The 242,094-nt window shown below is 38.8% G+C and overlaps 4 protein-coding genes across 10 annotated transcripts; 3 read left to right on the top strand and 1 right to left on the bottom strand.

Moving 5' to 3' along the window:
- The first annotated feature begins 41,783 nt into the window (after positions 1 to 41,783).
- Positions 41,784 to 172,720, top strand: kcnip4a (potassium voltage-gated channel interacting protein 4a). Of its 5 annotated transcripts, none has more exons than XM_072687781.1 (8): positions 41,784 to 42,219; positions 152,454 to 152,578; positions 164,906 to 164,975; positions 166,889 to 166,959; positions 167,512 to 167,619; positions 167,700 to 167,804; positions 168,451 to 168,513; positions 169,410 to 172,720. In XM_072687781.1, exons 1-8 carry the CDS (start codon positions 42,135 to 42,137, stop codon positions 169,455 to 169,457), a joined length of 675 nt encoding a protein of 224 aa, XP_072543882.1. In that variant the 5' UTR covers positions 41,784 to 42,134; the 3' UTR covers positions 169,458 to 172,720. The 5 variants fall into 5 exon arrangements, with proteins under 5 accessions (XP_072543882.1, XP_072543884.1, XP_072543880.1 ...); XM_072687783.1 differs by lacking the exon at positions 41,784 to 42,219 and adding an exon at positions 84,428 to 84,599; XM_072687779.1 differs by lacking the exon at positions 41,784 to 42,219 and adding an exon at positions 98,492 to 98,685.
- A 370-nt stretch (positions 172,721 to 173,090) lies between these two features.
- sec24d (SEC24 homolog D, COPII coat complex component) lies at positions 173,091 to 195,159 on the bottom strand. 2 transcript variants are annotated; one of them, XM_072687776.1, is made up of 23 exons: positions 195,050 to 195,159; positions 192,919 to 193,129; positions 191,641 to 191,743; positions 191,394 to 191,542; positions 191,000 to 191,278; positions 190,058 to 190,197; positions 189,647 to 189,758; positions 189,390 to 189,517; positions 186,936 to 187,074; positions 185,879 to 185,994; positions 184,542 to 184,666; positions 180,392 to 180,583; positions 180,173 to 180,266; positions 179,734 to 179,850; positions 179,433 to 179,603; positions 178,814 to 178,910; positions 178,459 to 178,604; positions 177,816 to 177,954; positions 176,550 to 176,668; positions 176,038 to 176,217; positions 175,177 to 175,368; positions 174,649 to 174,738; positions 173,091 to 174,378 (listed from the first exon to the last, which is right to left on the bottom strand). In XM_072687776.1, exons 2-23 carry the CDS (start codon positions 193,067 to 193,069, stop codon positions 174,238 to 174,240), a joined length of 3,120 nt encoding a protein of 1,039 aa, XP_072543877.1. In that variant the 5' UTR covers positions 193,070 to 193,129; positions 195,050 to 195,159; the 3' UTR covers positions 173,091 to 174,237. The 2 variants fall into 2 exon arrangements, with proteins under 2 accessions (XP_072543877.1, XP_072543878.1); XM_072687777.1 differs by lacking the exons at positions 192,919 to 193,129; positions 195,050 to 195,159 and having other exon boundaries at positions 191,394 to 191,522; positions 191,641 to 191,739.
- A 1,088-nt stretch (positions 195,160 to 196,247) lies between these two features.
- synpo2a (synaptopodin 2a) lies at positions 196,248 to 226,248 on the top strand. 2 transcript variants are annotated; one of them, XM_072687790.1, is made up of 5 exons: positions 196,248 to 196,348; positions 209,285 to 209,436; positions 211,577 to 212,310; positions 214,184 to 217,110; positions 223,321 to 226,248. In XM_072687790.1, the coding sequence occupies exons 1-5, from the start codon at positions 196,256 to 196,258 to the stop codon at positions 223,894 to 223,896; spliced, it is 4,482 nt and encodes a 1,493-aa protein (XP_072543891.1). In that variant the 5' UTR covers positions 196,248 to 196,255; the 3' UTR covers positions 223,897 to 226,248. The 2 variants fall into 2 exon arrangements, with proteins under 2 accessions (XP_072543891.1, XP_072543890.1); XM_072687789.1 differs by lacking the exon at positions 223,321 to 226,248 and having other exon boundaries at positions 214,184 to 218,062.
- A 4,997-nt stretch (positions 226,249 to 231,245) lies between these two features.
- myoz2a (myozenin 2a) lies at positions 231,246 to 241,707 on the top strand. Its single transcript, XM_072686841.1, has 5 exons — positions 231,246 to 231,327; positions 234,023 to 234,189; positions 234,382 to 234,496; positions 240,091 to 240,265; positions 241,452 to 241,707. The coding sequence occupies exons 1-5, from the start codon at positions 231,246 to 231,248 to the stop codon at positions 241,705 to 241,707; spliced, it is 795 nt and encodes a 264-aa protein (XP_072542942.1).
- The last annotated feature ends 387 nt before the right edge of the window (positions 241,708 to 242,094 follow it).

Here is a 242,094-nt window from a genome sequence, read left to right as displayed (position 1 = left end):
TCAGATTGTGTGTTTATTGTTTTCATCTGGCTGAAAAAGTTATGTATTTCTCACAAATGTGTTTTTATCTAATGCAAATTATGCCATTTTTACCAACGATGCCATTTTTGAACTGCAGTGCTGTATGGAAAGTAGGAGTAGGAACTGGTAATCTTCTAGTTAGCATTAGCTTGACCACTAACAGCTGCAGGTAACAGGACAATGCTATGGAATATAAGAGGTTTGTGGGGCTTTTTTAGAGCTAATCTAAAGCAACACAGTCTTCTTTTTTGTAGGTTGCTTATTTAGTAAAAATTGCCCAGTCTTTTAACTGTAAACTCACTGTGATTATGCTCATTTTTGTCTTCATCTGTAACTGTGTATTTGTATCCATATGTTTTAACCTTTAGCATGTTATTTATAACTTTACAGACAAGTACTTCATGGTAAAAACAGATTAGCTAATGGTGTCACTCTGCTGAATACGCGAAGACGAGACCTTCCTCACAACATTGTCCTCTAGAACACTGACTTCTGAGACATAATGCTTCTGAGTCAGCAACCTCAGAAGCATTATGGGTGTTATTATATTATATATAGTGAATTATATAGGGAGTGAAAAGAACCGTTGGCTGTGCCTGAAATGGAAGGCAGCTGCGTTGAAGCCTTGCGGCCTGTGCTGCCTCATAAGTCAGTACATTAGAAGGCACTTTGAAAGCAGCATGGCATTATGATGTTGCCAGGATACCGACAACTACTGTCAGCTGGTAACTAATTCAAATCTTTAGACATAAAAAGCTAAAAATTGTCTATTACACTGACACTGGGGATTCTCAATAGAAGGTACGCCAAGTTCAGACTGGTGTACTGGTGTTGGAACTGACTTGCAACCTGGCAAGTACGACTCGTGAATTCAAACTCCTGAGGACGGGGGGTGGGGGGTCTTTCGGTAATATTGCACTTGGAACAGCAGCGTGGGGTGTAATGGATTCTAGGATATTTGGCTGTGCCAAGTCCACACAAGTCATGTCCTGATGCATCCTCGATAACCTGGCCAGCATTCGGACTGTACTTGGCTAGATGTGAGCTTTTGATTGGAGCAGCACTTTGGCTGCAAACTGATGATGTTTCACAAGAACTCAGGAACACAAGTACAGACAGTAACGCACATTGAGAATCGGCCATTGTCAATTATGGGATATGTGAGGCAGCAAAGGATACATCTATGCTGTCTTCACAAAGAAGTGGGGGCAGTGGTGGCTCAGCGGTTAGAGCGCCGGGATATCGATAACAGGGTTGTGGGTTCGATTCCCGGGCTAGGCAAGCTGCCACTGTTGGGCCCTTGAGCAAGGCCCTTTACCCTCTCTGCTCCCCGGGCGCTGGAGTTGGCTGCTCTGGGTGTGTGTGTACTCACTGCCCCTAACACATGTGTGTGTGAGTGTGTGTTCACTACCAGATGGGTTAAATGCGGAGGACACATTTCGCTGTACAGTGTACACTGTACAGTGACAAATACGTGCACCTTTACCTTTACAAATCGGCAAGATTAGGGTACCTTAGCAGGCAGGGTTTTATACAAACATTCGATTTGGACACGACTCCATATTATCTTGCCTTCGAATACTGCCTGAGTGGGCAGCATTTTTGCATTTCAGACACAGCCATTGAGATTTCAGCACTACAAAATGGCTAACACATTGTATAGTGCTCTATTACTGTAGATAAACGACAGTTAAAAGTTTTAGATAGTCCTAAACATTCATTTGTAATATTGTTTTTAAAAAAAATATGATCTGCTTTCAAAGTGAAAGTAAAGTGGTGGAAGAAGAGATTTTATTTAATATATTTATATAAATACAAATAAAAAGTACCAAAATGACACTACACACAGTAATGCCCGTAACCAATGTTTTATTGTTATATTTCATGTTATTCCTGTAACTACGGTATAACCTCTGGGCTTATTTAGGAGGTGTGTAAATGGTCCAGGCTCCTCTGCTCTGCAGTGACTGGCTGGAAGCGCGCGCCAGCCGTGCGTCAGCAGCATCTCGCGAAGTTGGAGAAGGAGCGCGCGCGCAACAGAGCCTCCACCCAAACAGTCAGAGCGCGATGAGGAGCGACAGGAGCGGAGTTGGTGTCGGTATGGAGTCGAAGAAACTGGACAAGCTGGACAGCATTTCTGCCCGTGTGGACGCGTCGAGTTCGTCGAGTGGTAGGACCAAAGGTGCACCCGCTGCTTTGGCGCTTGTCCAGTCATTAAATTCACCTCAGTGCTGCGGGTGAAGTTGTCATGTTTGTACTTTTGCCGTTTTCTTCAGTCATTTTAGCCAAAAAAAAAACCCCAAAAAGAACAAAAAACAAAAACAAAACAAAAACCATCAAACCTAAACGTCCTTTTGTGTTTTATTATATCTGTTTGTTTGGACTCCACCGTGTCTCTCCGTGTTTCGGCGGTGTTTAGTTAGTTAGCTACTTTCATTTACCTCAGACCTCAGTCCTCGTTAAAAACGACTTAACGTTTAAACGAACTGTCATTAACTGTCATGTTAAAGTTTTTATTCAGGCTTTATCCTCTTCAAGCTTTAAATGAGCTTTTCTTCACCTTTTCTGTTAGTCTGGTGTTCCTGCAGTTCAGCTCCTAACCCGCAGGTGAACAGCAGTGGTTACTACCCCGTTACACCTCTGTGACAGGAAAAGTATTCCCCCCCAAAAAGCCTAAGGTCAGTCTTCCCAGCAGGCTACCAACGTCGATAGACGTCGTTACCTGATTGAAATTCATGTATGTACGAATGTCAGGACAACGTCTGTTGTCACCGTCAGTGTTGTGATTTTGAGCAGCCAAAACCCCACGTCTTCCAAACATCACCTGCCATACCAACATTTAGTTGTGAAGTATGGTGACCCAATCCCCGACGTCAGCTAAACGTCGTGATGTTAACGTCCACACAACGGTTTTTTAAGTCAGAAGAAGAAGAAAGCTAAATTTAATGTCTGTCTGATGTTGGAGCTGGGTGTAAAGCCAGTGTTGTTTTTTTCCCCTGAGATATGATTTAGATTTTTTCAGCTAAAATTAAACATCTGTAAAACGTCCATCTGATTTCTATTAGTAACTAAAATTCAACATCTTTCAGATGTCAAATTGGCATCCGGTGCCTGCTCGTTTTTTCACCCCTGTGGCAAGACAGAGAAAATGATGCTTCTTGTTTCTTTCACCAAACTCCAAGTGCTTTCCTTCAGTAGTCTTAGCACTCACTTTATGTAGTGAAGGATTTTTTAAAAGAAGGCATCATCCAGTTCTGTAATTGTGATAATTAGGGTGTCGTTATTGCTCTTTTTGAGAAGTTTTGAAAAGGGCTTACTGTCTGAGAGTGAAATAGTTTTTAATGTCCATTAATAACCAATAAAAAAGGGTAGATGAGGCTTAAACTAGCCTGGTTGTTGTTGTTTGAGGCAAGTGAATCCTGAATGTCAGCTCTGCCCTTACTTGGGTGATGCTGACGGAGCCCCACCACATGGCTGGGTGGTCTTTAGCAGGTCTGCTTAATGGGGGATATTAAACATTGAAAATACAGTAAAGTTAAATTGGATACTGCTCAGGACGTCTGCTGTTTTATATCCCATCTTTGTATTCTCTCTGGCAGTTCTCCAAATGGAGCATCATGCCTCTAGGCTTGCCTGAAGCACCATGGTGCTTTGCGCAGTGCTCGAAAAGCAGTGAAACCCTCATTACCCTTACACAGGTCACTTTCTGATTTGCAGTAATGATAGCACACTAATTAAGGTCGTAATTGCATCTGAATAAAACTGTTTTTGTCCCTCAGCTGCAGACTAATTTGATTGGTATTCATTTTTTTGGTGTGCATTACTGAACACTTTACCTCTGTAGTCTAGAGTCCATGGTATTCTGTATAAAAGGATGTGGTAAGCAAAGCTGAATTGCGGGGAAAAGAACTTGAGAATTGCTTCCTTGGGATTTCCTCACACATGCCCCTATCTGCAGCTGGTAACAAATAGCCCATGCGATGTGGTCATCCGGCTCACTTAAAAACGAGCAGTGCAATCAAGATTAATGTGAGCAATTTTGTTTCTTCAGTGAGGAAGTGCTGCATAAGTCTAGTGTTAGGGCTTGAACCTGCTAATGCGCTAATTTGTTTTGTTCCCCCAGTTGAATTGAATACTTGCATCTGTAAATCTTACCACTAGGTTGGTTGTTTATTATTGATAGTGCATCGCAACACCGGGGAGGGTGAAAACAGGTTGCATTTGTCTAGGAAGCATGACATTCTTGAAGACTACTAGTGATGTCCCGCACAGTTTTTTTGCAACCATATCCGAGAACTTTAATGCTCAGTGTCAGCCAATACAGAGCCACACAGTTTGGGTTAGATGTGCTGCTAATTAATGCTAAAGTTTTTCTTTTTAGTAAGCAGTTAATGTAACGTGACATTCTGCACTGACTTATTTTGGTATTTGGTAGCAGACTTTTTTTAAATGACTATTTTACAGTGTGTTTGATATGTAGCTCCCAGTTACATTAGAATGCTGAACTTCATGTTTGTTGTGTGTATAGTGGTCAACACTCTGATTTGGTTTTCTATAACATTTGCGTGTATTAGCCTTCTCCTCTCGGTTTTGAATGTGATGTTCAGTGCTGATTTAAAACCAAGTAAAGGATTGCATTCATTGCAAGTGTTTCCATGATACCTTCAGTTGTAACCAGTCATAATTCAGAAGCAAAACATGGCAGTAGTGTGTTTCCCCACATGGATATAATAGAGGAATCGGATAGAAAAGAATTTATCATTACACAGATACAATGAAACTGGGCTGCTTGTTGGCATAGTTTTACAGAACGCACATCACTGCTGCAGGCTGTGAATAATGCCTGTTAATGGTGCATAGAGGACACCAGAGCTTTGCTAGGCTTGTACAAACAACAGATCGCAACTGGATTGGGCTTAAAATAGTCTATACCTGATCCATTAAAATATGTATGGATTCGATTCACCGGATCGAATCGGCGCATCCCTTCTTACAACCATACCCTTATGACTGGAATGCCATTTTATATAATCTAAAGTTTAATGTACAACTTAAACCATTTGGAGGCTCTGAATCCCAGACTGGGCTCATGCTTTATCTTCCCTTGACAAAGCCTATGTTTGCAAAAAAGTCCGATTTAGCTCTAAGGTTCTGAAAACAGCTGGTTAATTAATAAGCAAGCTTATTATAAGAGAACTCTGCATTGCGGTGGTCACACTGATTAAACACATTGCTGCAAATAAGAGTGGGTGTGTGTTAAGATAATGTACAGTGGCAGCTTTCTTTTGCAAGTTACTTGAATCTCAAAGCAAGGATTTGGAGGCCATGAAGATTCCTTCCATTCAGTTGAAAATGTAATCCATGTTTCTTTGCTGACTGCTAACCTTTTTTGTACAGACACATTTACATATAGAACAGAGCAAGGCTGCTGAGCTGAGCAGTATTCAGTATTTAAATCCCTGCAAGACAGATGAGTGAAACAGTATTTTACATTTTGTTAGCTGACCACAGTGTCAATGATTTGGAGAAAATGCTACACTCTCAGTTTTCCAGCGGAGAGACTTTGAAGTGGAAAGTTCTGCTCTATGCTAGTGGGCTCTTTATGAATTCTGGCATTTCAATTTCTGCCTTTCATTGTTGATTTGCGATCAAATCTGTTGTGTATGGAATTCTTTACTAATGATCTTTAAATGAATGCAGCCCCAGAGTAATCAATGAGAGACATCATTAATATTCACACTCGGGTTTGCAAATACAGAATGCTTGCTGTGTTTGGCAAACATTTGGTTGCTTCTGACCATAATGATTTATGCTCCTGTTCTGCATTCACTGATGTATGATCAGGATGTTTGAAAGGTCTGGAGTAATGTATATTAAAGGGGACAAATTATAAAAAATCACCTTTTTGGAGCTTGTGCACACATTTAGGATTCTGTTAGGGCTGTCCAATATATTGTTACTGTCCAATGAAAAACATGTATCTCCAAAATGGTGGCTTTACAGGAGAAGGCAAAAATGTTCTTAGGTTTGAATGGATGTTAATGTAAAATAAGAGTTTATTCCAGGACATGTGGAGGATTTCTATTGGGCTGAACCAAACTGGATTTAACTGCAACGCAGTACTGCTACATAATATGTTGCGTATTTGCACTATGGTTATTTGTACAGCTGTACAGATGTTTGTTTTCTGTAAATGTTTATATGATCTGTAACTTTCTGTACATAATAGTACATAAAGTTACAGATCATATATCTATACTACATATAGATATGTAGTATTTATGTAGTATTTATGTAGTATTTATACCTGTACAAGTATGGACTTTAACATCTCTCTTAGCCCCCTAGCTTTTTTTACTTGTTATTCTGTTTTCTATTTATTGTTTAGTGTACTTTTCTCTTTTGAGCTTACATACTTGTGTTGCTCTCACCAAATAAAATTCCTTGAGTGTGTTACATATATAAAGATATTCTGATTCTGATTCAGAATTGTTTACACATTGTACAGAGCAGCTACAGGGTTCAGTCCATGGAGAAAACTAAAAACAGGCAAAAATGGAGATAGACTGGACAGCAGCAATATGGTTTTAGCTTTGCAATGTGTGCATTCTCAGTAGTCATGTAAGACAAAGTAAATTAAACACATCATGCTACAACTTTTTAGTGCAAAAGGAAAATCTACACTGTTCTAATTTTCTATTATGTATATACCAATAAAATGTATTTTACTCTAATCTTGGTTACGCAGAATGCATTAATAATATCATGATGGACCACTGACCTCACAGATTTTGCCTGGTGTCAGTGTCAGTGTTGTTTTTCGTTACTTGATGCAGGATCCACAACAATGTAAATGTGTTTAGTTTGTTAGTTGAATATGTGTAAGATAAACATCTTATTAAGATGTGCATAACATGTTAATCATTTAACTGTAGTCTGCAGTGGTGATATAATAATAAACAAATACCCAGATAACAATTTTAGTAGTCTAATACTTGAGTGGCTAAACAAGAACTTCCTGCACCTGTGTCCATCCTTACTTTACATGTTCTTCATTTCTTTATTCTTACTGGAGCTTTGGGGCAACTTCCCACCCCTGATTGCGCTGTAGTTGCTACCTGTCATAGGTTCTAACTAGAGTGTACATTCTCCTTAACTTGAGATAAAGCATGAAGTGTTCAGTTGCTGATGTTGGTTTGTTGTTTTGTTTCCATAAAATAAAAACTTTACACCTACCACTAAGAGTCTTAAATAGTTTTATTAATTAGTATTTAAAGCTATACATTATTTTATGGATAATATGTAGATAGGTTATAGCTGTTTACTCAATTCTAGCAGTTGACTTGCATGACTTGCATGGATTTTGTTAGAATGACAAAAATTTTGCAAATCCAGTATTTAAAATGTAATTGAACATATCAACTTGCATATTCATGAGTGTGTTTACCTGCAAAACTTAATTAGACAATGCTGGATCTAGATGCCTTCAACACATAATTATGGCTTTGCTAGGATGTTGACTAAAGTAAAGTACTAAAGAAAGAGTAGTTGTGCTTTTGTTTTATGCTGATATAACTTATTTACTTATAAGTGTTTATTACATCCTGTGACATGAATGCAAAAACAGACTTGGGTGGAATATTAGATACTGTGAACGTATCTCAATAAATGCTGAGCAGAGCTCCTTCTGTACTGTTCGAGAAGAATCGTAATGTATAATATAAAGTGAAGGAGCCTATGAGCCAGCTGACCAGGGGCAGATACTGACAGCCAGGCATCTGTGTGTATGTTTAGTGCAGGAGTTCAAAATAGCAATGAATATCTTGCCCTGAATCTGTCACAGGATGGACGTGTTTGTCTGTTTTGGAAGTTGGCTCTGATGCATCTGGATTTTGGATCAGTGCTCTGAAGTCCACAGGGAGAAGCATAGATAAAGCATAAATCAATTTAAACTTCATTTGCATCTGAATCACACATTCTCATAATGGTAACTAGGCCAAAGCATAGATGCCAAGTGATGCCTATCTGTGCAGCGCTAAAGTCATCTTAAAATGGAATATGGAAGAAAAACTTGAGAGAAATAAATGCATCGCGCAGAACGCTGGTGATGTGCCAGAAATGTAAAATAATACTTGCAGACATTCATTTTCACACTTCTTCATATATCACAATATTTTAACAATTTAACAAACAATTGAACAAACTACATTATGAGAGGAGGAACATGTCCGAAGCCCCCCTATAAAATCTGACGTCCTATAAATACCATCTGTGCCCTGTCTACAGATGTCTACAACATGTCTTCGCAACCCTCCACCACACCGTCTTTTCCCTTTTAACCCTGTCATCTATCATTCCTGGCTCCATTTATCAGAACGGGGACTAGCCTCTTTCCACAAAGCCACCTGAACTCCATGCCAAAAGTTCTCTTACAGTCTTCTCCCAAATCAATAAGCTAATGGCATGGTCCAAATTAGCAAATTAAGTTTATGTCTTATTACCTTTCTTTGCAGTTTAATTAGTTGCAGACGATTGTTCTAGAAGAATAGATTATTGAGTATCGTTATACACTAAATTCACACATGTAAACAGTATGTTTACATTTTTAGCACTCAGTGAAATCCTAGTGGAATCCAGTTTATGGTGGTGGGTGAGTAATGTGTAAAGTCATGTAAACAGTTTTTATTCATTAGGAACTCATGGCAGTATGTTGTTGTTTAAGCGAGCCTGTCTGAATTGTTCACACAGCGTTACAGAACCTATGTTCATTAATCAGCAACTAAATCTAAAATGTTTTCCTTAAAGTATTTTTTGTAATTAATATTCAGTCTTTTATTTCTTTGTTGCTTTACCACTGAGAAGCAACAGAACCGATGGTGGGTGCATGCAAGTAAGGGGTCACATCAGTAAAATCTGAACATGAAAGGTGCTATAATGCTCACATGAGATACGTCTTAATGACATGATTAAGGTGATGTAAAAATTACAATGACGTTCTCAATACACTATGATAAATGATAATTCTGCAGATAATAATTGTATGTCTGATTTTACCAAATTGCCTAAGCCTGCTGTGTGAGTGGGTGGTATGGCAAAACGATCATGACACAGAGACAAAAAGCAGTGGCTACCGCAAAAAAACTCCAAGTACTTTTTATGCTCTTTGCAATGAAACATGACGTATCCATGATGAAAAAGAAAAGCACATTGTTTATCATGATAACATTTACTATAATAAAGAGAAATTACCATCATATTGACCAACTCTACCATGGCTTGACCAACCCAGACTGTTAATCAGATGAACTTGGTAATAAAGGTTTTTATGTACATTGAAGCAGAAAACAAAAAACAATCATAGTTGAAATGAGACCCACGCTTAAAGCCTCAGAATCCATTTCTTCTCAGGTCCCAGAAAACAGAAGATTAATTGCCGCAAGCACTTCCCATTTGTCTCTTGGGCTTTTTCCACCAGGTTTTGTTTGCTGCAGGGCCAATTTTTTTCCCCTTTGGGAGCTGGGGTGGCAAGCATCTGCCAGGATGGCCGCCTGCCGTCGGAGATGAGCCAGGCGTGAGTGGTGGAGGGACATGGCCCAAGTCAGAAATAAACTTCCAGGATAGAGCCAACAGAAGGTGTTTGTTTATGGTTGCTCTGGGCCAAAAGGAGAATGGACAAGCTTTCATGTTTAGAATCCCCCGCCAGGCTTGTTTATGCCACATTTTCACTCCCTCGTTGATTACTCAGGTACGTCGCCAACTAGTACGACTTAACTGCCAGAGCAGTTCCTCAGTCCACTACTTCACCAGCTCCTTAAATAGCATTTTAACAAAATCTCAGTGAAGTCATTCAGTGTTGTTTGTATTGTGTATGGAACACATGTGTGACCTTTATGGCACGTTAAATTATTTCATTTCTGCTTGCTCATTGTCTTCTGTAACTGTCGTCTGTATTACCAGGAGATTCGACTGTCTTACGCCTCAGTTTTTTTACTGTTATCATCTTTATCGTGGAACTTATTTTGTTTTTGTTCTTTGGTTTAGAACTGCAATGTGTAGATGTTTAATGACTAAAGGTCATTAAACATGCTTCTAAAGTATTTTAGAATGTATGATAGATAAGAAAGATTTAACCCTAAATCCTTACTTACATTTTAGAAACTGTCTCAAGGGCAATTTGCTGCTAGCAAAATGGATGGACAGTATTTACAATTGTATACGCGTAGTAGTATTGCCCTTTATGTGCTCTACAGCTCTTTATTAGGTCAGGATAAAGTAAAATACTCTGTATTTTTGGTTTAAAATATTCCAGGCACCACAACACATTATTGACCTCAAAAATGAGTGTACTGACTACAAATAGATCAAAGCCATGACAGTTCTCGAGACAGATGCACAAAAAGGTGTAACAGATCAAACAGCCACTGAAGCAACTCTCTTGTCATTTGAATAGATCAGAGCTATGAAGTTATTCAGTGATTCTGTTGATCTTGCCAAGGGAACAAAGAATTTCAAGAATCTGTTTTATATGGCAATCTAAATGATCATGTGCTATTATTCCAATAACATAATGATTAAAATAGAGCTAATGTGATTCTGAAATAAGTCTCATTGTTCATGATGAGAAAGAAAGATTCTTAAGATTCTGTGAGTTGATTTTGGTGATGTTTTCCTTGGTGAATAAGTATCCTGATTGTCTAGTATTGATAGCCAGCAGTTGAATTTAAAAGAGCTTAAAGTACACTCCATAGAAGCATACAGTTTGGCCAGCATGTTAGTTTAAAATATTCATCATGGCAACAAAACTGTTGAAAAGATTGGAATCAATATTGTCAACACAACAAATCCCAATGTAACAGCAGATAAATAAATAAAGCAATTTTAATATGTTAGAGCTGTATACCTTCACAGGTTTTAAATGATTCATAGGAAACCAAGAATCTGGAGGTTTTAGCTGGGTTCAGATGTATGAAAGAAGATGCAGAGGAGTGTGGGATGATTAAGAACATTGAAAAACATCAAATATTACATTTAAATAAGATTATAAAACTAAACATAAAATGTAACAACATTAGAATATGCGTGTTTGTACCACTTGGTTGTGGCTGTTAATTTCTAAGAAATCATTTTGCTTTAAATTGCCAGTATGCCAACTTTTCCACTGTGATTCTTTATCCATAAAGCTTTAAATCTTGTATAAAAGTCTATTTGTCTGTTATTTTTTAGGCATTCGTGTTAATTAATTAAATAATCAATTACTTCATCCATTCATTCATGTAAAGGGCTATACACTGAAGAACAGTGTAACCATTGTGGGTAACCAGGTTCTGTAATAGTGTGCAAGGCTGACATCCAGTGGCTGAACTGAAAAGACACATGTTGGCTGTAGGCTCAATGGTCTGTGCCCCATTTAAAAAAGTACCTCATGGTACAAATCAGAACCATTGATTTGTGTTTCTTCTCAAGATTTCCAGAAACAACTAATTGAATGAATGTAGTGTAGCAGGACTGTTCATAACCAAATAAATTCAACTTTACTGAACAGTAAGATATTCTGAAAAGTAGAGACTGTTTTACAGATATTGCACTGCCACTTAAGCTACACAGCAAGTGGAAGCTGTCTAACATGCTGGCTAAAGTAAGGTTTAAAAGGTGAAGGAAACTTAAGAACCAGTGCATTGTCTTTCGCTCAGCTTAGCACTGTAACACAGCCTTACTTAGGGGAAATCTATATCACCAGGGCTCGGTCTGTGTCAGGATGTTGTAGCAAGTGCTGCGTGTTATCTCCTGTTACCCGGCACATTAGCTGAATAATTAATGTGGACATTCCTTCACATCGACTGATAGTCAGGGAGAGAAAGAGTAGGAAGAGGTGTATGTCTGTACATCTGAGTGTGTGTGTGTGTGTGTGTATAACTGTATTTGTCACATAGAGAGGGTAAAGCTTACAGTCTTGTGTGTTTTTTGTGAGTGTAATTGTACACTACTTATGCACGATTAGATTGGTGTTACAATACTGACTTCATGGTTTGATAGTGCATGCTGTATACTAGAGCTGGGCAATAGGACGATATTTTATAGTATCGAGATAAATTTTGTTATCGAAGCTTTTCTAAGCATATCGAGGATATTGTAAGTGCTTAAAGAACACTGATCAGCTGCAAGTTTCATTACTGACAGTGTAATTGGACTGGTTTAATTAGATGAAGAGCAGATGTTGAGTATAAATCACTCTATTTGGTACAGGAGAGTATCTGAATAGTAGTCTATAAGAATCTGTCTCTTCTGATGTTGTCTGTAGTTTGTATGTATTGTGATAAATATTGTGTATATAGTATTTTTACCATATTACCCAGCCCTACTGTATACTGTAACTGTGTTGTTGCTTAATCTACTAATGAGACTAGAGCTGGGAGGAATAAGGAGAGTGGTGCATGAAATGAACAAGCTGTACTGAATTTTTGTTTGATGGTGGTTGTTCACATTCTTTTAAATTCAAGAAGAATTATATTTGCAGCTCTCTACGATACTATGAGTTTTCACCAGTTTTTAAACAGTGACGTGGTGCTAATATTCTGATGTTGTAATGAGACCATGGAATGCTAAAGTTCATGCCAGGACAACGGGACACTGCTAAACATTACCACAGCATTTGCGAAAATGCTCATTCTTATGTCTGGCTTGTAATCGTGTTACGACCTATGTAGGCATTTAAGCGTAAATCTAATTAAATGCAGACTAATGAGTATTTTCTTGAAGTACCACATTAGGCCACCTGGAATGGCTGCGATGAAAGACCAGAGAATATTTGACATGCTCTCATGAGCTTCACCACCATTAGCTGCTCTGTTGATGGGGAAGTAAGGTCACAGTGTTAATGCTTGAGCTGTGGTCGGCCCACATTCACAGCACTCGGTCTGGCCCCACTGAGTCCAAACACAGCAGCGCCTGTCACATAACTGCCACGCTTCTGACTACAATGACTTTGGAAGACCAAATGGGAAGGGCTGACTCCCACTGATCCACAAGCACATTAGGCTTTGAGACCTTGAAAACTAGGACAAAGCTTTGAAGCAGTTTTACTTGGTGTGTGTGTGTGTGTGTGTGTGTGTGTGTGTGTGTTTTGTAGTGCTGATGCAGCTAAATGGAATTAAATTTATCATCAGTCTTGATGATAAACTAATTTTTATTGACCTGAAGGTTTAATACTTTTCTGCATGTTTTAGGTCTCTCTGTTGGGAACACTACTCTACACTAATATTGGGTAGGACCTCCTTTTCTCTCAGCCTCATTTCTTTGTGGCATGGAATTATCACCTTTGAGATTCTGGTTCATGTTGACATCGGGGACACGGGAAGGGCCAATGAAAAACAGTCATGTTCATGAAACCTGTTTGAAATGATTTTTACTTTGTAATGTGATACATTATCATGCCGGGAGTAGCCATTAGAAGATGGGTGAATTGTGGTAATGAAGGGATGCGCATGGTCAGCAACATGGTCTGCCACCTGAAAGAAATGTTTATGGCCAGGTTGGTAACAAAGGTCAATTACTTTAATCAGCCGCTAACATCCAACATTTTCGACCATGCTTACTGGCATCATGTCTTTCACAATAAAGCACTATTGTATTTGTGATACCTAACCTGGTGTCTAACTTTATTCCAGTCACCTGATGGTTCAGCATGACACTATTTTCATTATTATTGACTTTTCGTGTTTTCTGACAAAACATGAATGAAGTTCTTTCAGCATTGTGTCGACCACTTCTTATAAAGGTGCACGTATTTGTAACTGTACCATGTACAGTGCAATGTGTCCCCAGGGTGCAAGGAGGGTGAAGGGCCTTGCTCAAGGGCCCAACAGTGGCAGCTTGCCGAGCCCAGCCACTGCACCTATTTTTATTCGTATTTTGCAATAATTGTCTTTATTGTTTTATTTGATGTGTTTTTCATTGATAACTTTCATTCTGTTTGAGAAAAAATTAGATAAATTATTGAAAGCCAAATATTGCCATGGCATTCATGGTAATGAGTATATGTAAACATATGTCCACAACTGTACGTAATACACTGTTATTGTTGATGTTATGAAAGACAACTGATCTTGACATATTATCACACCTCAGCTGATAAAGGAGGAGGAGATGACACTTTCATTATATGAGTTATTAGATCCTGGCAAAGCAGTATAGAAAGCTAATGCTAGCTAGAATTGAGCTGATTAATGGTGGCTACACTAAACCTAACTAAAAAATTATCCTCTGTCAACTCCTTCTAATGGGGACATGGGTTCTGGTGGGTGGGTTCTTTAGTATAAGTGATGGTTCTATATAGAACCATGACAATACAAGGAGTATCGTGTTGGTGTTTTTTTGTTTTATATCAAGAGGTTCTTCCTCTGTGGGGAAAATCCACTTATCCCATTCATTTATTTTAGGAATTCATTTATTTCATGAACCTGTTAAAATGTTACATCAGGTAAACATGCACCATCATGTTCATTTGATGGGAGCACAATCTCTTATCCAGTGATGTGTGGCTTTTGTTTTTTATCAGTTTTTGTTTTTTATTTTAACAATGTCTTGACTCTACTATTCATTTTGTCTTAAAGATTACAGATTAAAGATTAAAGATTTTTTTTGCTTCTTACTTAATTTACTTACATTTAAATTGGCTTTGTGATGCAGATGCAGATGGCAGTGGTAGTAGAATATCCCAAATTTCAATGCCTCTATGTGGAATCCAGTCTAAAGCTTTGGAATCGTCTATTTGTTTCTTAAATACCTGGAGAATCGACTCCCAGTCCTACTGATCAGGTTGTCAGGGTTCTCACATATTACAATAATAATTTTCACATTGCGGCCTTCCTCTGATATTATGTTATACATTCTAAAACTGCAGAAATGATCAGGTGATACATTACACCACCAAAAACCAAAGTCTTTTTTTGAATAAAAACCATTTTTGAGGCATTCATAGATCCAAAATTGTTTTGAATGCCAGTCAGAAGTTTCTGAGAGAGAACAGCATTGCAGCCATTCATGAGATGTTTCAGAATGTTATCTTTAGAAGTGTGGCTGTGTCTTAAAGTGTGACTTGTGTTTATTACAGATTACAATAAGGGATGTACCTAGAAATCAATAACATCTCTAAATCCCTAAATCAAAAGGATAGCGGTTTTAGTACTACTGCATTTAGTACCGCTGCATTTGCAATCAGTCAGATTTGAAAGTGATTAGTAATTGTTCTTTTGAAATGGTTACATATATATTTCTTTCTTTTTCTTTGTAAAATTCACATTGTATGAGCAACACTGTCAAGTGTGCATCTTAGTGTCTTCGCAGTTACAGCCCATACTGAGCTCAGCTCCTTGCTTAGATAGCACCACCCAGCGTTATTGACCAATACAGCCTGTGCAAATTAAAGACCAGAGTATTGATTTTGTGTGCTGACATTTAAACAAGCTCAAGGTGGCTCATGGTTTTAGCAAATCTCTCACTTCCCGATTGCTGTTAGGATTAGGATGAAAGGTATTCATTATTGATCAGCAATAGACATCACTCACTGTTTAAAGTGTAATTCTGTGAAGCTTTAACAAGACAAGGAACATTTTATTTGGCCAGACCTTTAAGTTTCCCTCTAGTCAATTGAGACAACATAATACATTATTCACAAGGACTGGAACAACATTAAACATCTTAATATAGAAGAATTAAACTTACAGTAGATGAATACAGTTACGCACAGTAACATAAAGTTCCCTGAAAAATTAAGCAACCTGAAGTGTTTGAGATATGTGCTTATGTTTATACTTATGCTTGCTGTATCATATCTTTTGGGTGTCAGATTGCATGTTTAAAGTTAAATATGGGGCAGTCTGGATTCCAAAAAATAAAAACTGGAAACGGAGGCTAGACTAATTTTAGGGCCTAGTTAGCTATGCTGAGCACTAGGGGTGTGGTGAAATCCCATAGTTCTACAATTGGAGACGATTTCTATTCCTCATTGGACCTAATTTAAGCAGTGAGCAGCTAAATAATCACTGCCTTTATTGTATCTGAGATTTGCTCCTTTTTTCTGTGTGTTAGCCTGTTGTCAGGGTCAGATTTAGTAGGCTGTGTTCTGTGATTCTGTTGATGAAAAGGGTGGGTGGGGGCTTACTGTTGCTAATTATGGCAGCTGAGCAGTAGGGGAGTCTGAGCCCCTGTGTATGTGTGTGAGTGTGTTTATGGGAGAGATCAGGCAATGAAGGATGATGTTAAAATGTGGTTGGTGGCAGGTGAATGAATTTTAGCTGTGTATTTGTGCACATGTAAAGAGCAGAGAGATCAGTGTCAATCTGTATTTGTGTATGGCTATTCTTTAAATGTTCATGCTGAAAGACAGGCTTGGGCATTGACCCGTGAGTATGCACTCCTGGCTGCAATTTTTCACTAGGTGAGTGAGGTGGCCGTCACTGATGTGAATATATTGTGCTGCTGTCTCTGTGGATGCTCTGGGACACTAATGATGATGATGCACTGCTTGCAGTTTGCTCCAGCGAGAGGTGGACAAGGGCTGAGTCTATTGGCCGCTGGTCTGGTCACAAGGAATCACTCTACTACTCCTCCTCCTCCTCTTCCTCTCTTACCATCACTCTTGTTTCACTTGCTCGTGAGAAAGGGAAAGCGGGCAGTTTTCAGAAATCTGAGGACTGTGCTGTTACTCAACAGGAAAAGCTAAAGCCTCTCATCTTATCGTGCACGGTAAGGACATGGTGTACCTAGATTATCCAGATTTTCATTATCTGTGCTTCTCAGGTTTAGAACAGGTGAACACAGTGTACCAGCATATAGGTCTTATAGGATCATTTCTTTGTTTGCATAAAGTCAGATATCCCTTTTTGCTTTTAGTAACTTGAATGAACTTCATTGAATTAATTTTGGATGATGAACATTCTGTTTCTAAGCCTATTCTAAGTATGAAGTATTGCTTGGATCTGTGCTTTTCAAAGACAGGGCAAACACTGTCAGTAAAGGGAAGCTCCCCAGGCTAGATGGCAGAAAGACACTTTTAGGTTAGGACGAGCTGCCCTAGAGACAGCAGACTTATATCCTAGAAAGCAACAAGAGATGCTTTGTGTGCTTCCTCTAGGTCAGTGATACTTTATCCCTTTTTTTTTACTATTTGTCTGTATGCTTTCCTAGAACACATGGGACACCCAGTGAGGATTAAACCATGTAGAATTACTGTTCTTTGCTTTGCTCTAACATCTTGCGTTCTCTATTTAAACAGTCTGAGTGTAACCATGTCCACACCAGCCAAGAGAATCCACTGGAGGGAGGACTTGTGCCACTTCCCCAGAAATCATGGCATCTCAAAGAAGGTGCTGCTTAACTGCTGTCTGGTGAGGCGCATCATTTCCTGGGCATTACCTGACAAGAAAGGTAAATTTCTCTTTGAGCAGTAGTCAAATTTATCATGGTACTCACTGTCTAAAGAGTGTGGGAAGTGATTTCCAATTTGGAAAGGTTTCTGTAGATGCCTTTCTCCAAACCAGGGGTTCAAGAGGAGAATCACTCTGGTGTAAGAATGCACTGGAGATGGCTTTCTTGGTTCTGTGGCATACAGTGAATCTAAAAATCAAGCAGAAAATGTAAGCGAAAAGGACATGAAAAATGTAGTCATCACATATGTAAGCTTTCCAACAAGGTCCTTGCATTTCTAATTCTCTCTGACATAACAAATTAAATGACTTTTCACTTTGACAAATGCTTAGAAACGTAATCACTATTAATCAGGATGGTTAATTTTTCATCTTCCCAATGTAGAGTTTTGAAAATCTACTTTAAGCATGGAACACCATTCCAAAATCTTGTGGCACAAAGGTTCTCAACAAGCAGACCAGTCCAGCCATATTAGAGAGTCATTTGTACCTTTGTATGCTGTGCATCTTGGTAGCTTCTGTACTGTGCATTTGTTTACCTTTTGGTGGTGATCCCGCCACAGATGCAATGTATTGCACTCTGTTCTATCTTCTTTTTACACTCTCACTCTCAACATTCTTGCACAGGCCCACACCAGAACTTCATTTAAAGCCAAGATAGCATTGCTGAGGATATGAATGGTATAAACCGTGGCAGTAGACACTTTGATGGGGATGTGATATTGATCATTTTAGTACCTTGTGCACTGGGAGGATTTATGTTGCTTTCAGTGGAGCAAATCATCATTGGTCTATGTGGAGTGACAGCTGTAATAAAGCACAGTGTGTTGGTGGGTGGGACTTTGGTGGTACTCGGCCTGTAAATTCAGCATTTCTCATTTGTGAAATGAGTTAGAACAGGTTACACTGGCTCCGTTTCTGAAATACATAGTCACATTGCCATGTGTTGAGGAGAACCTGGGATTTCACAAGACTGAATGGATTCAAATACGATGTACAAGAACAAAAAACAGTAAAGAAGAGGATGTTTGAAAACACTATTTATAATGTTTTGATCTATTTGACTGTATAAAATGTGCAATGAAGGAATGTTGAAGGTATTTTTGCATGCTAATTAACCATTAATACTCAAAATTGTTGAAGATGTTTTGTAAATACATTATTCGCAATTAAATCATTGACATTAATCTTTTCTCTTTGTATGTTAATTTTAGGATTGTAAATCATTAGTAGCAGCTGTTTAGGAGCAAATGATTTTACTAATTTGTGTGATTGTGAGTTTGTGTGTGTGTGTGTGAGAGAGAGAGAGAGAGAGAGAGAGAGAGAGAGAGGAATGGGTGTGCTGTTGATGTATTTGTGTGTATATTCGTGATTATTCTACCCTCTCCCCTGACTATTATTATCCAAACCTCTCTGTTCTGTAATCACATTGGCCTGGAAAACAGCTGGGTCCTTCACTGTGTCAGGTGCTGCTGTCAGCAGCCAGCCAGGGGACTGAGTGAGTCTTTTTGGCTCAAACCATATTGGCCTGTCTCATTACAGAGGGGTCCTCACATATAGAAGTTTTTTAATAGCATATTAATATCTGCATTATTTTGTAACACTAGGTTTGAATAATGCTGTTATTCTTTAAACAAAACATTGTCTTTATTTTTATAAAGTAACATCCATACTTAGTATGGTTAATAGTGGCAAAAACAAAACATTTTTAGTCTCCCTACATTGAAGTAGTTAAATGTATTTGTAGGCCACTCAAATGGGTGGTTTCCATGGAGTTATCAGAAATCATGGATTTGCTGGAATAAAGATATAATATTATGTTTTTGAGTATATTTTTTATGATATTACACTGTTATCATTAGCTAAACCAGAGTGTCTAAGTAAAAGCCAACACTGAGTGAAGGACAGAAAGACGCCAGTGCTGCTGACCAGTAGTGTTCATCTCTGAAACTAGATGCTATCTAGGGGTTTGCGTGATGATTATCCAAAAAAAGAAAAAAAAAGAAACATGCAACACATGTAAATTGCTCTATGCAGAATCACTGAGCTATGAAAGAGCTTGTGGGTGTTGTCAAGGTTGTTTATTTACGCTCAGAAATTACGTGTTTTCTGTGGGTTTGGTACACTGAACCAGAATCAGGCTTTCTGCCTTGATGGTTTAAATGTGTACATCAAGCCAGGTGTGTCATGAACTAGAAGCACATGCCTGTTTATTATTAGGGTAGAAAATGAAAGGCGACCAGAGCAATTTGTAAATCTGCAGCTGATATGACACAAACATCAAGTTAGCCGCTTCTGCCACGGATGATCTCATATTAAGACAAAAATTTGATTTATATCATTTCAACGTATTAGTGTAAGAGTCATTCTGTGTAATGGTCAAAAATGAGCAACTGTGTGGATTATAAGACATGTAGACAAATATAAGACAAATCAGTGTTACTTCACAATCACAAACACTTTACGTCCTAGTGAATGATAACAGCTAGTGATACAACAGAGTTATTAAATCAATAAACTGGAAAACACAAAATAATATATCTAAATACTCAAATATTCAGATGCTGTGTGCCTCTAAATATTAAGATATTAATGACAATCTACACTACTCAAGTTTGTTATAGGCCAAGCTGGCTATTAAATATTTTCTTTTCTGTTAATAATGAACAAGACTGTGTGTTGAGTGGTGACTTAATATTACTTACTTAAAAATATTTAGCAGGTTAAAACCTAATGAAACAGGACAGATTCAGTGCATGTTTTACATGAAAATCAGTAGAACAATACAAAGGACACAGCAGTCTTTTGTGAAGGGAGTAACTGTTTAGAGGTTATTTCTCAGTGTGGTCTCAGTCTGACTGGTTGAATTGATTGTTGGGGCAGTGGTGGCTCAGCGGTTAAAGCACCAGGCTTTTGATGACAGGGTTGTGGGTTTAATACCTGGGCTTGGCAAGCTGCCACTGTTGGGCCCTTGAGCAAGGCCCTTAACCCTCTCTTCTCCCCAGGCAACGCAGCAATGCTTGCCCACCGATCCAGACATATGTGTGTTTGCTTATAGATGGGTTCAAAGCAACCAAATTTCATCTGTTTCCAACACAAATGATGAATATGTTTGTCTTTGGAAATTCAATTCAATTGGACCATTTCCATAAAATGACAGTACCGGAGCTACTGGAGTGTTTACTGTTCACATAAATGCTACTGGTTTTGAAAGCTGGACAGCTGTTACTTAATATATTCTATATAGTGAACGGATTGTCCAAATTACATCTGTTATTTGAATATTTATCAGTTGAGAATAAACTATATATATATATATATATATATATATATATATATATATATATATATATATATATATATATAATAAATGTATAATAAATAATATAATAAATGTATATTTGAATGCTGAAAATGAATATGCTGATATTCTGATATATGCTGATGAACTACTAATGCATTAAAAATAGCCTCTGGCATGTTTTAGGCCATTTAGTTACACAGTAGGCTTAGGGATATTTATTTAAACTTAAAATTAAGGATATTTCTGTTTATATATATATATATATATATATATATATATATATATATATATATATATATAAAATTTAAAAAAATACATCTAAGATTAGATGTTTAATGATATTTTTCTGAGCCATTTACTGTACAATCTTTCACATCACTGTGGAGACATTTTGGCCCATTAGGACATCGACCAGGCTGCTCTCAAACAATAATTTTGTTTCTTTTAATCCATCTAGGAAAGCCAGAGGTAGGCTTTCTCTTGTGCGCCAGGTCGTTGTCTTAGTGCAACTCAATTTTACTTCAACTTTAAATCATGAACTGAGGACATTCTACTACATGGTTTTCTTGTGGAGAGCAGAATTTATTCTTCTGTCAACTATCACTCTTATCTCCCAAGCCTTGAAGCAGCAGAGCATCCAGAGTATCACTCCACCACCACATCCTCTGTATTATAAAATACTGTGTTGGTTTTCCATTGGATATATTTTGTTGGATATATTTTCTTTAAATTAATGAAATTATTATCTACACAACCTGTAAACTGTGTTCACTCAACTGTTGTTGTTATCTTATATTACCCTGAAATTCGTTTGAAAATCTAAAATAATTAAGTGCAAATCATAAATAATGTGGGGGTAAATATTGAATGAATAAGAATCCATTTTTTATGTTTATAAAATATTATAAATCATTCACACATATAGACCATAGATAGAGTATTATATTGTTCTATCTCACCAGTAGATGGTGCTGTGTCTCTAAGTATTATAGACTCCTCGCCTGTAGTTTTAAGAACTAAGATCTTGAAGGCTGTGTGGTAACTATCATAAACATTGTTTGATGAGGACCAAATGTGTATATTTTGTATATTTTTGGATCAATCAAAAGCATTTATTAGTGTTCAGAAATGTAATCATAGGTTGGAATGGACTCTAATGTTTCCATGGCTCTGCCTTGCTCACAGTACACTTAGCTTTGTTTTATTGAACAAGGCGAGGAACAGCCTCCTCTATTTCTCTTTAGGCTTAATTAAACATATGCATGCTTGCACAAATACTGCAGTAGTGTGTTGCATATGATGGGGTGTATTGTTCATCTTTATTTGTCCATTGGGGGGCATTGAAGTCCTCTAAATAGCAGCACGAGTGCCTCAAAAGCAGACAGTTCAAATTTGCTGGTTAATTTACACAATGAGCTATCATTGCACTGTACTGATTTCACATTTGTTAGTAAATAAACAGAGAGACACTCTGATAATATGATCCCATCTGTGTTATTCTAGTTATGCGTAGTTAAAGGTAGAGAGGTTCATGTGGGTTAAAACTAATTTTATTACATCTGTGAATATTAAACATCAGGTTAACTATTTATGAAATAGATTAAATCCAGGAGATCAACGGCATAGGGTGAATCTAAAAGGTAAAAGTGTAGACATTATTTATGTAGACATTATTTGTAACGTTCTGTTTTACACACAATCTTTGTGTTCTTTAAGCCTCCTGAATTAAACTAGCAGACTACTGGCTCCTTGCCTTTAGCCCCAGGCCCTCAGTTCTATGCTAGCTGTCTCCATTGCCTCTCAAGGCCTGTGATGTTGATGAACAGCCTCTGTGTGCTGATTAAGCTCAGCAGCATGAGATGAATAAATGATGATGGCATGAATATGGAGATATCAGTGACAGCCCTGTTGTCATTAAACTCCACAGACTGAAGTGAAGCGAATTTGCCACATTTACCAGGTGACACTGTCTACATCACAGTGTTGCAGCCTATGGCAAAGAGCTCTATTTTTCATCCTGATGTTGCTGCGCTTCTGGAAAACAGCAAGCAAATAATGAATCTTATCTGAGGTGAGGAGATGAATAAAACAAATGGATACAAATTTAAATTCATTACATGAGTAATGCCATGGGCAACTTACACCTCCAACTTGGAGCACTACTTTTTGCTTCTCATGAGAGGAATAGCAAATATGAGCATATAATAGCTCAACTTCAAATGAACTACTAGTATTGCTAGTAGATTACTAGTTCTCGCCATGTAAAATACTTTACTGTGATCTTAGCCACACATTCTTAGGAGTAAGGTCTGCACTTTGCTGGATCACATTATCAGGATTAGAATGTCTGAATTGTGGTTAAAGCATTCATTTTCCCTTATTTTCCACATGAGCGCAATTATATGTCTATTGATCGTCCTTCTTTGCCCTGTTGACTAGACAATAGAGTTAAGATGATTTACTGATCTGTGGGAAAGTATTAAACATTTTGAGGTTTGTGGTCCTCCTGCTCATCTGCTGTACCTAATGATGCAGCAACTTTGCACACATCCATTCCCTTCAGATTTTGTGAGTGCTGCATGTTTCCTTTATGAGCAAGTGGAATGGCAGAAATATAACATTAAATACATTTCCATGATGCACCAGCAAAACAGTAGTAACACATTGTTTTGTATGTATTTTAATGGATATATTAACTAGGGAATGTCTCGATAAAATAACTACGGAATGTCATGATCCGATCCACTGACTCATGATGGGGGGCCGATCCAGGCCTTTTTTTTTAATGTGTCAGGTATCGGCTTTGAAGGTTCTGATCCACTTCCTATCCTTAGGTTTGCAATAGCGTGCCATCTGGCATCCTCTATGCTCCATTAACAGACATGATCCTCAGCTGCTGCAGATTAACTCATTTTTTCAAAAACTACCCATGGCAGAGTTCACATGTGACATTATTTATGTGAGTAAAATAAAGCAGAGCTTTATTTGAACTGAAACGTGCGGTGATGTTACCAGTTAGCAGCCAAAACAAAAAGTTAAAGTTGTCTTCTAATTCAAACTCTCCATTCCACCTTAAATATTACGCATGATATACCTAGAAAAGCATACTGTGATCACAATCACAATAACTACATATGACATAAACAGGAAAAGGCATACATTTTGACACTGTTTGACCAATCACTTTATTAGGAACATCTTCTGGGACCAGATGAGCTGCAGTTCTGTGGACAGACCTGTTGATCTGAACAGCCACCTTCTCATTCAATATTTTTTTAGTTAGAATTAGTTAGAACTTTTTTCATATGTATAGAACCGTATAACCCTAAATATAATGTCTATAAATATAACATCTACAGTTCAGAAAACAGCTGGTGCAAGTGAGCACTGACCTCACTTTGATGTAGGCCTAGTGAATTGTATAGGTTTGCTGTATTTGTGGCACATTTAATTTGACTTTATTAATTGATTCATAATTACCTGTTAATGAATGAATTGACGAATAGTTAACCCAGGGACTAGCTGCTTTAACATAAAAGTTATGATGTTTTACAGCATTAAGCTGTAAAAAAGGCATTGTTTAGCATTAGTTGCCTCACCTAGTGGGAGTTTGTTCTCCAGAGGCAGATACGATGAGAGAGTCGACTAGATTAGTACTAAAAGCAGCTAACAGCCAAGCTCACCCCCCGTCGAAGGGTCAGATTTGGTATCAAGCTCTTTGCAAAGTTTCTTAAAGTAGCCTGTCTGCTGACAGTGGCCTGAGAGTCCATTGTCACTCGATAGGTCACATGAGATGTCATTAGAAAAACATGACACTCGGGTCATGCCCAACAATGCCTTAAACTGACATGGCTGTGTGTCTGTGTATGACTACTGTTTCTATGTGTGCAGAATGGGTGCTTTCCAAGCTTGGTGGTTTCTACTGTGTGTAAAAATACAACCACATCATTGGCAGACGTGCTTGTTAATACAGGCTTATCATCTTCTCTAGGGGATATAGTTAGTGGAGTCTGACACTGTGTCTCTAATCTAGTAGTTCTATGCTGCACAAGCCACTTTTATCTCTTTTTGCGTGTTTACTCTGTAAAATGAAACAGGTGCAGTGTGTCTTCTAAAAAGTGTGTCTTCAGGTGCAGATAAACTTCTAAAACTAGGAGGAGCTGCTCATCAGGAGCTGCAGCGGTTTAAATGTATGATATGAGAGGGAGAGGTCTGACATGTCAACATTATTTTCATTACACATTTCCCATATTCATCTGAGGACTTGAAAAGGTTCAGCTCTAATCATAACTGGTCATGCTCACCTTGCAGTTATTCGTTTATTTTTAGGAGATATTTCTCAGGAGAATAGATATAAGCTCCGCTTGCGTAAGGAAGGAAAGGTCAAAGGAGAATAAGTAAAAAAACAGGAGCTTCCAAAACTGGAGTTTAAAACTGAGACTTCTAACAACTGTGTAAAACCTGGTAGACCACCAGAACTCTCACCATTAAACAGGCAGTACCTTCCTTTTTTTTGAGAAAAAATCAAACTCCACTCTTTTTCCAGGTTGTTTCTGTCAATGGTTGCGCTATAAGATGACTCAACACTGAAAGAATGTGGAGCTGATCAAGAAGCTTTTAAAGCATTAATAAAGGCTTATTTAACTGCTGAAACTCCAGGTGTTAATAATCCGAAGCTGGCTATCTCATAACCTATAGACTGACCATCCCAGAGTCCAGACTACAACATTATTGAATGTCCTTTATTGAGATTACTTAAATGGCGAGAAGCAGAAAATACTCCATCTTCTGAGGTGTGGAAAAACCTCAAAAATCTAAAGCAAGGCTCCTGAAAAAATGCAAATTAAAGATAAAGGGAGAAAACAGCTTCTTAAGTCATTTTCTCCTTTTTTAATTATTGATGCTTAAAAAAGAAATTCTGACTATGAGTGAAAATAAATGAAGGATTTTAAGCTGCTTGAAAAAGCATTTTTCAGATGGTCAACAGACTTCAATTAAACATCTTTTAGGGTCCGTTTAGGAAAAGGGAATAGGTTAAGCATACCGCACTTTGACCTGTCAGGACTAGCTTTAAAATGATCTTAAAAAAATGCTAAAATACTGTGCTGCACAAATAAAGCTGAAATAAGCCACATTAAGATCTAAGAAGTGTTAAAGTGCCATTTGGTTTCATGCAACTTTGTTGTCGAAATGTAATTTAGAAATTAAAAAATAATAATTTCTGATTAAATATTGTGTCCTGGTAGTTGATTTAGACTTAAGGGTAGGTGCACAACTAATATATATATAAAAAAATATATAAAAAAAAAACAACAACAACCAAGCAACCAAACAAAACCAAACACTTGATTCACTACATGTAGAGGACATTCATCTGTCACCTTTCTCAGGTAATTAAACTGTGGCACTGTCTATTTCTTATTATCAGGATTTCTCCACTGAAACCTATTAATGACTTCTTTTTCCAGACAAGTTCTGGACGATGCAGGTCTCGTTGCTCTTCGCAGGTAACCTACTTTACTCATATTTCTGTATTCCGGTGGTGGCCTGGTAATCTATAAATAGTAGGGTGATTGATATGGGGTACTGTAAAGCCTCAAAATTCCTGGAGCCTGCAGGAGGAGATGACTTTCAACCATTAGAAGGCGTTCTGTTTTTACACACCTTCGCATGTCATGGACCAGATTTACCACTCCAGCACTGCTGTCGAACAACCACAGAACCTGCTGCTGGCACTTTGGTGCCGCTATGTTGCACAAACCATTGCTAAAGCTAAATTTAGCGGGACAGATTTTCTGGCAGTTGGTATATGATTTACAAGAAATGCTTTTACAGTGGAATCAGAATCCTGAATACATTTCCAATCCAAAGGGATGTCAGAAACGATCCGTGTGCCCACCACTTGGCTCGTGCTGTGCCATATGCAGCAGCAAGGCTCAAACATAGGTCTAAAGCAAACTGAAGAAAGCAGAAAATGAGGTCACATAAAACTAGAGGTAAAGAGAAATCGGTATCTGATTTATTATTCGCTGCTATATGAGACAATTTAACGATCAGACTGATGTTGGATTTACTGCCCTGTTTGACAATCTCCTGAGATCCACAAGATTGAAAGTTTGATTCCCTGTTCAGGCACTAACACTGCAGTATCACTATGCAGATCATACCAGTAAGACTTGTGCTGCCACTGTTGGGCCCTTGAGCAAGGCCCTTTACCCTCTCTGCTCCCCGGGCGCTGGAGTTGGCTGCCCACCGCTCTGGGTGTGTGTCTGTACTCACTGCCCCTAACACATGTGTGTGTGTGAGTGTGTGTTCACTACCAGATGGGTTAAATGCGGAGGACACATTTCGCTGTACACTGTACAGTGACAAATACGTGCACCTTTCACCTTTCACCTTTCACTTCTTATACTCTTTTTGGTAGCTTTTCTTCTTTTCTCTTATTTGAGAAGTTTTTAGACTCAGATAAATTAAAGACCTAACTGAACCTTAACACACCTGGAATATTCTAAAATACTTGAAAATAATTGAAAAAGTATAAACTAGAAAACCGTTAAAGACTTAATTGACTGTGTGAAGCCAGCCTGCTTGAATGTGCTTGAGGGAGAATTCTGTGAATTACATCAGCTAAGAGTCACCTATATTTCTTAGCATCTTGCTGAGTAATTGATGGAGAGAGAGGACAGTTTTACCAACCTTAACAAAGTGTGCTCTCTTTGACTCTTGACTTGGATGGCTGTGCCACTGCTGGGGATCAAACTCACAACATCCTAATTATTGGAGTCACTAATGTAAAATTGAATTATGACCTTTTAGAACATAAAACTGCACTTACCTCAAGGAAAAATATATCCAATACAAAGAAAAATGTAGGGTGTGGGACCTTTTAGTTGTTCTAATGCTCTCAAGTGCTGTGATTTGGTGTCTGGTGAAAGAAAATGCAGTTTAAGGCTTTTGCACTTACTCATATCAAGAACAGTAAATGAGAGCTGTATCATCGTATGCTTTAATATGCTTGTGTCTTTAAATAACAGCTTGCTAAGCCCAAGAGACCTGATGATCTCCTAATTAAAAGATCCTTAGTCATGATACAAGAAACACAACCTCTGATGGTTAAGTAGGTGAACACAACCACACTGGAGGGATTTTTTTTCTTGGATCCAGATCTCTTTTTTATCGTCTAATGAAGCTCTCCTTCTACTCTACAGATTCGTCTTGGTGTAAATGTGGTATTTGGCCAGGATGGATATTGAGGGACGTGATGATGGTGTTAGCATTGTACTCTGATGTGCTGTGTTGCCCACTATGACATTTAACTTGATAGTAAAATACGGATAAATCAGCTAATAATTATTTGCTGCTGTGAGAATAGCTGAGTGCATTTGCTGTCTGCTAGCAAAACTTTGTAATGAACTCCCCATTAGTCATTGTTAAAACACACAAAAAAAACCTAAAATATAATTTGACCAAGGGTGCACGAACCTTAAAATAATACTATACTGCCCAAAAATAAATGGTAAAATGCCAGATCATACAAATGAGCACTTTTGGTCTTCATAGAAAGTTCCATTGAGAGTTATTTCAGCACCAGTGTCCTGAAGACATGTCATATAGAAGTGCAGAGGGTTTAGCAAAATTGCAAGTACTACCTCACTGTACACGTTTAGGCCGTCTTATGCTGTACAGTTGTGTATTGAGTGTTGTGTTGAAAAATCTCACAAAGTCACATTAAAACTAAAGGTAAAATTGTTAAGGAAGCTCCATTGACACAAAATGTGCCTTCTCGGAAAGAAGTTGGTGAACTGTGATTTTACTGTTTTGCTCATTTGTGCACATTTGAACTTTTATCTTGAATCTGGATTTGTTATTGCAGCAAGCACTTCAATCTTTTACTTTGCAGAGCATCTGGCAAACCTCAGAACATTTTTGTGATGCCGTGAGAGTCCTTGAAAATGTTAACTTGTATGGTAACGGCATCTTGACTTCATTTTCATGATGCTATGCTGTAATGAAAACTAGACGCTCTGCATTCTGGCATTCATATTTGAGTTAGGGCAGACCGCTATGAATAATTAAACACCAGAACCTTTGTTTACCCTTGATTACACTGCCCCGTCAACACTTTGCCTAATGGAAGACATAAAATGAATGTTCTTGGAGAGTCAACGTGATGGAAATACACAAAGCATCATGTTAGTTTGAGATGGATGAGACAGACTGTTGAGTAAGCATTTTGGCACATTATTGCTCGGTCCAGTTATTTTTAATACTTTACACCTTGCACAGCAATGATGTTCCTGACAAATTGCTTCTCTGCATTTTATCATATTCATATTTTGATCAAAGGCAAGCAAAACCTACATGCATTGTCTTTCAGTGGTAGTAAAAGAAAGCATTAAAACATCCTTTTTTCAGTACATTAAGTGTGTAACTGTGTATTTCTTAAGTAACTGTGCTGAAGGAGCCAAGGGGACCCATGTTTTACCAAGCTTGACATAATCTCTAATAGAATTTTCAAGTAAGTGTAATTTCCCCCTTAAGGCGGAATGCTTGCATTGGTGGGTTTCCATGTCAGCAGAGTGTGATGGATGTTGTGTAAAGATTTTTTTGGCCTTTTTGAGGCTGTGAAGCTGCTGTTTGTGGAGGTCATCTCATTTCCGTTTTAATAATGATGGTGCACCAGGCCACCTGTCAAGTGACAGTTGCAATGTCATTCTTTGGTGAATGCGGTTCTGAAGATAGCATTAAAGTGTTATTCCCCGACAGGTACATCTTTACATCGCTTTGTTCTCTTGGGCTGTTCTTTATATGCAGTTCTAGACAGAATTATGAATATTGGGTCACCTGTTGCTTATTTAGGTTAAGTTATTTAAAAGCACAGTTCATGTGCAGATGTGTCTGCTGCATCATATCATATTACCCATTTCTGTCTGTAGGTGCAGGTTGTTGTTTCTGTCTGTAGGTGCAGTCTGTAGGTACAGGTTGTTGTTTATCTTCCAGAGAAGATGGCTTTGTTGTTGTAGCTATTTAAAACTATATAGATTGTAAAAGATAACACCAAATTTGAATTACTTAACAAAAAAACATTTAAAGAGAAGATCTAGATTTTGCTAGTGCAGGTCACACCCTGAGGTGAAACAGGGAGGCGGACTCAGAAGTGTTTTCGGCCAAGAGTCCAAGTCAGCTTTCCGTGGTCTGCATGTGAAGCTTGGCCCCCCTGTTAGAGTGGTGGTCTGATTAAGAGGGAGAAGAGGTGAGTGTGAAGTTTGTTTGGATGGGGACAGACTGTGAGGTGAAGGTATATAAAGGGGATAAACATTAGGGAAACATTCTAAACATTATCTCTCAAAATCAGTTACATTCACACATAACCCATGGACAGATTTGATGTGTGTTGATGCTGTTTTCAATATTGGCACAGCATTAAACTGGAGACCTTAATCAGGATTGCAGTCATAATTGAAGTCCTGATGGTTTGTGTGCGCTGTAAAATCCACTGAAGGAACCATAGGATGGCCCATTTCTTTCTTCTCTCTGTAGGTGCAGGTTGTTGTTTAAGTTCTTAAGAGAGGATGGCTCCTGTGTTTAGGTTGAGAGCAGATTCTGCTCTGAGGGAATGTAGGTCGACAGGCAGTTCCAGTCCTCTTGCAAAGGTTGAGTTAAACAAATCAGGCCATGGAAAAACTGTGTCAGCACCAGCCGGCCCTTTTTCATGTGTATAATCCAAGTTCTGTTTTGACAGATATTCCATTTGTACTTGTTTGGGCTCAAAGGAACTCCTCTTTTTTTAGCAACAAGATAAAGAGCAACTGTGTATTCATTTTCAGCCACAAACATTGTGATTGTATGACCTTAATAGAAAGGCGTCATTGAATAAAGCATTATTGGTTGAACCTATCTATATCTCCCTCTAAGTTTACAAATCATCTAGTCTCTAGTTTTATGTAAGTTGTGTGCTTTTTCAGGCAATATTTGTTACCGAATTGGATCAGATTTAGGGTGGCACCGTGCCGCCGCAGGAAGTACGTGTGTCGCACAGCTCCAGGGACTGTGTTCTCACTGTGTCCATGTGGGTTTCCTCTGGGTGTTGCAGTTTTCTCCCGCCTCCAAAAACACATGGAAGGTGAACTGACGATTAGGGCTAAATTGCCCATAGGTGTGAATGGGTGTGTGTAGTACCCTGCAATGAACTGGCACCCTGTGCAGGGGGTGTTCCTTCCTTGCGCCCAGTGATTCGGGGTAGGCTCTGGAATCACTGCAACCCTGTTGGAAGAAGCGAATTAAAAACATGGATAAATGAATCAAATTTATTGATTATTTGTGTGCAGAAATTGGCATTTGCATTGATATTGATATGCTATTTCTACAAAGTTTTTTAGAGAGAAGGAAAGAAATAACATTTAGCAGATTTTATAATTTTATAATATGTCCACCACATATTCTGTCTGCCTTAAACCTTCACAACACTGCACTGTAATCCCTAAGGCTCAAGTATCTCAAATGTAATTAAGTGTGTTTTATCGCCATCCACTTGAGTGTTGTTATTAGAACTGCTCTGTGCTGATTACAGCTGTATATACAGCTTTAAACATATCCAGATCCACACTGAAGACAAATGCAGGCAAAGTGTCTGGGCCTGTTGACTGGAATTCTGATGAGGAACTGATATTAAAAAAATAATGACAGTTGATTTTTAATAGATCTGCGGTGTTTGCGACTGCATCAGTATTATTTAATGAATTGACTAACAAGACATTCTCATTTTATTCAAAGCATAATTTGTGTTGATATTAGATTTCTGGTTACTAAAAGTAACTAGACCACAGCGCATTTCTACATTTGCTATATGTTTATCCTCTCATGCTTTACCTTGACACATTATGTCACAAATCAGAGGACCTTTAGACACCAGTGTTTCTTTTAAAATCTGTTTTATCTGTTGACTATGAGACTTTCTGCACTGACTTTCAGTGGTCATTTGAGTATTGCTGAGCTCTAAAATTGATTGATTCAAATATTATTTCTGCTTCGTATATGCTAATGATTTTTGGCTGAGCTGACTTTAACATACCATTTACGAATGTAGTCTGGAGCCAAAACTAGAACTATTTGTACACTCCTTGTTAGGTGAAGTGCATAAATCACACATTTAAATGAAATGATGACCCTGTTGCTGTTGTAATACAGTCAAAAAGACTCTACTTACAGTTAAAGTCCAGTTTAACATAAATCTGTCACTGTTCTGCTCATGATGAGAGCTTGCCATGACATGTGTCTGTTCAAACCTCTTCCCCAGACATATGTTTTAGCAGGGCACACACACATCCGCAAGGAAGCTTTAACTAAATGCCAGTACGCTACTTATTTAAGGTTATTTGAGTCCAGCAAAGATCCTCCATTATATGGCAAGTCATGCTTTTCACTGTGTGTCATTTTACTGTATTTTACAGCTTAATTCCCTTAGCTGTCAGGTGTAGTAGCGTCTACATTCTCTACTCTCAGCCATGGTGACAAGCTCATTTGATGAACTGTGTCATGATATGCGCTGGTCTGAAATGCATAGCTACCAAACACCACGGCTGTCCCTGGGGTTTCTATTTCTGATAGGATGATGAAATGGTTTCTGCTGATACTGATGTCTTGAACCTGAATGGCAAAGGCTTAAGATTTGTATGCTGGCATCTTTGCTATCCAAATGCTCTCATTTTAAGCATAATGTCTTTAGATTTAAATACATCTCCGGTGGAACAATAATACATATATTATATAATAAATTGTACCATGTTTAAGGTCTTCTATTCATTTGTAATGCCAGTAGGACTGCAAATTGTGTGCTGTAAATGGTATGCATGTATATTGTCAAGCCAGCTAATCAACAATAAGATTTGTTGCCAACTAATTAGCTTGCAGTACTAGTCTGGAATGCAAGAACATTACAATGAACTTGTTTTTAAAAGTTTGTATTCAAAGATTTAGTTATTTTTTTAAAGCAATTATTTCATTTAGCCTTGTTTTCTCATTGTGTTTACAGCAAACAGCTGAGGGCTAGGCTTTTTTTGGCCACTGATGACCCTCTGCATAATTTGGCAGTCACTCTGAAAGGTTGCCCCAGGGATGTTCTTTCCCAGCTGGGCCTCGTCTACAGCTAAACCTACAGTAAGTGAGGCATCTGCTGTAATGGCGTTCAGCAGCCTCAAACTGCAGGTTGGCTTTAAAGACCCTGATGTGTTTTTGGATTATGCTGTATTAAAAACATTTAGTTTGTCATTTTAAATAGACGTTTAGCTTTTTATTTTATTATTTAATCTAGCAGTAGGGATTTTTGAGTCAATGACATTAGTGTTCACCTTTAGTCTTGGCAGTTGCTGTTGTGCCCTTTTATATACTTGTTTATATACTTGTTTCATTTAGTTCCTCTCCCCAGTGCTGTCTGTGACAGTAAAAGACTAGGTTGTCTCTCCCCTCTGTTAACCACAGTAATGCTTGGGAAATTGAAACATATGGCTTCTATTTTAGCGGACCCTCTGTGTGACCTTCACTGTAATCAAGGTGATTATAGAAGGTGGGTGATGAACACAGCGCTTAGGTCTGTGCCAGAGGTGAAGATACAAACAAACAAAAATTGCAGCAGCATTCCACCAGCATCCAGACAGATAGGCCATTAACGGGGCCTAATGTGTTTGTTCTAGCCATATCTGTCTTGCTATTTGCTTCCTCTCTTCCTTCAGTTCCTTTTTCAATTACAGGCTTTTAAGCAGCACTTGAACAGGGACACAGTGAGCACTTCTTATCAACTTATCCAAACTTATCCAAAGCCTTAAGAAGAAGGTATTTACTTTAAACTTTGTGTTTGGAAATTGGCAGAAGTATACAGCCATTAGCCAAAACATTTTGTCCACACACAGATTTTCTGTGTGACAACCGTGCATGTCAAGGTATGATATATTTTGGACAGTAAGTGAACAGAAATGGGCATGCGTAAAGACCTAAATTGTAATGGCTGTTTGGGTTAGACCAGCTCTGAAATGTCAAGACTTGTGGAGGCTCCTGTTTAGCAGTAGGTAAACAGTAGTTAAACTGCCGACAGTGATCTAAGAGAGGGCCACATACTGCCAACAGGGTGTTGGGCAACCAAGGCTCATCAAGGCTTCTAGCAAGTTCTCAAGCGCCCATTCTAACCCCTGTCCACCCTAAGAACCTACAGTGAGAATGTGAATATGGGGGAATGTCTGTGGGGAATTAGTGGCACAAGGTGGCATTAGTGGCACTGGGAAGAAGCCAGTGGAGATGAATGTGATGCTCTGGGTCATGGGTGTCCAATCTTTTCCGTAAAGGCTCGGTGTGACAGCAGGGTTTCATTCCAAGAAGACTGAGACATTTGCATTGTGATTTCACAGTTTGTTAATGTATCTGTACACCCCAAAAGTTGGATGGGTAGGATAGAAGGATTCCTACGGCTAAGTAGGTGTGTTTTCCCAGTCCATACTGGGTTTCTGAAGTCTCTGGACAAATATGCCGGAAGACATACTAAATGTAATGATACTACTGCATCCTGAATCAGTTTCAGGAATATGTTTGTTTGCATAGCATCAGCAGAACCATAAAAGCCATATTTCCGTGTTTAGGATGCTCATTAGAGATGCCTGCTGGTTCTATCAAGAACACCTAAATGGTGTTCATCAAAAATGGTGCCTTTATTGATGAATAGATATTAGCTGTTAAATCTACTTTCCACAGTCAGTTTATGTGCAAAGGAGAAGATCTGTTGACAAAAGCTTGAGGCAAGTACGATATTGACCTAATGCAGGGCTAATGTAAATAGGTCAAGAACAGTTGCCCCATTTATATCTACAAAGGACCGGTAAAAAATGACCAATGGCAGGCCAGTGTGAGGAAAGCAGCTGGGTTTGCAGAACAGATTATAGGACTACTAGTCATAGGCGTATAGTTACTGTCTGTTCTTCTGTTTAATTTGTAGTAGCATACAGTTCAGTTTTACATTCCACATCATGTAGCATTCCACACTCAGGCTTTGTGTTTAATAGATGTACCTTAAAATGAAGCCTAAACATTGTTAAAATACTCTGCAGACACATCCAACCGCGCAATGACCTTCTACCAGAATTAGCCTGCTCAGTTAAGTGAAGTGTCACGTTTTTCTGTTTTTCCTGTTCACTCCCAAAACAAAGCAAAAAAAAAAATGCAATTCAACATTAAAGGCAGCAACACAGCAATTTCTGTTATTGCCTCCAGTCTGTTTTTAATGTCATGTCAATATTTTATTTAGATTTGTATTGATTTTTTTTTTGTGTAGATAGCTTTGTAAAAACCACCCTTTTCACCTCAGGCTTTTCTCAACCTTTTTTCTGCAGATGAGTTTTCTGCTCATTCAGTTTAAAACTAAGGGGCCAGAAATCTATATGAATCATTTTCCATGCACTGTAACCTTAAAAAAATACTAGGTCACCTTTCCCTTTGTTTATCTTGTCTGCCTGCCCTCTAGCTTTGTATTGCTGTTTGTTTCTCTCTCTCTCTACCTGTAGGTCTCTCTCTCTCTGGTTATCATGCTCTTGCTGTGCCAGAGGCCAGTTGGGTCAGGGTGTATGGCTCTGGGGCTGAGGGCATGGCTTTAATATTTTAGCAGGAGGCTCATCCAGGGTTCCCCGATGCCTCTTGTTTCTTCTAGTGCTATGCAGAATAGAAGCTAGGTCTTGCATTAAAGCCTAACAATAACTGTGCAGTCAAAACCAGAAAAAGACTACATATGGTGGCATGAACTGTGTATCATTGACAGAACAGCTGCTTAGGGACCAGAACGAGCTAAACATATTTAGTCTAATTAATACAATAGGCAGCATGTGTTCAAGTCGTTCTCAAACTGGTCTTCAGGGCCCTCAAACAGTCCATGTTTTTTTTTTTCTCTGTCCCTTGCTGGGAGTTTATTTCAAGCCAAAATGCAGACTGTCAGGGACTGGTTTGAGCACTATTGGTCTAATCAGGAACTGTATACAGTTTAGAAGAAACCTGATTTACCAAGCATGGGGACTACAATACCTCTAAAGAGCAGTGTCAGCTGCTGGTCTTTCAAAAAGGGGAAGCTCATTGTCGGCTTTAAAAGACCAGCAGCCGCTACTGCTTAAGTGTTGATCTGTCCTGCTGTTTAATTCTACTTTTCTCCTCATAAAGAAGACTATCAAATGGCTTTGCCAAAATCAGGTCAACAATATTAACATCGTCTGCCATCGTTTGAACTCCGGCTTAACCGACAGTATGAAAGATTGATTGCACAAACTAACTAACCAATATTAAACTCGAACAAGGACATATTGAAATGATGTTAAACTGGAACATGGAAAAACTATGAGTGTGTTTTAGTTACACAATGACCAATGGAAATGGTCAAGTAATTTCACCAAGGAAATGGGTTGCAGTTTGTCTTTGGACTTCACTCACAAAATCTGCAATGGGACTGAAGCTCCCAGTGATGATCTCATCTTACGGTGTAGATCTCAAAATAGCTGTCAATCAAAACGGGATTCAGCCTTTTGACTGATCCTCCAATCATCTTGCAGAAGCTCCGCGTTCAGACTTGCCCACCGCCCCATTCATCCCCGCTACAATGACCAGCGAGTTTCGAAGCAGTGAGTTTCATGCAGTCCCGTAGAAGTCAATAGAGGCTCAGCTTCTACGGGCAAATGCACTGAAGCTACGGGAATGTATTAGTTCACAAAATCGAGTCAGTCGATTTGTGATAAGTAGCTGATTCTGTACGAACTCGTCTACGAGATGAACATGTTCTAATGCATTTGTAGTCAATGAAATGTTAAAAATGTTATTTAATTTTTGTAGTGTAGATTTTGTAGTCTTAGAGAAATCACCACTGCTATAGATGTCCCGTGGTATCTGGCTCCAAGTCCTTTGAGTTGAGAGGTGGAGCTGCTGAGGATTGGACAGGTTGCAGCACATCCATTGGATGTTTGATTGGATTGAGATCTGGGGAATTTTGATTAAAATTAGAGGAATTTCATCAAACCAATTGCAGACGTCTGCAGTGTGGCAGAACATGTAACCCTATTAAAAGAGCCACTGCCACTGCCATCAAGGAATATCACTGCCATGAAGGACTGTTCCCTAACGTGGTCCCTAACAATACTAAGATAGGTGGATCGTGTCAACACGACATCGACATGAATCCCAGGACCCAACATTTCCCAGCAGAGCATTGTCCAGAGCATCACTCCTCAGGCTTGTCTTCCTCCCATCAGCATCCTGGTGCAATGAGTTAATGGTGCACTTGTCCTTGGCTGCCCACTTGAGGTTAAAGAAAACTGGACTCAGACCAGGCAACCTGCTTCCTTTGCTCCTGTTTTGATGCTCACATAACCACTGCTTTCGATGGTTGACAGGGGTTAAGATGGGCATCACACATTCTGTGATATTTATGAGCTATAGGTAACTTTATTACCATCTGTTCTTACCATTCAGTGCCCTAGGCCATCTGGTAGCATGATGTGAAGCTTCTCAGTGTGCAGTAGCCTTTTTCCAGCTGCAGTAGTCTGTCCAGGCTTCCTTGAACCAAAATCAGACTAACGAGTCATATCAAAGTTTATTAACAGGTTGCTTATACACATATTTTAAAAAATAGACCCATCTCTATTAGTGTAGTTATTGTGTAATTAGTAAATACACATATATTTGTATACTGTAGCTTAAAAATAAAATAATTGTATTTTTATCATACCTAAAGGAAAAGGCTTTAAAAGTAGCATCATGTAAGAATAAGGGGAATGCGTTGGTGTGATGTTCTCACTGGAATGCACATCCTATAGTCAGACTGAGTGGCAAAACACTCAAGATTCCAACGGCCAAACCGAAAAATGAAAAGCAAATATCTGCTCAAGTTAAAGGCAGCTTTCATCCAAATGAATCATTTTCAACTGTTTCCAGGCACATTTAGCAGACTGGTACATTGAGGTTACTCTGCATTTTAATAAGACCGTTGCACATCACTAAAATTGCAAATACTATAGGCTTGTACGCCTATTCTCAGAGCGTGACTTCCACACATTTCGGCACCTGGATTCCATTCGTTTTTGCTTCTTTTCTCTTTAGCTTCACAATGAATGCTAACTTTGCCACTCAGTTGGTGTGGCCGCAGTGACTCTGCCACCTATTACAGGATTTTACGTGAATATAATTAGGATTACACTGCCGTTCTCACATGTTTTCATGCCTGCTTTTACCACAGGTACATGATCTACTCCGAAACTGCCATGCTGCTAACTTCACGAACAGAGGCGCTATTATCCCTATTACAGATCAGTGGAGCATTCTGATGATTTTGAAGCGGTTATTTTAAGGTAAATATGCTACACAATGCTGCTTTAAACCTCAAAGCCTCACAGGATGACACAATTTCTATCATGGAAAATATTTAGTAATTGCCTTGTCTTTGAGAACAGTGTCTTTTGCAGCTTTTCCTTTTTTGGGTCACACTGTATATGGCTCTGGTTGCGTGACACATACATCATGCTGTACGGGTGTCGCACTGCAAAAGGGGAACTGTTAGGGTGATGTATGAGTGCAGTTTCTTGACTGCTGGGTCATCGCTGAGGGATTGCAGCTGTAGCTCTGGGGACTCAAGGCAGCAGGTCCAGTTCAGATAAAGCTGCTGTTCCAACTGGCTGCAGCACAATTCTGTTTAAGTTGTTTTTATATGCTGCCCTTTGGGTGTCACTGACTGGAGCTAAAATATTTAAAAACCTTTAGGGCAGGTCTATGGTGTGACCTTAATTGATTGTGGGTTTCTGTTTAGAAAGCAACACAGATTACATCATGTTTCCTTATTCTTATGCATGTCTCAAGGGTTTGACCCTTCCAGTGACCCTTCCAGTGAAATTTGATGTGTACATTGGCAGCTTTTATTGTTATTGGGTACCTGATATATTGATTGTTAGTGTATTATTTGTAGATCAATGGGGAACATACATTCTTTATAAATAACTTCTTCCTCTTCTTCTTACTATTATCAGTTCAATATTGAAATTATAGCTGATAATCATGACCATAAACTTGATGACCCATCTTTATTCATAAAAATATTGACAGCAGTTGGTCCTGCAGAGTGAAAATGTCTTTGTACAATTCCAGTTTCAGCTAGGGCTAGGCTCATATTTCTATTATCGTTATCGTGACATGAGATGACTGCACCATACACAGCATAGCAATGTAGCGTTTGAAGTCACTTGATCATCAACAAGGTTGTAAATTACAAAATAAACACAATGACTGTAAAAATGCTTTAAAAATTGAGGAATTGAGGGAATGCTGATGTTAAATATTCAGTGTCACAACCTCAACGCCTGAGTGGGGACACCTCTAGCTTGTTTTTAACTCTTCAGGGACTGCAACAGACTCCAGCTTTTATTTACTCATTGCTCTGCCAGTGTGTGCACTCTGTGTCGGTGTGTCCTTGCTCTTTTCCCCCTTGTTTAACCTTTTCTTAGCCATTAGCCATGTTCGCCATGACAGCCCTGAGGCCTAGTTCATCTTTAGCATTTAGCTGTTGTTTTCCCTTCTTTAATGGGAAACTGTCACTTTTGACTATTGTTTAGTGTTAAGAGATGATGCATCATGTTCAGCAGCTAAAGCAATGATAATTCTGCTCACAGGTGCAAAAGTCCAAACCTTAAACCTTCTGTCTTTACCTGTTTTGAACACATGTAAATGTTCCTCAGTACAAATCTTTCAAAAAGCTGAATTTGGCTTCTATCCTGCCTGCTTCTTATTTATATTCCTGATCCACCTTAAATGGTGCAATTTATCTGGCAGCTGTTAATGTGTGGAAGGGAAAATCTAGTGAATAAGACTTATGATAAAAACTGCCTTTTGTTTGGGCTGCACAGCGTAAGAAGGCATTTAGACTGCCTAAAACAATTTGTACAGAAAATGGAGATCCACAGAAAATAGAACCTAAGGTGGGCGATATGGTAAAAATATTTAAGATATTTAAAGACATGTTCACGATACACTATGTTAACCACGATCCACAAATGCATCAGTAGTAGCAGATTCTTAAAAACCTCTGTTCAATCCTCTCCCATACAGTAATATTATATTAAAATCTGCTGCACTGCATCCAATTAAAAGTGACTAATTACACTGTTTGTAATGAAATGTGTCTTTTAAGCACTAATGATACCCACAATATGCTTAGAAAAACATACTGTGTACCATGATAACCAAATTGATCACAATACAATAAAAAATATTGCCACATTGCCCACCACTATTATTAATGTTTGTTTAATCTACTAATGAGAATGAAGGTGGGAGGGGTGAGGTGCATTGCATGACTGTGCTGGAATGGGGTCTTGACTGGTGCTGGTTATTGTAGACTGAATAGGTATAGGATATACTGTATGTACATACTGTATGTAAAAGCAAGTCAATGGAAGAAAGGCAGCTTTTGCAGTTTAGTTTCCATGTATGGACTGTATGAACTGGGGGGTGAACAGGATCAGGCTTTTTTTTTTTTTTAAGTGAGAAAATTAGCATTTTCCATGATATGGGACCTTTAATAACAAAATGATAAATAATATAAAAGGAAAACACGCCTGTTGCTTTTGTCCCTCAGCAGATTTCTGACTTGTGATGGGACTGTTTATACAGTGTTCTTTCTCAACAGTGTATTTTCTCAATTACAAAAAGCAGACACGTAGAAGCTAATGCCAGACATGCACCTGTGAGAGTATAAACGTTTCAACAGGCCTGATCATTTAACAGTGTGTGCTTAAGTCTGTAGGACAAGGCCATGTATGGAGAACACGCCTCTTTGCGGAAACAGCGTTCTCTGATGACGCACGACAGAAGGAGGCAGGGGTCTAAATCCTCAGCAAGCGTCACTCATGGAAAAACGCTCTCCTTTTGGAGTACTCCTGAAATAGGTATTTCTCCAAGAGGAATGACCTATGGAATTCTACTTTCACTTCACACGGGATACAAAGCAGCTCATTTCATAGCTGAACGCTTCCTCTGTGTAGACACACCGTCATAAATGGGCTCTTCTCTCTGTAGTGAGAATAGAAGTGTATGAACACATTAAGGTATTAATCAGTGGAGACGGTTGAGGTCTTTGTGTGGCAGCTGATCAGGGATCAGACTGAGGTGTCAGCGGGATTGATGTAATTGAAGAGAGAAGGGCTTGACGTTGACTGATAATTGAAGTGGTGTTAATTAGTTGATGTGCTGCTAAAGTTCGTGATGTGACGGGCTGTGCTTTTTAATATACAAAAAAAAAAAAAAATTATAATTATTATTGTAATATTATAATAATAATAATAATAATAATAATCTCTTCTATTTCTTTCTTCCACTTGCTCTCACCCCATTTTTGTTCTCTCTCTCTCCTCCTTCACTCTTCTCTCTCTTTGTCGCATTCTTCCTTTCCTCTTGTTTCTCTCTCTTCTCTCTCTGTCCCCCTCTCTCTTCTAGTCTGTCTCTCCCCCTCACTCTTTTTTCTCTCTTCTCTCTCCTCCTCCTCTATTTTTCTTTCTCTCATTTTCTTTCTCCCCCTCTTGCTCTCTCATTTTTCTTCTTTCTCTCCTTCTTTCATTCCATCTTCTTATCTCTCCCATCACTCAATCTCCCTCCCCCCCTTCTCTCTCTCTCTCTCTCTCTCTCTCTCTCTCTCTCTCTCTCTCTCTCTCTCACTAACTGTCATGTCCCTCTCTCACTCTGTTGTGTGAGGTGCTGTGTGTGAGGAGGGCTCCATAATCACCTGTCACTGCTGATTCATGAGCTTTGACACTTTCACTACAGCTACTTTCTTTTTCCCCAACCCCTCTCGTCTCATACTCCTCCTTTTCCTCCCTCCTTCTCTCTCTCCCTCTCCTCCTCTCTTTGCCCCCCTCTCGTTCAACCACCGCTGAGACTGTACTGGTCCCGCCTCTCCAGCAGTGGTCAGGGGGCGGGTTAAAGCCCCACAGATGGTGCTGATCCACACGAGCAGCCAGACTACTATGAAAGTGTGTGTGCGCGCGCGAGTGCATGACAGAGAACGAGTGGTGTGTGTGAAGGCGTGCGACAAGAGAGAGAAAGCTGAGGAGCTGCGGGCTGTGGGTTGATTAAGGTACATCTGAGAGAGAGAGAGTAAGGAAGAGCGAGAGAGAGAGAGAGAAAGAGAGAGAGAAGAGAGAACTCGGCACCTCTGGGGAATATTTTGATGAGGTGACCCTCGGCATCCTCGTCCTGCTGCACCGCATGATCACGGCACCTCACACGCTCGCACATAACTGGCCAATTGGGGCTTCAGGTGGAAGGGAATCGCACAGCCCTGAGAGGATCTAACGGCAGGAAGAGTCTTCTGCAAGAGAGAACACTCAGAAATGAGCTGCAGGAAGAGATGCAAGAGAGAATTCCTGAAGTTTGCCCAGTATTTGTTCAGATTCATCACCGGCACCCTTAATGCAGGTAAAGTTTGGGCGCTTCCCTCACTGCAAGTTTACACTGCATACTTGCACTCATTGGAGTTTTTACTCTATTGAAGTGGTGCTTCTGGCTCTGGTGCTTGAACAAGCAACGTGTCCTGTCAAGCAATATGCATGATCTGTCATTTATCCAAGGATAAATTCAAATATTGATGCAAGAAAATCTCAGATCTAGGAAATGGTAATGTTATAGTAGAAAAAGTAGAAAAAAGTCTTTGTCTTTAATGTGTGCTAACATAGTGAGATTTCTATTGGTCCATTTATCATATGAAATGTAAAAGGCATGTCTTTGACCATATGTTCCTTTTTTAACTACTAAATTTGCTTGTTGCAAGTTGATACAGTGCAGTGTACTGTTCAGCCAAGCTGCAGGGACAGTCAAACATGATTTCGACCTTCATCACCAAGCCTCTCTATCCTAATATCTGTAATTAGGGCCAATTAATGGCAATGACTTAATTATTATAATTGAGTAAACAAATTTGCCTCATACTCATCCAAATCTAATCAAACTAATCAAAACTGCTGTGGCTGCAGAAGACATGCGTAGACACGCTGCAGTCTATTTAAGCATGTTTGTAGGTTCAGTCCTTCAAACGGTTTCTGTCACTGGTTCAGGTCTTGGCCCTTAGCCTGTGTGCTGTGATATGCTGTAAATGTTGGTTCCAGTGTTTGAACAGTAGAGCACACTTTGCAGATTTATGGGCTTGGTGCATAATTACTGAAATAAATCAATGGTTGCGTCGTGGGCAAGTTGACCTTGCCAGATTTGTATTCTCTTCAGTCAAGTGAAGCGTTCCTCTCCTGAGGAACTGAGAAACTGCATCAGTTGGTTTTCGCATGTCTGTGACGCCATGTGAATTGAACCTTTGTGTTGTTGATGTGAAGAATACATTAGTTAAAGCTTTTGCTCGTTGTGCTGGACAGTGGTCAATGCTCTGCTCTGGCTCTGTAACTGTTGCATTTTTTCCCTCATCGTGTTTCAGGCAGACTTGGTGGAAGACCTGCTTATTGCATTAGCCTCTTGTTCTGCTGGTGTGTTCAATGTATGCTGCTTCAGTGGCTGGTGTGCTAATGAGTATATTGAATTAAATTAGTTTTGACATTGAATTTCTGAGATTATACCACAACAGTAGCAGCAACTGTCCTGTCTGTGTATGGCATCTCTTGCTCTAAGATGCTGTCAGTATTGTAGTAGCTTTTATAAACTAGTAGTATGTAGGGATGCACCAATCTTTTTCTGTTCCGACACGATACAGAAACTTTTCATATCGGCCAATACCGACCTGATACCTGAATTAATAGAGACACTTGAGGCCTCAGGACTGCCATAAAAATTACTTTACTAAATTTGAAAAGGCAAATACAACAAATAAACACATATAAATAAACTGAATTGCTGTTTACCACTAGCATAAATAATTATGTCTGGGCTCAGGATTTTCATTCTGAAATTAAAAGTCTGTGAGCCCAAAAATGAGCTAGCAGTTCCTCCCTTCTGTGTTCTCCTCCTATGGAAGACCAGCTGTGGCAGTGACCTCCATTACAGTCTCCAACCTAACAGTTCAGCTCTGGTCTCTCTGTATTGCTAGAAAATGGCAGAAACAGCAAAGCTGTGGCTTTAAAAATGGTGATGGGATTTAAATCAAGAATCTTATATTTATTGAAAAAACATGTACCCTGTAGATTTGTGACACTTCTGGGACTCAAAACAGTGTTTGCCGTGTCTGCCTGCCTGCATGTGTGCCTGGGTGTGTGAGAGATTTCCAGCTCAGCCTTCCTTCCTGTGCAGCTCTTGAGTAAACAGAGCAGGCTGCTGAAGGTGGTGTGTTTTTCCGAGCTGGGTACAAGCTAAGTACGATTAGTAAGCTTGTCTGTTTGCTATGATATGTGCATCATGTCTTTATGTTACTCTGATACTCTGTGAGTTAAACCTAGAATACTGGCAGTGCGATAGTATAAAGTATATTTGGAAGCTTGTTTTATAACAAGCTATACGTTATTTGTATATTTACTTTCTGTTTATTTATCTGTTTCACTGTATGACGAGTTAAAGTGTGATCTTCATCTGGATGAGAGAGCAGAAGCACAAGTGTGTGAGTGTTACTTCAAAATATTGATGGGAAAGATTTACATTTTTAGCTTTGATGCTTCTCGGATTATTGATGGGGTGTTTTAAAACATGCAATTGACCTCTATGTAGAGTGCAGCCTCTATATTGATGTACAGCATAGAAATGGGCGGAAGCAATAACTTCACAGTGCTAACTGTGGGTTAACCTACTTATGGCAATATTTCTTTGTCAATTGTCCATTAATTGCAAATATCAAGACAAGTGAACAAAATTTTGACAATGCCAGAAATCTGTTGCAGTTGATTTGGGTGGTTAATTGGGTTAGCTTCCTCCTCTCCCACTGCATGTCAAATCTGGCTTAAAATGTTGAGTTTTTATGGGTCAGTTAGGCCGCTAACCGCTAAACTCCCAGCTGGCAAGCTTTTATTTTTGGTTTTCAAGTCTTTTTTTCCCTTTAAACTTTTCTTCTCCTTTTTACGTCTAAAGAAAGGCACTCTGTCCAATCAGAGCTGAACAGAACAGTTTGAGACTGTTGCATAGATTTTGGGTGGTGTAAAAGCATAGTCTACTGTCTTTTCAAAGAGTGCTGTCCATTATCTTTACAAAGGTTAATTTACTTCAAGCAGGATTTTAAAAAAATCAGTAATTTGATTTAGCTCCATATTGATTGCCAGCTTCTGGTTTGCCAGTCAAAACCAGCAGGTATCAATAATAAATAAGTACCACTTGAATGAGCAGCAGTTTTGCTGTTTGGAAGAAGCCCAGCGTTGTTTTTTATTGCTGAGTCACTGAAACTGGATGTTGCTATTGACAGCCACACTCCCTAGGAGCCAGTCAGAGTATTGCCAAACTAATATTGCCTGCCTCTCTCCCTTAAGCTGATATTGATGTGCAGGATCTTTGTCTTTGGGGAAGCCAGCATCTTCATAGGAGATGCAAAAAGTGGGACAGAATCATCTTTTATCGTTCTTTTCTTTCAGTGTGCTTTTAGTCAGCGTGAACATATTGATCACTTGTATTTTTGTTCAGCACCTCTGGGTTTTTATGAATGCCTTTAGGAATTGCACACTTTTAAGCAGAAGGTAGTTTTTTGCTCAGTCTAGGATGGAATGGGACTTGATTAAGGCAGTTATGGTGACACATTTTGACGAATGATTCTCGTTTAACAGTTGATTTGTGTGAATATTGTAATGGTGGCTAAATGAAAACCTCCCCTCCTCTCCTTTAACATGCTTGTTTCCAGCTGACCTGAGAACACTGTAAACACTGTCAACACTAATCTAATGGTACAACTATTCCTTAAACTGTATCACCAGGATGCCCCTGATCATAAAATCTACTGTCATTAATCAGAGATGATTGAAACTAGGTAGCTAAATATATTTGTATTTTTGTGTGTTATACTGCTGCTTGTTGATTAGTAAGATCCCCTAAACCTAGACAGCTATGACTGTAGAATTCAAACTGGTATGCTATTGTGCATGTAAGAGATCCTGCAGATTTCTTTCTCCGCAGAGCAAAGTACAAAGCAGTAGTGAGATTTGCATTCCTCTACATGTAAAATATATTGCTGTCATTAGAGTGAAAGAGGCAGGTGGCATGTTTAATTCGTCTCACTTTGAAAGATTAGAGTCTTATGAACAGTGTCATTCTACTGAACAGCTCCTGACTTCACTGCTCACAATATAATAGTTTTGGACCACTGACTGATTTGCAGGACGATGCTTGTTTGGATGCCTTCATTTGAGACTGTGCCTCCATTGTACTGGTGTATGTAGAAGAGATTTTTCTCATTTCTAGAGTCAGCTCATTTCCTATGTCATACTTGTGGTCCTCTGTAATATTTCTTGGGTGTTTCGGGGCAATATGTTGAAATACTTGGCACAGATTCTGGAATATTGTCTTTTGTCTTTTCTTAGAAAAGGAAAACAAAAAATGACTTTATATCTCTAACTTTCATCCAGAAAACTTTACATGTGCATGTTTGTCTTTTTTCTCCTCTCAGTCAAAGCTCTGAAGTACACAGTGATTAGCAAGCAGCTTAGCGGATAGCTATCAATAGACAATCAATTGGGATTTGATTTTGCCTGTCAATGCAGTCGCCTGTAGACTGAGATTTGATTTAGTTTGTCAGTGTTATTACTCACAGGACCAATAATCTCTTTCAGCAACAGAGATAATTAAGAAAGGAGTTTAGTATATTGTCAGGATGATGGCATGCCCAAGCCTGTCTATAAAGCGAACTGCAATTTAATGAGCTTAGCAGTGTATGTGTTTCAGTATGTATTTCAGTTTGTTTTCATGTATCATATAGGCAAGAGTGATTTTACCCATAAGCTGTGTGTGTGGAGGTAAACAAGAAGATCTAGATAGTAAGCATCAGGTTTGGATGAGTATATAGTCTAACTGTGTGCGTGTTCGTCGCCTGGGTTTATATAGACCCTGTGACACAAGTCGTCTTGATTTCCTCTCTTTGGTTTCCTGACAGCTATTACCAGGTCGTGTTCCAGTCGTCCTTACGATCCCTGATCAAACGCTGAATATTTAATCCGAGGTAGTAGCTTGTTTGGTCCTGAGCACATCCTACCTGTTCCGTCTGGATGAAGCAGACTCACAGATGAGCTTATACAACCGTGTTAACCTGTCCTCGAGACGGCCTCAAGGATGTTCAGATCATGATGCAAGAAATTTAGTCCATAGTCAGATTTCCTGGTTTACCATTAGCATTTAGATCAGCTGTGGGTCTAAGCAAGCTATGTTAAATACCTTATTCGGATGACTGTGGTATGTATAGCTGTAGTAGGAGTGTTACTTTCACATCATGTAAATGAGCAGAAAGTTGGCTGAAGAAATAACACTGTGAAAAAGACGTCGGGGTCTATGACAAATTATATATAAAGCTAATTATGTGCACTCAATATTAACACTCAACATGTTACGTTTTTTACTTTTCTCATTTCCAAACCAGCATTAACAGTTATTATCCAAAAACAACATGTAGTTGAGCTGCTGATGAAACTAAACAAATCCATACAGACGTCATAGTGTTTTACAGGCAACATTTGCTTCACTGCTAATAGGTAATTGTTCACATTAGTCTTTTACATTAGTCACACAGTGCTCTACAGTATGTATACCAGTATAGATGATAGATCACCCCGGCCTGCTCTTTTGCACTGGCACCAAATAACTTTCCTCCAGACACAACAGTGAAAGTAGGCCAGCATCACAATATCATATTGCTAAAGTAACCCTTCTCAATTTCACACAAAAAAAATCTGACCAGTGTCTGACCAACTATCCTTCTAAGCTAATCATTAAAGAAACAGGGTAACACAACACACGTACAGGGTAGACTATTACTATCTTTAATATGATTCTGTCTGTATGAATGATACAGTTTACACCTTTACACTTACACCTACATCACATTAACTAGAGACACTACTGAGACAATCCAGCAGATTTGAACATAATCAAAACAATTCACTGTTTTACTAAATATGGATGTCTTAACATACCATAAGCCAAAGCATTTCCTTATTATAACACACTTAAACAAGAGCAGTAGAAACCTTTTAATTGGGTAAATGAGTTGAATCGGGAGTGCTGAGTGAGGGTAGATATAAAACTGCACAGCATGATGTCTCCAGGGCTGGGATGTGGAACCCCTTCTATATATATTATATAGCAAAGTTAGTAACACGCTTTTACCGTTAGCTTTCTGCCTCATGACAGCTCCCCTCTAAAAGATATCAGTCACCAAAGATGCGATCACTAACACGTTGACCTTTAGCTTTGGCCCCTGTACCACAGCTCGCTGCCCATGGAGTCCAGAGCCAAGTGAGATGAGCCTGTAACCTTTCGTACATCCTGCCATGACTGAGGGGATAATGCTGCAGCTCTTTGTCAGCTGAGGTGTTCTTAGCCTCATTGAGTTACATGTCTATTGTGTCACTCAGACTGGCTGGCATTCTCTTTGATGGCTGACTGGACCAGTGCCAGTTAACTGCCACCCTCAGCCGTTCTGGAGCCAGGCGAGACTGGGACTCTGTGAACTGCAGCCTTCAAAGTCCCAGCTTTCCCTTTCGGTTATGAATAGCTAATGGATAACCTGAGGTAAAGAAACAGGAGCTTTTTGCTTGGTGTGTTTAATCACCTTGTCTGTTTCCTCTTCTTTCTGCTTGTTGCCAAAAAATAACCTCCCACTTGGTGTTATTTCAAACCCAGGCCACTGGCAGGCACGGGTTGGTTCTGATGTTTCAGGAGTTCATCAGAGAAGCTAAACATACATTGTATAATTAGTCAGAAGCATCGTGAATAATTAGATAACAGTGACGCTGTCATGTTGAGGTGACCCTCATGGTCTAGAGAGATTACATGGACTTCCCAGGGACTTTGGGCTTGATCTATGTAAGTGTAGTACATATTATAATGTCAACATCTTCTGCTGATTTGTGTCAACATGTAATATATATATATATATATATATATATATATATATATATATATATATAATGAAACCACTACAGTGTTTCTTCTGTAATTCTTCTGGATCCGGAATGACAATCAGTGTTCAGCTATTGTCTTCATATCATATTTATTTAATAGGCAAACATGTTTCTGGTTGAGCAGATAAGATGGCAGCATTTGCCAATCTCTGACTATGATGCTGCAATCAACAGATTTCACACCTGTATTCATATGAAAGTTAATGCATCATAAAATATCCATGTTCTGTATTTTTCCACAAAATGGCTTTCCTGCTGTAAACGCGCCTCCAGTCATTTCAAAGATTACCGCACTATGGAATATCAAGGCTGAAAGGAATAGGTTCTTCCAGGCCTTTTCCGATTTTGAAACATTGGCTGCAATGCAATCATCTGAGCCTGGCCTGGACCTCAGGGAGCTCAGTGCTCTTATTGTTTTTCTGCCATTTGATTCAGCCTGCAGCTTCCAGTCAGCCCAGTTCATTCGATTCCATTTCAGCTCCTCCAGCAAGTACAATCAGTTTTCTCATTTGCACTAATGTTTGCAAATGAGAACCTACTCAGACTAGAAAATGAATGGTGTATTTTTAGAAGTGCCCAGATTCTGGTCTGTGAGCACCATACTGGTTTCACCTTTAACCCTTTAAAGTCTACAGCTGTCATTGTTCAGAGTTGTACAGCACACATGATATCAATGGGAAATTTAGAATGAGACAGTTTCGCAATCTAGGGGAAAAATACAAATTACATAAGATGATGATTATGCCACATTTTTCAACTTTCCGTGGGCTTTGCAATGAATCTTCTTGCAATGAAAGATAAATGCCTTTTTATACAGCTACTTCATTGATCATCATCTCCACAAACAGCATGTACTTTAATGAATTTGAGGGTTGGAAGCCACCTTTATCATGTATCTTCACCACTATGTGTTTTTAAATCGGAGTGCTGCTCTGAAATTCAGGTTTGCCCTGGTCTGTGTTCTGTGACGGTGAACCTTGTTCCACTGCTCATTTTTCAGTAATAGCTTTCGGAACTCGGAGCTCGGAGCTGTTGGACTGAAGGCAGTCACTGTTTGGTGCAGATGGTAGTGCGTGCTCAGTCAAGGTGAAAATGGCTTGCCTTTGATTTGTCTGGGTGTGCTCTGTTGCTGTTTTTCTTTTTTCATTTTGTCATTTCATTACTCATCTGCCACAGACATACCCACCCCACCCACTGTATATCTGTGTGCTCTCAAATGAACATTACATTCAACTTAAATGTTTCATGGTCCATCTTTCTCATCTCTCCTGACTGGACTCTTTGACCTCTTTTCTGTATCTCTCTTCCTGTACTTATTCTGGTTGGTCCTGGAAAGTCCTTGTTACCTACACAACAAAATCCTAGATGATTTGTTTTCCTATCTTATTATCATTATTATTATTGTTATTATTATTCTGTCTTCTCCTTCTGTTTTTCTCTTCTTATTTCTTCTGGTACGTCTTTCTTTTCTTTTTTTGTATTCTTTCTCTTCCTTGACCACCTCCCTTCACCTGGACTTTAGTCGTTTAGTAGAATTAAACTTCCTTTCCTTTTCCATCGCTGTTGCCCTTCATTAGAACTGCAGTGCTAAACCATTACCATAAAAATGGTAATTTCCTTAGTGCATTTCAGACTGACTATGTACATTTTATTAGGGCCTAGGTGCCATTTTGTGGCGGCCAATGGAGTCTGCATGGACTATATGGTGTTGCAGTCAGGAAATTTGAGTGCTGCTACTGTAGCATTCAGTATCTACTACATTCAGTGCATTACAGAAACTCCTCAGAGACGGACATTAATCAATATTGTTTCGTGTTGACGTTTCCTGCATTGTCCACAAAATAGTTTTTCTGTCTGTCTCTTGAGGCTTTTAGAGCTTGAATTTGTCATAAAAGCTGAGCAATATCATTCATAGACCCAATAATATTATTATTGCTTTCTAGCTTATGAGGCATACATGTCACACTGCTTGGATTATGGTAGAGCTCAGTTTATGACTAAGTATATACAGAAGTAGCAGGGGTGGGTTTCCCAGAATGTCTATAATGCTAGTACTGTATAACCATGTTCTTAAGAACATAGTAATGCAGTATTTGCACTAAGTGCTTCTTAACTTGAAGTTCATGATTTGAAAACATAATCACATTGTGTAAACTGCTTCTGAGGCCAACAACAATCAAGTCTACTAGCTTCAATTATGTAATTAGTATGTTCCTAGTATTACATAGACTTCAGCTGTATAATGGTGCAGTGGGTATCCTTATAGCCTCCCACTATGAAGCTCCTTACTTCTATTCTGAGCATAAATGTAGTGTTTCACTTTATTTAACAGGGTTAAATCATTTCATTCACATGAATCAAATAATTGAATTTGATTAAAGAACACAAGATTTGATTTTCACATTAAACACTAGAACAACAATAACACTGTTTTTGAATGTTGATATATAATAGTTATGATATCGATCTGTGATGTTTATAATGTTATAGCATAACATTAAGAATAGTTCAGAATAAGAATAATTAAGAATGATTCAGACAAAACCGAGGGCTGACATTAGGCTAAACCTATAATTTCATTTATTAGTAGTAGTACCAGTAGTAGTTTAGCTCAATGTCCACCTACACAAAGCGTATGAAACGAAAAGGACTTTTCCATTATAACCTACTAAATAATATTTTTCTGTTTGTTCATGAATACTTATTTTAAGAACTCAATGTGATTTAATGTTATTTCTGTTATGACAAGTTCTAGCCATCAAGCCTGTGACTAAAATGGCTCCCTATTTACATTTTTGTATGTTGTATATTTTTCTCTGTATATAAAGTCTTGAGTTATAACGTGGAATTCAAACATAATTTGGAGGGCACTGCAATCTCCCACAATGCACTTGTAATTTATAGTAAACGTGATCTAAATGTGGACCAAGATGCATTCAGAGTGGTGTTACTAGACAAAAGATAGTGGAAGGAAATGGAGACAAAGTTGTTTTCAAATAAGCACATAAGCACACTGTGAATTTCAGATATTTTCCTGTGAAGTTTGTTAATGGGAGGCGTGTGTTTCTAGGCAACATAGTGGTCATAATGGTCATGATCAGCACAATACTGTAATTAATTCAGAATTCAGTTCATGTACGTATGAAGCTTTAAACACAGCTTAGCCACTCACATGTTTGTTTATGCGACCGATGCTGACTTACGTTTGTGTGATGTTTGTTTTATTTCTAGCAGTTATGAGATCCTGGGATCCTTTAGTGTAAAATGAAATAACTGAAATGTTTTTAATAGGCTTAATATGTTTAATAAGTTTAATATGTCATGCTTTTATACCAGTAGTTTAAATACTTATTGGTTATTGTTTTTTTAGCATTTATTTGACTAGTGAGACTTTTGTGGTATGTATGAAAATTGCTGGTTAATTTTTTGACTAAAAACTCATTCATAAAACTAATTCATAATATGAGACTAAGAAGGTCTTTGGGAAATGCATGCAAAACTGGCATTCTTAAAGTTGTTCGTAAATTGAGAAACATACCCCTGAATTCTACACTTAAAGTACCAAGGTGAACAAAAGGGTTTTTTGGAGTGATGCTATAAAACAAACCAGTACTGGTTTCTTTATGGTCCTTTCAGGGGATCCTTTCAGCATTTGGCTGGTTGGAATTACAAAGAACCTTTCATTTTAAGGGTGTAGGTTCTAGAGATATGTTCTAGAGAAGGTCAGGAGATAAAACATACATTTTCTTGAGCCTCAATATTTCTCGAAGTCTCAATATTTGTGTTGAAATGCTATGCAGAGAAGATTTCCATTCATTTGTGGAGCATAAACTTGCACATGATCTCATTTAAGAATGACATCAAGCATTTTATAGTTAGTTCCACATTTACTGTATCAGGGGTGAACCGGTTCTCTAGATTTTATGCCTATCTGTATGTTTGTACTGTTGTGGACTGCCAATGCATTTCCCCATTCAGATGCATTCATCTCACTGGGCTTATTTGAAGCACATTATTTGTCACAGAAGCATTTGTCACAGTTCACTACGCACCTGGTTGTTTCTTATTGATCATTGCACCTTGTCATGTGGTCCATCATGTCACTGCAAATTTCTTCTGTTGGACATCATTCAGCAGTGGCTCACTAAACTGCTTTGTTTCAGAAAGGTGGACTTGGACTAAGCTTGCTCTTGGCCTTCCTCTTTTTTGCTCCTTGCATGTGGCCTCCCTGGCAACAATCAGCTTAAGGTACAGAAGATCCAACTGAACAACTGAGCAGCGCTGTAACATCCATTCAAATCATGGCCGTGCATAATCATTCTAAAGGTCAGTTTTCTGGATGTGAAGGGTGCCCTATCTTGTACGTACTTAACAATTGATACAGCTTGCCCACTCCAAATTTGACCTGGTTGTATCTCTACATTGTCAGCATGCTCCATCTGATTTTAATTCTCGACCTGACCTTGCTGCTATGATCGCATCGTGATTTAACTTTAAGCCTAAACATTTTTCTGTAACACTTTTTGAATGCGTCACTTCTATGTGACGTGCTGTGTTTTGAACACTTGCGAGGAAATAAGGAAACCGATTTTAACCTGCATCCTTACTTGGTGTATAATAACATTTTATACTAGGTCCTCCACTGTCCTGGTCTCTCTTTGACAAACTAAAGCTTGGAATGTTCTCTCTGAAGCACTATTTGTTAGTGACTGCTGAGTTTCTGCTTCATAGTAAGGCTGACACCACAGCCATATAGAGGTCTGCATGTTTTCAGGGGCCTCTCGTAGTTCTTTCTCAGGTTGCAACAGAGCTGAAAACTCTGATGAACAGCCAAAGAATTATATATGATTTCCAATGTGCAATCTGGGGTCCTGTTTCTCTCTGGCTGCCATATGTAAGCCTACAAGGCCTTCTGTTTCATGCACTGATGCATATGTATAGCCCCAACAGCACTTTGTTCAGCATATGCCAGTCATTGTGGCCATTGGTTCAAACCTCTGTTGGGGGATTTTAATTTGAAGTAGCCACAGGGAGTTAAGATTCAGTAATTTGCCATATAGAATGCACAGCGATCTTGGGGCTTTGAGTCCCTGTATATCTTTTATATCTTCTATATAGCGTCACTGTTCAATGAAAAACATGTATCTCCAAAATAGTGACTTTACAGGAGAGGGCAAAACTATTAACTTTGAATGGAAGTGAATGTAAAAAGTTTATTTCAAGTAATTTAGAACATTTCTATTGGTTTATTCAGCACCTACAGGGTTCAAACCAATTAAAAAAGAAAAACTGACAAAAATAGATCCATGGTTTTTCATTGGACAGCAGCAATATGTATATCTTCTATATAAGTACATGTATAACTATGTTTTCTTGGCTGGGTAAGCATGTAGTTTGTTCTCACCTTATTTAACTATTTCTTCTGGTCCATCCTGATCCGGTCTCAATCACTGCGGCTGTTAAATTTATTCTTCATTTTTAAAATTTATTTTATAAAAGCTTGTGTTGCATTAAGTTATAGGTATTGTTTTCTAAGTTTCACTTCTCTTTGCTGTATTCCACTAATTCCATCCTTAAGATACAGCCTTATTGCAGGCCATGAAGGCAACCTCAACCCCAGAGTATAAGTTGTGCCATGGATGATTTAACTTAATTTCGTTCTACTTAACTTCTATATTGTTTCTAAACGAGAATAATATTGGTTTATTCAGAGTCCTCAAGACATTTACATTTATGGTATTGATTAAAGAGCAAGGAGATCTTTTACACAGTTTTATGCAGTGGAATGAAATACATTTCTTCAGGGCCTCATACAGCATTCAAAGTTTATAGCTCTTGAGTTTCTCAAATTATTAGAATATTTTATTAGATCAAACAGAAGTTGGACATTTCTGTATTTTCTCGTTGGGGCCTATTTACTACAGATTACTGCATCAGTGCGGCGTGGTGGCATTGCTGAGATGTTGTTGAAACCCAGGTTGTTTTGATAGTGGCCTTCTGATTGTCTGTATTTATTTGCATTGGGTAGTAGTTTTGGCACTGTGAGCAGGTGCTTAGTCCTACTGCAAAAGGAAATCGGCATCTCCATAAAGCTTTTCAGTAGATGGAAACATGAAGTGCTCTACGATCTCCTGGTAAACTGCTGCATTGACTTTGGACTTGATAAAACACAGAGGGCCAACACCAGCAGATGACATCCCAAACCATCACAGACTGCAGAGACTTCCCTCTGGACTTCAGACACATTGGATTCTGTCTCCAGACTCTAGATCCTTGATTTCCAAATGAAATACAACATTTCCTTTCTTCTGAAAACAGGACAATTACCCAACCCATACATAGGCCATAGACCCAAAACGACACATGCCTCAGATGCAACGTCACCAACCAGTGCGCTCTGATGCATCAGCCAGAAAATGCCATTGCTAGCCAGCACTGCACTGAAGTGATGTGTGGAGAAAGTGCCATCTACCAAACCATACCAACAGCAAAGTTTCTCTCTGCAGCACACGCATGTTTTCGCTGTTTTCTCAGTGGTGTTACCAGATTACCTACAGTGCAGCAAATGTGGGCTGGGAAGTTGTTCAGCTGGTGGTGGTCCTTTTTCAAAGTCAAACTGTCATTCTTTTCTGCGAGTGCCATGTGTTGAGTGAGGAGCGAGATATATTTCCTCTGTAACCTGATGCTGAATTTAACACTCATTTAAAGCAGAGAACTGTACAAACAACAAAAACAAGTCATTAACTCAACCTCCACGGTGAACTGCAGGGTAGGGTACACAAGTCTTCATCCTCAGCAGCAATAATTTTCATTTGTATGTGTTAATATGTGGTAATAGTCTTTAGCAGCGAGTGACCGTATCAAAAGTGCAGTCCATGTTCACAGAAGTGTTATATAGTGTTCTGTGCACCACCTATATAGCTATTATAAATGTTTTTTGTGACATTGGTCAGCTCGGGAATGTGCGGCCACTTGTCAACATCAAAGCTACCTGTAATTTTCTTTCATTTATAGAATTGTGCAGTACTGCTTATTTGACTGACCCCACTACTTTCCCACAAGATATGAATAGATATTTACAGTTTACTAAAGAGTGCTACAGAAGTCTTCTGTGATTGTAACTAACTTTAGTGCTAGTGTAGAGACCATTTAAAGGGCATTGTACACAATGTTTTTTAGAGTATTTTTAGAGATGCCCTAGTTCAGTATAGAACCACTGCCTTTAGTAATGGACAGTTGAAGACCTTGAATATGCATTATATATAATCTGAGGTTCTTCCTATGGTTTATATTGTAAAACGTAAAGTCTTTCCTGACATGGGAGTGCACTTTTACTGAGTCTTTACAGGCTGATATAGTGGATTGAGAAGAGACTACGATCACTGATAACGCTTGCATTACTCCACCTCCCCATGTCAGACTAATCCTGACCAAACAGTGCTTTAGAAAGTATTACAGCTAATTAACGTTTGTTACAAATATCAGGAAGTGTATGGATGTACTGTATGGTGCAGAAAAACTCCCTCTGTGTTGGTCAGGAACAGAAAGATCCACAGGATGATTCACTTGTTTCAAATCCTATTTAAATGCAAAGTAACACCACTTGGATGCACCGAATAAGAAATCAATGAGCTTAAGACATCTGGGCTGGATTCATTTCCCCACAGTTTTAAATGGTGGATCTCTGCTAAATGAACGTCCCCTGAATCAGCATTTGATATAAGTTGGGTCTGTTTTTCTAATTAAGATGGATTATATCCATTTACTCTTTGATTTGATATTTTGCATGCAGTTTCTTGTAATTTGATCTTTAGTCATACTAGCGTTGGTGGATCCTGAATCCTAAACTCTTAACCATATGAAAAACATGCCTAATAAGTATACTCCTGCACTGCACTCTTCATATTTCATGCTTTGTGTTCCATCGTTATTCAATTATAAAGATATTACTGAAGTGTTTCCAGGTGTTGTAAGTTGTAAGTGAACATTGCCCTGCTTTCACTCTGACATACAACGCATCCCCGCCTGCCCTCAGGGGACTGCGGTTGCGCTAATGCTCGCTCTCACACCACCAGAGAGTCAGATACAATCAGAGACGCAGGGTTTCCCACCTTAGAACACCCGAGATCACAGATCAATGGGACAATCCAAATTACGCCAGGCCAAATAGCTGGTGTCATTTTTGACATTGACATGCCACCTGTTTCCTGAAATCGTTGGGGGCACATCACCATGGCGATCATGCAGCACTGCGCTAGCTAGCAATCGGCAGCCTTGCTTGAGTGCTTCATAATGAAAATTACAGCCATAGATCTCCATGACAGATGCATTGCACCATAAAGAGTGCAGTATTAGGGCTTTTCCTTTTCTTTTTCTGTGGCCTGCTATGAGAATTCTGCTGAACAGAAATCTTGAGCAACAAACAAGGATTTCTTTTTGCATATATAAAAGTTTGGTATTTTACATTGAGAGACATCAAGAATAGTTTTTCTTAAATGCTGGAGGCAAATAAACAAACCATTTAGCTGTTTTAGTTATTTTTTGTTGAATATTTTTTGTTGAATACTTGCAATCACACAGTTGTGTGCAAAATGTAGGGGACCCTTGGGCAAATATTACATTTTGTTGATTTTATTAATCAATTTCTCTCTCTCATATATATATATATATATATATATATATATATATATATATATATATATATATATATAAAAATGCTGGATATTTTCATCCAGTAGTACTAGGATTTATACATGATATGCCCAAATGTTTGTGGACACCCAGATGTGCAAATACCATGTGCTGTGTACAACCCAAATGGGGCCCTTGTTTAACCCCTTTTGGTTCCTGTTACGGTGTGGTGTGGGGTTTGGACTCAAGTGCAGTTAAAGTTTGTTTTATTATTGTCAAATGAGACAACTCCTTTTGTGGTGTGTGCTTGGTGACTGTTGGGCTTGAACTCCCAACCTTGATAATGGGAGCCCAGTGTATTTCCACTGTGCCACCACAGCTGTGAGGGGTGGCAGCATAAGCACTGAGCGTAAGCAACACAAAAAGGCGGGAAAACAAACAAAGGAAAACCAAACTAAAGACAACTCAAATTCTTTTCTCTTTTCTCTTTTTCACTTTTCTCTTCACAGCTGTTCACTTTTCTCTTTTCCGTTCACAGCTTAAACTTCACTTTTCTCTTTTCTCTTCTCAACATAAACCCACTGTTACCGTTCGCCCCTCTACAAAGGTGCGACGGGGAAGTGTGTTTGGCTGGGTGTATTTATACCATGCCACACAGGTGGGTCTGGTCAGCATTGATTACCGCTGGGAATTCTGGGGCTTGGAGTTCTTTGCTCCAACCCCACCAGCTTTCCTACTTTGCTGGCCAGGCCCCCTGCTGGTGGCTGACGGTACATGCTGCCTGCTCACAGTTCCATCTGACCCTGGTAGGCATTCATATGTGGGGCCAACATAGATAAAACTGTCTGGTCCCCAGTTGGGCTACCCATACAGGCCCCATATTGGGAATGTTATATCTGACCTCACAATCAAGACCTCACAGCAATGCTCCAGAATGTAGTAGAAAGTCTTCACTGGACAGTAGGAAAGTCTATTTTGGAAGAAACAATGAACGAGCAGGTGTTCTAATACTTTTGTACTTTTGTAGTGTATTGTTTTGAACAACTATTCGTATCAATGTGGACGAGCAAGACTGTTAGCATTAGCAGCATTGACAACCTATAGCAGAATCGCTAGTCTGTGCTTGCTTAGAGCTGAAAAATGTCAACGACAAGCTACTGTTAACTCATCACTGCAGCTTAACAGCAGTTTTAGCAGTTACTGTGTTGTGGTTTCTGTATGTTTCTGTAGAACATATGCTCACACCTTACAGTTGTGCTGCTGCACATACTTAAAAAATTTTGCTGACAGATGTGTAAAGTGTAGGATCTTGCCTAGCTCTTTACTGCAGTATCTACTGTCTGCATTTTCCCTCAATGGGAAGCGCAACTGTCATGAAGTCTAATCAGTAACCAGATTTGTTAATAGAAGATATTAAGAAGTTCTTTTAGTAAGACTGTCAGTATATGTGCATTCGTGGCCATGCTGAAGGGACGTCAGACCCGGACATGTGTAGCCCCTGTTAGTTCAAATAGAGAGCGAGATCATTGGGAGATGATACTGAAGATGAAAGTGAGTACCTTTGTTTTAAGCTCACTGGACGTCTCAGTAAATTCACTTATCCAGCATATTCTTCCTTTTACATTAGTAAAACACTTTCTGAGGAAAGGTAACACAAATGACTACAGAAAGCAGAGTTAATCTAGCCAGTAACGAGGAGGAGGCCACTAAGCAAAAATGAAATGCTTTTATCAGCTCCACTGCCTTTCTCGTTATACCACCAGCCTGGGCCTTCTCTTCACTACTAATTACGTCCAGGGTCTCTCTCTCTTTCTCTGCCCCCCCCCCCACCTTCCCCCCCCCTTTTTGTCTCTCTCTCTCTCTCGCTCTTTCTGCTACTCTCTCTTTCTCTCTCTCTTTCTGCCACTCTTTCTCTCTCTCTCTCTCGCTATCTCTCGCTCTCTCTGCCACTGTCTCTCTGCCACTGTCTGCCACTTTCTGCCACCCTCTCTCCTAGTGACACAGTAAGCATTAATTGATTATTTAATTAATATTAGTTAATGATGTAGATAATTTGCCACGGCTCTAGTTTAGGTGCTGACTTCTTAATGTGTAATATTTTTGTCTTGTCAAGACAGTTTCTATGGAACTAATATATATATATATATATATATATATATATATATATATATATATATATATATATATATATATATGTATTAGTGTATAAACTGGCCTACCGAAAGTGGCAGGACATTAATTCATTACTTAAGAAGTGATTTGCCAGATATCGCAAGTAATTTATACAGTTTGTGGATCTCTCAAATGGGGAAGAAAAATGAAGCAGAGTTCCTGATTGCATTTATCCAGAGTATCAAAAGAATCACACACTGCTGGGTCTTAATAAGCTCAAAAACACAGAATCGAACAGTATATTGTTATAACAACATAATTATGCGGAGCGTATGGGGAGCAGATCCTTCAAACTAATTGAGACATTAGGATTTTAGTAATGATGATGATCATCATCTAGAATATATTTGATGCATATTTGTGGAAATGAAGTTTTTTTTTATGTTACAGTTAATTGTGAAAATGTACAGGTTTAGAATTGTGCAATTAACTCTTTTGAATATTAGCTAACCCCAGGGTTTCATTATGCGTAATGTGACCTCAGTGACCTCTGCTATTGGGTGAAAGATCTATTTTACAGCTACAACCTTTTTACAGTGTCAGGCTTTGTGGTCTTAGGATATTTGCCTTGTGCGTAACAAGCCCCCCTGAAGTCAACATTCAGTGTTTATTGGTTTTATCCTCAGGACTCTTTGGAGAATTTGCGCAACAGTGTGCCTTTAAACTACACCCTTGTTCAATTTGTGTTGCAGCAGAGTCTGTTTTAACCGTATGATTGAAGGACCCCACATTGTTTCCCAGCAGAGGAGTCGATTTTCCACTCAGTATCTTCCTTGTAACTGTATTAAGGCATTCCTGTATCTGGACTATGTCACCTAGCTTTGCTGTGATGTTCAAACTCTAAACTTCTGGCCAATTCATATCCTGCTGGCCTTCTGCCTTAAAAACTGTAGTTTAAAGCAGGCTATTTATTAATGTCCTAAACGGCTAACATTGAAATCGGTAGGCAGGATATGCTACAGCGTTTTGTGACATTCACAGGGGATAATAGTTTGCCCCGCTGTTATGTACATGTGCTGATGTATGAGCCTAAATTTATATAATTTATGTGCATGAAAAAATGTAGAGTTTATTTTCCTCATAAATACGCATTTGAGCGAGGGGTGGAGATATTAAAAGTGCATCCGATTATATATTTAATTATGTTTTATCTATGCACACTTTGCATGATTAGCTCCAGCTTTAATAAACTGAACGCGAAATTCAGACACTGCAGGCATATGTCATATTTTGCACTGTGGCTGCCTACGTACATACTCTTGGGCCTCTGTCTTCATGCTCAAGGTTTATTGTGTTCTTGTTTGTAAATTGGTGTTTCATAAGCTTGAGCCTATTGACAGCAGTATTGGGAATTGCTAAGAGATTGCATCTGTTGCAGTTGCTCTCAAGTTGGATGATTTAAGTGTTAGAAGACACACCAGCTGTAGATGGTAAGACGCACACACAGATATACACCACAGAAAAAGGCCTGCTGCAGCTTTCTGTGCAAAATGTGAACCACTGACCATTTACTTTCCCATCAAAGGGGTTACATTCTTAAAGAAATTAGAAAATGCTTGACAGAATCAAAATAATGGGCTGTAGTAACTGTAGCACATAGGGTAACACTGAACACCCAAAGCCAGAATGGCTCTATGTAGTACCAGTAAAGTAGTTTAGTTTGTAAGTGTGCTAAGGCTGTACTGTGTTTTCTGGCACAAATTGCTTCCATTTCACTTCAGTTTTTGTTTGTTTTGTTTTTGTGATGATTGTTTGTTTCTTCATTGGCTGAAACTATCTTTTCTGCCTGGCTCTAAAATGTTCCACCTAAATTTATCTATATCACAGCTCTACATCATGAACTGCAATGTTTCCTGGGCATTTTTGACTTGTAAAGATAGTGGAACACTTTTGGTGTGTATATAGAGGCTTTTTAAGGTTCAGTTTAGAACCATTTATGAAAGGCTTACAATAATAGCAGTCTCATCATTTACATTTACATTTATGGCATTTAGCAGACGCTCTTATCCAGAGCGACTTACAAAGTGCTTTGCTTTAGACATTACTGAATACAAGACAATAAGGTGACCATAGTACTCTAATCGTCCAAGTATTCTTGGAAGAGGTGGGTCTTCAGTCTGCATTTGAAGACAGCGAGCGACTCGGCCGTTCGGACACCCAGGGGAAGCTCGTTCCACCACTTTGGTGCCAGGACAGAAAAAAGTCTGGAAGCTTGTCTTCTGCGAATTTTGAGGGATGGCGGGTTGAGCCGAGCCGTACTTGAAGCTCGAAGGGCTCTAGGTGCGGATCGGCTTTTGACCATTGCCATCAAGTACGGAGGGGCTGGTCCGTTCTTGGCTTTGTAGGCCAGCGTCAGGGTTTTGAATCTGATGCGGGCAGCTACAGAAAGCCAGTGAAGAGAACGCAGCAGTGGCGTGACATGGCTGAAATCATCAGCCATGTATGAGTTGCAAAAGCACGTTCAGTGCTCAGATATTTTTCATGTGGCACTATAGCCAATCAGCGATGACTAGGGAGCCTGACAGGACAAAATTGTACACAGAGGTAAAAGGTCTATTAGGTCAAACACAAGAGAGCAGTATTCCTCAGAAGCTCTGCATTTGATAACAAATTGCCACCCTAAAAGGGGGCCAAGGGAGGAAAAAGCAGGGGTTGTCGTCTAGATATTGATAATACAAGTGTTTAGCTTATAGTTATCATATATGACAAAGTTGAATAACGGAGAGTTCGGTACATGGACTTCACATACCGTGAACCATAAATGTTGTTGACTTATCCAGCATAACCAAAACAGGACAAAAGAAATCCAGCAAGTTATCATTTATGTAAAAATCATAACTGGTGAGAAATTGGGGCACTGAAACTTGTAGATGGATTGGAGGAGACCTTTCTCTGTATTATGTGAAAGCTTGTAAATCTAGACATTTTTGTGACCATGGTTCCTGAAATATGATTTAAATTGAGCCTGACGTGACTTGGGGGTGTATTATCTTCATGACTCTCAGAGTTTTTGTAACGTAATTAATCATAACTATAAGCTGTTATAGCTGTTGTTTTAAAAAAACCCATTCTATTTCCACCCACTACTACTACTGCTCACCACTGCTGTGGAAATAGAAAACTGAGCATTGCTTTGCAGTGCCGATTGCCAAGCTTGATGTATACAAGCCCCATGAAATGTATACAAGCCTGTGCATAATATTTCTAAAGATATCTGAAGTCAACAGCTAATGGCAAACTAAATGTGTTTCCTCCTGCTTCATGTTTAATGGAGGAGGTGGTTTGAACTCCTCAGATGATGTGGCGCATCAAACTAGGGTCTTGAACCATGGCTATAAAAACACCATCAAGGGGCAAAAAACTGCATTAGGAGCAATGATAATTGCAATAAATGCATTAGCCGGTCACCCACGAGGCCCAATGAGGAGAGATGGCTTGCGGGCTTCAGGTACTAACAGCAGGGAATACATTAACACACTGTCAATTTCAAGGAGAGTGAGGTCTCTATAAATAGCTTAAGAGCGAGCTACACTGCAGGGATCTATATGGATGAATTCATTTCTCTGATGATGGATGGCACTACTCTTCCAATTGAGGATGTGCTGAATAAGTATTGATGCATTATCAGTGAGAGAGGTGTCTGTTATTATGCTGTCAGGCATGATAGTCAGCATTTGTCAACATTTCTTATTGTACAATCTGAAAAGCCAATAATGTGTTGCTTGTGAACATAATGTGCTTGCAGAGTTAGCAAAAAGGCGGGGAGGGGGTTACTAACGATTTGTCCAGTTATCATGAAGGTTCCAGAATGGGAAGAACAAGAAATCGAAACCGGAAAAAACTTAACTTTTTTAATATGATGCAGAAATAAATGGAAGTGTCTTGATACTATTAGGCACATTACGGACCTAACTGTGGTTCTGAAGATTAAGTTCTAGTTTAGAGTTCTCCCTTTGCTCACACACTAATCATTCATTAGACAACCATTGACTCCTTGATTAAGCCTAAACACACTAACCCATCAAAGCTTGTTGACTTTATAGTACTGGACCCGTGCTGGATTTTAAAGGGCAGCAAGAATGGAATGGTCTTTTAAAATGAATAACCTCAACTTTTCTGTTCTGCAGTGTCATTCCAGTGTGCTTTACCTTTTCAGTTCTGCAAAGACTAGGCCTGTCCTGTTCCTTAGTTTTGAACCCCTATTAAACATCAGAACCAGAAGTAGCGCATGGCACCGGTGCCAGTAAAGCAAAATGTTCCTGTGAGGCTTTTATAAATTTAAATAAGTTGTGACTTTTTGGTTACGCGTCACTGGCAGTAAACAGCGGAAAATTAACAAAGTGTAGTAGCCACACATACACAGTCAAAATGCTAATATTTCAGATAGAACAGATGTTTTTTTTTCTCCTTTAAAATAAGTTTCACACAGCAGTCCTTCACATTACTTTACCTTCTGACAAAACACCTCCCAGCTGCCGGTTATTGTCCATTTAGGATGCTACAGTGGTAAAAAAAAAAAAAAAACCCACAAAGGAACGAAACTAAATCATGCTTAATATAACTGGACATCTCAGGCAAAAATGTGTAAATATTGTATAATGTCCAATTCAAATCAATAAAAGGTGCCATGGAATTGTATTTTGGAAAACTGTATTTTCGTTGACAAAGTTGAATAATGGAGAGTTCGGTACATGAACTTACGATGAACCTTAAACGCTGTTGTCTTATCCAGCATAACCAAAACAGAACAAAAGAAATCCAGCAAGACCAAAACTGGGCTGTCAATTCCAAAACCCATAGACTGTAGCTTTCATTTGAATTACATCCCCAAAATGTGCATGTACTTGTTACTTGTTGAAAACGTCTTGAGGCTAAACGCAAGAGACCACAAAGGCTGAAAGCAAACTCTAAGCTGCTGGATCAGTTGTCAGAAATGACTCTCTCTGTTCTCTGGTGGTTCTGCTATTTGTTTCTTTGATAATATTTCATGAGAAGCAAAACTCATTACATTAGAAATAAACATGCAGTAGCATGAAAAGTAGCGTGCAGAATGAGCAGTACTGAGGATTTTTGCATTGTTTGTCATAATTCCTAAACAAAGGGCATCCGAGGCTGTGATAGAAAGCATTCATGACCTCAGACATTGTGTCTAATTGAAGATGTTCTGAATCTGTGCCAACTGAATTCAGATATCAAAGATTTTGGTGCTGAAACCTAGGTTTATGCAATACTATGCAGAATACTCAGTTTGGCTACAAATGCATAAAGTTAAGTTATATAATGAGGAATACTTCCTTTCTGTCTAGTGCCTGATCTCCACTCAGATGGAACTCGAATAGCTCATCCTTGCGACAGAGGACTGGCTTTTATCAGTGCAGTTAGTGTCAGTTTCTTTGCACTGAACAAACAGAAGAGCAGTGTGGAAGAAAAGCTCAGCTCTCCTTTGAGTAGTTGCATTCCTTGGGGTCCCTCCAGGCCCTGGACCAGAGTGACGCTGTTACAAATTGCTCTTCAAGAAGCCTCCAGGCAATTGGAGAACCTCCCTCACCTCAATTACTTGTCTCTTAACCAAGCGATCAGTGCACTCTGCACTTCATCAGCCTGGGACAGACTGGAGCTGTAAGTTAGTGGTATTGCAGTGGTTCAGGCCCGCAGACCAGACTGAGGAAAGGTCTGAACGAGCTGTATGGAGTAATAAGGCTTTAAATGTTCTAGCTTACTATTATGAAGTGTCTTCAAGTAGTTTCCAAGTCCTGGCCACCAAATGGTAGAGTTTCTCCAGAACAGCCTGTTTTCTGTTGGGTGTTTAGGCTTCTTAATTGCTTACTCATGATTTTTATGATTGTGTCAATCATGGGGGATACTTTTGTGGTCATAGTGCCCAAAAATAAGGCTTTTTTCAGTATTTTTGGAGCAGAATTATCTATTCATTAACAGAAAAGACTACTCATTCACATAACCTCAGTGATGTTTTCCTAATGGTGCATGACCACTGACTTACAACAGATATACTCCAGTATTGTTTCATAGATAGAGGAAAAAGTGACATTTTAAAGCCTCAAATGAGTTGTTACATTTATTAAATGGCAAAACCTAAAATAATTACAGTTTTATTTGTATATTTTTATATTACTACTACTACTAATGGTAACAACATGCAACAATATAATAAATTATTTTCATTTATATTGTTTCTTCTTCTTAATCTTTTTTCACTGAAAAGAAAATGCTTTGAATTTACAATACAACTGCGATGAAAACACAAATATCTGCATCAGTACCATTATTGTTAAAAACCAAAAACTGTAAAATTAATACAAGTGAAGAGGAGCACACAAGGCTAGCTAGTCAGTCATTTTCATTCCATGTGTGTGGAGGTGACTGTGGCTCCAATAACTGTGGCACCAGTAAATCAATGGGCTCCTGTAAACACTTCAGTATGATCATGCTACCTAAGGCTCTAAAGGTTCACTAAATGTGCCCTACAGATGAGAATCGGCCACAAATGAAATTGTGAATAACAAGACTTGACCTGTAAACTAAGCATCATCAATAACAAGGCAAGTCTTTGTGAGCAATGTTCAATCAGTGCAGTTCTGTATAATCGGCTCTGCTCACTGGCTGAACAGTTACTGATGCTGGAGACTCTCATCCATTTGATTGTGTGGTTAGTGTTGAAATTCATTCCTATCAAAGGCAGCCAAATGAAGAAGTTGAATACCGTGAGCAGGTTTTCTTTAACTGGTCTGTATTCGATACTCTCTTTAAGTGGCCTCTATTCTGCCTTCATTAGAGTAGATTAAACTGAATAAAATAAAAATGATTTATTTTTTTCAATCTTCTGAGAGACAAGTAACATATTAAACTTGCTAACTTTCATGTTTGAGTGGCCTGTTAAGGTTATTGTGTTTGGCAGCTGTTATGCAGTCCGTATGTGTTTCTCATGTGGCTCATTAAGTTGATGTGTCTTATCTACCTACTGTTGCTTTAGAAGCTCAAGGTTCTCTGCAGTGTCCTCTGGCCTTGCCTATGCTGATTTCCTTAATCTCGCTCTCTAACTCTGCCTTTGCGTAACCCATGTTAATGGAACCGGCAGTGTGCTTAGCAAGTCTAATGAACTCCTCTATGTGGCACAACAACCGGCGAAGAGTGCCCATGAGTCAGTGGACACCATGGTGACAGCCGCACTTCATACCGGTCACAGTAAGAGGTATAGAACAGCGCTTTCACAGCAGATGGTCACTGCGATTAATGTGTCGATGTGATGAGGCATCTGACAAAGTGTTTGACAGGAGAGGGGAACGTGAGAGTCCGAAGGTCAGAGACGAGTCTGATTTCTGCGAAGAACTAACTTACAATTTCTGAATGAATTTACAAATAACACTATATATATATATATATATATATATATATATATATATATATATATATATATATATAGTTGTGTGTAATTTCCTGTTCAAACAATAAGTGGTGAAGCATTTTTCATAGTATTCTTATGTGTAGCACGTGTCCACATCGGACACTAAATTCAGTCCTACAGAATTCTTGAATTAGTCAATTATTAAACCTGCATGTCCACCCTTCAGTTTCACCATCCAGTGCAGGCATGCTGTATATGGGAATGTGATTCAATTATAGATGCTCAGTGCCTTTATAACACATGGCACTGTAGGGTTTTAACAGCATGGTGAAATAACTGCCTTTAAATGTAACCTGTTACCATTTTTCTTCTGTAGCAGCAGGGTGTACTTCCAACTTCTTTCCTTCTTTGCGTTTCACCATTGTTACCAAAATGTAAAGGACGCAAACCAATGCCCTATACTGAACAGTAAATACAGTGGCAAGCAAACGTTTGGGCACCCTTGGTCAGAATATGTGTGATTGTGACTAGTTAGGTAAACAGAAGATGTAAGTAGAAAATGATCTTCAAGCATAGAATGAAACATTCTTCTCAATGTTTTTTGCAAGGTTAGTGTATTAATTTTGTTGTACAGTTTGTACAATGGTAGATTGAAAAAAGGACAGGAGCACCATGCAGGAGGCTATAAGTAGATAGCAAAGTGTTTTCAGGCATCCCTTTCCACAATTCCAGTGTAATTAATAAACTAAAATAAAAAGGTCAAGTTAAGGTCTAGAGGACCAAGACAACTGCTGGTAGGATAGCTGGAACGGTAAATCAGAACCTTGATTAGAAGGCAGAAGACTAATATAGTAGACCATAAAGGAGTGGTGTTGCCCTTTTCTACTGTGCAGCAACACTTTAGCAAATGCAAATGTCATCAGAATAAATTCAGCATCAAAAGAAGGAACAAGCCTGATGCAATCTGGTAACAAATCTTTTAGATTGAAGAAGTCAGAATAGAAATTCTAGAAAAAAGATATGTTTTGGAGAAGAAAAGACAAGGGGTAGATTTATTTTACCTTGGGCTGATGTTGCAGTCGGTAGCACAGGGAACATTTAACTTTGGTAGAATGAAGAATTCATTCAGTTAAATTCTTTTTCTGGCTAAATTCTGGCTATAACATCCTAAGACCTGGAATTTGTACAATGATATTTCTCCATTTTCTGCACTACATTCAAATCCAGCGGGACTGGTTATGCTCTGATCACGCCAGACTCACACAGAGCGGCATTTTGGGACATTTTCCGGTAGAAGCACATGTTTGATGACTTTGTTTTGGCACCAAAACAGACATAAGGCAGAAGACAAAAGTTTCAAAAAGAGGAGGAACTGCACGTTTATGGACATACATTAAAGATTTTGTCATAAATAGACGTAATTAGATATTTTTAAATGGCTAAAAAAAGAATTTAGTTGGGTATGTCGGTTTATGTTTATATGTCATTATCTACTCAATCTGCAGTCTGCAGCTAAAATTTCATTGAGTCTTTTTTGTTTTTTCCTTTTCCCCAGAACAAGGTCTACTTGTTCCTCAGGTTGGTGGTGTTTCAGATGAGCCCATTCTGGTCCTGTTCCTGAACTGCAGACACGGGAAATGAACCACATTGATTTGGAATTGATCCCAGAACAGATGCAGGATGACTCAGAGTTGCCAGCTTTCTGCCCCTGCTTCACTGTAAACCTGCATTCAGCTGCTTGGGCTAATATTGCACATACAGGAATATATATCTGAAATCAATAATTAAATAGAACTGCCACGGTAACTAGGGTATTTGCCACAAAGTAATTACCGTCAAATTGAGGTTAGCTGTACTCCACATGGTACCCCATGAGTATCAATTACCATAAAATGACTTCCCATTTTCCACATTACCCGCATCTTCAACAGTGATGTATGTAGTTATGTAATTCCTGTGCATTGTGGTCGAATTAGTGGCCGTTTGCAGTCCGATCACTTCCCCCACATTTCCTCGCCTCTCGTATTCCCATCCACTCAGAGCCAAGGCTGTGCACTTTATGGCTTCTCACTCAGCAGACAGCACCAAGAAATATTAGAAATCTTATAGCCCAAGGTCTGTGGAGGTCAGTTTTTAAGGAGTCAGTAAAATGAGCTACAATGCCGCATTCTCGCAGGTTCTATTCTTAGCCTGTCTAAAAGCTTGAGGAGCTATTCCTTCTGGCCTATATCTTCCAAAAGAGTGCTGATGAAAAATATGCAGTAGACATTGGTGCAGGCAGGTTGGTGATGAGCAGTCTCTGAGCCTTGTACACACCAGATGAATGGACCACGGGAAGAGGCATTCAGAGGGTGCCAGGAAGCTCCTGAGCTGTTTTCAGCTTGCCTGACTTACCTGAATTGTGTACTCCAGATACTGAACAAGCACTAGATATGACATTCATTTTCTTTTCGTTGTTGCTAACACTCCTTATCAATATCCTTGTCACTGTTGCAATGTGACATGGCCTATTTGCAGTTTTTGGCCCTCTTGTCTGAGCTTGTCCCGAAAACTTAATTGATGTCACATGTTCACACTGTTATGAAAGGTTCCATATGTGTTAAATTGACCAAACCCAAAGGCAGAAATGAACCAGGGCATTGGTTGACATTAATATTAATAAGTTTCATGCATAATTCAGCTGTGCATTTCTGCCAGTCAAGTTAACCTTGTGCATTTTTCATAGACACATTTAGATACATAGCTTCCTCATTGGCAAGTGCACAACACTGTTTAGATAAAGGCTTTTATTATTTTTATTATTTTCTATGTTTTAACAAAAGCAATACCTGTGCGTGTTAAACTTAGCAAGTGAGTAATATTGCGACCTATGTGTGATTAAATTATGCTACACACAGGTATTTGTCCTGGAGTATAAACTGAAATAACTGACTATAAGTGCTTTAATGTCTATGTTTAATAGTAATACAATATTCATTTTGGGTACGCATTAAGATTGGGAAGTGTAGTCGTCAGTGTAACCTGAATCTGTATGTTAATGTAAAACGCATGCACCATTAATCATCATAATGTGTCAACACATCCATCTTAGTACCAGGTACCTGAATTAAGCCGCCAACCTAGAAGACTTCATCTGTGCAATTGACATATTCCTGGACGGAAACACTCTATCATTGGAATTCTTCTCATTTAAATGCATGGAATTGGAAAACAATGCAGTAACCGCCTCACATAGACAGAAGGTGATTAATTTGAAGGCACCCAACCCAAAGAAGTTGAGTTTTCTTTCCAAGGATTTTTTAAAGGGTGGTTAAGTAAATACTCTGTATACAAGGATATCTGTTTTTAGTGGGCAATATTGATCTTATCTAATCTAACACTTACTTATTTGGAACACCTGAATGTCTATATTGGGCATAGTGAAATCTATTAGCATGTGGAACTGGAACCTTTTGTGTACAAGATTGTTATTAAACTGTGATAGTTTCTGAGCAAGCATGGGGACTTTTGATTTCAACATTTGATTTCTAAATTGTGTTGTGCAAGCTACTTAAACACGTAGCTGCCAATCGCTCTACAAAAAATATTAGCAGCTACAGTAGCTGCACAGCTAGCTCAGCAACAAAAGTGACTCTAGAGGAAAACTCATATATATATATATGTAAATGTCACACAAAAAACATCTTTTAGTTTGTCCACTCTGCCTTTCATGTCCATTTGTATTGTTTGTACCAATGTAATACCATGCGTTATTTGGAATGCCATTGTATTGCTGCTTATTATCCGTTTATTTCTGCAGAAAAATAGATAGTGACTCATATTTATTTATTTATTTGTATTTATTATATTAACATTTTCATTTTACAATATCAGCTTTGTTAGACCATTTCCTTACATGCCAAAATAAATGCTGCATCAGCATGATAAAATCGTGTTTTTAAAGGGAAGAGTGGATTGCAGGGCAGAAATAGATTTTTTTGTTTGTCTTAGCAGTAAAGGGTTAAGGGAGGCTGGAACATGCTGCATATATTGAGATGCAGCATGTATTGGAAAGGTAATCTCCCTCCCTATAGAAGGGAATTATAGTGACAAGGACAAGAAAGCAAGGGCAGCAGGGAGATCTGGGGAATAGCAGCAGGTGTTGAAAACAGATCGAAAGAAATATTAGCTTGTGGAAAAACATGCCACAGGAGATACAAGCCGATGAAAGTTTTGCAGTGAATTTTTGATATAATCCATATATTTTTTACGGGCTCAGACTACTGGGGGGAACTAACTGTGACTGATGTGCAATTAAATGCTGTAGAAAATATGCTAACATGGACAACCTTGTTTTGTTTGAATATACACTACCTGTCTCAAATTCTGATACTGTAAGGAAGGGTTTTTCATATTTGTATTATTTTTCTTCATGGATCGTGTTTAGTCTTATCTTCTGTTTTATACCAGTATAATACATTATTTATAAAATGTGTCAAATAGGAGTTATTTGTAGTATAACCTGTTGTGTTGTGTTTGGTGCTTAATTGTAATTTGTCTTTAGTAAGGACCAATGATGAATGTAGGGGTTATTTCATATTTGATGAAATATGAATATTAAAAAATATCTTGATATAGTATTTTGTATTAATTTGATATATATATATATTTTTATCTTTCTTGCATCAGTATTGATTCAGTCGATCTGAGACTGTAGTTTACATATGCACAGTATTTTGTTTAAAGAAAAGACAGCTATATCACTTTAGCTCTAATAAACGTATATTGAACAATATTCTTTTAAACCAAACACAACACAAAGATTAAAGATATAAAATATGAAATGTATGGAATTCTGCAGTGCCCCAAAAAGTGTTTGACAAATCAGGTTTTTGATTCTTCTCACTGGCCCCTGCTGTGCCTCAATGCAGCTTTACACACTCTTGGTGTTCCTCCAAGTAGCTTAATGTGGAGCCTCCTGTGATGCTTTTCCAACAGGACAGAACAAGAAACTACTGAAAATACTAAGAAAATACTAAGAAGGGCTGGGGTGAATCTTCATCAACCAAATCGACCTCATCAAATACAGAAATGAGTCATTTTTCATATCAAACGTCTGCATGTCACAAAGATAGCCGTGCTGGAACTATAAACAAAAAAACCCAAAACTTGTCCATAGTTATCTAAACTGTGAGAGTGTTTTAGACAGAGACCCAACAATGTGATGCTCTATAGGCTCTCTGCAGTGGAGATGGCTTATCACAGCAGTACAACTTGCTAAGCATGAGCCCTTGAAGCGTAAGCATCCCAGAGTGCTTTACAGTGCTGTAAGTTTTCATTGTTTTCATTGCCCCTTGTTAGAAGTAATTTCTGCTGTTGTTATGGTAAGACAACCTATGTGTTTCTCAAATAAAACTATTAAAATATTCATTTTTTTATTATGATTTAATTATTATAGTCAATAAATTAGTGGTTAGATTAATCGACTCTGAAAAATAATCACTTGATTAATTACTAAAAAATAATCGTTAGGTGCAGCCCAAATACTGATCTTTATACACCAGTCTACATATGATTAAATGCTTGGTTTTGTATGTTTGTGTATTGTTTAAAGTTTTGGGAATCCATTAATCCACTTTACTATTTATATTAGTCTCACAGAGTCAGTTCAGGTAGTTGCACATAAGGCATCAGTAAAACACATTCAGTTAGATGTGTCTCTTTTATATACTGGTAGTGTGCTGTATACTGTGTTGCTTCTTCATTGTTGTAGTAAGAAAACATCATATCACCAAAATGGGTTAAAAAAAGATTCCTAGCATTAAAGTATTCCAGGTAATTTGGACCATGTACTGTTCTTGGCCAGAAATTCAGGATTGTGCAATTGGCTGCTTTCTGATGGGAAAGGAAGCTGACCATCTGATGTAGAGATCTGCTACAGTGGGAGTTGGCTGGGATTGAAATGGGCAGGAAAAATGGAAGGAAGGTTTCAAAAATGTCTTTGCCAATGATATGGTTAGGTGTACCCACTTTACTTGCTTGTGAGCCAGGCGTTAATATTAATATTACTAATATAACAGATAAACAGTAAGAATGAATCAAAAATGATTGTAAAATCAATAATATAAGATTTAGCTTATTTTTATGTGTAGTTCCATAAACGCTGTTGTGTCTGATTACATGTTCCAAATAATCCTGAGCCTGACAGTTCATGGACAAGTGTCTAATGTTGCTTCTGAGTTTAAGTGATAATATAAAACTTTATTTAACCATGATGTATGTTCCTTGCTGGGAGCTTCAGATGTAAATTCTGGTTTCTGTCTGTGCAATGTTTAATACTGCATTGCCTTATGTGTTCTACAACACTAATCAAAACAAGCAATATCAGGTTTCAACTTATGGATTCAACTTTATTAACACAAACAAATCATTTTATACACCATAATACAATGAGATACTGGAAAATATTGTAGTATTAAATTTTGATATTGTAGTATTAAATTTCCGAGCACAGCCTGGTCAAATACAGGTATCCTATTCATGACCATTTTGGTGATAAATGTGGTTGTATGTTGGTGTGTGTATGACTTTGCCATGGCTGCCATGTGGAAAAAGCCACAGGGGTGCTAGCATGCTAAGTGCTCAGTTACAAGGTTGAGAGACATGCAGACATATTGGTTACAACTTGTAAGTCATCTCTGGGGGAGAGGGTTTCCCTTATGCACCTGAGTAAGCCAGGCTATAAATAGGTAAGGAGCCCAGCCCGTCAGGACTAAACATGTGTTAACTGTGAAACTTGTGCTGATGTGCCTGATATTCATTACTGCCTGTTTGAGTGATGGCTGATCTTTAGGATGCGCTTAAAGTGGGTGTTTATTGATGCTGTCGCCAGGGTCTAATGTCTGTCCTCGACAAAAAGCCATACTTTCAGTGACCATATTGAACAAATACACCTGTCACACTGTGTTCTGAAATATAACACTATATCATAAGTACATCAGTGTCTTATGATGATCTCTAATTTGCCATAGTTTGTGGGAATCATAAACATAGATGCATTTAATTTGTAACTTGTAAGGATTAGTGGCACACAAGTATTTTGCAGATATATTTAAGAAAGATCTTGTATGTATTCTGATTTTGTACTTTTTGAAATGATTCACTAAAATATGCTAAAAGAAATGTTAAACAAGGTGAGCAAAGAAGTGTCAGATTCTAAAGCTTAATAAATAACATGACATACTTGCCGGTCAGCCTACAGCAGTAGATAAGGTCTGATTTTCACTTAGATTGGCATGCTTAAGGGGGTTTTCTCCTTTCTGATGTGCAACTGTTTTGCATATGAAGCTTGATATGCAAAACAGTTGCACATCAGAAAGGAGAAAGCCCCCTTAAGCATGCCAATCTATCCGTAGAAAAGGATAAAATAAATAAAGCCTAGACTAGTGACTACAGTGCTTTTGTATGTTTTGCTTTTGAAATTTCGGTTTCACCATAAATGTTTACTCCCGTTTCAACTAGTTTCTGGTTCCGTTACTAGTATTAATTTTAATAAGATATTATTTTGCATGAGAACCTGGTATTTTGTATCTTTCCTTCTGCCTTTTCTTTCTACAAACCATTCTACCTATCACTTGAACTCTGAAGACTCAAGACTTTGTTTGATTAAGGTAAAATTGTAGGTTCAAATATTATGTATGTAATATATTGTATAACAAATCCCAACCCAAGGCCTCATCACCCATTGGGTGTCTTCTGGTCAGTTTATTATGCCTTGGCAAGGGTGATGTACCACCTGGAAAGTTTAGTTTCAAACATAATCTAATACATCTGACCCAGATAACCGAGGCCGTTCTCTAGAATCTGAATGTTTGAGCCATTTGTGTTTAAACGTTGAGCATCAGGACATCTCCTACACGACATACAAACATACTTCCATTTGAATACATAGTCACCATTGTCCTCTGAGTAGCTCTCAAAACACCCTGCAGTTTAAAAGCTCCTATTATTCCTGTTTGTTTACACACTCTTTGAAGCTTTCTTGAATTCAAAGCAAATGGGTGCTCTAGAGAATGGAAGCAACTTTGATTGTCTCCAATCCGCTTGAATAATGTTATTGATGTATCTTCACTTCAAAGCGTGTATATTCACAGTGTGCTGCGGGAGAACACCAAACACTATCATTTTGTCATTTCAAAAGACACAAACATTTAAACCAGCTTTTTAAACACTTGAAAGACAAAAAGCACAGAAACCGTTTTCAGAAGCCCAGCGCTCTGCACATCTCTTTTCAGATTCAGAGATGCTGTCTGGATGACAGGACGTTGTGAAGCGAAGTTTATCGTCTAAAGTTTCCCATGATGTGCAATTATGCATAATTGACTGTCGAACTAATGTTGTGTTGGGTAATTTAGCTTCAACAGCCTTAGCAAACAATGTAATTCTGAATATGCTCAGCTGTGCATGAACTATACCGCCATAAGGCATGAAGTTTTCCTCGCTCTGCTTGGAAATGTAATTTAACTATATAATAGTTTTCCATGCCGTAAAGCAATGCCTGATTCACAGACAACTAAATGTCTGTGAATATAGGGCATGTTTTCTCTCTCTCTCTCTCTCTCTCGCGCTCTCTCTCTCTCCATTGGACTGTCTCCTCCATATTCCTGCTGGAACTTTACGTTCCTCTGCCTGTTCCTCTCATTCTGTCAGCTGGAGAAGAATCACTTGCCCATGAACTCTCAGCCTCAGCTCAGTGGTTTAGCCTCAGCAGTAGGTTGATGTGTACAGCTGGCTGTGCACCTGCACACTGAGGCCCCCAAGTGGTCCCTGTGGTGGAGCTCGGAGGAGGTGTGTGAATCATTGATACCGGCTGTTGCCTACTGAGATAAATGCCATTCCAGTCACTTTGGTCCAGATATGACAAATATGAATAACATGACATTAATGACACTAATATGACATTAATGGACTGTAGTGTTTGCTTGACTGATTTCATTAGATGTCTAATAAAATACAGAGCCCTAAAGCATTTTTACATGTTCTCATACTGGCAGTATAAATATGACATCGTTGTATATATTTAAGACATTAGTATGTATTTTTTTAAAGGATATGCATAAAACATTACATCATTTTTATTAAAAAAGCTGCTTAAGTAATTTTTTTGTGAACTTTACTAGTTATACTCTACTACTTACTACTCTACTCTACTCTACTATAACTACTTACTAGTTGTTTAGTTTCTGTAAGATATTAGTTTTCAGTGTTTTCTTGTTTGCTTCATTTTTTGCCCAGTGTAATAGTGTCTACCAAATAGTTCATCACAACCATAAGTGCATTCATTGGTGTGGAAAAAGGTAATGCAACAAAAGAAATAGAGTATTAATAAATCTTTTTTACAATTATTATTTTATTGAAAAAACAGTTTATTTAAAAAATGGTATAGGTGATAGAGCTGCTATTCTGTCTGTTTGGTATGCAGTTAGGAAAAAACTAGCAGATGAACCTCTAACATCTAAAATGCTGCAAAGTTAGGGTATGCTTTTAGCCTAGCGTGAACACCTGCACACTTCCTGCACTTTCACCTCCTCAACCACTTCTTTCAATGGCCTTCCTCGGATCAGGCATCAGGCAAAGCAGTGGTTATAAATGCATGTTTAAAAGTAGCAACCCAACTAGTGGTGATATAATTGCTTACCAGTGTTACCGATTAACTGAGGAACATCCTGGGAATGAATATCTCAGAATACCACTGCAAAACAGTTAGGAGCCAACAGTTTCGAGTTTTGGATTTGTTCCATTTTACAAGTGTTTTGGTAAAGCGACATTTTCTGTTAACTGAAGAGACAGCAGTGTCTTAAATTCATGGTTTGTCACTTCCATTTACTGAACTCTTGCTATTCAACAATGCCGAACACACTGCATGTATAGCACACTGTGTAACTCGCTTCACTCTGTTTTCTTGAAGGCTGTTGTCTTGGTTTAGTCGTAATGAGAAACAGCAGGTGATTGTGTTCATTAGCAGAAAGGCTGCTTGACAGCACACCACAGACTACCTGTCCTTGGCACCTGCTGCTTGGTCCAGTTGGCACACAGTGCTAATGTTAGCACTAGTGCTAATGTTGGACGTGTCCTTAGCCTTGATCCACCCATGCTGGAGTTTGTAGCAGCTTTTGACACAAAGCAGCAGGGCATGTTCGGACAGACCTTGTTTACGGTACTTTGCCAAAGTGTAATGTCACCTAAAATAAGGATATTTCAAGCTGTTTACCTGTGCAGTAATATTATAATAAATAAAAATAAGGGAATTATGTTTATATTAATGGAGTTTTTGCTTTACTACTTCTAGCCCTCATCTAGGGAAAGCACAGTATTTGTACTCATCATCGAAGACCTATTTAAGCTGATCTGTACTTTATTAAAAATGTCATTTTTACAAAAGTGCCATTCAGTTACAGTAGATGTGTTAACGGTGGAATTTAGCCTGTGCAATGCTTAGAATTGTATCAAAGAGGGCAAAAAAACTGTTCTTATGAAAATCAGTAGCAGTAAGTTTTTGAAAGTACACATTTTTGTATTTATTATATTTAAGAGGTAATTTAGGAAAAACAAAACTATTGCCTAGATGGATAATATATATATATAAAATATTTAGTTCGTTCAGATAGTATTCATATCCTTTTTTTTTTTTTTCGTTTGTTTTGTTCTGGGGGAAAACTTTCCCCTAAATAATGTTTGCATGGTTTTATGCACCAAAAACATCATGCTTCATTTTTACATGACCATTGTCCAGCCTTTCTTTGTTCCTTAGAATAAAACATACTGTTGTCTCTACTGTGTCTTTAAAACCAACATTTCTTCAATGAAAAGTCCATGTTTCCATTACATGACAAAAGCGATGAAATCAGATCAAATTGTAGCAGTCAGACTGCTACAGTATCAGTATTGGTGCAAAACAGCCTAATCAGAGTTACAATACAGTACTGTATTTCAGTACAGGGCTGCTGCTACAGTATCAGTATTGGTGCAAAACAGCGTAATCAGAGTTACAGTACAGTACTGTATTTCAGTACAGGCAGGGCTGCTGCTACAGTATCAGTATTGGTGCAACATTACAAAGTTATCAAAGAGAATACTTCCTAATAATAAGTTTTTAACTACTATGCTGACGTTTTTGGGTGCATCACTTGAATTACATCTTGCCTAGTTGCCTAGTTGATAGTTGGTAGATTTGGGGTGGAAGCTGTCCAGAGACTTCTGACAAATGCAAAGCAGAAGAAACCCTCTCTGAAATCTAACAGCATTGACCCATTTTGTCACAGAGACCTCATAAACCTTGTGGCTGTGTGTTCCTCGCACAGTTAAGCCCACTGCAGTGCTGGAGGCAGAATGGAGCTGAGACGTAGACCTTTAGCCCGAACTTCATTTGAAGTGGAATTCGTTTCATTCATTTCAGTGGAAATAATTTTTACTTTTCTGTTGGCCTCTGGATATTGAATTTCTCTTCAGTTATACTTTAATTTCGGCTTCTTTGAAGGCTTTGTAATAATGTTACTTTCCAAAAGACAGATGGTTTGCGGAGCGGACCTGTGTCACCATGTCACCTGTGATTCAGCAGCCCAGCTTTGATCATAATGAAGTTAGTCTTATGTCCTGTCTCTTCTTTTTTAGATAGCCGTTTCATATATAATGGGATATAGAAGTGTGGCAAAGCTTTAGCTTGTGCCAGAAGGTTTTTTAGAACATCCAAGTATCAAAAACCTTGCCTCATGCTGCCCCTTAGTGGTGACACCAAGAACTGTCAATTTTGCTATCCACACATCTCCACCAAGTGGCGCTGTTACTGCGTGTGTTCAGGGGTTTCTCCCATGGAAGCCAGCATGTACTGGCCTTGATAATTGGTCATAACTGTACTGTCTGCCCATACTGTCTGATAATTACCCCAAATTATCATAGTAATCATTTGTGCATGAACTATAGCAAATACCACTATCCTCACCAATAACAGTGGAGCAGGAGTTTAAAAAGCCTAAATGCAGTTTTTGTTTAGGATCGGCCTGGTATGTGAACTCCTAGACAGGAGACAGTTTAGGGAAATTAACCTTTGCGATGTATTTCATAAACCACAGACAACATTTCCCCTAAATTCCAAATACAAATATTGATATTTACAGCATTTATTTGCAGAAAGGACAACTGCTTAAAAACAATGTATACTATAACTTAAACAATATTATAATAATTATAATGCAAATAAATTATTACAGTAATTATAATGCAAAGAATTTATTATTCAACACAGTACTAATATTTGAACTTTGAGAGCATTCAAAAATCACTATGGTAAAAAAACCTTGATCGCCAATCAGGGCTTTTATGTCTTGGCAGGCTCTCCACTAGTCTTTCACATTGCTGTTGAGTGAAACCTGCAGCTCTTCTCCTCACAGTTGAAACTGAGACTTGCTCCAGTGTTAGGCTGTCATGTGAGCAGTCTATTACACAACACTGTTCACTCTCAGAAACAGGATTCTGATGCTGTTGTGGATTTGGGTCTTCCTGTACCAGACCTCCAGTTTCAGAGTTTCAGTGACAGTACTCAAAGTATGCAGAAATGACCTATTTTACTGGACAGAATGTTTGTTTGTTTTTATTAAATTCGACTTCATGTAGTAAATAAAGATTTGACAATTAAAACCGAATAATTCATGCTGAAACTGAAGCGTGGCCCAGAAACCAAGCACTGCACTATGTCGTTACTAGAGTGTGTGTGTGTTAAACCTAAGGTATGTTACTGGCAGGGAGAAAGGTCTGACTTGTCTGAATCATGTTCTCTCTCCTGTAAAATAAGAAAGCTCAATCTGACACTTAGAAATTGAATTGAGCTGTAAGGTGGAACAATGCTGTCCCTGTATTTACACTATTTCTTCAGCCTGAAAGCTTCTACCCACAGTGTTGACAAATCACTTGTGGCTCTAATGTGCTGATGTTAAACACAAGCGGCATTTTAATATTGTACGCTTTTGTCTGTTTGAATTTTTGAAAGAAAGGAAGGGATTTGTTCAGGAAAGAGACCTGGGGTCTATGGCTCGGACATTCAACAGGAGTTTAGACTGTTGCTGGAGTGGCTCTGTTGGTTATTTGGAGTTGTTTTGTCACTAGCTCATTTCAGTAGAGCCCATCCTTACACTTCTCAAGAGGTTAAAAACTTGAACTGATGTAGAAAGTTTACATACAGTAAAAGATAGGACGGTTCTCTCGACTTCTAAGGAATGGATAACAGATAGTAGTCAGTTTTCCTAGACATGTTTAGTGGTCAGTTTTTCTTTATACTGTAGTTTAGCTCTGCAACTAAGGTTAATGTTGCTACCCAACACAGTAATCACCCAACTCTTTACTTTACTGTAAAAACACGTCTAGACTGGTAAAAATATTCTATCATGATATTTAAAAACATTTTCTCAAACACAATATTTATTGAGTACAGTAATTTCTTTTTAAAATCTGTCTGCCTTCAACCAGGCAAACAGCATTATTTATACTCCCTGTAGGGACGTATTTATTGGTTGGTCAGTGTTATTAAAGCAATGATGACATCCACAATATGCTCACTTGTGACACACTAACAATATAATAACAATCGTCAGAAAAAAATGATAAAATATTGTCATATTACTCTTCCCTAGCCTACACTCTTCTCTCATTCTGCTCATACCACGTCCAGTTTTTCTTTAAGCTGCCACAGACTTGTAGATGTAGTTTAGGACAACTTTCTGTGAACTATAAAAATGAACAAAACTTACGTTTAAAATGGCTCTTCCTGCCGTTCAAATATTCTTATGTTAATTTTTGTAGTTCACAGTAAATCATAGTGTGTTGTAAAGTAGCATCAAGTCGGTGCTAACTGGAGCTGGGCAATATGACGATATTTTATTGTATTGTGAAAAATTCTTGTGATTTTTGTGACAGTATGCCTTTCTAAGCATATCGAGGGTATTGTTGGTGCTTAAAGAACACTGAGCACATTTCATTACAAACAGTGTAATTAGTCTAGTTTAACTGGATAAGCAGCACATTAAAAAAAAATTACTGTACTAAATATAGGAGAATATTTTTCGATAGTAGTTTTTAAATATCTGTCGCTACTGATGTCTGCGATCATGTCTGTCATGACAATTATTGTGCATTGTGAAAATGTCTTTAAATAATCTTTAAATATCGTGAGCTAATATTGTTTTTTACCATTTACCATTTTTATTACCCAGTCCTAGCACCAACTTCATGAAGAACTGCCTACAGTTGAGAGAAGTGTGTGGACAATTTTTGACTTTTAGTGTTTGTTAGCTACATTAGCCTGGTAGCTTCAGTGCACAACTGAAGAAGCAAAAATGTGGAAACTATGTTTTATGGACTGACTTGAGAAAGACTGTGCTGTTATGTTGTTTTTTCACAAAATCTTTACATGCTCATTCATTTAAACTCATTTCATAAAACATAGCATTTTTGGAAGGATCTGCAGGAAACCAAAAGTTGTTGTTTTTTTGTTTTTTTTTAAGGAAAAGCCTATTTTTTACATTTTGGCACCTTTATTTTTAAAGGTCATGTGACTATATGCAGGAGTAATTCAATTCACACACTTCAGTGAGTTGGCTTTGGAGTGGATGTTTCTCAAGTGTCTGTATGTAGGTCTTAAAGCAGTGGGACACTGGCTGTGAAAACTACTGCTGAATCCCGGTCTTGCTTCTCAGATGTTAAATCCATGCCTGGTAAATGTCCTGAATACCCAGCTGCTTAGTCTGGGAGGGGCTGGACTGAGAGCAAAAAGCAGCATAAATGAGAAACGCCTTTCATTTTGTATTTCAAGGGATGCTGAGATCATTCCCCACTGACGGCGCCTCACAGGTGTTTGTTTGCATGCTGAGAAAACCAGGACTTGGTGATGCTCTGTGATGAATTTACATAAGGTTGCCTTGCAGACCAGCAGTGAGTGAAGTGAAGAGTGAGTGAAGAGTACAGTAAATGTGTGTATTGGTATTTCTCTCACTATGTGAAGCTCTAGATGAGGTTTCTTATTTATAATCCAGGCAGAGACAAAACTATCTATAAGCATTTATTATTTTCAAAACTATCTATAAGCATTTATTATTTTCTATAGTTTGCACCAATGGCAACAAGATGGCCTTGTTGCAACGAGTTTTCAACTATAAAACAGCTACAGCACTTTAGTTAGAATTTCCCAGCACAGCACTCATTCACTCTGTGGCTCAACTCAGTGCTGTCTGTGTACAATTACAGTGAGAATTTAGTAAAAGCAATGCTTTTTTAAGATTACGAGTGGATTTAATGCAGAAATCTACAGTTCTTATTGATATTTATCAATAAAATGCTCTTTTAATTTTACAAAACATCAGTGTATTGTGTATTCTGTATTCACTATCAGCAGTAATTCTTAAACCAAAGACACTTCTTAAACCAGAATCTCACATTTTTGAACAATTAAATATTTTAGAGTTGAGTTACTAATTCTTTGCACACTAAAGGCTAGGTTTGGATAGTTTGTCTGTGTTTGTTGTAAATCATATCATTATCATGTTCATTTGAGTGATTTCAGTGAATTTTATGCTGCAAAAAACATAAACGTCAATTATAGCATCATGCAAAAGAGCTGCTATCCAAAAAGCATCAAATTAAAAATGAAATATGTTAAGTATGTATATTTTAAGTAGAATTACTTTCTTAATTATATACTTTCCAAAGAACAAAAAAGTAGACCTAGACCACTGAGGATTTTGTGGTGGGTTGTTGAGACAATTATCCTGCTGTTGGAACCATCGTCTTTTCATCTGCACCTTTTTACAGAGAGTGTGATACTTGCTTCCAAACTTTGCTGCCATTTAATTAAATCCATTCACTCTACCAGTGTAATGTTCCCCACGCCACTGGCTGCAACACATGATTGATAAGCATGGTCGATCTAGTTGTAGAGGTGTTCTTTTTTTTCAAGAAATTCTGCACACCTTTTCCTCCAAACATACCTGTGCTCCCTGTCCTAGAGTTCTATTGAACGTCATCAGCCCGCAGGACTCATTTCCAAAATGCACCAAGCTTGTTCCTTTGAAAATGTCTGATCTGATTTTGCTGTGAAGACACAGGATTTTATTTTTCTGTTGGCTTTTCACTGAAGATCACATTGATGCAGGTGTTGCTGCATAGTAGACTAGCACACCGCTACTCCGGAGTCTGCTAATTCTTTCTTAAGGTCTTTTGCTGTCAGGTGAGCAGTTTTCTCAGAGGGGTTTCTTAGTCTTCACCTCCACCATTTCTGTTGGCTTCAGTGTTCTCATAGCACTCTCTTACTTTGTGTGCATGTTTTCATTTTTTCCGAGAGTGCTAAGCAGCTGCTTAGAGAAGCTCATGATCGCTGATTGCTGGGACAAAGCTTTGAGAAGCAATCACTGACATTTGCATCACCCTGCCTTTCCTAATGATCGCTGTAAACAAGCCATAGCCCCAACAAGCTAATTAAAGTCTGAGACCTTGGGATAGGTTAGGTGAAAGCTCAAATCTCATAAGGTGCCCAAACCTTTGCTGAGTCTACAATTGCACCCAACAAAAATAGTACACTCCCCTTCATCTCACATAACTATTCACAGTAACCATCTATTCTCAGACGTCACTGTTTATCCCTGCTAACCCCTCTAAACTTACCAGCCAGACAACTAAACCTATTGCGAAGGTTTTACAAGCCAGTGTCATACTTAATAAGCTCTGTGGTGTAATGATTTTAGCCTGTGCGGGGATACCAGCCCTTTTCTAATTTGTGCTGCCATGTCTTTAATGCAAGCGTCTTACATTCCTGTCAGGAGAAATGGCTAAGCAGAATTGCAAATGAAGGTTGTCAGATATTGAAAAGCGCTGATTTGAATGATACGGCTTTCCATGCTTTCAAGCTCTCAGGTTGAGGAATTGCTTATGAATTATGAATTTTCGGTAATGTGAACTTGCCTTGCTTATATGTGACGACTGTGCTTAATTTGAAATAGTGCTCTTGTCAGAGTATTATTTATCATCAGCTGTTATCTGACGTGCAGTTAGTTCAGTAATGTCTCAGACAGGGACAGTTTGCAAGCAGCTCATGTAATCGCAGCTAGTGGCTCTCCACTATCCCTTTCAAATACTCCACCCCCCCTCCATCCCCATCGCACCCTCCTTGTCCGTTTCATGCCGCTCTGCTTCCCCTCCCTCCCGCGCTTCTGAAAGGACGGAGACGCACTACAACAGCGTGCAACAGTCAGTGCTAACAGAGAGCGCACACAGCATCATTTATCTAGTTTCTCAAGAGAGCACAAGTTAAAGGAGCGTTTCATGAGAGGAAAACAACCCTTCATCATTTTGTCAAAGTTTGGAGACGACCACCTTGCAGTTTTTTCCAGTGTCCGTCCCAGCGCATCCCGCTGAGAGTGGAAAGGGAGAAGACTTGTGAGGAAGGTACAAAAAACACCCCAACAGGACTTCTGAACCACTGAGCTCAGCAGAGAACAAGAAATAGGGAGAGAGAGAGATCGAGAGAAGGGGCAGCATGGGCGCACTAATGGTCATTTTCTCTCTCCAGCCGAAACAAAAGAGAAAAAGGAGAGGTGGGTGATTTTAAAGCTTGTTTCTTATCTTGATGAAGTGAGAACATGCAGAATGGTAGTTAAGCTGTTCTGGTTCCTCTTCGCGATTTATAAAGTCAGCACTGTGAAGTGTATTACGTTGGCAGCACGTCAGTAACGTGGGTTTTGGCTACTTTGTTTTTTGTATGAATTGGTCAATACAACGTATTTCAGTTATACAGCAGAGCAACATGGTTCTTGTAAAAGATTGAGAGAGAGAGAGTACAGAACCTTCTGTAGGAACACTACTCTAACTCCAGTTGACTCTACTTTGAAGAACCACTTTCACCTTCCTAATGTTCACTTCATATTTCTGTTCTTTTATTTACTGAACATGAATCACTTCTTATATCTTATAATAATGTATAACACTTTGTTTTGTTTCGCTGGCTCTGCTACATGTTTGACCACATATCTCTTCTTGATCATCTGCATGAGGTAACAGAACATGAAAGTTCTCATTCAATATAAAGAAGTGAAGGTGAGAGATTTCCAACGCTGACCCATTAGTGACAAGCTGCTGGTTTTTAATGCAGATCTGTCATGAAATATGGTGCCAGGTCAGCAGGCTGTGAAATGAAATGTTATTCACCTTCACTTAACTCCATATAGTGTGACCCAGCTCACGCCACAGGATTCAGGCATTTGCTCTATAGAATTCTATGCAGTCCCTTTTACTGTGCTTAAGTGCCTATATCAATCACTCCATATAGAGTGACATTCAGAAGCTTTTTCCATGCATGTTTATTCTTCCTTTCCATCATGTTTATTAAATTTGATGTGTACAGAATAAGAGCTAGAGCACCACTCCTTTTATTTAGCACCTGTTCATGTTCTGGCACTCAGAACAAAACCTTGCATCTTCATTTTAGCTGTTTTTCACTTTTTGGCATATTGTGAATCTGGCATAATGGTCGTCCTCCCCCATTGTGTTTGATATTTGTTTTTAGTTTATTATTATTATTATTAATATTAGCTATTTCTCGTCTATAATGTTATTGTTAGCATTGCTGTTGATAATAGCAGTAGCAATAATAGTGGTGGTTAGTAGTGATAGAAGTGTATAAATACATAAACCTAAATGTAAAGGGAATCCAGAGTTATGGGACTATGTGTCCGTATTTGCCCAACCCTACAATGGTACTCAGTTTAGGGGCAGGATCAATCTGAAGCCTAATTAAGTCCATAATAGTGTTCTTGTCTCTGTGTTGGCGGTCATTTCGGGACTATGTCTATATGCAAAGCTATATTTAGTGTCATATTTCTAACCTATATTTTATGGATGTTTTGTGGAACAGGTTGAGAGTAAAATGAATGGGCAGGCTTGGTCCCTTTCCCAAGCAATAGATCATAGAGGAGACAGTTTTGTGCACTGTAAGCAGAAATGGGGGAACCCAGTTTTCACAGCAGGCTTTGTGGTGGCCGTGCAGTCTCTTCTTTCACCCAAGTTTGGTGAAACTGAGTTTTTCACCATGGAGTCGTTTTCAAAGTCATTTTGAGCAATAAACCCCAGAGTGAATGGGAATGTGTGTCATAATGAGCTTTCTTTTGGTGTGGTTTCGAACATAAAAGTATAAATATTGGAACTGAGCGGGATTTCAATTTGTCATCCTTTATTGTTTCATTCATAGTTTTAATTGGAAACTGACAGACCAATCAACACAATGAATATGGCTATTATATTTTAATTACTTTAGAATCTGCTGCTCAGCTCGTTCTTTAAAGAGTATTAAAAGGATGGAATCATAATGAGAAATATAAATGCTGTTAATACACTTACTGTCACTGTCTTAGCAAAACCCTTCACCTCTGAAAAAGGTTGTAGGGTGTCTGGTCAGTTAATATGAATACTTCGGATCCATTTGTCACTAAATGCTTACACAATGTAAAAAGCAGCTGACCAGTAGTTTAAAAAATAATAAATAAAAAAATGGAAATGATTTGACAGTTTTTTTATTTGACAGTCGTATCAGCTGTTTTATTATTCAGACACTGACTCAGTGGCTATGTCTTATTTCATTTCTCACTTTATAATGCAAATCAGTCAGCACTTGAAAAGGCATTGTGTTTCCAAACAAATTCCATAATACGCTTTCCCATTCATTGTCTCGGATCAAAGTGCTGAATTATGGGGTTTATCAGAGTGCTACGAGTGCATAGTGTTGGGTGATGAAGTTGGTCTGTGATTTGGGGTGTGTGGGAGTTGTTTTTATACTCTTTGAAAATGAATTCTGTGCCGAATGATCAGATCTGAAAGATCGGAATCTGATCAGTTTGCATCAAGGCTGTAGGCTTGCAGTAATGCTTGTTTCTGTGATTTAGATCACATTCAGATTTCACTCGACCACAGGACAGGTCAGATGTAAAAAGGCCACACAGGACACACTGTATCCAGATTACCAGTGGATTTCTCAAACTGAACTCACAAAAAGGTGTGATGAACCTTTTAAAACATCCTAAGAACATTCATTTAAGGGTGATGATGCCATACAAGTTTAAAAGTAATTCACACTCACATATCTCTGTTACAAACATGGTTCTTTATCATCTACAGTATCTAGAACTATTTAATTTTTTTATTTGTTTATTGAATCTTCATTTGTGTAGAAGTTAGAAGAGTAGACGGCTACTTAGTCAGACTGAATCAGAAGTCAATAGGTCTCAAATGGTCTCTATAAAAGGCAATTTAAAGAATCACATTATTCACACACTTATTATTTGGCAGTGTCACATGTTTTCTCTGAATTCTGTGACCTATAAAATGCAAAAATCTGGTCAGACCCTACATCAGCAGCTACATAATACTCAATATTAAAGTACTTAGATCGATTCGGGGGAATAATGTTGCTGTCACACACAAACAACTTGCATCTTTACAGAAGAGGTAATCCTACTTAACTTTCAGTAGAATAAATGTCAACAAATTATTTTAATAAGTAATTTTGATAAATTTCTATTGGTCAGTTCAAGTTTTGTCACAAAGCAAAGACCAACTGCCAGATTCACATTTTGTCAAAAAGTGAAAAACAGCAGAACTGGAGATTATTATCCGTCACAAATGTTTGATCTTACACCCTGTAGAGGCATAAAAATGGCCGCATATGTGTCATCTAAAATTGCGAGAAAGTAATCAAAGTTGTTGAGAGAACACATCAGACGAGTGCATCCACTTGGCTTTGATGAATGCACTTGCATTCGCTTTCAGGAACACTGAATAATACCCTGATATTCACTTTCCCTGCCTGTCGCTCATCCATCTTGAGAGCCCCTGTGTTTCAGTAGTGCCTCTTCTGCAGCACAATCATGTTGCCCAGTACATCAGAGCAAACACGCTGATGCATTTGAAGTGCACTATGGGGACACGGTCGTACCTCATAAAGAATCAGTGCTGATCAAGAGCTCTTCAGCACTTTGCTTGCTACTGTGTCAGCTTGCACTTCATTTGCGCTACAGTTGGGACCAAAATGGGGTGAGTGTGTGAGTGGGAGTAACACTGTGCTCTTCATGTAGTCGTGAGTCAGGGGCACTTGCCTTTTCTCTCGCTGTGGCCGCTAATTGATTTTGTTTCTCTTGTTGCTTGCTGAGGCAGCAATCGGGCCATGCTTCTGTCCCAGGTTCAGTTTTGGCCCGTCTGGTGTTTACACTGATAAACAGGGCAAACAGAACAAGCACGACGACTCGCTGACCACTACTGGGAGAGCAGCTGTCGCTGAGGGCAGGGTAGCGGCTACACACATATCTCAGTGTCCACTCAGCAGTAGAGCCATACGCCGCTCCCAGAGAGAGCTTATGAAATCATTGTATTATGCTTAGGCAGCCTTGCTCTGTTTAGCAGTGCTGACACCTTAACCCTTAAATTACATTATTACATACAGTATTTTATTAATGTGGTGGATTATGTGATGAATTTCATTAAAATTTTAAAAAGTTTAGGAAAAAAAATCTGAATTTTTAAAAATAATATTCTGCAAGTAAAAAAAATGGTAAGGCTGGGCTGCATTGATATGGAAATCAGTCTATAGTCTATAAAATGAAGAAATTGGGACTGCCTCGTTAATCATTATGTGTGAAAAATGAATGAAATGCAGACATTTGGCTTTGCCTTATTTTCAAATATTTTTTGTATACCAATTACCATTACGATGTACCGTGTTTTAAGCAATATTAATGTGATTCTGCAAAAGTATTTAGACACCTGCTTATTCATTGTTTCTTCTGAAATCCAGGACATACAAAAATGGAATGTTTTCTACTAGATCTGGATCATTGCTATGAGGATTTAGTGGCATTCAGTGACAAGCTTGTTAGTTGAGGCCAGGATGTTGGATGATCACCACCCCACCTCATCCCGACTCCACAACTAATCCCAATAGTATTGGATGAAGCACCATCCATCATTTCAGAGAACGCAGGTCTACTGCTCCACACCTCAGTGCTAAGGGGCTTTATACTCTAGGCCACGTCTGGCGTTAGGCATAGTGTCAAAAGGTTCATGTTTATCTGCTCCAGAGAGTCCTATTCTAGTGGCATTACTTCTCTACAGTGATTGGACAAGCTCATGTCAGCAAAGGGGGCATCTTAAAGTAGCTGAACACATTCATTAGAAGGAGTGTCCACAAACATTTGGACGTATAGTGTATAAAAGCATTCCCCGAGTATATTTATGTCGAATTACACCATGTTTTTGTTTTTGTCTGGCTCAGAAAGACTTGGAAAGACCAATCAAGGTGCAAAAAACTGCAACTTGATCATTATTGAAAACCAACTAGGTGCATGAACAGCACTACACTGTGATGGTGGCATGTTGACACCACCATGCATGACGTTGTTTTGCTGTTCGACATGAGCATATTCCCTACACAGCATTTTTACATGATATCTAGAGCGGCCTGAAATACATCACTCTGCACCCTAGATCAGTGAAGGCCAAGTTTAAAGAGGTTAACACTTCCACACAACAGCAGCAGCCTCAAAGCTTTGCACCTTTGGCCACCAGCCATTACTGACCATGACAAATGACTATCTCCACCTCCCCACACCTGAGCACCCCAGCAACACTACACCTACATTCACTGCTGACTAGGTGAAGAAGCAACTGAGCAAACTGAAACGGGGCAAAGCTGCAGATCCAGCTGTGGTACTGAAACTGTGTGCTGAGAAGCTACAAAAAGTCTTTCGGTGCATCTGTAACATCAGCTGCAGTCAAAGTAGTCAGTGTGAAAACCTGTGTGGTTGTATTGGAGTGAATAATGCAGTCATCTGCGTGTTGAACACAGCATGCATCTACTCACACACAACAGGCAGCACTGTAAAGATTGTGTTCTTTGTATGTTCTCCAGTACATTCTACTTTGCTAGGGAGGACACTTTGAATGATGCAGGTGGATGAACCGATCATCTCATGGACAATGAACCACCTGACCGTGTCTTAGACAGTTATAAGTAGCATCCTTGGGGCCCTTCAAGGGACTTTACCAACTCCATTCATGTTCAGCCTGCTGTGTACTTTAGACTTTAGGTACAATACTGAGTGACGTAATATGAGGTAACCCTCAGGTGACACCATTGTGGGGTGTATCAGTAGTGGACATGAAGACGAATACAGGAAACTGATGAAGGACTTTTTTGACTGCAGCGTAATGTCACTGCAACTAAGCTAAGTCCAAGTCTAAGTCTTCTTTTTAACGATGTACCAAATGGTTGATTTGGCCACTTCTAACTGCTGTCCCTCTGGACTGCATATGGAGAGTTCCCATGAACAACCATCGAAAGCAGTCAACACTTGAAATTAACTCCAGACCTTTACATTTTTATTTTGGTTATCAGGACTACCTAGCTGCGTATCGGTCATTTGTCCAATTACTTTTGATCCTGTGAAAATGGAGGGGGTCGTAAAAATTAGTTTGTTGACCCTCTAGTCGACACTTCATCCGATACTATTGTAAATAGTTTCTATTGATGTTTTTTGTAACACCTCTGTTAACAATGCTGCACCTTAACATAAGCATATCTTCCATTTTCTCAGACTTTCTTTTTTCCACTCATAATACCCTTCACCCTGCCCAAAAAATATTTCTTTTCCAGTTTTAGTTACTTTACACTTATATCTTCCACATTTGTTTCTTGATTTTTGTTTTTTCACAGTGTGTGAGTTAAAGAATCCATATACGGAAAAGAAGGCATCAGTTCATTAGCATTTAAATTGAAGACCTACTAGAAAAGTATAAGTGCTTCTGCAGCTAGGCTGTTTTAATTCAAGTCACTGATAGTTTACTTTGTAGAATTAATCACAAGTCTCCATGGATTTCAGTGAGATGACTTGAAATTGCTTGTTTGGACTTGCATTCATAAGCGCGGTCTCTAAAGCAGTACTACATGTACTCGTTCAAGTGGACAAACCAGACACACTTAAATGTCCTTTCATTAAGTTAGAATTAATGAACTTTCCTGCAGATGTATTTGTAATCTAACAATTATTTTTTCCATCAGTTGATTAAAAAACTACGTTATTATTTTTGGGCTTGTGTATGCATGTGTGCTCGATTAAAATAATATTTATTTTACCATAATAATGTATAAAAATATATATATTTCTCTTAATAATTCAGTATTTCAGAGGCTGCACCTCAGAGCATTATTCTGAAACAACACTCCATATTAACAGGTACCCTGCTTTATGTCATATCAACCCTTTACCTGAAATGAATTTCTGAAATACTAGACTTGATAAAAATGAAATTACTTAATCACTTGGCTAATATGTAGAAAAGTTGGAAATCACTGGCAAATGTATTTTTGCACCATTAGGAAAATAATTCTAATGATTTCCAGGCTGTAGCAACAGGCTGTAATATTAGTATGAGCTATTCTCTTACTTACAAGTGGCCATCAAAGCAAACTAAAAAATATTTAATGGCCAAATGAGAATTTTAGAGAAAGCATGATGCAGTGTTGCTTTACCATAACAGAAGCAGCGCAGAAATGGGGTGGTTAAGACACAGCACTTACGGTGCTGTTATGCTGCTATGCTTATGTAAATCTTAAGCAATCCAGGATGCTTGCGCTTCAAGTGCTCATGCATAGCAGTTGCAAAGCTCACTGATCACTGCACTGGTTCTTTGTAATGTAACTTATATATTACATTACAAAGAAATATATATATATATATATATATATATTTATAAATTGCGATGCTTGCGACTTGACACTGCACGTTATGCAAATTGATGTATTTCCATATTTGGAAATTCTGGAAAGCACTAGCCTCCAAGAAACAGAATTAAAGAGTCAAGGGTCAAAGTGGCAGGGGAAACTAGAAGCATGAGAGGAGTCTAAAGGTAGTCGATTCTCTTTATGACACTGAATTGCAAAATCATGGTAGTCATTAAAAGCCAAAGTTACTTTCTGTCTGTGGTTCAGTGTAAGGAAATAACAAAATATGGCAAAAAATATAAAGAATCAAATGATTGTATTAAAGTATTTCAATTTGTCATTATATTATATATATTATTATTATATTGTCAAAAAACCAACAACCAACCAATGAAACACAAACAAACAAACCAACCAACAACAACAATAACCTCTATACTTAGAATGGTCATTTAACTGGAGAATGCAAGAATGAGCCTCATTTATCAGTATCTTCCTCAGAATGTGTTCTTGAGAAAAGTCCAAACTACATCAGGTTAATGATGTGTTTTGAAACCACAGAATTGTTCACAGCTCTGCTCTTCTAATGATGGATCGCACTGTCCTCAAAATCCCAAATAAGAAAACACTGGTGAATGTCAGAATTGCTAAAATCTTTATCTGTTTGTTTCAGTGACCTACAAGTGTGAAGAAATATGGAAATGCACATTGTTGTCACAGTTATTGCCAGTCATGCCATTTGTTGTGAATGTAAAATGTGTTGAAGCTCAGGGTTTTCTGTCAGCATATAAAGGATGTAATGATTGCATAATGCAAATAGGCCTGTGCTAGACCTGTATGACCTTTTTATTATTTATGTTTTTTCTGTTGATGCAGATAGTTCTGAGTAGATGTCTGCAGCAGTTAGGAAGGTTTGCATTATATGCTGTGTCGCTCTGAATTTAATAGAGATATTGACTTCCACTTGAGGGCAGCAAAATCCTGTCTAGCCACATCTGGTGCTTCAGTCTATGGTCCATTTTTTCTGACAATCTCTCCAATTTTTTTCCAGTAAGACACCTTGTGCTTTCCAGATGTCCAGCTAGAAGTCTTGTGTCTTGCACGATAGCACATCTGTGATGTATATAACAAAATGAAGACGTTACCTTTAGGTCCTGTAAAATGTGAAGTCTGGCCTCCTTGGATTGCATAAGTGAGCCTTAGGTGCCCATGACCTGGTCACTGATTCACCAGTTGTCCTTTCTTTTGACCCCTTTTGATAGGTACTGACCTCTGCATACCAGAAACCCCCACTAGACCTGCCTGATGTTTTGATGTTTTGGTGCTGTCTGTGGTGTTAATGTTAGGACCATTGGTGTATATATTGTCATTTTTTTATTTTTTAATGTGAACCTGACATTCTTAATGTAAAGAACATAGATTGTCAGATTTGCATTACGTCATGAACGAAGTGGCTATAAACAGCGGCGCTATACGTATGTAACATGGGTTTGCCTCACTCTTAAATAACAGTTTACATGGTTTTGCTTGTAGTTTCTACTACTAATCATTGGCATATTCAAAGCATGGATATTTAAGGGCTAATTTTAGGAATACAGTGGCAGCATTGTGAACCCTTTCTGTGAATTTAGCCCACTTGTTTTAATCCTAATTCTGTGTTACAATATCTGTGTCCCTTTGACAAATTATTTGTGAACACTTCCATTTAATGGTGAAGCTTAAGGGCTCTAAGGATAACAGGAACAACATGCATTAACTACTTTGTGTTCTCTGCTGTTGGGAACTTTTAGAATAAATGCAGGAACAAATGGAGGCCATTAATTACATTTAACGTCCATGCTTACAGATGCATTCATCAAGCGTTAAGAATTCAATGCTAAGCTAATTAAGCTACACAGGCAAGGCTGAGTAATTGCTGTTGTCCTATGTTTCTAAATGGTTGTGTTGTGCTTCAAAACACTATAAAGGAAATTTATGATGTTGTTTTGCTTGTATCAAATTACGGGCAACTAAATATAATTAATCCCAGAACATCAGAGTAAATATGGTGTTTGGAAACTACAGTCCCTCTCTATTCAGGCTGGTTAATGTCAGAAATTTCTCTGCGCCTCTGAGGTTTTAGCTAACTACAGAGAGCAATTAGCCATTAGCAAAAGACAACTGCCTGTAAATATAATGATGGATGTGTATGACCAAGGTGCACTCAGTCAAATGTGTCAATCCTGGATAGTAGAATTGAACAGCAGTTGTTTAGTTTAGTATTTGAAACTGGATCATGAAAATCATTTAACATTTGTTTTGCTGTAACAATATTGAAAATTTGATTATTTTTCTATTTTGTGTGTCCTGATTGTACAGAGCTCTAATACAATAATACGAAGCTAATAAATACAGTGGTTTGCAGAAGTTTGTGAGCTGATCTGCTTTTAGGATTGCTAGAAAGGCAAATTAAAAACCCTGTTTTACTTCAAAAGACCATCAGGAGAATTTGTGTTGGTGCACTGTTGTACTATGCAGCAGCACCTGCACAAACATAACCTTCATGAGTCATGAGGTCTCCTTCATGTGTTCAAGAGTATTCAAGAGTCTGCCCCACCACAAAATATTCAGCATCAGCAGTTTTCAAACATCTAAACCAGGCATTTTGGAAACAAATCCTGTTGACTGCAGTAGGTAATATATCCATCGTCATCAATGAGCAGTGCTGAAAAGGCTGCAGAATTTAATGAAAAGAACACTTCTCCAACTGTTTTGGATAGTGGTGGATTGATCATGCTTTGTGTTGCAGTCAGTGGCACAAGGAAAGTTTTACTGGTAGAGAGAAGAATGGATTTAGTTAAACATCAGCATATTCTGTAGGCAAACTTCACACAGTCTGCAAAAAAAAGATGCTTCCTACAACAGAATAAGGATCCTAAACATACCTTCAAATTCACAATTGGCTAAAAGGCCATTTTCTTTTATTATTTGGGACATTAAAAAGTAAATTTGCTTAATTTTAAGTGATCTTAAGCTTCATGCATTTACCTGGAAATCAGGCATACTTTTACTTGCCTAACTATTTGTAATGACAGAATTTCCTTTCCAGAAAAGGCCAGTCATTTGCATGCACTGTATATACTATATAGATTGATTTGACTTAATTAAAAAAAGGCATGTTGTGTTTCAAAATAATATTTTATAAATTGTTGATGCTGTAAAGAAAACATTATACCCATCACATTAGCAAAAGCATTTTAAACCAAATTACCTGTAACTCCCTTAAGAGATGAGAAAACTCAATTGACTAATCATGGCATTGACCTCTGTGCCTTGTGCTTGTGGCTACTGATGTTGGGGAACTATCCATTACCATTTTATTTGTAGCAGCTGAGCTCACTCTAAATATAGCTAAGGGCCCTGATGGTAGGCTTTGTGTGGCTGGACGGTGCAATCACTCAGGACAATTGTGTGTGTGTGTGTGTGTCTGCGCTTGCGTGTGTACATGAGTGGTGGAGCTGAGACATGTTGGGTTGCTTTCTCACCTGTGTGTAGTGACGGGGGAGTGTGAATGAAAGACTCTCACATGAGGATATATCCCATTTTTAGATACACTGTGTTAGATACATAGGCCTTTATCTTTTTCCACTTCTGGCTATTATGCCATGCTCTTAGTGAACCTTGTGAATTCTTAAATGTAGATCAAGATCTGCATTAGATGGTAAACAAAATGTCCTTTTGATTTTGAGAATACCATGCTGTGCTTAACATGCACTTGCAGAGGACTGTTAAACCATAGAGAGGATAATTAAATTCAATGGGAGCACTTGCTGATGACAATCAAAACCTGGTTGAGCTAATCTTTAATCCCTGCTTGTCTTCCCAGTTGCACATGATTGATGATGGAAATTGCTCTAGGAGAAATATGGGGGAAAAATGTTTTTTTTTTTTTTTTTTTTTTTTTTTTTTTTAGAAAATCTGCCTGATTAAAAGAATTTTCCTAACACATATAAAAAAAAAACACTAAAACTAGAAAAGACATAATACCACTATTGGCTGTTTTGTCTTCGTAATGTTAGCATTTATTTGAAGTGTAGAAACCCAGTTTCCTTGCTAGTTTGATTAAATAAAGCCATGGTAGTGATTTAAAATTCAGGGTTCTTTATTATATTATTTATAGTTTTTTTACAAAAAATATTGAGCATATGCATTTAATATATTTGTTAACAAGCTATATCATATTTGTTCTTATTTTAACTTCAATATTATTTTTTTACTCCCCGTACCCATACCGGCTGTTAGATTGATGTCCTCTCGGCTCAAAACATTCAAAATAACATTTAATTTTCCATACTAACTTAAATAACGGCATTTTATGTGAAAGAAATTTGCGCAATAAACCGGCTAAAGCACAAGAGCATGTCCTGAGGTAAACTGACCTTCCTTATGAGCCTGAAGGACATGTAACTACAGGTAATTCCATCTCTCTCTCCAACACAATCACCTGTTCTTAGGGGAGTTATTCTGAACCCAGGGCACGAGTGTGGTTACATGTCCTTGTTGCTTTTAGAGCTGGAAGCGCCTGGCACCTGCAGTTTAAGATGTTTTGGTACCTCAGGACCATACCTGTTGTATTACAGGCTGAAGGTTATGTTCATGCACTCTTAAAAATAAAGGCACTACAAAAGTTTCTTTAGGTGATACTCAGAAGAACCACTTTGATTTTATAAGGAACCATGTTTCTGATGTAAATAATTATATCAAAATATTGTTGTCTTTAAAGAATAATATGGATTTGTATGGTTCTGTTATATACACAATCCAGTAATGTGGTGTTGTGGCAGTATGCTTACAGCATAGCATATATATATGATATAGTATTTATAATAATATTCAACTTTTTGTTCTGTACTCACTTTGCAGACACGGATGAATTAATCATGTGTGGCTGACAGCTTGCCCTTGCAGGTAATCAGGTGAGGGGCTGCTAGAGGCACTAATTTACCTGCATTAATACAGCTTCATTAGCAGAGAAATCAAAGGACTGTTGCCCTAATCAAATGCCACGAAATAGCATGGCACTAGAGAAGAATGAACAGCTCCTTCATCAGCCACTTTAACCTCAGGAGCAGGAGGCTTGCACATACAAGGGGATACTTATGGTGATGGGAAGTGTCCCACTCATTTTTAAGGGTGCACAATAGACCGATCAGCCAGTACATTAGAACCTTTGACAGGTGAACAACATGTCTTTATACAGTGGCACCTGTCAGGAGATGGGATGTACATAATTGGGCCAATCTAATCACGTAAACAGTCAGCTCTAAAAGTTGATAGCAGGAACAATGAGCAAGTAAAAAGATCTGAGACAACTGCGTTAGAGCATGATGTTTAGTACCTACTAAAAGTGGCTCGAGGAAGGACATGCGGTGAACCGGTGACAGGAGCATGGGCGCCCTAACTTCACTGACCGCGCAACTTACAGGACAGGATCTGCCGCTAACGCCTGGGTGTCAGATACCACAGGACACCTTCAGAGGTCTTGTAGAGTCCATGCCTCATCAGGTCATGCCACCCAGCCAGTGCTGTGTACCAGTGCTTCCTCTATTCTTTTTGAATAGCTGCTAATACATCTTTGGACAGCTGAATATGCTTAGGAGAGAACATTCACTGTCTAATTCTGTTACAGCTGTTAAAAGATTCCCAGCTAATAGATCACACTGAGTGATGGGAGAATAGGGAGGGCCATCCTGACTTCCCAGAAAGACTGAGGCCGATGATGCTCTATGAGACTCACAGCCACGGATGGCTGTGGCATCACCAGGGATTAAACAGGCAATTTCAAGATTATAGGGCTGGCACTGAGCCGTAAAAAAGTGCCTATTGGTATCAGCCACAATGCAGTGTTGATTGCCCTAGAAATTCTATATTCGTGAATCACTAGTAAGTATTACCTACATGCATTTGCTGTGATTGTGCTGTAGCATCTTTAGCATTGATATGTGATAAATTATGTTCCAATGATGTACTTTTCTGAGCTTAAAGAACATTGTCCAACTGCATAATGTGCATAATTAGTCCTGAAACATGTGCACAAGTGAAGTGTATCTTGGGAAAGTATCATGATATCCCCCCCCCCCTACTTTTGAATGAGCGCTAATTCCCTCAGGGGCACTGAATAGTGACAAGTTTGGCGTATAATGTTCTGCTGTATTTTGGGAACAGTCTCATTGTGTCCAGCGCAGATCCTTACTGTATTTGTTGGAGCCCCTGTTTCCTTGGCAACGGATGCTCCATGTGACAGCGTCTTGAGGTGTTTAGTGCTTCGGAGCTCCACATATGCTGTTTTGTGTGAAACCCGGTCTCAGGGACTGGAGTATGACACCTTACTGTATGCTGTCCTGAGGTGTTATCTCATCCTGTGTGTGTGTGAGTGTGTGTGTGTATGTGTGTATGTGTGTGCACCTGTTAGGAAAAGATAACTGGACAGAGATGTACTTAAGTGCTTCATTGTGGAATTCTACACAGGGGATTTAAAAAAAAGGGCTCTCTCTCTTATTCTATCTTTCACCCTGTCAAACGCCCCCTCATCACTTTCTATTGTCCCTTTTACCTTTATCTGTTTAGTCTTTGTCTAATCCATCATTTCCTCCTGCCCTCCCTACTCCTCTTCACTCTACCTCCCCCCTCCTCTTCTCTTCCTTCCCCTCCCCTCCCCTTCTCCTCTCTTGTCCTCTGTCTTCACTGAGGATGAGACGGAGGCTCTTCAAATGTAGTTAAAAGGCAATGCTCCCTGTCCAAAGCAGCGGTCAGACCATGACCTGACCCAGTCAGCACCATGAACCTGGAGGGGCTGGAGATGATCGCTGTGCTGGTCGTGGTCGTGCTCTTTGTAAAGGTTCTGGAACAGTTTGGACTTTTAGAGGCAAGCTATGATGGTAAGGCAAAAGTGGAGATTTTGGTTGACCTGTTATTAGAAGTACTGTTAGTGTCTGGACAAATGGGCTGTGTGCTTCTTTAGTTGTGATCAAATGATGTTTACACTCTGTTTCACTTGGCGTGATGATGTTTGGGCTTTTAGGTAAAAAGTAATGATGGTGAAGGAAAAGTGAGATTTCTGTTTTCTGTGTTAGAAATGAAACTAATTCTGTTGTATTTCAGCAGTGATTAGGTTGCTATTGCACTAATATTTGCGACTGTAAAATGTAGCGATGCCCAAAATTAAATTTGTCGTTATTGTGACAAAATACTTTACCATGTGCTTTTCTGAACACATTGTGGAAATTGTCAGTTTTTGAAGGCATGTTGATCTACTGTGTTTCACCTACATTTAATAGTGAAGACTATAGTAAGTCCTGGTTACCTGGAATTGAAATGCTTCATAGATTTCAGTTCATATATATATTTTCTTAAAGTCTGTTCCAACTTGTCAAAAATTTAAAATATTGTGGTACATATTGTTTATCCTAGATACATCTTAAAGTTTCATAATCTATGTAATCACTCCAAAAGTTTATCACTTAGTCAACAGGTCTCATGTTGTTTCATTTTTTATAAGTCTTACAAGATGATTCTGACAGAGGTGTGTGTATATATGTGTGTTGTTGACAAAACATCCACATCCTACACTCAGACACTTCTTATGTTTTATATAGTTTTTGCACTTTTTTTGCCAAAGGCAGAATGCTTCTGAACCTGAAGATGACTATTACAACTATTATACTATTCAGTAAGCTGAAGGTGGCCTCTCAGCTGATTGATCAACTATGCTGGAGCTGGGTTAGGACGGATGTGAATGCATCTGCTTGCCGAATGCACAGTACTACTTTTGAATCTCTCATACCGGCACTAATGAAACCTTGAGTGTCTGTAAAACCTCCTGAATTTTAAAATGAGCTGTTTGAACTGAAGCGAAAATACACACTTAAAACATCACTCAGCGTGTTTCTGCTATTTCTGGGTGGATTTGTGGTGGAATTAAATTCTTCTATTTCTGATTTCAGCTGATTCTGGCCCAAATAATAACCTGACATCTCATTTTACATTAATTACATTTAGCAGAACAGTTAACTTTAGAGAATTGTCTTAGAGCTATGTAATAATAATAAATAAATTATATATATATATATATATATATATATATATATATATATATATGTACACATATATATGTATATATGTACATTTTTAAACAATATACAAACCATATGTTAATAAACCCTGTTTAATCTTGTAGACAAGGGAAGGAGATTTCTAAAATTATAGTAAATGTTAAACGCTGAAACTCAGACTCAGACTCAGAGTTTGCGTTCATTGACTGACTCATGTTTTGAAATCTTCTGAGAAGCTTATTTTTCTTGCAGATTTCAATTATACACTGTAAATGTTTCTCCAATACAAATTAAATTAGAATTCAGCAAACACTCTTTGTGTTGAACACAAGATGTTTTGTGGGAAGTAATGCAGGAATCACGGCGAGGGGTCTTAATAACTTATTTTGAATGTGTGAATCTCATGTTCTGCAGCCACGTGGCTACCTGTTATGCACAACATTTGAAAAGGCTGAAACAACAGGCTGCTTTACAGTCTTCATAATTGTTAACTTTCCAAATATCATTTGAATCTGTGAAAACTTCCTCCAGTCTTCACATCACCAGTAGTGACCTAAGTATTTATTATTTTTTTGCAGATTACAGATTGTAGTGTGTAGGAACTCAGTATGTATAGCATGCCTGTGCTTATACAACATAAGCAATAAGTTCTCAAAGCTCATTTTGAATCATAAACATTGTCAGCTCATGTAGAGCACTCACAGTTGCATGTACCATACAATAAGACAATAAGTGTAGTCCAATTATAGGGGACCTACAAACAGCAACAACCAGTGTAGAGTAACTACATAGTAGCTAGTAAGTGACTGGATATCAGTCCATTATGATGTGATCCTCTTTCACGTCATTTAAAAAATAAAATGTAAACATTAGCACTAGATCTTCATATGTTAGCATAGCAGGGAAATAACCATTTTCTGCAGGGTCACAAAAACAAAATGTAGATATGCAGAACCTCTTACTTTGCCTTTTTGCTGTATGTGTTACTTAAAGGTGTATATGTCAGATAAATACCCCATGGATATAAAGGTTCTTAGACTTTCTGTCTTTTCCACTGGGGAACAAAAAGAACACAAAGTTCAACTGCTTTGTTTCTGTTACATTTAACTTTGCCCGACATGTCATGTCATATGCTGGCTCCAGTTAATTAAGCCCAGAATGGGAGTATGTTTTGCTCTTAACCGTTGCCTTTTAAAAGGCAGCTGGAACAAATAAAGGCCATTTGGACATTAGCAGTAGTTGAAGTACCTTAATTGATTCTGAGCTGCTTATAGATCAAACTAATTGCAATGTCGAAGCCCAGCGTATCGTTCAGATTAATGCAGTGATGGCAACTTTCCTAAGCAGTTTCAGCTTGGCTTTTTGCTTATTATTAGATTTATTGTTGCAGTTTTTACCATGTCATATTTTGGGAGTCTTCGTTGATTCATACGTTCACTAATAAAATAACACAGAAATAGTAGTACTGTGTTAATACTAGGCAGGGCCTACCTGTGCTCTCAAACCAGCCCCAGTTCTTTGTGATGTGGATTGCACAAGATGTTTAAAATATTTTTTTGAGATACTGCACTTTCATTCAAGCACTTTTAAGCACTTTCATTCTGTGAATATCCCGTCTCACCACATCCCAAAAGTGTTTATTTGGATCAGGTGACTGGGAAGACCACTGAAGAACACTTCACCATGTCACAAAGCAGAAGTCATTGTTCAGGAAACCAGTTTGAGACCACTTTTGCTTTGTGACTGGTTTGTGATCATGCTGGAAGAAATCATTCTGAAATAAATTGTGGCCATGAAGGGATGCACATGGTTAGCAACAATACTAGAATATACTACAATATATACTACAATATATACTAAATATACTACAATATATGGATAGAATATAGCATTTAAGTGATCATTGATTGGCGCAAAGGGGCACAAAGTGTGCCAAGAACTTCCTTACACCATTATTCCACCTTGTCTAGTCTGTTGACACAAGGCAGGTTGGACCATTTATACTGTACTGAGTAACTACTGGACCGTGTCTGTCACAGTCATTTAAAACAATAAGAAAAACATAAATTTGTAGAATTTGTACATTAAATCTGATATTCTGTGAACATTTAAAGTATACAAAATACTTAGCATTTACCTCAGAAGGTTTGTCAAACTGCTTATCAGAGATGGTGTTAAATTTCTGCTTATTATATTTCCAGTTATACCAGTGTACTGAACAGCCTATTGATATCCTGCAATTATTTATTATTTAGTACACTGTTTAAAATTCTGTATTTCTCCATCATTACTTTTTTCCCCAATAGAGTGATCATTACCTTTGATGAATTGCCATCAGTCATTACTGATATCCGATTGCATTATCCTACTGCCCAGGCCCAAGGGGAACCCATTACTGACAGATGGGTTGAGTTGCACATAAAACTTGTATAATCTCCATAGAAACGCATTACAATAGAATGAGACAACCGCATAGAAGCCTAAGGTCACCATGACCAGCACAAAGCATCAGCAAGGGGGATATAAAGACCCCACAGTATTAAGCTGTGGAGAAGTGAAACTGTGTATTCTGCAGTGCTACACCTCCATCTAAGATCTTTGGGATAAGTTGGAGTGGCGTTGATGATCCACAGCTAATCATCCAACATCAGAACCTGACCTCACTCATGCTTTTGTGTCTGAATAAACTCAAATCTGCACAGAAGGCTAGAGGCTGCTACTGTAGTAAAGGGGAGGCAAACTCTCAATGAATACCTTTGATTTTTAGAAGAAATTAGATGAGTCGGTTTCGACTAACTTTTAAATATAGTGTATATTTGTGCTCATGCTTTAAAGCCACAAATAAATAAAATAATAATAATAAAATCAGAAGAAGACTAAAAGCAACAACCAATTGAATAAATGCTTACAATAAAAGGTACTAAAAAGGGTTATTTGAACAATGAACAAGTGTACCTGCTTGCAGCTACAGTGGTAGTAATTGTGAAAGTAGCGGTAAAGTGCTGGGCTGAATGATTCTAAAAGTGCTTTGGTCTTCAGTCGTCATTGCGGAGTGCTGACCCGATGTTCATGGTCACCTCCATGCAGTGAAAAAAGATATCGATCTAAAACACTCAATGACCAAACACTGTTGTGAAAGCTTGTCTTTAACACCGAGGCTGTGTTTAGGCTCTCGTCTTTTCTGTCTCAAGGGCGGACAAATGAAATAAGAAGTACAGAAAGTGTGTGATTGATGTCACATATGATGATGCATAGTGTTGCTGTGAGGCAAAAACACTCTGTGTCATGATGTGATTCTGGCAGTTGTTCTTCACGTTGTGTCAAAATTTCATGATGAATCAACCAATAGAAAGGCTTCTAAAAAACGTCCACTGAAGTTAAGAAAGTTTTTCCTTCTCCTATAGAGTATAAAACGTTTTTTACTCAACAGCAACTATGGGCTTGTTTATTTATTGACATGGTACAGTCACAAGAGTACTCTCTATATCAAGATCTCAGTCAGGAATTAGTATAAAGTTGGTTCTGTATTACATAGAAAGTGTCTGTTCTGTAAGAGTTGACAGACATTTGAACTTTTAGAATTCCCGTTGTAAATGGTCTCAGATCAGTGTTAACTGTCTCACTTGTGTTGATCTGCATTAACACAGCAGCAAAGTTTGGAAGGCTAATGGCATAAAGACATGATGCTTGTAAAATGAAATCTCATGCTTCTGGATGTTATACCGGTTATCATTACTGTAACACTTTAGTCCAGAGCTAAGCCTCTATTCCGTTCCATCTAATGAGCATTTAGCTGGACTAAAGCTCATTTCCTGGGTGTAATGACACAAGATAACATTTCTTATTAGATCAAGCCAACTAATGACTGTGTGGAGAGGAGACTTTTAAATACACAATATATTCATGTAAGAAGCCACATTTACACAGTGCTGCTTTTCTATACAGTATTATACAGAGAGCAGAGCCTTACCAACTAAATACGGGATACAGTGTTTACTGTGTCCACGTTTTTTCTGGAGATTCTTCACCTCTTCTGGAGATTTTACACATCTCTAAAGTTCAGTCTCAAACGTTGAGAAATGCATTTTTTGATTCTCATCATCCAAGTAATCGTAGCTCTTGTTAGGTACCCAATTTCTCTACACAGCATGTTAAGATTTTTTGACTGGTTGGTGATGTTGTTGTTGTTGTTGTTGTTGTTGTTGTTGTTGATCTTATTCTTTAATTAGTTTTGCAGTTTTTTTCCATGTTTTTTATATTATACTGTGATCAATACAGTGTTTGACACACAGCGTGTTACCGTGGTAATGCCTTTGCAGTATTTTCTATACCAGTACAGGCAGTCTGACTTAGACTAAAGTTATGTATTTGTTTATTTCCCTTTTTAAAATCTGCTGAAGCCATTTGTTCCGTCTGTTTCCGGTATGGATATGCTTTTTAACAATTTAGTGTGCTGCAGATGCCAGAGACACAAAAGTTGTAGATTCTTGCTCTAGGTCTTAGGCCTTAATCACCTCTTTCCAGAAGTGTGATATGTCTGTGTATCCTTTAAAAGAGGTTATTGAAATATTGTAGTTATTATATTTATTATTATATTATTATATTGTTTACAGCCTGCAACAGTGAGGAACGTTCTCAGAAGGTAACAGAGTCTGCAGTGTGGATCTATTGTACAAAGGACCATAACCTAAAATCCGGTTCTAGTTCTTTGACTGCTTTTGAACCGCCTTTTCTCCAGATGTTTGCCTTTTTGTGCCGTTTTAGCCCATGCCACCAAATCCATTTGCCGAAACACACTCCCACACACTCCAAGCACGTCTTACCTAAATTGTGACTGTATCATTTATAGAAACACAAGGATCAGATTGGTATCTGCTGATATTCAGCATTAAGCTGCCCAGAAAATGATTACTTTTCAGGTTGCTTTGCCCTTAATGTTATTTGCCAATGAATAAATAAATTACTGTATGCATGTCGGCATTTTACACTAGTGTTTTGTTATCATACTACTTGTACTACTTTATATTGCTATACTTATTTCCTCAGTTATAGTTGAACCTATGTATGAGAAGAAGCAGCTCTGAGACCCAGTACAGCAGTTGCACTGCAAGCAGGACATTAACCTGCTTTGGCTGCAGGTGAGGCACCAAAATGTTACTTTCAACTTTATGGCTTTCACTTTGTTCAGCTGTACAGCATATAACTGTCCCCAATGTGCCAGCAGTGCATTTCTTGGATGACTAATGGAATACCATAGATACGTTTCGTGAGTTTGTACTAGATTTCCAAGGTCATGATGATGAACTTAAGAGACTTTATTAAGCTTCAAATTGAGCACGAACTAGGTCTGTGAGTCTGTAGACCTTTTTTTTAGCTATAGAAAGGGTATTAGCATGTTGTCAAGATTTTTGTGTGGGTGACTTGTTACATACAATCTTATTCAATTTTGGCTGTCAAATGACACATTTCTTTGTTTTTCTAAGTGAAAGTAAGTGATCAAATACTCTTCAGGAAAAACTTAAACTTGCATTTCCTTTAGAGCACATTTACACAGCAAATTTAGTCGTATTACTCAGTAACTACAGGGACGTCTGTACAAACTGATTGGGCTATTCTTTGGTAATAGAATAGTTTGTAATAACATTTTCAGACCATTGCTTGATTAAGGGCTTAACATATTAGAAACATATTTTTTTTAATAAATGTGTGTTCAAAAATGTTTTATTTCTTGAGAATGTGAAATTCAACAGCACAATTTGATCAGGTCCCCAAACTTTTGCATAACTTCCTTCACAGTTGCAAGAATTTGCATGCAGTTTAGGCCTGCGTGTTTGTTTCAATTAAGATAAGATAATCCTTTATTAGTCCCACACTGGGGAAGTTACCTATTTTATTAGAATTTAAGGCACAATTTCAGTGCATTTTCTTTCAGTTCATATTTTTTTTTTACAAAACAAACTAAAATAGTTTATATAATATAAAATAAGTAAAAATATTTGATTGTGACGTGTTCTTTTTCTGGACAACTCTGCTCTATTGTTATTCGTTACAATTATTTAAAAAGCTCACGTTATTACAAACACCACATTAACGCTCATTAATTGGTAATGCAGCAGTATGATTTAGGTCCAGCTGCCCTTGGCTCTCCCCTTTTATCATTGGTCAACCTAAAATGACTGAAATGTAATTTAAACATTAAAACCTTATGAATAAATGAGCCAGGAACACAAATGCAAATTCATGTGCTAAATACAAGTCATCCTCGCCACAGTACTGCTTATGCATGCTAAAATATGTATAATGACAACAGGTTTCACACAAGTTTACTTTGTGAACAGCAGCTAGTAAGTTAAGGCTAGTAAGCCTTATGCATTCTGGACGCTGCATTCCTCCCCACTTTGATTAGATTTAACAACACACGCTCCGAACACACAGAACTGTTCTAAAGTAGAAGACTGGCCTTTACTGATTGTTGTTAAAAATAGACACTACTGTGTGCAAATAGTCGTCTCGACTGTGGTCACCTCCTCTCTAGTGGAGTGACAGTGAGTGACAGCAGTGTGCCGCCAGAGCACAGTAGATCTGACAAATGACGAGACGAAGATGGAGATGACAGTTAGGATGAGCTGTAAAACGGTGCTCTTCTGCAGCTCGGGTCATAGGAATGCATTTGTTTTTGTGTTCTTCGTTCATTTGCAGAGTGTTTTTGAGATGCTGTCTGTTTTTAAATGGGGCTGCACAGTTTGTTCATCACGATATTGGCCTTTGTGATACTAAAATCACAAAAAGTTGCACTTTGAGCTTGTTGCTCAAAGTAGTTCCGGATGAGTTTCCATGGGGGTTTTGATGAATCATCAAATGGAACATTCCACTAAAAAAGTTCATTGTCGTGTTTACATGCCAATTACAGTGATTAACCGTTTACAGAGCATTCAGTGCAGTTTAGTCAAAGGTTCTGCTAAGTGGAGTTAGGGCGTAACTCAGTCTTGGGAGATAGTCCCTGCCCTGAACCCCTCCCACTCAGCCCTATATAAGCCCTCGTTCTCACTCCATTATCACATCGAACAACTTTGCATCCTCTGCTTCCCCCGTCTCCACCTTTCTTCACCTTTCTTTACCTGTCGCTGGGGGGCTTTGGCTTCATGCACCTAAAATGTTAGTAAATGTTCTACAGCTGATTTTTAGTCTGTGTCCCTTCTCTTTAATTTGTTTACTGTTTATTTCCATCTGCAGGTTCGAACTTCCCCTATCACATATTATCCACAGACTGATCCCTCTTTGGTCAGGAGTCTGAGAATAGGAGAGACCCTCAATGTTATGGGAAAAATAAAAAAACAAATTGAGGGGATGTGGAGACAGACTGAAAACTGAAAAACTGAATACTTTAGCTGCAGCTTATTTACTACAGTTATTGAGTTGTCTTAAACTTTAAATTTATTGTTACTAAACTAAGATGTAGAACCTATGAAATGTGAGTTGAGAACTTTTCAATAAAAGTTGAGTTGACTAAAAAAATGCTCCGTAATCAGTTACTTTATGATTTTTAGTTGGGCTTCAGTTGGACTATTCACCCATATTGTCATGCCTAACTATAGTTCAAGTTTAGACTGTTCATACAATTTGGCAAGCAATTTTGTTTTAGATACAATATACTCACTGTCATTCAGCTCTCGAAATTGTTCTGTATGTTATGGGACATGGTTACATGACATTTGGGACATGACCAGGTTTCTCTTGCCAAGCTAAGATGAGATTTTCCCAAATCTAGAAAAAACAGTGAGGGTGTTGGTTCTTGTGTGAATCAGTGTGAAGCCAAATGCTCACACACAGACACCAATCAGTCTCCTGTCAGGCCCTGGACAACTGCTTGCTTGGCCATCTGCTGTCCATTCATGTTCAGGATGCTGTAGGCCAGGGATACTCTGTTCACAGTCTGCGAAGGCCGGGCACTGCGGATTTCCCAAAATCCTTTGAGGTGTGATGACACATTGGCCAGTCAGCTGTTGCGAATTGTTGAGTTACCGATCATTGCCTGAACATGGATCAGATTTGCATCCAAGAGGTTGATCTCTGTAGTATCTCTGCTGCATCACCATGAGTAGACATTTGGACACACTCATCCACACAGTAAATATGAACCTAACCTAACAGCAAACCATACACAGACTTTCAAAGATTCTCAGATAAATAAAAACAAAATGTGCATATACCTGAGTGTGTCTATTAGGGTCTGTTTTTGTCTGTAAGAGAGAATAGTATTATAATGAATAGAATAAAAATATACAAATGATCAGCAGATCATTTGTTCATATTTAAATGTATGGTGGTTAATATTTGAGTTGAGTACTTTTTGAGTTAACTGAGTAATCTGGTCTGGCCAAATATAAAAATACTTGTTTTGATATTTGAAAATGTGTATTTTGGGTCATATAACCAGTCTAGCACATCAAATCATATTAATTTGATGCTGTGCATTCATATAACCACTTGGTGGAGCAAATGTGGCAGTGGTATGTTGTTAAGGGAAAAAACACAGACTCAGTCCAGACTTTCCTGAGTTTTGTAGAAATAGTAAGAAATCAGAACTCTAAATCCCAGAACTCTAAAAAGTCCCTCTAAAAGAATTATGTTCATATCAAATCATAAAGGACCCTTTCCTTATGGCTGAAGGAGAACCTTCTGGATTTGTTATATACAAAGAAATCGAACAATTAAACAAAACAATTGTATTAACAAGTTTTGCCAAAATTTCCAGACTAAAAACCTTATTAATCTGACATGTTGCTCCTGTATGCAAAGTGTATGCAGTACGCACATACACTTGAAATAAAACTCAGGAGTGAGCTTTTCACATCAGTATCTGTCATTATTAGAGAAACTCTTGTTGTATATTAAACAGGGTTTGTGTTACAGTTTATGTGTAATACAATAATGACTTTAAACATCCATGTTTATATATACATTGAGTGTGTATTGGTGTATTACATGTGGCAATTACAATTCTGTCCCTCAAAATCTGCATTATATATAGTGTAAAAATTCTTACTTCGATTTGGAGCAGATGTGCATGCAGGTCCAGTAGATGGAGCTAGTAGAGTACAGTAGAGTATAGTGTATGTTTTGACGAAGCCATTTTGTTTCTTACTCTCTGTCAAAGGCTGCTATTAAAGTCTATCTAGATGTTTTCTGTCTTTCTGTTGACTGTTATTGTGGTCAGTGGGGATGGGTTGGATACTGAGGTTTGTTACTGAGTCCAGATGAAAACTGAATAATTCAACATATTAATCAATAAGTAAAGCTTTCTTTCTTTATTTATGGCTCTGTGTTGTGGCCCTTCAGGAGCTATAGGGAATATACATTGCATTTCTCTTTCTTTTAATGATTACTTCGTGTTCGGCCTGAAACAGGAAGAACAGTAGCCCTCACTGTGGCTTATTGTATTTACTCTAAAGCAGCTTTTTGAGCAATAATGCAGGTTCAAATGTTCAGTGGTGGTATAACCAGTATCAGCCAACCAGTGAAAAGAAAAGAATTTGCCTTATTTATGTTGACCTAATTTATACACTGTCAGATCTTCATATTTATCTTCTAGATAAAATACAGCGGCAAACCCCAGGGTATTACAGTATCTCACTTTAAACCTGGGTATTCAGCTTTGAGAACAGTTCATTTTTAACATTGGATTTGATTCAGATGACCAATTTGCATAAGTCGTCCATAAACATTGCATTTTCATGCATTAACTGACTTTAATATGAGCGTAGTTAATAATGAGAGAAAAGCTCACACTATTCATTGTAACAGGTCGAGCATCAGGTGGAATGGCCTGTATTTGTATTACTGGATTATGCTGGGGTGTGCAGTCTTTCTCATGAATTTCTACTTCTTCATCCATCTTGTTGCACCAGGAAGCGCTGCATTGTGGAGATATCATTTGCTCATCCATGTATGCAGAGCTATAATTTCTGTAATGCGGTTTACAAACACCTTCTTAATGGAAAAGAGAGGGCTGTCTGTGCCTGTGTGTGCAAGCAAAACATTCAGAATTAATCCTTCCATTGTTCTTCAGGCCCAGTTCCTCTGAAGTATAGGAGTATAATCCTTCAATCATACTTACCTACTGTTTTATGGTACAAAATCAAGAGGTTTAAACTCTTAGCAGGAAATCTTTATTATGCATGTTGTAACTTGCAAGAATACCCAAGACCATAACACTAGACTTTGTTTTCAGTGTGACGGTTTAAACGAAAGGGACAGATTTTAAATAGAACTGTTGTAATGTCCAGCAGTCTGACTGGACTGTGCCCAGTGATGTTTAGGCGTCCTAGTACAGTGATGGTAAAACTCCAGCAGTTACCAGATGTTTAAAAGCATTCATTCATTTCTTGATTCATTTCATGCAAACCATTGCACAAGCGTATGAACCGCGTATGAACTTTACAAAAGTTTGTAGTTCCAGATGTGCAGCTGTTGAGCTGTACTGGTTGATTGCGGGTGCTCGATGCAGATATAATAGATGTGATTATGTTATTAGTAGCAGTATTTATGTACATGCATCAGCTATTACTACTGGGTATGTCATAAGTGATGTCCCTGGAAGCTTTAACAGATATAATTTCTTTAACAGCTTTAACAGACATAATTTCTGTGCTCAAATAGCTACATTTGTCCTTCTAGTAATTTTAGTTTAACCCTGTCTGAAGTGGACAAGGGAACAAGAACATTGATCACATTTAAGTTGGAGCTTTATCGTTGTCAAAGTTTTAAAAGGCAAAGCAAGAATGAAATACCTGCCAATGAGAAATAAAAGGATCCTCTTACGAGTACAGGCCTAGTCTACTTTACTATAGTACTAAGAGGTACTATAAAAGTGTACCCAGCACTGTTCTGAGCTCCATATAGAAGTTGGCACTATGTGTATTTTGTACACAATTAAGATAAAGCGTTTTAAATAAGAACATTTATGTTGTATTAAACCTCCTAATAATATTGCCCCCTCACCACCCCTCCACCCCGATGCCATTAAAACAAATGCACTACACCATAAATCTCATAGAAGTATCATATAGTAGTTCTTTTATTGTTTCTTAATGCATTTATTATGTGTCAAAGTGAGACAAACAGAGGCATTACTTGCCAGAGTACTTTGGAGTAATTGCACCACTGGGATCACATCTACTGAACATTAATTACATGTTATCATTTTAGAGGAAATTTAAGAGGGAAAACATTAACATCTTAATTTCACCTTTAGAATAGCACCAGTGAGGCCCTTGACAAAGTCAGAAGTCAACCATGGCAATTTCAGGTCAAAAACCACATAAATCCTTTCTTCACATGATAATATGGTGTCTTTTGCACTGACGTTTAATAAGATTGCTTAATGGTGCGTATAGTTGTGACACTGGCTTGAATGTGTCTGCTTTGTGACATACTGTCCTTTATCTCCTAGTTTCAGTCTGTTTTGTAACACTGTCTTTTCTTCAGGAAAAAAAATGAACATATTTGTCCCTCGGTCATCATAGATGAACTTTCTGTGGGGCTCCTAATTGAATAGTTTGCAAAGTACTGTCATCTAAAGGGAATAACGACTTTCTGTTTTCTAAATCTATGTAATAAGCTTAAGCTCATTTAATGTAATTACACCACTTCTTCAATACAATATAATTTTATTTTTATAAATTTAGCAAGTTACAGTGTGATTCCAGGCAGTATTATTGTAATAATTACAGTAATTGACGATACCTCTCTGTGTGCTCACATTATTTTGACCCCCACAAAATCAGAGGGTCAAGGCGAACATAAAAAGCAGCAGCAGGGAACAGAAACACTGGGATGTTTTGTGAAGCCATTTGGTCCAATGAAATTGGGAGGATCATATTTCTTTAGTTTAACAAGGAAGGCTCAGAAGCACACAGTCTTGAAGGCACTATATATGATTTAAATCCAGTCAATTTTCTGTAAAATTCAGCAAATGTTTCCTCGCTGTTTGCTACTTTTTGACTTGTGTTTAGTAGTGTCTAAACTTAGAGGTATGATTGAATTATTAGTCTATTCAAACTAGCTGAGGTTTTTCTTAAATAAAGTAAATAGCAAAGCTCTGGATAAGAGCGTCTGCTAAATGCCTTAAATGTAAATGTAAAAATTGGTGAGGCAGTGAAGAGACCTCTGAACATTGAAAAACAGAAAAAGGGATGAGGATGTTGCTCTTTCTGCTTAATAAGTTGGTAACATTGACCATTTTTTGCTGTTTTACAAAACAGCTCAGCAATGTTTTTTTCCCATTTAGCAACAGCTTGCTAATGCTAACCTAGTTAAAGCTAATTACATGCTTTCTTTAAACTTATATAATGGTAATTTATTATACATTTATTGGCGAAGGGTTTATGACCACCTGTAGCCAACTGGTACCAATATAATAAATATGTATTATTATTATTATTATTATGATTATTATTATTATTATTATTATTATTATTATTTTATTTCATTGTGTTTTTAATGATGTTTGGATGTTATGTTTGTATTTACCATACTTTTCCCCAAATCTAAGCCTCACCCCAAGCCTCACCATAACTTTAACCTTACCCTAAACCTAAATCTCTCCCAGGTCCTAATCCTAACCCTAACATTGTTGAGAATCAGCGGAGTTACTAGTTACTATTTGGTTTGTCTAACAATATGAACGTTTGTAGTCTAAAGGAGGCTATAGTGTCCTATCCGAACAAAGTGACAGTATAGGACAGAACAGTGATGAATCATCCCTTTCTGTTATATCTGCTCTATAACTTCTGTTCAGATGTGAAAACTCCCAGGAGCTGTAGAGCTCCAAGACAGTGAGATGGTATCTTTCAAACAGATCTGTTTCTCTGGGGAGCTCCTTCAGGAACTCGATGCACTGTGCTGCAGCTATTTGATCAGCATAGATGGTCTTGGACAGAACCAAGCGTTTATCGACCTCCACATGACGATAGCTGTCTGCACAAAGCGGGCAAGTATTGGGATCCATTTGATGTAAAAAAAACAACAAAAAAAAAACAAGCAATTTAAGAGGTAGCATAGTTAAAGCAGAAGAAGTGTTAGAAGAAGTGTTTTTCTGGGAAGCCAAGCCAGAGTGGAGTACAGTATAAGAGAAAGAAGAAAGAAGTGCTGTTTGTGCTATTACTGCTTATTTATATATCTATAAATATTTTTTATTGCATATCATTTTTCGTGGGATTTAAGCCCATTCTATGCTACATAGTAGATCACAGTGTTTTAATGGTCTGTTTTGTTTTATTTTAATGCTGTCTGTGCAATAATTGGACATCTTTCTTAACACATTTGAAATAAAGTAACTGTGTACTGCAGAATGTATTAATAATGAACTATTTCACCTCTACATCATGATCGCCTATTAGAGCCAGTTTACTTTAAATAAGGCGAACAAAAGTCATTCAAACAATTGGGACACTCAGTTGGGCTTCTACAGAGAGGACCTTCTCCCTATTACAGTCAGTGGAGCATCAACATGATTTGAAAGGTTAAATAAAGGTTCTCTTTCTAAACCCTGGTGATGGCCAAAGCATTATTACATTACATGTGAATCACAGACCTATGACCCAGGCTGGGAGAACCACACTGGCATCAGTGTTTGCCTTCCTAGAGCCTCTTTTTCTCACAGGATGTATTAAGCATTCGTCCCACAGAGATGATTCATCTTAACCAAGGATTGCAGTTCCTCATGATGCATTTTCTCCTGCTTAATAGAGCACCCCTCGTCATCCCATTATGAATTAGATGTTAAAGGTCCCACTCAACAAAGTTAAGCTGCAGCTCTAATAGGTTATTCTCATATTTTTAATTGATTTGTTTAATGTAGCGAGAACATTGCTAATCACTGATGCTGGTTGTACTGCTGACGCCAGTAACCTTGCTTAGTGACATTAGAAGTATTAGCCTTTGCTGTTCCGAGTTGTGGTGTTTGTGGGCATAGTGAGCATGGCCAGGCCGTTGACCTACAATATTCCCACACCAATTGATTTTGTATAGTGATGTTTGGATAGCCACAGCTGTTGGAGCGCACATGGCTCTGTGCTATTAAGCTGGTTTATTCTGGCTCACTGAAGCATGCCATTGCTTGATTGTTTCTGTATTGACTAAAACTGGCAAGAATGTAAAATGTCTGTTTTCTAAATAAACAGAATTACACCCTAGACATGTCTTCAGAATATAGATGTTTAATGTTTGTCATTTTGGGTACAGACTGAACTTCCTGTCCAGCAACAGGGAGACTGTTGTACATCAGCTCTTCCTGTGCCCGTCTCAACACTATTAATCAAACACTTCTCACTCTCCTTAGCTAATTCTCACATATGAAAGCAAAGGTTGTCTTGTGTATTCCCCTGTCCCACAACCAATAAGGTGAACAGGTCAAGGTAGCAGTGCGACATGTGTGCCTACTTCTCAGGTTCAGGCTGTCTTGCAGAGAGCAGAACTGGAGAACGACAGGCAAGAATCAAACTTCATTAATCAGCATTGTGATTCTAGAGCAGCAGTACAATTGCAATTTCTATATGCTGTGATATGCTTATAAGTATTCCAACACAACATAGTATTGTGATGCATTGCAGAATATTACTTTCCACAGCATTTACTTACAAGCTTCTACCTGTAAAAGAAGGCACTCTTTTTCAGGGAGACTAGTCCTGGCTTTCCTGTCAGAATAGAGTATAACATCCCATCTACTTTGTGCAGACCAGTGGTGTGTTATCCACTCTACAATCCAACCACTATTACCACTACTTGCAAACCTAACCGCTGTGTGGCTATTAAGGGTAATGCTTTCATGGGCCCTGCCCTGCCCTTTTTTTTTTTTTTTTTTTGGGGGGGGGGTCCTTTTTCTCAAGAAGCACAACAGCACCCCAGAACGAGTCCTTTTCTCGTTCTGACATTTTTACCAGTATGTAAATATGTCTACATTTATTTATCTTGCTAAATATCAATATTAAAGTAACCTGAATCATCTGTTGTTTTTTATTCTGGTTAATTGTTTTTTTATTGGTTCAATAGCCAGATAAAACACATGACTGAGGAAAGTAATGTAACAGATTTTTGGTTAAATTTAAATATAAATATAATGACTGCTGTTGCGTAAAGTACTTCAAGACACATATTTCAGTTTGGCTCACTAGTTAATAATCTGTGTAGATGAATACTGCTGTTATTATAGTGAATTATGTGAGGTAGGAAGGTAGGTTTTCAGCAGTCCCAGATTACATTGAAGTAAAGTGCTGCACAGAGGTTTAGAAATATCTTCTTGAAATATCTTCTACTCTTGTGCATGCTGTCAAAACCGAGAGGAAAGTCTGTCAGAGGGGGCATCATAACTTAGAACTATTTATTTTGCTAGTTTTGATTTTGAGTCACTTTCATTTAATCAAATTTTGTTGCCAAAGCCGACAGACAGCAAAGTCAAAAACAGCCAGAGAACGACAGAAACGGAGGTTATTATTGTTAAGACATTTTCATGATGCCAGTGCTGAAAACTCCATGTCATTCCACATAAAAGCTAACAGCCATGTCTTTGTGTGGGCATGCTGGAAATACTCAACTGTCTCCTCTTCACTTTTAAAATGACTGCTCCGCCCCTGTCCATATTGTTCCACAGCTATTAAGGGTGTGTTTATACTAGTCTGCTTTGGTTCGCTTAAAACAAACCTGGGTGCGATTGCCCTGTTAAGGTTCACACTTGCTCTAATGAACCGCACATCTTTTGAACTCCACACCAAACAAGCAGCCCGAGACTGCCTGAGGTGGTCCGTTTCTAAACAATTTCAAAAGTTTGAACACAGTAGGAAACAAAGGCATCTAAGCAAACCAAACGCAGGACGTGATGTCACAAAATGGTTGTGTTTATAAGTATTCTTGCAGCTGGAGTTGAGCATGGGTAAGTTCTTGCAGACCTGCCCACATTTCTGTGCTTCACCTTCTTCTGTCAGATGCTTTAGTTCAGCGAAGCTGTGTCCCAAAGAACACACTACCACACTATATGTCCCAATATGTCCCAAAACTAATCACCTTTGGAAATGCATTCATTACTGTAGTTGCCTGAGTAAAGATGTGAGTTAGGTTGCAGCCACAGTAACATCAAATTTTACAGCTTTAATGTATGTTGTTCCGTGGCAGTCCACATTTCTTGTCAATTAACGTGTGCTTTATCAAAAATTTGGTTTCATACTGGTCAGATTTAATTTTTCAGGGGTTCCATTTAAATTTTTCATGGCTATGGCATGGATCATGCAGGACCCTTGGACGCTCCCCACACTTTACAGATGTCTACAGCCTTATCTTACGCATGTGTCATATGCTACCTTTATTCCTCTAATTTTGGTTTGATTGCAAATATGTCGGCATAAACGCAAAGCAAACCAGGGCTAAAATGTAACAATGTATCATTTCCTCGCTTGATCTGGACTAAAATAATCAAACTCTAAATAAAAAAAAACACCCCCAGCATACAGATGTAGTGGAGAATACTTTAGACCCCATAGTTCAAAAAGATATGGTGCAGGTATTGTATGTATCCTAGGAGGCCTGAGCTAGCTTTTTGCCACGATCAAATTGGAAGTAAACAAAAATTTTTATTTTTTTTTTACAAAAAAAGGCAATGAAAATCTCAAGACTATTTACAACATCTGGCACATCATCTTAACGATTCCCTCTGCAGGACATATGCAGTTGATTTGTTTCTGCAGGCCTTTCAATATATCTTTTATTCTTCCACCCAATTTATGCTCCATTTCTTGGTTGTCATGGTGCGTTTTGGACAGACCACTGCAATTCGACGTGCATTTAACCTCGGCCAGGCTTGCGCTGAGTGTGCTTGAGGAGTTTTGTCAGAAAGCTTAGTGTTAAATCGACTGAAACAACATGTTCAGCTGCGAGTTCCTGATTCAGTAGGCTGATTGTTAAACACTCTTTCAGCAGGTGTCATGGAGTTATTAGTGCTGTCGCTCTAATTTGCTCCTCAAACACATTAGGCACACAAAACTCGCTGTTCCATTTCTGCCACCTCTGTTTGACTCATTTCTCTGAGCACAAAGGGAGGCTCTCTCAGAGGAGCTGTCTACTCTGTCGCCTCAGACACACACACAGTGCTGCAAATCAGTGTTATCAGGCCAGCTGTCCTGCTCTTCAGCCTTACAGGTACAACCAAGACAATGGCCACCCTTCAACTCTTTCACACACTATCTGCCTACTGACAGCAGAACATTGTGTTGAGTTCAGGGCCCAAAGAACTGAATTTTAAATATCGGTTTATCTCTTGGCACATTCGCTCCAAGCAGCCGTAACTGTGCAGCTACCACTAAACAGCAGCATAAACATCAGATTTTTCTCTCAGGGTGATTTTTAATAAACACCATATGGATAAGAATACTGGCACACATCTCTTAATCATTGAAATTGGGTGTTGCATTCAGTCCTATTGCCACTATCCTGTATTGGTGTATAAAATCAAGCCCCTAGTCATGCTGTCTGCCTTTCCAGACATTAGTGAAAGAATGGGTGGTTATGTGTGGTACTGTAATAGGATGCTACCATTGCAACAAGTCAGTTCATGAAATGTCTGCCTTCCTAGATATTCCACCATCAACTGTGAGTGGTATTATTGAAAAGTGGAAGCATTTGGGAGCCACAGTTATTCAGCCACAAAGTGTTACAGAGCAGAGTCTCAGAGTTCTGAGTAGCGTAGTGCATAAAAGTTGCTAACCCTCTGCTGACTTAATAACAGCAGAACTCCAAAGCTGCTGTTAGAGCTGCAAAGCGGTACAGACTCCATATTAATGCCTATGGATTAGTATAGCTGTCCTGTTACTTTTGTCCATATAGTGCATATACACTGATCAGCCATAACACTAAAACCACCTGCCTGAAATTATGTAGGTCCCACTTGTGCTGCAATACAGCTCTGACCTGGTGAAGCATGGACTCCTAAAGAACTCTTAAGGTGTCCTGAAGTGTCTGACACCAAGAATATTGAGGTGCAGAATCTGTGGATCATATCTGTCACAGATTCACTGGTTGCGCTTCCTTGGAGCTCCTTTGGTAGTTACTGACCACTGCATGCCAGGAACATCCCACAAGACCTGTCTGATGTTCATAATTTGGCACTAGTCAGAGTGCTCAGAGTCATATGCTTGTCCATTTCTCTGGATGTGTGTGTGGGTGTATGTATGTGTTTGTAATATATATTAATATAAGAAAATATATTAATATTAATGTAATATATGCATAAAAAACAGATGTCACTGTCATTCAGAATGTTTCTAAAGAAAAATCTTAACTGAGAATAGAGTATATAGAGTCATTATGGAGTATTTTTATTGGCCATTCATTATAAACCTTTGAGGCAATGTACAGAACAACTGTGAGAAAATGATGCTTTGCATACTTGGGATGACCAGATCAGGTTATTTTGCTCCCCTGTCTGATCTGAGCCTCTTAATGCTGAGTATTAGCTAACACAGCGGCACAGTTTAGATAAGATGAGCTTCTGATTCATGCTGAAGTAAGATCACTATATTAAGTAGCAATTTCTATAATAAGACAGTCTGGACTGATTTATCTAGTGCAGTAGCATGTTTAATATATTATAATCCAGTCTGACTCACCTCCCTGACCGATCAGCACCTATAGTGGGTGAATGTGCTGTGATTTGGGTTTCTGTAGTGTGTGTGTATATGTGCATTAGCATTGGCCTTCACTAGATTCTGAATGCGCTCTTCAGTGCTGGTTTAAAAAGGAAAGGAAAGCATGCTGTTCTCCCGCTGGTAAAACAGGACATTTCAGTGATAGTTAAATATAGTTTCAGATATTTCAGATAAGTTATTTTTATGTTCCACTGTAAAATATGGTTAAACACTGCAGTATTTACCTTCTGAGAATGTGCACACTGCTGCTGGCTGGGCAGTAATGTCTGTTAATGGCGTCCTGAACACCATGGGTAAAACAAAGAATCGGAACTGGATTTGGATTAAAATAGAAGATACAGATCTGTTAAAATATGCCTGGATTGGCACCAATTCACTAGACCCCCCTATACACACACATAATATGGGACATTTAATGGTAGCAGTGTTTTTCTGTGTGTGCGCGTATTGGAAGCTTTGTGTGTGTGTGTGTGTTATTGTGCTGCATTGCTTATGCAGCTCTGCTCAGGGCAGCCACGGTTCACAGGCTTTAATTGCTTGCATTTCACACACAGTGGCTTTTTAAATATGATGGGCTAATTTCAATGTTTTCTCAATATTGGAAAGCTAAGCCGATTTGCATAGCATAACAGGTATCACTATGTGGAATGTAATTAGTCCCAGAACGCTGTCCAACTGCTCTCACAACAGCTTAATGATGATCCCATTATAGATTCTTTCATGTCATGTATCTGTCATCAGCTTGATAAATGGCATTTTTGTGGAGCAGCTGTCCCTCGTCTGGGAATGCTATCACTAAGGAGCGTGGCACTGATAGCTGGGTGTTTTTAGAATGGATTTTCACTGGTTTATTTATTACAAAGTATGAAGCAGAAAGAAACTGTTTGCTCAACTCTGTAACTCTATTAAGATAGTTTAGGGCTTAATCTCAACACTCAATTTTCCAGTCAGAAAAACAAGATTAATACACAATATATTTTACAATTTAGAATTAACATATGCAGTATAAATAAACTGCTTATTATTCTGAAGGACTAATTGTTTGGGTTATTAGAACGTTTTTTGAGTTATTAGAATATCTAATTCCATGTATAAATGTTTTTATTACTGCATTGTCATTAGATTTAGTTTCCAAAGTATAACATGAATTACAGTGGCATTAGCGGTGTAGTATGGGAATTGTAGAGAACTGCACATATCTGATTTTGTTTTTAATCTGATGTATATCCGAGTATTTGAAAGATTATCTGTCTTATATTTTAGCCAACCTTACTTGTTGTTATTGACATGATTCTGATATGACTATAGAGATTCATACAGAGGCTGTTTACACCGTTAACATGTGTTTTCTTTGGTGATTGGATCACATTCGTACCTTTTCTGAATGAGACGTTACAGGAATCTGAGCCATCTATTCTTCCAGTGATGGAACCCCCTATTTACAAACCGCTCACAGTCTCCCAGAGCCGTGCCATCTTGGTAAGAAATGGTCAGTTAGAGGAAGTAATGTATGTATTGATGTACGTTTTTACTCAGGACGGTGAAATTGTAGGTAGTTGTCCTACTGACTGCCAAGCAGATGGGAATGCTGCTGATTGTCCATCAGCTGGCTGGTATATCAAGCCAATATTCAGGATTTTTTGAGGATTAGAATTGGCCAACAAGGATTTACACATTTATAAATATTCATGTACAGCTGGCTTATAGAATTAGTAGAATTATAGAATAGTTCTCATTTATTAAATGATGCTCTCTGAGATTAATCAAGTTCTGACATTACACTGTTTTATCAGCCATACTGTTCTCTACATATTATTGGTACATATTGGTACATATTGGTTGACTCAAAACTGGTACTTATAGTATGTACACATTCTTTTTAACCTTGAAAATAGTGTTGTTTTATTTTTAATAGATTCTCTTTTAGCTGTTTTTTTTGTGTGTGGATCACATTAATGAATGCATTTTACTCTGACCAGTTCATTCTGATAAATGATTATTGGACATGATCTTTCTCTCCTATCTGTCTGTAAGGGGCTGAACTCAATAGTTCTATAGATGACCTGAAATAGAGCTCTGCCTCTCCAGCACCTTCTCTCAGGTTTACAGGCCGTCCAGGGCTGATAAGAGAGCCCCCAAGGACAGTAGGAGGCTTTGGACCGCAGACAAAATATGTAATCTCTCACCAAAATCAATTTCCTCACTATCAGAAATCGAAGAACAAAGAACCATCACATCAGTGACGCATTCCCCTGCTGGCCCGCGATAAGAAATCAGCCCAGAATAGGTCAGTTGTCCATCAGCCTAGTGTAACATTTTGTATGTCACCTTCAATACATTTTCTGAAGGGCGAGGTCTGTGATGGGCCTGGGCCAGAGGAGGCAGGATGAGGTGGGGTTTAAGGTAATCACTTTACTTAATGGAGCCCTTTTGGATAAAGCATCTCACTGTATATACAGTGGCATGCAAAACTTTTAGCATCCCTTGTCAAAATTCTGTTACTGTAAATAGTTCAGCAAGTAAAAGTTAAAGGTATGAAGTTAAAGATTGAACATACATTCCTTTATTATTTTAGGCAACATACCTTTTATTTTGTATTTCCATTTTTTGCAGCTTCTTTTACAGCTAAATAATAAAAATTAAAAAGAAAAGGTTTGGGCTCTCTGCTCTTAGTAACACGCCTGGTGGCACGGTTTGCACACAGTGCAAAAACAGAACTTGCATTATCATGATTTATGAGTTATTTGGCAACACATCATTGAAGATTCAATATGTTTACAGTGCATTATAGCTTAACCATAAATTGGTTGAGACAGCCTTAGTATGCCTTCATATACCTTCACATATCTCATAATCAGTGGTGTTTGTTATTTACACTTGCAAATCAGTGCAATCGTCGAGCAGTATATTGCAATAGGGTAAAGATCAGCCCAAAGAATTGAAGACCAGCAGGTGGCAGTAGTTAAGTATCCTGATTAAACAGTCACTGACCATTAAGATAGATCACAGGCTTAGAAACAGAGTGAATTGCTATCGTTAGACCGAACTCAAGTAAATCCTTGTGACCGCTTGGCTGTTTTTTTTTTGTTGTTTTTTTTCTGTAGTCAGTTTCTTTTCTGCTTAATGAAGGTAATTGGTGTCAGCACAATTAAGGAGTCTGCTGAACATAATAGATTTTTCTGCTCCTGATGTGTGCTGGGATCAATGCTTTGGAATCAGTGGGGAATAGAATGTGTGTAAATAAAAATGTAAGGCTGGCAGAATAGCTTCTGGCTTGAGTTCACATAGTTTCTAATATACAACTGAGGATTGGGTCGTGAATAAACAAGACTTGCAGAATGAAGTCTAACCATTACCAATCTGTGACTAGAGGATACGATGTGACGGTGGAATCATCAGCAACACTTCACCTGAATTGTGCCTCAAAACACTGACCTATCATGACAGAGGTCCTATGCGGTCATTCATTACCCTGACAGATTATGCAATGCAAAGTAATATAAGACTGTCATGTTACTGTGACCAGTAGCGGTTAAGGCAGCTGTTACAGTGTCTGATGTCATGGCGGTTAGTGTCACATGCTAATCTAACCCCATATCGTCAAGTGTTATGTGTTATAGGGTCTATCATTATAATTACTGGTAATGGAAACATCACAATGTTCTGTTAAGGGACATAATCTGTCATAGCAACACGTGTCCGCATGCATCCCTGGATGTTCATAAAGACTGAGATATTCAAATCAGTCTATCCAAATTTAAAACTGTTGCTAGTACACCCCTCACTCTCTTCTGCGTGAGAGCCATTCCATCTGTGAAATTCATCATTAGAGCCCAATATAAACAAGACATTTGATGAAACTTAAAAATCGAGTTGAATAAGTAGTTTTGATCAGAGGAGGAAGTCTTGGTTCTTGGAGTTTTTTCTTGCCACTGTCACCTTTGGCTTGCTCACTGAGGGTCTTTTGGTGTATGACTTGTTGATCTTTTGTGACATCAGTTGTAAAAAGCACGATTGATAGATTTGCAATGGACGTCATCCAAAAATACTGAAAATACAGTGACTGTGTATGTCTATGTCATGATTTCCTGCTATGGAACATACAATACACGAACAGCTGTATGCTTTAATCATCATGCCTGCCTTATCATTACTCTGGTTTAAGGGGGGCCTAGAATGGAAAACTCTATTTATTTTGGCATAGTCGAATCATGAGAGTTTGGTTCATGGAAGTGACGAACCATGAACCTCAAACACTGTTGTTCCTCTATTGAAAAGAAAGTTGGGAATAACCAACAACAGCTGTAAAACTGTTATGCAACAGTCCTGACTCATCAGGGTTGCCACTCGAGCCAGGTCTTGTGGTCGCACCTTTGTCTGAGGCCTGATTCGAAAAATGAAGTCAAAAGCAGGGTGCGAGAAGGCAAAAGTCAGAAAACTGTGCGGGTATCCGTGCTAGGCTGAAGGCTAACCCTGACCCATTGGCTGTGCCATCTCTTTAGCTAGCTGACAGTGAGCGGCAATTACACTGTTATTACTCTGCTCTTGTTACAGTACCAAAAACAAAGCTGTGCATCACTATGTGATGCTATACATTCAACATATACTTGGGAAGTGTACAGTTTGGGGGATTTCGCGCTATGTGCATCCCTAAAAGACACACTTTTTACAAGCATTTTACAAGCTAAGAGATACAGAACCGTCGCATTGAACGTCAGTGGAGCACCAACCTGATTTTGAAGCTGTTATTTTAAGGTAAAAATGCTCCATAATGTTGCTTGAAATGGCCAGTCATTTGCTCAGATTTGCTCCGACTGCTGTTTAATGACCGAGTGAAAGAGAATGAGTCCAGACTGTGTGGATACACCTTTTTCAGTCGAGTCCTCTCCAGCTCCACCTCTCTCCCCTCCTGCCTCTCTCTCGTTCGTTCCCAGCCCCTCCCCTCCACTGAAACTCGCAGCCTGAGTGCGCTCTCACATAAGAGCACACTTCAAACTCACACAGCAGAGTGGGTCAAACTCTCCTCTTCTCCTGCTTTTTTTTTTCCTTTTCCTCTGTTCCTCGTGGCCTCTTCTTGTGCTCCTTCTCTAAGCCAGTGGTCCTGGAGTAGCTCTGCCCTGCATGTTTTGGTGTTTTGCCTGCTGTGAACGCACGTGGTCCACCTAACCGGTTAATTAAGAAGCCCTTGCTGAGGTGAAGTGGGTGTGTTGAAGGCAGGGTGTCCCGCACAGCCTGGATTTGGGGGCCTGGGGGTGCCTGGGGCTGCCCGGCCCCTGCAAGTCCGCGGCCGAGGGCACCTGGGCACTGGGGAACTGGAGCGTGGAGGCGGAGCCGGAGTCGGGGCCCAAGTCAGGAGGGCATGAGCCAGAGCAGGGGGCCATGCTGAGCACGGTGTGGGAGACGGAGGGGCTGCAGACGCTGGGCATCGTGGTGATTGTGTGCGCCTCGCTCAAGCTGCTGCATCTGCTGGGGCTCATCAGCTTCTCCGAGGGTAAGAGAGAGAAATAGACTGGAGATATCTGTTTAGACTTGTAGCCCTGTTAGTATGAGGAAATGAGATTTGGACACTTGCTGTCTGTATGCTGCTGTCAAACATGGGTTTAGCAAAGGAGATCAGATTTGTCCTTTTTTTGAGTCTCGGAGGTTGGATTGAGTTTCATGTCTGTGACTGATTTGGGATGCATTGATATTAGAACTGTAAGACGATATCTGATAATTATTCATGCAAATATTTGCCAATGCCGATTATACAGTATAGGCTTTTAAAACCTTTATTTCTGTAGGGTTACAAATGCAGTGAAACCAGTTAATTGCAATATTTAGCAGCTTCACCTAAACATTTTGCTCAGTGAATCCATAATCATAATAATTTATCACATATAAAATATTTAGCATTTTTAATTATCATGCATAAAATATAACAGTATAAAAATAGGTGATCATAAGGCAAGTTTAGTGCTGGAGCACATTTCATACACAAAGGCAATTTAAGGTACATAAATAATACAAGGCTAAAATCCCATAAAGAACAGGGAAATAAAAACATGACATAAAATAATGTAATATTTATATAAATTAGCAAATAAAAGGAGATTGGGAAATACAAATATATATCTTTAATCAATAACTAATAAAAAAAATTGGCTAAAACAGTAAGGTTAGCTAAAAATAAGTGCACAGACCATAAGTGCATGTGTTAGAGCACTGGAGAAAAGGAGTGTTTTAAAAAAAACTTCTTGCAGACGATTCCAGTTGTATGCAGCATAAAGGCTAAATGCTGCTTCACCATGTTTGGTTTGGGCTTTAGGCTCTACTAGCTCTACTTCGATTATTCTCTTTACACATAACAGTGATGATAATACATGTTTTCTTCTGGTCAAATGGTTTCTTAACATTAGAAACCGACCCTGACTCACATGCATTTTTCACGTTTAGGGAATTTTTGGACAGCTGGGAAAACCTTTAATTGGGACAGAACCATATGCTGAAGTTCTTTAAACTTTAACATAAATGTTCTTCATTATCACACCTTATTTACAAGAATGGGTTCCATTAAAATGTTCTTTAGGAAAGCGACAGTGGTCTTCATTTAGCATTGCTTAAAATACCCTATTTGACACCTTTATTTTTTAAGAATGTGGTTGTTTTTCATAAGTTTTTGCACTGTTAAGAATTAAGTTGTCCAATTAATTAATTATTAGACTGTATAGTACAGCCTTTTTAAAAAACTCTCACTTCATCATCAGCCCTGTAGGAAGTTGTTGGCAAGGCACAGTGGTGGCCCATGATAAATGTTTTGGAAAAAATGTTCTGAGTGTTTTCATTGATGTTGTAGATTAAGAGTAGGTGAGGGACATTGGCATGCTGGAGCCTCCTTCCACACTTAAAAGCATTGCATATTAACAGAGGTTGTAAATACTTATGATTTAATCAAGCCATTTTACATTCCTGTTCAACCTGGTCTCCAAATTTCCACTCCATAATGTTCCAGAGAGTTTAGTCTACTGCATAAACAAAGTACTTTGGGCTTGAGGGCATCAGCCCACAACCTACATCAACTGTATGGCTGCAGTATATAACAAGAGAGCATTGTATTACCGTCAGACGCTTAATAGTGAGGTCTGTATGTGTTTGGACAGTGATGCAACATTTGTCATTTTGCTTCAGGCTTTCAGCTTTTATTTAAAGGGTTTAACAAAAAAATATAGCATAAAGCATTTGGGAATTACAGCCATTGTTTACATAGTTTCTTATTTTTACTGGCTCAAAAGTAATTGGACAAATTAACATAATTATAAATTGTAAAGGATTATGTTTAATACTTGCAAATCCTTTAGAGTCAATGACTGCCTGAAATCTGGAACTCATGGACACCAGCAACTGCTTTGAGCTGAGTTTCCTCCCTTGAGATGCTTTGCCAGGTCTTTACTGCAGCCTCCTCCAGTTGCTGCTTGTTTCTGGGTCTTTCTGCCTTCAGCTTTGTTTCTAGTAAGTAAACGTAATGCTTAGCTTGGTTGTGGTCAGGTGACTAACTAACATTTCAATTTATTTGGCTTAAGAAGCGTTTTGGTTGCTTTGCTATATCCTTTGGGTCATTATTAATCTGTACTGTGAAACGTCATCCTGTGAGTTTAGCAGGATTTACCTGAATATGAGCAGAAACTAGAGCTCTGTACTGGGGGTGTAACAATGCATGGATTTCTATTGAACATTCACGGCACAGTCAACATGGTTTGATGCATGCAGTTTCACTGAAAATACATGGTACGCAGTAAGCAGTAAGCTATGGATGTAGCCTTCACCCAGAAACCTTAAGCTATAAGGCATTAGCAAGTTTGGATTTGTTGTAGGAATTGTAGTGGGTTTATGAGCAACACTGAAGTAACGTTAATTTTGTTGTCCCCTACTTTTCTCTCTCTTACTCTGTGTCTCTCGCTGCTGTGTGTAGAGGGCTTCATTTTTTAATTTAGTTTCTTTATCGCTCAACTCATGGAATCATGGTGGATCGTATGAATGGTATGTTGGCGTTGTGGACAGTTTCGGGAGTGTGTGGAGACACATTGAACATGTGAACATTACAGGCTGTACCGACCATCTCTGAGGGCACTGTGCAACACTAGATGGATCAGACTGTAACTTGCATGACTGTCTATACACAATAAATAGAAAGAAGCCAAGGTTGGCCTTAAGCCATTGGGGGATTTGCTGCTTTTTCCCCCGCTGCAGCAAACTTGTCCAGCAGTGTGAACCAAACCGTGACGTGTGTACTGGAACCCCCCCCTACTCTATACCCTTCAGAATTCATCCTGCTTCTTCTATCAACAGTCACATTATCAAAAAAACGTATAAAAAACACCAGTGACCCAGTTCCATTTGGCAAATGTACGGGCCACTGATGTGATCTATATATGGACTGCTCTGTCTGATATTAGCTAAATTGTAACTGCTCTAGCTGATGTTAGTTAGGGTAAAAAAAATTATGTCTCTGACAAACATAATTTTCTTCATTCAGATTTTGTTAAAAAATAAATGACAATCTCCCATCCTGAACCTAGTATTGTGAATCGAATCAAATCATTCAATCGAGTTGATTCGAGTAATGATATCGTTACACTCCTAGTTGCTAATGGTAATTGCAGTTTATTGTGAATGGGCTTTGTCACATTTGTGCTTGTTGTACAATGCAGTACAACAAATCTATCTAAAAACCAAGTGTTTCTGGAGCAGTGCACTGTCAGGCCTCCAGATTAGTCTGTCATAGCTGTAATGTTTCATTTAAAAGGGTAATTTAACATCATTAGACAGCAAGACCACTGCTTGCCAAGGTGAGCTGAAGCTCAGCTGGGCTTTTAGCCTCCTGCCTGAAGTCGTCAGGCAGAGCTGTTTGTTTTCTCAGTCAGGCTTCACCCTTGATACGAAGCAAAGCCCTCTGTCAGAAAACCATCTCCATCCTTTCCACTGGAAGCTATAACCTGAAAATTCAACCATGCCAGTTTTTTTTACATTTATCAGTAAATCTTAAGGTAAGCGATAGATAAAGCTGTGCAATATGATGATATTTTAATTAGACTGGGTTAATTAGATGAAGAGCAGCAGATGTTGAATAAAAATCGCTGTACTCAGTACAGGAGAGTCTGAATAGAAGTTTTTAAGGATCTTTCACTAAGGATGTTTTTAGTCTGTGAAAAAAGGTCTTTAAATATTGTGAAATAGTATTTTATTATTCAGACATTTTGGTATTATTAGTACATTTAGGCTATATATATATATATATATATATATATATATATATATATATATACTGCAAGCTATGTACACTTAAAGATGTTACATATACTTTCTTAAAAATGATTAACAGTGCCTTCCTAAAGAACTTCTCAGAACCTGTGAAAAAATAAAGGTTCTATACTGAGTGAAATTTTTTGTTGTTAAAATGTTTTGTTGTTAAACCTAGCGTTAGCCCTGGTTTACATGAGCTCTATTTAGATTGGGTTAGTTTGTCAGACGTACACCTGTAATAAAACTTGCACATGTCTCTTCAGTGAGCAAAACTCTTGCATCAAGGCGACAGTAAAATTACCACAGTATGAGCAAGTGTCAAGCCAAATGTTTGCTTTGTGTGGTCATATGATTACACTCCAGTCACAACCTGGCTCATTATTTATCCTCATTGTTTTTTTTCCTCCTTGATCATGTTTTCCTGGGTAGAGCATTTACTACCCAATAAAAATGGTGGAGTAACTCTTCAGGAGCGCTCAGAGACTAATGTTGCCTTTAGTTGTTCCTCAGAAAATTGTACTTACCACACAGTAAATACAACTTCACCCAATTTGGGTGATTATAGAAAAATACACCCTCAACGCACAAACAAAACCACAGAGGTCCAGATAATACCCATTTAGCTTTTTATGAACCATATTAAAAAGCAAATAAATCATGTATAAATAACCTTAGCTATAGTTTTGTTCTGTTTTACTCCAAGATTACCATTTTTCCTTGGTGGAAAGGGTGAAAAGATTTACACCACATCTGAAACCTGTGTATCTTAGAATTTTCTACTTGTGAACATGACATCCTCAGATGTTTGAGTGCAATTTACAAGTGGGGAAAACTGGTACTTCCCAGTTTCCGGCATCACTCAAAGGTAGCATTGGCCAAAATGCTTTTCTGCCTGGAAAATCATGGACATGTATATCTGCATGGGTTTCAGACCATCTCTGATTTTTATAAAGACAGCAGTTTAGCCTGGCCTGTGGTTTTTACAAAGAAAGAGGAGGAAGAAGAATACATAGCTACTCTGACCAGACATAAAAACAGGAGCTCTTGTGAAAAATTAAATTGTCCCGGGACCCCATGTAAATTTAATCCCATCCAATAGGGCTTAGGCCATAAGCTTGAGTATTCAGTACCAACAAGGCCACCAAAGACCAGGACTGCAAGAGGAAAAGTGGCAGCTTAAGAAAAGATCTTTTTTTCATTTGCTTCACATTTTTCTCACAGCTACTTTACAGTGATGAATGTTTCTAGCATATCACTAAACACCAAGGCCGGCGCTTGCCAAGGTGAGCCAAAGCTCGGCTGGAGCTTTTTAGCCCCCTGCCTGAAGCCATTTGGCAGAGATGTTTGTTTTCCCAGTCAGCCTTCATCTTTTGCATACAGAAAATGAGCATTTTTGCTTTCTCTCAGTTGGCTACTGCCATCTACCCTGTATATGTGCTTTCATAATGTCACGTTATGGGAAACTAAACACGAAACCTGAAAAATCAATTGCTTGCATGCAGCCTAACAGCCAGTTCTCTGATGTGCTGTGTTGTGATAGTTATTTTGATCCCTGCTTTGATTTACTACAAGCTGTGAAGCCGAGTGACACTGACTGGTAGGATTTCCATTCACACGGACAGACGTCTAGGTTCTGACAGCAGTACTTAACTCAGATTCATGACTTGGTCAAAGAAACAAAACTGAATATGACGTTTCAGGATGAATTATTGAGATAATGATTTTGAGCATGGTCAATACAGTAACAAAAAAATGGATTCTCATTTGCAATTTTTGGTTAAAACCACATCTGATGATCAGAACTAGGCATCTGAGTGTGTCCTATCAGTAAAGTTAGATGAGAGGTGGGAGGGTCTTATTCTATGTATGACCACACACTTTTTTTTCTAAAATGCTTTTAACTGTAGGGGTTCTGATGTTTGGGGGGGGGTGGGTATTTTGTAGGACCAGTGTGAGTCAAATGAATTGAACCTTCAATCCCTTGAACTGGAAATTGTATTGATCCTAAAAACACGTAAACAAGTAATATTAAAACCCCTAGCATTCTGATCATTCTGTGTATATAGAGGTATGTCATGTTGTTGTTCTGTTTTTGTTTTTGTTGGCTGTGATTCCAGCTTGGCCGTGCAGAAGACTGATAATAATGCTGTTGTTCAAAAACATTGCTGTAAGGTTACAGAATATTTTGTTGAGAAATGCAGTCAGTAAAACAGTACATGTGGGAATTAGATTAAAACATAATTTTGAAGTGATTTGATTGTTGTTTTGGACAATTCTGACCTTTTAAAATGGAAGCGGGTACATTAGACTTAGACATTAGTGTTTAATGTCAAAAAATGCAGAGTCATACCAGTGCTTGATGGAAAAGACATTCTTATTCTTAACCCTCAAACCCATTTCAGAGAAAACACTAACAGTAATGCCATCGCTCCAGTATATGGGTGCAACAGCAAATTGACATAGTCAGTTAAAACCAACTACCAAATTAGTTGGCAACACATTTTTAATGAATGATCAGTTATTAATGTCATCACACATATTCCTCACGCTAACAAGGAACGATTGTGGATGCACGTGGACCGAAGATTAATCGCTGAAGTTTAACCAAAACAGTGTGGAATACAGTTTTCCAGTAAATCCCTAAATCTGGACGCAGAGTTGCAGTGAAAACATACAGACTGAGCAGCTGTCGGTCACATGAACGGAGCACATGGATAAAACCGTTACGGAACCATAAGGCAACACAACCACCCATCTGCAGCGCCATCCCTCTGGTGTGTGAGTAAAGAGTAGAGTCATATCTTGAGGTGGGGGAGTGCCATATGGAAAATTGAGAAATCTTCAATTAAGTCAACCCTGAGATGTTATAAATGAGGTCACTGGTTGAAATATGAATGGGAGTTCTCGTCACACTCAACGTGGCGGCTGTTTACAGGTAAAGTCCTGCCCTTTAACAAATGGAGACAGTCAACTTAGTGGTTATGTGCGCAGGAGGGTCAGCAATATAGTGTCTCCATCCAGATTGTGTACTCATGGTTAGTTATCAAATGCATGAAACAACCTCAAGCTAAATTTAAAAGCTTATATCTTCATAAGAGTTTTGTGTAATAATCTAGTTGCAGTCCAGTCCAGTAATATGCACAGTCTATATACTTTCATTCACAAGTCCAACCCTTTTAGACTCACACATAAAAAAAGTCTAATTTACTCTAGTCCAGCTCAACCCCCTCAAACTCCCACACACCAGAATAACCAGCTGGTTATGCAGAATCAGCCTAAAGTTGTTGCAGTGCAGTTGTTCAGTGTTGTAGAAGAATAAACGAGTATTTTGATATAATTTATCATGAGAACATAGTTGTGCTGTCCGCTCTATGCCCACTGCTTCATTAAATGATCAGCAGTGAAGACTGAAGACAGAAGCTGACTTTGGAATTGCCCAAAATGCACGTTAAGCCCTATGATGTGAAAATCGACCCATATATCTGCTGGTTAAGAACCAACTCGCCCATAACTTATGTTGAAGTTATGAGGACTGTTTCGGGCCGGACTGCATTACTGATGAGGCACAATAAAGGACAACCAATCAGAATAGAGGTTGTTTACAAACAAAAAAAACAGCCCGTTTCATTCTGATGGATAAAGAAAGGTCGAAAATAATGAATGGATTGTGTTCTTGAACCCACAGGAATGTCATATAGGACCTTAGGGATGTTGGAGCTCTAAATTAATTTTAGGAGATGTTTTGCATAGCAGGTGTACTTTATTAAGTTTTGTTGGGACCTCTGTGAATCACTAATGCAGGCTAAAATCATTTGTATTTATCTACACTCTCTGATTGCTGAGGTGGAATAGATGATATGGCTTGTCATTATCTTCTAATTGACAAGAGACTGATAAAACCTTTCTTGGTTTATATTTAAGCCATTATCAACAAAGCAATCTCACTGATCCCTGACCAGGCATCAAGGCCCTTACAACACCTACTTGATTTGTGCGTCTCAGCAGTGTGGATCTTAACACAGCCGTTGTTTCATAGCGCTCGCTGAGGACTGGGAGGACTAATTAGTGTGTCAGCGAAGATAAATATTACCCACCTCGGTTGCGTGCACACACTCTCACGCACACATACCCTGGGCCTTGGTAACTCAGGAATACAGAGGGTGCTTATGTCAGATTAACAGTGGCGCCAGCCATTAGTGGAGGGAACATTGTGGGCACGATGGCGACAGACCCCTTTCTCCTGGCCTTTGTCTCAGATGTGTCCTTGTGTGCGATTCACGAGCCTGTGACAGAGCTTTGAGTCTGAACTTTAGCCTGCAGACGCTGATGAGCCCCAGCAGATGAGCTATGGTAATGGGCTGTCAGGAGCTTAAGCACAGGAAGACCTTTTCTTTTCCACTTCTGCCTTAGTCATGTTGCTTTTCTTCCAATGTCATGGACCAGCAAGTAGATAATTAGCAGAGATGTAGGGTTCAGCTAAAAATCCTGAGCAGCAGTCTTACAAATGAGTCATGGATTTGAACCTTTTTGACTTTTTCAGCATGGGCATGGATGAGTAAGGAGGTGTTCAATGCCCACTATACACTTTTGTTTCACTTTTAAAATACATTCCAGAGGGTGAGGCTGAGCAATAAAATATATAACATATAAAACATTAAATTACGATACTTGAAGGCATTTGGTTTTTTATCAGATCTCCGATACGGGCTTAATGATTCATTATTTAAATGACGAGAAATGTGTGTTGTTTTCAGTTGATCCATAATGTGTTTGAAATTAGCGCTGGGAAGCTTGAAGAGGATCTACAAGTTATTATTCACTTACTTTTTCTAGCCTGCACTGTGGATGCAGTGTTTCCACTACATAGATTTCCGTTGCTTATTATTGACTTCGCTGCTTCAGAATTTTATAAATGAACATAAGTCGCATTTACTAGACTCTGAAATGACAGATACAGGAAGGGGAGGTTATGACACCCAACCCAGTCTTCATATCTACGTACCTGACGAGGGATTGAGAAATAAAAACAGGGAGAGGAGAGAAGAACATACCACGTCGAAAAATATGAAACCATTGTGTATAATAGTGTTTTACATGATACATGGCTAATTTCATTATTTTAAATGTTGTATAAGTCACTATAGCAGATGGTGTTCATTAGAGTCATACCTTCTTACCTCAAATGTGCTTATTTGGTGAGCTTTTGGTGATTACTGCATGAAGGAACAGTGTGTCCTCCATGTGCTTTTCCCCGTCTCTAATTCAGACCAGTGTTTATAGGCTAAAGCGTCTAGCATGACCTTTTCACTTAAGTTTCCATGCATCCCCTCAGGTGGTTTTAGCTGTAATCAGAGAGACGATAGAAGGTTGACACACACATTTGCGGAAGCTTAATCAGAAATGTTCTGGTCTGTTAATTACAGTGGCTTAATGGAAACTAACGGCTGTCCATTAAGAGGACCTACATTAAGGGCAGGGTCCGAGTAGATGACTTCAGTTCACATTCAGAGAGACATTGACCACATCAGCTTCAGGAAGGTGTGGAACAGTAATATGTACAGTTAAACGGCTCTACTCTTATCTCGGAGTATCGATTTCCATTAACAAGAGGCCATAAGTAAAACATGACATCACCTACGTTGAGGAGAGTAGAGAGAGAGAGAGAGAGAGATAGAAATGAAATGGGAGTTGTGGTCCGATACTGACATTCCATATTTTTAATGTATGTATTTGCATATGCTGATACAAATCATAAACATTTAAGAAATGTAGAAATTATAAACACACACACACACACACACACTCTAGTGACTAGGGGCAGCCACCTCAGCACCCAGAAGGCAATTTGGGGTTAGGTGCCTTGCTGAAGGGCACCTCAGCTGTAAATGTTGAGGGAGTTAAATACAATTTTCCTTGCTTTTAACAGAAAGGTAAACTGAGTTCAGTTCTGCCTTGTTTACTCACAGGACTGTAAGTAAACAAGGCAGGACTTACAGCCAGTCATCTAGGCATCTAGCTAACCCAGGCTCAAATCACACACATTTAGAGGATCAAGCCTCATATCCAAGAGCACAAAGTCAACTAAATGGACTTAAGGAGTGTTTTAAACACATGTAGTAGACTGGTTTAGCCAGGCTTCTTGCTCTGCCTTTTAATATAATTAATATATATTAAGTTTAAATATATAAACTTCAGCATGTCGCTAAGATACAATTAGGATTTGTATATTTCGAGGTATACGGTATTATGATACAACCCTAATTCTTAATACTGCATTTATTGTTTTCCCTTAAGCAATATATATACATCAAATATGAGTTTTTAATATTTGGTAAAATGGAAACATCTGTCCGATGACTATATTTTTGTAAGCAAACATCTATCGAAAGTGATATGATTGTGATATTTGTGTGCATCTCTTTTTGCAGTATGCAGTCTTTTTAAAACATAGCCCTAATACATGCAGGATGGCTGCAAACCCTATTATTTGACAGATGTAAAGCAGATCTAAATGCAAAAGCTTAGACCACCACTGATTGTCCTACGGCAAGGATTGTCTGCTTTAAATGCCAATCGTGTCTGTGCTCAGTCTAAGCAGAAAAAATAGCTCAATTTCAGTGAGAAAATCCATTGTGGTTAAGAAACAAGGCACAAAATTGATCTGAAAGCCTTGTTTTGTTGTCAATTGCAATGTTTTGTATTTCATCTCTTCAACATTTACAGCTAAATCAACTTGCTTTTCTACTAGACAGCTCTAAAGTCGTTCGGGTGCACTTTCAATATGACTCTGAATATGATTCTGAAACAAGACTAGAAACATAGAAACATGCAGCACGTGCCTTTGCAAATGCAATGCAAAGTCACTGAGCTTTTAAGGTAGACACCTGAGGCTTCAAGTTACCAGCTTGTAAATGATTGTTTTCATCAAAACAGTGTAGGCTGTATGTGCCCCATCATTGTTTTTTGTTCACGTTTAATTAGCGAGCTAGATCTGGGGTAATGCATCCATACCAATCTGCCTCTTGCGCTTTTGAATGTTTATTCATAGGTTGTAGGTGCACTTATACATTATTCATTGGCTCATAGCTTAGAATTCTGAAATTGCTTCCTGTAAAAGAACCTTTTGTAGTTTGGAGTGTTTAGACTCTGTGTTTACTTTGTCTAGGACTGTCTGAATTTGTCTCATCTCCATAATTTCCTTGATAACTGCATGTCTAATTTCAGCCTCGTTCTCAAGGCCTTATCATAAAGGAGTAGCGGACCTGAGTTTGCTTGTGGCTGCCTCATTAGAGGGAAAGTTGACATTTCTCTTATTAAAGGATATATGTGATACAGACAGACGTTTATGAGCTGAATGACGGGCTGATTGTGTGTCTGGTCACAGATAAGGAAAAACATTGGTAATAGGGTACGAGGCATTCATTTAGTCTGGAGTTCCTGCTGATTTCTCTGACTGTAACCCTCTGACTGCTTTGGAAAGCTTTGAAGTCAGATGAGCAGATACGTAATGTTTTGCTGTCAGAGCGTGAGAAGAGGACCACTTTCATCAAAGCATGATCTCTTTCAAGCAGAACTAGTGAAAGGAAAGTGGTGCTGAGGTATGTCTTATGTTGGGAACAATCCCAATTTAATTGACCTATCCATGCTCTGACTACAAATGCATGCTTTCCTTTTGGAAAAAGACTGTTATAAGGTTTAGATTTAGTGTGTTTTGATCACATTTTATTCTTTTTAAACGATCCTTATTGTGTATGGGTGTAGGTTTGTCTTGTTGCGTAGTTGAGCTTGGATTGTGTGGACAAACACACACTTCTTGTTTTTGCTGTTTCTGCTGCTGCTGCTGCTTCCGCTTCCATTCCGACCAGTTTTGACAGTACAGCTTAGTGGGACAGCATTTTTAAGTAACTTTTTTTTCTTGGTCATTTAATTTACAGTTTTTCATTAAAGTATATTAATAGTATATATAATAGTATGCTGGGATTTATTAAAGGTAGTTTTAAAGGTTCCCTAGTGTGAATTGTGAATTTCCCCACTGCGGGACTAATAAAGGACTATCTTATCTTAAATAACGGTTGCCAAATTTCTCATCCGATTGAGTGGAATGTTTGCCAATTTTCTGTAATGCTTCTTTACCCTTAGTAGCTATAACAGTATCAGTAGCTATAGAGGGTATGCATTGACGTCATGTTCCCGCTGGGACATGCCCCCTGTAGTCAGACTGAGTGGAAAAACATTCTGCAACATGGTTGCGTTTATTAGGCAAACATTGCCAAAATGGGAATGAAGCAGTTATCTGTTCAAGGTAAAGGCAGTTGTACTTGACAGCAATCCATCCAAATTACCAGAGAACCAATGGTCCATTGACATCCACGTGTGACCAAATTTCACAAGCAGGATTTCCACCCGGAACCCTTGAGCTGTAAGTCGTTGAGCTGTAAGAATAAGAAATTTTCTCATTGGAAAATTTGTTTTAGGTTTTTCTGTTTGGAAAATAAAATCAGATAACAGGTAATTGTCCGTTTTCTGTTTTTTCATTTTGGAATGAAAATCGAATGGCAGAAATGTGCTCAGACCTAAAATAAAGTTTCTTTATTTATTGTTGTTTCTTACTTCTTCTTAATTTTATTTATTTTATTTAAATTGCCTCTTGTTTAATCTGTTTAATCAATCCTACATAAATATTGTATATGGGAGAGTGTGTTCACTGTTCACATTGTACTGTTTAGTATGCTACAGACCAGCTACCAGCTACTTCTAAGTACTTCTTCTTCCTTATTCTTATGCTTGTGTGTGGCCTTTGTTGCTTTTGTCCAACGTTCACATTAACTAGTAATGTCCAAACCATGATGTTAACCAAACTGTGTATTATTTACAACTTGTGTTATAATTATATAATTATCCATTTTTCTAGGATTATATTATGTTTTATGTTTATCAGTGACACTGCTGAACTGCTGTTATGCAAGCAATAGGACTATTTTGTGGTTTGAGCATGGAAAAACTTGCTTGTGGATGAAAAGGAAAAAAGGAGATCTTTACTATGAGACTGAATGTCGAGCCCTGCAAAATAAATTACAATTTTATATATTTAATCAGTTTAACTGATTGGTTGCATAGTAAATAGTAGATGATTGCAATCCTCCCTTCTTTTAGCCAACATACTTGTCACTGTTTCTCCTACTTACAGTCTGTCATAAAAATGAATTTCTGTTTTCTGAGAATGTAATTGTGGCTTTGTACCAACAGTGAGGTGTTCTCTTCATGAAGCATCTGTCTTGTTTAGCTGTCCCATAGGCAGCTGTAAAAGAGCGAGCGTGGTAGAGTGGTCTTTGGCTCTGTGGTTGGGATAATGGCACATAAAGAATTCTGCACTGTCATTACATAGTGCTTTACAAGTTTCCGTCCAGGCTCTCTGCTCTCCAGCGGCCTCTTGTTATAGGTGATTTGCTTCTGTTACGTGAGGTGAAGCCAAGTCATTTTGTTGGGCAGATATAAAAGATCTGGAAGATGGTGTTAATGTAATTCCAACAAGTGGTTCTTTGTTCTTTATTGTTATTAAATTCTTAATATTTAACCAAATGCAAGGTTATTGTGTATGTTCTTTATCTAGGGATTTTCCACTGGGATGCTGAAGTGTGTGTGTTTGTGTGTGTGTGAGGCTTTTGTCAGTCCTGGTTAACAGTAAGGGAAGCGAGACCTGTCCTGTGTGTTCAGTGGCCATCTGTGCTTTATTAGTGTTTGGCTTTTGGCAGCTCGCTCCTCTTGCCCATCTCTGCTCTAAAACCCCATTCTCTTTCAGTACCTCTGATTACACATGAGAACACACAGTATAGCGAACTAATGCCAGACGAGTTACACAACTAGCACCACACAGCTTCGGTTTTCATTAGTTCACTGACCCTCCACACCTCACCTATCTTTCTAGATCCCTTTCATTCTGGAGCCATGCTGTTATTTACTTATCCAAGATCAGACAAACACATCGGTTTGTTTCAGGTTTCTTGCTTTGGATCTGCTATTGGATCTGAGCAAACGAGACATCCTGTCTGAGAGAACTGGACAGGACTGCCTTTATTGACTTGGACTGGACAAGCAAAAAGAAAAAGGAGCCAGAAGTAAATTGGAAGAATGGTGCTCTAATGTCAGCTCTGGTTTGGGCAGGAGTGCTAGCAAAGGTTTCTGGCTTAATAAAAAAAAAAAGGCATTCGATGTAAACATTGACATTTCTGAGCTTTTTGAGACGAGAAGGACGCAGGAGCCTGGATAACTAAATAGCGTAGTTCATTTATTTATATATAAAGACTCCCCCATTTTCCCTCCACTTAGCAAGTCCAACCTTCAATGCTTCTATAGAAATCAGCAGCAAGATTTATCCACATCTCCAAAGTTCACTCTTTGAAGTTGGAGCATTTTCTTCTTCTCAGATGGATTTCAAACACGTTCAATGATGTTGAGGTCAGGAAACTGGGATAGTCAGTCTGATGTTCTCAATGTGCTAAAAAAGCTCTACGTGACGATCTTTAAGACCCACAGTTTTGAGTAGGGATGTCATGAGAATCAATACTTTGGTACCAAGTCAACACCAGAATTCTAAAAACATAGGGCCACTTGTTTTCTATGGCATTGAAGGTTCCTTAAATAGATACGTTACATTGTGAGTTCTGCAGAGCTACGAGGGCAGCATCATATGCAAGGGCGTGAATAAGAAAGCTGTAACAATATATGCGATGGCATCAGTAAGGGCTGAGCTGCGTTCAGTCTCAACAAAACGTAGTGCATTAAACAGGGACGGTGGTCCTCTGAACAATCTGTTGCATACACCAGGATGCAGTGGCTGCTTCAAAGTAAAGGTAGAGGATTTGATTAGAATGCATTGTGTGCTCTGCCTCTCGCTGCTGATTGGGCATCACCATTGACACACCCATAGAACAAGAGCAAACATACCTTAAATCCCATTTTACACTGTTATGAACATCGTTTAACCTGGAAACCGTAGCTAAATGGTGTACAACATCTTGAGACTGAATATGCTCCAGGAGAAGCAGCAGTTCTATTGCGAGTTTTGCGTTTGAGTCGGATGGTCAGGGACAAAAGCCAAATGGTGTGACAGAGCATTCTGAATGAAAAGAGGAAACACTTTAAACTTCTCAAAGCACCTGAACGACAGACATCTAGATCTGTACACAGAATTCAAGATGAGCGAGTTTCGCTGAAACCTTCATAACCTGATATGTTACCCTTATTGTTTGTGAACTGCGTTCGGAAAGGCAAAGGTTAGCTTGTTTAGGCCAACGCTGTGATAGCTTATTTGAAAAAAAAAGAAATAGTAATATTCTGTGAGGTGTATACACTGTACTGTATGATGTTAGTGGGCTATTAGTATGCTGTGTGTGCAGCAACCTCTGTGATTTTCTTAACACTGGAAGCGCTGCACCTCTTCTTATTCGTTACAGCCTCTTCTTATCTATTGGATTTAGGTGTTTTAGGGTTTTTTTAAATGAGTGGTCTGAAATAAGTTCATTTCGTTGGTTTATATTTTATCATAGTGTTAAATTAGGTATCAAGAATCGTAGAATTTCAGTGGTGTTGGTGCCGAATACCAAATTTCTGGTATTGTGACATCCCTAGTTCTTCTCACAGTGGAAGAATAAGACAAAAACATCTGTAGGTTTTTCTTATATCTGAAGCAAGATTTTCTCCTCTTTTTTAAAGATAAGCATTAAGTCCTGTTTTTCTAATGGGAGCAGTTTTAGTGGTCTACCCGTGGTTGTTGGTGGTCTGTTTTTGTAATTTTTAGTTTTGAATAGAAATGACGCAATTCTTTAGGAATATAAATCATTTGCTTAATGCCCGTTTTTACTAGAATTTAAACAAAAAAGGATGGTCTCGGACTTGTGATGTGATGACCAGATAGAACCTCCATGTGCTACATATTCTCTTTGTTCTTCTTGTTTTAAAAGGATTGGACCGATAATGTAAGCAGAGGGTCCTCTTTCTGACAGGCGTCCAATGTCCATCAGATAAACCGTCTTGCAGTAGAGTGCTCACAGTGTATATCTACCTTATATGTTCATTTGGCACAGGAAGCTGGGTCCACGATTTACCGCCACTGCAACTCCTCACTGGACAAGAGTGTTTTGGAAATCATTACGTGTGTCTGTGTCTTTGTGAGGTTCGTCACTGAGCAGAACAGATGTGACCCTGAGTTTTTAATTCGTGAACACCTGCACACACTGTCCACTGCTGGTCCCATTTTTCCTCATTTTCCAAAGTCCAGAGCAGATGGACAGCGCAGACGTTTCCACTGCCAAAACCAGATAAATGTGCAGCTGAGCGGCTGCATTTATATGTAAAAATGTGTCGTTTTGCACTTATTGGTATTAATTTGTTCACCGTAGGTGGTTAGGCAGCACTTTTTGCTAGGTGTGTTGGCCCGGTCTGACCTGGAATTTGGAAGTCGACGTCTCATGCATGAACATCAGTTGGCTTTAAAGCACAATTAGTGAAGTTAATGGGGAAAAGTAAGCATCCTTTTAGTCCTTCAGGGAACCCGGATTCTACTTTTGCCCCATATAGCCATCTTATGCATCAGCATGGTTGTAATTTAAGTCTTTCAGAACTATTTCATAGCCTCTTCTTATCAGTTAGATTTAAGGGGATCTGCACAGCTGACGCATGTAAATGATCTGTAATTTCATTGGTTACCCTTCATTGTGCCTTGTTTGAAAAGTAGTGTGCGTAAGGAAAAAAACTCTATTAATGTGTGAGCTTTCCCCACATTATCTCTACACAGCTAAACTACTATAGGCTGAATGCAGGGTCACAGTCTCTAAATGTATCCATGTGTTCATGACATCACAACCACCATGATTTCCAAACACTTTCTTCCAATATATGGCCTGGGGAGAGAACAGTGTGATTTAAAGGATTCAAATGTGTGTATAGTACACATGTTTTATTCTCAATGATAAGGGCCCTTTAAATAAGACGGATATAACCTCAGTATGGGGAAGTGTGTATTGCTGTAGCCACCTTGCCTTTGGCAGGGCCCGTAATAAAATGACAGTCTGATAGTTATAGATCTATATCACGTTGGGCTGTATTTTGTTCTATAAAGCTCGCTGGCTCTTGAGTTGTGGCTCCTCAGGGCTCCTCGGGGCAGTGCTCTTTTGTTTTTGTGTAACTGCTATATTAATGCCTCAGGCAGGTGGTCATGACTGTGAATAGATCATAACTTGGCCAGTACTAAAGGTACAGCAGTCTCTGTGGGTCAGTAGAGTTTTTAAATCACACACGGTGCTCCTATCAGAGAGCCCGAGCTCATGCAGAATTTCCTCATCTGTCCAGAAAGCATGTAATAGACGTAGAGGAACGCTGAGAAATCAGACGGATGCCAGCAGGAAACGGGAAGTTATAAATTAGCTCTGGACTCTGGAGAAAACACTGAACTGTGGAAAAATGAAACTAGACTCATAAATAGACTCCAGACTAGACTTCAGACTCATAAATATTGCATATGTTGTGAGTAAGTTAGCATTGTATTATATAATTACAATCTTATATAAGTAATTGATCAACGTTCTGAAGTACATACATCGAGCATTTCCGTTTATTCTGCATTGAATAAGTTTGAAATCTCACATCAAACTGAAGAGTTCCTACACTAACCCTGCCTGTGTTAGCTCTTTGGGCTAACCTTATCAAGCAGAATTTAGTAGAAAGTAAGAAATATGCTTCATTGTGCAGTTCTGTAAAAGGCCTGATGCACTGCAGAGTCGTTTTCTTGGGGTCTTCTACTCCCAGTAATAATCAATCATCAGCGCTCTGAGGTTAACCGGTGGAGCCGGTGGACTCCTGCTCAAGCCCATATGGCTCCATGCTGAAGTGCAAACCCAGCATCTGAAATCAGCACAAGCCTGCATTCAGTGGGGAATTGATTTGGTGCAGTCAGCTATAGTGTGCCATAGCCGCTTCCAGTAACACCTCCAAATCCATTTCTACATGAAGTAATTTATTTAGGAAATGAAAGCTAGTTGTCCAAGCACAGGGCTTAATCAATGCAATGACTTGCTCGCTTGCTTGTGCGACTGAAACAATGAATTCCATAGAGAAATTAAGTCAATCCATTTGGAACAAACTTGATTTGTTGCCTTTAATTTCCTAGGCCCTTTTTCTAGGCCCTTAGGATTTTGTTCTTAATTCATATATTGTATATATTGCATATATTGCATGTTAGTTACTCACTTACACACACTTAAATAATATTTTCATAGACTTTTAATACCTTTATTTCTCTCTCTTTGTTTCACAAAGGTAGTTATGATATTTCCCCAAATATTTCTGTTCAGCCCAAACCTTTATTGTCCTGCTGGTGAACCTTTCAAGATCTCTGATTCATGGATCAAGTTACCTTGCATGGGTCTCTTTTCATGGAGTAGTTAAATTAAACTGGATGTTTAATTTAGAACATGTTCTGTTCTGTTAGGACAGTAGAAGGTTAGGTTAGCTCTATGTTACTCTATGTAACTTCTGCCCATGGTGCTCTGGTCAACAGTGATGTTTGTGTTTATGAAGAAGTTCAAGTTGATGCATTGTGACATGAAGTCTTCCTAATTTCAGGAAGAAATGTTTACTGAATGGCAAAAGTACATCATGACTGCTTCCTCTGGCATCTTCCTTGTTTTCATGCTTTTATCTGCAACCACAAAACAGTCATAGCACATCCATAACCTTTCCTCAACACTGCCACCTGTTGCACATTTGCAGATATCATCTACTGTATATTTGGAGTAAGCATTAAGACGAAATTTAATTAAACTTGATGGCATAAAAAATTAAGTAGGCCTATTTTGGAGACTTGATTGGCTGTCTCTTAATAATAGGGTCTAACTGTGGGTGCATCCCACTTAGGAGCCTCTTCTAGGTTACTGTTTTTTAATGAAGCACATAGTTCTTTAGTGTTAAAGTCTGCAGTGTCAAGACACCCATTTACTGGTTAAATGTTGCTGTGCCCTACTAAAATCACGGTGGTAAGAAGTTTGCTAGATTGCTAAACAGAACTACAGGACACACCATGCAAAAATTTACTTCAAGCACTACATTTCCCATAATGCCCCAGCATTCTTCCAAAAACTTGAGTCAAAAGTCAGCCGGTTTTTATTTTTTGCACAGAATAATGAACATTCATAAGTATTTAAAAGTATTTACGTATTTAAAAGTATAATCTAACAATTATACAAATTGGACCACTGAAGGAAAAGCATTAACGAAACCAGCAAAGTTATCAGTTACATTAGCATATGCTTTATTTATGCTACGCAGAAAAAGAGACATTGATAACACAAGCTTCGAATGACCAAAACTACTCATTTTAAAAGGCTGTTATCTAGCTAACTAACTCAAAAAGGAAATATTTCATGCCTGTGACTTTAATACTAATACAATAATAATATTTGGTAGTTTAATCACTAACATTATTAACATGCATTGTAATGATTAACATAACATTGTAAAGCTCATTATATTGCATTTAGTATTACAAAGAAATAAGCAAGCCTACAATGTTGACATACCATCCCTCCTAAACATTGAGAGCAAGGAATAACATCACTCTCCTTGGAAACCCAGCTATATAGCAGCTCATTACGAGTGATTCATCACAGAATATCAGGCTTTTACCAGGTTGAATGCTGTAATAAACTGAAACTGAAAAATGTATGTATCAGCATAATTTTTGCTGTATGATAAATGGATTGAATCGAGATACTGAACTATGAATATTGTGAATTGTTACAAGTCTATGTGCTATAGAAGGTCATTGAATCATTCAGGGGAAACTCATTAGACTTTAATATTGCATTTGTTATGTGACAGCAGTTACTATAAGAAAGATGTTAAAACATCTGTTTGTATTAGATTAGGGGGTTCAGACACTGGAGGAGTGCTTTTCATTTTAAAATGTCATTATATCCTACAGCAAGATGTGGATTCTGCAAACTACAGTTCCCTCGTGAATCAAGTTAAAAAATGTCCAATTTAACTGGATGATCCCTTTTCATGGGGTGGGTAAATTAAACTGGATGGCAGTTTTATACGTTTCATACAACATTTTTTTTCTCTTGCATTTCTGAATAAAAATATTCTATTTACAATAATCACAATACTGTCATATTGCCTGCCTGTGTATAAGAGCATCTTCAGGCTCCTTCGCGGACATGGGCTATTTGCTAGAAACAGATGCATACAAAGAAAATGAGCTTTGTGAGATTTTGTCTGAATTCATTTGTGCAATTCAACAGTGCAAACGTGTTCACTATCTTCCCCACCTTGATTACTACTGGTGCCGTCCAGCCAAACAGTGCAGTGAGTAACTCCAAATCTGTCCTGCACTGTTGCCAAATAATGATCTGAGTGATCTCAAATTATCTGCTCTTCAGAGGGCTACACCTAGCTGCCAAAAAGCCTTTGCTCACCGTACTCAGAGCTCTGCTCCATCCCAGCCTCTTCTGCTCGCTGCCCCAGCACTCTTGGTAATTACACAGGTTTGTGTAGATGATGGATGACCAGCAGTGTGTGAAAGCTTGTCTCTCCCCCACTCCCTCTTTAAAGCCATGCTCTGATTTTCTTTTCCAGCAATGTTTTGGGGTCATGTGTAGCTTCCCGTTTCTCCTCTCCCAAATGCACTGCTCCTAACGCCTTGTGTTGTAGTGCTCTCTGAGTTTAACCTACTTTGCTTTACTCGATCCACAGCGGTTTGCCCTTCAGGGGTTTAAGACAAGGTTTTGTTTTACCTGTGAGAATTGGTGTATATCCTCAGAGGCTAAATGGAAAGGAATTATGCATTTCAAAGCATAGCCTGCGGCAAAGATCAAGAAGAAAGCCTGCTGTCATGTTTTACATTACAGCACAAGCACAGTAGTGTTGTCTAACAAGCTTTAGGTTTGCTTCATGTAATTTATATATATATATATACCATATACAACAACCTGTGTAACTAGTCTAGTAATAGTTAATAATGTTTAATGTTTATTATTGGCTAGATTAATGATTTGTCATTTCAGACTCATTCATATTAAAAATAATGTACATACTTATTTTGTCATGTTATTGCACTCTTAAAATAAAGACAACCTTTAAATAAAGAAAATGAAGAAGGGTTGTTTGGAGAGATTCCACAGGAAAGCCAGTTTTGAGAAAAATGAAAGAAATATAAGAGGCCCTATACAGCTCTGACATACTGTACTGTCCTAGGGGACCCGTGATTTATAAATCCTAGGCTCTTGGGCATGAACCTCCATGGGGTTCTTTAAAACTATGCTGGGTTCACACCAACTGCAGTGTTCAGATGAAGCTGAGCTATGCGTCTTATTGGAATTTCCTTTTCTACCTTAAAAAGTGCAGCTTGTTCAGTCATCAGACTACTACTGCACCAGGTAAGATGGAACGGAATGGACTAGGAAGCTGATGATTAAGATGATAACTTCAGCCTCAGTGGTGTTGGCCACGTCCGCTTATGTCCATTTTTTTTACATTTTAGAAAGTTCTTCCCAAGAGACATAGCATGTAGGATACAAACTAAAAGCAAGCTTTCTAAATGGATCATTATACGAAACCCCAGCCCTGAAGTCAAATCGCCGCTGCATGAGAGCACAGCAGTGGAAAGAGGACTGAGAGAAGCATTTTCATTACAGCAAAGTCAATCGCTTTGCTCTCAAACTGTTGTTTTGGGGTTCTGTCTCTGCTTAGAGGAAAAGAGAAAGCTGAGTTGTAGACTAGTTCCCAATGCAATGCAGATGACAGTGATTGGTTATTATTATTTTTACCCATGTAGTTACCTTTTGCTAAATTAGCACAAATGCTTAATGTATTGTTAGTAACAGAAGGCTAGCACACATGTGCTCACTCTCCAAGGCCCCCGGGGCAATTTTTGCGTCCACCTTATTTAAAATAAACCAGCTTACTACTCAGCAAGCTCACAATATTAGAGATGAACCCACTACTACTGTAACGAAATACAGTCAGTAGAGCCGAGCTCTCAACCAGCTGATCACAAGCTGAGCTTTTTTTTTGTGCTAGCTCACTTTTTCTCTCTCCCACACTCTCTCCTTCCACACTCATGTGCACACACACACACACAACCCTGAACGGTGATGCCAAACACTTTCTGGACACACTACAATGATGTTAAAAAAGTCTCTCTGGAGTAAAACTGCACTTTTCTTTAAACATTGACCTTCAAAGGCAGGCTTGCTGTCATGCTTGTTATTTGCAATCTAGATTTTGACTAAAACCAAGGTAATAATGAGTGATCAACAGCCATTTAAATACTAAAATATAAAAATGAAAATTATTTCTATTATTACGCTTTTTCATGCATACTGATTCCTTCATATTTTATTTTGTGGGGCCAAGCAAATCCTATAGTGCTCCTATAGATCCTTCATTATACACCGATCAGCTGTAACAGTAACACCACCTGCCTAATATTGTGTAGGTCCCCCTTGTGCCACCACCACAGATCTGACCATTCGAGGTGTGCAAGACCTCTGAAGGTGTCCTCTGGTATCTGGCCCCATGACATTACAAGCAGATCCTTTAAGTGCTGTTAGGTGTAAGGTGAGGCCTCCATGGATCATGTCAGTGAGTCTTAAGTGCCCATGACCCATTTCCCTGGTTCACCGATTGTCCTTTCTTTGACCACTTTTGGTAGGTACAGACCACCTACCAGATTACCAGAAAAAAACACAAGACCTGTCAGGAGTTTTGGAGATGCTCTAACCCAGTCATCTAGGCATCACAATTTGGTTCTTGTCAAAGCTGCTCAGATGTTTACGCTTGACCATTTTTTCTGTTTTTTTAAACGCATCACCTTCAAGAAATCAGTGTTCACTGGCTGCCTAATTTGTCCTACCCCTTGACTGATGCTACTGTAGATAAAGATAATCAATGTTCTTCACTTTGCCCATCAGTGGTGCTAATATTTTGGCTGATTTAATTGATTAATTAATGAATATACAGTAATATAGTGAAACCAACAAAATAAAAAAAAGATTAGTGATACACATTTTTGGTCATACAGTCTAGCCCTTCTCTGTCCCATCGAAATTATTGGATTTAACAAGATAAAAGTACATTTTTACTTTTTTTAATACCATGAGGAGGTTTCACTAAGATGCCACAGAAGAACCCTTTTTAGTTTCATAAAAAACTGTTTTGAAATACAATAATCTTTTACAAATATGCTACGTCTGTGGCGACACTCAAAGCAGCCATATTTTCCCTTTGTTATAATCTAGTGTTGTTTCATCCAGATCACGTTCTTTTATGTCCCAACTAATGTCCCATTCCCTCCCGCTACTGAAACCCTCATCCATCAACCCATTACTAACCAAGACCGCTTCTACACTTCTACACATTGCATCTCCAGCCGTCCGTGCTCCGGATCCACCTGTTGTGCATGCTTTCAACCTCATGTCCAGCTGGACGCCGGTATCCGTGGTGATGCTCATACTGTATCTCCTAGGTTACGCCTGCCCTCAGAACGGCAACAGGCGGGGAGTCAGCGCACGTCTCCGGAAGCTCTTCCTGTGCTCTGCTGCCAAAAAGCCGTCTGCCAGTATCCAAAGCAAGTTCTCCCTGGAAACACACGAAAGCACACTTCTCTCATCGCGCTGTTCTGATGCCAAGTCCCTTTATGAGTCTCCCTCCCTATCTCTCCATAGCCTCATTTCTCATATCTATCTCTCCCTGTTCTGATTTTCTCTCGCTTGCTCTCTCTGTTTTTTTTCCACTGATAGAAGGCCCAGGATATGTCTGCTCACAGTATACCTGCTGCACCGACTCTCCAGTTTATATTCTACAGTTTGGGCTGGGATCTTATCTCCTCAGACTGCTGATTTCCTCTGTCCCACTCTCGGGCTGTGTTTGTGTTTTTAAACAGGCCGGGTATCAGTGGACTTGGCGACGAAGGGATATTATTCAGTTTGAAGTCTTTCCCTTATCACACTTCATTGATCTTATCAAGTAACAAGTTCTTAACGTCAGTATGAGTGTTGACTGCAGGACGTGGTGTTGAATAGAATGGAATAGTGCATTTTAACTGAATGTGGCTTTAATTTATATGAGATTTGAAGTTTCTACACTGCTAGCCCAAGGATTCTGCAACAGTTCAACTGTAAATTAATTCAACCATCATGCACTGCCCACCAATGCGTTCTTCTACACTCTATAGCATAGAACCATGACCACTAAAAAAAAAACATTTTGATGCCTAAATGCTTTTTCTTCTGATGCTAAAAAAAAAAGACTTTTTATAACTGATTCTATATAGAACCTTTTTTAAAAGTGATACCTTTACCACCAAAAAGGGTTTCAGTATTGAGTCATATAAGCCTTTTCAGTACTGTATATAGCATCCGTTCTGTTTGTATGGCAAACTTTGCACAACAGCATAGCATAAATCCAATCTCATATGTTTTTGTTCAGTGCTGCTACTCAAAGCCATCATGCTAACATTTTGAGCATCAGTGTAGAGGTTATTGGATCTGGGGATGCTGGTTCATAACTGGACCTAAACGTTTAAACCATAATGTTTAGTCTTTTATTAACCAAGTTGTCAACAGAAGTGTAACAGAAATAAACATTTGATTTTTTTTTACTGTTCTGATTTGGTATTGTGTAAATTTGAATGATAGAGCCAGAGTGTTGGAGCTGAACTCTCCAGGGTGGTAGATATGGTCTAGCTGTCAGCCCAACATGTGATAGGATACTTCATGAGGTCACATATGAGCCATTACTTTTCCTCGCATGAAGAGTTACAGTAAGCACCTTGACACACAGTGACCCACTGTCATACAAGGACTGTGTGACATTATAAGACCAGAATGCAGAATTCTTGTCCTCCTTGTACTTTGTGACATAATGCAGCTCATTTGCAGATAAAGAAGAAAGTCCAATGTAAGTCTAATGATGTTTGGATCATATCACAGCACACTTGCCCAGTTGCTCAAGATTTATTGTTATTCCATTCAATAAAAATAAATTAAAGTTGATGAATTGTATATTTTGTAATTAGCCTTCTTCCTTTTTTCTGAGATTATGCCCATGAATTGTCTCAGCATGGCAATGAAATAGGGCTGTATGATATTGAAAAAAAAAAAAATGAAAATTTTTTTCTTCTATATGTATATTATGATATAAAAAAAGCAGGATTTTTTACCACATCTTACCAGAAATCAAAAGGATCCAACATGTCTTGAGATTAATAATGACCTCAAGTGATCTGCCTATGGAAAAGTAGTGTAAAAGTAGTGTGAACTTTCTCATTGTATCAAAAAAATTGTAGCATTTAATAGCATGTGCATTACATAACATGTGACTATTGGGCATGCCCATATTGCAATGACGATGCTAAAACAATATATTGTGCAGCCCTACCATGAAAGGTCTTAAAGTCTAGATGAGATGTTCTTTTAAAAGTTAACCTTTCCTCTGGTTTAAAAAAAATGGAATTAAATGAATATTAGAGGAAGTTCCAACATTTTCCTATTCTGTACAAATCAGAGCTGCAAACACCAAATTTGATTCAGCTTCACCCGATTATCATAGCAGTTTGTTCAACACAGAATTATCAAAAAATGTGACTTTTAACCTGTTTTAGAAGGGATAAGAAAACAAAGCTGTGACTTCAGAAGAGCTGTATTCCATTTTGTCACATTTTAAGTCAATCTGATTGAATCAGCTGTATTTCTTGCTGTACTCTTGTGTCTGGTTACAGCTCTACACTGTATGGCTGATATTGTCTTATACACTTTGGTTCACAATTCTTTTAAGCTATACTGGCAACGTGTCTGGAGATCTGTTTCTGTTGGTCAGTTCAGTTAAAAGAAAAGGCTGTAATTGGAGTTAAAATGTCCAAACCTGCCTCTAAAGCGTAGTAATAAGCCACAAAAGGCTGTACATAACTATAATTTTACTGTTAATTAAGGGGTACAACTGGGGAAATGCATTAAAAACCCTTCAAATGCAGAAGACTAGAAGACAGCATAAGATGCAACTAATCTGATAACATCTTACAGCTTAAGGCAGGAGTTCCCAAACGTTCTTCTCAAGACCCACCTGCATCCACGTTTACTCACTATAGTGTTCTTTTATGTCTGTTAATTTAATCTTTTTAAAGTATATATGTATGTAGTTCAGTCATACTTGGACATGCTTCTTTGATTTTGATAAACGTCTTCTGTTGTCAGCTACTGGGCTGAGTTTCCTTCTTAGCATAACAAATTAAGGATGGTTGTTAAATGGTAGAGTGAGCTTCACATTAAACACTGTCTCTACAATCTTAATACTAATACTAAGGTGATCTTAATAGTTTTAAGCTGTTGAGAAGCTGAGCTGGGATTTACTGGCTGCTCTGTATCTGATCACCTTTACTCTCAACATTAGTGACTGGTGTTACTGGATAATAACCAGTCACTGCAGACAAATGTGATTTATTATTATTATTATTATTATTATTATTATTATTATTTTACATTTTCTAGCATCACAGTTTTGAAACGTAACCGCAACATCAGTACCGTGACAGTTCAGTGAGAAAACATATATCATTACACCTTTATTTGATGCTATTTGCAATAACAAATTCTTCCACCTAGCCATGCAATACAGCAGTAGATTACATTTACAGATGAATCCATGAACAGCACAATGTCCTTTAATAAAAAATAGTCAATACACAGTTATAACACATAGCTTTGATACATAATTCAGAGATTACACAAATTAGTTCAATTTTATTTAACCCTTTTAATCACTTTTAATTAAATAGCCAGATCATTTATAATGCATATGTTATGGTTATCACCAAGCATTGTTACCAACAGTACTGTGTGTACAGTCATTGTGTGCATTTCCAGTATTTTCAAATGTGGCTCAGCCAGACTGGAAGTATTTTTTTATAATTCATCTCATCAGTTATTTTGCTGTGCAGACCTTCAACTATGACAGCGTAGTGTGGAGATATTTACTACAGTCCAGTGCCCCAGCAGACACCAAAAGCCCTGGATTATCAGCTCGAACAGGAGCTGAAGGGTGCTGGCTCTTTGCTCTGAATTCATTTTAGCTTTTATCAGGTGTCTAATGGGATGTGGAGACAGCAAGACACAGCAGATCTGAAGGAGAGAGGTTGTATTTGAAACACTGAGCCAAAAGGACATTGTCCTGTTTTTACCCATCACTGTGTTTTATGCTCAGTGGCCACAAACAGCTCTGCTCCAAACTCACGCCCTGTTTGTTTAATGGTAATCACCATCTTTAATGGTAATCAGAATAATAAAAACCCAGGGGGGAGTTGACTGTTCTTATAGTAGTACTGTAGCTGAATTATATCAAGTTATATTGTTACATTTTTTTTAGAAAAGCATTCTTCAGTTTTTGTTGAAATTAGAGCTTTGAAATATTTTACATAGTGGAAACTGTTTTTAGCTTTTTAACTTTTCTGCCTTGGATTGTGTTTGTTGGTGTATATTTAATTAATCATTGTTGTGATGGTGGCATATCCAAGTATATTCACAGATAAAGTAAAAAAAGCATAAAAATAATTAATAAAATAATAGTTAAAATAAAATAAAAGAATATAATAAAAGTTCCATTGTTACTCTTCTAATATTATAACCTTCAATAATACAGTTTGACACTGATCCAAGATTGCTGTCATAAAAACACAGTAAATACAGTAATAAATACAATATATATGACAGTATATTACAGAAGAATGTACTCAATGTTCGAATGCTCTCCTCTGAAACATGGACATGAACCAAAAAAAAATGATATTCCAGAACTAAGATGATGAACAAGATCCCTTTCTTCATAAGAACTGGATACCTATGTCCAATTCTATAACTTATTCTATATTAACTTATTATTCGTATGCGAGACTACAGTTTTGGTGATGGTTCTAGCTGCTAAATCTCAGTCAATTGAGTGGTTACTTAACTGCTTCCCACAGGCCCATGACTGCCCACCATTTTTTTTAATCTAAATTTCTCTACTAATAACATGACATCTCACTGTTGCATTTACTTGATGTATGATAATCTAATTAACAAAGTTGCTAACTTACCTGAACACTAATTTGTATTTAGTTTGTGTCAGAAATGCAAGGCAATATATGAACAGGTATGTTAATCACATATTGCTTACCTTTTTGTCATTTTACTCTGATTTAAAAAAAAGAAAAAGCTTTCATCGATCCAAACTATGCTCTGATCATGCTCAGTTAGGGGGACAAAAACAGTGTAACCAACAAGAACAAAAACATTGCTTGAGCTTCTTCGCACAGCAATAAAAATAGGGTAGCCTAGAGAAAGCTCTGTGCCAGTCTACAGGCGGATCTATTTTACAATGTGCCAGCATGACCATGCATGCACCATAACTCCTCTGGTGGCAGATTTAAACAAAAGAAACCCACCCAGTTCATTTACGTTCTACCGGTGAAATAGCCACTTGGAGGCCTGTGGCATAAGGTTAAACCTTCTGGTCAGATTCTTAGTTGTTGTCCAGTGTCCCAGAGTCCCAGCAGGACAATTGTAACTGACTTGTTTGTATGGTTTTCTTCCACAGACAGTGTTGAGGATGAGCTGGAGCTGTCGGCTGTGCGTCACCGGCCCGAGGGCCTGGAGCAGCTGGAGGCTCAGACACGCTTCTCTCGTAAGGAGCTGCAGATCCTCTACCGTGGCTTCAAGAACGTGAGCTAACGCTTCTGTCTTTAATGAACAAAACACATAGTGAACAAAGAACATGATCACAGAACAACACATGACAGTATTTACATTACTTTATTATTTAATAGAAGTTCTTTCTAAAGCATTTTACGGTAGTAAGTGAATGTAATATTAAGAGGCTTACTAAATGAAAAATGACCTCTTTGTTTTGTGTGGGTGGTGTTATCCGCTGTGATACCCATCTGAGTGAGCTGAAAGGAATGGAAATGCATTGTCATGGGTGGCAATACATCCATTAGATTTGTGCACTCATCTAATCAGTTATCATTATAGTCTAAAACCTGTTTTGTTGACTAATAAAGTCTTTATACAGGAAACTAATGTAAATATGGCATTTTTGCATGTAAAAACAATATATTTTTTTTATTATTTGCACATTAAAGTATGCAGAACTATGTTCTCTGCACTCTATTTTCACTCAGAAAACACATCACTTGACCAAGGGGTGCAAACATTTGCCTCAAAATGTGTATTGGCTGATGATCATGCACTTCTGATAGTAACAAATTAAGCTCAAGAACAAAAGAGGAAGGCCTTCAAATGATGATTGACTGGGGATTAGGCCAAACACCGACATGATATCTCACGTTTTCTTCTAATCAGGTCAGGTAAAGGTCTCCAGAGTGGCCCTGCAGCAGAGATGTCCTCTCTCACCCCTGGTGCACGGTAGAATGAAACAACACCCAATTAACTTGACCTAAATTGTCATGTGGCAAAGCGTGATGTTGGCACCCTGCGTTATCATGCTGTCAGGAGATAAAGTAGGAGACCCTACCTTGAGACTGTTAGTAATAGTAATAGTAGCAGTTTGCTGTTATAAGGGTTAATGCTGAATTCATGACTAAGTAAGATTAAATAAGATGATATTAAATAAGAAAAATGACCTACCTCTGCTTCTCACTCACAAAACTGGAGCTGCTTATAGTGCTTGGTCTTGCTCTGAGTTTCAATTCCATCACTTGAACGTAGAGAAGCTCATGTTGATACTTGATCATAAATACACATATTGCAAGCCATTTTAGCCTAAAATCACACCAGCAAAGTCCTAACTCAGTTTACTAGTAAACCTCAGATTAACAGAAATTGTGATTCCAGTTATCTTCAGTGTAATCCTGACTAGTAAAATGCTGTTCTAGAGACCTAAAACTGAACCTATCCTAAATGCACATTAAAAATGTCAAAACTGCATTGAATTAGCATTTGTACTAGTCAGAATACATTTACAGATATGTAGACCTGAACCTTTTCTAGTAAGAATTACATTTTAGAATTACATCTGAAATCACAATTTTTTACTACTATAAAGTTATTGTAAATATCTGCAACTGGGGTTTTTACTAATGTCAAAACTTTACTAATGTCAACACTGCATTGAATTAGCATTTGTACGAGTCAGAATACATTTACAGATATGTAGACCTGAACCTTTTGTAGTAAGAATTACATTTTAGAATTACATCTGAAATCACAATTTTTACTACTATAAAGTTATTGTAAATATCTGCAACTGGGGTTTTTACTAATCTAATTCGAGATAAGGGAGAGTGAAAATCAAGTCAATGATAACAAATACAATATTTGTTTTATTATGTGCACATTAAAGTAAGCAGAACTATGTTCTCTGCTCACTATTTTCACTCAGAAAACACATCACTTGACCAAGGGGTCCAAACATTTGCCTCTAAATGTGTATTGGCTGATGATAAGGGAGAGTAAAAATCCAAAGTCAATGATAACATAAAAATCAAAACAACATTGTCATGCTGCCAACATGACTATTCTGAATGGCTTAATAGAGCCATAGATCTGATATTATTACTAGTAAAAACTGCATTACAGAGATCTTGAATTTAAGCTTGTACGACTTGTTTGGCTGGTGTGATTTTAGGTTAAAATATCTTGCTATACATACAAACTTAATGTGAACAGTTTTTCTGAATGATTTTTTTGTTTGTTTTGGTTTTTACAGCCTTGAATAGTTGAAGCTGTGGGAACACTCTTAAGTGGAAAGTAGGATGTTCTGAGTCTGAAAATTCAAGTTCACACTAATTCCCAGTTGTATCCGCATTAGATTTCATTTTATCTCACTGAATGACCAAAAAGTTGGAATTGTTTTTGTAATATTTCCTGTATTTAGTGCTAAGATTCAATTATGGAGTAGTTGTTGCCAACCATAGTTCAGTGATTTTTCTACTTTCCATTTTGGACAATGGCTTCTATGAAGTGCTAAAAGCCTCTCTCTTTAGTCAAGCAGTTCATCGGGCACCTGTCCAATTCGCTCTAAGTGATCTGGTGGCCTTTAAAGGTTTCTAGATAGCTTTTTAGATGGAATGTGTTTCTCTCGCTTTCAACCTGAGCACAAAAGCAAAAATTGGGTAATGTGCTGCTGGCACCGCAGAGGGGCCGTATATAGTCTTGCTTTTAAAACCTCTATGACAGTTATAGTCGTAGGAATTGGCTCTCTGTCCTGGATATCATACTGGTCTAGGATCAAAAGACACCACTTTTCACAACTGGTGAGAAGACAGGGTCAGAATGTGTGGTTTTCCCCCCAAACAGGGTGTTTGAGACACTCTTAAGAGTCCATCAGTTTTAAAAATCACTTTCTCTAGAGAAGGCAAACTGCAACATCTGAACCCTTCTGCCATCCTTAATAGAGACAAGTGGAGTTATTGTATCCATCTCCCAGATCCTCCTGCTTTTTCTTTAGTGACACGGCTCGTGCCGAAACCATATCTAAACTATTTCTCTTTACTCAGCATCTTCACTGCTCATTGTAAAGGTTGGCCTGCTCTTTGTGTAGATGATCCTTAGGCCCAAGCCACACATATCTAGATGTTTCTAGCCTCAATCAAGCCTCATGCTTGGCTGGTTTGGCAAATATTCAGTGTCTGACTTTTGCCATCTTTGGGTGCACTGTGTACATTAATATTGTATTTGTGTGTATATATATATATATATATATATATATATATATATATATATATATATATATATATATATATATTTTTTTTTTTTTTTTTTTTTTTTTTTTTTTTAATTTATATATATATAACAGTTTGTTGTGTCCCGGATTTCATGCTAGTCTCAGCCTTATCCTGAAGCTTCGTCTACAGAAGTACGGACAGTCTGATATCTATTGCACGCTAAGCTGGCCACAGAACTCTCAGGATTTTGACAGTTGCATTCTGACTGGCTGTCCACACATCTGGTTTTTTTTTTGTTTGTTTGTTTGTTTTTTGCAAGCAGTCTACTCTGTGCACCGTGACAACAGTGTGCCTTTGGGGAAAGATACAGTATCTTGTTAGAAATAAAAAAAGGGAATAAAATTCATACCACCACATCTTTAAAAGTAATACAACAATGTTTTCAAAGTGAAGCTGGCATTCTACTACACAAACTACTACACAAACAGTGCAGTCTGTGGTTGGTCATTTTGCAAGAAAGCGATTATTTGGAATATGAATAGCTCGATTCAGCTAATTTGCTAATTAACAGTGAAGACAATAAAGATGAATTACTCATTCATAAATTCACTGTTTGAATGAACGTTCCTGCTTAAAGCTTCAATATATTTTTTCAAAACCATGGAAGTACAAAGTAGCGCCAATAATATATAACGCTATACCAGTTTTTCCTTAATCAGATGTTCCATAATAAAGAAAAAGGTAAATGAGGGATACAGCAATTTTAGCATTTTGTTTAATAGTGTTTCGTTTTACTGCTTTGTTTGTATTAGTGACTTTTATTTTGACACTGTCTATCGCCAGACCTCCTCCACTCTTAACGTAACCAACCCTTTTGTTGAAATACAGGGCTTTATTTATCAACAACAAGCTGATTGGCTGAGTGGTATTTTATCTGTTACCAGCAAGGTGATTTGGTTAGGCCACCCAGGTGCTTGTTTAGTCCCTTGTCATTTCAAGACTTGACTACTGCAACTCCCTCCTGGCTGGTCCTCCTATGCATGCCATCAGGACCTTGAAACTGATCTAGAACACATAGGCGAGGCTTGTCTTCAGTCTTCCTAAGTTCAGTACAAAGTGCAAAGCCAAATATGGACCAACCTTTGTACCTGACAGCAACGGGCAAAAAGTGATCTGTACAGAGAGCCTTACCCACCGTTCCTTAAAACGTATGGAAGACAAGCATGAGGACGAGTGCTTAAATCAGCACTAATCTTGCACTTATTAAAGACTTGTGATTGCACTCCTGTCTAAACCTTTGAAATGTTGATATTCAGACACAGTGGTGTGTGTCTGTGTGTGTGTTGGTAGCTGTTGAGTACTGTGACTCTTCAAATCTAGGTATCCATACTGTCTTTTGCAGCATCCCCACTTACAGTTGTCTTTTGACACAGCTCTGGACGTATCACACTATCTCCATATATTTTCTAGTGAACAGCAAAGCCCGTTTATAAGCCTCTCTCTGGACAGGAACATCTGCTAAATGTCATAAATGTAGATGTAAATCAGGTGTCCCTTTCCCGTCAAAGTAGGTGGTTCTTTATCATGTTAAGCACCGAAAGACACCAGGCTCTGATGACAGGCAGAAGTCTGGCCTGCAGGCTGCAGCACTTGGGTGCTCCTGGGGCGCCTCTTAAAATCTTTGTTTAGCTGTCTCTTTCCAAACATTTAAGGGTATGTAAACACAGTGTCCCTCTAAAACATCATATAGTGTCACTTTATCACTTCTTAGACCTGCTTTGGCAGTTGTTGCCTCTGTTGCTGCAGCCATATCAAAACTAGAGCCGTCCGGAAACACGACTTCACTCCAAACAGCGACTTCATTTCAGAAGCCAGCCCTGTGACTGTGTAAGCTAATTATTGAATGATCATGGATGACTAGACAGAAAAATACTTTTAATTACACTTTGTTTATTTATAAACTGTAATGAGTCTGATGTTGCTCCTCCAGTCTAAAAGATGTTAATAGAACTTTTGACTGGTGGGCAGCTTGAAGTAGTTGATGGCATTATGAGAAAAGCAGGATCTCTTTAGATGGTAATTACGCCGACTCTGTCTCATCCTGTGTGCACAAGAGGCAGAGGATGACAGCTACACAAAACATTCCCTTTTAATTAACCAGTGCTCAGTACAACAACAAAGCAGACACAGCCTCACAGTTGTGTGTTGTTAGATTAGCCACCATAAGATGTTGTGGGCTGTTGATTTACTTGCAATATTACAATGTAATTTGAAGATTCTGTAGTTTCACTCTCATGGTTGAAGTAGAATGTTTAGCATATGATAACATAAGATTGATGATAGTATGATAAATGCTACACGGTTCATGTTTAAACTCATTAATCATGACAGTACATTACTTATGGGGTATGAAAATGACCCTCACACACAAAATACCACCGAAACAGGATTTAAAAAGGTCAAGTGGGTACATTTGGCACCTGCTTTTAATAATAGTTAGTTTGTACAGACAGAAAGCATACTGATGTATTAAATTAAGTGATACATTGTGCAATAATTAGGAAAAATTCAACTGGTTATAAAAAGTGAAGGCTAAGCTGATCCTGATTAGACTACAGAGTGTCATCATCCCATTGGGTAGTGAGGTGCAGACTCATAATTTTTTTTATTGTGTTTGCCTTTTCAACAGAAAAGTAGTGTGTTGTATTGAAATATTAATACAGTTGGTATTTGGTGCTGTATTTTGGTTTTTGCTGACATTGGAACTACATTACTTTGTCTTATGAAGCAAATTGGAACCTTATTTAGTTTTGATAAACAGTGAAACAAGTCTAATCATGCTCCCGTCTCTTACTTCAAAAGTAAACACTAGTATCGGTTGATTTAAATTCTCAAAACAAACTCCAACTACAGTTTGATGGTTAGTTTATTTTAGATAGTCAAATGGTCAGTTAGCACATATATCCCAGACAAGTAAGACATGTGACGTTGTGTTTTAATGGCATTGGGTAACACTGACCGAACACCTGATTAGCAGATTATTCCATCTTTTGTAGTTTTGCCAAAATATGTTTACATTTTATTTGGATCAAAGTATGTAATATTCTTGTTTTCTGTCAGAATCTCTATTGATGATGATGTAGTTAAATCCAGTTTGTGTGTAGAAAACTGGCCCCTTGTAAGTAAGGCCTAAATCATATCACACATTTCAGCTCCTCTTCATTGGTCCTGTGACGCTGCCTTTATTTCTGTAGCTTCACTATGCTGATGAAGTTTCTTATCCAGGTCATGTCATTGGCAGTGTAATTGGGATGTTCCTGCAGGAATAGGATTTCATCATTCTGTTTTTTCTGCTGACTTGCTGTTATTCTGTTGGACATCGACTGTCGACATGGAAATGTGTAGTAAACTAATCATGCTTTCTTTTAATGTCCTCTCGAGAAGTCTTGCACTTTTGGTGCCTTTGTGTTAGATTGGAAGGTGCAACATGCAATCTTCCATGGCAGTGATTAAACACATAATTTACATATGACATGCATTACCTTATAGAATTATCAGGAGTCTGTTGTACAAAAAATCTTGCATATCCTCATTTTAGCATCTCATTGAGTTCTGTCTAACCCCTTAAACACTAAGAAAACAAGCTTATAAAAACAACAATCAACCCCGCTGGTGCTATATGAAATACATGCTGTATGAAAAGAACCCACAGTACGGTGGACATTTATAATGTGGTACAGCTCGTTTTCCATAACTTTAGCATTACAGATTTTAACTAGATTCCATTACAGTGGTTTTGTCACTGAATCCTTTTGACCCTAGCCCTTAACCCCTAACCCTTGAGGAAATTAAGTAATAATGAAGTAGGGTCAGTGTTTCAATTTTTCACTCAACTCACTCTACTCTTTAACTACATGGAATAATATGCATAATAATAATAATAATAATAATAATAATAATAATAATATACATGGCAAATATGCACGGTCATTCTTTGTCTAACATAGAGGGTCATTACAGTCTTGTTTTGAGATTAACTTAAACAGTGGAGAAGGTTCATGCTTAAGGCAGTGCTTTGTGTATGTGCGTGGCACTTGGGGAGTAGCATATCAAAATTCTTTGCCACTGGGATATTTGCATGACACAGCATGAATAAAACATTTATTCCACACCTTTCCTTGCCTATTTTATGGGTTCATGCAGTATAATCAGATGGTACCGAATGACATTTTGCATTTAATTTCTAGGGGCTACAATAGCCATTTGGATGGCAAACCCAATTGAGTGGGTAGCTGCCACCCCTGCCACCCAGTCTTGTGTTTCTTAGAGGAAATGATCTAGTGTGTGGAGTTAGTGTCTAGCTCTTTTTAGAATGAAGCTGTATTGTCCAGGGATAAATATGGTTCTTGGGTAAATGTCTGATTTAGAACAAAGGGCAGGAAAAGTTGGGCCTCCATGGCCTGCTTACTGTCGAACTTCATATCCCAAGTGGAAACACAGATGAACTGAATGTGTTCTCTAGTATCAGCACAACCAATACACACACACAGACACAAACACACATATATACACACTCAAACACACCCCTCCACCTACTTCTGTTGCTCTGTAAATCGTGAGAGTGCAGAAGCATTAAGCTAGACACTCAGGCAATTGTCCAGAACTTTGAACAAGCACTTCTTGACCTGGTTATTTTAAGACCGAGTTCAGCAGAGCACCTTGATGATATTAAACTCACCCTTGAACTGGAATATAATACACAAAGGGACAATGGAAGATGAAGTTCATTCTGAGTTCAAGCAGTCATGCTGCCTGCTTGAGCCTCAAACTTGGAAGAGTAAATGCAGAAGCAGTGGATTAATTCTCTATAAGTGTTCATTAATCACATAAACATCTATATTACCTCCCCAAAAGAGGGTTTCACCATGGTATTTCCATGGAATTCAGGTCATCATTCACTGAAGGGAAAATTACTGTTGTAACATTACCGTTGTATTGCTTCTGTGTTACATCACAAAAAATGGGAAATTAGTATACCCTTATTTCTAATTCTTCAGTGTTTTTCAACTTAATATCTTTTTAACTTAAGGTTTTATCTTCTGCATCTGTTCATTACCACAGATGATATTTTCAGCCTTTTATTCAAAACATGAGTATAAGTGATGGCAATAGATAGATGCTTTGGGCATTCAGAGATTAAAGTGAAAAAATGCTGGAGTATCCTTTAGTTCAGCTCATTTTGCATTATTGTCAGTTTGAGTGTCTCATTAGAAAATAAGTCTTTAAAAATATGTATAAGAAGAGCTTCACAGATGTCAACCTCATCCCAAACTGTATGGGCTTGTTTTCCAGATGGGGATTAACCCTTGTCCTGGGCTGCATTTTTCTTTTTAATGGAGAATCTTTATTCAGAATGTGGTGTAGTCCAGGACTAGACCAAATCCTTGACAGGGAAACCAGCCCTATAAATTCACTAATGTCTATATAGTAGTCTACATTTCAGATGTTATTATCATAAGCTTTAGTTTAGTGCTTTAGTTAGTTCTGTTACTTTCATACATTCCTCTGGTAATCATACATAATCAGAAATGTATTTTGCTGTATTTGACTGATAGTCAGCTAAACAGTTTCTTTCACATTCAAATACAATTTCAAGGACAGTATTAAACTACCTTTGAGAAAAAACTGAGAGAGAGTTGGATTGTGTTCTGAGATAAGCTGACAGATGCTGTATCTTCTTTTCCAGCCTTGTGCCTCCAACATTTTGAAGAAGGCATGTTTATAACTGATCTTTAAGAGCTGACACCAACAAATCGTAAAGGCATTGGTATTTTCTTTCTTTCTAGTAACAGTAGGTTGTTGGTACTGAGGGCTAAATAGGCCCAAAGTCTATAAAGCCTTCACGGTTTTTCCACTGCTTCTCTCCTTTCTTTGGTCTTTCTCCAGCAATTCAGCACACAACCAGAGGGAATGCTGTAATTGGGTTGTTTACCTTGCCCTAAAACCAGGAGCTACTCCATAATAATTCTACTTTGTGCCATTCCACACTCCAGAGCTCCACACTGTACTCTTGCACAAACCCAATGAATGGGACCCAGGTGGACTTTGCACAATATCAGGCCTTTAAAATATTCTCTTATCTGTGAAGCCATTGTGCTCTACTCCTTCGAAGGCTTCCAACCGCTCTGTAGTGGATAATGAATTGGAGCTACTTACTGCTCCTAGCGCTTTAGCCTGATAATGGACACACTAATGCATGTGCAAAGTCTGTCCCTGGTGAGTAATTAGACTTCTTTTGAGATCATTGCTGTGTTCATAAAACAGACTCATTTTAAAAAGTATGAGCATAATGTTCTTTGATTAGATTTGCTCTTTGCTGGCATGTGGAGGGAGCATCAGTATAAAGTAGCAATAAAAGCCAACGCTGCTCAAAAGTGTTGGATTTAGAGAGTTTTTAGACATTTTACTGTGGTACTTCTGCTTCAGGGCTTTATTTACTTATATACCACTTCCTGAGTAGTATTGTTATTTTTTTGTTTCTTTGTTTGCCACCCCCATCCGATTTCAAGCTAATGGGTTCTTAAAAAATGGTCAGCCTGGGATGATGTCTAGTCTTTATTGAATAGCAGAAATCAATAAAGAGTTTGTGCTTAGGGACATCTATGCATACAGTTGTCTATCAATCAAAACATATGACAGCAGCCAAGAATGGAAAGCTGAGGCTGCAGTAGGCACAGACTCACCAGAACTGGACAGATGAAGACTGAAAACAGTACAGTATGAATCCATGAACCCGATCTTTCTTGTGTCAACAGTCCAGGCTGGTGTGTGGTTGTTGTGGTGCAACAGATAACACCAATACCTGCCACAGAGTTACAACACCATGTGGGAGACCAGGGTTCAATTCCCGGTCTGAGTGACTATGCTGCACTACACCAATAAGAGTCCTTGGGCAAGACTCCTAACACTACATTGGCCCACCTCTGTAATACAAGGAACCTTGTAAGTCGCTCTGGATAAGAGTGTCAGCTAAATGCCATAAATGTAAATGGTGTGGGGAATGTTTTCTTGGCACACTGTGGGCCATTATAACCAATCAATCATTGCTTGAGCATATGCCAGAGCATATTTCATTATTGTTGCATACAGTGTTTATCCCTTCATGACCACCGTTTACCCATCTTCTAAAGCAGGGGTGGGCAGTTTTTTGCTTTTCCTGCTCAAGCACACCTAATTCAACTCAGCTGTTAATTGCCAGGTTTAGCAGGTCTGTTAGAGCAGGGAAATCAGCAAACTGTGCTGGACTCCAGCCACCGTTGCCAACCCCTGTTTTAAAATCTACTTCCTGCATGATAATACACCATGTCACACAGCATAGGTCTGGTTTCATGAGCATGACAATAACTTATTCCAGGGCCTTCCTAGTCACCGGATCTGATTCCAATAGAACCCTTTTGGGATGGAACGGGATACTCAGAGCAGGAAATTGCTTCTGAAGAATCTGCAGGAATTGTATGAAAGTCATGTCACTATGGTCCAGAACCTCACAGCAATATTTCCAACATCTTGCTACTTTGAGACCAGGGGAAGGCCCTACCCAGAATTAGTGTGGTGTTTCTAATAAAGTTCCTAATGAGCATATAATCGAACTGAGAGATTTTATGCTCTCTTGACTGCTGAGTTTGTGTAAACCTCTCCCATAGTAGTATTTTTGCACTTTGTTTTTCCCCATCCCATTTCAAGCTAACATTTGAAAAAATGGTCATCTTGGGGTGATGCTTAGCCTTTATTAAAAAGTAATAAATCAGTTATGCAAGTGTATGTCTATGCTCAATGCAAAATATGAATTCATATTATATATGAATATAATTTATATTTATTGAGCAACATTTCTTTACTAGTTTAAAAAATGCTGCTACTTTGTTTCTTATTGATAAAATATAGTTGGTAACACAGTTACATTTCACAAGGCATCCTGGGATTAAATTCCCCACCTTGGCAAGTGCACCACACTATACCAATGGCAATCCTCGGGCAAGACTCCTAAGGCTACATTGGACCTACCATAGCTTTATATGTAGGGCTGCACAATATATTTTGTTTCAGCATTGTCATGGCATTTTGCGCATGCACAATAGTCATATCACAGCACATGCAAGGTCATGTATGGCAAATTAAACCATGCATGTCATGCTACAATTTCTTTGATACAAAAGGACAATTCCCAGTGTTCTCATTTTTCATGACATCTACCAGAGGCAGATTATCCTTAATACACAGAATGATCGCTGACTAGAGAAATCTGGTGAAACTTCCTGCATTTTTAAATATCGCATTATATATCGCAAAGCAGCAAAATATCGCAATGTCAGTTTTTTTAATTGTGAAGCCCTGTTATATATAGCGTCTGCCAAGTGCTATAATTGTATAAGAATGATACAATCCGATATCAATGAAGAAATAAGCAGCAGCAAAATATGATGATGAATGAATTCTATGATCTCATGAAACAAAACTATAAACAATTACTTTGTCAAATACAATTAGCCTGCCCAAAGTGTCAAAACATAAAAAAAGTCAAAAAAATTAAATGGAAAGTGAATTGATAGAAGGACAGTTCTGGCCTCTAGCTACTGCCGTCTACTGCTCCAGCATATTAAAATGCCCTTACAGACTATTATAATAACATTTTATTTTTTCAAGCACCAGCTGACACTTTCACTTTGTAGCATTAACACATCAGTACAAAAAGCAGTACAAATATAACCTTTAAGGGCTTCTGAAAGTCAAGAGTAGATGGATTTCTTTTGAACCATAGCTCTCTCTTAGTGCTTTGCTGGTATTTCCTCTTCCTTTGTATTAACGATGCTCCACTGAGCCTGCCTTATCTGTTAAGCACTTGGGTAAATTCCATTTGAGCGCTCTTGCTATAAATCAGGGGTGAGCCTTACCATTCATTATAGCCGCTGAATCAGCTATAATGATTCAATGAAGACTAATCATCTCTCACAACAGCGAGAAACATGAATAAAGCTTCTAGACAACAATGGCTTCCTCAGGCCTTGTGGGAGCAGCTCTGTGAAATGAGCTACCATCACTGCACACATGCAGTTTATAGCATACTATCCTTGTGTATGAAACTGATTTGTGCTTATTACTTCACTTTCCCTAAGTGAGGCCCATTTTGGCTGTTTTGAAAGAGTATTACAAATATTACAGTAAAGCTTTGTACAAATTGTATAGTGGACACAGTTCAGTATTGTAATTCACATTCAAAATGGGCCTGCCTGGAACATGGCTTTTCAAAGAAACCTGCTTTTGAATAGAATAGCACACATTAAAGTAATGGTTTCCTTTCTTACAGGAATGTCCAAGTGGTGTGGTCAATGAAGACACATTTAAGGACATTTACTCTCAGTTCTTCCCACAAGGAGGTTAGTACATCTGTGAATATTGCCCATCATTTCCCCCACATGTACAGTCACATTTGCTGGAGTTGCTGTACTGTTCCTTTCAATTCAAAGAAGTGTCACCACAGCAGTGCATTACAGGGTAGCAACATTGAAGCAATAAAGCAGAAGGGCTGTGAAATATATCATCTTTACCAGTATTGGAATCACAACAGTACTGGGACTAGATTCACAAAGGTGTTCTTAAATGTGCTTTTTGCTTAACCTTATACTTAAGGTAAGAAATAAGATACATTGTTACGTTGTACATTGTCGTAAAAAAAACAATTATTTAGAAAGAAAACCTGACGGTACTCTTAGTTGTATACAAAAGGGGAAAAAACGTCTTTCCAATGACACCACCGTTTTTATATTTTACAAAGAGGACTTCTTTCCTGTTTCATCTGTGGTCGCTTCTAGTTCTTGTTTTACAGAATTTCTTTTTTATGTTTAAAAAAACACTTAGTCTGGTTCTGTTTGTCCTTCGACATTGTGTATGGATGTAACTGAAAACAGGAACCTTTTAAGTGTCTCATGACTGAAAAATGGCCACATAAGAAAATAACAAAGAGTGTCTTAAGAAAAATACGCCTAAGAGAATGTTTGAGAACTTTTTTTGAAAATACTTTACGATTTACTTTGTGTTTATCTGAAGTTTCTTCATATGTTTTGTTTCGCGGGGAAGCTTTTGTGAACCCAGCTCCTGGTTTATAGTTAGCAGAATTAATAGATAAACCCCCAAAAAACACTTAATTGCAAGGAATGTCTTTTGCTGGACACTTCAAATGATTTTGAAAGAACATTTAATAAAGAAAACAAACAAATAAACAAAATAAATAAATAATATGCTTTCTTTCTGGAAAAGTGGTTTCTGTCTGGTTTACAGTACTGCGTAAGCTTCCGTGGAGTGTCATTTAAAAGAAGATAAAAAATATCAGTACTGACAGGGATGGGAAAATTAGTCTAATAAAAGGAGGATACTGTTGCTGCTGCTGTAGTTTGCTCTTTTCTATTAGGAAGCTTTAATTTGTGTGACAGCTAGTCAGAGCAACAAGCTAAAGTACGTCTGGGATTTCCAGCTCTCTGCAGCTTCTCATATGACTAAACCTTTTAGGATTTGACTCTTGTTTCACTCTTTAAAACTATATAAATAGAATTCTGACAAAAAAACTCCATCTGTTTCTGATGATTGGTTTTAGGACTATCCTAATAGCCTCAAAGACATTACCTCACTGTTGATGAACTCCAGTGAATAATTATTCTGTTTGATGAATAGCAAAAACACATGCCACTGCTTACTGGAAATTGTACTGGATACACAACAAAGCTAAAAATATTGAATTGGACTGCAGGCCTTTCCCTGTATATAAAAAAACACTTCTACTGAAAACCCATGAAATACTGCTACTGTACACTAAATGTCTTTTAAATCTGAACTAGCGTGTTTTATCTGCTTTCTTCTTTTAAATGACACCAAATAGAACGGTGCTGTAAATGTTAACAATGACAAAAATGCAGAAAGAAAATTAAATGTATGTACGTTCAAGGTCAGTGTTGGTTTAATGTTCTATAATATTAAATGTTGTGTGAAAAAGTAATGCCACGTATATGTTCTCCAGCTTGTTTAATTCAGAAACTAAATAGGAATTGTGTCTAAATGTGCAAAAAATGTTTATATGTAAGTTTGTTTCGTGTAGAGAATTTATTTACAATTATTTACTTATTTACAATCAGAAAATCAACAAATTTAAAATTGCATTAAATTGCATTAAAATTAAATGTTGCATCCTCAACTGAATTTCACCTACACATAATGTTACATAAATGTACATAAATAATTGAAGAGAGTATACACTGTACTGCTGAAAATACTAAACTGGTTTTGGTTACTGTTTCAGATGCGTCCACATATGCACACTTTCTCTTCAATGCATTCGACACAGACCACAATGGCTCAGTGAGTTTTGAAGTAAGTAACACTAGTAAAAAAAAAAAGCTAGCACATGCTGTGTCGTTAGAGAATCCAACCTCACCATGCTGCAGTTTTTCAAAACCTCCTCTGAGACCACCTGCCCAACTTCATATTTCTGCTACACACTTATTGGGTGTATTTTCATTCTCTTATTAAGGCACACTATAAAACATGTTACGGCACCACATAAAAGCTTACACTCAGACCATGGGGCTGCAGGATGCGTCTCTGTTCTCCATGCAGCAATTTTATTTATTAAATCGCAGTGAATGGCCTACAGCATGTTGGCAATTAAAGAATAAAAGAACGTCATCATTATCATTTTTAATAAATGAAAGTTGGATTTGTACTGTAATTATGACCGTTTTTATGAATGTCCTCAGGCATGTGGGTTCTTTTACAAGTCTGTGTAGGATGCACAGTCCTTGTAGTTTTTTTTTTTTTTGAGCTTGTGTAAAGCATTGCCTGGCGAATTGTGTGCCCTTTTAGTTCTGTAACTAAAGAGAGGCTTGAATCATTCTGATATTCTTATGCTTGATTGAATTGCAGGATTTTGTAATGGGCCTATCCATTCTCCTCCGAGGCACCGTCCAGGAGAAACTCAACTGGGCCTTTAACCTGTATGATATCAACAAGGACGGATATATAACGAAAGAGGTACTCTACGTTCTGAAGCTGGAAAAAATGTTTTGTGAAGAGTGTTTTGTTTTAAACATGTTGTGATTTCTGTCACACAGGAAATGTTAGACATCATGAAGGCCATCTATGACATGATGGGAAAATGCACATATCCTATTCTCAAAGAGGAAACTCCAAGACAACACGTGGAGATATTTTTCCAGGTATTTGTTAGGCATCCTTTGAACACACTGCTGTGTGCATGTATGTTAAAGTAAAAGGGCTGTTGGAGTTTTTTGGTAACGTGTTAATGCTTGTATGCTTGTGTTTGTGCCCCTGCATAGACATTCTGTCTAATAAAGACCAGTGTTGGTCACTTTGACTGAGAGATTTTTGAACCTGTTGGACCACAGCTGGCCAGAATTAAATTAGAAAATGCTGATGACAACTGAGGTCCACAACACATCACAGCCCCACCCCTTAGACATCAGAGCCTCTTTAGTTGTGTCTGACTGAATGTCATGGAGCTAAACTTGTTTGGATGACTTGCCAAATCCCTACTTGCGTTATTCTTGAACATGTTATTAGAATTATTTTAAGTATTTTTGTACAATAGAACAATAGAACAGCACCCTGGAGCAGAAGAGATTAAGGGCCTTGTTACTATTTTTGAATTTTACAGAAACTGAATATTTCCCACATTGAGATTTTATTTGTATTATAATATTTATTAAGGTTTAAATAAGAAATTGATTTATGCAGTCATCTCTGTGAAAAAAAAATTGATCTAATAAAGAGCTCAGTACAGACAGAGCAGCATGGGTAGGTAATGGCAATGAAATTGTTCTTTTTTTCCCTGTGTTTTGACAGAAAATGGACAAAAATAAGGATGGAGTGGTCACCATAGATGAATTTATAGACTGCTGCCAAAACGTAAGTAATGATTTATTTAGCATAATACTTATCAGTATAGCTGCTTAGTTACTTTTTGCGGCCAAATAAATGTCTATAAAATAAATACAGTTATTTAAATGATTTGTTCATGGACTTTTACTTGCACTGGTGGATTTAAAGGATGATTTAAAGCATCTATTATGTAATAAATAAATAAATAAATAAAGTGCATTACTCAAACCTTCATAAAGTAAAAACAGCAAATATTCTTCAGGAGGTATCCTCTGCACTCGCTGTAGCCATACACCAATCTACTTGAGCTAATCTTGCTAACGGCTTACAACTTAAGGGTTCTGGGTGGAACTTGTTAAATTTGGATCTGTATTATATGCATCAATCTTTGCAAATAGACTATCACATACCAGGGCAGTTAAGGATGAATACACGCCTAATAATTATTAGTAAATGTATTAATTGTTATAAAAATAATTATTATATCCAATGTTGCTTGAACACCATTTAAATGATTAAAATGATTTAATGCTTTTTTGTACAAAATAAAGTGAGATTATTAAAATTGAGAACCAGCATCATGTATCAAACTGTAAATCATTCCACCCCATTATCCAATGTAGAGATGCCGTTTTTCAACCGTTTTTAATTATTTGCAAACCAGAACAAAATAGCAGGAAATAATAAGCCTCGAACTGGTTCCAGGTTTGATGTCAGTGTTGAGTTGGGTTTAGAAACGAACAGCTAAACGCAAATATTAAGTGGAACAAGGACAAGGAAAAAATCTTCCCCTAACGACTGGCACTCAGCTGTGGGTTGCCTTATTAAAATGAGATTTCCTGTTGTTTTTATGAAGCTATTCTCTCTTGTGGCGTCAAGTGTGAAGTTGAAACGTCTCACTCGTGCTTGTCTTTCTTCTGCAGGATGAGAACATCATGAGATCGATGCAGCTTTTTGAAAATGTCATTTAATACCTGAATGGACAAAAAGTCTCTGGTGGCTGGCCAGCTCTGACCGGGACCTTCCAGCTCCACATGCTCTGATATCTTCATTAAGACAAATGCTTTGAAATGAGAGTCACACAATCAATCCATAAAACGCCATTCTCTTGGACTCAAATCCACTTCCTGTCATATTTAATTAAATAACGCTTTCCTCTAAAGGATGCAGTACGGTGCACTCCCCGTTTCTCATCAAATAAAAGGGCGTGCTGGAAAGGATTTCTTTTAAAGAGCCCATATTCTACATTTCCTCTGTACTCCATTGTCACTTCTGATGTTTGTGTGAGTTTAACTACAAAAACAGTTGTAATTTATTTTTACGTGACCTTTTCCTGACCCCTCTTTTCCCTGTTTTCATTACCCAACCTATAAGACTGAAGATATGTAAATGCCATATGTTTTGATTGGCTGCTCGGTAGTACATCTCTTCTGAAAAGCAGAGACTCCTCATAACTTTAATGTGAACAAGCAGAACTAACCTGCTGTAGTTCTTTAGGGAAAGACAGATCTTCACTGTCAGGCAAAAACCTTTCATCTTCAAAAAGCAGCTTTACACAAGGAGGAAAAAAACTTTTTAACTTTTAAATGGAAGTCAGTGTGTAAGTCATTTCGGAGCATTTCTATTGGTCCATTCATCACCAGACACAAAATAATGAACAACTGCCAGATTCATCTTATGTCAGAAAGTAAAAAAAAAAAAACAGCAAAAAAAGGAGATACAAGGTTTTTGCGTGACTTAGTGTCCATGGTTAGTTTCCTCACATAAGCTTTATGACTGAAAACCTTTCAGTGCTTTTCTTTTCTTATGAAATGGGCCCTTTAATCTCCCCACAGTTTCATTTTTAACAGGTTTAATGTTGAAACATTAAATAACGCTTTGTTCTCTTTTTTTTCAATTTATTAAGTGTTGTCATTTTTAAGTTAAAAAACAGAAGGAGGACTTATTTCAGCTCTGTGAGAAAGCAGAGACGTCAGGTTTGAGGTTCGTGTAGGAGCCAGTTTGCCCCGTTTGAAGAGCATAGCATGTTTTTCTACACAGTGCCGTGCATGTGGAAACAGTTTTAGGGTTTATCTAGAAATAATAGAAATTGAATAGCATTATTATAATCGACTTAGCATTTAAGCCCCTTTCTCTCCTTCACTCCTGTTTGAACTTTGCTTTTTTATCAGTTTATGTGAACTTTCACTTATGCAAAAACCCACGACTATAAACTTCTATTTCTACAGAAACATTCCAGAGTGATCTTATAGCAGGATATCCAGCCACAAACCCTCCAAAACAGAAAATGGAAAAAAGGAGTATTGTATCATTTTTGAAAATGTATTTAAATATAGATATCTACAGTTTTTTTTCAACTTTGTTCATGATTACTTGCCAACCAGAACAAACTAATAATAAATAATATGTATATGAAATACTAGATTCCAGGTTTGTTTTCATATGTTGAGTTGGGTTTGGAAGCTAGCAGCTAGAAGCACAGTGTTACAGTATACTGTAGTTCTATTATAGGAATAACACTCACAGGAGAATGCTGCTTATGTGTGTTTATATTTAAAGTCCTATTTAAAAAAAGATACCACCCTGTTATGTTTACATTAATGGTTTCAGGCACTATTTCTGTTTCAGAGCCACAGCGTTGCAGTTTTTGAGGACTACTGTACCAAGGAATAGAGTATAGTCTGAGATGAGTGGAGATGAGTGACAGCGACAATATCTTGTTGTGATGAAGCTTTTATTAGATCATACATCATCCAAAGTTAGAGGAGTGGCATTGGTGTGTGTGTGGGTGTGTGTGTGGATGGGTGGGTGTCAGGGATAGGCGCAGATTCTGTAATTGTCAGGTTGTTCAGACAGACTGCTGAAGTACCTTATTATTATTATTATTATTATTATTATTATTATGGCTATATGTGCAGTCCAGTGTGGCTGCAGAACTGTTCGCTACAATGTGACGCAGGCATCCTTTCATGTCTTCCCTTTTATGTCGCTCCAAGGCAGATCCCTTTCCCTCCCCCTCAGTCTGCCTATTTCCCTCTTTCGTTCCTCCTGTTTTCCGGCATTAGTACTGATTAGCTTCCACTGTCTAAATCAAAGACATAGGGCTGCGATTGGCTGCAGTGCAGACTGAGCAGCAAGCATGCTGGGTAGCAGATGTATGCTTTCCGTCACCCAGTTGCATCCAAGAGAACTTGGCAACCTGGCACCAAGTCCAAAGGCAACATTTTCAACTCATATGTACTACAGTTACCAGCAGCAGCATGCTTTATGGTGTTCACTGGGCTCCTTTATGAGCAGATTCATTTGCATAAAAAAGCTGTTTGGTGTTGGCTTGTGTAATATCCTCCTCAATGGTTCTTTTGCGAGTTCAGTGTTTATGGACCAGCTGATTACATTTCTAATACAGCATCATTTTTTTAATATTAGATTTAAACAGCAGACAGTGCTGTCAGACAGTGAAGCGGGTCGTTTGAGTAATCAGCAGCTGTTCCAGTTCACTTGTTGTTTTATGGGGTAAAAAGTCAAACAAGGGTTTTAAATGATTTCAAACTCTCCATTATTGAAGTGGATTGAAAGTCCACAGTGTAAACTGAGTGTTTATTTTGACATGGTGCCACCTAGAGGAGACTTGCTGTAAATGCAGCTGTACCACTGTTAAAGCTCTGCTGCATTCTTTTAAAATGATAATAATAATAATCTGACGTCGCTGTCACACACAAACCTCATATCTCCACAACACAAACTTTTTAGGAAAAAAACATCTTAACTTTCAATGGAAGTTAAAAGAAGATTACAGGTCATTTTGCAGCATTTCTATTGGTCCATTCATCTTGACATTTGGACACATTGTAAAGAACTGGCAGATTTCAGTGCTGTCAAAGTGAAAAACAGCAAAAATGGAGATCCAGGGTTTTTGCCGGACAGCCACACTGTGCTTTCTTTCTTTGTAGCATTCTTCCCGTTGCCTTTGGAAACATGATGTCATAGCACACATGCTGTAGAGATCTTGAACATGGATGATCCAGTAGGGATGCTGTGTAAAAGACTGGCAGCTGCATGTTTTTTGAACGTAGCTGAACGCTTCACTGTGAGTGAATGGCCCGTAAATGGCAGGTAGTACTGGTTTGAATGAAGCTGGTTTAGTGCTCGCTGTGCAAACCACATGTCCCTACTAGTACTAGAGGACATAGAAGAGTTCTGTGGCATAGATTCAATAAACAGCTCAGAATGTAAACGCTTGGTTGTTGTTTGTCTGCCAGAGAAATGAAACCTAACCTGTCGTTTGGTGTCCTGTCAGTCTGATGTTGAGGAATGTGTTATTAAATTCAGTTAGGGCTCAATTATATTGGTAACCTTCATATGTTTTAAATTCTACTGCTCACTCCAGATAAACTCCAGATGTTTTTATTCTTATTATTCTTATTACCATTATTACATTTGGTATATTATTAACTATTATTAACCCTCCTGATTATTCATAATCAAAATAATCAGCAGATTACTTGATTACTAATATATTCAACAGTAACAGCTTTAAATGAAGTCCCGTTCCTTTTTAGGGGGATTTGAGGCATTCACACATAAAGAACACAGCTGCACAAATCTACTGAAGACTACACTTTTAATCTGATCTTTTATAAAGGCTTTAAATTGAAATGTTTATGGCACGGCACACTCCTCTCCATAAATGACTCCACCTTTCCTAAATCCCAAAACACCTCCACAGTCATCGAGTTTCAGTCTAGCATTAGCAGGTATATGATACATGTACATGTCTACCTGTGTTCTACAAAGGTTAAGTACATGGGTTACCTGAGGTATGTTTGCATACAAACCATAGTCTTTCAAACTGTAATAAAATATACAGAACACTTCTAGAGAAGTACCATCTAAAAAAAAAAAATTAAGGCAGGTTTTAATATATCAACTTTTCGGACCACCTTGTTTGCCATACAATTAAAGCGGACGTATTCCATGAACACTGAAATACAAAGACTTGCAAGATATGCTTTATACTGTATGTTACTTTTTGGTTTTTAGATGACAAACAAGTATCACTGCAGGATGTTTGCACAAAAGACATGTTTTTGGTGAACAAAACTGCAGCGTGAAATGTACTAGACTGACGACGACAAAGTCGGGATAAATGTTCCAGAACACATAACAGTTAACATGGAATGCTTCTGTCTTTAATTCTAGTGAATAAATGAATAAATATTATATACCATAATTACGTTCGTTTTTGTGAACTTGAAATGTATTGGAAATGTAATCTGATCCATTTTAATGGTTCTGACTATTGTAATACTATCCAATGTTGTCATCTATTAATTTAATAGACACAGCATTTTTTTCTTGTTAAGTTAAAGAAAAAAGGGCCTTTTTTCTTCAATTGAGTAATGTATTAAAGACACTGTGGAGGATTTCCAGATATGTAAAATCATTATTTTTTGTTGATTAAATAATTTAGGAATGATTTGGTTCATTTGGGAACCCTCCATTTTCCTATGTTGTTTGAAAAAGCTTAGCCTTAAGCCTTAACGTATACTGGTACATAAAATCAAGCCAAGACTGCAGTTCCTTATTCCCAACCTGGAATTACGGTTGAGATGTACATAATAAGCACACGTGTACGTAAAGTCCTGGAGGTGTAGCAGGGTCATCCAAAGGCAGCATTGAGAAGAGTAGGAAGTTCAAGATGTGCGCTGTCTTCGACACATTCTCTCTCTCTCTATGTACGTGTGTGTGGTGTTAGGTGAGGAGCTGCCTGATCTCGCGGTGGACATAGCACAGGAAATCCATGTAAGACGCTCCACCATGTAGACCTTTATCCTCCACTAAATGTTGCCGGAACAGCATCTCAGATCTGTCTTTCTGCTTCACAATCACCATCTGCAGACAGAAGACACTATTAAAGACCACTGCAGGCCACCTCAGATCAGTCTGAATAACTACCCCAACGTAGCTCCAGTGGGTTTCCAAAACTAATCATAGTGTTAAAGATGAATCAATAAACAGGAGAAAAACTACCAGACTTGCTTTGTTGTTCAGTGACCACTTAACTCTATATTAGGACAATAATTTGAATCTTTTTTAGTTGACAGATCCTCTCTCTCTCACACTGTAAGAATCAAAAAAAGGAAACCACTGAGATCGCTGTACCTTCATGGAGTTTGGCCGCTGCTGGGTGATGGCAGAGATGATGGAGCGAAGCTTCGTGGAGTGGGCATTTTCGAGCTCTGGCAATGAAGCCTGTAATAACATTATGATCGGTTACTGACCAGCAGGTCTTCTTTTCGAGATTTGTTACTTAAAAAGGATTATTTACTGTTTAATGTCTTATACAGTCCTAAATACTGGTGGTTCCTGGCTTTTTCACCCACTGTAAGAACTCTGGAACAACTCATTCAGTTTTTATTGCTTTGCATGTATTTCCCGATTAGTAATTAGAATGTAATAGAAGGCACAGGGCAAAAGGGGTTAATGAAGGAGTTCAACGTTTAGATAACATACTGTCAATAATTTAATGATTGATTTGAAAAACTTACATATTAAGCTCAACACTAATTATTTTACACTGGTTACTAAATAATATGCTTTGAAATTAATACTAAAACAATTCGCCAGCAGCTTGAGGCATTAATCAGTGTGACCCTGAACAAGTGTATATGTGTGTGCACTGTCTCTTACCATGTCTGGGCTGAGGTGGGCCAGAGATGGCACATTGAATAGGCTCTGGATGAGGTCAGGAGGGCAGGCTTGGCCCAGCCAAAGGAACAGAGACTGGCCGTTCTCCAGCAGGAAAACTCCCGTCTCACTCAGACGCTCCTCAGAGCAGCGCACTGCAGCAGGCACCACCTCACTGGCCACGTCCATGGAGTGCTGAAAACAGACAATAAGAGCACTGTGACCAAACAACACTGTACCCTAGTGAATACTCCCATCTGTAGAGAATGGTCAGTGGTCCACAGAATAATGCTGGGACATTGTCCTGTATTCAGAAATCCCATTATAGTGAAACACATTAATAATAGAAGCAAGCTGGCAGTTGCTGAATTCTGTCAGTAGAAGTTCATGCTTGGTTTAAAGCCAGTACTTGGTTCATTAAAAAAAATGCTTGAATTCTTCAGTCAAAGGCAAAAAGCTGCACATCGGAATAATTTGTTCGTTCACAGGAGGGACACATTTTTCAGAAAGAGGATTTTTTACACGTTATCATAAAAATACATTCATTTTATGGAATAAGACTGTAACCAGCATGGAAAGTTTCCAAGTTTATATATAACATCATTAAAACAGATTGCATTCAGTGACGAGTGAGGTCGGGATGTTGTTTGATCACCACCCCAACTCATCCCCAACTCCCTAACTCCTCCTGGTGTACTGATCATCAGGTTTTCAGTGCAAATGAGTTAGAATTGTTGCCAATGCTAATAGAGAGCATTATACACATATAGCAGATGTCACAAGCAGCAGATGCACATGTCTGTGCTTTCGTGTTGCATGTCTTGTACAGCCACCTGAACACATGAAACAAGAATGTGTTCTCACCACTGGAATGAGACGTGGATAAAGGAGGATCTGAGTCTCCTCCACTCCCAAAGACATCACACTGAGTCTGTGGAAGGCCCGGTCATCTGTAGAGAGTTCTGTGCTGCCCACCAACACTGAAGTCTTCATCAGGCTGTTCATGTACACTGGGAACACCTTCATAGCATCAGGCAGGATCAGCTACAGACAAGAACACGAGAGAAAAAGGAAAAGGTCAGTTACCACCTAAACTCTCAAATTCATCTACCCTTTGCCCTCTAAATGAAATGGAAACCCTACGAATGAATAATGCAGATGCACTGGTGAATAAAGTGGCTCTAACAGAAGTGCTAGCCATATTTATAATCACCCAACTGCCAAAAATGACCTATATCTAAACATAGCCAAAGGCCTGTGCATAAACTGTGCAGATTTCCAAGATATTTGTTTATGTTAAAGCAGTTTTTTGTAAGTAATCTCCATCACTGCATGATAAAATGCCATAACCATTTATCATGCTCGTGTTGTCAGACCTGACTGGCTGCAGAGGGGCTAGCGCAGTTCTTCCTGTAGCAGGCCAGCATGTGAGCCGTCTGCTTCACCAGAATCTCCCTCACCGTCTTCACAGGCTGGTTTAGCACTGCATTGTATGCTGGAGGACCAAAGAGAAAGAGTTATATGGAGAACTACATAAAAACTATAAAAGAAAATGTTTGTTAACACCCCCTCTAATGAATGCACTGACATTGAACCATTGTCTTGTCATTGTAAAGAAGGACTGCCAATAGAATAGGACTCTCTGAAGCAGATAAACATGAACCTATTGGCACCATGCCTAATACCAGGCGTGGGCTAGAGGGAAGCAGTCTCTTCAGCTCTTGTCACTGAATGCAATCAAATTCTCACAGAAATGTTCCTAACTCTAGTAGAAAGCATACTTCCCTGGACGGTAGAAACAGTTACTCCAACTAAAACAGGATGATTTTTTTTAATACCCCTGATTTCAAAATACATAATAGATCAGGTGTCCCAATACTTTTGTCCACAAAAATGTAATTCTAAACATTTTATTTAATATTTTATTTATTTATAAATGTATTTAGGAACAATACATAGTTATTACATTATAAATATTATATTGTGTTTTTGTACATTATTTTTTCTAATGTTATCTGCCTCAAGGTTTTATGACCATTTTTAAAATATTCATTCTAAATATAAATATTAATTCTTCACACTACACAGCTGTCTCAGATGTTTTAGAATCATCTGCTCCTTCAATGTTTCTTCTCAAATCAATTTTATTAATAGTGAGTGTGTCCCTTATTGCTGCCTTAACAGCCTCTTCTCTTCAGGGAAGGCTTTACACAATGTTGAAACATTAGTGAGGTCTGGTACTGATGTTGGATGATCAGTTCTAGATCACAAACGTTACTCCAGTTCATCCCTAAACTATTGGATGAGGCTCCACCACTCCAGAGAACACTGTTTCACTCCACAACCCAAAACAAGGGCATCTTTACCCTTCTAACTTCTAACCGATGAATGGCTTCAGTTAGAAGGGTATAACTAATGGTAACCATAGGTTGTACAACTGCTTCACATCGTCCCATTTATTAGCAATGCTTTTCTATGGAGAATGCACAAGTGATGAGTGTGTGCACATTTGAATCCCAATGGGTGCACTTTAAAGGAGCTGAATTCACTCATTAGAAAGGGTGTCCACACATTATGGACATATAGTTCACCTTTTAAATGTAAAAGTGGAGTAAAGAGGTCAGTCAAAAGCACTGGGTTACCTGATTTGGCGAAGAAGTTGATGAGTGCGTCCGTCTCACAGCTCTTGTACAGCTCAGAGAGTTGAGAGCTGCAGTTCAGACCGAGGTTGTGGATGCGCAGCCGCCTCTGACCACTGATAGAGGTGTACAGAAGAGCACACTGCGAGCAAGAGAGGGACACAGAGGTGAGCAAAACATTTTTTTTATATATATATAAACCAGTTAACTGTACAGCAGGCCCTCATAATGAGACCTTGAAAGTTCTGACAAAGAACCAACTCATGAAACATCAGAGCCAGATCCTTTTACTGTGGGTAAGTAAGGCTGTATGATCATTAAAGTTGTCATTAGAGTGAAACAGTAAATTAGCTGCTCTGTAACACTGCATGTCCTCACACTGAAAAAGCATAAAATTTATCATCTTCCAATACATTAACACCCTACTCTTCACAACCTTACTGTTTTCCAGTTAAAAGAGGTGAAATTGGTCTCTCCAGTGGCATCAAAACATGTGATACCCTCTAAATATTTGATGTTTCTATTTAGACAAATTCAATTCTTTTCAATAATGGCCTACAAATAGCTATGACACATTACATGTCATGCTGAGTTGTCTAATGAGACCCACAGTTCACTGTCCAATAGTGCACACAGCCTCACTAACCTGCAATAGTGCCCCAGACTCCTCACTGAGTGTGTCGTCATGTTTAAACTCCACTGTAACAGCCTTGTCACAATCCACTGCAGCCATCTCGATATCTGTGGTGTTGTTCATGTAGATAGCACCAAAGATGTCTGTGGCCCTGAAACCTGAAATACGTAGCGAATGAGGTTGATGAGGTTTATTTACTTCTGATGTAATACTTTTCCACAGGGAAATAATGTGCATTTGAATGAAGAAAATTCAATGCTACACTTCACTATCAGTGTGCAATTACTTCACTCTCTTTTATTCACACAGTCGAGAGCTGCATTACTTCTCTGTTGGCCTGTTTATTGTTTGGTAGTGGCAGTATTACCTGTGCTTGTGCGGACCCGCATGATGGCATCAAACCCAAGGGACTTCTCAACGTCTCGCCTCAAATCATTGAGGAAATGTTCACCATCTACCTGAATCTGTGTGTGAGACAAGTAAGTGTTCACAAGATGGCCACAAGGGGGCAGTATTTCAATACACAACAGACATCCTTTTTATCCTTCAGCATTGTAATCTACACTACTTGCATCTATCATTTGTAAGCATGACTCTCACCTGTTTGTATCAATGCTCTATGAATTACAGATCCATCAATATGGAAACTAATAGCCATGCACAGTTTATGGGGCTGAAAGTTCAGATTTACATTTTTGATAATTCGCTGTTATTTTCATAATTTTTTTCATCACATTTTAAATTAAGGTTTAACCATATTATCTTCATGCCACAGGTCTGGTTTGGATGCATTTACATTTCATAATGGTGCTTTGTATTAAATTTTTGTTTCACTTGTTTTTTCACTTGAATTATTAAAAAAAATGTAAGCAGTTAATCGTTGTTTGCTTAGCAGTCTCTGGCTGGCATAGAACTATAATATGCCACTCATAATATTCTAAATAACAAGATTTTTAACTGTAGCAAACAGCAGGCCCAAAACACACCTGGAAGTTGCTGTACTTATACACTGAGCCACCAGTGTGTGTAGGGATGTTGCCCATAGTGGCGATGTCCATGTACTGGTTAGGGAACACAAACAGGTCCACACAACAACCTTGGGCAACGCAGTCTTTCGTCAGCTGCTCGTACACACCCCGCAGTGGCTGAAACAGAGTCTGCAAACACACACAAGACAGTCCTACATTCCACAAGTTCTCAGCACAAGTCATCACCTCTGCGTTCCTTTTGTGTCAAAGTTCAAAGAGACAATTTCATGGAAGTATGAAGTATGAGTCAAGGACCCACCTTTTCTTTCTCAGTGTTCACAAGCTTCCTGTCGTCTCGGTTCTTCAGCTTGCCCGGAGCCTCGGCGGTAGGGATTGAAGAGTGGAAGATGAAGAGCTTGCCACTGCACTCAGCTGCCTAAAGAGACAGAGGGTGTGAACATGATCAATGATACTTACACCTCTCACTGACGTACAGCACAGCTGACAGAGTGATTATCAGGTTATTGACATTTTTCTTAACGTCTTGGAGGGCTAGCGGAGGACTGAGCAAAAGTCTGTTTGGTATGAACATGTGGATATGGAATTAAAAAAAAACAACAACACAGAATTCCTACCCAAGTTAAACACTACTGACATAATGACACTGTAGAGCACCAAAACTTACTATGAGTAAAATTGTTCGCTAACAAATTACTGCATAAAATACAGACTTGAGTTAAGGACTAAGAAAAAAATACCTTTAAAGCCTCCACACCAGCTTGGACAACTGGGGCGAAAACTGTCTCACTCTCATTGGTATCAGCAAACATATCTGGGATCTGGTCTAACAGGCTATCAAAGACAAAAGAGAAGATTCACAAAAAAAAGATTTCTAATGTTAGCAGAACTTGTAAATACAGATGTCAAGTATAACACAATAATAATAATAATAATTATTATAATAATAATAATCCCACTTGTTGATGACAGCTCGTGACTCCTGGAAGTTTACAAGGAATCCATCCAGCAAAGGCACAAACATCTCTGCCACATCTGAGACCACCATCATCTGAGGCTGAGCCAGTGCACTCTTCACATTGTAGAAATGCAAGATCTTGTTGTAGGTGACAAAGCCCACCTTGATGGCTGAACTCTCAGCTCCTTCCTCTCTAAAAAAAAAAAAACAAACAAAAGAAAAAGTTCAGTCTTATGCCATATGCAGTATTAGATTAATGTGTATCGAAAGTAGATTAAAAAGTGACATCTGACATACTCAACCTCTACTCATCAAAAGTACACAGATCAGCCATAACATTAAAACCTTGTATAATAGTGTGTAGATCACCATTGTTAATTGACTCAGTGAGGCTTGGACCTCATAAGACTGTTAGCAGCAGATAATTTAGCTCCTTTACATTGTGAGGTGGGGCCTCCAAGGACTGCATAAATAAGCCTCAACTGCCCATGACCCTGTTTACCAGTTCACTAGTTGACCACTGTTGGTAGGTACTAACATAGTCACTGCATAGTGGAAACATCTTACAAGAAGCTCTGACCCAGTCACCTAGCCATTACAAAAGTGGCTAAGATCCTTTTAAAGACTAAAGCTAAAGAGAAGAGAAACTAATGCATTGAAATGGCTGAAATGGCACAGAAATGTGAGGGAGCTCACTGAGTGATAATGTCACACTCTGAAAACAGGTTGGGATGAAATAAGAGAGAAAGCTAGCAAAACCAGTCTGTTAAATGTGCCTGAAAACAGTGGAAAACACTCCTAAGACGGTTCACTTGACTTTGTGCTCTCAGATATGAGGCCTTCCCCTATAAAAGGGTAAGATTTGTTAGCCTCAGTTAGCTGGCTGTTCCTGGCTACACCTCGCTGTCCATGAGCCATTGGTAATGTGGATGGATTGCTGTTAAGTCCAACTACCTTTAATTTGAGCAGACACTGTTGTTTCATGTTTGGCTGTTTTCCCTATTAAACGCAGCCATGGTGAAGAAAATTTTGCCAGGAACGTGAGATCACTGCATAATGAGTATAGCAACGGTAAAAAAGTACAAGTACTCAAGTGTTTGTTAGTTACAGAATTAATAATAGTGGATAGGTACTGGATATAAACTCAGTATAGCACACCTAGAGCTTAACTGGGTCTTTCAACAGGAGTAGCTTTTAGGCCTTTGGCTTTGAAATGTAACTCTAAGAGATGGTCTGTTGATCTTTCAAGACCTCATACAGAAAAGCAACTTTAGAGAGTTCAAGATGAAAACAATGGGTACAGCAAGGCAGGCTGGGCTGCCAAGCCATGTTTTCTGTCAGTACAGCGTCAGATTTGAAGTCACAGTCAGATTTATACAATGAGAAATGTGTTCTCTCTTACAGAGTCCAGTTCAGCTAGCTCTGTGTATTGGTAATGCCGAGAGCCACTTCCTTAACATAAATCATTGTCAAAGCTAACATAAGCCAACATGGCCAGGAACACATTCCTTGTGCTAAAACAACTGTTTTAAAAAAGGAAAAAAGTCCTACATAACAGAATGAAGTAATTCTAGCTTAGAGCAGCTCATTCTCTGACTCTGTCCTAATTAAATGGACCATTAAGACAGCATGCTCATTTTGCTACAGAAAGCAGAAACGCAAAGGATTTGGTTTATGGTTTTCAATAGTATGGTAACAAAGAGGGGGGAGCTCAAATGTCTTGAAAAGACCCACAGTTTTATGCAGAGTTTGTGTTGAAGCATTTAAATGGAGAGAAAGAATGCCTCGCAAAAGCAGAAATGTTGTGTGGGAGGCGAAGGCACTTATGTTTTCAATTAAGGATCACTCTTATCTCTTTTAGCTTATCGTTGGGCTGACTAAGAGAGCAAAAGTCAAAAGTACACACACAGTACTCCAACAGGAGGGAAACAGTATAAAAGTGGTGCATAATGCTGTGGTTGGACCACTGCTTCAAAGTGTATTTGTTGTTAGAACTAAATGTGCAACATAAATCCAACTGATTCATTCAGGCAGCCTGAGGTTCCAATGGATTCCACTGTAGCTGAATTAAACGCTGGTGTGAGGCCAAGGTGAGCAGTACAAAGCTCTCATTTTGTTAGTTTTCACATGTTGTATTTCCTTAAGCTTCAAAGCAGCATAAAAGCAAACTGACTGTCATATACACTACATTGGCAAAGGTTTTGGGACACCTGCTCATTCAATATCAAGGGTATTAAAATGATCTTATCCTGCTTTTGTTGGAGTAACTGTCTCTACTGTCCAGGGAATGCAAGATTTTGGAGCATTGCTATGTGAACTTGATTGCATTCAGTGACAAGAGCATTAGTGAGGTAAAGATTTTGGATAATCACCACCCACCTCATCCCCAACTCTCCAACTAATCCCAAAAGTACTGAATGAAGCACCATCATTCCAAAGAACACTGCTCCACTGCTTCTGGCATTAGCCAACAGATTTACGCTTATTTGCTGCAGATAGACCTATTCTACCTGCATTATTTCTCTACAGGGAGTAAACAAGCTGTGTGTGTGCATTTGCACATCTGTGTCAGCAACGGATGCCACTTAAAGTAGCTGAATGCATTCATTAGAAGTGATGTCCACAAAAATATAGTGTATATTGATGGGATTTGTGGTCCTCACTGGCCAAAAAGCTGCAAGTTTGTAAAAAAGCTGGAAGTCGCTGTCTTAAATCATTTGGGGTCTATATGCCAAGCCTGTCATTATTCGTACAAAGTACAGATTCAAAACCAATACTGCTCCAAAACACAGACCATTAGCCCCTATCAGTTTGGCGCAGGTTTTCAGCTCTGAGCTCTGATGAAAAATGAAACTGCTGACATGAAAAAGTACCGCTGGGTTCAGCTACCAGCTGCCTGCCCTTTCGCTACTCTGTACTATGGGGGCGCAGAGCGGTAAAGTGAGCCATATAAAAACGTTGGGTGTCCAATGTGGTTTTCATTAAGTGCAAGCACTCTAGTGAGCAAAGCCAGGAACAGAGGAGGAGAAATCAGATTTAATACCGCAGGCTTATTTGGAGTGTACTACCAGAGTGCTTGCGAGGTGAGGTCAGTTTTCCAAACAAATATGGACATACCCACAGGAGCTGGTGAAGAAGGAGAATGGAATTTTGTAGGAGAGAGATACATGAGTGGTAAATCAAAAAGTCTACCTTTTTGCAGGCTAAAAAAACGGCACAGATAGGAGTCATGTGCTCATTGGGACTTTCAGAGACTTGGACTCGGTACAGGCCTGCAGTCGACACCATAACAAGCTCTGACCTTCCTCTTTCAGCCCCCACACAAAACCTTGCAGGCAGGAATTTTCAAATGATGAGATATTGGAATACTTAGCAACATGGAGCTTTTGTTGTTCCTCTTTTCTCCCCCACTTTTTTGTCTGTGACCATATTTGGCATGGAATTGGGGGCCTTTTCTGCGGTGGATTGGGTAGCATTTCGAGCTGACAGCAGCTGAGATATGCACATATTCCACCTGAGATGTGATGACACAATGATGAGGGCCTGCTCTACACTGCTCTCACTGCTCTACAGACCCGATTACTTGTAATAGGGAGAATGACATCTCTGGCATTGCCGTTCTGGGTAACTTTGTAACTTTGATGGAGCTGCACGAGACCCACACTCTCAACCATACAGGTGCTACAAATGGTTCACTGAGTGATGACACAGAATGACCACTTTGGTTCCATAAAGGATCAGGTTTGTAATATAGAAGTGTGGGGAACCTTTAGATTGATAAATTTTCTTCATCTTCCCATCAAGTGATGGTTCTTTAGATCTTTGAAAAGTGTCTTACCTACACATCACAATCACAAACATGCTTCTTTTTTTTAAAACAAATGTGGTTCTTCTATGGCATTACTCAAAGAATCAATCCGGGCACCTTTAATTTTAAGGCTGTAATGGCAAGGACAGTGCACATGCTTTTTTCACTTCCATTTGTCAACAAATACATGTCACAGTTTCCATGAGGGGAACTCAAACCATGATTTGCTTTTACAACAGCGGTTTTTACACTCGTAACCTGTAGGGGGAGCCCAGTACCAAAAATAACAATTCTTTCACAATGCTCCTTTAACTAGGATTACAATTATGCCTGAAAAACTCACTTTGGAAGTCGATCCAGCAGTGTCTTTAGTTCCTCGCATATCAGTTTGACAAGTCCGCTCTTTATGTTGTTGTAGGAGACATCGATCATGAAGATATAGGCTGGAGGATTAGGGGGCTTATTGTTCTGCAAAGAAATAATAATAAATTAAGAATAAAAGTATATGAAAGCATGATTGGGATAACACAGTAGCATACAGCACATAACTGTATCTGTATTTTTCATTTTCAACTAGAACTGGCAAATGGTCATTCACAATAAGAAATGCAAATTGGGCCCAATCAATTTTCCATTACATTTTTGATCAAATATTTTGGATACAGGTATTTTACTGGACTACGTTTTTATTTCTCTGTCACTGCTACTGAAGTGTAACAGAGTTACAACAGGTGCTGGCAATTACAATGTAAAACAAGTAAGCAGGCATAAATAAAGGCACTTAGCCATCCCCTATTCATTCCATCATCTACCTTCTTACAAATTAGAGGGCCGAAGGAGCAGGACTAAGTGCTCACTGTTTAGTTTAATTGTGTGTTTAACACAGGCCATGAGTAGAATTCTAAGCATTAATAAACAGCAGCAGAGAAGACTAGAGAACAGAAATGGTGTCAGATCCTTACTGGGATCTAATCATGGTCTGCCTGGTTCCTTGTTGTTGATTTTATAATGTAATTTAGCAAATATACTGTTTGTAGGTTCAGACTTATGAGACACTTTTATTTATTAATAAATTAGTTTATTAAAGCTTTTACTTCCCAGAAGTTTACTCGACTAACAAACATTTTCTCAACAGAGGAATTCCCCACTGTGTCTGGCCATTGTATAACAGCTTGTAATATGATACCTAGAACATTCTTTCTGAAAATAATCCTTTGTCTTCAGACTGCTGCAGTACTCTTACAGTGTTTGGGTCCGGGATTTAATCACCCATCTTTGAATGAAAAATGTGAAGCGACTGCCAAGAAACAAAGTTCCTCCGGCTGCCTCCTGGGGCATGCTGACCCCTTGCAGCAGAATCAAAGACTATGACAATGTTTTCTCAGATGTTTTCTTGACTAAATCTCATTTGTTGACTCACTTGCTGATTAATATCAGCTTAACTGCACAATAAACACTGGATACAGCTACTCTAATTGTCCAATGTGTTTATTTTCCTCATACTACAAAGGACTTGACATTTGAAAATATGCTCTGTATTGATGATCAAAATCATATTAAAACTGTATTATAACAGTGCTGTATGTAACATATACTGTCAGTCATAAATAATGAATAGGTTCTGTGTTAGGGTTCATGTGTAATGTACTGTTTGAAGGGGGGCTGTAGATAGAGTATTACCTTGCAGTAATCCAGCGTAGCGGTGAACTCATAAGAGCCAAGGGACAGCTCTGGTCTTTCGTATAGGTCCACTCTTCGGCCCATATGGTCCAGATGCTGGAAATACTGGACAGGAACTGGGGGAAGGGGGACAGTAGATATTTTACCTCTTACTCTGTTTAAAGAAAAAAACTTCATAGAAAACATGCATCTGTTGTTCTCTTTCACAGTATTTAACCATGAAAGGCTTGTTATACCAGCGTGATAGAGTATGTAAACATGTACCATTAATGTACCATTTACTCTTCCTTTCATACATAGAAATTAAAGGGGCCCTAGAATGCCAAAGTCTATTTTCTTTGGCAAGGTTGAATAATGGGAGTGTGGAAAATTGGCAAACGGGAAGTACAAATACTGCTGTCTCTTCATTTAAAAGAAACTCCAGCAAATAGGCAGATTCCAAAATTCCCAAACTGTTTTGTAATAGTCTTGATTTATTATTTTTACACACTCAAAATTTACATACAGCCAGCCCATTAGCGAAAGCCCTAGTCAAAACAGTCGAAGCCATAAAACACAACAGCGACTTCTGGAGAACATGGTGTTGGACAGCGGCACATCGCCCCCAGACTCTGCTAGCCATGGAAATACGGGTCATTATATGAACCGGGCTTGAGGCAGCGGCTTTTTCCAGTGCCAGTGTCTGCAGAAGGGGAGCTAGCTGTTGAAACGCTAGACATTTCCATTTCCATCATCTCTGAATTTTTTTTTTTTTTTTCCATCCACATGCCAACCAGAAATTGAAAATCTGTGTTCCTTTCTGTGGCAAAACAGGGTTGTAAATAGGCTTGTAAAAACACATCCGAGCCTTTTTTGGTCACATACTTTGTAGGGCAAATTTATGCATCAAAGAGTCTTGTATTTCCAATTAATGCTTTCTTTTGACGCATTTAGGCTCCAAAAACCTCTTGCACAAAACAGGTATTTTTCTGTTGTCAAGGAAACCAACACATTCAAATATGCAAAACTAAAGGATTGACCAGCGCACCAGCCATGATGTGGTCACTATGTTACTGACCTTCATTAACACAGTTGCAGAAGGCGCACTGGTAGCGTCGTCCTCCATCAATGAAGAGCATAAAGGGGCACATGTAGGCCTTACAGCGGTTGCAGCGTATAGGTCCTGCCTCGCCATGATTTACCAAGTACAGAGGAGTCTGTTAGACATTAACAGGAGAAAGAGAGAACAGAGACATCAGATTATAATTCTGAACTGCAAGACAGAGCTCTGTGCGCTCATGGCTACTATATATAAAAACACAGCATATGACATATTACTGTCTGTAATGCAGTCTATGAGACATATCCCCTCACCCATATGTTTCTTATATCTGCTAACTGTATAGTCATCCCAAACCTAAAAAGCATATGCAGAACTAATTGGAATAAGCTGTTCTCTGCCTAATAAGAGTAGATGGCATGCTGTAAACAAAGTTGGTAGCCACTTAACTTCACTTGTTTTGAAGTATTTTTCATTGAGCACACATTTCTGGTCAAGGCTGAGATGAAACTCAGACTGACCAAAGCCTCAGAAAAATATACAGAAATAAACTGAGTATGTTTATTCGTGTTTAATAGCTTCTATGGCCCTCATCAAAAAAAGCACTTTCTGCGCCGGAATTTGTCTCACGCATCATCATGTACTCTGAAAGTTTCCTGAATCATATGTTTACGAGAGTTAAGACCACCAGAGTTCACCAAACACTATGTATGTCTGCTTTGTCTGGTCAGGTTTAGAATACATGTGACACAGTTTAATCCAGTGTAATTCAGTCTAATATCCTTATGTATATGCAATACAACCTTCTTCCAGTCTCATAGTGGTGCTGATCGAGTCTCTGCTCTGCTTTTATTGGGAGAGCTTTAAAACCTCTCATCCAAAATGTTCCCCGGAGACTGAACTTTAAGCTAATTAGCCTCTTGTGAAAGAGTACACTAACATTGCCTAAAAAGGACCTACAGCCTTGTGCTGTCATAGCCAGAATGGTGAGAGTGACTCTAAAAAGACCCCTGGACCACACAATGCTTGCAGACGTTGACAAAAAACATCATACTTCTCAAACATCACATTTACATGGAAGATGGAGTCTTACATAATGAAGCTACAATCAATAATGTGACAGTGATTGTGGTTAAGGCTAATATGAAGACTCAAGTCACTGTTCCAATTGCTTTAATCTCTATGAAACATATGTATTATTTAATTAATTAACTGAGCCTTCACTTAGAAAGCAAGGCCTTTCCAAGAAGATTTTCGCAAAAAGGTACTGCAGTTTTTTTTTCAGTTATTTTTTTATTCTTTTTGGTCTTTTTTGTTCATTTTAGTTTGTAGTGCAGGTTTTGGCACGTGGTAATGCACTGTTTTATCTCAGATTTTCTTTTGAAAGCATTTTACATGTTTATAAATTGCAAAAATGCTGCTGGTTTGTTCCCTGTTTCTGTTAACCAATTTACTTTATCGTTTGGCAGACCTTGATTTGGCTCATGGCGTGCATGAAGTCAACTTATTTATTTTCTCGCTAAAAGTGCGTGCACTGGGGCTCTGAGTGGTCCAGTGGACTAAGGAGGTACCACTATGATCTGAGGATCGCTGAATCGAAAGGTCATGCTGCCTGCCATCAGCAGCCAGAGTCAGAGAGAGCACAATTTACCTTGCACTCTCAGGGGTGGGTTGATGGCACTTTCTCCCCACATCACTCATAGTGTGATGTTGCTCAGCACAGGCGGAGACATGTGCTAGTGATGGGGGCATTGCTTGTAATAGAGAGAGTTTGCATAGATGGGGATAAGGTAATTGGCCTTCCAAATTGGGTAGAAAATTATGTTTTACTTATATAACTGGCATCTAATTTGACAAATCGACCTTCAGCTTTACTAAACATAGATTAATATAAAAGCCCCCAATTTATACTAAAGAAGTAAAACTGTTAGTATTCTAAAACCAACTTGTTTTTGATACTTATTTTTCATTTAATGTAAAAAAAACAAACACATTTTGACTGTATGTTTAAAAGCTGAACCAAGATCCAAACCAAACTGTGACCTTAAAACCAAAAACAGAACCAAATAGAGGGAACCATAACACTGCTATCTAATCGTGTTGTACTTGCTCCAGAAGAGAATGCTAAAGTAGACACTGTTCACCAATTCAAAACAGAAGAGTTAAGTATACTAAGCAGAAGCAGCCAACACAAGGCAAAATTCTATTACACTATTATTATACAAAATATTATCCAATATTATTGGATGTCACCATAACTTTCAACAGTCCATGGCATTCTTTAACTTTTTAAAAGTTAAAGGCCATTTAAAAAAAACTTAAGGATAACGAGTAGCTAGAAAACCTTTTCACATGAATTTTTGTAAATCACAGCATGTGTTAATGACACATAATGGCATACTTTCATTCTGGCTATCTGCATTAAAGATCAAAATATTGGAAACCAAAATAAGAAACACTGATAGAACATACTTCATTTTTGGGTACTTTGGCAAAAGGTTTGATGATGGTGGCCAGGGGCACTTGGCATTGCTTGGCAAGATCAGCGGTACAGGGAAACGAGTACGTTGTGCATCTCATGAATCTGGGACTAGCATTTCCTGAAACAACAACAAACATTTACAATTATTTTTTGATCAGTAGTTGTTTTGGATTAAGTAAAAATCATTTGTATTAATAAGTTGATTATAACTGATTGAGTTGCTGCATTACTTTGCCCCAAAACTCACCTTGATCTTGGACTGTGAAATTGGTTGTGACCAAAGGAGGCACCTGACCCCTGAGGTTTGTGGTGTAGAGCTGACCACCTCTCTTAGCTTGGTCATCTTCGATCACTTGAGTCTATACAGTGGGTGGTAATGTCATTTTCAAGGAAAGCACAGTAAATGTTGAATTGCCAGGAGTTTACAGAATTAGCTTTTACATAATAAGCACTCCAATGTGCTTTTTTGGCAGAGAATAAGTCCTGCCTCTCTACGACATACTAAGTACAAAGGAATCGGTCATAAGGAATCTGTAACAGAGCTTTTTGTGCCTTTTATCTATCCCCTACACACAGTTTTTTCAGCTTCCACCATAAAGTCATATTTTCATGCATACATTTTAAACAAAAGTGTGTTCTTGCATTATTCTGCTCTTACTGTGCTAGGTATGGAGTCTGGGTCCAGTTTCTTCTGAGGTGGTCCAGCCATATGGGCAGCTCCTCCAGGGAAGCCTCCTGGGAAAGCACCTGCCTGTGGCCCTGCCATCTGTGACCCTGGCATCTGCCCTCCGTATGGCCCTGCGACCACAACAAAACTTAGACTGGAAAGTATAAGCTGTTTATATTATGGCATGATTCATCAGGCAATGCACTGTAAAGAACAGTCCACTACACAAAGTAAATAAACGTTAGTAACACGCTGAGTGCACTGTGAACTGTTAATTGCCAAGACACCTTTCTTAAAAATCTATCCATTTATCTTCTTGTTCGCTTATTACTGGTCATTTTCACAGTGGGTCCGGAATCCACCTGGAATGTTTGGGAACAAGGCAGAAATAGCCCTGGACAGGGCACCAGTCCATCTCAGGGTACCTACCACACACCCATTTAGCATAGCCAATTCACCTACTGTGTTTTTGGAAGGTGAGAGGAAACCCACACAAACACAGATAGAACATGCCAAACTCCTCTCAGACAGTGACCTGACTGAGGATCGGACCCACAACCCTAGGTCTGTGGAGGTGGAGACTGCTGCATCACCGTCCCACCCCTTCTTAAAAATCTCATTACTAAAATAAAGTGTTCCTTTCCCTAATTATCAAGTTTTACATAATCTGGTAAACATCAGAAGTTCTTCATGGTTCTACTGAATAATGACGACAATTAAATTGCTTGCAAAATGACCAACCAAAACCTTCTAACATGTAGGTTGAGGAATTGTCACAACAGTGCTACAACAAAAAGCAGAGGAATCCTTAGGCTCAGCCTTAGGTACTCTACTTATGCACATGGGTCTACGGCTGAGCCTAAGGATTCCACTTCTGATGCTATACACTATCCAAGTACAACATACAGCATTTGAATTAATGTCCCCTCTTACCTGGCTGTTGAGGAAATCCCTGAGGTCCTGCTGGCTGCTGGAATCCCCCACCACCCATTGGAGGAAGGCCTGCCTGTGAGTTAGGCATTCCCATTGGTGGAACTCCTGTAGCACCCATGGGTGGTCCAGCTGCCATTGGTGGACATGCGCTCATTGCAGGAGACTGAAGGCCTGCTGGAGAAAGGGGTGGATGTCCCATTGCTGGTGGTGAAGGCATCTGGAAAGGTGGTGGGGCTGCTGAACTTGTGGGAGACTGGGGAGACTGCATGGGGCTTTGGCCTTGATAAAAAATAATTACAAACAATAAAAAACACCAAATTTCACCACAACACAAAGAAATCAGAATAGAATGAGAACTGCACTAAACCCTGTTGTAACAATCCTTTAAACCTACCATATCCACCAATGCTCATGGCACTCATCTGACTGGTCATCTGCTGTGTTGGAGGTGTGGCCTGAGCCATGCTGGGGTAGGTAGGTCTCTGAGGGGGCTGTCCATAAGGAGACATGCCAGGAGCAGAGACTGCAGGAGGAGGAGGGAAACTGAGAAGGAGAAGCCAATGAGACACTCCAATTAAATCTCTGAAGCAATCAATTTATACATCAAACTCTTCTGCAAACTGAGAACCAAGTAAAGTTACCTCTGAGGGTGTGCGCCATTTTGCTGAACGGACGATCCGTACTGGCTGGACACAGGTGGAGGAGGCATCCCAGAGGGAGAGGAGGCTGCTGGCTTCAGCATACCTAGAAGACAACATTTACAGAGAGGGACCACATGCTTAAGGCATAATTAACTCCTGAAAGCCAACATTAAGGCTTTCATCTTAATGCTACAGTCAACAATCAGTGATTACAGTAAATACAAGAACACAGTCGGCTAAAAGTAGTTTAAATGTAGGGGTTTGCAAAGCTGGCTAAATGGCCCAAAAGATGCAATGATGGCATGACAACTGGTTGAATTTACAGAATTTGCTGTTCTAAAAGGAGATCACTTCTGTCGGAACTAACCATGTAACTCCAAAATGTTTCAGGAGAAGACACAGCAGGTAAAGTGGCCCAATGTTCTCACCAAATCCTAATTTATTTTAGACTATCTTTTTAATGTGGCATATATCTGGCGAAAGTCCAGTTTCCCATCTTCTCAGCGCACATTTATGGTGAATGAGAAGTTGGGTTGACGCAAAAGTCACATGAATTCCGATCTGGCTGTTCTGACTGGCCCAGGACGTCACAGATGCCACCTGACATGGTTTATCGCACATACAAATAATCAACCAGCAGGGCGTTGTAGCAGAGTGCAAAACGATCATCATGGGCAAAGGACTCAATGTCCATGATAATAGGGTAACCAGCAAAGGGTGGTAGCATCCCGGAAACCGCTTTCTTAGTGAGGGTGTACTGAGAATGCACTTCTCACACATTGAGTGCCTCCCAACCGCATAATAGTAGTGCCCCACGGGTCAATGATGTCAGAGGGGAATGAAGACTCTGGCAAGTAGTACAGAGCAATCAACATGTCACTGTGGTTCAGTTAACCTCTACGATGAACACCTTCTGTCACCTAATACAGTCCATGCCACGACGCCTTGCTGGCGGGTGGTCATTCCCACTATTAGACAGGTGCTCATGATGTGACTGTTTATTTAGATGCTTTAGAAATGTAGTAAATTAACAACATCATCCAATAGCATGGATGATAAAGGAAACTCCAGGCCAAAATACATGTTTAAACTTGAACTGAGGGGCTTAAGGGATAATCTTATGTCACTTTTAAGTGTTTTTGCTTTAAAATACCTACAGTAACCGCAGCTAGTTAGTGCTCGCCACATTAAGATCTAGTCTGGTCTATGCTGTATTTACTGAAGGGGAACAAGACGAGACTCGTCAGCCAAACGTTAGCCAAGGAGATTGTATTGTACCTGCTGGCTGTGAACCAAAGGGTTGGGGTGGGGCTCCATAGTGCCCATAGTGAGACTGCGGAGGTGGGGCTCCAAATCCAGTGGGGTAGCTCCCCATTCCCGGCTGGGCCTGGGAGTAAGGAGGTGTAGCGACATAACCCTGCTGGCTCATCTTCCTGTTAAAGTTCTTTCATTCCAGTCTGACAGAAAATCGGCAAGCTGTGGAGTGATTCTGTAAACACATAACATTTTAGTTTTACACCTTTTATATCATACGTTGATATCTGAAATTATACAACACAGACTGACTGTATATGTATTTCACAGAGAGTTTTATTCTTCATGTTTGAGGAGATATACCGCAGTGTAGTATACATAAACACTAAGGCTGCACTATGCGCATACGCAACAGTAACATTGCAGGATGTGCAACGTCACATAACACTAATTCAATCCAGCATGCTGTTTGACATACAAGGTGAATTCCCACTTTTCACATTTTCCATAACGTATTTACCAAAAGCAGTTTATATCACCACCTGAGCTCATCTCTAACTCCCCAACCCTCCCAACAAATGCATTGGATGGAGCACCCTCATTCCAGAGAACTCAGTTCCACTGCTCCACAGCTCAATGCTGGAGACCTTTATACCACTCTTGCCCACACCTGGCATTAGGTATAGTGTCAACTGGTTCATGCTTGCTCCAGAGAGTCCTATTCTATTGGCAGACTAGAGCAGCTGTGTGTGTGCATGTGCACATCTGTGTCAGCAATGGGTGCAGCTTGTGTGAACATAAAAAACGGATAATCTTATGTTAGATGTCTGGGTGATGTCACACAGTGTTTATGACCATTATCTCTGATTAGCCCATCAGGGGTGCAGCAATACACCAGATAACGGGTGTAAATCTCTAACCTGTTCATATTTGATTTGACCAATATTTGATTTGATTATCTTAATGCAATTCATTTAAAAAATACTGAATGCACAATGATTTATTGTGATTTAGTAATGTGATACATTATTTACAGCAAATATGTACAATACAATACAATTTCAAAAGTTTGAAATGTTGCTAAATGCTGAACTGTGGCCTTGCAAAATGAAAGCCACAGTAAAGCCTTAGGTTTAGGGCTACACTTCTGCTTTTAGTTGTGATGACGTCCTTGTTTTACAATGCTGAAGAAGATTTCAACATGTTTGAGTAAACAGTGCTTTATTCTCCCGGTACTATGAAATTAGAACCTGCTGAAGTGTTGCACTTTTGTTCAGACCATATCTCATGGCAACTCTTAGTCACGTGCAAGAGGTATCTTCACCAATGGACTATGATAAGGAGAGTGATTACACTCATACAGTGTGAATAGTCTGTGTGTCAATATTGTGTTTGTATGGGTCTGATCATGGTCAGCTTCTTCATCAGCTTCTCTAAGAATCAAATCACAGGCCTTCTTACTGCTTACTGTCCTGCTACAGCCATAGTTTGCACAAGTTTGCAGAAATCAAATATATTTCCATTACAAACTGGGAGCATATCTAGCTATATGCATTAACAACCTGTAAAAATGTGTTTATTAAAAAAAAAACAGGCAAAAAGTAGTGCATTAACTTCTCTGTTGTGTTGGCCATTCAAGTCCAATCTAGGGCAGTGGCCTGTCCAGATGTTCAGATGTTCCACACATCAGACTGCCATCACTTAACCTAAGGCCTGGTCTGAGAAGTGAGAAGCTATTCAGCGTTCTGCATCTATAAACACTTTTGAGGGAACAGTCCTATTCAGATCTATTCCTGCTGCAGGTCTTGGTGGTTCAACACCCAGAGAGGAGCATCATCTAGCCTCTACCCTGAGCTGCCACGTCAAAGGTAAACGTGTAGCCTCTACACGTTTTAGCAGCAAGACACTCGACACACAGGCCTGATTACTGTTACTTTCTTACAGATCTTTATAGGATTTTGATTTGTGAGTGTTGATAGGTGTCAGTCAACTGCTCCACAGTCAAAGTTGTGGTCTGTTATGATCCACAGACGGAAACCGACAACACGCCGCAAACTTTCCTGTTGCTTCAGTTCGTTTGAACACCTACGACTGAACAGCGTCTCCAGAGAAGAGCTCCGTGTGTGTGAAAATATCAGAAGAAAAAAGGACTTACCTGAAATGTAGCGCTAATGCCGAGAGTCGTGTGTAAATGAAGCAGAGGGAGGGAGAGAGAGCGGACTGAGTGCCACGTCAAACTCCAGCACGAACCCTGCTGCCTGCAGCGTCATCCTCCCGCTGCATCTGCGCATGCGCACAGCCCTCAGACCCCGCTACACGTCAGCAGAGAGATGCAGATGTGTGTGTAGCGATGTTCTCCATCAGGCGAACAGAAAGTGGAGATAAACTCCTGTATGAGTTCCTGAGAACATTCATTCAGCCCAAGACTAGCATTTCAGATAGAACGGCTGTTGTGACTGTCGCTCTGCTAGCTCACTGTAGTAGCTAGCTAAGCAAAAATATATCGTTCAGTCCTAATAACGCTTTATTTTAGAGAATTTATTTTAGGTATTGTCTCATGTTGACCAGTAAAACAGCGACTTAAGAGCAAGAAAATGTAAGATGTGCTTTAAAAATAGAGAAATAGAGTGAAGCTAACGTGCGCGCGCATTGGAGTGACGACTGAATTAATGGACACACCGATAGACAGTGTGTTATCCAGCAGGTCTTTTTTAAGCTTTTTTTTTTTTTTTTCAAGTGAAAACTGCCTTTAAAAACATGTATTAATTCAGAAGATCAGCAAGATGACCCCCCCCCCAAAAAAAAAAAAAAAAACTAACGTCCAGTGTCTTCCAGTAACGTTAGTGTCTATATTGTTACCAGGCATACCGTCGATTTCCTTTAATATCTATTTAGATTTTATTGTAAATCTCTATCCAGTACTCCTTTTTTTATAATTTTCCACACCTAGATTAAGCCTAAACCTAGACTAACCACGTTTTAATGTTGAAACGCCACTTTCTTCCCAGTAAACAACCCCACCTGTGAAGTGTGGTAAGCCCTGTTATTAGAGCCAGCTATAACTGCTCTTACAAACTTCCTAGAAATCTTACCCGATAGTATCAATCTACCAAACTACCAGAGACATCACTTCCCCACAACCAAAAGCCCATTTCTGCTTCACGTTAAGAGTCACCTCCCTCAGCTCCAGCTCCAGCTCCAGCTGCAGCTCCAGCATGGCTCCAGGCTGGCCATGCCTCAGAGCAGTGACGCTGGAAGTGGGCTGGACCTGATGTGTTCTGGCCGCACACCTACCAGGAGGTCTCTCATATTGTGGAGAGCGCGCTTCATCGCTCGCAGAGTTCTGGGGCAGAGGGAGGGAATGGGCGCAGGGGATCACGCGTGGATAACGGGCTGGGGCTTTGGGCTCCAGCACAGCGGCACACAACCTGACTGTACCCTCAGAGTGGATCAGGTAAGTCTCTGATAACGCTAATACAAACAGGTCGACTTACAAACGACTGGAAACAACGATGCTCATCTGAAACAATGTTCAACAATAATGCGATTATTAATACTGACAATGTCTTCATTTCGGTGCCTGTACTGTATATTCTCTCTTTTTTGGCTTTTTCTGCCTGACTTGCTGCAGTTCTGGCTGACTACTTTGCTTTTTTATGACTTTATGTTGTACAGTAGAAAAAAAGAGTTTCAAAGAGCTTGAAAAACTTCAGTCGTTGTGGTTTTATTAAACTTGTTTACATATAACATAATCTTCTTTACATGCAATTTACATTTTCTAATATCCCACATCTGGTTGTGGTAGTTCAGATTCCTTGATGATCATGTTGAACTTGGGATGTAAGACTGCAGTGAGTGCACTAGAGACAGGTAGACTTACTGCCTTGTTTACCTCTTCTTGTCTCAATTGGGCTTCCCGGATCAGAAAGTTCAGCTTGCAAGTTCTGAGAAAAATTTTGAGAACACATCTTAGATGTAAGCTAGTATTTGTCTTTCGAATGTGAGGAGCTGAAAGCAGTGATGGAAGTAGTTACTGGCCCTCTCCATCACCCTCAAGCAGGGGCCCTTATATGGTAATGGCACAGCAGCTAGCTGGTCAGTGCAGTGGAGTCTGTCTGCGCTCACTCTCTCAGGGCTATGATCAAAAATCCAAACAAGTGAAAACTGTTAGGACTGGGGGAGGATTATTAATGGACTTTAGGGGTTAAGAATTGACGCAGAACTCAAGTATTTACACAAGAGCACAGCGGTTATGCAAGAGTGGCTTTGGTGGACGAGATAGTAAATTAGAGTGTGAGTGGACACATGTGGCAGGTTTTGTCGTTTTCCCTAATGGAAGTATTTCAGCCTGCCTGATTATTAGTGCTCATCAGAAACCCAAGGTCAGAAAGATCAGACTCTTCTCTTTATTACGTGATATCTTTTCAGTCAGTCGTTTACGGGACAGCATATGTTTTATTAAGGGGTTTAAATGGTACTAGGCTTGTATGTACAGTTCTAGGGTGTTTACATGATGTAGAAGTTCTTTAAACATATTAAAAATGTTCTCCACCTCCTTCCCCCATCTTATTTAGAGAAATTATTATTAAAGAAACATCACCTGAAAGATTTGTCTATGGCATCTCTCTGAATAACCCAGTTTGAACACATTTGTATTGATGTGTATGAAGGTTAATACTGTATAAGAGTGTATGTATAATGGTTGCTGAATCATTGTAACCCTCTGATGTCAGTATTGATGTTTTATTTGGCTTCATAATGTTATATTAAACACTAACTGATTCACTGTCTATATAATAGTCCCAATAGCTTTGCATTAAATGTAGTAGCATTTCTCAGAGCTTTACATCTAGATCTCAAGAGAACTTTGGTCCAAAGGTCAACAACAACAACACTGGATAAAGGAAATCTGACAGGCAGTAAAATGCTCTGACCACAAACATAGGGTCAGGCAGTAGTCAAGAGAACTGGCAAAAATAGTGCCCTAATATCAGCATAATAGTCAAATAGATACAGTAACATGCATGACATTCTTAGCTCCTGAATGCAGACCAGAGCTGCACAATGTAAAACATTTTTATGCACAGCTCCACAAAGTGTTTACGGCAAATATTGGGATGTTTCATAGTTCACAGTTTAATAGTGAGCAGTAGGTTCCTTATATCGTAGATGTGCTCCACTCTGAGTGTGACAGTTTTCAGTTGGCTTTGCCTTTTTGGATTAGCTCTTTTCCTCTTACCTTTCTCTTCTAAATTCCTTTAGACATTTCTTTAAGTGTTCAATACTTAAACTGCTCATTTGTTAAATTAAAAAGAGCAGGAAAAAAACATCTGTTGTTTCTCTGGACTCATTTTGGGGTTACATCAAACAATTTAATGACATTGTTTTAATGAATTAATGAATTGTGGCAGGCCAGAATTTCTTAGATTTCATATTAGGTTATGAAGAGTCTGAATGTGGTGTTATGGTAATAGATTTCCTTAATCCCTCATACCCCTAAGGCCCAGACATAGGACCACTCTTTAATTCCTCACTCATAATATGCTTTATTAATATCTGGACAAAAACTAGGGTTCAAGCAATGAAATTCTAACGTTATAATTGCAATGCCGGTATTGGGCATTGTTCTTCAGACCAGTAACTCTAAGGAGGGTTGCAAATAATTCCATGTTTAATTGGCTGTGTTTGCACACTTGCATTCCTTCAAGGACTTCTTTTTTCACCAGGTTGCTTTTTTGGATTTGTGTATAGAAGGTCTATTTCAACATGGTGTTTTTGATCTGCAATTATTGGTCCGCAAAGTGGGCCAGATTATGAACTGAACTTTCAACCTTTCCAATAAGACATTCTGTTCTGTACTTATTACTCATTAATTGGTTTCATGAGCATGGTTAATTACTATTTGTGAAGGAAAAACTATACCACCTTCTGTAACACAGTGTTACTCTATTTGCATCAGGTGCTCCCTTAATACTGTACAGTAAATGTACCCAGTGGCAGGTGAAGAAGTGCTCACGCCTGGCCAAGAGTTGTAAAGGTTCTTGGCTTTGGACATACAGTTCTAGGAAAATAACTTTAATTGGCAATAAGTCTTATATTTTGTGGTGTTTCTTTAAAATACTTTGCTCCAGAAGTCCATTTTGGCCCTCTGAGTGCAAGACTGTTTACATTTGCAAAATAGAGATTTAATGTCTCATTTATTTAGTCTTCCATGTAAGAACTGAAGCTTAAGCTGAGTTCTGTCTAATATAAACTACTAAAGTCTATGGTTCCACTTGGTCACCAGTGCTGTAAGACTGATACCTCACTTAATGATTCTACCCTGCTGCCATAACTGCTTGGGTTAGTAAAGCTGTCATCAGCATGTCATCACCACAGAGCGCGAATACTTTTCAGAAACACAAGCATTCCACTGACCTGGAAGTTGTCCAGAACAGAAAGCAAAGCAGCCTACAGACAGCAATGTAAGACAGCGTAGCAATTGGGCATTCGCTTAAACTAGCACATTTAAACACACTATTCTGGATGTCACCCAGCGCATTGGAACTCATATAAACAGGTTGTAGAGCAGTAATGTCATATGCAGGGATTAGTACTTAGTCTTTTTTAAATTCTGAATTCAGTTCACCATTGTTTTTCTAATTAGCTGATCATTAAAACGAGGTGAGTTTGGTGACTAATTGAGGTGAGTTCTGGGGACCCCTTGTTTGTATTCTAATGGAAAATGCTACTGTTAATAAGTCTAATGCATGCACAAGTGACTAGTGAGTAGTTACATTTACTCACTTATGAATACATAAGTCATATTTCAATTAATGCATATAAAATACCTAAATATCATGTTCTTGGGGACTCTTTTGAGGACGCTTGTGAGGTCTTTTAGGAGACTCTTTTTAGGTCTCTTTTGGGGACTCTTTTAAGGTCTCTGGTGTCTTTTGAAGTCTCTTTTGTAGATAACTCCTAAAGTGATGTGGTTGTGTTTAATAAGGGGTGGCAAGATAATACTATATTGTGGCCACAAAATATTATAGTGACAAAATAATGTATAACGTCCACACAAAATTACGATATATTATTTTATGATATTATTTTGTGGCCTCAATAAATGATGTTGTGGCTTTATTGTATTAGCTCATGGTCTTAATATTTAATTTCAAGGCCTTAACTTAACTGTTTACTTGTGGCATCAATATATTAATTCATCAATGCATTGCATCAATGTATTATGTAATTTCCGCAATGTATTGTCTTGTGTTGAAAATATAGTATTTCATGGGGTATCAATATATTATCTCATGGCCTCAGTTTTTATTTTTATGTAGCAACATCTTATTAAAACACCCACCATGTCACCTTAGGGGCCCTGTACTTTTGACACTTTTAAGATTTCTCTTATTTTATACCAGAAACAGTACACCAGAAAGACCAAATTACCACCTAACACACTGTAGTTCCTATGCTAATAGATGCTAAATGTTCTAAGAAATTTTATGTTCGTTAGATTATATTTTTATATTAATTTCTTTTAAGAAAAGGAATTTTTACGTTGAGTCACTGTAACACTGCATTTCCTTGACTGTAGTTCTATTTTATTGTATTTAAGCTGGGTTAAGCTTTACATGTGTACAAAAGTGAGAACATTGCAGCATGGCAGACCAGGCTAAGTGTAAAAGAGTGCATTCTCCTTTTCACGGCCAAGGCCAAGCACATGCAAAATTGAATTAAAGGCTAATTTAATTTCTCTGTAAAATTGTTCTCTGCTGCATCTGGGGAGCAGGCATAAAAATGGAAGACTGAAGCCAACGTACAAGTTAGCTACAGTATTTCTTCATTTATGGGACTGACAAAAACACTTAAGACTGTGTTCTTTGCAGCTGCTAAAGTTGCTAAACTGAAACTGGGATCAGTGTGTTGTCTCACTTCACTATTATATAAGCCTTGTGTGAGAACAGCCGTTTTAGCTGAGTGCTTAAATATTTGCCTGCACTCTAGTGAACACACTTGAAATGACGGAATGATGTTTCGCACGGATTCTGTGGGGCGATCCTGCTGCATCTGGAAGACATAACTTTACCTGACTGAGGATTTTTAAGGAGGTGAAAGGCTAACCTATCAGGGATAAAAACACCCGAAAAACGGCATATAGAGAACTTGAGAAATACCATCCGGGAAAGACCAGTGTTGATTATGATAAGCAATTTCAGATGTAGCCCTAGCTTTTCAGGGGGGAGACAGACCGTGAAAGGGTTGACATTCATTTTCAGGCTTGTGTTTGTGTGTGTGGGTGCATGCAGAAGACTGCCTTATAAGGCGTTTTTTTTTTTGTTTTTTTTTTTTGTCATCAGTCTTTCAGGGGAATTCTGGCTTCATCTCAAAGCTGCTGAAGTCATAACTCCTCACATTCTTAAAGATGCAGAACTGCCTTCACTTGCTTTGACTTTTGGCCAAAACAAATGTGGCCTTTGAAAGAAAAGTCTGTACCTGAGGTTGGATTCAGAACTCTGATATTAGCTACTGCAACCTTAAGCTTGACTTAAAAGCCTGTAAACATCTGAACAGACGAATTTCACAAGCTGGGTCATATGTTCTACTGTTCTCACTTTGCAGCTAGTTATGGGTTTCACCGTGTGTTTTTACTATACATCTCTGGATAGTATCACGGAGGTAGATCACACATTAGTTTATGTAAAATTCCACCATGTAAATACACTCAAAAGAGGGTGGACACTACTTTAATTAATGGGTTGACCTGGTCAGCTATAGGTGCTGTTGCTGTAAAGCAGGGGTGGAATACTTGTGTAATTGTGCTTCTGTAGTCGAGTATCAGTTTGGGAAATGTGTTCTTTAAAGGTGCCCTACTATGGCTAACTGTATTTACCTTGACATAGGTCAATAATGGAAGTTTGGTATCACATGAAGTGACATAACATGAACCTCAAACATTGTTGTCTCCTCCTTTAAGAGCAAATCCTGCATAACCAAAACAGGACTGTAAAACAGGTCAAATCCAAAACCACATAACTGTTATGCATAAGTCTTGACTAAACCTATTCACACACCCATAATTTACAAGAACCCGATGCACTACTAAAACCCTACATCTAAACCTGTATCACAGCAAAATGCAACAACCACTTTGGGGGAACACAGTGTTTTTATTACTTTGTTTTTTTAGACAGTCTTCGAAGAAGCAGCATGTGATGAAGCAAAAGCTGGGAAAGCAAGTGCTATATGTGCTAGGCTTAAAGCTAACCCTAGTCAACTGTTTTCACCATCTCTTCAGCTAGCTAACCACACCTTACAGGACAGGCTTTCAGCTTTATCCATTTAAATGAACTACATACATTTAAATGGACTAATGAGGATGCTGACATTACACACTCCCTTATATTAGTAGTGTTGAACATGCATCTGCACATTGTAGTAATACATATAGTCCTGCAATGACAGTGGCTTCAGTTATCCACTTATCACAGTTATATTATTACAACTCTTGCAAAATGCGGCTGATAATATGCATTAGGGCTGCATGATACTGAAAAAAATGACATTGCAACATTGTTTTTTCTGCAATATTAAAAATACACAGATACAAGAACAAATACACAGATAAAACTGGAAAACTGCATATAATGATTGCACATGGCAATTATTAGAAATGCTTTAACAGCCTAAATTACACAGTCACTACCACATTTCTACATCCATAATCAGCATTATGCCACCCTCAGACATCCAGTTTAATTTACACCCTGTGGCCCAACTGTATGCAGGCACTTCACTAAGAGCTAATGTAGGTTGTATAGTAGGAGCTTAATTTGCCAAAGAACACAATGGTTTGCTTTTACCTGCCCAGTGCCTGGAAGTGGTTAGCCAGAGAATTGAAAACATACCTCCCCAAATTTGTGAGCAAGAGAAGCAGCTGCTCTTCAAATACAAGTTGAATTTAGGAATTTATGTTGTTTATCCTTGTTGTTCTGGTTGCTGTTTTAAAGTCTGGCTGTTTTCTTAGTTACAGATGTCTAAAAGCTTCAAACCTTGAAGCTTTATTTTGTCCTTTTGATAAATTTTGATTGTTATTGTTGTATATTAAATTCCCAGCTGCCCTTTGGATTGTTTTAGGATGAATGGACCAAAATGGCCTAGCATTACATAAATGTAAAAAATAAAAATCAACTTATTTACCTCAAACTCATTATTAAACTAACATTAAGGAGGTTATGGAGGTTTATTTCTTTTGAAATGGCTATGTGATCCTGACAAATTTCTGCATTGCATTGATAGTGCTGCATACTGCAGTATGTTCATGCAACATCTCAATTGCCTGGACATACAGTGGTAAATGCAGAGGTAAAACCGGGATGCGTCATGATTAGATTACACTGGCAGTCATTTCTCAGATCACTGTTGTACACCAAAAAACATGAAACAGAAAATTAAGAGTGTCTATCAGCAGTGTGTAGGTCCTCTTCTGGTCATAACAGCCGTCTCACACCACTCTGTGATTATTTTTTTATAATATTTCATTGATCCAAATGAACTGTGCTTTCCACACATCCTTTACTGATGTCCACATACCACGTACCTCCTATAGTGGCGATTGTACTGATCATGACGTCACATGAACTTCCATCACTGGAAGAGCGGTGAGGCTGCTTGGTCTTGTCTGCATATCAAGTCATTTTTTTTGTAGTTCTCCACAAAAAATATAAAAGATTGATGACGATCAAGCAATTCCAGAACAGCTGCTAAACATCAGTGTGTCTTTCTGTTTGACTGCCAGTGTATGTGTGTTTGCGTTTGGTGAGTCATCTGAACAGACTGGATCATGTGTGATTGTGTGAGAAGGATTCTCCCAGTACACAGTTAACTCATTTTGAAATTGGTTAGATCAGCACTGTAAAGGCCAATATTAGTATCATTATCTGCTACATATACAAGGAATTGGTGAGTGCACACATGTATAACATGTTACCTAATATCAGGGTTGGGTAGTAACACATTTATACATATTACAGCATACAGAATACAAAAACAAGTGTAATTAGCAAAAAAAAGATTACATTACAGCTTTTTAAGGATTGTTAATCCATATACATTTTAAATAATTTGCAGTTGCTGACACTGAATGACCTGGTGTATGGATGGTCTATGGTTAAGTGTGATAATTGCACATTTGAATACAGTTGTAGGAATTGAATCGTCTATATAATCTTCTATAGATAATCGTCTATAATAAATTTCTAGATTTACAGAGTATATGCAAATTATACCATGTAACATGCACACTGGCTTTAATATCAAATCATTGTAATAATTGTACAAACTTGTTTAAGCTTAAAAGTCCTCGTACCACAAATATTGTGCAGCTAGGACTGAACCATAAACTGACACACATGCTCAGTCCAAATCAGGTTGTATTGTAACATACTCATCTCAAAGGTATTGAATGGAGCTTCAGAGAACGCAGCCCCTTCTTGACAGCTCAATGGGTCTTTTTACCCCAATAACGTCCGCTCGACGTATGATTTGGTGACCTTAGGCTCACGTACTGCTGCTTCAGAGCCATTCTATTGGCAATGCTTTTTAAGGGGTGTCTAAATACTTTTGGACATAATGTTTAGATTCATGCCTCAGGTCCATGTTGTGTATATGACCACCAACGGGCATGTGCAGCTTTGACATCCGCCTGTTCATCTTTGCTCTGTCCCACACAGTGAATAAAGCGAGTGTTTCTTCTTTCCCCTCCTTTTTTGGACGGAAGGCTGAGTGAGGGTTGATTCTGGCCGTTCAGGCAGGCCTCCGTTTCTGTTTAGGCAGTCACTCTGCACACGCTGGATCTATGAGAGATCCATATACGGCTGCCTAAACTGTTCCATTTACCCCTGCTGTTCCAGTTGTTAAGACACATCAGCCCTGTTTTATCACTCCTTAGTACACATAAAGAAGCCATATAAAGCCATTGGAATAATGCCCTGTTTTAAGGGGAATAACTGCTCCAGTTGTTATAGCTGAAGCTGCTGTAGTGACGTTATGGTAACAGCCTTTATTAATAACTCAATATTTAGCGTATTGGTTTTTTGAAAAATGCTCAGTGTAGTTACACTGCTGATAGTGCTTTAGTTTTCTGTGCACAAACTAGTGCTGGACGGTATGATGGTTCAATCCGGTTCAAAACATTTAGCAGATGCTCTTATCCAGAGCGACTTACAAAAGTGTTTTGCTATTTACCCAAAATTTATACTACCGTTCCGTTTCTTCCATACTGCAATACCGTTATGCAAAAAAAAAGGGCAGAGCTAAATTTAGAAGCATCACCAACAGCTCAAATGCTTCACATTGCAAAAGCATGGCTATCACAAAAACGCCCTTAGAGGACTAAACCAGCTCGCTTCTGCCGGCGAATTTTAAACTGCAATTACGGAGGAGAGGCACATGTCTTATACAGTAAATTAGTTTTACAAATAAGTTTTTACTCGTTCTCTGCTCAATGTCTCTCTCTCACTCTCACCACCCCCCCCCCCCCCCCACACACACACACACACACTTACTTGCAGGGTGCCAAGCACTTTCTGAACATGCTATAATAATGTTAAAATAAACCTTTCTGAGGTAAAACTGCACTTTGAACACGTCTTTGTTTTCTGAAGTTATATGAAGTTCAGTTCCAAAAACTTATAAAAAATATATGTTTTAAAGAATGCTGTAAGTGCAGGTTAATCTATTTATTTCTTTAGTTTTTCTGTCTATTTGTTTGATAGACACTTTTGTTAAATATGGATATTAGTGGTTAAGTTGGTCAGTCATTGTTCAATTTCACTGGCAAAAATGAATTTATATATACAGTGAGTCCAAGAAGTATTTGATCCCTTGCTGATTTTCTTCGTTGGCCCACTAATAAAGACATAAAGGCAAGGAAACAATTGGCAACACTTTGCGCAACAATGGATTCACATCCTGCAGTGCCCGAAAGGTACCCCTGCTGAAGAGAGCACATGTGGAGGCGCGCCTCAAGTATGCCAATGATCATTTGAAAGATGAACCAAGTTATTGGGAGAAGGTTTTGTGGTCAGACGAGACCAAAATTGAACTTTTTGGCCTCAACTCCACCCGCCATGTGTGGAGGAAGAAAAATGCTGCCTATGACCCCAAGAACACTGTGCCCACCGTCAAGCATGGAGGTGGAAGCATAATGTTTTGGGGGTGTTTCTCTGCCAAGGGTACAGGGCTACTTCACCGCATCACTGGGAAGATGGATGGAGCCATGTACCGCACAATCCTGAGGGACAACCTCCTCCCCTCTGCCAGGGATCTGAAAATGGGCCGTGGTTGGGTCTTCCAACATGATAACGACCCTAAACATACAGCAAAGGCAACAAAGGATTGGCTCAAGAAAAATCACATTAAGGTCATGGAGTGGCCCAGCCAGTCGCCAGACCTCAATCCGATCGAAAATCTATGGAGGGAGCTGAAGGTCAGAGTTGCCAAGCGACAGCCCACCAACCTTCATGATTTAGAGAGGATCTGCAAAGAAGAGTGGGCCAAAATTCCCCCTGGTGTGTGTGCTAAACTTGTGGTTAACTACAACAAACGTCTCACCGCTGTGCTTGCAAACAAAGGCTTTGCCACTAAGTATTGAGTGTGTTTGGCAAGAGGGATCAAATACTTATTTTCCTCATTGAAATACAAATTAATTAAAATATATTCTTTAAAATTATATTCTGGATTTTTGTCTTGATATTCTGTCTCTCCATGTTAGAATATATCTACCATTAAAAGTGCAGAAGGATAGTGTCTTTATTAGTGGGCAAACAAAGAAAATCAGCAAGGGATCAAATACTTCTTGGACTCACTGTATGTATATATATATATATATATATATATATATATATATATATATATATATATATATATATATATATCTTCAAATATCATGAGACTGCCATCTTAAGTCTTTAAAAATACTGTGACCACAGTACAGGATGTTTGCAGCTTCACTCTCAGCAAGTCCAGTTCCTCAGCCTGATCAGTGAAAAGGTTCAATGGAGCTGAATATTTAATGCTTATAAGGCTTGATGTTTCACTGACAGAGCACTGCCCTCTAGTGAAACAACAGAGACCATGCACTCCTACAAATAAAGGTACCAAAAGAGTTCTTTAGAGCAATGTCATAGAACATAGGTTCCCAACCCTGCTTTCAGGGTACCTCCAGTCCTGCACATCTAGGTGTCTTCCTACTTGAGTACGCCCACTTTAACATGGGAAGAGCTTGTAGCATGTGGAGCAGGGATTTTTGGGTTTTATATGTTAATGCAATAACCGTAAAAAAAAAATAATAGTACATTGATTTTAACAACATATCCTCATGGTCAGTTGGCTACAGCATAAATCTTATTTATTGTATAATATGTAACTTCACTACAGCTGAAAGAAGCAGTGAAGAAACATGTTTTCTGTCATACACCTATCAGCCATAACATTAATACCACCTGCCTAATATTGAATAGCTCCCCCTTGTGCCACCACAACAGATCTCCACTATTATAGACTCCATAATACCTCTGTAGATGTCCTGTGGTATCTGGCACCAAGACATTAGCAGCAGATCCTGTAAGTTGTGAGGTGGGGCCTCCATGGATCGCATCAGTGAGCCTTAGGTGCCCATGACCCTGTCGCCAGTTCACTGGTTGACCTTTGTTACACCACTTTTGCTACTTACTAATCACTACATACCGGACAACCCCCACAAGATCTGCCTAATGTTTTGGAGAAGCCCTGGCTCAGTCGTCTTGCCATCACAATTTGGTCCTTGTCAAAGTGGCTCAGATTCTTATGCTTGCCCATTTGTTCTGTGTTTAACACATCAACTTCAAGAGCTGACTGTTCACTAGCTGCCAAATGTTCCCACCCCTTGACAGATGCCACAATTGTTTTTACTTCACCTGTCAGTGGTGCTAATGTTGTGGCTGATTGGTGTTATAAAGAAAAGCAATACTAAAGGCACATTTCAGTAGAACTGTCCAGGCCAAGACCCACTGAGAAAAGTTCTATATGTGTTGGAAGTATATGTGCTGTAGGTAGCTACCTAGCTAGGTGGATGGATAGACAGACACACAGTCAGAGAGACTGATAATCACTGTAACATTCTTGTTACTTGTAAAATCTTGTTACATTAACTATCATGTTAAACATGTTTTTCCTTCTCTTGTAAAGCTTGTAAATTCCATAGACATAACCACCATGCTGGGTTTAGGACATGCTGTGTACTTCTAACATAGTAAATAATTACATATTACATAACTTGCCCATGTTAGTCCAATACATAGCAGGAACATTTCTGAGAACATCTCATTAAGGAGATGATCTAAATCTGGAGTCGTTTGCTAACTAAAGTAGAATTGACATATTTGATTGTGAAATGGATCTCTTTACCCTTGAGGCACAACCCACTATGTGCTGGACTGAAACACCTGGTGTGGACTGACCTAGAATGAAGCTGAGCATGTGAAAGTGTTATTTACAGTTTGGCTCAGGCGGCTGTGGCCTACACCCCATGCGTTATAATGTGGTCACTGCTGTCTAAAATAAAAAAGCAACCCAGAATGACTCATTGGGTCCTAGTTGTAGCTGTGCATAAATATAACTAAATGCGCTTTTTAAATATCTGATTGCTTTGTTTGGAAGGAGAATTGTCCGCGAGGATTGTCTAAGGTAGCATTAATTACTCCACTGGGAGGTCAACAATAGTTTATATTATATTGATAATGCTGCCAACATGTGTGTGTGTGCAAGTGTTTCATAAGAATAGACACTCAGAGTTTGTTGGGTTTTTTTTTAACATATGGGTTGCAATGGGGTGGACTGCTCTGAAATGGGTCCCAGCTCTGATTACAGGTAGCTGTAACACAACAATGCATTAGCTTTGCAGACCATCTTGGATGACCACCATTCAGGACTGATTTGTGATGTGCACAGAGTCAAAGTAAAGGTCAGTGTTAAATCTTACAGTAGACCTCCACTGTCGCTCCTCTATTCTGGACTGGCGGATGACGGACGTCTAAGGCCAGAAGCATTGTTTGGCCACGGAACCTGCAGCTGTTGTGCAGTGTAACATAGAGGCACTGGGTCTGAATGCTCACAATCAACAAGAGCTTGGATTGCAGAAGTTTTACTCACTGTACAAATAGGTCTATATGGTTTCACTTGTGTATCCGGAACCCAGCATAAAAAAAATATCAGATAGATTATTTCAGCTACCTTTTCTAACTTCTTAAATGTAGGATTAGCTCTTCTGAAGGATGTTCATCTAGAAGGCCTGTCTGTCCAGTTACCATCTAATATATCCCAGACTAACAGTGATCCTCTCTTGTGTCTGTGCTCTCTTCTCCAGGTTGAGGAAGGCAGCCATGCATACTTCACTGGTTTGCGTGAGGATGATGAGATTGTGTCTGTGAATGGAAAGCCCTGTTCCAGCCTCAGCCTTTCAGAGGTTGTTGCTCTCATTCAAGCTTCCACTGATGGTCTGGAACTACTGGTGAAAAGGTACTTTTATGGTGAAGCTGTGTAATAAATGCACGGTAAAGTCTTCCTTTAGGCTTTCATCAAACCCATCCCCTTAAACTATAAGATAAACCACTGAAGCGGCAGGGCCTGTCAGGGGCCTGCACTTGAGTTCCTTGCTCCAGTTGCTATACGTATATACCGTATGTTTTGGTATAGTATGGTAATTATTGATTAATAATTCTGTACATTAATAACCAGTCAATTCTTCTGGGTTTATCTGGATCTAGTAAACTGGAATCAAATGCTAAAATCTGATTTTATGTATTCATTGGGAGATGATGCCCCCCCTCCCCTCCCTAAGTTTTGATTGCTTATTTTATGGAGAAGAAGAACTGACTGATTTGACCTTTGAGAAAAAACAAATGGCAAAGCAGCTGCTTTGTGTTTATGACCCAAAAGTAACCACTTAACTCGAGAGAGCTGTCGGCTTCTGTTGGTGAATTACCAAAGGATTGTGCTAACAGAGTGGTGTAATGTAGAGCGTTCTGTTACACATGATTAATTACTGAATAGCTCATGTGTCTCTCCTCTTTGTTGTAATACTCTGTGTGACCTTACAACATACTGCATACATAAAGTCTGGCTCATTAAACACGGTGACCTTTCTCCCCGCTGTCTCATTTGACGCTTTTTATGACTTGCCATATTCTGAGATTGATTATTAATTTTGGGTGTATGAACTACAAACTATTGCAGAAATAATATAGAATATTTAAACAGGTAGTTTATAGTTCATTGCTTTAAACAATAATCCTGCCTCTATGTTGGGTATCTCATTTGACAGTTTTTAGCATAATAACATGTCAGATTTCTCTTTTATAGAAATGTTAGACTTTTGGCTCTGAACTGGAATATATTGTGCAATACAAATGATTAGATGCTTCATTTTAGCTAATTCAAAATAGCTCTATAATCATAAGTTATTTTTGTCTTTTAATCAGTTCTTCTTGATTAATAAAGTAAGACATTTTCTGATATGTAAAGAACAAAGCTGCAAATGTTGAAGTTTAGATTTTGCTGGTATCACAAACTACCTTTTAGAACAAGCAGGCATAAGAATATAAATGTATACTGGAAACTACTGTTCAAAAGTTAACATTCAGGGTTTGTTTGTTTGTTTTTGTTTTTGTTTTTTGTTTTTTTTTTGGGGGGGGGGGGGTCTGGGGAACTTGACTATTTAGTCTTATCTAATTTTACCCTCTACCAAGTTCTCCCCTTGTAACACAGGATGGACGAGGACAGTTGAACACGCTTAGAGAAGAACTGTGACTAATTCTGTCAACTAACAGATGCAAGTGTTGACTTGCATGGCGCTGAGTGATCCCACCCATCTTACTCACCCAATGAGAGTGAGGCCTATTATGTTCTCTTGGACTCCTGTAGACGGATGGCTGTGGCATCTCTGGAGATCAAACTCTTAGATAACTCACCCACACAGGACTCATTTGTCCCAAGAGGTTCTAAAATGAAAATCTGTATAATATATTTATTTCTATATAAATATATTATGCTATATATCAAAACTATATAGAGATAAATACAATATTACATTTTAAATAAAGAAATAAATAAAATACTGTAAAATATATTTATCTAATCATTTTTTGTTATCTGCCTCAAGATTTTTAAACATTCTGCATTCTGGTTACTCATTTTATTAGAATTTCACGCTTAATGCTAAACAGCTTCTTTATACCTATAAAAGATGCATAGGATGAGCGCAAGACAATAATTATTGTAACAATTTTCTGCAACAGAAAAGTTAATGTTCTTAAACGCACTTAAAAAAATCAAACAAACAAAAAAAACAGAAAAGTTTTTAAAAATGTATATTCCTCACACTTTAAATCCTTCTTATGGATGCAGTTCAGTAATGTGAATGTGTGTATGCGCATCCAGCAGCGCATCCAACAATAAGCCAACAATTTGTTTCTTTTATAGGAGGACAGAAAATGAATATAACCAATTGCACATTCTAATATGTTTTACTATAGCCAGTTTAGCCATGTACATTGCAAATACTTTGGAGACAGATTTTAATGTGATTTAAAGTGATAGGTGAAAAAGTCAAAGACTTAAAATGTATAACCTTGCTTAAACTAATACTTCTCTTTTGCAGATGCTGTTTTCAAGGGAGCTTTCAAACAGTTAGCATCACTCTGCGGATCTCACCACCACACAGGCTGCATGGTCCGAAGGAACTTTACATCTCTGAATCACAAGATGAAGCATTTAATGAGGAGACAGATAGTGAGGCGGAAAGCCCTGGACGTAGCCCTATGGTCCGAACCCAGTTTTGCATTCCAGCACCAAAGGACAGAATTGGAGCGAACACCCAAATCTCTGGAGGTGGAGGAACCAGGTTAGAAATCACTCCAGGATCTGTGGTAGAGTTGCAGCTGTCGCTGTCTCAGACCACCCTGGCGGACACAGGCTCTACCTCACTGGGCAGTGCTCGTGGATTTGAAGGAGAATTCTATCAGAGAAAAAACAGTGAGGACAACGACAACACTACCACCACCAGCGCACCAGGCTGCACCTTCTACATCCCTCGCCACGAGCGAGAGCCTTTGGGTCAACGAGGGGTACTCATCAGTGCTCCATCTGCTTTGCTTGGACAGGTAGAGGTTACCACACAATCAACAGGGAGGGGCTCCGGAAAGGAAAGGGTGGGCTCTGATGGGACTGAAGCAAAAGCCAGTGAACGAGTGGATTATGGTGAGGGAGAAGGAGGGCGTACCGAGGAAGCCCCCACCTCCTCCTCTGTCTCCTTTGGAATTCCATCAGAAGAGGGGGACTCTGAGTCGGAGAGGGAGCTCAACAAGCCCAACAAGCACCGGGCAAGGCACGCCAGTAAGTGACATCTCATTTTATGGCCAGTTCTAATGCTCTTTAACAGTGTGGTTTCAGACCCTTATGTTTGCTAGATGAACTAGATGGTCTCTCATTTTTTTAAGTGAATATTACTAATGTGTGGATGACACCTGTATACTATGTACTAACAGCAGGTATTTCATTTGAATTAATTCACAAGAAACAACTTAACTTCACATTAAATCCTGTGGAGTCTGAATAATGAATTTCAGTGTAAGTGTGGAAACCTGCTTCATTATGTCAGGGCTATTTATGCCCTTCTGTGTTAGGCTGATATTATGTAGGTTTACATTCAATCACTTCACTATTATTTGTCTACAACTGTACATTAAATGCTATTATCCCATATACTGTTACAGACTTTGATGTGATCAAAATTAACAAATGAAATAAAATTAATTAATTCAAATGAATGAATTCTTTGCTAGACTCTGTGCTGTCTTAATGCATGGTGTTGGGGAGGGGGCTTGTAGGGTGACATGGTGAGGATAAGAATAAAACATGGGTATGCCCCTGCTGCCTGTAGGAGAGTCATTTGACAGACACCAACATGTGGGATACTAGTGCGTTACCTGATCCTTTAAAACTGGCCATCTTAGCAGCACTGAAAAGGGAAGTGTTCTGTTCTCATCTGCAGTTATCCCCATCTTGAGATGGGGAATGTAAGACAGACTGTTATCACATGGTGATTTGCTTTCCATTACTTTACCACCACATTGTATTCAAGGGGGAAGAGAGTTGTAGATATAAGGACTTTGGTTTGGACACATTTTACTTAAGCCATTTTAAAAGTGTAGAGTTTAATTTACAATTAGTTTTTGGGTCTGTCATTCTCTCAACCTCAGTCGTAACCTCTTGACACAGTTTCACAGCTGTGAATGGCTTGTCTTAATAACATGTATTATAAGGCAGTCATTTAAGAGCATGTTAGCCATGGGTCAGTTATTTGGTTAATGACGCACTGAAATGGAAACACTTTGCCTGTAGAATTAATTGATGTAATTGAGAGAAAGTGATGTGGGGTGCTGAGAATTCAGCATCCTTGGCCAAAATATTGAGAAGTGGTAATCACAGCCTTTGTAGCGCTGTATAAAACATAAAGCAATCTTAAAGCACAGTTACTCTGTCTTTAATAAAATAAAACAAAACATCTAAATTATTGGTGTGCCCTGATTCACCTTACAGGACCATGTGACAGAAATCCTAGCTTTTTTAGAATGTTTCACTTCTTTGCTCCCCACTATTCTTCCCCATTTAGTTCTCTAGGTTAAGATATCATCGGGCCGCCTTATTTAACATCTTATTTAAGGTCTATTCACACATGATGTAAGGGCTATTAGAAGCGTCTTTAGGTAGTCCATGGTGGTCTTCCATGAAAATTATGTTTGTGCACACAACACTGCACATTGGAATGGTGCACCATCCCTCTTGAGCTAAATCTTCCTGCAAGTTTCTCAGCAGTTGCTTTACCAGCATACAAGTAGTTATTGGCCTCTACAATTGCCCTGAACTGCCGTTTCTTAATTATAGTCTGCACCACCAGCTGAAAACGCATAGCTATCTTCTTATAGATAGACCTGTCTTGTGGGAATTGATTAGATTTAATTTATTTTATTCAGAGAGTTGTGTAGAAGAGCCCATGTGTGCTGAGAGTTAGCACAAAGTTTACAAATGTGTCTGAGAAAGTTTGGAAATTCAATTCAGTTCCTAATTGCAATTGATCACATGCCTCTGGCTTGATTTGCTCAAACTTATGCACAGACAACTAGTAGTAACCATTTAAAAATATCCCTCTCATCACCATCAATACCCTCCCTGTGATCTAACCTCCTCCCTTCTCTCCCTTTCCAAGGGCTCCGGCGAAGTGAGAGCCTGTCTGAGAAGCAGGTAAAGGAGGCCAAGTCTAAATGTAAGCGCATTGCTCTTCTCCTTACTGCTGCTGCTTCCAACCCCAATAACAAGGGGGTGTTGATGTTCAAGAAGCATAGACAGAGGGCCAAGCAGTACACACTTGTAAGCTACGGAACTGGAGAGAACGAACCAGAGTTCCAGGACGAGGAGGACGAAGACGACAACAAAGAGACACATGCTGTTGAATTTACAGTTCTAGCCACCAGTGAAACTGAACTTGATGAGGATTTCTTCACGAATCCCCCAGGCCACAAAAGCATTGTGACTTTTGACTGGGACACTGGACTGCTTGAGATAGAGCGCAAGCTTCACAACCCAGAAGACATGGATGCGCTTCCTGAAACCAAGGGTAAAGGAGCCATGATGTTTGCTCAACGCAGGCAGCGTATGGATGAAATTGCAGCTGAACATGAAGAGTTGAGAAGCAAGGGAATCCCCGTCGAAGGAATTCAGGAGGCCGAGAAGCATTATGAACATGTGGATCAGCGCGCTTACATCCAGGCTACCGACAGCCAGAATTACATGGATGTAAACGTGCACCACCAACAGCAGCAACAGCAGTACCAGCAATACCAAGATCAATATTATCAGCAGCAACAGCAGCAACAATATCAAGAATACCAGCAGCAGTTGCAGTATCAGCAACAGCATTACCAGCAACAGCAAGAGTATCAGCAGCAGCATTACCAACAACAGCAGGAGTACCAGGAACAGCATTACCAACAACAGCAAGAATACCAGCAGCAGTACCATCAGTCCCAGCAGTATCAACAACAGCAGCAAGTGCAACAGTATGCACATCATATGAATGGTATGTCCAGTCAAACCAATGCAATGCAGTCATCAGTCATGAATAGAAGCGCCAAGCCATTCTCTGTACAGAATAAGGCAGCGGCCCCGTTTTCCCCATCAAGTCAAGAGCAACCTTGCTATTCAGTTGGACAGGGTGAACAAATCGCGTCCCGAGATGAACGAATATCTGTACCAGCAATCAAGACAGGGATCTTGCAAGATACCAGAAGGAAGAACCAAGCTAAGCCAATGTTTACTTTCAAAGAGTCTCCAAAAATGTCCCCGAATCCAGAGCTGCTAAATCTCCTTAACAGAGGTGACAAAAAGGCAGGCTTTGAGTCTGGTCCAGAGGAGGATTACCTAAGTCTAGGAGCAGAAGCCTGCAACTTTTTGCAGTCCCCTAAAGTGAAGCACAAAATCCCACCACCAGTTGCTCCCAAGCCACATATAAACCCTGCCTCTCCACCATGGTCACCACAACCAGAAATCACAAGCCAGCAGTTCCCTCAACATGCTGAAAATAACGTCCCAGCAACTGCTGAGGCTCTTGGGCCTGAAGCTGACACTGCCCCTGAAATGGAGTCCTCAGCCATACCACAGCACGAACCCTCCCCCACACCTGCTCCTGAACTACAGGAAGCTCCCCCTAACCCCCCCTCACAGGAACAGCAAGAAGCAGTTGAGGCATGGAGTCCATCTGAGCAACAAATGCAACCAGATCAGCAACAAGAGACCTGGAGTGAGAATCAACCCCAACAGCACATAAACAACCACCACCCTGTCCAGCCACCACCTCCGGTACAAGCAAAGCCAGAGCCACCAGTCAGCTCTTGGGGTCCATCTTCAACTCAGGCCCCTCAGCAGCCCCCTGTGAGTGCTTGGAGTCCAGCTGAGGTTCAGTCACAAACTGTTGGACAGACTCAGCCACACATGCAGCCACCTTGGGTAACACAAGCCCAAGTCCCTTCAAAAGCACAGCAATCAACATCCATTCATACTCAGTCACAGACCCAACCTCCTTGGGTGACACAGAGTCCACCTCAATCCCACCCTCAGGCCCACCCTCAGGCCCATCCTCAAGCCCATCCTCAAGCCCACCCTCAGGCCCATCCTCAAGCCCATCCTCAAGCCCATCCTCAAGCCCAACCTCAAATGAATTCTTGGGCAACAGCTCCGACTCAGTCTCCACCTCAGCCTCCATGGGCCCAATCCCAAGTGCCAGCACAGCCAACTGTTAGCGCTTGGTCTCAAGATTTAAATCAGACCCAAGTTCAGCCAACCTGGGTGCAACAACAACAGGAATCCCAACCATTACCACCTTGGGCAGCCCCTCAACATCATCCCCAGCCCCCTTGGGCCCAACCTCAGGCTCAGTCCCAGCCTCAACCACCCTGGGTATCTCAGGCACAACAGCAAACACTGCCACAGCCGCCTGTAAATGTATGGACTCAACCTCAGAGTCCAGTACAAGCCCAGCCTCCATGGGCCCAGCAGGCTCAACCACCACCACAGCCACCAGCACAGATGCAGCAACCCCAGGGTCCTTGGGAGTCCGTGCCTACCCAGTCACAACCACAACCACAATGGGCTCAACAACCTCAAGAGCATCCACAGCAATCAGTGAACTCATGGGCACCAGAGCAGAACCGAGTACAGCCACCCTGGACTCAGCCACAGCCTCCAGCTCAGGCACAGCCTCCATGGGCTCATCAACCTCGGCATGAGGAACCACCACGCTCTCAGAATCAAACTGTTCTAAATACATGGGCACCACGGCCCCAGCAAGGTCCAATCAGTAACACGGCACCTACTGAAACTCAGAAGCTTCCTCCATCAGCTAAACCATGGAGTCCACCTCAGACCACTCAGCCCCCTCCTCTACAGCGAATGGGCTCATACACACTTGGAACAAAGGTACCATCACCCACTCCGACAAGCAGTACAATGTCCCCCACTGGAATGGGTTCAGCTTTCGAGATGCCAGCCTTGCGAGGGAAAGGAGCTGAACTTTTTGCTAAAAGGCAGTCCAGAATGGAGAAGTATGTGGTGGATTCTGACACAGTGCAAGCAAACAAGGCAAGACCTTCTTCACCTTCACCTTCTTTGCCACCTACATGGAAATATTCACCTAATTGCCGTGCTCCTCCACCTTTGGCATACAATCCACTTCAGTCACCTTCATATCCACCAGGTGCTATCAAACAACCTCCATCTTCTAGCCCTTCTATAAAGAACAAAAATAAGACCAAAGAGAAAGACAAACCTGCCCCCAAACCCCTTCATGTTCTGGATGTCATGAAGCATCAACCCTACCAGTTAAATTCCTCCCTTTTTACGTATGGGCCAGCAGCGGAGAAACTTGCTGCAGAAAGAGAGGCGGCTGAAAAGCTTGAGGCCCAGAAAGCAGCTGAAGCTCAAGCCCAAGCCCAAGCCCAAGCTCAAGCCCAAGCCCAAGCCCAAGCCCAAGCCCAAGCTTACATCCAAGTTGCTGGTTCTCCAAACCAAAACCAGCATTTGAGATATGATCAAGCTCCTGTCCCCTATGGTTTTATACCACAGCAGCCCGAGCCATCCCAGCAGCACTATGAGATGTCTGGTCCCTCACCTTCTGTACATGATGGCTCGTATCACCATACTCCTCCCAACAGCTATCAGCCTTCCCCTAATGCTTATCAACAAGCTCCTTATCAACAAATATATAATCCCCAGCATGCCTACCAACAACCTCCTTCAAATCTTTACCAGCAAGCCCCAAGTCCCCCTTACCAGCAGCCCCCTCCATATCAAACTAGCCCTAACCCCATCTATCCAGCTGCCCCAGCCCCAAGCTATCAGTCAGCTCCAAGTTCCTATGTGGCACCTACGTTCCCAGTAGCACCAAGAGCAGATTCTGCTTCAGGAAGCAGTATTCTTACTGCTCCAAAACCCAAGTTCTCTGCCAAAAAAAGTGCTGCACAGGTTTGGAAGCCCAGTGCTGTTGAAAATGTTGACAAGTAGTGTGTAGTTGAAATGGGAAGCTGTATATAAAAAGAGAAAAGAAATACTATATATATATATATATATATATATATATATATATATATATATATATATATACAATAATATATATTATTATTATATTTTTTTGCCACATAATTATCACTTCCTATAAACAGTCAAATTTAAAGAATGAGTGTTTGACAAAATATAAGTGTAATAACAATTTTCTGTATATTTTAAATAATTTGTGCTGTTTTATCATTTAATGTTGCACATATATTACAAGCACTAGGCTATGTTCACACAGCAGGTGAAAGCCCAAATGGCCCAAATCCGATCTTTTTCATCATGTGTGTGCAGATGTGTTATCTGTCTGAATGGCAAAAACCACTGACGTTTTCCAATTTGGACCACTTTCTTACATGATATAGTAATTCTATATGATGGGGCTCCAACTGGTCCAGCGGAATAGGACACTGTCACTGTGACCAGAGGATCGCTTTCGACAGCCAGGGCCCTGAGAGAGCACTATTGGCTTTGCTCTCTTTTCAGGGTGTGTAGATGGCACTTTCCCCCCACATCACTCCAGTGCAATGCAGGCCGGTAGTAGGGTCTGCTGGCCGATGCATCAGGGCCAGATACACAATGCCTTCCTCTGAACGCGTTGGTTGCCCGGTGATGTTGTCGTTAAAGCAAAGTTGAGAGAAACCAAAGATGCAAACCAATGAAGTGGCCATGGCCGAATAACGTGCCCTTTTTACAGCGAGCCTGAACATATTCTCTGTGATAAACCTAGCTGTCAACCACTGGAACTCCTTAATAGCTCCTGTGATTCTGCTGAAGATTAAACCGAAATTTCATGTGAAGTCAGTTTACCTGCTGTGTTAACGTAGCCCTAGACCGATGTCTGATATTAATTAGACTAAATTTAAATGTGTGTACCTCAAGCAGGTAGTATGACATGGCCCAAAATGCAATGTCCATCGGATGGCGTAAGAGGAATATCGATAAGTGAATGTTTGGTCATTGAGAGAAAATAGTTTATAGGGTAAAGGGAGGTTGTTCAATCAAGTATGATGCCCACTGAGTACCTGGATTTAAAACATTTGAATGTAGGCCTCCTACTAAATGCTCTTGTTTGAACAGTATGAATTAATATTATGGTTTAAGTGGTTAAATATGGAAGTATGGATGTATTGAGCCAAAGTTTAAACACAGATGCAGTGCAGTCCTGGTATATATATAAAAATATATATATACCCAGATCTGGTCATTTTGAAGACCTTTGGTGAAGAAATTTGCCTTTATTTAAAAAGAAAGTTGTGAAGTTGTGTAGATATTGTTTAATGCAGGAAGTACGGTTTGCCTTTTACAACTTTCAAACTGTCATGCTTATCTTCTTCATTTTTTATTTCCAAATAGGGTTTCACACATTGCATTATTTCCTGCTTCACGCTTTTTATTTCTGTTTCTACCAGTCTCATTTTTTTGTGACAAATTTGTTTCCAAATACTGATAAAAAGAAACACAGCAATTCTTTTCTTCCTGTAAAGTGACTGCAAATTTAGAAAACATTCATCATGAGTGTTTTGTTATTTGCTAGCTTTTCTTTAGTCCATCATGTTCTTTCATTTTTCTTCTTTATGTGTTTTTCTTTATAGTGCACTTTCTGTAAGATTTGCCGCAGTGCTATTAAAAAAAGACTCTCCGTCCTTCTGTTTTGAGTTTCTTTGGTTCCCGTTTGCATGTGACTGCCGCTTTCACCCTGCCTTGCATCACCTTATTATTATTGCGTTCACTTTTTTATTCATTTATCAGAAGAACAACACTGTCATTGCCCTCAATAGAACAGAATGCCACACCAGTGCATTAAACTTGGTGCTAGCAGTGGGCCACCAAAGGCCATGAGATGAGAGAGTTAGACAAAGCGTTTTCAGCTCCTCACATAGTGTAAAGGGTAAGTAGTAGCTAGTATCCCCTCTTTGCTGAGAGCAGGTTATTAAAACGATGGTTCTAAAAGTGGATGTGAATTGCATCATGCACTTGAGGAGTGCAAAGGCGTGTAATTTGTGAAATATGGAAGTGATATGAGTCAAGGCTCACTGCTGGGCCAGGCTCGGGCTATTTTTGGAAGAATCTGATATCTCATCCCATGACCTGAAAGAGAAGAGGGCACTCGTGTACCACCTGTCTCTTGATCTCATTTAGATTTATTCAGACTTTTTATTGCAGAAGCGAGAGCCATCCAGTGTTCATGTAGTGTAGCCATTCAATTTCCATCAAACTGGTATCACAATTATCAGCTTCTGCGTTTTCTACATATATGCACATATCTGTATTTATCTGCCAACCAAAAATATATGTATTATGCATAGATCCAACATATCATATATATATATATATATATATATATATATATATATATATATATATATATATCGAGAGAGAGAGAGAGAGAGAGAGATGCATTTAGTTGCACATGCACCATGGCTGATGCCATCTGGTAGATAGAGGGGTATGAAGCAGTGGAGCCGTGGAACTGACTTCTCAAAAGCGCAGACGCTCCAGCCAGTACCTCTGGAATAAGTTGAAATGCCATCAAATCCTCACAGCAATGTGAGACTTTTATGAAAGAGTAGAGGCTGTTACTACAGGAAAAAAACAACTCCCTATTATCACCCTATAGATAGCACCCCATAGATATCACCCTATAGATAGAGGGGTATAAAGCCCCGCAGCACTGGACTGTGAAGCAGTGGAACTGACCTCTCTAAAGAGCTCCAGCCAATATCTCTGATCATAACCATCCGTTATCTGTACCTGACCTCACTACAGGTCAAATGGCCAAATGTCATCAAATCCTCACAGCAATGTTTCAAAATCTAGTGTGAGACTTTTTTGTGGAAGGGTAGAGGCTGTTACTTCAGCAGGAAACAGACAAATACCCTGTTATCACCCTTGATTTCACAAGCAACTCTGGAGGAGCAGGTGTCTAAAAACTTTTGGACATATAGTGTGTGTGTGTGTGTGTGTGTGTGTGTGTGTAGAAATGGCCATTTGTCAGATTTCTATATGGAGTGAATTCACATGTGCTACTGCCCACCGCCCCGACCTGCACTAGAGGGGTAAACCCCGTTAAGGGGGTATACTGGTTTTACTGGTCGTTAACAGCTCTTGCACTTGCTGAAAGAGCTGACTTAGCACTAGCCGTAAAAGCAGCGGATCATTTTGGTCGAGAAAAAAAAATGCAGGCTGTTTTTGCACTTCTTGAACAGCAGGTGGCAGCACAGGCTGCTCTGCTGTAGCTTCTGCCATGCGCTGCTGAACCCACGTCCTGCATGTGGCCGCGTTCTAGTGGAGCTCTGATGGGGGGAGAGAGTCACAGAAAGCAGATAATGTCATCCAGCGCTCCTTCTCTGTAGGTGCTGCACACTGAAGGTCAAACCGCTTCCATTAACCGGGACTAAATGTGGATTACTCAGGAGGAGCCTCTTCATAAGCTAATTGTTCAGAGAAATCACAGGGGGTTGGCTAAGTGGTGTGCTGACACATCCTGTATCAATGGCCACTTGATGTGACCCCTGCTCTTTAGCTCGACCTGTAGGTGGCCGGTGCTGGCTGACTGAGTTCTTGGAGTTTAATCTGTCTTGACTGAGACTTTCCTGCGTTCAGGAGACAAAACAGTACTGAGAGTTTCTCATGAACAGCCTGTCCTTGCTAAATACATTCCTGTCCAGTGTAGATTTGACCAGAGAATCAGTGTAACAATGTTTCTAAGGCTCCAAGAAGACCTCAAACAACATTCCCACTGAATATTTATTTATTACAGTTCTCACATTTCATCAGCTGTTACTGTCCAAGCTTTGAAATGCAGCTGCAAAAATAGTTGAAAAGGCTTTCTCGTTAAAATCAGTCATTCTAAGTGTTGACACCCTGCTACTTCAGTGTAATATGTTGTGAACGTGGCTGACATTGTCAGATCATCTGACTATCTGTTAACTAAATTATGTGTGGAAGTTCATTCCAGCTACTGTCACCAGTTTTTTTTTTTTTTTTCATTATGCAGTAACTTCCTATTCCATTATTTTGAGATACTTAATTTGAGAAGCTATTGATGACTTAGTTATTATATGACTACGTTAGTAAACTACTTCATTTTTAAAATAATGACTTAGGTACAGGATAATGACACAGTATCTCAGAACAATGTTGTAGCATCTCAAAAATAATGACTTAGTACCTTAAAATAATAACTAAGCATCATAAGATAATGAATTAGTATCTCAAAAATAATGACTTAGGTACAGGATAATGGCACAGTATCTCAGAACAATGTTGTAGCATCTCAAAAAATAATGACTTTGCTACAAAAAGTAGCATTTAAAAATAATGACTTAGTACCTTAAAATAATAACCAAGCATCATAAGATAATGACTTAGTATCTCAAAAATAATGACTTAGTATCTTAGAATAATTATATAGCATTTTAAAATAATTACTTATTACCTTAAAATAATTACTTAGCATCTCAGAATAATGACTTAGCATCTCAAAAATAAAGACTTAATGACTTAGTGTTATAGAATAATTATATAGCATTTTAAAATAATGAATTAGTACCTTAAAATAATAACTAAGCATCACAGGAAAATGACTTAGTTTCTCAGAATAATTATGTAGCATTTTAAAATAATTACTTATTACATTACAATAATGACTTAGCATCACCAGATAATGACTTAGTATATCAAAGTAATGCTGTAGCATCTCAAAATAATGACTTAGTATATGAAATTAATGACTTAGTATCTCAGAATAATGACTTAGTATCTCAAAATAATAATGTGGCATCTCAGAATAATATCTTCCTATAGTTATAGAATGAATATAATTTTTTTAATTTTTTGTGAAATATTTTTTCTAAATATCTTTTTTATTATTATTATTTGAGGCCCATCTATCAGTGAATGGTTTATCAGAGAACTAACCAGATGAGTATGAGATAAATGAGTGTGAAGGCCGAATGAACAGTCCAGAGTTTAAGCTTAAACTTCCACATAATGTAAAGTGTCATAGAATCATGTGACGGTTCTTCACACATTCAATAATTTACTAGTAATAATAATATTAATAGATAATATATATAATACTTATATATATAATACTTATATATATATATATATATATATATATATATATATATATATATATATATATATATATATAATACAAATTAGCCTCATTATTTCAGATGAGATGTCTGTAACTGCTGTTGTTTCATAAAAAATTCTTGTTGTTTGTTTCAGGCACTTGGACGGAGCTCGTCTTTATCTCCACCTGTTAGATTGTCCCCACTGGGCATCAGTTCAAGATCTGCATCCGTTTCCCCATCACCAAGACCATCGTCCCATGCAACCTACACCTCTCTTTCAAGAGAGAGGCAGGCCTTCCGGTTAGAAAAGGGCCGGAAGCCTCCAACTCCATGGGAGGCTGCGTCTCGCCACCCTCTGGGCCTTGTGGATGAAGCCTTCGCTTTCCAGGACCTGCAGCAATCCATTGCCACTAATCTGCGCTCAGCAGCTCATCGGAAGCTGCTGCCTGAACCTCCAGCGGACTGGAAGGCCAAGGTTTCATACGAGCCCCCAGCAAAGAGCCAGGGCTGGGGAACCAGTCGCTCGTCTCTGTCGTTTCTTTCCCCAACCAAAAGCACAGCGTCTGCCCCGGCTGCTCCTGCACCATACGGATCACCGATAAGACGGCCTCAGCCACCCAGGTCCATGACTGAGGCTAATCTTGGTGCATCTCTGGCTGGCCCAGAGAACAAACGGTTTCTGGGACAGTCTAGCTTTAGGAGCACATATAGCTACACATGGAGACGGTAAATGTATGGGGGGAGATGTTTAGAGGCCTTTTAAGGTCAGAGCAAATACAGCAGGTCCTGAATGATTATTGCTGAGACGCCCAGGCGTCAAGGAGTTGTTTTAAAAAGCTTCTCGGTAAATCGTTAGTACGTGATTATGTGAATTTAGAAGAGCAGTTTGAGGGATCAACCAGCAGTCAGGCTATAGGATGGTACTGGGAATCTGGAGATGGGCTACAAAAGGCAGTGCAAATATAGCAGGTTGGGAATGTTTTTGTTGAGATGGGCATATTTTACGGAAGCGTTTTTCAGCTGATCTTACAGTATCTGTTGCTTAGAGTCATTTTACTGCAATGTAAAAAAAAAGAACAGAAAACCCTTTAACTGAAAACACACTTATAATGAAAAGCAATGGGAAGGTGTTCCAACATCTGCACATTAACTTCTTATAAACATGTTTTAGGTTAATGGATTTTCTGTTCTTTTACTAAGTATATGGAAACAAGCTGAAAGTATTGTATTGTATATGTATATTCACTATGAGGTCAAATGTTTGTGGACACCCGTTTTAATGAATGCATTCAGCTACTTTTGCTCACACAAATGTGCAAATGCACACACACAGCATGTATAGTGTCTGTAGAGAAGTGATGCCAGTAGAATACAACTCTGATGCAGATAAACATGAACCTATAGGTGCCATGCCTAATATCCTGGCGTGGGTTAGAGGGGTATAATTGAGCTGTGGAGTTGTGGAACCGTGTTCTCTGGAATGATGGATGGTGCTCCATCCGATAATTATTTTGGGGTGAGGTGGGGTGGTGATCATCCAACATCCTGACCTTACTAACGCTCTTGTTGCTGAATGCAATCATATATTCACAGCAATGCTCCAAAATCTAGTAGAAAGCCTTCCCTGTGACACTATGGCCCGGGCAGCGTGAGTTCGAATCCCGTCCCGGGTCATGCTTCACCATCAGCAGCTGGAGCCTGTTGGCTCTGTTGGCTGATGTATCAGAGCTGGGGATCCGGCACTTTTCTCAGAGTGCATTGGCCGCCTAGTGATGCTGCATTGGTGGACATTTGAAAAGAGGTGGTGGCTGACTTCATATGTTCTGGAGGAGGCATGCTCTTGTCCTCACCCTACTAGTGTCAGGAGCATTGCAAGTGATTGGGGGAGTTCTAGTGAGCGAGTGTAGGATTTTGGAAGAAAAAAATGAATAAGCAGGTGTCCCAATACTTTTTGTTCATATATAGATATACTGTATTAGACTGAAAAATGCCAGAGAAAGATCAGTTGCCAGTGAATGTTGAAGTTAAATTCATTACTGAATCATTGATTGAGGGATCCAGAAAAGTCCGGAAGATGGAACTGTTTGGTGAACTGTTTTGAGAGGATCAGAAGAGTTTGTTTAGCAGCCGATGATGATGCACAGATATGCTAAAAGCTTGAACTGTACCAGAGCATGGTGATCTCTATTAATATGATTAGTATTATATGTATTCATGTACACAATACTCTGTCTTTTGTATTGTAGAAACTCTCTAGATGAAAGATTCTGTCAGAAAGGTTCAGATTTCTACATCCACATCCAGCTGATTAAAATCACCAATACAAAATATTTTCATTGTCCTGTTCGTTTCACTTCCCATCCATGTGTTTATTTAAATGGACATTCCAGCACATAGCTTTAAAGGCTAAGTGTAAAAAATAAGTGGAAACAGTCGAATTAGTAGAATGCATTTAGTCGTTACATAAGTCCCACTTTCAGAGATTAAATCATCTGTAGTCACACGGCCTGCCCTTTATTTACTACATGAGGTCTGGCCTCGTCATCTGGCACAACACGAACGATTCAGCTAGTAGGCCCAGAACTCATTTGTCTCCATTTACGTCTTAGTCTCAAAACACAGCAAGTGATGTGTGTTTGTGTGACGTTCCTGTTTTGCCACAGAGTGGATTTGTGCAGTTTGTGAACAGATGATGTTTTTTCTTTAACAGTCTCGGACACTGCATGCTCTGTTGTTGTGATCGGTGTTCTGAGTTGGGTTTCACTGGTTGTGAAAGAAATGCTTTAGTCCAAGAAGCTGAGTTATTTTTTCAGCTCTTTATCTTGTCTCTCTGCTTCAGGTCAGTCACTATGTAGCTTTGTAGGTCTGAATCCACAGTTAAACAGAAGAACTGAGGTTCATCTGAGTGACACAAGTGAAAGTTTGATGTTTTTTTCCTGTTCCTGTTTGTTTCCTCTCTTCCTCTTCATTTCTTCTCTTTTGTGAATGACACGACAATTCCTTTATTTTGTGGTGCCGCCATCTCTGTGACGCAAGCTGATACACCTGTTTTTCACCTGCATTAAAACAAATACAAATCAAATCCTTTTCTGTATCTTTTTCCTTTGTGAAAATGCTTTATTAGTTTTCCCTAAAGAAGACTAGGCCTCACTAACCAAAAAAAGAAATCCCTTCTTAAAGCTCCACAGTTTTAATGAAGATTCTGACATTGCTTTCTTATTTGGGAGTTGTTTAGTTTATTATTAGAAGAGCAGAGCTGTGAACAATTCTGTGGTTTAAAAACACATCATCAATCTGATGCAGACTTTTCCATATAGATGAATAAGATCCAACAACCTTTATAGACCATTTACTCTACGTAAGTGAGATGTGTGCGTGTGAAGGACATTGCTAAAAAGACCTTCACATAATATAAAGGTTCTAGGAAATTGCATTATATTTAAAGTGGCATATAAATTGATCTATATATAGTCTTTTTTGTTTTACTTTTTAGTAGGGCTTATAGCTCATGAAATTCAGAAATCCAGTATCATATCTCAAAATTATTAGAATATTTCATTTGGAGTTTGATTAAATAACTGTTCAAACAAGACAAAAGGCTTGAAATGTGTCACTTTACCTGCAATGAATGTTTACTCTATTTGGCTTAAATTATTAACAAATGAACAATATTTGGACATGCACAAATATGTAGGGGTGGGTGGTGAGAGAGAGAGAGAGAGAGAGAGAGAGAGAGAGAGAGATTATAATAAACAGAATTTACTACATTCAAACACATGTACATGTTAATAATCAATACATTATTTGGCTTTTGGTTTTATTATTTTATTACTACTACTATTGTATTACTACATTTATTACTTATAATTGGTTTATGCTACAATTTAATATCTAAAAAATACAATATCATTTTGTTTTTTAAAGGGTTCATATTATGATAAAGGTACACATTAAAAAAGACCCTTGTGTATTTAGTGTGATAGTTTGCTGGTAAAGTGAAGCTTTTTCTTTAGAGAGTATACTTCTCGTCATATGCAAATGTTATGTGTGTTTAGTTTTATTTTAGTTCAACTGACTTTCTGACAAAAATGAAACATTACATTTCATGTCATGTGCAAAATAAATAACCAGTTAAATTCAGTAAAATAAAATTAAATATCTCGTTTTCTGTAGAGGATTTGTGCACTTATTTACATGTCTTTTGACTAGGTGCCCAAAATTTAGCATAGGGCCTATTCAACTTGCTGTAAAGCTTGACTTTAAATAACAAAACCAAGAAAAAAGAAAGAACCCAAAACATTGTTTCTGATTGAGAAGTCAATCCCACAAATGTGTGTAGTGTTTACATTAGCCGGTTGTCACAGCTCCAGTCATGGCTTTCTTTCAGCAGCTGCACTTTAAGCCCTGAATGGTGGCCACATTTGTTTTCTTGTTAGACAGGTACACGTTTCCCTCAGCATTTCATTTTCAGAGATGAATGTCGTAAAACTGAGAGGTTAAAGCCCAGCGGTTAAGCATTCCTATAGGAGATCCGGTTCACTGCATTTAGCACCTCTGTAATCCTGAGTTTTGCACCATAAAAGTTTTATGGCACTCATATGTGATTGACTGTGTGTGGAATTGCATTCATTTTTTCCCTTCGACCTTTTCGCTTTGCATGTGACGTGATGCCAGCTTTTACCTGTCCATGAATGACCTCACTTTAACAATCCTGTCAGATCCTTGTACAGCACATAAAGAAGAATAACCTAGAAAGAGGTACAATATATAGTGTCAACGGCCACATACACAGTCATATCAGAATTCACAGACATATCACAGACCACATACCTAATAGCCGAAATAACAACCCTGTGCTCGGGTGACACTAGTGAGATGGTGTGGCAAGGACTGCAGGGATGCCACATGGGGGGAAGGGGGGTTAGGCCTGTGACACACAGGGGTCCTAAAAATTTATTAATTTAATGTTTTGGCAGAATTGTTGGAGTTGTAGGGCCCAGAGTAATATCTTTTCATGGAGCCCAAAATCCCTGGCAGTGCCCCGCCGCACTGTATTAGGGACAGAAGGTGTTTATTAAAAAAGTTGACTGGTATGAATGGCCTGCAGGGCATGCCACAAAATTAGCAGTTTCTGAGATGCTACCATCCTTCACCCAGTAACCTATTATGATGACCTTTTGGACATCGGTCAAATGACAGACCTGTGTGCTCAATTATTGTGCAGTAAATCAATAAAATATGATATTCTCACATGAATGTAAGTATTCATTATACATTATTTCAAAAGTCACCTTTAGAAGGCTATATGTGGTACATGAGTAATTATATGAGGAAATACTGAGTAATCAAGGAATTACAGTGACATTCTCAACTTTTTGACTTTTTGTGTCAAAAATCAGTATTTTTTTTAAATTAAATTCAAACCATGAAAAAATATCCTACAATATACAAATATACAAATGTGTTTGGGAAGAGCGGGCCACAGCACAACACCATAAATCATCATAATTAATATTTTTATATGCAACCTACACATTTCTGCTACACAAAACATGCCGATGCTTCCAGTACCAACCATTAAGATTCAGTCGAGGGCGACAGGAGAAACAGACTCTACAAAGTCTGAGAAATTTATGCAAAACACAATCAATCCAATATCATTTTTGTCCTTTGAACCAATATTTACTTTTGAAAAAAACTAAAAATAAGCTGTTATTTTTTTAGGAAGACCTGTACACCTACTCAATCATGAAATGATCTAATCAGCCAATCATGCAGCAGCAGTGCAGTCCATAAAATAATACAGATATGGGCCAGCAGCAATTATTGTCAGTGTAGTGGTGCCAGATAGGCTGGCTTGAGTATTTCTAAAACTGCTGATTTCCTGGGACTTTCAGCACAACAGTCTCTAGAGTATATCAGAATGGAGCTATAAAGAAGAAGCATCCACTGAGTAGCAGTTCTGTAGATGGAAATGGCTTATTGATTAAGGCAAAGACAACCATATTGTGTTTTATACAGATGGGATTTGGCCTCTGCCTTTAACCCACACAATGAAAGTGAGCACATGTGGGCATGTGAGCCATGGGCAGCCATTGCTGTAGAACCCGGGCAGCAGAGAGCGTTAAGGGTCTTGCTCAGGGGTGCCAGGCCTGGGTATCAAACCCACAACTCTGTCATCAATTGCCTGGTGCTCCAACCACTGAGCTACCACTGCTCTGAGTACAGAGGTCAACAGAGAATGACCAGACTGGCTTTAGGCTGACAGAATAGCTCGGATAACTCAGATAAGCACTCTGTAGAGTTGTGGTGATAACCATGACCATTATCTCTTGACCATGACCATAATTTATCCATTAATGTCTTGTGGAAACACAAAGACATTGTGGAAACCACAAAGAATTGAGGCTGTTTTGAGAACAAAAGGAGGCCCTAATGTCATGTCTTCCTAACGAAGTGTTCTGTGAGTGTAGACGTCCCTTATTGGTTATTGTTCACATTGAGAGGCTTGGTTGTAACACTGTTAAAACTAACCCTGTTAGAAATTCACAGTAGATGACCAAAAGCTCTTTCATGCTCTTTTTCATCTTTTTAAGATGATGTACAATAATAAGCAAATCCTATGACATTAATCACCATGTACATTGGCCCTAAAATGACATCAATGTTACACCCCCTGTCGATCCGTCTACTCATATTCCAACTCCACGGACACACTTAGGTCATACCCAGAAGAGATGTTAGCTAGCTCTGTTACACCCAAATACATGCGTGTGTATGTCTTTAGTGCTAAATTTAACTGTATACAGACTTAGAGTCACTCCCACCTTTCTGCACCCATCCCCACCCCCATGGTGCCCTTGGCCAGAGCCCCCCGGCCCATGGAAGAGCCAGGACCAGCACAGGTCACATTACCCAGTCCATTCCTCTGCCCTGTTCACTAAAGGATCCAAGAACAACTCCAGACACCTACATATACCTCCAAAGCACAGGTAAGACCACCTCCCACTGTAGTGTGTGGTGTATAGAGTGTTTGAATGAGTCTGACCCCTGCCCTACATGTGTCATCATCTGCTGTACATGTGCATGTGTCAGAACAGGAATAGGACAAGCTACTGTAGACCATTAACCCCAGTTCTTAGCTCTCAGCGTGGATCACCAGGCTTTTTTAAATATCGGGACAGATCTTGAGGTTGGAAAGCGACAGCCATGATTTTGGTTCGTCCCTCTGGGTATTCTTAAAGATAAACATTCCTCAGTGGTTCTTGGCTTGGACGTGCCATTTTAGGAAAAGCTTTTAATTAGTACACAACCTTTACATGACGTAGAGGTTCTCAAAATTGTAAAAAAAAGTTGTTCTTCCTCATGTATCTCATTTACTAACATGGTGGCTTAAAGAAGCCCTCATGGAAAGGCTCTTTGAGGATCCAAAAGCAGTTCTTTTATGGCAGCGCTCCAAAAAAAATCCCTTTTTGGAACTTTTATTTTTAGGAGAGTTACTTCAATGCAGCATTTTGCTCATGCATATGGATGTAATATATATACAAGGCAGAGCAGGTCCGCTTAGACTTTTAACAGCATTAATGGTTTATTTAAAATGGAGTAGAATTATCTGAAATTTGATCATTTCGTTGGTGTTGTCTTCCATGCAACATTGATTTGGCCTTCTTTGCACTGAAGGACACCGTCCTCGGACAGGAACATGGAAAGAAAGGCATTTTCGGACAGTAATATGGATGGACACAAACTGTCACCATTCTTTGCCGTGCCATCACTGCAGTTAAATCACCTGTCTTGTGTAACGTCACACGGTGCCTTTGGCTGCACAGTGCAGTCCAGTCAGGTTTAGATCAGAATTTCGATTAGCCAGTGTCTCTGAAGTGACAGAGGGGTTAATGGTTATTTAGGGATGTGCTAACTTCATCCAGTACCCAGGCCCTGTACGTCTGCTGAGCAGTGTGTGTGACAGTGTCTGTTCGGCATGGTGTCTGTGTTTGGTGTGGAAACATGAAGTTGAAGTCTTTGTATGTATGTATCGCGTCTAAACAGAAAAATGTTTACTTTATTCTCCAGGCCACCATGTCACAACAATTCTTTATGACAACAAGGGAGAGGAAGATGCAGGCGGCGGCCATTTGCAAAGAGATTCGTGGCACTGATGGTATGATGATCTTTGGACAAAAACAAGTAATTGCCCCAACTGTTAGGATAGACACGCATCTTCATTTCCAACCTGCTTGTTTTTTATTTAGCTAGTAAACAGTAAAGTGCAGTTCAGAAGCATTTCATTTTAAAGGTCCCATACCATGAAGAATTGTTACAAACTATACCCATATATATATGTGTGTGTGTGTGTGTGTGTGTGTGTGTGTGTGTGTGTGTGTGTGTGTGTGTGTGTGTCTAATGAGTCTAAGCTGCAAAAATAGCCTCATTCACCAATATCACCAATATTCAACAATATCTAAGAATTGTCATGAATTTGTTTTTGGGAATGGTCATCAGGTTCATGATGTGTATATAAACCACAGAATTGTTCACAGCTCTGGTCTTATAATAACGAGAAGAGGTTGGTTAATAAGGCTCATTGGTTTTGTGACGTCACAAAAACCAGTACACATATATTTCCATATAGCCACACTGTATCATTACTTAAATGGTACAGAAAATTGAGATCACTTAAGCTGATTAAGCCAAACAAACTCAAAAATTAACAGTTGAGTTATACACTCTGTAAATCTGAGTAAGATCAGCCTTTTGGCATATTTTGAGTTCTATTGACTGCAGTGAACTGAGTTTTTTAATTAAATAGGGTGTGCCTTATGTTTGGACAGTGCAACCTTGATGATCAAAAATAACACCTTTCCCACTGGCTCCTTGTACCGTCTATTTGCATTCTGGGCATTTCATTACACCCTCACTCACCATCAGTGTACAGACATTTCCCAGCCTACCTTCTCTTCTCTCATCTGGCTGCAGTGCTGTAGGCTGTGAAAGAAAGATACAGGTTTCTGTACTGCAGTGTTTACTCTTGTATTACTGAAAGTGGTTCTGCAAGGGTTATTGGCAGATTAATAATTGTTAATTAAGGAATAAAAGACTAAAGTGTCAATGGAAAAATGCAAGGTTATTCACCTTCTTTCGTGTTAAATTAATTCAAGGTTTTTCCTTCCCCTGTAATTTTGCTATGCTATGTTGGAGATAAAAAGATTTGGCATGATAACGGTTATATGCAAATTAGTAATTTTTGGCATTTTTAGTTTTGAATGTACTAAATATTCATGTACAAAAATATATGTACAAAAAAATCATAATCTTTCAAAAACATTTCAGAGATGTGTTACATATCTCCAGTGTGATCCGCTGAAACCACACACTTATACAGTAGCCAGAGTCACACTAACTCTTCTATACTTAGCATATTATTCGGAGAGACTCCCAGTTAGCTGGCCCTTCAGTTGCACAGGTTTATTTTCTGCCACACCCTGGCTGGGTTGTAAATAATCCAATGAGATGTTTTAGTACTGAAAGTAACTAATCCTTTTGTAGTTCTACATTTGAACTGCTATTTCTGGGCATGGACAACTGCATGGTGGCTGAGGAGGTGAAGACTCTTGACAGCTGTGGGAACATGCTAGTGGGTTATCTTTGTAACCTTTGATAGACCTGTAGACATCTCTGTAAGCTAGCTTGCAATTTAGGATTTAATAAAAGTTGGAAAAATGAGGCCAGGTCCTCTGCAAATGGCTTACTTCCACATTCACTGGCACCAAGCCACTGGCAGAGCACAGGTCAAAGGTAGCACTGACTGAGTAAATGATTAATGTGAAAATAAACAATGTCAATTTTATTCAAAATGAAGCTGGAGCTTAGCTCATAATCGCTGGGTTTTTATTTGTTTTGTATTGAATGTTAGTCAGCTTGAAAATACAGTACAATAAATACTATATGATCTAACATGTGACATATGACAAATAATAACCAGTAACTATAAAGTTTGTATAAGAATGAGTAATTGAACAGGATATTTATTTATCATGCCTTTTATCATGACATACATTACCTGATATTATCTCAGCCAACTAGGAGTTTTTATGCACTGTTAATGGTAAAAGGGATCTCTATTCTATATAGAGGCAGAAGTAAGCAACAGTAGGAGAATTTCTGGTAGACAGACTAGGTTTCAAATCCAAAATCATCATGTCCAGCTAAAATGAAAAACAAAATGCTGAGAAGCACCATTTGGGGTTAATTAAGTATGATACTTACTTAATTCGATTTGCTCCTATCGCTTAGCTAGCAGTGCGGCTCAAACATCCCCCCTTTACCCTTTTTACCTGTCTCACTTTGCAGTAACCTAAAAGTAACAGTAGTAGTAAAAGAAGTGCACATTTTTATTTATTTATGTATTGATCATATCTTCACATTTTCATCATATTTATTGCCATTACCACATACAAACCTTGTATCTCCAAAATATCAACTTTACATGGGGAGGGTAAAAATGGAGTTTAATGTAAAAAAGATTTTATTATTAGTTGATCTTGGAGCAGTTCTATTGGTCTGTTCCTAATGAAATACTGACACAATGTAAATAAAAACAAAATCAATGTAAAAAAAAAACAAACAAACAATAAAATTCAGTCAGTTTAAAGCTCAGTGCCAACTACAGGTAGCCATGCCTCTATAATAATAATAATTATTATAATAATAATAATAAGAAGAAGAAGGTTTTATTTATTTAGCACCTTTTACAAACAGTCATGTTTTGCCACCCACACCTAGAATGTTCTTTCTTTATGACAGAAACTGCATAACCAGTGCAGGATGCTCTAAAATTGATTTGTCATCTCTTACAGAATCCGAGGTGGATGTGGGGAGGAAGGTGAATGCACCTAAAGAAATCATGCTAGAAGAGCTCTCATTAGCTTCCAACAGAGGATCTCGCCTCTTCAAGATGCGTCAGAAGCGCTCCGAGAAATACACATTTGAGAGCATCCAGAATAAAGCTAATGCTCAAATCAATGTAAGTTAAATGAGTTACAAGTGCATGCTGTCAACACATTTATGGAATTGCTGCCAGGCCTGTTTTAGAATATGCAGAAGTGTAAGGAGTCTAATGAATTCACTTCCATAGAAAAAGTCTATGGTCTCTCTGTTTTGTGAGAAACTGCTCTATCATCCTTTTTTCTTTCCTCTTGTTCTGCCCGTTTTACAGACCAGTGTGATTCCTCCTGTCCCAGGTACTGAAACCAATGTTAATGGCTTAGGAGATGACCAGCCTCCTTCAAACACACCTACTCAGTCTACCAATCCTGACTTTATAGCCCCAGGTTAGTGTTCATTCCACTCATTCCTGTACATAAGCCTCAAAAGCTTGTTGCTAGGAACTTATGAAGGCTTCCAAAGGGAACTCCAAAGTTGCCCTTGAGTGGAAAACTGTATTTATCCTTATAGTTAACATAACAATGAGAGGTCGGTACATGGAAGTGATATACCGTAAACACTGTTGTGTCCTCTAAAAAAACTAAACCCACTTAAGTAAAAAAAAAAAAGCTGTGAAACTCCAAAATCCAAAATCCCAAAACTTATACTGTTAGTGGCAAGGAGAGTGAAAGCTGCACACAGCGTCTGGGGGAGAGCTAGTGAAGCAGGCAGGTGCTAGGCTAATCCCACCAGACCCACCAGTTTCTACAATCTCTTCTGCCAGAGAGGACAGCAAGACTGTCTAGTCTTAGGGCAAAGCAGGTTAGGTTAAAGCAGAGTCTATCATTTTTTTTCACAAACATTCTAAGGCAAAATAACAGGGTTGTAAATTGGCTTGCAAAACCCCATGTGTGCATTTTCTCCCCAAACACAGTCACATATTTAATATTAACACATCCCATATCAACTTAAAACACACAGTAAATTCTATGGTACCTTTAAGCTTTCATTTGCTAATCCACTAAAGCAGACATAGGATTTGTTTTGGGAATTTTGTGTCTGCACTCTTCACCTCTGGAGCTCACTGTCCCTCTGTGAGCATTCCTCTGTAATAGCCCTGTGCCTCAACAGGAAGTTTGTCTGACATTAGTGTGTCTTCTAAGAGTTGGCCCAGTACAGCTGCTGTCTGTGATAGCATCTCTAACAGATGTTATCCTTCCATCTCCGTACTCTGATGCATGCTCGTTCTAGGTTAGACTATGTGTACAGGCCGGCAGCATGCACTGTTGTTTGGTGACTCGTATGGAGACATAATTGCTCTAGGAGGAGGTTTGTTTGTAACGGTAATGAAGGACTGTAACCATGGAGCACACAGAGTTCATAAGTGGCGTTCAGTTTTGAATGCCGTCAGTAACAGTTGCAGTTTTGCTATAATTTGTAACTGTAATAGCGTAATTACATACCCAGCTAACATGTCCATGTGGGGCCTGTATGGGTAGCCAAACTGGGTACCAGAAAGTTTTGTCCTCATGTTCCACATTGTCCCAACATATCGATGACCACCAGAATCAGTGATGGAACCAGGAGGGGTTTAACATGGGCCCTATCTGGGTTGTACTCTGCATACAGGGCCTGGATGGGACCCATGTGAGATTAAGGTGGGCTGTTGAAATCTAGGATGCCCAACATGATCCTAGTAAAAATACATGCACAAACCCACTCAGAGCCCATGCCCCCCTGGTATCCACCTTTCCAGCATGTTGGCTGGGTAATGAATGACACAGATATGAAAAATATCTTTTTAGTACATATAGTAATCTATAGAAACATATATAGTGGGATCTATAACACAAACAGTAAGTATCATCGTTTAGGGACAATTCCAGTACTGTAGTTGAACTAAAATAGAGCTACGTGAATTCTTTACAGAACCCTGAAAATAGTATTGATTATTAAACTTTCAACAGAACTTATCTCCTCCTTTCAGTGACCTTTGAGTGAGCTGTAATTACGCTATAATTCCACCATGTTTTCATCATTGTAAGTGATAACTGCAGTTAGAATCAGCCTCCCCCAGACAATAGCCTTATTTACAGGTCGGCAGAGCGACCCAGGGACTTTCCTTGAGGTTGAGAAAAAAAGAACGAGATTGTCTACAGCGCGAGGGTGATACAGAACAGGGTGACAGAACACCCTGCTTACATAACCACTGGTTTGGACTTGCTGGCTCCCGGCAGCTGGCTGAGATTTGAGGGATACTCGTTTGGATGGGCCTCCCCACTTTCCCCTACGGAGTGTACTTTGAGGACTTTAAGTCTAAAAGATGCTGCTGTTATTTTCGCTGTCATATTTTACTCTAGGGTCAGTAAATGGAACAATTATCTTTAAGACAAGTAACCCGCTGACTCTTAAAGGTGACAAAGACTTTATTTATTGAGTATTTTAACTTAGTAAGTATGTGACTGGTTGGGGCAAAAACCTGCTATTTTGCCTCTGAGTGAAACACGCTGTTTTACCAATTATGGTGGGTTTGTGTGGGGGAAAAAAAGAGCTTTGCTTTTAATGGCTGGTTTATGTCAACCCACAGTAGCTACTTAGCATAGGCTAGCGTAACAACATAGCTTTGAACTGTAACAAGAACAAAAACATTTTTTGTAACTACTTACAAGTTTTACTGGAAAGTGTTGCTGTCCTCTCTGGGTCCTCTCAGGGTCCAGTTGGCACCCTGTGCCGTTGAAGAGATTATCAGTTATCAGTGAAAAAAAACAGCATCAGTTCTTGTTCTGCTGGCTTTAGCTTTAATTTGCTACAAAGGCTCCAGCGAGCCGGATAACAGCATCGTTCCTTGCTTCAGACCTATAGTGTTAGATTAATTATGCACTCTAAAACCTTTAGCGAGCCAGAAAACAACTCAACAACTTCTCCAAACTTCGCCAAAAATTCTAATTCAACTAGTTCACAGCTTTAGTCCTAGCTTTTTTAGCCTCACTTCCATGTTCTCCTGAACTAGCTGTTGCATAGTCGACTGGGTGTATGTCAGTTTTGAGGGCGTAAATAAAATGAGCCGAGGCTCTTTTGTAACAGTTTTGGAGTTTTGGAATTGGCTTGTTTTACAACTCTGTACTTCTGTTTTGCTTTTGAAGGAGGACACAACAGTGTTTATGGTATGGTCCCCGAACCATGGGGTGAACCTTTATTTTCTCCATCATGATGTCTAATCATGATAATCTGAGGCAAGGATTGTCCTAATTTCAGGGCTGTTGTGTGCTAAGAAATTGTCAATGTAAACAAAATTAGTCTTTCTTTTTTTTTTGCTCTGTTACACCATTGCATCATTCAGTTAATATGACAGTGTTAATGATTGACCTCTGGGGCGGAGGCGCTGTGGATGCACACTGATCAAACTCATTTTTGTCCCCCAACTCCACCAAACCAACCATGCTGACTTACTACCACTTAAACCACTAACAGATGCACTCAGCTTGTGGGTTACATCAGATGTCAATCAGTCAGCGGTAGTTTATGGACCTGACTGAATTTCTGGCCCATATTTGCATGCATGCGATCCTGGCATTAACCAGGTCTAGTTGGTCAAAGGTAGTGGTTGAAAGGTGGCACTGGGCCAACAGGTTACTATTGTTACTATAGCCAGTGATTAACACTGGTCCTATTTACTGAACCTGTGGCAGATTTAAGTACGGGTGACATTCATTGCATGTTATCAGCATGAAACCACTGGATGAAGGCTGTATTTGTCATTGCATTTGACAAATACAACAACACATCACAAGTGTTTGAAACCTTCAGCTGAACCACTAAGGACTAAAAACATGCTTTATGGACCAAACTGAAGAAGCCTACCACCACTATTACAGCCAGATATGTGTGGAACAGCCCTGAGGCTGTATCGCAGCTTAATTGACATCATGAGGGTGATTACTCCCTAAAAAAACCCCAATAGCCCACACTAAAATTCCTCTTAAGACACAATTTAACACAAAATAACAAAACTTTTACTAAAAATTGCAAAAGCACCCCAAAGCATCATGGCAGCACTTCTATGCCACAATATCATTATATCACTATTTGAGTTAATTAGCCTTGTTAATTGAGGGTGCCCTGATTCTAGTTGGTGAGCTAGAGTGGCTTCTACTGGGAACAGTAGTGGTTAAATGTTTCCCATAAAAAAAATGCAACAAGGGTGCTCCCATAATGCTTTGGGTTGCCTTCTGGATTTGTATTTAGTCAATTATGAAGGGATGTTTAGTAGTAGTAGTTTTTTTTAAGCATGATTATTTGGTGCTTTTTAAGTTCTAAGAGACATTTTGGTGTAGTTGGTTGGGTGTTTCTGAGCAGCTTTGTCACCGTCATCATGTCAACTAAGCAAATATAGATCCTTATATAGCCTCTATCTGTTATTAATGGGTCATAACATGGCATTGATGTAAAAGGTGTGATTTCCTGGTCTGTATCTTAATCAACCATTTGCTGATAGTGCTCTAGTGAATGATGGTTAGCTAAATATAGTTTCACATCCTGGTGACCCTTTGGTTTTTTATGTATTAATTACACCCACTCATGGAGTTATTGCCGATATGTGTGGTGAATTTAGGAAATTGTTTGGAAAGAAAATATATTTTCTGACATTTTAGTTCTAAAATCATTTGAAAATAAAAACTGGATTTAGTTCAGCTCCTCACACATTTACAAAAGGGCATATTCTTTAAAGGCACCTGCAGGCATGGTGCACTCTTTTCCCATGGTGGCACAGCAGGTAATGTGTCTCCTTGACCTGTGGTTGTCTCTCTGCTCAGCCAGCTAAGGCTCATTTCTCATCTCCTATCATATGCTCTGTTTCTCCCTGTTTCATACATGACCGCTCTTCTTCAAGGTGCTCCACTCGTTTAGCTCGTCTGTCATTTCTTCTCTTTCTCTGCCTCATGAAACCATGAGATCTTCTCTCTTAAACATAAAGCTGGCAAGAAGCGTTCTTTGGAGTGATGCCACAGAACCTTTCAACGGATGTTTCTGTAAAGAATCATTCTGGTGTGCAGAACTCAGAAACCCTCCTTCTTTTTGATTAATTTAAAATAAAAACAGCCATTTAGTAGAAGTTATCAAATGTCAGGATCAGGTAAATCAGATCATTTCAGCATCAGAAAAAAAGGATCCATATTTTGGGTCTAGCATCTCCAAAGTTGCAACTTTCCATGGAAGACCATGTAAAAAATACTCAATAAGTCATTTAGGACAATTTCTACTGCTCATCATGATTTTTTATCGCAATATAGGGACTGCTAGTTTAAACATTTTCTGCATGGCTTTGAAATTTCCCACTTACATACAGCTATAAGACTACCCTGCCCTACCCTAGTGTGACTACATTGCATCTTAAACGTTTCCACAGCCTGTGGAAACCTAGAATGAGCCTTTCCATTCTAGCTGCCTGTACTTCTAGCTGAGTGACTGGACTATTCAGCTCTTTCGGGCTAAGCAGGACATTTTCCCAACTCATCTGTGTCGGCTCAGTGACTTTACCCCTTGTACCCCTTGTTCTCCTGCCTACTAAGGAACTGTGTGTTATGATTGTTTTTGTTTTATGTTAATTATTTTGTTTGTTGCTGATGTTGCAAGTGTCCTAGCGCTTGAGAAAGTAATTCAAGAATTTACATTTTTATTATTATTATTTTTATTATTATTATTATTGTTATTATTATTATTATTATTATTATTATTTCTAATTAACCGTGGGGTCTTGGGTGCTGTGTACTTATTGGTCTTTTTGATGAAAAAACAAACAAATAAAAGGAAGTCTGTCACTTTTGCACTATAAATGAGATGAGTAAGTGTGATAGGATGCAGCATCTACTTATTAAAAATGAAAACTAAAATATTTTCTTTAAACATTTCTTAATTATGTCCAATGTTTTACCTTTTACAAAACTCTCTCGTCGTCTCGCAGCATCCACTGATTTTGTTCCATTCAATGTCCACTTTCTAGGTTATGGAGGTCCACTCAAGGACATTCCAGCCGAGAAGTTCAACTGCACAGCCATTCCCAAATCTTACCTCTCTCCCTGGGATCTGGCCATCAGCACTAACCCCTCTCTAGCTGACACACTGCATGTGCCTGAACCTGAGCCTAGACCTGATATAGAGTACAAGAGCTTTAACCGGTGAGTACTGCTCTCCATAAGGACCATCTATAACCAGGCCTGTCGCCTTCTGGTGAATTATGGTTTTATGAACAGCCTTTCTCTTCTGTAAGGGGATATTGCAGAAGAATGAAATCCTGTCTTGTAGGCATGGAGGAGGTACATATATTTTCAATGTAAAAAAAATGTGGGTCAGCAGTTACTGTAGGGTATAGTTAGCAAGGTAATTTCTTTGGGATGTGTTTTTTTAAATTGCGATAAAGTTCCACTTTGTAAAAGTTGTGGTCCTCAGACAATTCCTTGCCCTAGTCTCCTTTGATATATTTTCATAGCAAAAAGAAGCAGCTCAGCAATGTTCAATTTACAACTGCATGTTTAGCAAGGTCATTTGGAATTAGCACATTTTCAAAACATACATTAGAGTGTGCTGCACTGCATTTGTTACCAACCCAGGCTCTGGGTTTTCCTGCAGAGTTAAGTTCCAAATTGCATCATCAGGCTGATCCACCCCTTACCTAACACTAATGTATCTGATCCAGCCAAACCTGGACGCCTGAAGAAGCTGATAAACTGGTGCAGGTGCAGCAAAATGAGGTGCACCATGCAGGAGAGTATATCTCCAGGATCAGGGTTGATGACTGTAGACTGCTGTACAGCAAAGATGCATACACTCTAAGCAAAAAGGCTTCTTTGAACTATAAAAATAGAGGAACCTTCTACAGAAAAGATTTTCCATCGATGTCAGGATCTCTTTAACCACGCAAAGAACCATTTAAGCTTCAGAATGGTCCTTTGACCTGGCATTGTTCTATAGAGCACCATTGCTTTTATTTAAGAACCCTTATTAACCCTTTTTAAGACTATGTTTCAGTTGGTTTTACATTGAAATGCATATAACAATACCTCAGTTTCCATTTCTGCTGATAAATGCAAAGTTATGATAGTATGATAGTATATGTATAGTTTTACTACTATTAGATAGTATTATATACTACTATATTAAGTCTATAATGCATTATTTTACTATACAAGTCCATAGTCTATATTAAATATTTATTATCAACACATTCCTAGTGTAATACTTTAAGGTTGATCATTAGCATAAGTCCAAACTGCTTTGCAAGAGCTTTGTCCTCAGCTAGTTTCCTTCTACAGTCTTCTCAGTGCAGCAGCATTAACATCTGATCTGTCACTTAACTTGCTCTAGGGTGGCCACTCCTTTCGGCGGCTTTGGAAAAGCACCTAAAGTCCCAGTAAAGGCAGTCAAGGATGATGTTGTGAAAGGCATCGCCAGCCTTCCACCCCCAGCACCCTTAGCTGACCCTGTGTCCACACGACCCACCTTCAACAGGACAGCTTTAGGCTGGGTGGCTGAAAGTGCCCCTCTGGTCCTTCCCACTGTCAGCCTGGAGACCATGTCGTCCGTGCCACCAGTGTTTATCCCTGAATCCGATGAGCTTTGAGTTTTACTCTCATTGCTATGCTGAAAAAAAGTGATGCACTGAATTTGCTTAAAGGGCCCATCTCCTACATTGTGTTGTACTTTATATTTTTCCTCAAGGTCTATTGCCACCATTTTTACACAACAATGTTCCAACCTCTCTTCATCCCTTGGTGAATTATTTTGCCTTTGGGATGGATATAAGACAAATGAGCTAAAAGGCGCTCCTGAGAACTGCGGTATAAATGGACAGGGCTTATATTTGAATAGTTTTCATTACATCATTTTTTTTTATTTCAATAGAGTGAGGGAAATCCAGTTTTCCATGATAAGGGTCCTTAGTTTAAATGTGTATATAGAGTAAAAAACATAGTTTAATCAACACAACTGATGTGTTTGTGATATGTTT

The sequence above is a fragment of the Salminus brasiliensis genome, chromosome 9 (genome assembly GCF_030463535.1).
Source record: "Salminus brasiliensis chromosome 9, fSalBra1.hap2, whole genome shotgun sequence".
NCBI classification, from domain to species: domain Eukaryota; kingdom Metazoa; phylum Chordata; class Actinopteri; order Characiformes; family Bryconidae; genus Salminus; species Salminus brasiliensis.
This window is presented reverse-complemented; position numbering and strand designations above follow the sequence as displayed.

What these genes read in the sequence shown, in the direction of transcription:
- kcnip4a (XM_072687778.1), top strand. Translation starts at nt 123,930, where the DNA reads ATGCTGAGCACGGTGTGGGAGACGGAGGGGCTGCAGACGCTGGGCATC. An exon ending in GCTCATCAGCTTCTCCGAGG is followed by an intron (nt 124,042 to 152,453) that starts GTAAGAGAGAGA and finishes TTTCTTCCACAG; the next exon opens with ACAGTGTTGAGGATGAGCTG. An exon ending in ACGTGGAGATATTTTTCCAG is followed by an intron (nt 167,805 to 168,450) that starts GTATTTGTTAGG and finishes GTGTTTTGACAG; the next exon opens with AAAATGGACAAAAATAAGGA.
- sec24d (XM_072687776.1), bottom strand. Translation starts at nt 193,069, where the DNA reads ATGAGCCAGCAGGGTTATGTCGCTACACCTCCTTACTCCCAGGCCCAG. An exon ending in CAGACTCCATACCTAGCACA is followed by an intron (nt 189,759 to 190,057) that starts GTAAGAGCAGAA and finishes CCCACTGTATAG; the next exon opens with ACTCAAGTGATCGAAGATGA. An exon ending in CTACGCTGGATTACTGCAAG is followed by an intron (nt 184,667 to 185,878) that starts GTAATACTCTAT and finishes ATTTCTTTGCAG; the next exon opens with AACAATAAGCCCCCTAATCC.
- synpo2a (XM_072687789.1), top strand. Translation starts at nt 196,256, where the DNA reads ATGGGCGCAGGGGATCACGCGTGGATAACGGGCTGGGGCTTTGGGCTC. An exon ending in GTACCCTCAGAGTGGATCAG is followed by an intron (nt 196,349 to 209,284) that starts GTAAGTCTCTGA and finishes TCTCTTCTCCAG; the next exon opens with GTTGAGGAAGGCAGCCATGC. An exon ending in GCACCGGGCAAGGCACGCCA is followed by an intron (nt 212,311 to 214,183) that starts GTAAGTGACATC and finishes TCCCTTTCCAAG; the next exon opens with GGCTCCGGCGAAGTGAGAGC.
- myoz2a (XM_072686841.1), top strand. Translation starts at nt 231,246, where the DNA reads ATGTCACAACAATTCTTTATGACAACAAGGGAGAGGAAGATGCAGGCG. An exon ending in AGAGATTCGTGGCACTGATG is followed by an intron (nt 231,328 to 234,022) that starts GTATGATGATCT and finishes CATCTCTTACAG; the next exon opens with AATCCGAGGTGGATGTGGGG. An exon ending in TCCTGACTTTATAGCCCCAG is followed by an intron (nt 234,497 to 240,090) that starts GTTAGTGTTCAT and finishes TCCACTTTCTAG; the next exon opens with GTTATGGAGGTCCACTCAAG.